Below are 288,358 nucleotides of genomic sequence, written 5' to 3' on the forward strand. Positions count from 1 at the left end.
GAACAGCATTGCCCCTAGAATTCACTTTGCCTCTAAGTGGTTAACATGGGGACGACCCTGCTTAACATGGTGATGACCCTTTCTCAGCCTGGGAACCTGACTTGAAGAAAAGAGGAAGAATATTGTTGAACTGCAGTTCATACATTTAAGTTGAAATTTCCCAATCTGTCCCAAGACAAGATCTCACTTTCTGTGAAAGGAGAATAAATTGTCATTTATAGGAAAGTGTTGAAAAATCTACATTAGTTTTCAACCCTTACATGGGTGAGCAAGTTTATTCTTAACAATAACCACACATTAGGATAGACATCATCTCCTGTCAGTTGAAAATGAGATTTTTGTGTACTTATCTCAAGTTTGAGTCTGTATCAAAAAAAAAACAAGGGTTCTTAGCAAAGAGGTAAATTAATTATTTTTGGTTTGAAATAATGCTTCATATATTTGTATTTGACTATGTTTCTACAGAAGATATTTAAATACACATTAAATGCATAACTGCTGGGACTATATTTGAGCCTGGTATGTCACTCAAAGGAAAAAAAAATTTGTCCAATGTCTTATAAAAAATTTGGCCTAACATTATACTTGTGTTGATATTGCTTTGAAAAAAGGGTTTTAGTAGATAAACTATTAATTGTTGCCCATAATTTTCCTGTTGTATATCCCACAAATTAAAATACATCTTTACCTTTAATTAAACATACCTTTAGGAATATGAAATTTCATGTTGATTTAAGACAGTTATTTCACTGACATGTATTATGTTTTACTTCTGGAAAAAGAGAATTATTTCACAAATAACAAGGTCAAAATATCTGATTTTTTCTTAGGAAAATTAGACTATAAATGTCATTTTTCATTTTAAATAGGGGGAAAATAAACTTCTCCTGCACATCCTAGATAACATTTCTCACTAGCATCTCATACAAGAAATCTATGAGAAGTCTTTTAGGCCTACTTGGATTAGGTTAAATAAGAATCAAATAGGAAATCTAAAAACAAAGAGCAAAACCTGAAATTTCTTCTCCTTATACGACTGACTTGCTTTTGTTGGTATCTTCTGGGGAGAAAGGGAAAATAAAAAAGATATGCTAAGAAGTAAAAAAAAAAACAATTTTTTTCACAGCAAAATGACTATTCTCTACTCAAGACAACACTGGTTCATATTCATATTGAATTTTGCATTGTTTTGAAGCATGGCCTTTCAAAGGCCATCACAATGGGTTAAAAGTAGTGGGATGTACGATTTGTAATGTTGAAACAGAAAAACACAGAAGAGGAAAAAAGAGATGGAAGTGAATCAGATCAGATCAGTCACTCAGTCATGTCCGACTCTTTGCGACCCCATGAATCGCAGCACGCCAGGCCTCCCTGTCCATCACCAACTCCCGGAGTTCACTCAGACTCACGTCCATCGAGTCAGTAATGCCATCCGGCCATCTTATCCTCTGTCATCCCCTTCTCCTCCTGCCCCCAATCCCTCCCAGCATCAGAGTCTTTTCCAATAAGTCAACTCTTCGCATGAGGTGGCCAAAGTACCAGAGTTTCAGCTTTAGCATCATTCCTTCCAAAGAAATCCCAGGGCTGATCTCCTTCAGAATGGACTGGTTGGATCTCCTTGTAGTCCAAGGGACTCTCAAGAGTCTTCTCCAACACCACAGTTCAAAAGCATCAATTCTTCAGTGCTCAGCCTTCTTCACAGTCCAACTCTCACATCCATACATGACCACAGGAAAAACCATAGCCTTGACTAGACGAACCTTTGTTGGCAAAGTAATGTCTCTGCTTTTGAACATGCTATCTAGGTTGGTTGTAACTTTCCTTCCAAGGAGTAAGCATCTTTTAATTTCATGGCTACAGTCACCATCTGCAGTGATTTTGGAGACCAGAAAAATAAAGTCTGACACTGTTTCCACTGTTTCTCCATCTATTTCCCATGAAGTGGTGAGACCGGATGCCATGATCTTCATTTTCTGAATGTTGAGCTTTAAGCCAACTTTTTCACTCTCCACTTTCACTTTCATCAAGAGGCTTTTGAGTTCCTCTTCACTTTCTGCCATGAGGGTGGTGTCATCTGCATATCTGAGGTGATTGATATTTCTCCTGGCAATCTTGATTCCAGCTTGTGCTTCTTCCAGTCCAGCGTTTCTCATGATGTACTCTGCATATAAGTTAAATAAACAGGGTGACAGTATACAGCCTTGACGAACTCCTTTTCCTATTTGGAACCAGTCTGTTGTTCCATGTCCAGTTCTAACGGTTGCTTCCTGACCTGCATACAAATTTCTCAAGAGGCAGATCAGGTGGTCTGGTATTCCCATCTCTTTCAGAATTTTCCACAGTTTATTGTGATCCACACAGTCAAAGGCTTTGGCATAGTCAGTAAAGCAGAAATAGATGTTTTTCTAATAGTCCAACTATAAACCAATAGACAACTCTAGAGCAAGTGTTTGCTGCAGGGATTAAAAGGAATATAAGTTGCTCCATAATCTCTGTCCTAGAGGTGAGTGTTGCAAGTGTTAGTGTTTTACCATCAATCAGATTTTTTTCTTATTAATTAATGAGACGACAGTAAGATGAAAGGAATCATATATATTAAACACAGTGTTTCTTCCTAAACTATTTTATATCGCAAGTTTACAGAATGTTTGAGCCTTAAAAGCAGAGCTTTGTAAGTGATAACACATTGAAAATATGCACTTTTCAATTTTTCGTGCTAAAGATTTCAATTAACAAAATTAGTATGACTCTGTTCTAAATATATTCCAAGGCTCATTTTTTGTGTGTGACATTGATAGAGTATACAGCTATTAATTCTTTGGAAATTGGCAGCAGTGAGATTTTTATTAGAGTCAAACAGAAGTAAAATGAAAGAAATATTATAATGAGGACTTGATCCACGACCCATTTGGTCTGTGGTTAGAGGGTGTGTTTAAAATTAAAAAAAAAAAAATAGAGATCTGAGGAATGTGAAATTTAATATAATTAATTAGGAAAAATAATCCTGGCAGTATTAATAATCCTTATATCCTGAATAAAGAATGAATACCATGAGCACAATTTCCACTTGATGAGCTTAGAGTATTTTTTTCCAAAGAGAAAGAAAAGAAAGTAGATTTAACCATTGAAAGTTCTGGTCAATGAGGCCTTAGCTCATCATTAAAAACAAGATATTAATATTTCAGTTCTTCTCCTTTGGTCTTGATAATACTGATTACATTTCCTCAGTTAAGATCCTATTTTTTCTTCCAGAAACAAACAAACAAACACTTAAAGGTTGCTAAAATTTTTCACCTGTTAAAGTACTATAAAAATGTGTTTGAATTTGTATAGACATCTCATTTGTATTTTGAAGCAATAAGTGTGGTAAGGACAATTACAGATTGTAAGACGCCATTCTTCAGTCCCACCATGTGATTTCAATTTAAAAGATAGCCTTTGGTTATCATGTCCCTGGAAGTGCCTCCTGTCCAAGATTTTCCACAAACTGAGCATATAATCAGAGTGATATAGATATAATTTGCAAAAGAAATCTCTTAAATTTGAAGTCAAGATATTTATTTAGTTTAGAAAACTGATTTTGGTATGGAGTTCAAGCCCCGACTTTCCCCCAGAATCCCAGATTCATGGGTCACTCACTACTTGACTTGTTGATATGAGTATCTAATGACCTGATTAAAGGGACTCAGCTAAAACAGAATTTTTTCAACTGAAAAACATTTGTCATAAAACATTTTGTATATTAAAGTTGTACAATGTGTTACTTTGGTATGTTTATATATTGGAAGGCTGTTTGCCAGTGTAGTGATATTTATAACATTGCGTCTGTGTGTGCATGCTAAGTTGCTTCAGTCATGCCAACTCTTTGACAACCCTCCAGGAGCCTCTGTCTGTGGAATTCCCTAGCCAAGAGTACTGGAGTGGGTTGCCATATTCTCCTCCAGGGGATATACCCAAATCAGTAATGGAACCCATGTCTCCAATTGCAGGCGAATTCTTTACTACAAGAGTTGCCTGGGAAGCCCATTTACCATACCACATAAATAAAATACAATATCACTGTCTGTAGTCATTACACTAGGCATTAGATCTATATGACTTATTTACTATTCATTCCAAGTTTGTCTCCTTAAACAAAATCTTATTCTCTCAGCCCTTCATCCCCTGGTAACCACCATTTTACTCTCTATAAAATGAAATTCTTATTTTGTTCTATACCAACCTCCTTCAATCTATACTTCATTTAATCGTTCCCACTGGGTAGCAAATGGCATCATTCCTCTGCTTAAGTCAGTCACCAAGGAGTCTTAATTAATTTCTTATCTTTTAATTTTTATCACTTATGTTTTATCACTATGACCAGGTCCTGTTCGATTCTGTCTCTAAAACATATCTGGTTACTTCTTTTCCTTCCAACTTCTACCTCAGTCAAGCCACCATCATCTCTTGCCTCATAATTGTGACAGTCATCTGTATTCTCAACAGGCTGCTCTTTGCATGGTGATCAAAGCAGTATTTTAAAATAAAAATCTAATTATGGCATACCTTTGCTTCCCAGGTGGCACTATTGGTAAAGAATCCCCCTGTCAATGTAGGAGACTAAGAATTGCAGGTTCAATCCCTAGGTTGGGAAAATCTCCTGAAGGAGGGCATGGCAACCCACTCCAATATTCTTGCCTGGAGAATCCCATAGAGAGAGGAGCTTGGCAGGCTACAATCCATTGGGTCACAAAGAGTCAGACATGACTGAGTGACATACTTTTTCACTTCATGAATAATCCATTAAATGAATAAGATATATTCATAATTTGTTTTACCTTGTTAATTCACTGCTGTTTTCAGAGCTATATATAATAATATTATGTAACATAATTATACTTTTAAAAAGTTTACATTGTACTGGGTTAATACATGAAAACATGAACTAATAATTAAAATTATTTCTATTTCTTTTATCTTAAGCTCTTGTGTTGTAATATAAATTAATTTATGTATTATGTTTTGGGTTTTTTTGTGTATCTTGTTGTTTTTATTTAGTCGCTAAATCATGTCCTACTCTTTTACCATCCCATGGACTCTAGCCTGCCAGGCTCCTCTGTCCATGGGATTTCCCAGGCAAGAATACTGGAGTCGGTTGCCATTTCCTTCTCCAGGGTACCTTCCCGATCCAGGGACTGAACCTACATCTCCTGCTTTGGCAGTCGGTCAGATTCTTTACCACTGAGTTACCAGTCTATCTTACCCAGTTATAATATATATTCCATATGGTTAGATATTTTGTCTGTTTGTTTACAACTGAAATATTTTGCCTTTTGAAATACCACCTAGTACCTAGTATGGATGCCCAAGAAGCATTTGTTGATAAGTGAATATTTGATCATTCTAATTTTCTAAGTTCTTGATAAGCAAAGAGTATATTTCAAAGTTCAAGAGAAGATGGTTTTCTATATTTACATGCTGATATTTTAGCAATAGTACATGCTTAGAATGGAACACAATTTTTGATAAGGGTGTAAATGCTATAGAAAAAAGAGGCAGAACCCTTTCTATTTAAACTTATTATTAGTATATAAATTAGGCCAGATTTCTCCTAAAATGTGTTGAAAGAGATACAGACCCTATAAAAACTTCCTGAAAAAATTCTGAACCTCTCTGTAATAATTAACTAAGAAGGCAAACACTCTTTCATTAAACAGAAATTATGTGATTTTCTTGTGTGAGTGTGTTTTAAGTTGCTTTGGTCTTGTCCAACTCTTTGCAATGTTATGGACTGTGGCCCACCAGGCTCCTCTGTCCATGGGGACTCTCCAGGCAAGAATACTGGAGTGGGCTGCCATGCCCTCCTCCAGGGGATCTACCCTACCCAGGGCTTGAACCCAGGTGTCCTGTGTTTCCTGCATTGCAGGTGGATTCTTTACCACCAATGCCACCTGGAAGTCCACAATTTTCTTAAGGATGATCTTCTCTATACCAGTAACTGAATTACAAAATGATGCTTTAATTTTGTAGTATTTTATTCATTTAAATGTCATATGTTGTTCTGAACTATTTTAAGTTTATACTTAAATTCTTACTTTAAAATTATCCACATGCCTGAATTAGATCTGTTATTAGAAAACTCTAGTTTGTGCACCTTAGCTAGCAGTACCATCAAGAAAGTATATTATTTAGTTCTTCTTGGAATGTTTCATGATAAGCAATTCAGTGTCCTGTTTTATTATGAGTCATTAAATATTTTTCATCACTGCCTGGAAAGTGCATTTGGACTTCCAATAAATAAATATTGATCTATCACCTACTTTTCACAAGTTCTTTGTAAGTACAATAAGGAATATAAACAATCCATAAACTATGTTTCCTGCACTATTGTAAATTATAATCTGAAGTGACCACATATAAATTCAACTAACTGCAACAAAAGACAAAATGTCAATTGTTAACCAAGAGTAATGCAGAAAACAAGTTCTATAAGAGATCAAAAGAAGTGACATAACTCCTAGAAGAGGAAATGAAGGAGGCTTAATAAGAGAAGTGGCCTTTGAGCTGGGCTTTAGATGGTAAGTAAAATAGAAATAGAAAAACCAAGATTAGAAATATAAACAAAAGAGTTAAACTGACCAAAATTAACGTGACTTTACTATGAGTGGACTCATCTTGGCAAAAGTGACAGGTTTGTGCAGAGTACAAGAAAGGTAATTTGGGAATGGATGATTTGACAAGCCAAGGACTTGGACCTTAAATAACTGTCAGTTGCATGATATTAGAGGCATTTGGGGGGATATTATTGTGATGGCCATATGAAGAGTGGTTTAGAAAAGCAAGAAATTAAAATCCCCAGAAGACTAAATAAGAAACTTTGACAATAGACTTGCTGTGAGTTAATAAAGGCCTCCACTTAAAAAATATTGGCAATCTTAAAGGAAAACAACATTATACATATTTTTTTCTCTTGATTCCATAACATTATCTGGATGGACTTTATCAAAGCATTCCTGGAACTTGAGATCCATGTTATTCCTCCCTGAATCCAATTCTACAAGTCTGAATAAGTGAAATGAATTTCATAAACTTGATATGAACTCATTAACTTCATCAGTGAAAGTGTGAAAGGCTGCAGTCTTACTTTCCCCAGCCAAGCGGGTTGTCTATAATAAAACACCTATCACTTGAGGGATTTTAAATTAGCAAACCATCTGGCAGAAAAGAAAATTAATGAAGACAGCATTACTCATGAGGGAGGACTTGAGCTTGACTCAGAGGGCTAAACAGCATTGAGGATGATCTGTTTGTTTTTTTAAAGTTTTTTTTTTTTAAGTTTCAGTTCTTATGAAAATGTCATACCTCTAAGGGTCATATTTTTTAATAGATTTATCTGTCATAGAACCAAATATATATCTAAATTAGTAAATTATTATGAATTAGATGTAGACCCCATTAATTATTTCAGGTCGTGATGGTACCATATGAAGGTCTTATCAAGTGTTCAGACTCATTCTTACCAGGAAGTAACTGGTCAGATCAGATCAGATCAGATCAGTCGCTCAGTCGTGTCTGAGTCTTTGCTACCCCATGAATCGCAGCATGCCAGGCCTCCCTGTCCATCACCAACTCCCGGAGTTCACTCAGACTCACGTCCATCGAGTCAGCGATGCCATCCAGCCATCTCATCCTCTGTCGTCCCCTTCTCCTCCTGCCCCCAATCCCTCCCAACATCAGAGTCTTTTCCAATGAGTCAGCTTTTCGCATGAAGTGGCCAAAGTACTGGAGCTTCAGCTTTAGCATCATTCCTTTCAAAGAAATCCCAGGGCTGATCTCCTTCAGAATGGACTGGTTGGATCTCCTTGCAGTCCAAGGAACCCTCAAGAGTCTTCTCCAACACCACAGTTCAAAAGCATCAATTCTTTGGTGCTCAGCCTTCTTCACAGTCCAACTGTCACATCCATACATGACCACAGGAAAAACCATAGCCTTGACTAGACGAACCTTTGTTGGCAAAGTAATATCTCTGCTTTTGAATATGCTGTCTAGGTTGGTCATAAAAAGTGAAAGTGTTAGTTGTTCAGTTGTGTCCAACTCTTTGTGACCCTATGGACTATAGCTCACCAGGTTCCTCTATCTATGGAATTCTCCAGGCAAGAATACTGGAATGGGTAGCCATTCCCTTCTCCAGGGGATAAGGCCCAGTAGTGCACTTATTAAAATCATTTGTGTGCAATATCCTCTTAATATGGCTCCCCTGATGATCCAGGTCTATCATTGTTTAATAAAAAGAAAACCAAACATGGAGTTGGTGAGAGTAAGAAGGTTTACTCATTGCTATCAGATAGAAAGTTGATTGAGTTAATCTTTCAGAAAAGCAATTTGGCAATGTTTTTAAAAACAATGTGTTCCTAACATTTCACCCTATTAGTCTCATTGTAGATTTGGCCACATAATAATGATTAATTAATTAAACTAAAAAACCCTCAATTATCTATGAGTGGGTCAACAAACCATGGCATATTTGTAGGCTAAAATATTATTTTCAGGTTTATGACAGGAGTTTTGATGTTGGAGAAGAATAAAGGTGAAGGGAGCCAGGATTTGAGCTTCATATTCACAGTCTGAAACATAGACCTTTCATTTTATATTTACATGGCATGATCCTGTCCTAGATTTATATACAGAATTGAAATATAGATAGCATACAACTTTAAACTTGTTTCACACTACCTATGGAAAATCTTGTATGGTAAGCTTACAAGTAATATTTCTATATATTTTGTAATATCCAAATTTTCTATGATAAATAGATCTCACTTTATAAATAGTAAAACAAGCAATACATGCTGTATTTTAAAAAATTGAGGAGATAAACAACTTATGCAGTTGTTCTGCTCAATCTGTATTAGTTTGATACACAAAGCAGAGCAATGTAAGACACCTAATAATAAACATCTTAACACAAATGACAGATGGACTTTTTCCCCAACACTAAAACTCTTCCTGACTGTCCAACTCATTTCATGTAAAACTATTTATTGCTGCAAAATAATGATACTTTGCTATTCTTTGTCCTATTTGACTCCCCAGACATCTCAGTTCATTGTTATATGTAATCTACTATGTATACATATCCTTTTTTTCCAAAGTTACATCAAAATTGTCTTAGTTTGAGTTCTCCCATAAACAGGACTTGAGACAGAAATTCTGGTACAGGTATATTTTAGGGAGGCTTCCCTAGTAAAGAAACAACCTGCTAATTCAGGAGACATGAGTTTGATCCCTGGATGGGGAAGATCCCCTTGAGAAGGAAATGGCAACCTATTCCAGTATTTTTACCTGGGAAATCCCATGGACAGAGGAGTCTGTCAGGCTACAGTCCATGGGGTTGCAAAGAGTTGGACATGACTTAATGACTGAGCACACACACATTTTATTTGGGAGTACATTCCAGAAAGCTACTACAGGGAAATGTGACATGAAGTACAAAAAGCCAATGAAAGACACATTCTCGAGGTCACAGTTGTAGGTGACAGAGACTCAACTCAGCCTGGTACTCTGATAAATGAATAGAATTCCTCCAAAAACTGTCCATGGAGAGGATGGCTAGGGTACTTACTCATCAAATCCCAACATATCCAGAATGAACACTCCTGCACTGCCAGGGATTTCCTGCATGTGAACTGAGTTGGCTTCTGCATCTTCAGTGAAAATTACAGGACAGAAATGCAACAAGATGAGTGGTTTATGTTGGAGGATGGATGCTGTTAGCACACACAGAAGTATCTGCACCCCTGGAAGTAGGAGTGGGAAAAGGATATGTTGTAGACTAGCAAAAGCATCTGTTCCAACCCACCCTTATGCCATGAAGATTTGCTTGTAACCTACATTCATTACACTGTCAACTACTCTTTCAAGGTGGCATCCAATTACATTCTTCTAATAAGATTAAGCAAGTAGGATTAATGGCATGAACTACAGTACCCACTGCTGCAGCTTTCCCCAAGACCATAAATATTGATTATTATCTCCACCCTCTATATGGATTTTTCTAGATTGTTCTTACCTTTGTCCAGGGCTGTAGCTGGTCTAGGTAATTGTCCAGTCAGATGATGGAGAGCCTTTTCTCTGAGGAGTCTGAGACTTTGGTTTCTATTTTCATATCAATGTTTGGTTGCTGAAAAATGATATTTTAAATCTTTGTATTCTAGGTGACTTGATTCAGATCTTTATTCCTGAGGTTCCTTTATGAGCATGGTTGTTTTGCTTTTGTCAGTCTGTGGAAGATGCAATTTTCCTTTCACTCTTATCAGGCATAGAAGCTCCAAGGGATGCTTCAGTAGTTCTCCAAGATCTCCTCTCCATTCTGATTATGCAGCTCAAAGTCTAACTCCTCCTGATTATCAGAGTTAGTTTTCACAGCCTGGCAGCTATTTTCTTTGTCTGCTAGTCTACTGACAAATGATGCCCCTAATGACCACACAGCTATAATAACTTCAGTCTCAGTGAAAACATTAATGTGTCCAGTGGTGGAAGTGTTCCTCTCCCTGGACATAAGGACTTCTAATTCAGTAGAGACTCATGTTATAGGGATAGGAAAGAGGCATTTCCAAGTGAGTCTCTAGGAGCAATGGCAAGAGGACTAATTCTGTGCAGACTCCTTGATCCCAGATCCATGTATTGTAACTGTTTGGGACACAACAGTCTCATGTCAGTGTTTCAACACACACCCCAAAGAGCAGACTCACCATTCTACACTCCCAAGGTGGCACCTTTGATAAACTTGGCAAGAATCTCTTCAACATTATATGGGATCGTCTACTATCAGGTGATTCACTGTATAGTAGAACTAGTGGATCCCACTGGCGTGCATTCATGGTTGCACAACCTTTGCCACAAAATGGGTCATCTGTTGATAGCATTCCCAAAAGCAGGGCATCAAGTTCTTCCTTAAAGGGGAATGGAGTCACACATGTGCAAATCCAGCAATAAGTTACTCAGACTCTCTGGATCCTGCATTAACAAATTCCATGATCTCTTCCAATGTACCTTTCCAAACTGAACTCCCAGTACTCTGATTTATCCACTGCTCATTTTTCCAGCTGAATCATAATACGTTCTGTTGCAGGTGTACATTCCAATCTTTGTAGATTGTTCACACTGTTTCCTCTATTTGGGGTGCTTTTGCTTTTATTTCCATGTGGTGGGATGAAATATGTCTTACAAGGACTGGGGAAATACTAGGTCACCTATGAAACCTTTACTATTCCCTCTGTTCCAATCAGTCTTCTGTATTCTCCCACAGATCTCCCCACATCTCAAAGTTGCAATATTCTTCTCTGAAAATCTGTTACTCCTTATCTATAACTCTGCAATACCACCACCTGTTACTATTATTTATGTAGTCCAATTAAAACTTTGGCCCCACATTTCAGTCTTTGAGTTTTGTTGCATTTAAAGAAGCATTCCTCTTATGCCTCCTCTTTTCTTCCTGATTTTGGGTTTTAAACACCCAGAGAAGAGCAGATGCCTCCCTCAGGTGAAAGTACTTTGTGGAAGGACAAAGGCCAAACGTTTAAGTGCTATCCTACCATGACAGCATGTTCTGTGTCTCTCTACTAGAGCATGAACTCCTTGAGGACAGGAACAACATCACACTGACATCAGAGTTACCCTCTGCACAGTGTCTGACACATACTAGGGACTCACTAGATAACTGAGTAAACAAATTATGCAAACACTGTTTATCTCACAGTGGTGTTCAGAGGATAAAAAATTTAAAACATGTGTTGGGGTGGTCCTAAGATGGCAGAGGAATAGGACGGGGAGACCCTTTCTCCCCCACAAATTCAGCAAAAGATCATTTGAATGATGAGCAACTTCCACAAAACAGCTTCTGAATGCTGGCATAGGACACCAGACAACCCAAAAGGCAGCCCATCCTCTTCTAAAGGATGTAGGACAAAATATAAAAGACAAAAAGAGAGACAAAAGAGTTAGGGATGGAGATCTATCCCAGGGAGGGAGTCATGAAGGAGGAGACGTTTCCAAACACCTGTAAACACTCTCACCGGCAGGTCTGTTGGGAGTTTTGGAATCTCAGAGGGCAACATAACCTGAAGGAAAAAAAGAAAAACCAAACCCACACAATACATGCCTAACTACAACTCCCAGTGGAGAACTAGCCCAGATGATTATGTCCACCACCAGCAAGTGGGGGCTGAAGAAGGAGGCACAGGTTGCACGCTTAGGGTAAGGACCAGGCCTGAATGCCCTGAGGACAATCTGAGGGAGCTAATGTGAGGCAGCAACCTAAAGTGTAGGATAGAGAGAGAGAGAGAGAGAGAGAGAGAGAGAGAGAGAGAGAGAGAGAGAGAGAGAACTTTCCCAAGCAAAGCTCTAACCTAAGTCATAGCCTGGCCTGCTCACAGAACAAAGAACTGAGCAAGTACCAGAGGAGAGCTAGCTGGCTGCGGACTGGCCCATCCCCCCGCCAGAGGCAGAGAGGCAGGCGGGCAACAGCCAGAGCCAGAAAGCAAGGGGCAATCTCAGCCCCAGAGATGGCATCCTCTACCAAATTGTGAGCAGGCTCCCAGTTGCTAACCAAGTCTTCCTGAGATTCTGGATGGTTGACATCTGCCAGGAGGGTTGCATCTAGGGATCAGCTCCCCAGAGGAGATACATGGCACACCTGAGACAGTGCTCTTGCAGTGCACCCAGGGAACCAAGCGGCTGTGACTGGCGAGGTGATTAAGACATATAGACCATCTGGGACAGTGTGCTTGCCAAGCACCTGGTCGCCTGAGCTGCTTGGACCTGGGAAGGGCACAAAACCCAGGCCCAACTGAGTCTGTGTCTTGTGAAGTATGCAAGAACCTGGGAAGTTCACGAAACCCAGACCCACTTTGCACAGTTCCCCTGCAGAGCAACCTAGAACCTGAGCACTGTAGACCAGTAAAGCACATGTGCCATGAGCTGGGGCAAACCCAGTGTGGTCCATACACTGTGAACACTCCCCACACATACCAGTGATATTTGTTTGCAGTATTCCTCCCTCTCCACAGCACAACTGAACAAGTGAGCCTAAATAAGTGACCACCTTCCCCCACTTGTGTCAGGGTGGAAATTAGACACTGAAGAGACTTGCAAACAGAGGAAGCCAAAATAAACAAAGAGGGAACCACTTTGGAAGTGGCAGGTGCAACAGATTAAAACCCTGTAGTTAGCATTGACTACACTGAAAGGGACCTATAGACCTTGAGAAGAAGTGTAGACTGGAACAAGGAACTATCTGAAACTGAACTGACCCCACACTGCCCTCAAGAGCTCCAGAGAAATTCCTAGACACATTTTATTATTATCATTTTTTAATTTAATTTTTTAATTTTTGAGTTCTTTATTACTCCTTTAACTTTCATTTTCATAACCTACTATTAACTTGCAAAAAAAGATCCCATTTTTAAAGCGAATTTCATATATATATGCTTTTTATAATTTTTGTGATTTTGTTTTGTATTTTTAATATTGTACTTTTGAGAGTCAAACCTCTACTTTAGACTTTTAATCTTTGATTTTTGGTATTTGTTATCAAATTTGTACCTTTAAGAATATAATCTTCAATATCCATTTTTACTTAGGAGTGTGATTACTGGCTTGATTGCTCTCTCCCCCTTTTGACTCTCTTTTTCTCCCCCAGGTCACCTTTATCTTTTCCCTCTCCCGTCTATTCTCTACTTAAGTCTGTGAATCTCTTTGGATGTTCTGGACTGTGAAGAACACTTAGGGAACTGATTACTGGCTAGATTTGTCTCTCTCCTTTTGACTCCCCCTCTTCTCCTCCTGGTCACCTTTATCTCCTTCCTCCCTCTTCTCTTCTCTATGTAACCCTGTGAACCTCTCTGAATGTTCCAGACTGTGGAGAGCACATAGGGAATTGATTAATGGCTAGATTGCTCTCTCCCCTTTTGATTCACCCTCTTCTCCTCCTGGTCACCTCTATCTCCCTCCTCTCTCTTATCTTCTCTATGTGACTCTTCGAACCTCTCTGGGTGTCCCTCACTGTGGAGAATCTTTTCACCATTAACCCAGATATTTTATCAATTGTTGCTGTATGGATGTAGAAGTCTCAAGGCTACTGTAAAAATAAGACTAAAAGCCAGAGGCAGGAGGCTTAAATCCAAAACTTGTGAACACCAGAAAACTCCTGACTCCAGGGAACATTTATCGACAAGAACTCATCCAAAAGCCTCCATACACAAAAACCAAGCTTCACCAAATAGTGTGAACCAAATAGTCAACAAGTTTCAGAGCAAGATATACCAAGCTAATTTTCCAGCATTGCCGGAACATAACCCTGAGCACAAAAGTGCGGGCAGCCAAAAGTCACACCAAACCCATAGACACCTCAAAACTCACTACTGGACACTTTGTTGCACTCCAGAGAGAAGAGATCCTGCTCCACCTACCAGAACACTGACCAAAACTTCCCTAACCAGGAAACCTTGACAAGCCACTCATCCATCCCCACCCACAAGGAGGAACCTCCACAATAAAGAGAAACCACAAACTCCCAGCATACAGAAAAGCCGCCCCAAACACAGCAATCTAAACAAAATGAAAAGGCACAGAAATATTCAGCAGGTAAAGGAACATAATAAATGCCCACAAAACCAAACAAGAGAGGAGGAGATAGGGAGTCTACCTGAAAAAGAATTCAGAATAATGATAGTAAAGATGATCCAAAATCTTGAAAGCAAAATGGAGTTACAGATAAGTAGACTGGAGACAAAGACTGAGAAGATGCAAGGAATGTTTAACAAGGACCTAGAGGAAATAAAAAAGAGTCAATCAATAATGAATAGTGCAATAACTGAGATCAAAAGCACAATGGAGGGAAACAGCAGTAGAATAACTGAGGCAGAAGATAGGATAAGTGAGGTGGAATATAGAATGGTGTAAATAAATGAAGCAGAGAGGAAAAAAGAAAAGATAATGAAAAGAAATGAGGGAAACCTCAGAGACCTCTGAGGATGTTAAACACCCCAACATTTGAGTCATAGGAGTCCTAGAATCAGAAGACAAAAAGAAAGGCCATGAGAAAATACTTATGGAGATAATAGTTGAAAACTTCCCTAAGATGGGGAAGGAAATAGTCACCCAAGTGCAAGAAGCCCAGAGAGGCCCAAACAGGATAAACCCAAGGCAAAACACCCCAAGACACACAGTAATCAAATTAATGAAAATCAAACACACACACAAAAAAAAACAAATATTAACAGCAGCAAGGGAAAAACAATAGATAACACGCAGGGAATTCCCATAAGGATAACAGCTAATCTTTCAATATAAAATCTTCAAGCCAGAAGGGAATGGCAGGACATACTTAAAGTGATGAAAGAGAAAAACCTACAACCCAGATTATTGTACCCAGCAAGGATCTCATTCAAATATGGAGAAATCAAAAGCTTTACAGACAAGCAAAAGCTGAGAGAATTCAGCACCACCAAACCAGCTCTTCAACAAATGCTAAAGGATCTTCTCTAGACAGGAAACACAGGAAAGGTTTATAAACTAGAACCCAAAACAACAAAGTAAGTGGCAATGGGATCATACTTATCAATAATTACCTTAAATGTAAATAGCTTGAATGCCCCAACCAAAATACAAAGACTGGCTGAATGGATACAAAAACAAGACCCCTATATATGCTGTCTACAAAAGACCCACCTGAAAACAAGGGAAGCATACAGACTGAAAATGAAGGGCTGGAAAAAGATATTTCACACAAATGGAAACCAAAAGAATGCAGGAGTAGCAATACTCATATCAAATAAAATAGACTTTGAAATAAAGGCTGTGAAAAGAGACAAAGAAGGACACTACATAATGATCAAAGGATGAATCCAAGAAGAAGATATGACAGTTATAAATATATATACACCTGTATGCAGATCAGGAAGCAACAGTTAGAACTTGACATGGAACAACAGACTGGTTCCAAATAGGAAAAGGAGTACATCAAGGCTGTATATTGTCACCCTGCTTATTTAACTTCTATGCAGAGTACATCATGAGAAACGCTGGGCTGGAGGAAGCACAAGCTGTAATCAAGATTGCCGGGAGAAATATCAATAACCTCAGATATGCAGATGACACCATCCTTATGGCAGAAAGTGAAGAGGAACTCAAAAGCCTCTTGATGAAAGTGAAAGTGGAGAGTGAAAAAGTTCGCTTAAAGTTCAACATTCAGAAAATGAAGATCATGGCATCTGGTCCCCGTCACTTCATGGGAAATAGATGGAGAAACAGTGGAAACTGTGTCAGATTTTATGTTTTGGGGCTCCAAAATCACTGCAGATGGTGACTGCAGCCATGAGATTAAAAGACGCTTACTCCTTGGAAGGAAAGTTAATACCAACCTAGATAGCATATTCAAAAGCAGAGACATTACTCTGCCAACAAAGTTCCGTCTAGTCAAGGCTATGGTTTTTCCCGTGGTCATGTATGGATGTGAGAGTTGGACTGTGAAGAAGGCTGAGCACCAAAGAATTGATGCCTTTGAACTGTGGTGTTGGAGAAGACTCTTGAGAGTCCCTTGGACTGCAAGGAGATCCAACCAGTCCATTCTGAAGGAGATCAGCCCTGGGATTTCTTTGGAAGGAATGATGCTAAAGCTGAAACTCTAGTACTTTGGCCACCTGATGCGAAGAGTTGACTCATTGGAAAAGACTCTGATGCTGGGATGGATTGGGGGGAAGGAGGAGTTTGTTCTTCTAGAATTGAGCTGAAGGTGGTGCTTGTATATTTTGGAGATTAATTCTTTGTCAGATGCTTCTTTTGCTATTATTTTCTCCCATTCTGAAGGCTGTCTTTTCACCTTGCTTATAGTTTTCTTAATTGTGCAAAAGCTTTCAAGTTTTTAACACTTTCTAACACCATACATAAAAATAAACTCAAAATGGATTAAAGATCTAAATGTAAGACCAGAAAATATAAAACTTCTAGAGGAGAACATAGGCAAAACTCTCTGACATAAATCACAGCAGGATCCTCTATGACCCACCTCCCAGAGTAATGGAAATAAAAGCAAAAATAAACAAATGGGACTTAATTAAACTTAAAAGCTTTTGCACAATTAAGAAAACTATAAGCAAGGTGAAAAGACAGCTTTCAGAATGGGAGGAAATAATAGCAAAAGAAGCATCTGACAAAGAATTAATCTCCAAAATATACAAGCACCTCCTGCAGCTCAGTTCTAGAAAAATAAATGACCCAATCAAAAAATGGGCCAAAGAACTAAATAGACATTTCTCCAAAGAAGACATACAGATGGCTAACAAACACATGAAAAGATGCTCAACAGCACTCATTATCAGAGAAATGCAAATCAAAACCACAATGAGACACCATTTCACTCTAGTCAGAATGGCTGCTATCAAAAAGTCTACAAACAATAAATGCTGGAGAGGGTACAGAGAAAATGGAACCCTCTTACACTGTTGGTGGGAATGCAAACTAGTACAGCCACTATGGAGAACAGTGTGGAGATTCCTTGAAAAACTGGGACTAGAACTGCCATATGACCCAGCAATCCCACTGTTGGGCATACACACCGAGGAAACTAGAATTGAAAAAGACACATGTACCCCAATATTCATCACAGCACTGTTTACAATAGCTAGGACATGGAAGCAACCTAGATGTCCATCAACAGACAAATGGATGAGAAAGCTCTGGTACATATACACAATGGAATATTACTCAGCTATTAAAAAGAATGTATTTGAATCCATTCTAATGAGGTGGATGAAACTGGAGCATTTATACAAAATGAAGTAAGTCAGAAAGAAAAACACCAATACAGTATATTAACATATGCTTCTAAGTCTCTTCAGTCGTGTCCAACTCTGTGCGACCCCATAGATGGCAGCCCACCAGGCTCTCCCGTCCCTAAGATTCTCCAGGCAAGAACACTGGAGTGGGTTGCCATTTCCTTCTCCAGCGCATGAAAGTGAATAGTGAAAGTGAAGTCTCTCAGTCCTGCCTGACTCTTAGCGTCCCCATGGACTGCAGCCCACCAGGCTCCTCCCTCCATGGGATTTTCCAGGCAAGAGTACTGGAGTGGGTTGCCATTGCCTTCTCCACATTAACGCATATATATGGAATTTGGAAAGATGGTAACGATGACCCTGTATTCGAGGCAGCAAAAGTGACACAGATGTAAAGAATAGACTTTTGGACTCTGTGGGAGAAGTTGAGGGTGGGATGATTTGAGACAATAGAATTTAAACATGTATATTACCATAGGTTAAATGGTTTATGTACTTGGAAAAAGTACACAATTAAATCAAATTCTTTTTCATGATTTGCAAATTTGGGTCTGCCATATAACTTCTCTCTGCTTTATTTCATCTATGAGTGAATTATTTTTATTTATCTCAGCTGAAAATAAGATGAAGGGCATATGAGATCATATCTTTTTAGTATCCACCAAAGGCATAAGGCTAAAGGCAGTGATTCTATAAATAGACTGATGACCATTTCTAAATGATCAAATAGCTCATCAGTGTGGACTTGCTACATATTTTTCCTATGTGCAATCCCATAATGTATTGAATTGTCCCTTTCTAAATTCAGTTAAAGTGAAAGGTAAATGAGTATTTAAAATATCAATCCAAAATCCAACATTATCACTCAGTTGTGTCTGACTCTTTGCAACCTCATGGACTGTATCCTGCCAGGCTCTTCTGTCCATGAGATTCTCCAGGTAAGAATACTGGAGTATGTTGCCATTTCTTTCTCCAGGGGATCTTTCAAACCCGCATCTTCTGTGTCTTCTGCATTGCAGGTAGATTCTTTACCAGCTGAACCACTGGGGAAGCCTCTAAAATATCAATATTAACTGGAAAAATCATATTAGAGGTACATCTCTATGGTTCATGTTCTTTCCGATTTAATTTTAAACCAGGATATCTATTTTTATCTTTAAGTTAAAATGAGGCTCAAGCATCTGCATCTTCATTTCCCAGTTCCAAAGCACAGTGTTTCTGATAAGGATTGACAGGATATTAAGGAGATTAAGGGGATGTTTAGTAAAATGTGTCCTTAACTTTGTGGATTTTAAATCCCTCATTTTAATACAAACAGTACTTCACTTTATGTCCCAAAGTTAAGTCTCTCCAAATTCTATCTTATCTTTGCAGAGTGCATTTTATATATATATATATATATATATATATATATATATGTATGTATATGTATATATTCCCTAGTATATTTCCCAAGCTCAAAAGCAGGCACCCAAAAGGTTGAGACAGCACCTGGCTTTTCCCTTTCACCCTTGAGAACTGGCTCTTGTTCCTTGAGAACTGACAACTATCAGGTAAAATGTAATTCTCACTTTAGTTTCATGGGTTTTTTAATTTTTCCACTTTTGTATTTCTTGCATCTGGGACTGGAGCAGTCCCTGGGAAGATGACTGGATAGATCTCATCTCTATTCTCAGGACAGCCTGCAGGAGATTTTGGTGATTCAACTTGGGGCAGGATATTTGTAATCAGATTTTTATAAGCTCGCACTTATAACAAGCCAGAGCAATAATTTTTGTAAGACATGCTTTGGTGCCCAACTGTGTTATTGCAAAGCACAGAAAGAATTTCAGAAAAATCTTCTTTAGGTTTCTAGTGATGTGACTACTTCTAGGACTTTCAGAAAATGATCTCTCATTTTGTTCCAGTTGTTTTCCAGCGATGACTAAGAGTTTAATTAATCTCTCACATAGCTTTAATATAAACCAAAATCTAATCAGCCTCAACTGTCTGTGCCACCTCAAGGGTATAGCAGGGATTGATAGAAAAGAGTCATAGGTGATGTCATCACCTACAACCATATCTCTCACCTCAGCTACCTCAGGCGTATACCCTGCTGGTTTAAATGACTAAAGACTTTCCAACAGTGTGTTCCCTCTCCCCTCTTCTCCTTCCCCTTCTCCTCCTCCTTTTCTTCTTCCTCTTCCTCTTCCCCTGACTTTATGTTCTCCTTCTCTTACTCTTTCTCTCCTTTCATGTACATTATTTCTTTTTTTTTGGCCTTCAGCAAGAAGAAATGAAACTTGTTGTTCTATGCTAGCAGGGTGGGTGGATTCTATCATTCTCTCTCCTTTAAGGACCAATGAGAACAAGGAAAAGGTATTATCTAAATTACTGCTTACTAATTTCATCATTAGTAGTGAGTAGTACTAAATTTTAAAAGGGCCAGTAAGTAAAAGTTGAAGGGCTCTTAGAAATGTGAAAAACAAAAAATTGTTTGTTAGTAGTAATTAGATGTAATTAGTAACATTAATTAATATTAAAAAGATGGAAATGATAACAATCATTTCTTCTTTTCATAGTTGCAACTCTAATTTGATTTGGATTAATCTATAAATCCAGTTATTTTGCTCTACAAATGGAATGCTAATATGGATGTAGCAATCAGCATCTCAAATTTTTAATTAAGTTAGAATTGAGTTAAACTGAATCTAATTGTTGAATATTTCATAGAAATCAATGTAAAATACTATAGTTGTATCCAAAAACCTACTGGAATTATATAGATGAAGAAGATGTAGTTTTATAGAATCCTATATAAAAATGTAGTCTTCCTTGACTTTAATTAACAATATGACATATATGACTGAGACTTAATGTCACTTTTTTCTATGTTAATAGAATCTGAGAGCACAGAGAAAAGGATGTAATAGCTTAACTATTAGTGTAATAATGTAATTGATCTCTGCACTTGTAGAGAATTCTGCTTCACTCGAGACTCATTTTTTTCTAAATGATCAAAAGGATGAGCTGACTTAAAATAAAAATGTTATCATATATTTTAAAACAAAATATTAACTATGGGTGGGGATAGAATAGAGGGAATAGTATAGTTTATTTACTTGAAGGGCAGTTTAATGAGCAGTGAATATAATCATTCTTACCCTATTACACATTCCTCATGTCAAACTTTTTGTTTAACTCAATTCATGTTTACTGAATGTTTGTTGTTGGTTGCTAAGTCATGTCTGACTCTATGTGACCCCATGGGCTGTAGCCCACCAGGGTTTTTTGTCCATGGGCTTTCCCAGGCAAGAATACTGGAGTGGGTTGCCATTTCCAGCTCCAGTGGATCTTCCTTACCTAGGGATTGAACCACCTCTCTGCTTGGCAGACGGATTCTTTACCACTGAGCCAGCAGTGAAGCCCATTGAGTTTTTACTGTACTTATTCCTGGCAAGATAAAGGGGTTGAGAATAGAGACAGATACCAATTCTGTCTCTTTCACTCATGATTATGTGACCTTGACAAGTGTATCGCTTTTCTGAGTTGTTGTGTCCTCAACTGCAAAGTGAGGTTGATCAGACCTGTTTATCAGTTGGTGCCAAGTATTAAGTTAGACAATGTACAGAATGTAACAGAGGCCAGTTCACAGGAAGCACATGACATATTCTTGTGAGTATTACTAGAACTAATATTCAAAGTTTTTAAAAAGGTCCCCAGGGGAGAGAACTAGGACCAAAACCCTAAAATTGTTGATATAAACAGTAACTCTGTTTCCCACATTCTTACTGGTACTTAAGGGTTTTTTTAGTCATAAATGTCTCAGTAATTTTGATAAAATATGAATCCTCTCTCCACATATACATACTCACAAACAAACACAAACTTGTGCACAAAGTAGTGTTAAATATTTCAGGAGTTAGATTGACTCATGAAAATCCTTCTCTCAGGATATATTTTCAATAAATAAAACCTAAGTTAAATTGGCATAATTTAAAATTTCACAAAGAAGGGCAAGGAGTGAAAAAAATATTTGAGAATCCTATTGGGAATGGTGCTAACATTGTGCTTCCTATCTTTCTTAGTCATGATGCAGTAAGGACAAAGGACAGAGACTGGAGATGTTATCTCAAGTTCAATTAGAAATTAGAGTCACTGAGCAATATCCAAAGGATTTGCTAAATATTCCTTATATATAGGATGGAAATGAGGACAAAGTCAATCCTCATTCATTTACTGATTTTTAGCAAATTTGTTTCCAAGCATTACACTGGCATCAATCTGAGACTTTATGTTTTGTGAACAGAATAAGTTCTATCAATTTTCTAAATCTTTATCAACCTATGGACTCTTTTGATAAACATAAAAATATGAATCTCTCACTTAATGTAATTTGAAATTACACAATGAAAAATATTTGAATAAACATTAAGGTACTGATGATTTTGAAAATAGGTTTTGAAATTAAATTGGCTCTCAAGACTCCAACATGCCTCCCTCATGTCTTGCCCTCATTAACTCCAAAGCTTGTTGTATACTTAAATAATTTTAAATACTTCTGGCCCAGAGGGAAGCAAAAATAAAAAGGGAATTAGAGCAGTTTTTTGAATTATTCTAATCAATCTTTTTTTTTTTTTTTGCAATTGTCTGTCTGTCAAAGAGTCCTTTTCCCTCCTACTCTTAATAGAACCTGGTCCCCAATCTCAGGGACAGACATGTGACCCAAGTTGGAATATTTGTAATTTGTAAACTGGATTCAAGAGATTGGTCTAGTAATGGGCATAATAATCCAGGAAAGGACAATTTGGAATCACTTCCCTGGATTTTTAACTGCAACTATCATACCTGTGTGTTGGATTTGGGGGCATTGTGCACACATGCGTGTGTAGGGGATGGAGGATATTTCTTTTGCCTGTGGTCAGAATTGTACATATATAGCACCTGAGCACACTTCTATATCACAGAGACAGAATGAAAATGCCCAGAGAGAAAAGCAGAGGTGAGAGACAGCAGGGACTATCCTAACAGTATCAAGTTTGAATATGTCAGTGATACTGTCAAATTATGTCTACAGGACTTCCTTCAATTCTGTCTGCTGTCATGTCAATAGATTTTATTTTTAATTAAACAGGATCAAATTGGGTCTCTATTACTTGCAATTGAAATGGTTAATACAATTACTAAATATTTCAGGTTACTATTATTATTTGGAGTCTTCAAACTTATATTTAAAGCAGCGGAATCTTTCTCAAATACAGTGGTATTTATATTTGATCCTTCTCCAACAAGAAGTAGCTACATGCATTGAAGCAGGTAGAGAGCATCCTGATCTTATAGTATCTTCTAGAACTTCCCTCTGCCCCAGAGGTGACTCCTCCACTGTCTGCAAAAATGCCTTGGTCTCTATAAAACACTGTCTAAAAGGGAATGTCATGATCTAAATCAAATCCCTTATGATTATACAGTGGAAGTGAGAAATAGATTTAAGGGACTAGATCTGATAGACAGAGTGCCTGATGAACTGCGGATAGAGGTTCATGACATTGTACAGGAGACAGGAATCAAGACCATCCCCATGGAAAAGAAATGCAAAAGCAAAATGCCTGTCTGGGGAGGCCTTACAAATAGCAGTGAAAAGAAGAGAAACGAAAAGCAAAGGAGAAAAGGAAAGATATAAGCACCTGAATACAGAATTCCAAAGAATAGCAAGGAGAGATAAGAAAGCCTTCTTCAGCGATCAATGCAAAGAAACAGAGGAAAACAACAGAATGGGAAAGACTTGAGATCTCTTCAAGAAAATTAGAGATAACAAGGGAACATTTCATGCAAAGATGGGCTTGATATAGGACACAAATAGCATGGACCTAACAGAAGCAGAAGATATTACGAAGAGGTGGCAAGAATACACAGAAGAACTGTACAAAAAAGATCTTCCTGACCAAGATAATCACGATGGTGTGATCATTCACCTAGAGCCAGACATCCTGGAATGTGAAGTCAAGTGGGCCTTAGAAAGCATCACTACGAACAAAGGTAGTTGAGGTGATGGAATTCCAGTTGAGCTATTTCAAATCCTGAAAGATGATGCTGTGAAAGTGCTGCACTCAATATGCCAGCAAATCTGGAAAACTCAGCAGTGGCCACAAGACTGGAAAAGGTCACTTTTCATTCCGATCTCAAAGAAAGGCAATGCCAAAGAATGCTCAAACTACCACACAATTGTACTCATCTCACACGTTAGTAAAATAATCCTCAAAATTCTCCAAGCCAGGCTTTAGCAATACATGAACCGTGAACTTCCAGATGTTCAAGCTGGTTTTAGAAAAGGCAGAGGAACCAGAGATCAAATTGCCAACATCCACTGGATCATTGAAAAAGCAAGAGAGTTCCAGAAAAACATCTATTTCTGCTTTATTGACTATGCCAAAGCCTTTGACTGTATGGATCACAATCAACTGTGGAAAATTCTGAAAGTGATGGGAATACCAGACCACCTGACCTGCCTGTTGAGAAACCTATATGCAGGTCAGAAAGCAACAGTTAGAACTGGACATGGAACAACAGACTGGTTCCAAATAGGAAAAGGAGTATGTCAAGGCTGTATATTGTCACCCTGCTGATTTAACTTCTATGTAGAGTACATCATGAGAAACACTGGGCTGGAGGAAGCACAAGCTGGAATCAAGATTGCCGGGAGAAATATCAATAACCTCAGATATGCAGATGACACCACTTTTATGGCAGAAAGTGAAGAGGAACTAAAAAACCTCTTGTTGAAAGAGGTTGGTCATAACTTTCCTTTCAAAGAGTAAGCGTCTTTTAATTTCATGGCTGCAGTCACCATCTGTAGTGATTCTGGAGCCCAGAAAAATAAAGTCTGACACTGTTTCCACTGTTTCCCCATCTATTTCCCATGAAGTGATGGAACCAGATGCCATGATCTTCGTTTTCTGAATCTTGAGCTTTAAGCCAACTTTTTCACTCTCCTCTTTCACCTTCATCAAGAGGCTTTTGAGTTCCTCTTCACTTTCTGCCATAAGGGCGGTGTCATCTGCATATCTGAGTTTATTGATATTTCTCCCAGCAATCTTGATTCCAGCTTGTGTTTCTTCCAGCCTAGCATTTCTCATGATGTACTCTGCATATAAGTTAGATAAACAGGGTGACAATATACAGCCTTGACGTACTCCCTTTCCTATTTGGAACCAGTCTGTTGTTCCATGTCCAGTTCTAACTGTTGCTTCCTGACCTGCATACAAATTTCTCAAGAGGCAGGTCAGGTGGTCTGGTATTCCCATCTCTTTCAGAATTTTCCACAGTTTACTGTGATCTACACAGTAAATAAGTTTAATTAATTAATTAAACATTGATTTGTATTATGTCATCAGGTTTTCAATTTAATTTTCACCTACTAGGACATCAGGTTTTAATATTATACAAAAGTTAACAAATCCAAGCTTTAAATTGACTCTTTAATTTTGAAATGAAAGTTGTATAAACTATATTTTTAAAGAAAATTCTATGAAGAAGAAAATAAGGGAACTTTATCTAAGTAGATAGTCTTGACTCAAGATAATCAGTCTTGTAGAGCATAAATACAGTATGAAACTTTAACTTTGTAATAGGGAATATAGTTATGCTTTATAGCCAGTCATTCCTTAAAATAGGAAATGGTTATGAGTTTCAACTTCAGGTAATGAGCATATTTTATCTTAGAGTGCCTTTCACATATAAGTCAAGAAAGTTGATACAATAATGATGATTATGTTTTTAATTTCAACTTCATGAGGCATCATTTATTGCCATAAAACAAATTAGAAATGAAAAAATATAATCAATACAAACATAGTTACTAGAAGTCATCAACTTTTTTGAATACATAGTAGCCATTATTGGTTTTGTCTACCCAGCATCTTCTTTTCAGTAAGGTATCTCAAATATCCTCTGGAAAATATACTCCACTCACACTCAGGAAAAAAAGTTGAGAAGAGTGCATTTGAGATTTAACCTGGTCAAACAAAGCCTTAAATAGCCTTATACACAGATAATGGGTGAAAGATGAGCATATGACCCAGATTTATGCAATCCAAGGGAATCTCAGAGCTTAGAAAGGAGCCACTAAAAAGAGATGCTCCATATTTTAAAAACTGGCTGTAATTAATCTATATATTTATGGTCAACTGATCTTTGACAAGATTGCAAAGAACATACAATATGGAAAAAATAGTCTCTACAATAAATGGTGTTGGGAAAACTGGACATCCACATGCAGAAGAATGATACTGAACACACATCTTACACCACACATAAAAATTAACTCAAAATAGATTAGACTTATATGTGAGACCTGAGTCCATAAAACTCCTAGAAGAAAACATGGAAAAATCCTCTTGACCTTGATGTGAATAATGATTTTTTTGGATATGACACCAAAAGCAAAGGCAACAAAAGCAAAAATCGACAAGTGGGATTGCACTTAACTAAAAAGCTTCTGCATGGCAAAGGACACTGAGTGGGAGAAAATGTTTTCAAACCATATATCTGATACATTGCTAATATCAGATTAACCGAATAGCAACCCAAGAGCAATAACAATTAACCCAATTAAAAAATGGGCTAAGAATCTGAATAGATATTTCTTAACAAAAGACAAACCGATGATCAACAGGTATATAAAAAAGGGCTTGTTAATCACTGTGGAAATGCAAATTAAAATCACAAATATGTCACCTCATATCTGTTAGGAGGGCTATTATCCAAAAGACAAAAGATAATAAGTGCTAATAAAGTATGTGGGGGAAAAAGATACGTTGAATTCTGTTGGTGGGCATGTAAATTGATATAACCATTATGAAAAATAGCATGCAGATTCTTCAAAAAATTACAAAGAAAACTATCATCTGATCTACCAATCCCACTTTTATGTATATATCCAAAGGAATATCTCAAAGAGATACCTGTATAATCATGCTTATTTCAGCATATTCACAAAACCAAAACATGGAAGCAACCCAAATACCTCTGGACAGATAATTGGATAGAGAAAAGTGGTACACATATTATGAAACATTATTCAGCAATGAAAAAGAAGGAAATCCTGCCATTTGTGGCAGGATAAATGCTGGAAGACATTATCCTGAGTGAAATAAGGAAGAAAAGAAACACAAATACTGCTTTAACTAACTTAGGTGTGAAATATAAAAAACTCAGAAATGGAGAATAGAAGCTATTTGACAGGGCCTGGGGAATGGGAAAAAATGGGGGATCCTAGTAGAAGGGTGCACAGTTTCAGGTTTGAGGGTTGAACAAGTTCTGGATGTCTAACGTGCAGCATGGTGAATCTTGGTTAAAATACCATAATGTATACTTTAACTTGCAAGGAGAGATAAGAAAGCCTTCCTCAGTGATCAATGCAAAGAAATAGAGGAAAACAACAAAATGGGAAAGACTTGAGATCTCTTCAAGAAAATTAGAGATACCAAGGGAACATTTCATGCAAAGATGGGCTTGATAAAGGACAGAAATGGTATGGACCTAACAGAAGCAGATTACGAAGAAGTGGTAAGCATACAAAGGAGAACTGTACAAAAAAGAGCTTCACAACCCAGATAATCATCATGGTGTGATCACTCACCTAGAGCCAGACATCCTGGAATGTGAATTCAAGTGGGACTTCGAAAGCATCACTATGAACAAAGCTAGTGGAGGTGATGGAATTCCTGTTGGGCTATTTCATATCCTGAAAGACGATGCTGTGAAAGTGCTGCACTCGATATGTCAGCAAATTTGGAAAACTCAGCAGGGGCCACAGGAATGGAAAAGGTCAGTTTTCATTCCAAACCCAAAGAAAGGCAATGCCAAAGAATGCTCAAACTACCACACAATTGCACTCATCTCACATGCTAGTAAAGGAATGCTCAAAATTCTCCAAGCCAGGCTTCAGCAATACGTGAACTGTGAACTTCCAGATGTTCAAGCTGGTTTTAGAAAAGGCAGAGGAACCACAGATCAAATTGCTAACATCTGCTGGATAATCAAAAAAGCAAGAGAGTTCCAGAAACACATCTATTTCTGCTTTATTGACTATGCCAAAGCCTTTGACTGTGTGGATCACAATAAACTGTGGAAAATTCTAAAACAGATGGGAATACAAGACCACCTGACCTGCCTTTGAGAAACCTATATGCCAGTCATGAAGCAACAGTTAGAACTGGACATGGAACAACAGACTGGTTCCAAATAGGAAAAGGAGTACGTCAAGGCTGTATATTGTCACCCTGCTTATTTAACTTATATGCAGAGTACATCATGAGAAACGCTGGGCTGGAAGAAGCACAAGCTGGAATCAAGATTGCTGGGAGAAATATCAATAAGCTCAGATATGCAAATGACACCATCCTTATGGCAGAAAGTGAAGAGGAACTAAAAAGCCTCTTGATGAAAGTGAAAGAGGAGAGTGAAAATGTTGGCTTAAAGCTCAACATTCAGAAAACAAAGATTATGGCATCTGGTCCCATCACTTCGTGGGAAATAGATGGGGAAACAGTGGAAACAGTGTCAGAATTTGTTTTTGGGCTCCAAAATCACTGCAGATGGTGATTGTAGCCATGAAATTAAAATACGCTTACTCCTTGGAAGGAAAGTTATGACCAGCCTAGATAGCATATTCAAAAGCAGAGACATTACTTTGCCAGCAAAGGTCCATCTAGTCAAGGCTGTGGTTTTTCCAGTAATCATGTATGGATGTGAGAGTTGGACTGTGAAGAAAACTGAGTGCTGAAGAATTGATGCTTTTGAACTGTGGTGTTGGAGAAGACTCTTGAGAGTCCCTTGGACTCTGAGGAGGTCCAACCAGTGCAATCTAAAGGAGATCAGTCCTAGGTGTTCACTGGAAGGACTGATGCTAAAGCTGAAACTCCAATACTTTGCCTACTTCATGTGAAGAGTTGACTCATTGGAAAAGACCCTGATGCTAGAAGGGATTGGGTGCAGGAGGAGAAGGGGATGACAGAGGATGAGATGGATGGATGGCATCACTGACTTGATAGACACAAGTTTGAGTGAACTCCGGGAGTTGGTGATGGACAGGGAGGCCTGGCATGCTGCGATTCGTGGGTTTGTAAAGAGTCTGACATGACTGAGTGACTGAACTGAACTGAATTGATACTTTAACTTTCCTGAGTTGATCTGAAGTGTTCTTGCCACTAAATATAACTTTGTAAGCCAGTTTATATATTTATTAGCTTGATTTAGCTCCTCTGTCCATGGAGATTCTCCAGGCAAGAATACTGGAGTGGGTTGCCATACCCTTCTCCGGGGATCTTCCCAACCAGGGATTGAACCCAGGTCACCAACGTTTCAGGTGGATTCTTTACCATTTCAGCCACCAGGGAAGCCCAAGAATACTGGAATGGGTAGCCTATCCCACCTCCAGGGGATTGTCCCAACCCATAAATCAAACAAGGCTCTTGTCCATTGCAGGTAGATAGTTTACCAGCTGAGCTACCAGGGAAGCCCAATCATTTCATAATGTATATCAAAACATTGCATTGTACACAAGTATATACTTTTTTTTTTATTGAGTATATATCAAGGCTGAGGGAAAAAAAGTCAGAGTCTAGAAGTAGTGATTTAACAAAGGACTAAAACCAGAGAAGTTTTTATCCAAGAGACAAAGGTATCTGTGCTAAGGAATGAGCAAGGTAGGAATTTGTTAAGAAGAGTAAGGGACATTTGATGAGAGCAAACATCACAAACATTATTATGGCTTCTTATAGCCATTCTATACATTATCTAGGAGAAATTTAAGATTTTGCCATATTTATATACTTTTTTCCTATTTCAAATGCAAGTGTAGATTATTTTTCTTAGTGTATTGATAATTTTATTGAGAATAGAATGAATGGAATTCGATGAGTATATTCAAGCCCACATCTGAGTTGAAGTCTAATAAATAATTAAGTTTTATAGTAAATGTCAGTAACTGAAAAACATTTACTGGACCTTTTAAGTAGTAATTCACCAGGTCAAGGAATGAGGAAAAAAATATAGACTTATGAAATAGCATGAGGCAGAAAAATTGGCAGATTTATGAAAATATAAGAGACCCATGTGACTGTATTTGGTAATTATAAAAGAATTTACCAAGAAATAAGTCTGGAAAGGTAAGTGGTGGTAGAATAATGAGGATTTTAATACCATGCTCAGGACTTTAATCTTTTTCCTTCACAAAATGGAGAGTTCATTGAATATTCGTGAGGATGACCATGATTTGATAGAAATCTAGCTAGAATGTGAATAAATATGAGGGGAAATGAATTGGAGGACTAGAGATATTGGCAAAAATGGATTAGGAAATTACATACTAAAAATAAGACTAGTAAAAACCTATGTGGGCTTCCCCAGGTGGCTCAGTGGATAAAGAATTCACCTGCAATGCAGGAGACTCAGGAGATACGGGTTCGATCCTTGGGTTGGGAAGATCCCCTGGAGGAGGGCATGGCAACCCACTCCAGTATTCTTGCCTAGAGAATCCCATGGACAGAGAGGCCTGGTGGGCTACAGTCTATAGTGTTGCAAAGAATGGGACAGGACTGAAGGGACTGAGCACACAGCCATGCAAAGACTATGTAAATAGAACAGAGACCACAGGTAGAGTTCCATAGTGTTCAGGGAGATGGAATTGATAGAATGCTACTGATTTGGTTGTAGGTTTCTTCTATAGTTGCTTTATTTTTTTAATTCTGTCTTCTATTTTGATGGAAAATGATTATTTTTAAAAATGTTATTTTCCCGCATTGTGCAAGTCAAAATCCTCTGACCAGTAAGTCTCTAAAATCAATCCCTAGTCCCTTCTCTGATCTCATCTGCTGCATCTCCCCTTCATTCTCTTGATTCCAGCGAGGCTGAACATTTTGCCCTTTCTTGAATTTGTCACATACGGGCCTGGCTCAGACCTTTCCACTCACTGTTGCCTTCCCTTTGGACATTCCTTATTCAGAAATCTGCATGTCTCCTTCCTTCACCTCCTCTGGTTTTTATGCAAATGCCACCTTATCTACATTTTCCTGGAAGGGAAGCAGAGTAGAGAGTATTTTTATGGCAGTGAAACTACTCTATATGATTTTATGAAAGTGGATATATGTCATTATAAATGTGCCCAAACCTATAGAATGTACAGCACCTAGTCTGAATCCTGATGTAAACTATGGGTTTTGGGTGTTGATGACGCATCAGTGTAGGCTCATTAGTTGTAACAAATGTACCACTCTGAGAGGTGGGTATTGATTATGAGAAATCTGCACACTGGTGGGACAGGGCATATATTGAGAAATCTCTGTGCCTTCTATTCCATTTTGCTGTGAACTTAAAACTGCTGTAAAAAGTCGCCTATTAAAGAAAAAGTTAAAGGAGGAAGAGTAGGCTGGGATGAAACTTCTACCATATAGGTAATGTTCTCTTCTTGAACAAATGTGTCTCCTCTGCGTAAATCTAGTAAACTGTCTACACGTGAAAACAACAGACATTCATTTCTGCCCTTACGAATGGCTTGCATTTTGGCTGTGCCTGTTTCCACTGACATTAATCAGTCATGTACATTCAGAGAAAAGAAGTGCCCTAACAATTTAGAAGATGATGTGGGAAGTTATGTTTTGATTAGCATAGTTTAGCATAGCATTTAATAGTCCTTTAAAAAAAGCAGTGCAGATTTCAAAATTTAACATAAACATTTATTCATCATTTTGATTTAATAAGCAATGCAATGCAGTTTTTTTCTTACATATTATATAAATATATATGCACATACCTTCTCAGAAATAGCATAGGCTGAAATAAAAATTAGTGAGCAGTAAGAAATAAATAATTAAAATACAATAATAATAGAGTACACAGGAACGTATTCAGTGCAAAATTTCATAATTCAGACAAAAAAGATGAAATTTTTTTTTTTTGCACTCCTCCCCCAGCAACTCCCCCCAAAATGGAAGAAATAAAGCTCAGGCAGACAGGGGCATTTATAATCAAGGTAAATACTAGAAAATAAGTAGCACCTTTTATTAATGATTGTCAATGTCTATTTCCAGGAAGTCTACCTTGAGCATTTCTGATTTTGTAAAGAAAATAAAACTAGCTACTATGTACCATGAAGTTGAGCTGTTGCATATTTCAACATTTGCATAGACTGTTTACTCATAAAATAAAGATAAATCTTCACAATACAGTCTCAATTTTAAGATATGGAAAATGCTGCTTGTTTGTTTTCCCAATCTTTAAAAACTAGCCAGAAAATTCCTTTGGTATACACTGAGTTTTTAAAAATTAGCCAGAAAATTTTCTAATATACATTCAGCCAGCATCATAGAATACTGTACTATTTATTCAATAATCTGGGTCCATCAATTCATTTCAATTAAAGAATTATTTTGTGCCTGGTACTTTGCTAGACATTAAGGTTGTTATTATAACTAAGATAATATCCTTGTCCACAAGGAGCTCACAGTCTAGTAGGAAAGAGATAAATTTGAAAATATATCCAAAACTGCAGGCAAAATATGTGCTCCACTGAGTAATTCAACACCTAGTTCCAAGTTAGTTATACAGTGAAACTTAGAAACCACCATAGAGATTTCTCTAAACTACTTGTCCCTATGATATCATAGTATAAATGAAAGGCAGTAAATGACTCAGTAGTCAAACAAGCTTGCTTAAAAATGAAGTTGGAACATATTGAACTAAGTATACTTTAAAAATGATCAACAATATAATATATTCCTGATTTAAATAAATCATTGCAAGGAATTAGACATGACTCAGAAACTAAACAACAGCAACTACAACACTGTTTAGATTAAAAACAAAATACATAGTTGTATGAAAATTCCAAGCTCTTTCATTTTTGGTTAATTTCCTCCCATATGTTTTATTTGCATAGTTCAGTACTACATATACAAAAATTACAGACATAAATATATATTCCACGGTCAAATCACAGTCACTTTAAGTACATTCATCTGTAAGAAGGCAGAAAGAAGAGGGTTCTATCTTTAAACATTGACAGGCATTTACATGAATTATATTTTATTCATTTTTTTAAAGAAAATCAAATATACAATCATGATTTCAGTCATGTAGGAACAACTGACTGGATTACCTTTGGTGTCAAGCAAAGCAATTTTTCTCCTTAATTCACTAAAATAGTAATTACAGTTGATAGACCATGAGACAGTATGATAGGATGCCTACAGAACTAACTACATTTAAATTTTATTACTTAAAAATCATAAAAATACAGCCTAAAGTATAATTTATATTTAAAAAATATTTCTATAGATTAACCCTTAAATCCAATCCTTGAAGAATTCTTGCAAAATTTAGCTAGATGAAGCTATTGCCAAGAAATGCCTTTGTCTGTCTTATTAGAAACGTCATTAGGTATAACTTTCATCCCAGTAATCTTACTTTTAATATTTGCCCAAAGGTAATAATGGGATAAGAAAAAACATGGGTTTAAGAAATATATGTAGTAAATAGAATGTTTTCAAAAATTTTTTTTAAATAGGAAATTACTCATTCTCAGAAATATAAATCAACATGCTAGTTTAAAATATTTGGAGGAATGTGCTTTTAAATTAAAAGCTTGAAATCAAATGTAAAGTTTAGTAAATATCTGAAAAGATCCTGCTCTTCCATCTTCAACAAAGGAATTTCTATGCATAATACATTAGTAATGTGTGACATCATTTTTATCATTACAAAGAAAGGACCTTATATTACACTGACATACCCACTGTAGCTGCAGACACCACCACCCCACCCCGACACAATGACAATGAACATTTAGTATCTGGATATCAGGTTAGCTGTATCTAACCAAACAGATCCAAACATGTCACTGACTATGATGTCAGTTTAGTTGAATCTAACCAAGAACATCCAAACATGTCACAGATACAGCAAATGTATTTAAGGCCTTGTTTATGAAAAATTTTATTCTGACACATCAGTTTATCAAAACTTTTATTGAAGGATGTTCTTAGAGTAAATATTCTTAATGAAATAAGCAAACAAATACTGAGAGTACTGTTTTTACACTTTGAGTGAAATCCTAATAGCAACCACTCTTTCCCTTCACCAGGGATTTTGTATTCAGAAGTACTTTTTTGTTTTTTTCTGGAATGAAATCAAAAGGGAAAAGTCTAGAAATATCTAGATAAGAAGAGGCTGCAAGTAGATAGTATCTCTAAAAATAAACTCTAGTCTTATTGTTGCCAGACATCTGTTGTAGATTTTAGCATTGTTTAAATAGGTGAAATGACCATTTCAAAAGCAAGAATTTTTTAGATAAATCGTATTCTATGAATACGAATCTCATCTTCAGATTCTTAGATCAACAAATACTGCTGGGGTGTTCCTTCTCCTCAAGGTTATATACAATAGCAAAAATTTCTCTTAAATTAATAATTTAACAAATTTGTGTTGGACACTCTATGCTCTGGTGTTATACTTTGAGAAAACAAGTAAGTGAATGATGCTTCTAAAACAAACCATGAATATAAGCAAAATAAAAAGAATTAATGGAATATTGACACATGGATTCTACAAACAAGTTATGGTGAGTATTATTTTAATGACTCACATATTTCTGTAACAATAGATATTGTGCAAAATCATTCATCCTAGTAGTTATTATGTCCAATTCACTTAGACTTATCTGCTGTGGGAATCAGCAAATATTTTTCAAATTAAATTTATAAACATCATTTTGCAAAATACGATTCAATTAGGAGAAATGTATTCATTTTGGAAATAAAGAACTTATCAAGTAAGGTTAGAATATGTGTTTCCAGGAAAATATGTGTTCAGCCTACAAAATTCACCATTACAAATAGGTTGACTAATGGAGAAAAAAAAGTGAATTAGAAGTTAAAAGACCTGGCTTTATTTCCAAGTCTGCATTTACTCAGAGGACAAATATACCTCTAGGCAAAGACCTTATTTGTTCTAGTCTTATTCTGTCAAAATGCAGATACCAAACAAACCTAACTTTAATATGTCAAAATCAAAATACAACAAAAATCAAAACATAATTGCATCTAATGCTTAGAAATTCAATACTTTAGTTTACATGCCCTTTCTCACCAAATCCAGAAATTTCATGCTCTAGTTAGAAATCGCATGTGGCAGAAAAATAAAAGTCCATTAAATAATACATCAGAAACTTGTACTTAAATGAACAAATTATATAAACTGAGTCTAATTAAAAAACATTTTTTAGATCATATAAAAAAAATAACTAAAAACTCAAAATAAAACTCTTAGTCATAAGAACATGTTTCAAAATTTCACCCTGAATTTCATGTGGGATAAGAATCCCATTCTTTTGTTCATCTGAACAGAACCTTTTTCTGATATATATATATGTGTGTGTATATATATATATATATGTCTTAACATAATGTTGAATACCAATATTTTCATACAGAGCTGGCTAGCTTATTTTGCCATATTTGAATTTAAAACAACAAAACAAAAAAAATTTTTTTTTTACCATGTGAAGAAAAGTATTTGCTGATATGGTAATGAATTTGGGATCACAGACTCACTGCCTACTGAAATACTCTTAAATTTTACTCATCTTATTAACAAGTACACATAAAGACTGAAAAACGGGAAGATCATACAAGTCGGTAAGTATAACTAAACCCACCAAAGAAACAAAAATGCTATATTAAAAATGCCCATAATCAGATAAAAATGCTAGAGAATTTGGCCTAGAAATTACAAAAATTGATGAAAGAACAATAATTTTTAAAAATTATTAAAAAAATAATCATAGGAAAAAAAGGGAGGAAGATACACAGAACGGGGTTGGAAGAAATATTTGGTCTAAAATTTTTTTCATATGCTCCACTAAAGAATTATTTTTGCAATACTCCTTTTCCTCTTAAGGTAGAGACCTAAAATTGTGATTCCCATGGCTATAAGAATTCTTTCATGAACTGCACATATGTGAGATAGAATGAAGGCAAAGTGTAAGACTAAGACAGACAAGATCATAGGACCTCATGAAGCATTCAGACCTAAACTGTACAATTCGATAACAATGAAGAGAAAATCAGAACTATGAAGAAGGATGTGAACTCAGAAAATTATTCATTTTAAAAAATCAATATAGTTATGATTTTGATTATATATGCACTATAATTAATTACTAATAATTGAGCTTTTCAGGTTTTAAGTGCATTTCTCAAACATGAGATCATGTACTTGAGAAATATGTAGAAATCAAAACCTAAAATCAAGCAAAATGAATATATTATCATTTCAATTTTTATCTCAATGATTTTGATGCTCTTTGGCATTGTGAATTGTCATGGCGAGAATCTAGTTGTGATGAGGTACCCATGAGCCTACAGGATGACATATATTGATGCTATGTTGTGATGGTAAGCTTTGTTTCTCAAAATTTCAGGCACTTTAAGAAAGTTAGAAGTATCCAGAATAGTAAATGTCAAGGACAGGATGATCTATTTTTCTAGATTCTTAAAAGTGATGTTTAATGACCTATTTATCATGTATAAGGAAGTTTCGTAACAACAAAATATATTCCTCATCCAGGAAACCTGAAGACTACACTCACATGAGTTCCCTTATTGGTGAAGATGACTGGTTTTAGCCACAAGTATCACTGTTGACTTCAGGAATACAGTCATTCCTGCAAACCAAGTAAGACCAGATATAGCATGAGTGACTGTGAAAGATCTAAGACATTAGAAGTGCAACATGTGCACTAAGAGTCAGATACAAGTTAGCGACTAAATGACAACAATCTGTAACAGAGCTAAAGAGAATATTCTAAGAATGCCAAAGGTTTAGAAGGAGAAGACAAAAGTAATGGCATTTGTTCTGTCTTTAGAAGAAAGGGACAGAAAGGAGAATAACAATACAGATGTTCAGGAAAACTTGACAAATTAGTTCCGGTGTAGGGGCAGTTGCATTAAGTGGTGTAAATAAATATAACTCTGTGTAGATGAACCAAATCTATGTATCTCAGAAGCTTTTTACAAATTTTTGTTGGCTTGGGATAATCTTGGACTTTCCTGGTGTTTCAGATGGTAAAGAATCCACCTGCAATGTGGGAGACCTGGGTTCCTGGGTTGGGAAAATCCCCTAGAGGAAGGAATAGTTACCCACTCCAGTATTATGGCCTGGAGAATTCCATGGACAGAGGAGCCTGGTGGGCTGCAGTCCATGGGGTTGCAGAGTCTGACACAACTGAGAGACTTTCACCACTAAGATAATCTTATAAGTGAGAATCACTTTTAAGAATCACTTATAATTCTGAACATAATGTTTCATAGTAAGTACTTTTATTTTTGAGTCATAATAAGTATCAACTAATATGGGAATTACTTATCCATAAAGAAAATAGCATTTTTCTTTTAAACCCAACCTCAGGGAAAATATATTATACCTGAGTACTATAAAAGTTTCATTATTTTTTCCAAAAAAAGTCACATTGAAGCAATTATGGCTATTATATAATCATTACCATTATTTGGGATACTTTGCATTGGCTAGAAAAGTAGGCAACTTGAAATCATATATTCAGGTTATGGCAAATGCAGTCTTTAATAAACACTAATTAAATCATAACACAAATTGCAGCAGAGTCTCACTGGTTTACCGTGTAGTATTTAATCTTTTTGTATCTATATTTATCTACTTTTTTGTATCTATAGCTACTATGGGCAGGCAGTATGGCAGTGAACACCCTAGGGACTCTTTCTGCTTTTATGTAAACTTGAGTTTTAGTTCTGGTTCTGTCACATACTACTTTTTAACTTTAGGTAATTTGTTGAGCTTCTTGGTATGTCTCTTTTTGTGTTGTTTCACTCATTTATTATATCAGGACAATATCTATGATTTGATTTGAATACTAAAAGGTTTTAATAGGAATAATGCAGAAAATATAAATATCTGTTCTCTTTCCACTTTACATTCTTTTCCCCTATTAATTTGAACCTAAATTATCATGATTATTTATAGCAAGAGCTTGCAACACTGTCCATGTGAGGGTGTTTTTAAAAGGTATTTTTGGATAGAAAATAAGTTTCAATTAACTGTTTAAGTAACTCTCTACATTTTATAACATCAATGTAAAAACTTAAATTTACATCATACATCTTATGGTCTTTTTTCCCCCTATATCCTAAACTATCATGTACAGCCAGAGACGGATGAGTAAAAATACCTAAATTTTTAAAGTGCACATTCAAATATATAAAATCAAATTACTTTATGTATTTTCTAGTGTCTAGGGGAGATTCCATGAAATAAGGCGGTTACAATTTGGTATTAACACTTCCCAGGTGGCTCAGTGGTAAGGAATATGCCTGCAATGCAGACACCTGGGTTTAATCCCTGGGTCAGGAAGATCCCCTGGAGAAGAGAATGGCTACCCATTCCAGTATTCTTCCCTGGAGAATTCCATGGACAGAGTAGCCTAACGGGTTATAGTACATGGGGTCACAGAGTCCAACTTGACTGAGCAACTAACATATTGATACTAACGAAGTGAAATTTATGAGCCAAGTCAATTCACACTGAGAAAATATCATGTCTTCCAATGTAAAGCACACTAGAGCCTGACCCACTGTCGCTTAAATATGTGTTTATTTGGTCCAAAAAGAGTCAGAAAAGAGGTTGGGCATGTGTCAAGAGATATCTATACCCTGTATTCCATTCACAAATTAATGAAGACATATTTAAGATTAGAGTGAGTAATACTGGGTGTCTTAATCTAACCAGTGATCATGAATTATTTTGGTACCCAGGTTTATGATAACCTTCTTTCTGCACAATTCCATCATAGGAAAATGGACTAAAAGGGATTTTAATGGTTTCTGACTTTGTTTTGTGATAGCTTGAATATCTAAAACCTGTCATTCCCTCGGGGAAGAACTGTGTTCTGCACTAATCACTCATTGCTGCAGACACAGAAGCCAACTATATTTCCCGCTCCATTTAGGCAGCTTTATAATAATAAATGTTCCAGGTTGGTATTCTCTTCTCTGTTTCTGAAAGGTTCTGTTCAAGCAGCAAATATTCTAACAAGTTTAACTGATTTGAGAGAGTAAACAACTTGAAACATTTATTTTATCTTGGAACAATTCTGATCCTGAGTGTGTTTATATCACTGTTCAAGTATGTTCTAATTTTCAACATTTATGGATGAGAATTAAGCTGCATGCATGCTTGTAACTTTGTGCAGTATGACTGGCAGGCATGACTGTATACCTCACATTATGTGCTTTGAATGTGAATTTCAATTTCCTTTCTTTTTTTTTTTTTTTTAACAATTTAATGTAATCAATCAATGTTAGAAATAAAATTAAAGAAGATCATCAAAGAGCAATAGAACAAATAAAAATTGGTTTTGTCTTGACAAGAACCTCATCAGCAAGTAAATAAACCTCCTTCCATGGAGAAAACCACTGGAATTCACCCTCTGGTAGGTGATAAATTAGCCCTTTAAAACCCCATGATCATTACTTGCCCCAAGGATCTATTATCTGTATTAATTTAAATATGCATCTTCAGAGAATTCAAGACATTGTTTGGAAACGTTTAAGATTGGAAAGCTACTGCAAAATTTATGATGTCACATTTCTTATGACTAGTCAGAGTTGAATACAAACATACTAATAATATGGAACAGCTCATTTAAGATTCAAGATTGAATGAAGCTAAATTAAAAACAACTATATACTGTCACAATTTCCCTGATTTATTTACCTATGGTATTGGCACATATTGTTTTGGTTAATATTTTAAAAATACAAATACCTCTTCCCATGCAGAAAAGTGCATGTGAAATGAAATATGGAATTGTATACAGCTTGATAAACAAAAGCTACATGCTCAAACAGTACCTAAAGTTTACAAATCAAATCCCTAGTGTTAATTATCACAGAAGCTTGGTATCTAAGCACAATCTTAAAGGAAATAAGAATACTTATTTCCTTATTCATCTGCCTCTACTGCAATGCTAAGAAGAAAGAATGACAAAATCCTTTTGACATCTTAAGAATGACATTCAATATTCAAAGGCTAAATGTTTTTTATTAACCACGATCTTAATTTAAACTTCAGATTTATAAAGGTGAACGTTTATACCTTTATACCTAATGCATACATTGTTTCTTGTTTAAAAGTACTTTATCACTCAAAATGGTATTTATTAGTTCTGAACTCACAAATCTATCATATGCCTCTATATTCAAGAGCAGTTCAGTCCCAGATTTTTCACATGGTTATGAAAATGAGAAACTGCTAAATTAACCTGGGTTCCCATATTGCAATCTTCTATCAAGTTATAAACTAAATCTCCACTTCAAAAGTGTATATAAAGTCATACACAACCTCCAGGTCTAGAAGCCTTTTTTAAGTGTCCTAGTTTAGTTATGTTTACAGGCAGCAGGAAGTCTGGTTAGTAGAGGGTGGGATTTCTAGTGCTTCCTTTCCTATAACAGGAGACATTTTCGGTGGCTGAGTGAAAGGCCTGTTTGGATTTCTGTTTTTTGCTTTTGCATGTTGGTGAATGGAGGGAAATGAGAGAGCTTGGAGGACTCACTGTAAGTACCTTCCACTCTTAGCTTTATTCAGAGGGAATAATCTAAATAGTAACCCTCTTAAGACCACTATGTGTTGGGAAAAGTGAAATTTCTGCCTGTTTGTCAGTCTGTCAACCAAGATTTCAGTTGATTCCACTTTGGTGTCTTAGTAAGACAGCTATTCTGAACTAAGTTTGGTTAAAAGAAGTTTCTATTTATTACTTTATGGATTTTCAAATCAAAAGATTTGATAGCTCATTGCTAGGAGTCATTTACGTTTTTAATTTGATATACTTACTAGTAAATTCTGATTGTTTGAGGGTTCTATTCACTAGCACCAGGTACTGATGGCCCCCCTCAAAGAAATCATGTGCATGCATGGATCAAATTGGACAGGGCTCAGAAATAATTATTTAAAAAATAGAGTTTTTACTTTTTTTCAAATTTATTTCATATATGCAATTGCTTTTGTTTTACAGCAGTGAATTACATTTTCAAATTAAGAGCACCCTCATTTTCACCCATGTTCTTATCTCTAACATCCACATTATAAGGTACTAAGCAGATATAACGCATTTTTTTCTCCATGGATTTAAAAATATATATACAGTGATAATATTCTTTTTAAACTTGTCTTTTTTCTCCAGATACCTTGTCTATTTATTCTTAAGTGTATGAAAGTTGGTGTGTGTGAGGATGTTTAGGAAAAAAAATTAATTTCCTTCAATTCCATTTCACACTTTAATATTGAATAAAAAATGAAATGTGGAGAGTGCATTCTTATAGGATTAAACATACTTTTTCTAACTACTTAAACCAGCATTTTGGAACTCAGATCTCTGTAACCAAGACTAGAAGTCACTGAAAGACTTTAAAATCATTTAACCACCACAACCAGATTCATGTATGGACATAAACCCAGTGCATGAATTCTTTATATGTTTAATCTCACAATTTAACTACCCAAATAAGTTTTTAAAGACAAACATTTAAAATTTGCCATTAAGGAAAATCTAATCTCCATCCTTAACTATGACTCTTCATTTCAACTAAAAATCTTCCAATATGTTGAAAAAAAATACTCCTAAGAAAGTTATGAACACTGAAATCTGAGATATGATTCTTGTTAAATATTCGTTTCTCTTTCTGAGGAATTAACCTCTGCTCCTTTCCACTCTTCATTTTTGCCGCTTTTGATATTAACACTGGGACTTTGAGATGTCTTCAAGGGTTCAGTTTCTTGAGATTCCTTGGTATGTATACTCTTCTTCTTTTCCCTTGCAAGCAATCTGTAGTTGGCAGCATTACCAATGAGCAGCCACACGCTGGCTAGGACCACAATAGCTCCACAGGCCAAATACATGTATTTATATTGTCCAGTTTCGTCCACCAATTTACCTAAGAGACAAAGAGTGGTTTTTAAGACAGCATTATAAATCAGCCATAAAATGGTAACAGTTTCAAATAAAATCATTCCACACTGCGTACCTATTTCTTATTTAATACTAAATGAGAGTTGAATAAAGAAAAAAACATTCTAGATTAAGACTTCCACATATACATAGTAAAGGCATGTTAGAGGCACATACTACATTATACTACCAGTATATGAAATACATTGAAAGTTGCTGCCTTCAATAAAAGTGTGCTACCAAGACAAACAAGGTATATATGTATATGTCTATATTTTCATAGATACATATATATGAGATACATTTTAAACCTACATATGTAGAAATATATATACATATTTACATATGTAAACATATATATGGATATATTTATAGCATATATAACAACAGACTGGTTCCAAATGGGAAAAGGAGTACGTCAAGGCTGTATATTGTCACCCTGTTTATTTAATTTCTATGCAGAGTACATCATGAGAAACGCTGGGCTGGAAGAAGCACAAGCTGGAATCAAGATTGCTGGGAGAAATATCAATAATCTCAGATATGCAGATGACACCACCCTTATGGCAGAAAGTGAAGAGGAACTAAAAAGCCTTTTGATGAAGGTGAAAGTGGAGAGTGAAAAGGTTGGCTTAAAACTCAACATTCAGAAAACGAAGATCATGGCATCTGGTCCCATCACCTCATGGCAAATAGATGGGGAAACAGGGGAAACAGTGTCAGACTTTATTTTTTTGGGCTCCAAAATCACTGCAGATGGTGACTGCAGCCATGAAATTAAAAGAAGCTTCCTCCTTGGAAGGTAAGTTATGACCAACTTAGATAGCATATTCAAAAGCAGAGACATTACTTTGCCAACAAAGGTCCATCTAGTCAAGGCTATGGTTTTTCCAGTGATCATGTATGGATGTGAGAGTTGGACTGTGAAGAAAGCTGAGCGTCAAAGAATCGATGATTTTGAACTGTGGTGTTGGAGAAGACTCTTGAGAGTCCCTTGGACTGCAAGGAGATCCAACCAGTCCATTCTGAAGGAGATCAGCCCTGGGATTGCTTTGGAAGGAATGATGCTAAAGCTGAAAGTCCAGTACTTTGGCCACCTCATGCGAAGAGTTGACTCATTGGAAAAGACTGTGATGCTGGGAGGGATTGGGGGCAGGAGGAGAAGGGGATGACAGAGGATGAGATGGCTGGATGGCATCACCGACTCGATGGACGTGAGTCTCAGTGAACTCCAGGAGCTGGTGGTGGACAGGGAGGCCTGACGTGCTGCGATTCATGGGGTCGCAAAGAGTCTGACATGACTGAGTGACTGAACTGAACTGAACTGATATTGAGATTGCTTCATCCTTTCCATATTTCCTATCTTTTCTATAAAGAGTATACATTATATTCTTTAGGGAAAGTCAAAAGGCTTTCCTTTTCCATTTCCTAATGGGTCATAATATTTACTAAATGACTTCTCTATGCCTAGCACTAGGCTAAACATTTTATTTGTAATTTTGCATTTAATCCTTAAAAAATTCATTCTGACATATTTTGACCATGATTACATAGCAAATGCGGAGGAAACTAGGATCTTACCAAAGTCTGTCTGCATCTTATATTAACTAGTCCATAAAATGGCTTCACCAAAACTCTTGGTTAAGTGTCATGTCACTTTTTGGACTAACCACAGTTTTTCACTTTATCTAAATCTAAATTATTAAGGCCAAATGAGTCAGGGACAAAGTTTTTGCTCCATTTGATTATTGAGAATATTGAAAAACTAGCCTGGTACCAAATAATTGGAAGGTTTATTGACTTTTAAACAAGCTACAGCTTATATTGTTTATATTAATTTTGCCTCATGCTTATGCAAGCATCTAATTCTTAATAATAGTTATTATTGGCAAAATTTTGTAGGCACAAACCCAAATTATTTTTCATATGCATATTCAGGTGATTCTGAAACAGACCTATTCGTTTAGTCAGAGTTTCCAACATTCTAACTAGAATTTAGTTCAGTTCAGTTCAGTCACTCAGTAGTGTCCAACTCTTTGCGACTCCATGAACCACAGCACGCCACCCTTCCCTGTCCATCACCAACTCCCAGAGCTTGCTCAAACTCATGTCCATCCAGTCAGTGATGCCATCCAACCATCTCATCCTCTGTCATCCCCTTCTCCTCCTGCCTTTCAATCTTTCCCAGCATCAGTGTCTTTTCCAATGAGTCAGTTCTTCTCATCAGGTGACCAGAGTATTGGGGCTTTAGCTTCAGCATCAGTCCTTCCAGTGAATATTCAGGACTGATTTACTTTATGATGGATTGGTTGGATCTCCTTGCAGTCCAAGGGACTCTCAAGAGTTTTCTCCAATACCACAGTTCAAAAGCATCAATTCTTCAGTGCTCAGCTTTCTTTATGGTCCAACTCTCACACACATCTATGACTACTGGAAAAATCTTAGCTTTGACCATACAGACCTTTGTTGACAAAGTAATGTCTCTGCTATTTAATATACTGTCTAGGATGGTCATAGCTTTTCTTCCAAAGACCAAGCATCTTTTAATTTCAAGCCTGTACTCACCAACTGCAGTGCTTTTGGAGACCCCCACCCCCGCCGCCTGGCTCCAAAAGTCTGTCACTGTTTCCATTGTTTCACCATCTATTTGCCATGAAGTGATGGAACTGGATGCCATGATTTTCATTTTTTGAAAGTTGAGTTTTAAGCCTGCTTTTTCACTCTCCTCTTTCATCAAGACGGTATTCAGTTCCTCTTCACTTTCTGCCATAAGGGCGGGGTCATCTGCATATGTGAGGTTATTGATATTTCTCCCGGCAATCTTGATTCCAGCTTGTGCTTCTTCCAGCCCAGCCTTTCTCATGATGTACTCTGCATATAAGTTAAATAAACAGGGTGACAATATATAGCATTGATGTACTCCTTTTCCTATTTGGAACCAGTCTGTTGTTCCATGTCCAGTTCTAACTGTTGTTTCTTGACCTGCATATAGGTTCTCAAGAGGCAGGTCAGGTGGTCTGGTATTCCCATGTCTTTCAGAATTTTCCACAGTTTATTGTGATCCACACAGTCAAAGGCTTTGGCATAGTCAATAAAACAGAAATAGATATTTTTCTGGAACTCTCTTGCTTTTTCAATGAGCCAGCGGATGTTGGCAATTTGATCTCTTGTTCCTCTATCTTTTCTAAAACCAGCTTGAACATCTGGAAGTTCATGGTTCACATATTGCTGAAGCCTGGCTTGGAGAATTTTGAGCATTTCTTTACTAGCATGTGAGATGAGTGCAATTGTGTGGTAGTTTGAGCATTCTTTGGCATTGCCTTTCTTTGGGATGGAATGAAAACTGACCTTTTCCAGTCCTGTGGCCACTGCTGAGTTTTCCAAATTTGCTGGCATATTGAGTGCAGCACTTTCACAGCATCATCTTTCAGGATTTGAAATAGGTCAACTGGGATTCCATTACCTCCACTAGCTTTGTTCATAGTGATGCTTCCTAAGGCCCACTTGACTTCACATTCCAGGATGTCTGGCTCTAGGTGAGTGATCACACCATTGTGATTATCTGGGTCATGAAGATCTTTTTTGTACAGTTCTTCTGTGTATTCTTTCCACCTCTTCTTAATATCTTCTCCTTCTATTAGGTCCATACCATTTCTGTCCTTTATCAAGCCCATCTTTGCATGAAATATTCCCTTGGCATCTCTAATTTTCTTGAAGGGATTGCTTGTCTTTCCCATTCTGTTGTTTTCCTCTATTTCTTTGCATTTATTGCTGAAGAAGGCTTTCTTTTCTCTCCTTGCTATTCTTTGGAACTCTGCATTCAATGCTTATATCTTTCCTTTTCTCCTTTGCTTTTCGCTTCTCTTCTTTTCACAGCTATTTGTAAGGCCTCCTCAGACAGCCCATTTTGCTTTTTTGCATTTCTTTTCCATGGGGATGGTCTTGATCCCTGTCTTCTGTATAATATCACGAACCTCCGTCCATAGTTCATCAGGCACTCTGTCTATCAGATCTAGGCCCTTAAATCTATTTCTCACTTCCACTGTAATCATAAGGGATTTGACTTAGGTCATACCTGAATGGTCTAGTGGTTTCCCCCACTTTCTTCATTTTAAATCTGAATTTGTAAATCAGGAGTTCATGATCTGAGACACAGTCAGCTCCCGGTCTTGTTTTTTGCTGACTGTATAGAGCTTCTCCATCTTTGGCTGCAAGAATATAATCAATCTGATTTCGGTGTTGACCATCTGGTGACGTCCATGTGTAGAGTCTTCTCTTGTGTTGTTGGAAGAGGGTGTTTGCTATGACCAGTGCATTCTCTTGGCAAAACTCTATTAGCCTTTGCCCTGCTTCATTCCGTACTACATGTAGGAAGAGTTTAAACACTGACTTTATATACATCAAAAAATTCATGCTTGGCCTGGCAGTTATTGTGACAATTAGGGGCAGGCCAAGAGGTCTAAGTAAATACCTACATTTAGCATTAATTAAAACAATGCTATACAGTTATTACTAGAAAAGATAGGCCAACAAAAAGTATTTAAAATTTATTACATGTAAGTCTAAGACTAAACGAAGTCTTCACTTCAAACATTAATGTACACATGTGTTGTTACTCAGTCTCTTTACTTGATAATTTAGCACAGACACTTTTATAGTCATCTCTGACAGTATTTTAGATCTTTAAATCTAAAGATAAAGGTTACAAATATGGGATATAAGTATCTGATCAAGAAAATGACTTTGACTGAACTTCTCTTCATTCTTGCATTCCTATTGATATATTCCGATCATTGATATTATAAATGTATTCCTTCCTTAAGCATGTAACAAGTTCTATATTAATATAACCATTATACTCCAATAGGAAAACAGATATTAACCTTTTGAGAGCATTACTTTAAAGTTTTGACTTATTTTTAAAAAACAAGAGAAATTTGTTTACCAATGATAAAGTGATATTTTATTTTTATATTTTTAACAATACAAGTTGATATAGGTAAAAATCTGCAAGTCATGCTAATTATCAGTCTAATTTAAATTCTCAAGTTCATAATACCAGGCTATAAATGAAATTTTTGTCTAAAATAGACTAATTAGGAAATTTAAAATATATAATAAGGCTAAAATTAACACATCTACAGTCTTTTAGGGTATTAGTTGTCTATTATTACAAACCACATTTACACTACAAAGAAAGTCTCAGCTAATGGATATTAATTTTATGCTATTTGCTTTCTTTGATGATAAATATTCTTACCAGCAAGAGGAGGACCAAGGAGGACAGGACAGCACTCCACAACTGTGACGAGTCCCACAGCACTGGAAAATCTTTGAGCACCAACAAGGTCCATGAGCGTTTCAAAGAGGACACTGCTAACACTCCCAAATCCAAGACCAAAAAATACAGCATACACCACCAGGCTTGTGTAGTCCTCAGCCAACGCACATAAGAGATGACAGATTCCAGTGAACATCACTGCGAAACTGAAGAAGTACTGGATTCGGGGTCGGATTAATTTGGAATTGGCAATAAGTCCTACAGTAGGTCTGGCAAACATATCAACAAAAGCCATAACAGAGAGCAAGAAAGCTGCAGAATACTCATCAATTCCTTTGTCTTTAGCATATGGAGCCAAGAATATAACAGGGGCGAAGAACCCCAGAAACATAATGACATTTCCAGATAAGTATATCAGAAATCCTCTATGCTTAAAAAGGGAGAAATCTAAATATTTATTAATTTCTTCCCATACTGATAACTTTTTTTGTCTTTTCTTCATACTGCAATCAGTTTCTCTTACACCAACCTTATTTTTAGACTCAGTACTTGCTTTGGGTTCAACAGGTCTCATAAGGGACCCAGCCACACAGCAGTTCAATAGTAAACCTCCCAAAATCATGAAGCTTCCCTTCCAACCATAAGTATTAAAGAGGTACTGATTGAAAGGAGCCAAAGTACTTAAGAAAACAGGACTTCCTGCCATTGCAAGGCCATTCGCTACAGGTCGTTTCTTATAGAAGTATTTGCCAATGATTGTTAAGGCAGGCTGCAGGTTGAAGGCCAGACCTAAACCTACAAAGAACAAAACAAAAGGAAGAAAAAAACACATTATGCCACTCACATAAGAAATCACTTGTCAAAATGTACATTCAAGTGGAGATGGCAGAATGAAAAGGCCACAGCACACAGTAAATAAAAAATTTAAAAATTTTAAAAATTACATATTGTCAATAAGATACCACATAAACAAAAAGGTTCTCATAACTAGACATCTGAGATGCAAGACTGTTTCATAGCCCTTTCCTTTTAAAACACAAAAATAAAACCAAGAACTTCTTCTAATGTTGCAACAATCAGAATAGGTGGAAATTGGAACACAGTTCATTAGTTCTTAGTCATAACCACTTAATTCCATAAATAAATTAATTTCTCTAACCTCTCTCTTTATATACACATGCAGAGAATAGATATTTTCCTTAAGGGCAAGAGTGTATTTAAAACATGAATACTTTCTTTTCAGTACAGAATAGACTAAACAGATTAAAAAGGTTGTCATTTATAAATAATCTTAGATCTCCTGTAGGTATATCTTTCAAAGCTATGCAAATAATAAAAAAGAGTAATAAATTCATGCCATTAATTTCATGTTCTTCATCCCTCACGTTACACATTTCATAACTACAGAGGTGAATGTATATTAACTAAAAAATAATTTTAGCTGACTGTTTATATGGGTCAAAAGTTTCTGCTGTCTAGGGACACCCTGACAGTGTTGAGTTAGCTCATCAAGATACTATTTGGCAACAAAAATGAATGTTTGTTAAAAAAGTAAATACAAGTGATTTACACAAACTACCTCTCTTTACCCTTTAGCCTAGACATGATTCTGTGTTATTTAGGATCTATAGAAGTAGGAATTCTTTGGCATTTACCAATTTATGCAAATTTGAGACAGGATTACAAATTGGTTAAGTATTTAGATTCCAGGACACTGGGTTCTGATTAAGTATATCTGGCAAATACTTAATGCAAATCTCTAATACAAATATTTGTATTTAATATTTGTAATAGTATTCAGATTGATTATATTCTTTGAAGCCAAAGATGAAGAAGCTCTATACAGTCAGTAAAAACAAGACGAGTGGCTCAGATCATGAACTCCTTATTGGCAAATTCAGATTTAAATTGAAGAAAGTAGGAAAAACCACTAGACGATTCAGGTATGACTTAAATCAAATCCCTTATGATTATACAGTGGAAGTGAGAAATAGATTCAAGGGACTAGATCTGATAGACAGAGTGCCTGATGAACTATGGATGGAGGTTCTTGACACTGTACAGGAGACAGGGATCGAGACCATCCCCATGGAAAAGAAATGCAAAAAAGCAAAATGGCTGTCTGAGGAGGCCTTACAAATACCTGTGAAAAGAAGAGAAGCCAAAAGCAAAGGAGAAAAGGAAAGATATAAGCATCTGAATACAGAGTTCCAAAGAATAGCAAGGAAAAATAAGAAAGCCTTCTTCAAGCGATCAATGCAAAGAAATAGAGGAAAACAACAGAATGGGAAAGACTAGAGAACTCTTCAAGAAAGTTAGAGATACCAAGGGAACATTTCATGCAAAGATGGGCTCAATAATGGACAGAAATGGTACGGAACTAACAGAAGCAAAAGATATTAAGAAGAGGTGGCAAGAATACACACAAGAACTGTACAAAAAAGATCTTCATGACCCAGATAATCACGATGGTGTGATCACTCACCTAGAGCCAGACATCCTGGAGTGTGAATTCAAGTGGGCCTTAGGAAGCATCTCTACGAACAAAGCTAATGGAGGTGATAGAATTCCAGTTGAGCTATTTGAAAACCTGAAAGCTGATGCTGTGAAAGTGCTACACTCAATATGTCAGCAAATTTGGAAAACTCAGCAGTGGCCACAGGACTGGAAAAGGTCAGTTTTCATTCCATCCCAAAGAAAGGCAATGCCAAAGAATGCTCAAACTACTGCACAATTGCACTCATCTCACACGCTAGTAAAGAATTGCTCAAAATTCTCCAAGCTAGGCTTCAGCAATACGTGAACCATGAAATTCCAGATGTTCAAGCTGGTTTTAGAAAAGATAGAGGAACCAGAGATCAAACTGCCAACATCCGCTGGATCATCGAAAAAGCAAGAGAGTTCCAGAAAAACATCACTTTCTGCTTTATTGACTATGACAAAGCCTTTGACTATGTGGACCACAACAAACTGTGGAAAATTCTGAAAGAGATGGGAATACCAGACCACCTGACCTGCTCTTGAGAAACCTATATACAGGTCAGGAAGCAAGAGTTAGAACTGGACATGGAACAACAGACTGGTTCCAAATAGGAAAAGGAGTATGTCAAGGCTGTATATTTAATTTACATGCAGAGTACATGATGAGAAATGCTGGGCTGGAAGAAGCGCAATCTGGAATCAAGATTTCCGGGAGATATATCAATAACCTCAAATCTGCAGATGACACCACCTTTATAGCAGAAAGTGAAGAGGAACTAAAAAGCCTCTTGATGAAAGTGAAAGAGGAGTGAAAAAGTTGGCTTAAAACTACACATTCAGAAAACGAAGATCACGGCATGTGGTCCCATCACTTCATGGGAAATAGATGGGGAAACAGTGGAAACAGTGTCAGACTTTATTTTTTTAGGCTCCAAAATCACTGCAGATGGTGATTGCAGCCGTGAAATTAAAAGACACTTACTCCTTGGAAGGAAAGTTAATAGCAACCTAGATAGCATATTGAAAAGCAGAGACATTACTTTGCCAACAAAAGTCCATCTAGTCCAGGCTATGGTTTTTTCAGTAGTCGTGTATGGATGTGAGAGTTGGACTGTGAAGAAAGCTGAGTGCCAAAGAATTGATGCTTTTGAACTGTGGTGTTGGAGAAGACTCTTGAGAGTCCCTTGGACTGCAAGGAGATCCAACCAGTCCATCCTAAAGGAGACCAGTCCTAGGTGTTCATTGGAAGGACTGATGTTGAAGTTGAAGTTCCAATACTTTGGCCACCTGATGAGAACAGCTGACTCATTTGAAAAGACCCTGATGCTGGAAAAGATTGAGGGCACGAAGAGAAGGGGACGACAGAGGATGAGATGATTGGATGGCATTACTGCCTCAATGGACATGAGTTTCAGTAGACTCTGGGAGTTGATGATGGATAGGGAGGCCTGGCATGCTGCGGTTCATGGGGTCGCAAAGAGTCAGACACAGCTGAGCAACTGATTTGAACTGAACTGAATAGTGTTCCAAAAAACTGATATGAAGGAACCAGTAATCAGCTTTGATGAATGACAGGGCAGTATGCTCTCTGATTCTACCTTAGCCATACTTGTGAGATATGCAGAATGATTGTAGATCCAACGTCTAAGTAATGAAACTATTGTCAGCAGCTGGTAAGAGGAAGGACTCAAATTCCCAGGAATTGTGCTTTGAGGTTCACATTTCTTTACCTATGCCATCTTCCTCCCTGTGCCCCTATTCTGTCACCTGGAATTTTGCTTTCACATGTTAATGCAAGTTTTCCTTAGGAGTCTGTGGTCATCTATTTCCTACCTGGCATGGTAAAAGGAGCATGGCACTTGAAATGAAAATATCTAAGTCTCCCTCAACTACTTACTTATGTGTACTACTGGGCAAAACACTTAGAGTTCTTAAATTCCAGTTTTTTCAACAAGAACATAAAAGGGTTTTGCTAAAATCAAGTGAGGTCTACAGCTCCAAGATGATGTATAATGTTGTTGTGATGATGATTATTATATGCTAGTATTTATTTAAAAAGTGACAAAATGCTGGATATTCTGTAAAGTATCATATATTCATTTTCAAACAAATGAATGAATATATAGTTCATTGAATATATGGTTCATGAATATATAGTTTATTTTTACAAATGAATATATGGTTCCTCCTACATATTTCCTTTTCCTCCCAAAGGAAAGAGCTATCATTTTTCCATTTTAAAGACAAAGAGATGGAGGCATAAGGAGGGGTATTTATCCATGATCACACAGCTAATATGTGCTGAGTTAGGTTTAAAAGCTAGACCTGAATGATTTCAAATACCAAGAAGTACTGGCTGATAATGACTTAAGATAAATCTCTTATGGTTACATTTAATGGTTGACTAGAAGCACCAGAGCCTTTGAGACTCAAATAAATTGAACTGAAGTTAGAATAACATAAAATACAATTGATATTTATGATACAGTAACATCCAAACCATCTTTTTCCTAATACATGACTTTGTGGGCCCAGCCTGAATTCTATGGCCAAATGAAATATGGCTGACCCTTGAACAATGTGGGGTTTAAGGCTCACCCTCTACACAGCTGAAAATCTATGTATCATTTATAGCCAGCTCGCCTTAGGACTCAGCCAATCACGGCCTGAGTAGTAGAGTAGACCCCTGCAGTTCAAATCCATGTTGTTCAAGGTCAGCTGTACCTAGTATTTCTTCACAAAGAAACGGTATTCTCTCCACCATGACAATTCTTAGATATAAGAAGATTCTCATTTAGAATGTCAAAGATGTTTTACAAAGTCAAAAAAGAAGAGTTGTCCATAGGTTGTAAAGAGTAGATTTTAACATCACTATTACTGTAGGCTTTAATATATCTAATTTTTCAATCAGATGATGCATTAATCCAAGGTCAGACTGACTTAAAGTCATAAAAAATACATTTACCTTTTTATCTGTAATCAAAAGGAAATAATTAAATTTCTTTATATATTGAAGTCTAATTTTTCTAAAACTTTGAATGTAAATTTGTAATGCAATTTGCTATTGAAGCTAATAAAGATCATATTTTCCAAATGTGTGTAATCAGGTAGCTAGAGTCTACAGACATGCTTAAGAAACAACTCTAACCAAATGACAGGAACTCACTTTAAAATATTTGTGTTTAGTGACAAATGTGTCTTTCAAATTTTAAAATAGAATCCTTTAGTAAGAAAAGGTAGGGAGGCTCATGCAGAGCTCTATCACTAATTAGAATACAGGCAACAATTCTATGTTAAAGCTAAATCAAAGAATCCAGGAAACATCTTTTTTGACATAATTTTTAACCTATTATGAGTGATCAGTCAGACACTAATAGTAATAAATAATTAAAGCATTTTTTTTTTAATGAAGCTATTTATATGCCAGAGAGTCTGTGTCCACAATATCACCTTCATAGCCTGAAGATTAAATGTTGAAACAGTAAAAACAAACCAAAGAAGTTTTCTTTTTGACATTTATATTATAGCCATAACATGTCTGATAACTTGCTTTTTCCATTTCTTGAAATTAGTTTGATTGGTCAGCCTATAGCCGGGAGTTTAACATACCAGATGACAATACTTTAAAGTATATAGCATCTGATATTAAAAAAAAAAAAATCAAAGAAAATAAGAATGTTCTATTGCTCATGCTTCTGACAGAACTTTGCAAACAGTAGAAGTGTTAAGAAAAAATAAGCTGAAAGCAAATCTTCACTTACCGCAAATTAATCCCATTGTGAAGTAAAGCTCTACTACGTTGGTACTGTAAGAGGCCGAGACCATACCCAAACAGCATAACAAACCTCCTACCATCACCACTGGCCGGCTACCATATTTATTCACCAAAACACTACTTATAGGACCTGAGGTAGAGAAGAAGTTAAGAAATATTCAGTTGCTGGGTTATTTATTTATTTATAACATTTGTTAATTTTGAAAGTTGAGAAAACACATTTTAACAATCAAAGAAAAGTATTAGTTCATACGAAACAACATGAAAACTTTTCAATACTTTCCAATCCATTTGACTGGTTGTCTTTACCCATATATCTACAAGCACATAAAATAATAAATTAGAATTGTTTAATATCAAGTTTGGTAGGACCATAATAATTCAACTTCTGACAGAAAGGCTTTTTAATGAGACATAGCTAGACTTGTTGTTGTTGTTAATCTCTAAGTCATATCTGACTCTTTTGCATTCCCCATAGACTGTAGCACACCAGGCTCCACTGTCCATGGGATTTCCCAAGCAAGAACGTTGGAGGGAAGTGCCATTTCCTTCTCCAGGAGATTTTCCTGACCCAGGGGTCAAACCCGTGTCTCCTATATTGGCAGGCAGATTCTTTAATGCTGAGCCACTGAGGAAGCCCTAAATATCTTAATAAATGGAGATAAATTTATTTATTAAAAATTTAAGGGTTATATAAATAATCTATCTCTTAGAATTTTACTTTCTGGAATAATGTGTGTTTAGGCACACAGATATATGCCTTTAATTGAAGCTGACTTGTTTTTATTATACCCCACTGTGACTTTTTAATACCATATTTTTTATTTTAAGACCCCAACTCTTTACAAATCTCATTATATTAGAAATGAGGATTCTTATACTGACAGTCTCTTAACAATCCCTGTTCATCAGGGGCCACCAAGGGTAGTAATGTTGCTTCCATGCCTTAGGTATGTTTGAATTCATTTCAATTTGGCCACTCAGTCATGTCAGACTCTTTGTGACCCCATGGACTGCAGCATCCCAGGCTTCCCTGTCCATCACCAACTCCTGGAGCTTACTCAAACTCATGGCCATCGAGTCGGTGATGCCATCCAACCATCTCATCCTCTGTCATCCCCTTCTCTCACCTTCAATCTTTCCCAGCATCAGGGTCTTTTCAAATGAGTCAATTCTTCTCATCAGGTGGCCAAAGTATTGGAGTTTCAGCTTCAACATCAGTCCTTCCAATGAATATTCAGGACTGATTTCCTTTATGATTGACTGGTTTGATCTCCTTGCATTCCCAGGACTCTTAAGAGTCTTCTCCAACAGCACAGTTCAAAAGCATCAATTCTTCAGCACTCAGCTTTCTTTATGGTCCAAATCTCACATCCATACATGACTACTGGAAAAATCATAACTTTGACTAGACAGACCTTTGTTGACAAAGTAATGTCTCTGCTTTTTTAATATACTATCTAGGTTGGTCATAGCTTTTCTTCCAAGGAGTAAGTATCTTTTCATTTCATGGCTGCACTCACCATCTGTGGTGATTTTGGAGCCCAAAAACATAAAGTCTGACACTGTTTCCATTGTTTCCCCATCTATTTGCCATGAAGTGATGGGACCAGATGCCATGATCTTAGTTTTCTGAATGTTGAGCTTTAAGCCAACTTTTTCACTCACTTCTTTCACTTTCACTGAGAGGCTCTTTAGTTCCTCTTTGCTGTCTGCCGTAAGGGTGGTGTCATCTGCATATTTGAGGTTATTGATATATCTCCCAGCAATCTTGTTTCCAGCTTGTGCTTCATCCAGTCTGGCATTTTGCATGATATACTCTGCAGGATGACAACATATAGCCTTGACATACTCCTTTCCCAATTTGGAACCAGTCTGTTGTTCCATGTCCAGTTCTAACTGTTGCTTCTTAACCTGCATAGATTTCTTAGGAGGCAGGTAATGTGGTCTGGTATCCTCATCTCTTGAATTTTCCACAGTTTGTTGTGACCTGTACAGTCAAAGGCTTTGGCATAGTCAATAAAGCAGAAGTAGATGTTTTTCTGGAATTCTCTTTCTGTTTTGATGATCCAACAAATGTTGGCAATCTGATCTCTGGTTCCTCTGTCTTTTCTAAATCCAGCTTGAATATCTGGAAGTTCACGGTTCATGTACTATTGAAGTCTGGCTTGGAGAATTTTGAACATTACTTTGCTAGCGTGTGAGATGAGTGCAACTGTGCTGTAGTTTGAGCATTCTTTGGCATTGCCTTTCTTTGGGATTGGAATGAAAACTGACTTTTTCCAGTCCTATGGCCACTGCTGAGTTTTCCAAATTTGTTGGCATATAGATTTTAGCACTTTATTTTTTTTTTAATTTAATTTTATTTTTTAACTTAACAATAATGTATTGGTTTTGCCATATATCAAAATGAATCTGGGATTTGAAATAGCTCAACTGGAATTATTAGGTTATATTTCTGTGGCTTGGTTAGACAATGACGATTCCCCACATTTCAACCAAACCATTTGAAAAAGTAATATGAATCCTGATTGTTGTCTGAAAAAGCTTCTGTTGATACTTTCTGGTAACGTCCAGTCCAGGTTCCATGCACGATACTGGATGCTTGGGGCTGGTGCACTGGGACGACCCAGAGGGATGGCATGGGGAGGGAGGAGGGAGAAGGGTTCAGGATGGGGAACACGTGAATACCTGTGGCGGATTCATGTTGATATATGGCAAAACCAATACAATATTGTAAAGTTAAAAAATAAAATAAAATATTAAAAAAAAAAAACTTTTAGAATAGGTGCAGCAGTTTAGATGGAACAGCCAGAGAAAATGGAGGCTCTCTCTATTAAGACAGGCACCTCACGAAAAAGGAACAATCTTAGTGTGGGAAACAGGCACATTGAACACTCTGACTCAAAAATCAGTTTTGAACAGCTAGATACTGAATAGGATGATGTTTTAGGAGTGCCTTATGCAATGTGTTTTATGTACATTTTCTGATGTATGTGTATGTGTGTGCATATAAAATATTTAGGAGTGATCAAAATGATTAAAATAATTTATGTTTCTGTCTAAAAAACTATTTTGGAAATAAAAATTCTAAATATTAGAAGAGTTGGGTCTTATTTTAATATGCAGAATTTCTTTCTTTAGTGGTGCTTTATAAAATAGTGATGCAACTTAACAATCTTAGATTCAGTGAAAGTCCATACCTCTTTATAAGGCCTGTCCAAATGTAAACTATTTGCTTTGACATTTCTTTTTAGCTTAAAATTATATTTCATCTGAAACTAATGGTTCTGTTTTGAGCAAAAACATTACATTAGGTCAGAATTCTCAGCCCAATATATAGGCTAGAAAAAACTAAATGATTTTTAGTTAATATTAAACTTTAAAAATTTGCATTACATTTGAGAACTTCTACATGGATAGTATTTAAAACACACTGAGATTCAATTATCAGTAGAGCCTTAGTCGAAAATTCCATGGATGGAGGAGCACGGTAGGTTACAGTCCATGGGGTTTCAAAGAGTCAGACATGACTTAGCAACTTCACTTTCTTTCTTTCTATATTTCCTTTTTGAGAGGAAAATGGCAACCCACTCTGGTGTTCATGCCTGGAGAATCCCACGGACAGAGGGGCCTGGTGGGCTACAGTCTATGAGGTTGCAACTAACACACACACAAACCTTATCTTAGTCACTCTATCACACAGCTATACTTAGTATTTTTATTCTTATGCATAAATATAAATACTCATGGCCAAATAGTATTAAATATTACTCCACAATCTTTCTAAGGGATATTGGTAATAACACATAATTTTATAAAAAGAACTCAAAAACAGAATACCACATTTTGCGTTTAATACCAAACAAAATAAAACTAAAAAAGGCCATATATAAGATAGCTCTATAAGATCAATGGGTTTCCTTGCTGGCTTAGCAGTAAAGAATCTGCCTACAGTGCAGATTCCTGCATTGGATTCGATCCCTGTGTTGGAAAGATTTCCTGCAGAATAAAATGGCTACCCACTCCAGAATTCTTGCCTAGGAAATCTCATGGACAGAGAAACCTGGTGGGCTACAGTCCATGGGTTTGCAAAAGAGTTGGACAACTTAGCAACTAAACAACAATGGTAAGATCAAAGGGTTGGAGGGGGAAAAAAATCAATGAAAATTGTACAAGATAATGTGAAAAGAATAGAATTCTGTCCCTATTATGGAAAAACTCATCTGAAGAAATTTTATATATATTATATATAAAATATAATTATTTATTATAACATATATAGTGGTTAGGAAATGAATGCTTTAAGTAAAAGCATAAAGTTAAATTCAAATAGCCTTTATGAGAAGGGGAGAGTCAGAATCAATTGATTAACTTGATTAATAACTGAATTTAGCTGTGGATTCCTTTTTTAAAATGATCAATTCAAATCAGTTCAACTCAGATCAGTTCAGTGCAGCATTTCCTGAGCTCCTAGTATAAAGTCACTTGACAGACACCAAAGATAAAGTAGCAAAACACAACTATAATCGTCAATGCATTACGTTCCAGAGGAAGAAATAATCAACAAGTTATTTTAAGAACTGTGATGGATGTTTTGATAGATATTATATTATCAGAGATACTTATCAATACCTGGACTAATAACAATGATTTCTTCTCAGTTTCACTGATATTACATATTCTGTTTTATATGTGATGCCTGGATAACTAACAAATGGGCTAATTGATTACTATGTTTTATAAATATGTTAGCCTAATAGTATAAATTTAAATTTGAAAACAATCTAGGAATCAAAATCTCATTTGCAACATATGGGAAATAATAGAGGGGGATAACCATATGAAGACTATTTCCCATTACTGTGACTGATTAAAGGTAGCCACTAAAGAAATTATTTAGAAGTGTCAGCACATTTTGGGGGGGGCAGGCTTTGATAAATTCTATAGTGGCATCCATCAAGATGCAATGAGAGTTCTAATTTTAATAAATAACTTTATATTATACAACTTAGTTAAATGATATCCTTTAATGAATATGCTCACACAATTATAATTTTTTCTAGCACAAAAAGATATACTTTATAAGTGATTTACTTAGAAATAATCAACATTCCATATCCCTCAATAGTAAATGCTTATGTCATAAATTATTTTACTTTGTAATGATTATAGACAGAAAATTAAAATTATGATATGGAAATAAAATATTCTTATTTTATAAGGTATCTCTAAATGCTTAATATTAGCCTCAGGAGACCTCTAACATTAGATATAAAAACACAATACCATCCAACATCTCTCTCCAACCTTAAAAGCAACTTGGTTTATTACAATAACAAGAAAAAAGTTTCAAGAAAATAAATTCTGATTGTATATGATTTTTGTTAAACATGAACTAGCTTCACGGGTGTCCCTTGTTGAGGAATCTTAGGACTAATTATATTCTGAGTACATTCATTCATTCATTTATTAATTCAATCATGCCAAAAGTTTTTACTCAGCATGTGTTTTTTAAGTAATCATAGTCCTTAATCACTAGTTATGTCAAAAAAGGAAAATCTACCTGCTGAGAGAGTAATATCTGAGCCTATATGTTGGTAGAGCAAAGGTACTGCTTATCAGAATGCTTTATTCTATTTGTCAAGCAGTTAAAAGAAATAGTATGCAAGAATAATAATATCTTTGTTCCAAAAACATACACAAAAATATCAGACTATATTAAATCAGACTCATCTAGCCACTTATCTTCTGATCCAGCTTTCCAATCTATCTCAGAATTTTAGTGTCACATACAATGGCCACTTTCATGCTAGCTGTGAAGTTGTAAAGGAGGACTTCATCAGAGAGCAAAGTAAGGATCAAAATATTATCCCCCATTGTTCAGCTACTTCTTTGTCTTCTAAAAGCTACTTCTGTCTTTTATGGATTCAGCTCCATAAAGTGAAAGTGAAAGTGAAGTCGCTCAGTCGTGTCTGACTCTTTGCGACCCCATGGACTGTAGCCTACTAGGCTCCTCTCTCCATGGGATTCTCCAGGCAAGAGTACTGGAGTGGGTTGCCATTTCCTTCTTCAGGGGATCTTCCCGACCCAGGGATCGAACCCGCGTCTCCCGCATTCCAGGCAGACGCTTTATCCTCTGAGCCACCAGGGAAGCCCTATGGATGTGGCGCCATAACGCTCAGCAAAAGAATATTAATTCTAGCAAGGAAGTTTTTGTGGGTTCTTATAAATTACACCATTTGCCTATTCTTAGAATTCCTGCTGGACTTAGAGTTGGTAACACACACATGAACAAAACACTTTATTGGTTTGAACATGAACAAAACCATTTTATTGGTTTGAGTCTTCTTCATACAATCTGTCCTAAGGTAACTGCCATATGGTAATAGTAGTGTTACTCGCTCAGTCGTGTCTGACTCTTTGAGATCCCATGGACCGTAGTCCACCAGGCTCCTCTGTCCATGGAATTCTCCAGGCAAGAATACCGGAGTGGGTAGCCATGCCCTTCTCCAGGGGATCTTCCTGACCCAGGGTACTATTATTATTCATCAACATTTATCAAATTATTACTCTTTGTAGGAAACATGCTGAGAATTCTACATGCATTATTGCATTTGATTTTCATGGCCTAAATAACTAATTGCCTAATTAAAGCTATTAACAGTTGATAAAACTGAGATGTGCAGTGTTCAGATTACTTTTTCAAGGTCAACATCAATATTCATGGTAGGATGTAGATATGAGCCCAGGATCATCTGATTATAAAACTTGTGCTCTTAACTACTGTGCAGAAAAGAGTTAACATAAGCAGAGCTAAGGCTGCTATCCTTACGAAAGCCTGCTTTCAATATTGGCTCCTGGCTGGCATCTGGGAACCTGGATTTCAGCAATGTTCCCATCACTCCCTACAGATAAGAGTGGCTCACTATACCTGCATTGTTTTTATAAACAATGCAATTTATGTGGTACGCCTGCTTTCCTTCTGGGAGTCTGGAATTTTGGTACATGCCAGATGGGGAATGTCAGTTGAACAACAACCCAGTAGAAATCTTAAGCATCGAGTCTCTAATGAAGTTTCTGTAGAACTCATTTCACACGTGTTGTCACAACTTTTTGCTGAAGGAATTAAGCCCATCCTTTGTGATTTTATAGGGAGAGGACTCTTGGAAGTGTGGACCTCATTTCCTCCATTCTTGGTACCCCATACTTTTCTCTGGTTATTTTCTCATTTTACTTCCTTTCATTTTAGTAAATAACAGTCATGAAAAAGACAATGTTGAATCACTAATTACTGTTGTTGTTTAGTCCCTAAGCTGTGTCCAACTCTTTTGTGATACCATGGACTATAGCCCGCCAAGCTCCTCTGTTCATGGGACTTTCCAGGCAAGAATACTGAAGTGGGTGGCCGTTTCCTTCTCCAGGTGATCTTCCCAACCCAGGGATCGAACCTGCAACTCCTGCATTACAGGTGGACCTTTAACCATTGAGCCACCAAGGAAGCTCAATTACAGAAATGCAAACCAAAACTACAATGAGATATCACCTCACACCAGTCAAAATGGTTATCATCAAAAAAATCCGCAAACAATAAATGGTGGAGAGGGTACAGAGAAGGGATCACTCCTACACTGTTGATGGGAATGTTTATTGCTATAGCCACTATAAAGAACAGTATGGGAAAACTTAGAAACTAAAAAAAGAGCTACCACCTGACCCTGCAATCCCACTCCTGGGCATATATCCAGAGAAAAACATGGTTCAAAAGGAAACATGCACCCTTATACTCATGGCACCACTATTTACAATAGTCGAAACATGGAAGCAACCAAAATGCCCATCAATAGAGAAATGGATAAAGAAGATGTGATACATATATGCAATGGAATATTACTCAATCATTAAATAGAATGAAATGTTGCCATTTGCAGCAACATGGATGTACCTAGGGAAGGTCATACTGAGTGAAGTAAGTCAGACAGAGAAGGAGAAATATCATGACATCCTTTATATACGGAATCTAAAAAATGATACACATGAACTTACAAAACAGCAATAGACTCATAGAGAACAAATTTATCGTTGCAGGGGATGGGGGAGGGATGGGGGAATGATGGGGGAAAGAGACAGAGAGTTTGGGATGGACATGTACACACTGCTATATTTAAAGTGGACAACCAACAAGGACCTACTGTATAACACATGGAACTCTCCTCAGTGTTATGTGGCAGCCTGGACGAGAAGGGAGTTTAGGGGAGAATGGATACGTGTATATATATGGCTGAGTCCCTTTGCTGTCCATCTGAAATTATCACAACATTGTTAACCAGCTATACCTCAATACAAAATAAAAAGTTTTTTTTTTTTTTTCATTAAAATGGCATTTTAAGTCCTTCAAATCTTTCTAGCTAATCATCAAAAGTGCTCTTACAGACTCAATAAAACTACTGTATCTCTCCTACTGTTAACTTCAAATTTTGTATATTGTTCTAAACACAGATTTTTGTTACATATTTTTAAAGTATGTGACATACAAACATGAATATGTGAACTGGTATATTCTTTTGGTATATTGTTATTCTGTTCTGTAAACATGAACTCATAGTGCTTATTTTTATTTCTTTTGAATATTGCATGAGTACATGATAAATGTGAGACAATTTGTAGAGTATGTTATGTGTTGAACATTTCATAAAATATATTTTATCAATCTAAAACCATGAATTGGGATTGACTATCAATTTGAGTTCTATAAAATTTTTATGCATAGCATAAACACTAACAGAAGAAATGATAAACTGCTATAATTTATTTTTCATTTGCTTTATTTCAAATTTGTATATGTGGTAACCTGTCAAGTCAAATGACAAAAAGCACTAGTGCAGGACTAGAAGAAAGTTGTTTGCAATTACAGAAATTTATCTGTGTTTACTATGACAGTATTTTTCTTACTGATGGAGGTTTTCTAAATTTGAAAGATTTTTCAAAGGAATTTTTTGAAATATAAAATTGTTGCTATTTTCATTCGAGCAGAGGGTAAGATCTTCTTCATTCACTACTTATTAATATGCCTGAGGTTTATTCCTGCACTGAAATTGGGACTGAAAGTCCACCTGGTTTCTCTCCCTCCATGTGATCTCCTTTCATTTGGGGTCAGTGAAAAAACATGAGCAAAGAGTTCCTGATAATTAGGAAGCAGCTATTGCATTTGCTTTTATGAAGGATGAAGATAAAAATGTCACACAAGTAAATCATCTTCAAGGAGCACATTGCTCAATGATAACTATCTCAGTTTGACTAAATAGAGTTCAGTTGGTTGGTTCTACACAAGATGAATCTTATATCAGCTGAAGAGATTCATTGTATTCACACAACACTCATCTAGGATTTTTAGCCCACCAGGCTCTTCTGTCTATGGAATTCTCCAGACAAGAATACAGTAGAGGGTAGCCACTCCTTTCTCTAGGGGATCTCCCCAACCTAGCAATCAAACCCCATTCTCCTGCATTGCAGGCAGATTCTTTACTGCCAAATCCATCAAGAAAACCCATAAGATGGTACACAAAAGTTTTAAAAGAATGGTTTGAGTAGTCATAGAAACCAAAAAAGGGGTTGGTGGCTTAGAGGTGAGATTCTCCATCATGAAGAGTATACATGGAGCAGCTATAGGGTTGGTTTGGTTTTTAATCAGAAGGCTCGGTTTCAGGGATCTCTCTGGTAGTCCAGTAGCTAAGACCCCATGCTCCTAATGGAGGGGGCTGGGGTTCGATACCTGTTCAGGGAACTAGATCCCACATGCTGTAACTAAAGAACCTGTATGTTCCTAAGAAAATGGAAGATTCTGCATGCTACAACTAAGACCTAGTGCAGTTAAATAAATCAGTAAATCAATAAATAAAAGAAGGCCCAGTTTCAACTCAAACCTACTGCCTCAGCACTTAGAAGAATGAACAAGGCCCATGGATTATGATTTCTCCCAATATCTAGTTTCCTCTTATCCCTAAGTAAGAACCCTGATTTGTTGGCTGGATACTCTGCCCCTCCATCTTTTTTTTTTTTTAATTTTATAAGTGAGCATAGTCGATTGACAGTGCCCTCCATCTTAAAAGACTGTTGCTCTGTCTTTCTGGTAGCTATGGCCACATGACTAAGTTCTGGCCAAAAGCCGAAGTGATACAAAGAATTTATCTAGTCCCCTTAAAGGGAAGAGCACACTCCTATTTTTTGCCCCTCTGTCCTGACTTTGCAGCCAAAGACGGAGAAGCTCTAAATAGGCAGTAAGAACAAAACCTGGAGCTGACTGTGGCTCAAATTATGAGCTTGTTATTGCAAAATTCAGGCTTAAATTGAAGAAAGTAGAGAAAATGACTAGGCCATTCATATATGACCTAAATCAAATCCCTTATGATTATAAAGTGGAGGTAACAAATTCAAGGGATTAAAACTGGTAGACAGAGTGCTTGAAGAACTATGGATGAAGTTCATAACATTGTACATATTTTCTAATGTTGGGGAAGACTCTTGAGAGTCCCTTGGACTGCAAAGAGATCAAACCAGTCAATCCTAAAGGAAATCAACCTTGAATATTTATTGGAAGGACTGATGCTGAAGCTGAAGTTCCAATACTTTGGTCACCTGATGTGAAGAGCTGACTCATTAAAGAATTTCAACTCTAAGCCACTTTCTACATAAACTGACATTGACCTTTTACATATTTGCAATCTAAGATATCCCACCACCTGATGCAAAGAGCTGACTCATTTGAAAAGACCCTGATGCTGGGAAAGATTGAAGGCAGGAGGAGAAGGGGATGACAGAGGATGAGATGGTTGGATGGCATCACCGACTCAATGGGCATGAGTTTAAGTAAATTCCGGGAGTTGGTGATGGACAGGGATGCCTAGTGTGCTGTGGTTCATGGGGTTGCAAAGAGTCAGACACGACTGAGCGACTGAAATGAAGTGAACTGAAGATATATCAACTAATTCAATGATAGAAAAACTCAATTCCTATTAAATTTTTTATAAAATCCATGAATATCCTCTCATAAAAAAGTATTTAACATCTACTAAATACCTTCTTTTCCTCTAAATTGAAAGTTTACTTCATTTGAAGAATTATCTCAGTGTGATCTAACTATAGAAGATTTAAAGTGATTCTGACATATTTCCAATTTTTTAAACTTAACTAAGTTGGAATAGTCTAACTCAATAAGATTTTTAAATGTGAATATGCAATTCAGAATGTATCTTAAAAAGTGTACATGTATATATTTCCACTAGCCTGTCAGGAATATTCAATTTGTATATTGAAGATTTCTGTCTGTTTCAGGCAACTGATAAACAGTATGGCCATTTCCGAAGGACACTAAAATACATTTCTGCTCATGGATATTTTTCCCTCATAATTCTAATTGTGCGTAGGATAGTATGTGAAGTCCTTCTTTCCCTCCCTCTATTCTTAAAAATTAGTTTTAAATAACACTGCCAGAATGCATTTCATGAACATATCTGTATAATGTAAGCCCTAAAGTTTTAATTACTACACTACTTTGTTCCTATCCCTCTGAAAAGATAGTATTAATATTCTACTTTGTGACATATTTATTTGCATATTTGTTTTAATCAGTAGAATTTCAGCTCTTGGAGGCCAGTGGTGTAATATTATAATTTATTTAGGCATAGGATAAATATATTTCATATAGTAGATAGTAATTTTTAGTTTAATTAGAAATTGTTTTCTAAGTTCATCTGGGATTTTCTTTCTTTCTTTCTTCCTTTTTGGCCTCACTGTGCAGCATGCGGGATCTTCTCTGACCAGGGATTGAACCTGTGCCACTGCATTAGAAGCACAGAGTCTTAACCACTGGACCAACAGGGAAGTGCCTAGGATCTTCATATGATGCCACCATCACTACATGGGTATGATATCAGGATTTAACATAGCAGACAAGATTTTAAAAAGGATATTTAACTATTGGGTTTCTTTCTTGTCTTACCTAAATCATACAGGAAACAAAAATGCAACACATATGCCAGATTAAAGGTCATTTTAGAGATGTGTATATCATCACCATTCATCTAACTCTTCTCTTTAAAAGTGCTTTTGTTTATGAGTAACAATTAGTTTTAAGCAGTCAAAAAAGTCCTAACTAAAGGTATGAGAACCACCTGCTCCAATGGCCCTATCATTGTCTACTACAGCTATAGATGTATTTGTGCCATCAATCCAAGGTACACAGTACCAAGAGAATGTGCCCCTAGTATTCCTTGTGCATATTGTATGTAAGTTCTAGCATACTATAAAAGTAACACCAAGTAATAAGAATTAGTATCACCTACTTATTCCAGAGTATACAGTCATCATCAGAGAAATCATAACTAATATTTAATTGAGTCCTCCCTTGGTTAACACTATTAGTTACTGATTGCACTTCTATTTTCTCCTACTTCCTCTCTTGAGAGAACATGGATTCCTTGCAAGAATCTGTTTTTTGCTGTGCAGGCATGTGCTCAGAGAAATAAACTCTATACTGTGGAGAGATTTACTAAAAGAGCCAGTCATAGTAATCTCATTCCCTTCTCCATTGAATGTGCTATGACACAATTCTGGCCAAAGAGTGGAAACCTATTAGGAATTTCTGGGAACGATTTTCCTCTGCTTATAAACAGTTACCACGAAATCCCTAAATGTTGTCTCATTTGCATATGTTTCCTTGAATCACAACAGCCTTCTTGTGAACAGAAAGAGAGCTGGCCTGAGGCCGAAACACAGAAGCTAGCAGTTTCAAGAGCATCACAATAAACTTGGAACCCTAATGATGCCATTCTCTATTCATTCTATATTTCAGAATTCTTATGAATGAAGTGATATGTTTAGGTAGTGTGTGCGTGCATGCCTCCTCAGTCACTTCAGACTCTGTGACCTTATGGACCATAGCCTGCCAAGCTCCTCTGTCCATGGAATTCTCCAGGCAAGAATACTGGAGTGGTTTTCCATGCCTTCCTCCAGGGGATCTTCCTGACCCAGGCTTTGAACCCACAGGAGTGCATTGCAAGCAGGTTCTTTACCACTGAGCCACTGGGGAAACCCATTTAGGTAGTGTGGAAGTCCATTGAGTGTTTATGCTGAAAGCATTCCAGCAGATAAACCTGTAGGAAAATGGATTATTTTTTTCTTAAATATTATGGTACAATATGGGACAGTTTTGAAAATACCAAAAGTAATTATAACAAAAATATTTGATTCAATCACTTGTCTGACTGAGAAACTGTTATTCAATTTTATTTTGAAGAATTGGATATTTTGTTTAATAGCTTGTTTTACAAGTTTCCTGAAATAAGTGGCATGCAAATTTATTGCATTACACGCATTCGTAAATTAAATGAGAACTTTAAGTTGACAAGGGTTTATTGCTGTTCCAAGCTTCATGGAAATTTAGATAATATATGACATTGTCTAGACATGTCTTTGTATTTGGTTTATATTTAACCTCTTTATACAAACTATCATTTACACACACACACACACACACACACACACACAGACTCTCACACACACATTAATTCACAATACAATTTTTAAGTGTAAGAATAGTTTTAAATCTCATTACTTATAATTAATTGTAGGGCATATACTTTCTAATCTGTGTAACATTGCTTGTAATTTAGGAGACAATACTATCAAAAAAACCTACGTTGAGACATTTTATGTTTTGGTGCTATCTAGAACCTCTATGGGACTTCCCTGGTGGCTCAGACAATAAAGAATCTGCCTGCAATGCAGGAGACTCGGGTTCAATCCCTGTACTGGGAAGATCCCCTGGAGAAGGGAATGGCAACCTACTCCAGTATTCTTGCCTGAAGAATCCCATGGACAGAGGAGCCTGCCAACCCACAGTCCATGGGATCGCAAAGAGTCAGACACAACTGAGCATCTAACACACACACATAGAATCTCTATGAATGGATCCAGCTATATTACTGTTCACAAAGCAAATGTAAACAAATGAATGAATAAAGTCCTTTAACAAATAAATGGTGTATGTTCTGAACGAGAAGTCAACAAGTTCCAGAAACTATTGTGCACAACTTGTAGCAACAACACCTGCAGTGAAGATCCACAAAAAAGAGAACTGAATGGATATATGAGATGTGAAGACTCATTTTCAGAAGCAAACATCACAATACTCCAAGAAAATAGAAAGGTATTTGCAGTATATTTTAACTTTTAAAGGTTTTTAAAAAAAATCCTAGACATAAAGTAGAAAATAATATAAAAAAACAAAGGAGTAACTGTAAACATACAGAAAAATGAGCTTAGATTTAGAATGGGAAGTATATTAATCATTTGACCAGAAGTCATTTTCCAAAAAGCTTATTATTGATCATGGGCTTTCTTCTTGAAATGGTTAACTGACTGCCTATCAGCTTCAGAATAAAGGCTAAATACCTAAAAATGAGATATGGCTCATTCATCATGTTACCTGTCTTCAACTTCACAATTTCCCACTTTGCATTTTACATTCTTTCATGATTCATTGTCTGCTTCTTATTCTTCTCTCACCACTAATTTCTACTCATGTTTTGCTCTTCCTTTAAAGACTCAACTTAAACCCCACCATGTCTATGATGGTCTGTCCTTGGAGCCTTGTTCTCATGTTTCCAACCACTGACACTATCTATTGTCAAATGTAGGAACAAATCTCACCACCTTTTTCCATGAGTTCTTAATTAAAATCATGCCTTAAAATATATTTTCCTACCCAAATCTTGTTATTTCCTATAGATGAGAATCTCTTTGAAGGTCAAATGTATGCATTTGCTTCTCTTTTCCTATAGTACCAAGCATAGGGTAGTATCTATACTTGGATAAGTGTTACTTGAGAGTTTAATTTTACTCTAATGTTGGTATGTATTTAAATATATGGTAACCTCTATTACAAGAAATTAACATTTTACTTACTCTGAAATATTCTGTGATAAATAAATATGAAGAAATGGCACTTAAAATGTTAAATTTATGTTTGAATATAATGGAAAGCCAGTAGGGGCACACAGTATCTCCTTTAAAAACACCATCATGGTTACCTATGATAATGCACAGTGATGTGCATGATATATGAGAACCATTACATGGAACTGGTATACTTCTCACTTAATCCCACTTTATTGGAAATGTGTTCCTTTTTTTTTTTTTTTTTCATTTTAAAATGGACATATTTTCCTATGTGACATTAAGAAATAAAACCCATCACAAAGAGAACTCTTAATCCCCATGAACTGATGTAAAGCAACTTACTTCTAATGGCTGCAATGCATCATAAATTCAAAATAAATTAGTGGCCATTAAGACACAGGCTCCCCATCATTTGTATTACAAATGATGCTTAGACATCAGGCATTACTGGAACCACCTTTCAGCTGAAGAATGATATTGATATTCTTCAGCCAGAACACATGAATATGATCCAATGAAATACACCAACTTCAAGAAGGATATAGCATGTTAGGCTTGTGATGAAACTATTATTTAGGTTTCTTAGTAGCAAAAATATTTCTTCCATTATAAAAACTATATTTCTGAGGTATAAATCAAATACGTTTCAAATCAAAATGACTTTTCAGGAACCTTGTAGTGGTATACTATTTATACCTTAGCTGTTTGCACTTAAATCATAAAGCACACAGAGACCATTCAAAATATATTCATGAGCTATAAAAGACAATTTTGCTTTCACTTTTATATCATGTTTTAAATTCTTTTCAAGATGACTTAATTATACAGGAAATGTACTGGATTTTATTATTGGTATCCTAGAAAAGGAAAGTTCTAGCTGAATTTTAAGAAACTAGAAAGGAATGTATGAATTTATAGCAATATGTGAGGATTAAAAAAATATATGGCTATAAATCTCAGGAAACAACTTTTCTTAATCTGTTAATTTTTCTTTCAAATATAACTTTTGAACATCTAATCACATAAATAAAATAGCTACAATGATCTGAACTGTCAAAGTCTCCACCTTCACATCATCAACTTAAGGAAATTTTAGGAATATCTGTGATTCTTACCTGAATCGCTCAGGTTATTGCATGAATTCCCTCTCTAGCCAGAAAGTCAGGTTAGAATTGAGATGACCCACAGCATTTGCATATTAAGGGTGTAAGATTCTCACTTAAATATATTTGTTCATCTCCTAGTTCCCTTCTTGTGTTTCCCTTGTGTGGCCAATCTCAGAGATATCTTTCACATTCTAGTAAGAATAAACTGCATACTTTGGGACTTCCCTAGTGGTCTAGTGGTTAAGAATCTTCCTGCCATTGCAGGGGACACAGGTTTGATCTCTGGTCCAGAAAGATCCTGTGTGCCGTGGAACAACTAAGCCAGTGTCCCACAACTACTGAGACTGCGTACCTAGAGCCCATGCTGTGTGACAAGAGAAGCAATGGCAATGACAACTGGCACACTACAACAAAGAGTAGCCTCTGCTCAATGCAACTAAAGAAAGTCCACAGGCAGCAGTCTAGGACAGCCAATAAATAAACAAATAAACTGCATACTTTTTTAACAAAGCTGTTAAAAAAAAATCTCAACTCTTCCAGAAATCAACTCTTCATCTAACACCCTCTCTTTTGCAAAATATATATTGGCAGGAGGGGTTAAGGAGGCCTAGAGCTAACCAGGCTAGGAGTCTAACTGGCTCTTGTTCAAGCATGCAGTCACTTCAATGGAGTGAATGGGCTGATGAATTATAAAGGGAGGAATCAGTATGGAATGTCAGTTCAACTTTTAGTAAGTCCCTTATAAAGCAGTGGAAAAATAAGAACCCTGAGTATTTGAGAAAATTAATAAATAAAGGAAGAGGTTGAAACTCTCTGAGAAAGGCCAGAGTAAGAAGACAAGCCAGTTAAAAAACCAATCAACAGACTTTGGTAATAGATGGTCCTCCTCTTCTGTATAGCACCCTTTCATATACCTGCTGTTGCTGCTGCTGCTAAGTTGCTTCAGTTGTGTCTGACTCTGTGCAACCCCAGAGACAGCAGCCCACCGGGCTCCCCCATCCCTGGGATTCTCCAGGCAAGAACACTGGAGTGGGTTGCCATTTCCTTCTCCAATGCATGAAAGGGAAAAGTGAAAGTGAAGTTACTCAGTCGTGTCCAGACTCCTAGCAACCCCATGGACTGTAGCCTACCAGGCTCCTCCGTCCATGGGATTTGCCAGGCAAGAGTACTGGAGTGGGTTGCCACTGCCTTCTCCATTCATATACCTGCTTTGGCTTATTTCCTTAGGAATCCATAAAAATTCAAAAACCATTACATTGCTACATAGGAACACAAATAAGTAACATTTTAAAGTATACTACATGCTGCTAAGGCCTTTCTCTAATACATGTGTGTTTGCATAGCAGCACCTTTTCAGTGTATGAAGACCTTTACTCTTTGTTTGTTCCATTTGACTTCTCTCAACAATCTGTAATGTGTAAATATCACTGGATATTGGATGAAAACAGGAAAATTCTATAGACAGAAGACAGTTGCAGGCTACAGTCCATAGGGTTGCAAAAAGTTGGACATGACTGAGTATGCATGTGCACAATGGACAGAATAATAAGTCAGGCTCAGAGAGTTTAGGTGCCTGGCATGAGGGTCACATGGCTAACCAATAGTGGAGTAAAGACAAAAATGTAGTTTTTAAAAAAACCTAAAGTGCTTAGATAGCCAATGAACTCAACGATTGGAAAAAGTTGAGATAAAAGTCAATGAGACATATCTGGGATTCTTATCCTGATGCCAAAGACTTCAAAGCACGAAGCTTGGGGCTAAGAGGCTTGTGTTCCTATGACTAGTCTTCTGATCTTTGGCCAGTCATTTAACCTTTTAAACTTCAATTCAGTAACCTAGAAAATGATGATCATATCCTTCCCCAAACTCAAAAGTTATTCAAAATTCAAATGAGGTAATGCATATTAAAGAATGTTAGAAATTTTAAAATGTCACACAAATATAAAATATTACAGGTTTTGTCACTTAATTTGAAGTTTTCTGAAAGTCTTAAGGGTAGATTCTTATTTGCCTCATAAGTCTTGAACATACATAAGAATAAAATATCTAAACATGCTTGAGCTTGGATAATTTTGCATTTAACTCACAATATGCATTATTAGGGCTTCCCAGGTGACACTATTGGTCAAGAACTTGTCGGCCAATGCAGGAGACTCAAGAGATGCAGGTTCGATCTCTGGGTCAGGAAGATTCCCTGGAGGAGGGCATGGGAAACCATTCCAGTATTCTTGCCTGGAGAATTCCACTGGATGGAGGACTTTGGCTGTCTACAGCCCATAGGGTTCCAAAGAGTCGGACATGACTGAGCAACTTAGCATTCAGCAGGCATGAATGTGTTATTAACTATTATATTAAAGGAATTAGATTAGTTCCCCTTCCCCCTCAAAGACATAAGGCATAAATATATAAAGGGCCTGTCCAGCAGAAATTTAATCAGCTTATTTCCTTTCGATTACACTTTCATGTTTTTTTTTTTTTTTTAATTTTGTGGTATTGTTGTTCTTCAGTTGCTTAGTCATGTCCAACTCTTTCAATCCCCATGGACTGCAGCATGCCAAGCTTTTCTGTCCTTTAGCATCTCCCAGAGCTTGCTCAACTCATGCTCATTGTGTCAATTATGCCATTCAACCATCTCATCCTGTCATCCCCTTCTCCTTCTGCCTTCAATCTTTCCCAGCATCAGGGTCTTTTCAAATGAGTTGGCTTTTCCCATCAGGTGGCTAAAGTATTGGAGCTTCAGTTTCAGCATCAGTCATTCCAATGAATATTCTGAGTTGATTTCCTTTAGGATTGACTGCTTTGACCTCCTTGAAGTTCAAGGGACTCTCAAGAGTCTTCTCCAACACCACAGTTCAAAACCATCAATTCGTCAGTACTCAGGCTTCCTAATGGTTCAATTCTCACATCCATACATGACTACTGGAAAGACCATAGCTTTGATTATATGGGCCTTTGTCAGCAAGAAAAAAAAAAAAAAAAAGTCTCTGCTTTTTATTTTGTGCAGTGATAGATTTTCCTCTCCTTTTGTTTATAATCTATTAAAAAGCTCTCTATGAGTCTTGGACTCTGTAGGAAGGTTGGATGGATAAACATTGCTATAGATAAGTATAAGTGGTAAAGAGATGTCAGAGTCTGAAAACGCCTTGGCTCTATTAACAGAATCATATTTCAGTGAAATAGAAGACTACTAAACCATTCCATTCTGAGACGCATGTAATTCAAGAGCGAGTTGCTGAGCTAAAAAATGCCACCTGGAATCTGAATACATCTCTTAATAAATTAATAAAAGAAAGTGTAAAATATATGGACTTGGTCCAGATATTCAGGAAAAACAAAGTGTTCCTTAGTAAAGTCATTCTTTGTGCTTTTTTGTGACTTACTTGGTTTATTAAATAATAGTGCTTTTTGCTTTACCAATATTTTGTTGTTGTTTAGTTGCTAAGTTTGTCTGACTCATTTGTGACCCCATGGATTGTAACCCGCCAGACTCCTCTGTCCATGGGATTCTCCAGGCAAGAATACTGGAGTGTGTTGTCATTTCCTCCTCCAGACTATCTTCCCAATGCAGGGACTGAACCTGCAACTCCTGCATTGGCAGGCAGATTCTTTGCTACTGAGCCACCTAGGAAGCCCTACCAATATTTTATTCAGTTGAAACTATGTAACAGTGAGTCTAATATATACATATATAAGCTAACACACTCAATTCTCACATTTAACTATATTTATATACTAGCACGGGAGAAGGTGATGGCAACCCACTCCAATCCTTTTGCCTGGAAAATGCCATGGACGGAGGAGCCTGGTAGGCTGCAGTCCATGGGGTCGATAAGAGTCGGACACGACTGAGCAACTTCACTTTCACTTTTTCCTTTCATGCATTGGAGAAGGAAATGGCAACCCACTCCAGTGTTCTTGCCTGGAGAATCCCAAGGACAGTGGAGCCTGGTGGGCTGCCATCTATGGGGTCACACAGAGTCGGACACGACTGAAGTGACTGAGCAGCAGCAGCATATACTAACACAGGAGAAGGCAATGGCACCCCACTCCAGTACTCTTGCCTGAAAATCCCATGGACGGAGGAGCCTGGTAGGCTGAGGTCCATGGGGTCGCTAAGAGTCGGACATGACTGAGAGACTTCACTTGCACTCATTGGAGAAGGAAATGGCAACCCACTCCAGTGTTCTTGCCTGGATAATCCCAGGGACGGGGGAGCCCGGTGGGCTGCCTCCTATGGGGTCGCACAGAGTCAGACACAACTGAAGTGACTTAGCAGCAGCAGCATATACTAGCACAGAAAATAGAGAAAAAAAATTATCATTTTTGGACCTGTCTTTCTCAGGTATTTCTAATTTTAGAGAGCCCAATGTTTTAGCCCGGTTGAACTTAAAGCTCATCATTCAGAAAACTAAGATCATGGCATCTGGTCCCATCACTTCATGGCAAATAGATGGGGAAACAATGGAAACAGTGGCTGACTTTATTTTTTTAGGCTCCAAAATCACTGCAGATGGGGACTGTGGCCATGAAATTAAAAGACGCTTACTCCTTGGAAGGAAAGTTATGACCAACCTAGATAGCATATTAAAAAGCAGAGGCATTACTTTGTCAACAAAGGTCTGTCTAGTCAAGGCTAAGGTTTTTCCAGTGGTCATGTATGGATGTGAGTTGGACTATAAAGAAAGCTGAGCACCGAAGAATTGATGCTTTTGAACTGTGGTTTTGGAGAAGACTCCTGAGAGTCCCTTGGACTACAAGGAGATCCAACCAGTCCATCCTAAAGGAGATCAGTCCTGCGTGTTCATTGGAAGGAATGATGTTGAAGCTGAAACTCCAATACTTTGGCCACCTAATGTGAAGAGCTGACTCATTGAAAAGACTCTGATGCTGGAAAAGATTGAAGGCAGGAGAAGAAGGGGATGACAGAGGATAAGATGGTTGGATGGCATCACTGACTCAATGGACATGAGTTTGGTAAACTCTGGGAGTTGGTGATGGACAGGGAAGCCTGGCATGCTGCAGTCCATGGGGTCGCAAAGAATCATACGTGACTGAGTGACTGAACTGAACTGTGGTAGCAATAAGTTATGTGGATCCTGCAGGGTAAGGCTTCGATCATTCCTGGTAAATGTGGAACTAATGGTTGAGAATCTCTGTTCTAAAAAATCAGTCTAGATTCCCACAAGTAGTTGGGTCACAACTGACCTCTGTGTAGACACTGCAGAGTTTTCTTGCAAATGTGAAAGCTTGCAGTTCACCTACTACAAGAAAAGTAGACCCTCAATGATTATCAATAACTTTAAAGAATGAATCAATTCCTAGACCTACTTTTAATTGTACCCACAGAAGTAGGGCTTCCCTGTGGCTCAGCTGGTGAAGAATCTGCCCACAATGGAGGAGACCTAGGTTCAATCCCTGGATTGGGAAGATCCCCTGGAAAAGAGAAAGGCTACGCACTCCAGTATTCTGGCCTAGAGAATTCCACGGACTTAGTCCATGGGGTTGCAAAGCGTCAGACACGACTAAGTAACTTTCACTTCACTTCACTTCACAGAAGTAGACAACTGGATAGCACTACCCAGGTATTAAAGTCAGCTATCTTATTTGCTATTTGAAAGCTGTGTTTAGCTTCTTCTGAACTGTCATTCTGTCTTCAGAGGCCTACTTTGATCCGGCCAAATTTAAATGAGAAATAACAACTTGGTTTATGTGAAAAATGAATGAAACAAATTAGTTAACAAAGTGAGGACTCATCACTTTTTTGACTGATCATTTTAAAAACCATAAAGACATGTGATTAGTAAAACCTTCTAACTATAAAACTCTTTCACATAAAGATGAAGACAAAATAAAAATCTGGGCTTTTTGTAGAGAAAGATGAGTCATAAAAGTTTTAGTTTTCACAGATAATTAAAGAATTAAGGCTAAAATTATAGTCAAAAGAAAAGAAGGAAAATGGTGAGTGAATAATGATATGGGAATCAGAAAATTACATTTAATAAAAAGACATATGAGAGAGATAGAAAGAGAATGAAGAAACCATTTTTCCAGACATTTATTTATTGTCACAGAAGACTCACATGAAATAAGAAGTCAGAAAGAGATGACAGAAAAAGGGAAGGAAGAACCCACTTGACCTGTCTAGTAATCAACATATGAGTTATAATGCCAACAGGTAACCTCATCTCCTCTGGGTATACTGAAATTGTGTAGATTTTAACAGGAAGCTCAACACTAGAGGAAAAAATGACTTCAAGGGGAAAACTGGATAATTATGAACGTAATTATCCAAACCACACACAGGCATGATTAATGAGAATATGTTAAGTAGTGAGTGATGATATATATGGGGCATGACTTTCACCCAACTTAATGGCATCACTAACAATCTGAAGTGGAAAAGTACTCCACAGTTTTTAAGTTACAAAAACGAACTATAAGGCAACAGTTTAGCCAAACTGGAAAAACAATCTCAGACAAATATCTAAGCAGAACATATACTTATTTAATATTTCCTTATTTCAGAAGTTGGTACATTTTCAGAATTTCTAGGTTTTTACTTTCCTGTATAAAGTACAACACAATATATAGAAGTGTGGGTCCCTTCAGGGGGAACATGGCTGAATATCATCCCATAGGTTTCACAGTGTGGCATTCATAATCTAGAACATTGTTTGAGGATATGTTCTGTGTCTTATAAATTCAAATACTATTTTCATCAGTAATTTAAGAGTATACTCATCGCCTGTGGACAAACTCATACTGACTGTTTGCCATGCCATTTCAAGCTATTATCACTTATTTTGATAGACTGTTGAATGCTGCATAAATACCAGGTCATAGCCACCAGGGACACTTTGTGTGCATTGCTAAGAGGAGAATATATAGTGGATGCTTTCATGTAATAGAAGGAAATATTTAGGAACAGAGAACTAGACTTGAGTAATGCCATCACTGTTCCGCTGGCCCTAGTCCCATTTGCATCAAATCCTGTTCATTCTAATCACCCTAGAAGTGATCTTGCGTAGCCCTGCCGCTCCATCAAATCTATCACATGATACTCTATTTTCCCTACCTTTCTACTGTGAACTATGGAACTCACATTCTATGGTTTGTTTGATTTTTCTTGTTTTGTCTTTTTTCAGTGTCATGGCTGTTCCATTAAGAAACTACTTCCCTAGATGCCCTTTCAATCGGAAAATATTTTACCTCCCACCCAAGTACTTAGGGCCAGGAAGTGGATACGTGTTCTCCCAGTTTTCCATCAACTTTTAAACTCCCTATCCACCTTTGCTCTTTCTTTTATAAATCTCTGGGCTTCTTTGAAGCTATTTCCATCAAGTTATAGCACGCTTTCCAAACTCTTTCTTGCTATTATCTATTGGCACCTGGGTCTCTCCCTCTCACATTCATGGCTGGCTCCTGGCTAAGAGTCAAGCTTTACTTCACTGCCATCACCTTTCTTAGGGACATCAATATACATGTAGCTATGTAGTTTCTTGACCTTTTTATTTATTTCCCCTGACCTTTTGGCTTTGTTTCTCTTTTGGGGTTGAATTCTACCTCAGTGATGCAATGAATGGTCATAAACTGGAATTTATCATCAACCAACAAGACACTATTTTCCTTCGAGTTCCAGTATAAACATCGCTTTCACCAACTTGGACCTTTCATTTTACTTGCTCTTACTCTTACTATCAACAATTTCCAGTCTTGTCAAGGTTCCAGCCCATAGATGCTATTGCTTCCGTCTCCAATCTCCAACATTTATCAAGTTCTCCTACACTTCTTTCCCTTGTGGAATTTAAATTGGGTGGTTAATTCTTAGAAAAACTCCTTCAAAACATCTTTGGCTCATTTACTCCTTCCTTCATAATGTTTATCTGGAAAACACCTAACTCAGGATGAACTCAGGAAGATTCCCTTTCCCATACTTATTTTACTAAAGACCTGAAAACTGGTGTAGAAAAATCATAAAATTATATGGACTGGTGCCTTTAAATTTCGTGATCTCAAACTGCAAATGTAATCTCAATAGTGTCCCAGTGCTACTCTATACTTTTCTCATAATCCGGCTTTGGGCTTACCAGGTGACTCAATGGTAAAGAATCCCCCTGCCAATGTTGGTCAATATGGTAGAACCATAGGAGACATGGGTTCAGTCCCTGAGTTGGGAAGATACTTTGGAGGAGGAAATGGCAACCCACTCCAGTATTCTTGCCAGGAAAATCCCATGGACGGAGGAGCCTGGTGTACTACAGTCCATGGGGGTCACAAAGAGTCAGACATGACTGAACAACTGAGCATGCAGGATTTCACATACCATTTTCTCTGTCAGTACCCACCTCTCCACAGTCAGCCAATGGAGACCAGAGAAGTCATCACAGGGATTAAGTCATCTTTCCACGTCTAAACACCCAACTCTACTCAAATATGCACTCATATTCCTTCTCAACACAACATGTATATCCACCTCACATTTTCAATGATCTTGCTAACAAAAGTGTAATACTCAGAATCACCTGGCTAAAGTTCCCTCACCATTGGACAGTGTTTGGATGGGTATTAGCAAGTTCTGCCTTGTGACTACTCCTTTGGAGTATCATTCTCATCTAGATGAACAAAAGAATTTAGTGTAATTACTATTGCAGCCTAGAGGTTCTTTCTTATTATTTAAGGTGACTCTACACATCTCTATTTTGATCCATTTATGCATTAGCCATAAAATATAAATCTCTGGATAATCTTATTTTGAAATACTATATCGCATGAAGTTCCCCAATTTTTTTTTTTTTTTTTCAGAGATGTAAGTAATGCTTATTGAGTGGTGAGTTTGGAGAGGACTTGAACTGAGGGTACTAGGTCTTAGGATAAATGAGACAGAGTACAACCTGTGCCATCACAGCAAGCCACCCTGAGAGCCTGAAGATGGAAGATACTAGACTAGAAGTCAGGTTTCCCGGTGCCCAATTCAGTATGCTTTTAATTTTAAATGTTGTTTACTAACTGCTCACTATTAAGAGGGTTGTTAGAATCTGGTAGATCAGAAATTGGCTAATAAGATTTAGACCATATAATTCAATATCAAACTGAAAAGCAGAGATTAGTGAGAACAAACGTAATTTCTGAAATCAGTACATTTCCCTCCCTTCCTTTTTTCTCTACCTTTTCTCTCCTTTCTATCTTTTGCACTGGAACATCCACTTATTAATAAAAGCCATATATTTAGTATGTCTCTCAATCTATACCTAAAAACTTTAAATATTCTCCTTTCAAGACAGTTTAAAATACTGATTAAAACTCACACTTTGGCCAAAGGAAAATAGATATTTTTTATATTCTGCAGGCCTTCCCAGAAGTTTCAAGTTGCTTGTATTTGCTACATAAATGCTATCGGAATCAGATTATGGTTTCACTTTTCACTTTCATGCACTGGAGAAGGAAATGGCAACCTACTCCAGTATTCTTGCCTGGAGAATCCCAGGGACGGGGGAGCCTGGTGGGCTGCCACCTATGGGGTCGCACAGAGTTGGACACGATTGAAGCAACTTAGCAGCAGCAACAGCAATCTGTAGGTCCAAGGCAACCCAAATTAGCCACATGTACTCATTTCTCACTATAACCGAGATAACTTTAAACATAGTCGGGGGAAAGATTAGATTGAGGTGAAAAATGCTTCTGAACTCTACTCATTAACTAATGGCTTTGATCCTTTTCTCTTAACTGGAACTTTATTGGGATGGTTCAGTCCACATTCTTTCTGTGGTCTGCTGAGACCACACTAGACACAATGTGGCAATTTGAGCCATCTCTCTAAAAAGAAAGATGTTTTGTTCTGAACAGTGCCAAATAAACTGTCAACACTCAAGAAATAAATTACAATAATAAGAACAGGTAGAAGGCAGTTCAGGGAGAAACAAGTGAAATGTCTAAAAGGCTAAGGCACTGATTTATGAGAGATGATTAAGAGAACAAAAAATGAGTAGCTTGATCAAATAATACTAAGGAAGGTGATGGAATAACAGCTGATATTCTTTTTGAAAGACTTAAACATATTGACAAGTAAAAGCATTTATTATTCACCAAGTAGGATAATAATAATAATCACTATATAGCTGACACTTCTTTAGCATAATTTTCAAAATACATCTGATATATCATTGAATATAATAAAGCAGTACAGAAATTATTTTAAATCCATAAGACGTTTTTTGGTGATAAAAATAATTTGACCAAGAGAAGTTATTTCTAATGGAAGAATGTTATTACCATTTTTCATAGGAAAGATAGAGTCTGACCTAACAAAGAGAAGTAATCCTTAAAGAATGAAAGATGGCGCCACAGAAGCCTGGAAGTCTGTAGCAGGTGTCCTCAGCCCAACACTGTTACTCTCTGGGTAGCTTTTAGAAAACGCATATATTTCTTCATCTGCTTTTTATTTGTAAGGTAAATCAGCATTAGAGTGAAGAAAATCTTCTTTCACTTTGTAAAGGTCTATGAACTCATGTAATGCTTCTTGAAATAACATTAAATTACATGGAGTTGGAAGTGGATTTTAGGTGTTTAATGTTTACCAGTTTAATGATAAACTATACTGATAATATGACATTAAGAACTAAACAGCAACATTCTACTTGTTTAGTTACAGTAGTAGTAGTAGTAGTGTTAGTCGCTCAGTGGTGTGTCTGACTCTTTGCAACCCCACGGACTATAGCTCACCAGGCTCCTCTGTGCACGGAATTTTCCAGTAAAGAATACTGAAGTGGATTGCGATTCCCTTTTTCAGGGGATCTTCCCAACCCAGGGATCGAACCCAGATCTCCTGCACTGCAGGCAGATTCTTTACCACCAGAGCCACCAGGGAAGAGGTTTATTTAGTTATAAATATGAGCAAAGAATTATTCCCTATATCTCTGTGATTAAATATGGAGGCATTCTTGAGGAAAAGCATTTATTCAACAATATTTTGAGGGATATATTATTGTTCTTTGGCTATGGAATTTCAATAGATACCATTTTAAAGCAATTTGTTACATAGTAGGAAGTATACTACACTTTCCATAATTTATCCAATTTACTGATATTATCATAAACTAAAACTGTCCTATTATCATCTTTATTTTACAACTAAAAACCTTATGTAGAACTTTCTGTCATTGTTTTACTCACATGCAGAAAATTCACCTACGACTCAATTTTAAAGAAATTATCCCTAAAAGACCAAAAAAAAAAAAAAAAACTCCACCATCTCTTTAAATAGACTTTTAATAAAAATATTCTAATGATATAATTAATTGCTTATAATGATCCACATAACTAAATTAGAGTCCATTTATGTCTTAAATTCCAGTCCCATTTATTTATTTTTATTCATTTATTTTCCACTTAAAAATCTCACAGATATAAGCACCCAACTAGTTCCAGCAAGTCTACTATAAATTCTATCATATAAAACAACATATATTTCCCTGGGAATTATGAAATAATACATCAGATTAGCAAGTTAGATTATAATTCTCTTTAAATTATTTTTCATTGCTATTAAAGCCTAGAGACTAACCTCAAGAAAGATTTGAAATGTGGTTTTTAAACATATTGTCAATATTAACATTATTATGCTTGTTTGATAATCATATTTTCTTTTCTCCTTGTATATATACATGCCTGAAAGCTGATATTGAACTATGACAATAAACAGCCTTCAGGGAGACACCTGATATGTTCTCTGGCTGGTGTGAGAGGGGAAACAGCATCCTGCTTTGCCATGTTAACTGTACTTTTTCTTTCAATGTCACCTAATCCTCAGCACTAGCACGAGGTGGACACAAAAGCAGTACTAAAAATATAACAGAAGTTGCTTTGCACTTCTATAGTCTTCCGGGTTTTTCTGCTTTAAAATTTTCTTGGAAAGTGTATACAACTGCTCACAAAGCTGAGGAGGCATCTGTGCATTAAAATCATAAGATGGATATCCCATGACATAGACATTATTTATACATATATTCTTTATCACCACAATTACAACTTTCATTGTTAGTTTTTAAAACCTGTATGCCTGCTTAGGAATGAAAAAAAGAAGGATTTGTAAAATATTCACTAACTATAAGTAGGAAAACACTTCTTATACACATATAAAGAAAGGCAATGGACATTTTTTTAAAATCAATGCAGAGAACAACAGTTGAAAAAAACTATTATTTTAGAATTTTGTAATAGAAAGTACCAGAGGATTTGCAGAATTTATGAGCATTTTCTGAGTATTTATACCATGACCTCATAATAGCACAGAAAGCCATAGTATGCAAATGCCTTGCACTCAGATATCTCACATTTCCACATTTTATGTTATGGGAAGGGATCAATTTTCCATACAGTCTCTGTTGCCATTATACTAAAATGCCAATTCTTTCTAAACATTTCAAATCCATTTTATCCTCCAGGAAATCTTGCTCTTCCCTTTATACCAACTATTCTTTGACCATTAAGACTGCCTTTTTTATGTCTTTCTCTGAACTCACAGTAGTTCATATTTCTGTCATTAGAGATATCACATGGATTTAATAAGTTTTACTTCTTCTTTGTCTTAAATGGATGAACATTTTTACTTTATGACATAACAGTAAATTAGATTAATTATGGAAAGTGTATTACACTTTCTACTATATAAATTGCTTAAAAGACTGTCTTTTTTATTTGGGGACAGCAACAATTTCTGGCACATAGAATAGTTCAATACATATTAATTAAATGAAGGAACATGAATGAAGAAATTTGGATTTTGAGAATGTAAAATCACACCATTATTGAGTACCATAGCCAGGAAGAGAATTCACTTTCTCATGACTAAGTTTATGATTTTCAATAATTTTAACAATGATCCATTTGTTAATTCTTTCAAAATATTAAGCACCTACTATGTTCCAGGACATATCTACCCAGTGGGGCTATAACAGTGAACAAAACACAGAAAAAAATCCCTGCTTTTATGAGGTTCATATTCTAGTTGGGGGAAGGGGGGTCCAACACTGTAGCCATTAGTCAACTAAGGCTTTTTAAAGTTTTAGTTAAAATAAAAAACAATAAAAATGCAGTTCATTTCTCAAACTAACTTAATATCAAATGTTCAATGGTCACATGTGGTTGATAGATAACATATATTGGATAATCAGATTTAAAGGACATTTGTATCACCACAGAAAGCTTTCTGATAAAAAAACTAAATGAATGTGACAAGTGTTACAGAAGCAAAAAAATTACGCAAAACGGAGGACAAAATTGTGTGGATGTGATGTTGAAATTTTAGCTAGGATAGCTCTAGATGATGGCCGCTCTGGGAAGGAGAATTTTGAGTAAAGACTTGAATGAAGCAGAGGCAGGGGTGTAGCAATACTTAAATGTATTCACCAAGAAAATGCAATTCCAGGTAAAGGGCAGAATAGATGTAAATCCCTGAGGTGAATAGGTGTTTATTACAGAAGAGGTGTCGGAGAAGGCAATGGCACCCCATTCCAGTACTCTTGCCTGGAAAATCCCATGGATGGAGGAGCCTGGTAGGCTCCAGTCCATGGGGTTGCTAAGTCGGGAACGACTAAGCAACTTCACTTTGACTTTTCACTTTCATGCATTGGAGAAGGAAATGGCAACCCACTCCAGTGTTCTTGCCTGATGGGGGACGGGGGAGCCTGATGGGCTGCCATCTATGGGGTCACACAGAGTCGGACACGACTGTATCAACTTAGCAGCAGCAGCAGCAGCAGCACAGAAGAGATGTAAGTCACTTCTCAGTCTTTTGGCTAAGATCAAGTGTAGTATTGGGGCTTCCCAGGTGGCACAATGGTAAAGAAACCAAAATCTGTTAATGTAGGAAATGCTGGTTTGATCCTTGGGGTGGGAAGACCCCCCCTGGAGGAGGAAATGACAATCCACTCCAGTATTCTTGACTGACAAGTTCCATGGACAGAGGAGCCTGGTGGGCTATAGTCCATGGGGTTGCAAAGAGTCAGACACGACTGAGTGACTGAATACCTGCAGTGAAAGCAGGTTCCTATGAGGCTGACATATCCTAGGAATAGCAGGTGGACCACTGTACCAGAGCAGAGTGAGCAAAAGGGAGAATGATGAGGTCAGGGAAGTAACATAGGACAGAGGATATTCAGAGGGAGATGGGAAACTATGGAAGCTTAGGGTAAGTCTGCAGAGAGGAGGGACAAGATTGGACTTAGGTTACAACAGGATTTCACCAGCAACTATATTCAGAAACAGGGACACCAACTCATAGGCTACAATAGTAATCTAAACCACAAATAATCATACCTTGGACCAGGTAATGGCAGCAGAGGGAGTGAAAGGTGATCAAATGTAGGATTTGTTTAGAAGGTAGAACAAAAGATGTGCTAACTGGGATTAAGAAAAAAATAAACAGAGAAGTCAAGGATGGTTCTAAACATTTCGGCATGAACAATATGTTTGGGGGAGAATTTCAGATCAAATTTAGATAGGTTAAGTGAGAATGCCTATGAGGCTTTTGCATGGAAATGTTGACTCTTTCTACACAGGTCTAAAGTTCAGGAGAGATTGGGACTAGAAATATAAATTTGGGAGGCATTAACTTATAAATAATAGCTCTAGTCATGAGAAAGTGTGAGTCACCTACATAGCAAATATATGTAGAAAATAAGATTCAAGAGGCAACCTTTCCAATGTTGAGAGTTTAAGGAAATAAACACTGAGCTGCCATTTGTGTCAGCAACAGAAAAAAACACAAGCATGGTCTTTTACAAGTAAAATTAAGAAATTTTAATAAAAGACCAATCACTATGATATCAAATACTGTTGAAAAGTCCAGTGTGATGAGAACTGAAATACAATCACTAAACTGAAAACATCGGCATCATGATTGATCTCCAAAGTAGCACCTTCAGATGAGTGGTGGGAATAAGAACTGATGAGAGTGAGGGTGAAGAGTTTAAGAAGAGAGAAACTAGAGATACTAAATACAGCAACATTTTTAAGAAGTTTTACTTAAAGGGAAGGAAATAAATAGAGTGTGGTTGACAGAAAATATGTGTCTAGAGAATGTCTTACATTTGTTTCATTTTTTCCCCCATGTTGGAAGATGAAATATCATGTTTCTGTGGTATGGGAATGGTCCTGTTGTAAGAGACACTACTGCCAATGAAGGAGGCAGAAGAAGTTCATCTGTAGTGATCTTCAACAAGTGAGAGATAAAAGAGGAAGTGCGTGAGTAAATGGGTTGGCATTAGCTGGGATGCAGACAGTATAGGTACAAAGGTAAACTACATAGGTTTAGATGTACACAGTGGGAAAATGTGGTAGTAAAGCATGTGACAATTCTTATGATTACTTAAGCTTTCTTAATTAAGAAAGAATCAAAGTTATCACCTGGGATAAAGAATGAAGAAGGAGGGAGATGGGACTTCACTGGTTGTCCAGTGGCTAAGACTCCACACTCCCAATGCAGGGGGCCCAGGTTCAGTCCCTAGTCAGGGAATTAGATCCCACAAGCCTCAACTAAATGTTTGCGGGCCATAACTAAAGATCCTGCACGCCGCAAAAAAGATCAAAGATCCCGCATGCTACAACTAAGACCTGACACAGCCAAATAAATAAATATTAAAAAAAAAAAATGAAAGAGGAGGGGAGGGGTAAATTAGGAATTTGTGATTAACATATACAGTCTACTATATATAAAATAGATAACCAACAAGGACTTATTGTATAGCACAAGGAACTATGACTTTAAGAATGAAAATTCAGTGAAAAATAATCATCTCATGGAATGGGAGAGAGACTGGATTAGAGTAACAGAATACAGACTATGGCTACCAAATATGATAATAATTAAGAGACCAGTACATCCTGCAGTAGTCATGTATGGATGTGAGAGTTGGACTATAAAGAAAGCTGAGTGCCGAAGAATTGATGCTTTTGAACGGTGGTGTTGGAGAAGACTCTTGAGAGTCCCTTGGACTGCAAGGAGATCCAACCAGTCCATCCTAAAGGAGATCAGTCCTGGGTGTTCATTGGAAGGACTGATGTTGAAGCTGAAACTCCAGTACTTTGGCCACCTGATGCGAAGACCTGAGTCATTTGAAAAGACCCTGATGCTGGGAAAGATTGAGGGCAGGAGGAGAAGGGGATGACAGAGGATGAGATAGTTGGATGGCATCACTGACTCAATGGACATGAGTTTGGGTAAACTCCAGGAGTTGGTGATGAACAGGGAGGCCTGGCGTGCTGTGGTTCATGGGTTCACAGAGTCGGCCACAACTAAGCAACTAAACAAACTGAACTGACATCCTGCAGCCTATTTTTCTACAGTTTCATTGAGCTGTGCAAATGCAGGCACAGACCTGGTGAAGAGCCAACTTGAGGCAAGTCTGGTTTCATCAAGGGATGCAGGGAAATGAGTGGGTAGTGAGGCAGGCAAGTTGAAAATGTATGCAAAGAAGTGATCATCATCGAATCTGATCTTTAGCTAGGTAAGGCAGGTAAAGCTAGTACATTGACAAGTGGGTCAGTGTCAATACATATAGGGATAGCATCAGTCAACTGAAGGATTACTAGAGTTGGGTACTGGAGGAAATGGACTAAGATAGAATCCAGTAGTGGAGAGTAAAATACTAGAAAACTGAGAATGTGAAAGGTTTAAAAGTCATTGGTAATGGCAAGTTTAAGGATGTCAATATGGAGTTAGGTTCTCACTCGAAAGAGACTGAATGATGATGGTGATAGATTGATGGTAACTACTACTTCCTGAACTACTTTTTCTCTTACAACAAACTGTCTGTGTTGGAATCCATAATCCTCTTTCACTTTGTAGAGAAAGCACTAAAGCTTTCTTTAGATAACACACATTTAGGAGATATATTTTCTTTAGATAGCATATTTTAGGAGATATTAGAAACATGGCATTCCTAGGCCTATCTAACTTCAAAGTTGTACTTTTTCTCTGTGTTATTTTAGTGACATAGGAAGTTCATGACTGGTCCTTTTCAGTAACAGAAAGATACATTTCTATTGGCACGATAACTAGTTATGCCTTCAGAAAATTATATTTTATTCAAGAAAACAGATCAAATTCACAAGAAAAAAAAGTGATATCAAGAAATTTTAGTCAACTATAAGTATACAAATTTAACAGTAATATAAGAAAATTCCAAACTAGGATAAATATACTATCCTTCCAATTTTATATTATTTTGATAGTGATGGCATAATGGATGGAATATATGACTGATGCATATTATCCCAACCTGGAAATTAAGAAAGAAAAGGATAAGGGTCTTTTTAAGATTTTTTTAAATTTATTTTTTAATTGAGGGATAAGGTTCTTCTATCACTAAAACAAAAAGTAAACAGAAATATAAACTTTAAAGTCAGACAGACCAAAGTATGAGCCTCTTTTCCAATATTTCCTTGAAAGATTAGCATGCTATCTTATTCTTAGTAAATTCACAGTTCAACAACCTCAATAAGGGTGAACTGATAAGGAATATAATTAAATACCTTTGTTGCCATTTACATCTAGATCTACCATTCATGAGTTTATCTAAACTTTGATTCTTTTAAAATTTGGTCTAATTCATTTTTTATTGGGATCACACATTCTATTGGATTATGATTCTCTTATAAAATTTGTCTTTTTCAGGCTGTCTTGGGTCCTACATTTCCTTCTCTCTCACTGAAATTCCAATATTGTGGAATTTAGTTACATCTATTCACATAATCCATACCCTTCAGAACTTTATATTCTTTTATCATCTCTCTTCTTAGACTTGATATTTCTACACTATAAAGACAAAATCTGATTTGTCTGTCTTGATAGAAGAGCTATCTTCTATTTCAAAAATAAACACAAACCACGTATGTGTTTCTGATCCTTTTAGCTTCTCTGTTTTGAATTTTCTCTGGCTGCATTATGTTACCCTGTATGGTGCTCACTTTGTATACATATTGTGTTAAAATCTGTTCAGACAATATGCATATGCAGACAATACGCATTCACAGCAAAAGATGAAGACTCAATGGCTTCTCTGCAATTATGATGGATTTGGCACCACATGTATCCCACATCAGATAGCTTTTCTCAGATTATTGCATGAAAAAAGACTAGAAAGGAAAGAAACCTAGAATACAGAACATTAGTTCAGTTCAGTCGCTCAGTCATGTCCGACTGTTTGCGACCCCATGAATCACAGCACACTAGGCCTCCCTGTCCATCACCAACTCCCAGAATTCACTCAGACTCATGTCCATCGAGTCAGTGATGCCATCCAGCCATCTCATCCTCTGTCGTCCCCTTCTCCTCCTGCCCCCAATCCCTCCCAGCATCAGAGTCTTTTCCAATGAGTCACCTCACTGGGACTAAAATTTTAAACAGTTAATTTATAGAAGAAAGATAGGCAAAACAATATGATAGTAATAGAAATATGAGCTTTTTATCTTATTTATATACTTCTTTTAATTTGAAATCAAAGGCAAATTTAGCATTATCATTTGATACTTTCTCTCTTTAATCCATTTTCCGCAGTTTCTACACTGTAGATGTTGTGCAGGCCTTTGGATAATTTTGGTTTTTGAAACAACTTAAATAAGCTCAATGTTAGTTGTTGTTATTGTTGTTCAGTTGCTCAGTCATGTCTGACTCTTTGCAACCCCATAGACTGCAGCATGCCAGGCTCCCTTGTCCTTCACTATCTCCTGGAGTTTATTCAAATTCATGTCCATTGAGTCGATGATGCCATCCAAACATCTCATCCTCTGCTGCCCCCTTCTCCTTCTGCAGTCAATCTTTCTCATCATCAGGGTCTTTTCCAATGAGTTGGCTCTTCACATCAGGTGACCAAAGTATTGGAGCTTCAGTTTCAGCATCAGTCCTTCAATGAACATTCAGAGTTGATTTCCTTTAGGATTGACTGGTTTGATCTTCTTGTAGTTCAAGGAACTCTCAAGAGTCTTCTCCAACACTTCAGTCTGAAAGCACCAGTTCTTCAGCCCTCAGCCTTTTTTATGGTTGAACATTCACCTCTGTATATGACTACTGGAAAAACCATAGCTTTGACTATATGAACCTTCATCGGCAAAGTGGTCTCTGCTCTTTAATACGTTGTTTAGGTTTGTCATGGGAGAAGGCAATGGCACCCCACTTCAGTACTCTTGCCTGGAAAATCCCATGGATGGGGGAGCCTGATAGGCTTCAGTCCATGGGGTCGCTAGGAGTTGGACAGGACTGAGCGACTTCACTTTCACTTTTCACTTTCATACATTGGAGCCTGGAGAATCCCAGGGACGGGGGAGCCTGGTGGGCTGCTGTCTACGGGATTGCACAGAGTTAGACATGACTGAAGCGACTTAGCAGTAGCAAGTTTGTCATGGCTTTTCTCTGAAAGAGCAAGCATCTTTTAATTTCATGGTTGTGGTCACCATCTGCAGTGTTTTCGAGCCCAAGAAAGGAGATGTGTCACTGCTTCTACTTTTTCCCCATGTATTTGTGTTTCTGATCCTTTTAGCTTCTCTGTTTTGATTTTGATTTTGTTTTAAGTGATTAGAACATTACATTAACATCACATACACAGGTTTACATGGCAAGTATGTTTGCCCCAATAACCACCTTGTTCTTTTGTATCATGTTTAATTAGGGGGATCAAACTAATTGAATTGGAGTTCAGAAATGTATATTCATGAAAAGAAGCAAAGGCATTTTACTTATAAGAAACTGAAGTAGAGAGATATCTAGTAACTTGTTAGAACTACTCCACTAGTTAGTGGCAGGCCTGGAATCTGGGCAGTCAAATCCAAGTCTATACCCTAAACCACTATCTGCACTATGTTATAGGTGGCACTAGTGGTAAAGAACCCACCTGCCAATGCAGGAAACACAAAGACATGGGTTTGATCCCTGGTTCAGGAAGATCCCCTGGAGGAGGGCGTGGCAACCCACTCCAGTATTCTTGCCTCGAAAATCCCCATGGACAGAGGAGTCTGGTGGGCTACTGTCATATGATTGACCGCAGAGTCAGACACAACTAAAGCCTCTTGGCATGCATGCATACTGTCTCTTTAAAAAAAACAAGGCGGGGGAAGTGGCAAAAAAAAGACCTCTTTTGTTTGGGAATTTAGTTTAAAATCAGTTATTAATCTTTGAAAGTTTTTATATATTTGCATGTATGCATTAAAAATCAACAACTAAACACTACCAAGAAATTGAAACAGTCTGTCAGTGGAAAAAGGATCACTTCTTAGGAAAAAAAAAAAAACAGTGACAGTTGAAAGGTCATGAATATTATATAAGTATCATTGAAGGTAAAACTAATATTCAAATGTTTAGCTAATTTAATTTAGGACTTATTAAATTCATTCTATGGTAAATATTTGCAACTTAGCTAAAGCAACAAATATGTCTGAAACCAAACAGAAATTCAGGTTTCCAGGTGAGATATGTTTTTCTGCCACTACTACTGGCTCTCCAAGGGAGAAGGAATGGCTACAGAAAATACAGAAATAAACCATTTCTATCTTCAATTTTCTTTCTTTACCAGTAGAAAGAAAAAAAAATCTATATCTGCTGATTATTCAATATTAACTGCTATACCATTCATGGAGAAGGCAATGGCACCCCACTCCAGTACTCTTGCCTGGAAAACCCCATGGATGGAGGAGCCTGGTAGGCTGCAGTCCTTGGGGTCGCTAAGAGTCAGACACGACTGAGCGACTTCACTTTCTTTTCACTTTCATGCATTGGAGAAGGAAATGGCAACCCACTCCAGTGTTCTTGCCTGGAGAATCCCAGGGACGGGGAGGCCTGGTGGGCTGCCATCTATGGGGTCACACAGAGTCGAACACAACTGAAGTGACTTAGCATAGCATAGCATAGCGTACCATTCATTAAACCTATGAGATTAATACCAGTTAAAAAGAATAAGAGGTCACAAATATGAACTTAAATACAAGATGGATAAAAATGTTTTCCTTGTTTTCTCTCACGTGCGTATTTTGGGATGTTTGTAGTACATAGGGGCCACACTATTTTGTCAGGAAAACTCATAAATTGCCTTAAACTTGTACTTCAGTTGCTGCTGCTACTGCTAAGTCGCTTCAGTAGTGTCCGACTCTGTACGACCCCATAGACAGCAGCTCACCAGGCTCCCCCGTCCCTGGGATTCTCCAGGCAAGAACACTGGAGTGGGTTGCCATTTCCTTCTCCAATGCAAGAAGGTGAAAAGTGAAAGTGAAGTTGCTCAGTTGTGTCCGACTCCTATCGACCCCATGGACTGCAGCCCACCAGGCTCCTCCGTCCATGGGATTTTCCAGGCAAGAGTACTGGAGTTGGGTACTTTAGTTGCATATGAACTAACATGAGAGCCAACTTTAAGGGGCAGAGGTTATCCTGCCCTTGTAAAGTTTTATCCAGCTTCTAAAACATATCATGTTTGATTTAAGAACACCTCTAAGTAATATCTTTGCCACAACATAAAGGTACTTAATATTTCTTGATAGCTTCAGTGCTCATGAGAAAGGCTTATAGTTCATTTCATCTTAGTCATCTCATTAAACTTGCTTTTCTTTATCTGAAAAGGCAAAATTAACTAACTCTACTTAGATATTTTAAATGTACTTTAAACTAATTGTGAAATACTCCTCATAAGCAAGAAGTATTTGGAAGGTTGATGACAACCTCTAAAGTGTTCAAAGACATTTTAAATGAGGTTATTAAAATTCAATCATTTGCATATTTCTGATATTGGGGTGGGGGGAGGTTATCCCAGACAATAAGATAAAAGAAAACAGGGTGGCTTTGAAAAGTTTCTCCATTTCTAGATCCATATCTGTTCTTTGGAAGATGACAGAAATCTGCAACATTGAGAAGGATCTCTGTTTCAAAAATAGTTTCTGTAGCCCAAAAGTCAAATAAGCAACTGCCTGTTATTTCTGCCACGTGGATTTCACAACCATCATTTCCACAGCACATAACATTTCATCTTTCCACTAACATCCCAATGGCTTACAACAATTGAGATAAAATCTCAAATACTTTGATCTTACTCTGATTTTTTTTTCTCCTAATTAATATGACTAAGAGGATACTGTAAATGCTTTTGGTCTCTAGATGATTTTTCTTCATCATTGTAAGTTGTGGACCTGAACACTAAGAGTTTGGAAAATTTAAAAGAAACTCCAAATCACAAATACACACACAGTGTTTATCCTTTTGTTCTTCTTTATTCATTATCTGGATTTTACGCATGTTCTTATTCACAAATTATTTTCACTCATCATCTGTAAAGAACACATGAATCCAAAGTAGACCAAAGTTCTATTGGATTTATTCCTTTTCAGTCTTCCAGGAATACACACTTATTACTAGGGTGCTGAGAAAATATATAGGTTGCTTCCATTTGGTTCCTTGGATTTACATTTAATCCAATCATTGATTGCATGGGAGGTGAGGCCAGAGAAGAATGGCATGAACCAACAACACACTATAACCACAAAGCATTCCTAGGGAGTGCAGAGCACATTCTAATGAGAACAATGTAAGGCTACTGAGTATCGCTTCAAAAATTTATCATAGCTCCCATAGAAGCTTCCCAAAGCTTTCCACTTAATGTCCTCCTAGTGACTAGAAAGATTCTAAGTATCATTATTATTTCTTTAATAGCTTGAGAAATTTGTATTCCACTAATAAGAACTTCAGTAAAATCGAGGGTGATAATCAATTGCATCAGTACAATCATAAATGTTAATGTAAGTTGACTTTTTGACTGTGCGGGCTTATCTCATTCTTAAAAACAATAGATAAAACAACTATAATAAAAACTGGGTTACTCTAAACCTTTTTTGTACAGCACAGGAACAGTCATTCTCTCACATAAATTCTATAGGTAAGTTGATCTTCATTATCCTTGGATTCTGCATTTTCGAACCTGTCTGCTCCCTAAAATGCATTTGTAAGCATCAAATCAATATTTGTAGTAATTTCTCTGTCATCCTGGAGATGTGCAAAGTGGAAACAAACTGGAACCAGTTGCCATGCATGTTCCCAACTGAGGTGTCAAACAAGGTGACACTCTGCCTTCTTGTTTCAGCTCTCAATCGATAAACAAGGGTCTCCTTATCTAGTTCCTACATTTCCCAAATCATCTTCTACTGGTGATTTTGCTGTCTGAAATGGCTTTCAAACCTAGTGCTCTAGTTGCTGCCTAGGGTTACTAAGCACAAGAAGACTGTGATGAGCCTCAAAAGAGAAATATACACGTTATACATTTTTCTTTCAGCCACAAGTAACAGTGCTGTTTGCCATGAGGTTCATGTTAATGAATTGATGATATATATTAAATAAGGTGTCTTTAAATAGAAACACACATAAAACAAAGTTATCTATTGATCAGTTGATGAAAACGTGACCAGCAGCTTATAGGAACTTAATCTTGTATTTTCCTTAGGAGCAGGAGAGCTTACTAGAGCAACCTGTGCCAATAAAGTGTGGAAACAGAGGATAGAGCAAGAAATTAATAGGTCAATAATCAGTTTGAAAGGAGTATTGCATTTACTCATGTTTGCTGTGGCATTTCCCCTATGCCTCCTACTTTTCAGGTGGTAAAGTGGACATAGCTCATTCTTTTGGGCCATCATATGTGTATTCATGTGACCTTAGTCATGTCCGACTCTTTGTGACCCCATGAACTGTAGCTCACCAAGCTCCTGTGTCCATGGTAGCTCCAGGCAAGAATACTGGAGTGGGTTGCCATTTCCTTCTCCAGGGGATCTTCCCGACTCAGGGAATTGGGCCATTCATATATCTGAAAATCCTTCCTAAGTTTAGAGTAATCCAAACTTCATAATTCCATGCCTCCCCATGAGGGTAAAAAGTCAGAACTTACTTTCATAAAATTCCTTGCCCCTAGGGCCTCCAGGTCCCATTAATCCAGTACTGTAGCAAGGCTGTGGTGTTGGAGAAGACTCTTGAGAGTCCCTTGGACTGCAAGGAGATCAACCAGTCCATTCTAAAGATCAGTCCTGGGTGTTCTTTGGAAGGAATGATGCTGAAGCTGAAACTCCAGTACTTTGGCTACCTCATGCAAAGAGTTAACTCATTGGAAAAGACTCTGATGTTGGGAGGGATTGGGGTCAGGAGGAGAAGGGGATGACAGAGGATGAGATGGCATCACCAATTTGATGGACGTGAGTTTGAGTGAACTCTGGGAGTTGGTGATGGACAGGGAGGCCTGGCGTGCTGCAATTCATGGGGCAGCAAAGAGTCGGACACGACTGAGTGATTAGTAAAAAAGTGGCATATGGTTTTATTTCTGGGAAATCATATATTAGCCTATTTTTTAAAGTGCCATGTTCAGTCACTCGGTCGGGCCCAACTCTTTGGGACCCCATGGACCACAGCCTGCCAGGATCCTCTCTAAATGGGATTTTCAAGGCAAGAATACTAAAGTAGGTTGTTATTTCCTTCTCCAGGGGATCTTCCCAACTCAGGGATTGAACCCGGGGCTCCTGCATCTCCTGCATTACAGGCAGATTCTTTACCGCTGAGCCACTGAGGAAGCTCCTTTAAAAAGAGTCACGGACACATTGCTTTCTCTTCAAGAGCCTTCCTTCCTCAGGGAAGAGTGTTATCCTTCTTTTAGGGAACTGCCCATGTCCTTCACCAAATATACAGTTCCACTTAGGCTGCCAATGTTAGCTTCTCATCCATCCACTGCCTTCAGGGGCAGATGAAAAGTAGGCCAGATTCTAGCAGTCTTCCCCAGAATTTGTCTATATACAACTTAGGGAAGAGAAGCAGTCTCCCCTATGTCAAATTTGAGACTGAAATATAAGATGTAGAAGCTGTTAATCATCTTCCTTGTGTCAGCAGGAGGCTACTAAAGTAAACAGACAAAGATATTCCACCGGAGAGTAGAGGGGAGACAGCAATATGATGGACAGATAGCAGTCATCTGCATTAGCTGACCTGGAAGACTCTGTTACCTGAGACCCTTTTCTGATCTTCATGCAGGATGTTTTCTCTTTTAAGCCTTAGGGGATTTGAATAAGGTTTCTGTCATTTGCAGCCAAAACACATCTGCGTAAACTATGAGAGAATAGCATATTTTAGAGTAATTTTAAACCCCAAATCAGGAAAGATATTCTTATTCTTGCCAAGGAATAAATTAATAGGTACGTTCTTTCCATAGGTCAGTAAGTAAAATGTTCATTGTCTAAAGCATACATATCAAAAGGGATTTGAGTAAAGTTTCTTAAATTCTCTCTTTTGAAAATAAACCTTAGTAATAATCCAATACTATGTGGACTGGATTAGCAGCCTTCTGTAAGAAAGTATCTCCCTGAATAGTTTCAAAGGCCTAAGCATACTTGGGATCTGCCCTTGACTCCTGCCTCCTCCATCCTTTTCTTGAGATGGACAAAGAAAGTTCCATGGGCTTTATTTGATCCCTATTTCTGTGTCTTGAAGTGCCCGCCTCTCACTTTTATTCCCTTGAAAATTGACAATGCTGATTTTCACATATGACTCCTTTTTCATTTGTGATACTGAAGGCTTACTCTTCTCTAACAGAGAACTGAAAAAGTAGCACACATACAAACCTTATGACATACTATAAACTCAATGACTAAGGACATCCTATAGTCTGTTCTAGTCTTAAAATTTATATAATTCATAGTTACATGACAATATAAGCCTTCGTGTCTGTACTGATTAGTATAATCTAAGTTTTATTCCACATGACAAAACTGCAGAAGCTTAATAGAAAGTCCTTTCTTCCTCATCCAAAGTATTAATGTAAAGTGGGCCAAGAATATTCCCATTGTAGCAAATCATATGCAAGAAGGTTGTGGGCAAAAGGAAGACACTGCATCAGCTAGAACTGCCTTGCTCAGGTGTCCAGGGATGAGAAACATCCTTCCACTCACAATTCATTGGACTGAACTAGTCACTTGGCCTCAACCTGAGTGTAAAGAAGCTGGGAAATATTCAAGGGCACATGGAAGTTTGGTGAGCAAAATGACTTCTGCCACATTGTACCAAATTTCCTAGGACAATCAGCAATACATACACTCATAGATGAAAAAAATTACGCACCATGGCATAGGTATGGGGCTTCCCAGGTGGCATTAGTGGTAAAGAACCTGCCTGCCAATGCAGGAGATGTAAGAGAGGCAGGTTCAATCCCTGGGTTGGGAAGATTCCCTGGAGAAGGAAATGGCGACCTGCTCCAGTATTCTTGCTTGGAAAATTCCATGGACAGAGGAGCCTGGCAGGCTACAGACCATGGGGCCACAAAGAGTCAGACATGACTGAGCACAGGTACTTATGGCATAGGTGTAAGAAGGACATAAACTTCTTGTGCAGGGCTGCCCAAATGTACCTGGTACTTCCCGGGTTTTGTGAAGTTAAGCGGAAGCTGAAAGTCCTAGGTATCACAATCACAGAGTTAGAATGAACTTTCCTTTTTTAACTGCTGCTAAGATACAGCCAGTCCATTCTGAAGGAGATCAGCCCTGGGGTTTCTTTGGAAGGAATGATGCTAAAGCTGAAACTCCAGTACTTTGGCCACCTCATGCGAAGAGTTGACTCTTTGGAAAAGACTCTGATGCTGGGAGGGACTGGGGGCAGGAGGAGAAGGGGACGACAGAGGATGAGATGGCTGGATGGTATCACGGACTCGATGGACGTGAGTCTGAGTGAACTCCGGGAGTTGGTGATGGACAGGGAGGCCTGGCGTGCTGCGATTCATGGGGTCGCAAAGAGTCAGACATGGCTGAGCGACTGAACTGAACTGAACTGAAGATACAGCACTATAGGACTTATTTTAATAGTCTCCAGTCTTCAAACATAGTCAGAACACAAAGTAAAATAATATAGTGAACTTATTTTGACTTTAAAGATTAGATAAATACACATTATATACCATGGTCACCAACCTCCTATTCCTAAAACTGTTTGCTTGTTTGCCTCCAGTAAAATAAGCTCAGTGGTTTGATGCTTGGTCCCTTGTGTAAAGTAATCCATCATAAAACCATCACCCTTACTTTAGCACAATTGGCAGTCAATGCTCACATAAAACCGAAGAGTAAGTTGCCATGGAGACAAAGCCAACTCTCCTCTTTAGAATGGCTGATTATTCCAAGTCATAACAGATATACCAGAAAACTAACATGAGGTTCTCACAGAGACTGGCAGCCCCAAATCTGTGTTCTACAATTGTGTAGCTAACTGTGTTCACATTATCTTTTGATATAGTAACACAGACACACATTGCACTAAAAGATAATCCTACATAATTACTGTTTGTAAAATAAATCCTTATATCTGTCTAAACAATGTGGAAAGTTTAAATTGTAATATGTTTTCTACTTCTAATTAGCGCTTTATTAATGGGGTGACCACTCTGCTTGACCTATTTGCTAAAATTCGTTAGAACTCCAGGAGACCATATGGCTGGCCAGATGGGTTGCTGTAATTTAATGCTATTATTCTAAGGATGAAGTAAGGGATAAACATAATTTGTATTCTTTGCCATCCTTCCTGCATTCCTTTTATTAGTTTCATTTTTAATTCAGACATCAGAAGGGAAGATAATACCTTGCTACCAAGGCCCAGATGCCAACTAATTGCTACAAGAGACTCCAGCCCAGACATCATAGGCTAAGCTTCTGAACACACTCCATCTTACCCTGTGACCCCACCATGGTGATTAATAGGTTGAGTGCTAAGCCCTAATGAGTGTCAGATCTTAGATGTTCTTTAGGCTAAAGCAATTAGCATTATGTTGAACACAATATTTCAGTTACTTGGTATAGAGACTCATTGTTCTTAATAGTAAACTATATGCCTTTTGCCTTATGGTCTTCAAATTTACCACCAGCACCACCTGAGAAGCCCCATTTATATTATTTACTTATTTATAATTTGATGCTGAGATTTATTGGTTTGAGAAAAGTAATTGGACTGTTCTTCATTCTGAGCATTATTTCAGAGCCAGCCAGGGAATGGAAGGCTGTCATGTGATCATGGTTAAGTCTATAAATACATCCTGTTTTCACTGGATAGAGAATGATTATTGGGATATCAAGCTCTGTCTGAGACTTGCTCTATGTTATCCTATTTTGTTTCTTCCTCTAGAAACCCTAAATTTCCAGAAACCCTTCCTTGCCTCTAGGTCTGCATGCATGCTAAGTCCCTTCAGTAGTGTCCAACTCTTTATGACCTTATGCACTGTAGCCTGCCAGACTCCTGTCCATGGGATTCTCCAGCCAAGAATACTGAACTGGATTGTCATGCCCATCTCCAGGGGATCTTCCCAATGCAGGGATCAAACCCACATCTCTTATGTCTCTTGCAATGACAAACAGGTTCTTTACCACTAGCACCACCTGGGAAGCCTTTAGGTAGGGCAGTATAAAAGTTCTGACCAAGGGAAGGTGTGCAGAAATGTCTTTTAACCCTTCTAGGCCTGGCCCTTAAAATATCCATATGACCTTCCATGCTCTCTGTTAATTCTCTATCTGGATGGAGTTCATTAAGGGAAGACTACAAAGGCTTTGGGCTTCCCTGATAGCTCAGCTAGTAAAGAATTCACCTGCATGCATGAGACCCTGGTTTGATTCCTGAGTTGGGAAGATCCCCTGGAGAAGGGATAAGCTACCCACTCCAGTATTCTTGGACTTGCCTTGTGGCTTAGCAGGTAAAGAATCCACCTGCAATCTGGGAAACCTGGGTTCAATCCCTGGATTGGAAAGACACCCTGGAAAAGGGAACAGCTACCCACTCCAGTGTTCTGGCCTGGAGAATTCCATGGATTGTACAGTCCATGAGGTTACAAAGAGTCAGACACAACTGAGCACCTTTCACTTTCAAAAAGGTTACTTACATTTTTGTGTTGCTTGTAAGTTAGTCAATGATCAACTCAACTGAAAATTATGAATGTATGGAACCCAAAGTCCAAATTTAAGTAAACTTACACAAATTCACTAGAGGAATCCATTTCAGTTGTATTTAAGAAGCAGGAAACTACATATCTTAACATTAGCATGTTTTAGAACTCAGGACAAAACAGTTATCAATGTTGCTTTAGCAAAACATTATTAAGGAACACCTGACCCATGGGATGGATGAACTAGACTGAGGGCACAGTATCTACTGTTTCTACAGTCTCAGAGACAACACAGGACAACCCTTAAAGCAACTGTCCAACAGAGAATCTTAAAGTGTTTTAAAAGCAGAATTGTCCATTGACATACCCAAATAGCATTTTAAAGATATCTTTTGGTACTGGAACAGAAATGCATCAATTTAACGCAACCAAAAGGGTAATAGTAACATATATTGGATTAATGTAAAATCACTGACTTATGGAAAATAGAAAATACCCACCAATGCGCGTGCACGCGCACACACACACACACACAAAGGATTATTGGGGGATCAAATTTTTACCTTGGTAGTACAAAAAAAAAAAGACTATATCCTGAAGAATAATTCAATACTCCAGTACTTGGGTCATCTGATGTGAAGAGCCAACTCACTGGAAAAGTCCCTGATGCTGGGAAAGATTGAAAGCAGGAGGAGAAGGGGATGACAGAGGATTTGATGGTTGGATGGCATCACTGACTCAATGGACATGAGTTTGAGCAAGCTCCAGGAGATGGTGAAGGACAGGGAAGCCAGGCATGCTGCAGTCCATGGGGTTGCAAGGAATTGGACACAACTGAGCGACTGAACAAAAACAGCAAAAAGAATCATTATTATGTCACTAAAGCAACAACCTTTGTGGGGCAGCACCTGAATCAGGTTTGTGGAAGGCCTTGGACAGATATAGCCCTGCCATTTTACGGAGGGAAGAGAATGGCAGAAGAGCATAGTGATTACATGTGTTGGGGGGTCTCAATTTATGTCCCTATTGAGCTGCTTGAACTAGGAAAAGTATTTTATCTATTTCCGTGGCTATAGAATGGAGAGCAGTAATTCTTATTTTACAGAATGTTAAGAGGATTAAGTCATATGAGACACTAAGCATTTAGAGAGGCCTGAGCTGAAAATAAATGTGAACACGTTTTTGATATTATTCCTAATCTTATATCACAATCACTATGAACCATATTATCCTCACCTATAAAGTAAGACATTGAAAGATGATTTGTATAATTTCTTCAAGTGTTTGGGCTTCCCTGGTGGCTCAGATGGTAAAGAATCTGCCTGCAATTCCAGAGACCCGTGTTCAACCCCTGGGTCGGGAAGATTCCCTGGAGAAGGGAATGGTTACCCATTCAAGAATTCTAGACTGGAAAATTCCATGGGCAGAGGACTCTGGCAGGCTACAGTCCATGGGGTCACAAAAAGTCATACATGGCTAAGCAACTAACACACACTTCTAAGTGCTTATATTCTGAGTCTCTATCTGTACCTTAAAGTCAAATATCCAGTTGAAAAATGAAAATCCTAAAATCTAAATATTTTAAGTAATGATTAAAAAATCTGTAGACAATCTTGTCTGATGTTGGGATTGATTTAAAGCTGATAGGTGACACAAAAATGCACTAATAATCCAGTAGTTTTTAATAGTCAGCAGTATTGGGTTGGCTAAAAAGTTCCTTCAGTTTTAAAATAAAAATAGAAGACACATTTTTCATTTTCACCAAGAATTTTATTGAACAATGCAGTCACATTTTGTTTCACTGCCTTCTGCCATTTTCCAGGCAACTTCATAATTTGATCTTCCCAATCTTTTTTGTCTTTTTTTGAGTAGAGAACTGTTCTAGGTGCCTTTTACAGGCTTCCAAGGAATTGAAATTTTTTCCATTAAGAGAGTTTTAAAAAGATCAAAATAAATGGAAATCTGAAGCCGCAATGCCTGGTGAATATGATGGATGAATCAGAACTTTCAAGCCACACTGTAACAGTCTTTGCCTGGTCATCAAAGAAATGTGTGGTCTTGGATTATTCTGATGGGAAGTTACGTACTTTCTGTTTACTCCTTCTGAGGCTTTTCCTCAGGTGCTGCTTTCAGTTGTTCTAACTGGGAGCAGTACTTGTTGGAATGAATTGTTTGGTTTTCAGGAAGGAGCTCATAATAGAGGACTCCCATCTAATCCCACCATACACACATCACTTCCTTTGGATGAAGACTGGACTTTGGTGTGATTTGTGATAGTTCATTTCACTTGCCCCACGATCTCTTCTATTCCACATTATAGTATAGTATCCAGTTTTCATCATCACAATTTGTTGTAAAAACATTTCATTATATTTAATGAAATATAATGTGGAAATATAGCCAAGAAGGTTTTATTACTGCTTAATTTACGGAGGAACTCAAACATCAAAGTGACTGACATACCCAAGCTGGTGCAAATGCTTTTCAAAGCTTGATTTGGATACTTTGAGTATGTCAGCTTCCTCCCACATGGTATTACATGATTATTCTCAATAAATGTCCTGATTTGATCACTATAAACTTCAACCGATCTACCCAATGGTACAACATTGTCCAGAGAGAAAACTCCAGAATGAAACTTTGTAAATCACTTTTGACACTTTTGATCAGTCACACCACCTTCTCCATACATTATGCAAATCTTTTTGTGTTTCAGTTGCATTTTTACCTTTCTTGAAATAATAAAGCATAATATGCCAAAAATGTTTTCTTCCATCTTCAATATTAAAATAGCTACACAAAAATGCACCAACTTTAATATGCTTTTTTTTTAATGCACACTATGACATCTGTCATAATACAATTCAACAAAATTGTTTCAAGTGAATTTAAAGACAACTAAGCACTACTAGAGCCACATTACAGAAAAAAAATCAAATGAACTTTTTGGCCAATACACTACTATGGTACCAATTTATTCACTATCCCTCATGAATCACACCCTCACTTGAACATGGAATGTAACAAGAAAACTGTCAAGCAACCATTTAAATGTTAAAATACTTAAGTAAGCTACACAGATATTTAATATTTAATTTATATTAAATAAATACAAATTTAACAAGCTACAGAGGTAAGGAATGATTTTATTCACACAAACTTGAATGGATCCAGAATGTACATGATAACACTCCATTTTTGCAGCTTAAAGTGAATTACTTCCTAGGCTTAGAAAATAGGTTGTCAGCAACTTGAGTTTCTTTCCCATTCATAAAAAAGCATGTCTACCAATTGCAGGAATGTTATGAAATGATACTAACATTATAGTATAGCCTCTATTCCAAATTAAATGGAAATTTGCCACCGTTAAAAATTCCATAATTTAGTAAACCTTAGTTTGTGCAAATCCATGCTCATTCAAATAAATACTCTAGTAAGACTCAGAATGAAGTGAATAGTTCAATATGCTGAATCACTAAAAATTCAGCCCTAATTATCCTTCTTGGTTTTAAGTGAGGGTAATATGAAAACAGGATTTTAATGTACCAAGATACTACATGTAAAATACTGTGGCATGGAGCAATTGTTTTCTTAAACCAGAAATCAATTTAGTCCAAAGAAGCTTACCTCCTGCATACATAACAGCCAGCATTGTGGATGATATCCATGCTATTTCACTGTAGGTAGTGTTGAATAGGAGCTGGATTTCTTTGAAGAATACTGTGACAGCTTTGGGAAACGCATATGAAAATCCAATGGAGATAAAAGCTGCTCCAACCACTACCCAGCCCCATCCTCCATCAGGAGGTGGATGTGGTGGTGGGGTGCCTCCTGGTGGTGGCATTTCTGCTTCTCTATTTGAAATTCAAGTAACCTGTGTTTAAAAAAATGAAATAATAGTTTAGGCCATACTTGCATTTTCATGTCACTTTTGAGTTACCAAAATAATATTATATTTTTATTACATTAACTACAACTGTATAATTTTCATAAATATTTTTTAATACTCTGCTATTCAGAAAGTTATCAGCAAATTTACCAAAAAATTAGAGTGAGGTATGTAACTCTGTTATGAGCTAAAAACTGAAAGCATTTTGTTCACGGAAACAAAAAGCACTCAAAGAGAAAGTTAAGTTCAGATCTATACTAAAGTACCAACAAAGAAACAACCGCTATCTCACTCTGATTTCTAAGATAAATGGAGCTGTCATCCCTTAGAATGATTTCTTAATCCAAACTTTTAGGATTATATATACCAAGGTTAAAAGGATCTTATATTACATTTGATGAATTTTAGAGAATTAAATAGTAGGCATATTATAAGATTAGAAATTGTATGTTCTAGAAAATTAATTTTAATGCACTTCCAAAGCTGGTACTACCTATCATTTTATGAATTCTTCATAGCAGTGAAATGCTCCCAATCAAACAGATTGTATGTTATTTTTATTCAAAGGAAGGGACTTCCTTTTTGGATATGCCTAGGAACCCTTAAAGAGAAGGGAATGGCAACCCACTCCAGTATTCTTGCCTGGAGAATCCCATGGACAGAGGAGCCTGGGGGGCTACAGTCCATAGGATCGCAAACTGAGCGACTAAACAACAGGAACACTTAACTGCTAGCTTTATGGTATAGAGTACCCACTCTCTTGTGGAAGGAATGATCACATATAGCTTAATACAACTGAAATTAAATTTAAAAAACCTTGGTTCCCTAGCATCAATATTCTTTGTAGAATGATGTTGCTTACTTGGCTTTTAGCTGTAATTGCCAATACTTCTCAGCATCTTCTTTTTACTACTCTCATTCCATTTGCAAATATTTTTCAGTTGAAATATAGAGGAAAAAGTAAACACTTGTCCGTTGGTAAGATAATTTCAAAAATATGCAAATAAAAGCTAAATCTGCCACTAATCCAGGAAAACTACCAAAAAAAAAAAAAAAAAAACCTAAAACAGTATCTACGAAGAGAAACAGAGGTTTAATTTTTGTCTGATGTCAAATTATATCTAAGATATTTTCAATGATCTTCTATATCACCTTCCACATTTTGTGAAAATATTCTTTAAAGTCTTCTAATTTGTCCATAATTCTATCCAAGGCCTTTACCTTCAGAAACACATACAGGCAAAGTGATAAAAATGAAACTTAAAATAGGTAGAGCACTGCTTCCCTAGAATAAATACTACAATGATGAGTAGTAGAATGGAAGTAAAAGGGTGGAAAACTATCACTTTTACTCTTTTTTTTTTAATGTTAATTTTTGCAAATATACTTAAGATTTTTTTAACATAATATTTTACGGCATTTCAAATATGGAGAGAAATTGGTATAATCTGCAATTAACAGATAACAGGCTACAGATTAAAAGACTTATTTTACATTTTGTGAGTCAGGCATATCTGCAAGGAAGTTCTCAGACATTAAACTATAATAACCTCTTTTTTTGATTTTTTTCAGCTCTATTGAGTTATAAGTGACAAAGGTAAAATATATCTAAAATGTGCAAGATGATTTAATATACATTATGAAAGGATTCCCACAATTGAATTAATCAATACAACTGTCACCTCACATATTTACGTTTTTTGGTGTGAACACTTTATGTTCTACTAAGGTAGCAAATTTCAATTATACAACACAATTTTATCAACTGTAGTCACCTTATTATACATTAGATCCTAAGAACTTATTCATATAATTACTAAAAGTTTATATCTTTTCACCATCCTTTCCACATTTCTACATCCCCCAGCCTCTGGCAACTAGCATCTACTCTGTTTCTACAAGTATGATTTTTTTTTTTTAATTCCACATCTAAATGTCATGATGCAGAATTCATCTTTCTCCATCTGGCTTATTTCACTTAGCATAATGCTCTGCAGGGTTATCCATGTTGTTCCAAATGGCAAGATTTCATTATTTTTTAAAGCTGAATAATATTTCATTGTGTGTATTAGTGATTGTAAGTGTGTGTGTGTGTGTATATATACATTTTGATGGGAACCATTTTCAAAGTCTTAATTGAATTTGCTAGAATACTGTTTCTGTTTCTGTTTCTGTTTTAGTTTTTGGCCACGAGGCCTGTGGATCTAGCTCCCTGACCAAGAATTGAACCTTCATGCCCTGCACTGGAAGGTGAAGTCCCAACCACTGGACCACCAGGGAAGTCCCGTTTGTGTACACATTTTGTTTATCCATTCATCTGTCAGTGGACACACAGCTTGTTTCCACATCTTGGCTGTTGTAAGTAATGCTGCAGTGAACACGGAAATACAGATATCTCTTTAAGATAATGATTGCCTTTCCTTTGTATTTCTTTTTTTTCCCCCTTGGGGATGGTCTTGATCACTGCCTCCTGTATATTGTCATGAATCTCTGTCCATAGTTCTTCAGGCACTCTGTCTGTCAGATCTAATCCCTTGAATCTATTTGTCATTTCCATTGTATAATCGTAAGGGATTTGATTTAGGTCATACCTGAAAGGTCTAGTGATTTTCCCTACTTTCTTCAATTTCAGTCTTAATTTGGCAATAAGGAGTTCATGATCTGAGCCACAGTCAGCTCCCAGTTTTGTTTTTGCTAACTGTATAGGGCTTTTCCATCTTTGGCTGCAAAGAATATAATCAATCTGATTTCACTATAGACCATCTGGTGATGTCCACATGTAAAGTCTTCTCTTGTGTTGTTAGAAGAGGGTGTTTGCTATGACCAGCATGGTCTCTTCACAAAATTCTGTTAGCTTTTGATCTGCTTCGTTTTGTATTCCAAGGCCAAATTTGCCTGTTACTCCAGGTATTTCTTGACTTCCTACTTTTGCATTCAAGTCCCCTAGAATGAAAAGGACATCTTTTGGGTGTTAGTTCTGAAGGTCTTATAGGTCTTCATAGAACTGTTCAACTTCAGCTTCTTCAGCATTACTGGTCAGGGCACAGACTTGAATTACTGTGATATTGAATGGTTTGCCTTGGAAATGAACAGAGATCATTCTGTCATTTTTGAGATTGTATCCAAGAACTGCATTTCAGACTCTTTTGTTGACTATGAGGGCTATTCCATTTCTTCTAAGGGGTTTTTGCCCACAGTAGTAGATATAATGGTCATCTGAGAAATTCACTCATTCCATTTCATTTTAGTTCATTGATTCCTAAAATGTTGATGTTCACTCTTACCATCTCCTGTTTGACCACTTCCAATTTCCCTTGATTCATGGACCTAACATTCCAAGTTCCTATGCAATACTGCTCTTTATAGCATTGGACTTTACCTCCATCACTCATCACATCCCCAACTGGGTGTTGGTTTTGCTTTGGCTCCATCTTTTCATTCTTTCTGGAGTTATTTCTCCACTCTTCTCCAGTAGTATATTGGGCACCTATAGACCTGTGGAGTTCATCTTTCATTGTCATACCTTTTTGCCTTTTCATACTCTTCATGGGGTTCTCAAGGCAAGAATAATGAAGTGGTTTGCCATTTCCTTCTCCAGTTTTGTCAGAACTCTCTGCATGACCCATCCATCTTGGGTGGTCCTACATGGCATGGCTCATAGTTTCATTGAGCTAGGCAAGGATGTGGTCCATGTGAAGAGTTCGGTTAGTTTTCTGTGACTGTGGTTTTCATTCTGTCTGCCCTCTGATGGATAAGGATAAGAGGCTTATAGAAGCTTCCTGATGGGAGAGACTGACTGAGAGGGAAACAGGGTCTTGTTCTGATGGGTGGGGCCATGTTCAGTAAGTCTTTGATCCAATTTTCTTTTTTAAAAAAAATTAAATTTATTTATTTTAATTAGAGGCTAATACTTTACAATATTGTGTTGGTTTTGCCATATATCAACATGAATCTGCCATGGGTGTACACGTGTTCCCAATTCTGAACCAATTTTCTGTTGACAACAAACTGTGGAAAATTCTTAAAGAGATGGGAATATCAGACCTTCTTAGCTTCCTCCTGAGAAATCTGTAATCAGGTGAAGAAGCAACAGTTAGAACCAGACATGGAACAATAGGCTGGTTCCAAATCAGGAAAGGAGTACGTTAAGGCTGTATATTGTCACCCTGCTTATTTAATTTATATGCAAAGTACATCATGTGAAATGCCAGGCTAGATGAAGCACAAGCTGGAATCAAGATTGCCGGGAGAAATATCAAGAACCTCAGATACACAAATGACACCACCCTTATGGCAGAAAGCAAAGAGAAACGAAAGAGCCTCTTAATGAAAGTGAAAGAGGAGAGTGAAAAATATTGGCTTGAAACTCAACATTCAGAAAACTAAGATCGTGGCATCCAGTTCCATCAATCATGGCAAATAGATGGGGAACCAATGAAAACAGTGAGAGACTATTTTTTTTGGCTCCAAAATCACTGCAGATGGTGACTACAACCATGAAATTAAAAGACGCTTGCTCCTTGGAAGAAAAGCTATGACCAACCTAGACAGCATATTAAAAACAGAAACATTACTTTACCAACAAATATCCATATAGTCCAAGCTATGGTTTTCCCAGTAGTATTGTACGGATGTGAGAGTTGGACTATAAAGAGAACTGAATGCTGATGAATTGATGCTTTTGAACTGTGGGGTTGGAGAAGACTCTTGAGAGTCCCTTGGACTGCAAGGAGACCCAACCAGCCAATCATAAAGGAAATCAGTCCTGAATATTCATTGGAAGGACTGATGCTGAAGCTGAAACTCCAATACTTTGGCCACCTGATGCAAAGAACCAACTCATTTGAAAAGACCCTGATGCTGGGAAAGACTGAAGGCAGGAGGAGAAGGGGATGACAGAGGATGAGATGGCTGGATGGCATCACCGATGCAATGGGCATGAGTTTGAGTAGGTTCTGGGAGTTGATGATGGACAGGGAATCCTGGCGTGCTGTAGTCCATTGGCTTGCAAAAAGTCGGACATGACCGAGTGACTGTACTGAACTTCCTTTGCATATATATCCAGAAGTAGAACTGCCCAATCATATGGTAGTAGTTCTACATTTAATTTTTTGAAGAACCTCTATACTTTTTTCCATAGAGGCTGAAAACAGTTTACACTCCAAACAAGAGCATTAAAGTTTTCCATTTTCTCCACATTCTTGCCAGTATTTGTTCCAAATAATTTCCAGTATCGCTTGTTTTTTTGATAATAGCCATTCTAATAAGTATGAGGTAAAATCTCACTGTGGTTTGATTTTCATTTCCTTAATGATTAGTGATGTTAAGCACCTTTTCATGTACCTGTTGGCCTTTTATGTCTCCCTTAGAAAAATACCTATTGAGGTCCTCCGCCCATTTTAAAATTGGATTATTTGTGTTCTTTGCTATTGAGTTGCATGAGTTCCTTGTATGTTGTAGATATTAACCTCTTATTGGATATGTGACTTACAAGTATTTTCACCGATTTCATAGGCTGCCTTTTCATTTTGTTGACAGTTTTCTTTTTTGTGAAGAAACTTTTTAGTTTAGTTTTAGTTTAGTAGTCTCAATTGTTTACTTTTGCTTTTGTTGCCTTTTTGATGTTGAATCCCCCAAAAAATCATCACAAAGACAATGTCAAGGAGCTTACCCCTACTATATTTCTTCTAGGAATTTTATGGTTTCAGGTCATGTTCAAGCCTTTCATCCATATTGAGTTGATTTTTATTAATAGTGTAAAATGGGGGTGCAGTTTTACTCTTTTGCATGTGAATATCCAGTTTTCCCAGCACCCATTTAAGACACTATCTTTTCCCCATTGTATATTCTTGGCATCTTTGTCAAAAACTAATTGGCGAATACATGCATTTATTTCTGGGCTCTCTATTCTGTTTTCCTGATGTATATGTCTGTTTTTAGACAATACCACAATGTGGTATTGTCTAATTCTATGACTAAGAATTAGAAATAATAGACTTAGAAATCAGGTAATAGAATTAGAAATATAAATCTATTTCTATAGAATTAGAAATCAGGTAATATAAATCAGGAAGTGTGATACCTCCTGATCTTTTTTAAGATTGCTCAGGTTCTTTTGTGGTTCCATACAAAATTTAGGATTGATTGTTCTATTTCAACAAAAATGGCATTGAAATTTTGATAAGGACTGCATTGAACCTGTAGATTGCTTTGGGTTATATGAACATTTTAACAATATTAATATTTCTAATCAATGAACAAGGAGTAGCTTCCCATTTGTCTTCTTTAATTTCTTTCATCAATGTTATACTTTTCAATGTATACATCTTTTACTTCCTTGGTTACATGTATTTTTAAGAATTTTATTCTTTCTGGTGCTATTCTATTGTAAATGAACTTTTTTTTCTTACAATAATGTATTATTCCTCTCTCCAATAATTCATTATTAGTGCATAGAAACAATTGATTTTTGTGTACTGATTTTTGTATCCTACAACTTTACAAATCTGTTGATAGTTCTAACAGTTTTTTTTTTTTTTGATGGAGTATAGGGTTTCTATAAGGTCAAGTCATCTGGAAACAGATAATTTTTTACTGCTTCCATTCAAATTTGATGTCTTTGATTTTTTTTTTTCTTACCTAATTGCTTTGACTAGGATTTTAAGTACTTAATCACCATATGTTCATCCTGATCTCATTAACTGATACTTAATAGCTCTGGATTTCCCTTCCAGTTTGATGCTGAACCAAAGAATGGAATGATTCTTGCATGAGCTTTAGACATATCTACTGGCATTTCCTATCACCTTCTGATATTTCTCCTTTTGGATAATTGTAGTGAAGATTCTACTCTATTTTTCAATTAGATCAACAATTACATTTTATTTTCTTTATAACATTGATAGTTATAAAGCAGAAGTCAGCTAACATTTCCTATAATGGACTAGATAATAAATATTTAAGGTTCTACAGGCTGTATGGTCTCTCTCGTAACTATTCATATCTTAATAGTTTTAGTGCAAAGTCAGCCACAGACAATACTAAAAAAAAATGAGTGTGGATATTCCAATAAACTTTTGTTTATAAATTAGACTAAGCCTATAGTTTGCTGATCCCTGTAATAGAATACTATTTAAAAACCAAGAAAATAAAGAAACTACATAATCACACTATCCTAACACAATATTATTAATAATTTTGCATCTATTTTTATTGTTTTCCTATATTCATATATTTCTGATGAATTTACTGATTTAAATGTAGTATAATCTAATTAATCTATAACTTAAGTCATAAGTATACAAAAATGAATAAAGGGATCTCTGACTCAAATATTGAGTACTTATGCTAAGTGCTTATCAAGTATTTATTTACTCAGCTAAATTTCCACAAAAGCCTATAAGATATTGTCCCTATCTTTTAAATAAGACTAAAGCTCAGGAAATATCAGAAATTAAACCCAAGTGAAACAATAATGTCAGGGACTGGATTTCACTAATCACTGCTGACTCTTAAAATCACATAAATAAAATTAGAAATAAGACTCTTGTTTAATGTATTTAGAAGAGGAAACAAGCATAAAATAAACCTAAGTATTTTTTATTATGTCATCTGTGCTTATCTAAAATATTCTTATGGATCAAAATAGTCAAAGACATCTAATGTTCCAAGACTTTAAGAAAACAACTGGAAAAGTTCTCTCCATGGATACATTTGTATGTTAGAAACCTACCTGAAATGTCAGGAAAACTACAGCATTAAGGTCAAATGAAAGCACTGTTTATAATAGCCAGGACATGGAAGCAACCTAGATGTCCATCAGCAGATGAATGGATAAGAAAGCTACGGTACATATACACAATGGAGTATTACTCAGCCATTAAAAAGAATACATTTGAATCAGTTCTAATGAGGTGGATGAAACTGGAGCCTATTATACAGAGTGAAGTAAGCCAGAAGGAGAAACATAAATACAGTATACTAACGCATATATATGGAATTTAGAAAGATGGTAATGATAACCCTGTATGCGAGACAGCAAAAGAGACACAGATGTATAGAACAGTCTTTTGGACCCTGTGGGAGAGGGAGAGGGTGGGATGATTTGGGGGAATGGCATGGAAACATGTATAATATAATATAAGAAACGAATCACCAGTCCAGGTTTGATATAGGATCCTTGGGGCTGGTGCACTAGGATGACCCAGAGGGATGGTACGGGAAGTGAGGTGGGAGGGAGGTTCAGGATGGGGAACACGTGTACACCTGTGGCAGATTCATGTTGATATGTGGCAGAATCAATACCATATTGTAAAGTAATTAGTCTCCAATTAAAATAAGTAAATTTAGATTAAAAAAAAAAAGAAAAACTTTCACCACAAATAATGCACAGAATGTAGATTCTATTGAAAAATGGACACATCCTAGCAGGGACACTTCTGTAAGTTTATTAATATTCCACATATGCTAATTGTTTAAATTGATAGAAAATATATCTTGTCAAAGAATGGTTTTGTTTTTTTTTTTTTCCTTTTTTTTCTTGTTTTTTTTTTTCTTGTTTTTTTTTTTAATTCAATTTTAATTAAAAAAAAATTATACATGTGTTCCCCATCCTGAACCCTCCTCCCTCCTCCCTCCCCATACCATCCCTCTGGGTCGTCCCAGTGCGCCAGCCCCAAGCATCCAGCATCGTGCATTGAACCTGGACTGGCATCTCGTTTCATACATGACATTTCACATGTTTCAAATTAAAAGTATGAAATGAAGATCTGGTGTTTTTCTAAGTAATGGTAAATTACACATCTACCATTTGAGAAGGAAATTTATTGGTATTCATTAGCTGTCCAATAACTCCCTATACTCATTTAAATAATTTGCTCTAAAATTCAATTAAATAAAATATCCACTGACAATGAAAATAAATAGAAAATTTAAAAGATAATTATTAGAAATACTATCAATATTGGAGAAGGATATGGCAATCCACTCCAGTATTCTTGCCTGGGAAATCCCATGGACAGAGGAACCTGGTGGGCTACAGTCATGAGGTCACAAAGAGTCGGAAACGATTTAGTGACTAAACAATAACAAATCAATAATACACGTCTTACAATGAGACACACTGAGTTATGAAAAATGAAACCAAAAGTATTTAGAAATCTTGTGATTTAAAAATCAAATGCCCTAATCAGATCTGGATGATTGATGAATAAGCTAATAAATTGCCCTAATACATCAAATGTCTTTATTTCAACTTAAATCTGATACTGAAGGTTTATTTTATTTGGGTCACACATTCCTTTGTCTAGATGAAAGTTAAGAAAAAGTCAACTCTGTCAATTAAATAATCAGTTGCCTGCCTTGCATCCAGGGCCACCTACCGAAAAGTGTTGAATTAAAGTGAATCAATATCAGGCTAAATGAGGTTTGAGAGCATGAGGAAAGTCTGTTATCTAGTTGCTGAGTCAGTGAGAAAAGGAGGATTGGGATTAGAATTAAGGTGAGCCACAAATAAAATCTGAGAAATGGATAAGGTTGGAATTAGTTTTAACTTAGGCTAGGAATGGAAGAGTTCCAGACTCAGTGGATCTTCTATGTCTGGAATACCAGCAGGGAGAAGCCGCTACCTCTGCTCTGGACCTACCAGGAGGCTCAGGAGTCTCTGTGACTTGTTTGAAGCTGAGTAATTCAAGGGTGGCAACTCCACCCTACCACAAGTAACCAGCCCATTAAATGAAGAAAACCCTTCTTATATTTGGAGGAAAAACATTTTCCGTCAGTTTCCTCTGGCAGAGAGAGTTGGAGTTCAGGGCAAAGCCTCAGAGGAAAGCCTCAGGCATTCCTGACAAATGGGCACTGACCCTCCATCTGTGCTTAATTATCATCATGGTTCATGAGGGTCAACACAGGGGCCAGCACAAGAGCACATGACAAGGCCACATTTTAAATGCTTACCAACGTTTCTACAAAATTGTCACAGAGCTTTAACCTGACGGTTCTATTTTACTCCAGAAAGATAAACCCATACCCAGGGTTTTTTCAACACGTTAGTCAATAACCCGGGAAACTTCTGCGATAGCTATAACTATATTCACCTATTTTATATCTCTTTCTCAACACCTATTAAACTATCATATTTTTACATACATTTATGCAAATAAAATCATGCAGTGCACATACTGATCTTTAGTTTTAAAAATGGAAGTCAGTGTTTCAAAATTTGTGTGTCTGATTAAAAAAAACAATAGAAAAAAACCAATCCTTAATATAGGAAGGAAAGAAACTATTTTGGAGGCTGCGTTCAGGTAGGCATGAAGCTTATAGCTTATTCATCTCTATAAAAGCAGTGTTATTACTCAGCCATGAAAAGGAATGAAATTGTGCCATTTGTAGAGATGTAGATGGACCTAGAGACTGTCAAAAGTAAAGTCAGAAAAAGAAAAACATATATTGTATATTAATGCATATACGTTGAATCTAGAAAAATGGTATAGATGAACCTATTTGCCAAGCAGAAATAGACACAGTTATAGAAAAAAAAATGTATGGACACTAAGGGGGTCAAAGGGATGATGAATTAGGAGATTGGGGTTGACATATAAACACTGTGTGCAGGCTAAATTGCTTAAGTCGTGTACAGCTCTTTAAGCATTTAAAATGTAGCCCACCAGGCTGCTCTGTCCATGGGATTTTCCAGGCAAGAATACTTGGTTGCTATGCCATGAATAGATAATTAACCAAACCTACTGTATAGCACAGGAGACTCTACTCAGTGCTCTATGGTGCCCTAAATGGGAAAGAAATTAAAAAACGGGGGGATATATGTATACATAGAGCAAATTCAATTAGCTGTACAGTAGAAACTAACACAACATTGGCAGGCAACTATACTCCAATAAATTTTCTTAAAGTAGTGTTGATTACTGTAACTAGGCTATATATACTATAGTATATATACTGAAGCCATGCTGTAGTATTGGCTAATTTGATTTCTTAGCAATTCACATATATGTCACATGTTTATCATGGGTTTTACTTAAAACAAGGAGCTTAAGAAATGCTTTAGCACTTTCAATTTTTTTCTAAAACTTCAATTAGTTATCATAATCCCATGAACTAAGAGGAAGTGGTATTTTTAATCATTTTTGCAGATAAGAGCATAAGGAATCAGAGGTACGAAGTGATTTTTCCAAAGTGTAGTGTCCAGTCAGTGATCACAGTGATACCATGACTAGCATCCTTTTGTTAGGCCTTGTTATCGATTCCATTTTAACACACCAACTTGGAGGCTGCTCTTTCTGCTTCCAAATATAATCTTTCAGTTTTATTTCTATTTCTATTTATTTTATTTATTTCTAGTGAACGTACATCTTTAAATCCTTGCACATATTTTTGTCTGTCTTCTCCATCAGAATTCAAATATTTGTTCTCTGGAATACTAACTGCCAACTATCCTTCCAAGTCTTTAGAAAATTCACTGTTACTCCAGCTTATTTACATGTCCTTTCTATAATGTTTTTTTAGTATATAGGCTACAATATGACATTCTTGTTAACAAAAGGGGGCTTGATGAAAACATTTGGCTACTTTAAGTGTTTTTCAAAAAATTTATGTGGTAGGATGTCTGAAGCCCAAGAATTGCACCTTCCCTTCTAGAAATCAGTATGGGTTGATTAATCTATGGAGAAGAAAGTGTAGAACAAAGTGATGTATTAAAGTGATGGTCAATGCTTAGATGCTAGTGTTATATTCAAGGCCTTTTTCATTCAGTTACATCAGAATGTTCCTTTATATACTTTATAAATAATAATTCTTTAACTTCCTCAATCTAAACCATGATGTGTCAATTTCATGAACCTTTATGAACAGTCTACACAATCTAGTAGTTAATGTTTCAAAATAGTTCAGAAAGAATATATTTAGCAAACTGAGTCACAAATTAAAGCAGTAGATGTTCAGAGACTATTGCCTTCACTATAAATTCTTTTTGATAGCCTATAAATAAAGTATGAGTTGTTCTTCACATCTTACCTATACAGTGAACTGTTTTCACCTACAGGAATTAATATGTTCCTTAGAGAATAATGGACTGGTCTTTTTGCTCTTAGTCCCCTCTGTCTTATACAGAGGATACAGCAATGTCAAATTAATGTACAGTGTTTATGTTTTGGTGACAACTCACCCAGTTTTATAATAGGAATTTAACTGAATCAAATCTTTTCCTTTCCAACATGTAATTGAATTTAAATTGCAGTCTAATCCTGGGAGGTTATTTTATTCTTCAAAGTGGGCCACCTTTTACATCCTACTGACAGATTTACTTTAACAACTAGACAGCAGAGATATCAATAGAGCATGGGCCACAAAATGTCAGTAACACAACTTATTGTAAATGCAAACTAGTACTATAGTTAAAAGAACTCTGAGAATGCTAACAATTGATAACAAGGGTCAAACGAACCACAGATGTTTCTATAATGGGAAATTAGAAAAAATAATATGAACAAGCAGTTATTTATGATGAATTAGAAATGAATATCCCATACCAAACAATTCCTCTGATTTATAATACTATACTTTGAGAACTGTGTAAAAGCAGTTATCGTGAGATGCATCAGTCAGTTCAGTTCAGTCGCTCAGTTGTGTCTGACTCTTTGCGACCCCATGAATCACAGAACGCCAGGCCTCCCTGTCCATCACCAACTCCCAGAGTTCACTCAAACTCATGTCCATCAAGTCAGTGATGCCACCCAGCCATCTCATCCTCTGTCATCCCCTTCTCCTCCTGCCCCCAATCCCTCCCAGCATCAGGGTCTTTTCCAATGAGTCAACTCTTCACATCACGTGGCCAAAGTATTAGAGTTTCAGCTTCAGCATCAGTCCTTCCAATGAACACCCAGGACTGATCTCCCTTAGGATGGACTGGCTGGATCTCCTTGCAGTCCAAGGGACTCTCAAGAGTCTTCTCCAATACCACAGTTCAAAAGCATCAATTCTTTGGCACTCAACTTTCTTCACAGTCCAACTTCACATACATACATGACCACTGGAAAAACCATAGCCTTGACTAGACCAACTTTTGTTGGCAAAGTAATGTCTCTGCTTTTTAACATGCTATCTGCTGCTGCTGCTGCTAAGTCGCTTCAGTCGTGTCCGACTCTGTGCGACCCCATAGACAGCAGCCCACCAGGCTCCCCCGTCCCTGGGATTCTCCAGGCAAGAACACTGGAGTGGGTTGCCATTTTCGTCTCCAATGCATGAAAGTGAAAACTGAGAAGGAAGTCGCTCAGTCGTGTCTGACTCTTAGTGACCCCATGGACTACAGCCTACCAGGCTCCTCCATCCATGGGATTTTCCAGGCAAGAGGACTGGAGTGAGGTGCCATTGCCTTCTCGAAATATGCTATCTAGGTTAGTCATAACTTTCCTTCCAAGGAGTAAGTGTCTTTTAATTTCATGGCTGCAGTCACCATCTGCAGTGATTTTGGAGCCCCCCAAAATAAAGTCTGACACTGTTCCACTGTTTCCCCATCTATTTGCCATGAAGTGATGGACCGGATGCCATGATCTTAGTTTTCTGAATGTTGAGCTTTAAGCCAACTTTTTCACTCTCCTCTTTCACTTTCATCAAGAGGCTCTTTAGTTCCTCTTTACTTTCTGCCATAAGGGTGGTGTCATCTGCATATCTGAGGTTATTGATATTTCTTCCAGCAATCTTGATTCCAGCTTGTGCTTCCTCCAGCTCAGCGTTTCTCATGATGTACTCTGCATATAAGTGAAATAAGCAGGGTGACAATATACAGCCTTGATGTACTCCTTTTCCTATCTGGAACCAGTCTGTTGTTCCATGTCCAGTTCTGACTGTTGCTTCCTGACCTGCAGACAGGTTTCTCAAGAGGCAGGTCAGGTGGTCTGGCATTCCCATCTCTTTCAGAATTTTCCACAGTTTATTGTGATCCACACAGTCAAAGGTTTTGGCATAGTCAATAAAGCAGAAATAGGTGTTTTTCTAGAACTCTCTTGCTTTTTCAATGATCCAGTGGATGTTGGCAATTTGATCTCTGGTTCCTCTGACTTTTCTAAAATCAGCTTGAATATCTAGTACTTATTAAACAGAGTAATAACAACCAACTAATCTACCCACGTTTTTTCTCCATATCTCTTGTCCCAGAACTTCAACTGCATTGTGTGTATTTTCTTTAAAGGTAGCATAGGCAAAATACCAGATATTTCGCCACTGCCTAACTGAAGTTGTCATTTTTCTAGTCTCTTCTAAAAGGGTCCTCACCACCTGCTGCTGCTGCTGCTAAGTCGCTTCAGTCGTGTCTAACTCTGAGCAACCCCATAGACAGAAGCCCACCAGGCTCCCCCGTCCCTGGGTTCTACAGACAAGAACACTGGAGTGGGTTGCCATTTCCTTCTCCAATGCATGAAAGTGGAAAGTGAAAGTGAAATCGCTCAGTCGTGTCCGACTCTTAGTGACCCCTTGGACTGCAGCCTACCAGGCTCCTCCATCCATGGGATTTTCCAGGCAAGAGGACTGGAGTGGGGTGCCATTGCCGTCTCCGTCACCACCTGCTGCCTTTCCCTAAAGTCAATGTCACACATCTTAAGATTTTGTTTTATTAAACACTTGACATTAGATTTTGTGGTTTTATCAGATAAATACAGTATCTTAGGGATGAAAAATACAGACATTTATTTATTTACTTCTTGTTTATGCTACTTGAAGGTATGGATTAACTATTACTCTGGTGGTCTCTGGTGGCTTTGGGTGACCTTCAATCCATGTGCTCACTCACTAAGTCATGACTGACTCCTTGTGACCCCATGGACTATAGCTTGCTGGGCTCCTTTGTCCGTGAAATTTTCCAGACAAGAATACTGGAGTGGGGTGTCATTTCCTACTTGAAGGGATCTTCCTGACCCATGGATTGAACCGGAATATCTTGCATCTCCTTCACTGGCAGGCAGATCTTTTATCACTGAGCCACCCGAGAGGCCCTAGCTGACTTTCAAACATACTCCTTATTTGTAGGGATCCAAACTACAGGGACATGTTCTCAGATTGGAAAGTAAAGACTATGAAGTCAAAACATGCAAAGACATTTTGGACATGTGTTTGTTCACTCTTGGACATCACTGGTTTATATTTCATTGAGAAAACAAATCCAGAGTCAGGGAAGACAAAGCATACTTTGCTTGCAGAGAAACATGACAAGGATGTGTAGGGAAATAATAATTATAATCAAAAAGTAAAATTACCAATTTGATTCACTCATAAGTGTATAGTTGAAGAAGCAATTCATGATGAGTTTCCTAAGAGTTTCATAGCCCTTCCTTTTGAAGTTTAAATCCTGGCTACCACTGTCTTCAATCCACTGGATGGTAACTTTTCGGTGGGCTCCAGCTTTTGTTTCCTCTTCCTATTTTGGCAAAACTACCAAATTAACAACTTTCTCCTTAAGTCTTTGGGGAAGCACACAGCTGGAATGAATGGAATGCAGAAAACTCAGGCAAGTGATAACAAACAAATCAAGTATTAGAACAGATAAAGCACAGGTGGGTGGAGAGAGGGTGTTGATATGAACACTTCAATGATTGAAGATTAACATGACCATAGTGAGTGTCTAGCTCTTAACTCTGTAAGAGCCTATTTCAAAACAAATGCTGCTGGTGGACTTAAAAGATAGTTGACATAGTTGAATTAGTTTCATTTTCTGCAAAATGGATGTAATAGCTACTAAACTAAATTCTGAGAAATTTTAGCTTAAAGTTTCAATTGTCTTAGTGATGCTTACTTGTGACAAAAACAGGTACAGTAAATGTTATAGGTAGTTGGTAATCAGCTAATGTAATTTATATCTAAATAAAATGTGTGGGTACCGTCTCTTTGTATCTCTTTGTAACTTATACGAGAACCTCATAATCTCGTTTATGCATAACTAAAGAAACATCATAAAACAAGCAAAAAAGAAACTTTAAAAATGGAGTTAAGATCTTTCAATAAAATATATCTTCCAATTTCACTATATAATCTTACATATTTGAATCGGTTGTAGACTAGTCAAAATTAAAATATTTTTCAGTTCAGTTCAGTTCAGTCGCTTAGCCATGTCCAACTCATTGCGACCCCATGAATCACAGCACGCTAGGTCTCCCTGTCCATCACCAACTCAAGGAGTTCACTCAAACGCATGTCCATCGAGTCAGTGATGCCACCCAGCCATCTCATCCTCAGTCGTCCCCTTCTCCTCCTGCCCCCAATCCCTCCCAGCATCAGGGTCTTTTCCAGTGAGTCAACTCTTCCCATCAAGTGGCCAAAGTACTGCAGTTTCGGCTTTAGCATCATTCCTTCCAAAGAACACCCAGGACTGATCTCCTTTAGAATGGACTGGTTGGATCTCCTTGCAGTCCAAGGGACTCTCAACAGTCTTCTCCAACACCGCAGTTCAAAAGCATCAATTATTCTGCGCTCAGCTTTCTTCACAGTCCAACTCTCACATCCATATATGACCACTGGAAAAACCATAGCGTTGACTAGACGGACCTTTGTTGGCAAAGTAATGTCTCTGCTTTTGAATATGCTATCTAGGTTGGTCATAACTTTCCTTCCAAGGAGTAAGCATCTTTTAATTTCACGGCTGCAATCACCATCTGCAGTGATTTTAGAGCCCCCCAAAATAAAGTCTGACACTGTTTCCACTGTTTCCCCATCTATTTGCCATGAAGTGATGGGACCAGATGCCATGATCTTAGTTTTCTGAATGTTGAGCTTTAAGCCACCTTTTTCACTCTCCTCTTTCACTTTCATCACGAGGCTTTTTAGTTCCTCTTCACTTTCTGCCATAAGGGTGGTGTCATCAAAACCCCAACCAGGACAAATAATTAAATGTACAATATTAACTTAAAGTATTTCATGTATCAATATATTATAATAGTATTATCCCAAATTTGAATAATTAAATATAATTTTTTTCTGCAATCCTCACTCTTCTACTATGGCCTGTGTATTTTTTGTTTATGTATCATTTTTGTCATATATTTTGAATTTTGCAGAAATATGAGTTTTTCATTAAAGATTGTATAGTAAGTATTTCCCATTTCGTTGTTATAATTTTCATAATTATTACTTAATGTATGCATAATAGTTTATCGAGTACATGCTGCTGCTTTTGTCACTAAGTCATGTGGGACTCTTTGTGACCCCATGGTCTGTAGCCTGCCAGGCTTCTCTGTCTATCAAGTGCATGGCCGTAATATATTCATCCACTTGCCTTAGGTTGTCTTCAGTGCTCCCATAAACGTGATAATTCAAGGGACATAAGGGGCAGGGGTCATAAAATCATGAGACTGCAATTGACAAAGTGATATGTCATAGATGGAACTGAATATGTTTACGATTCCCAAAAAGAGCAATGATTCCCCGGTAGCTTCAGCCATTCAGTAGGCAGAGGAGTCAATAGACCACAGAAGCTTACTGTAGTGTGATGGAAGCCCATGTTACTGGATGCCTCTGCCAGGTTGAGTCACCTTGCTGTAGTACTATTTCTTAATCCTGATCCAACAGTATTGTAGTTCATAGAAACTTCTAGGGGATTCTAGTGTACTTCTGCATCTTATCATTGATATAATGTGATCTTATGGACTCTTTTTTTTTTCTTGATTTTTTTTCTTATTCAATTTTTTAAAATGAGCTTTTTAATAGAAAAGTGGGAAAGGCATTCTCTGGCCCTGTAGTCTTCCTAGAATACTCAGGATCTTTTTTTTTTTTTTCGATTTCCATTCCCTAATGCCAGTTAATAACCTTCTTTTCAAATTGAGGGAAGAAAGAAAATACTAGAAAATCTTTGAAGACTAAATGCAATATGTGATACTCAAAATCTCTTAGATGTAACTCCGTTTATCTCAACTACAGAGTGTCACTAAATAGAAGAGGTGAGAAAGATAATATAAATGGCTTTCTAACTATGCTCCAAGAAATTCTAAGCATTTTAAGAGGAATCTCAGGGATCATTTCAGGGAAGAAGTCAGAGCATGGTACTAGGTAGAGGTCAGGATCTCTATGACTCTTGGATACTAGAATTCTGAGTAAGATCTTGTTTCTAGACAGTTTTCTGTGGTTTTAAAAACTGTGAGGAGATGGAGGGAACAGAACAAAACCACACATTATTTTCTTGATTATTTCTCCTTGATTGTGGTACCATACATTATTTTTCCTAAGGTATGGCTCAGGGAGAGAAGAAAAGACTACAAGCATACTAAAAGGTTAAAACAAGATTAGATAAAGTTTTCTCTAAACATAAAAACATTGAAAAGTTTAGGCAGACTATTATTCAGACAGAATGAATTACATACTATTTATGCTATTGGATAATGATTCTGCTAATAATTACTGTAGATCCTTATTGAATCCTTAATCAGTCACCAAGTTTCAAAGATAGCCACTGTAAAATTCTCATTTTACAGTGGAAGAATATAAGAAATTAAACGGTACATCTAGAATGTAGTGGAATAAGGGCTTGAATTCAGGGAGTTTTGATTTGCAGAAACAGAGTATTTAATTTTTTTTCTCTGTACTACACAGCTGTATGCTAATTCAAAAGTGGTAAAAATACTTATTTCCAAGACATTCATTTCTCTTTCACTTTTGTACATTCAAGAATATTTACTGAATACCTTACTGTATTCTGAGAATTAAGTCAAATAAGATATAGCTTCTGTCCTCAAGAACAGGAAGTGTGCCAAGTAAATTTAATATGTATGGTGTTATGTGATATGCTTGTTATGGTGAAGGTATGCACAGGGATTTAGAATTGGAACAATGTCAGACTTCAAGGATAGGGGAGTTGATGTTTCTGTGTATCTTACATTCTGGGCTTCTCTGGTGGTTCAGACTGTAAAGAGTCTGCCTGCAATGCAGGAGACCTGGGTTCGATCCCTGGATCAGGAAGATCCCCTGGAGAAGGGAATAGCTCCCCACTCCAGAATTCTTGCCTGGAGAATCCCATGGATAGACGAGCCTGGTGGGCTACAGCCCATGAGGTTGCAAAGAGTCAGACATAACTAAGTGACTAAGCATACACACACGCATACATCTTATATTATAGACAAGAATTAGTCAGATGGAGGAAGGTAGTGGTGAAGGACACTTCAGCTTAAGGAAAGAGCAGGTGCGATATGGAATAGTAAAACATCATGATGCTCAAGAACTACAGATAATCACATTTATTGCAGCAACACTTGCAGGTGTGTTAGAGGAAGAGCCTAGACCAGTAATTTTCAAACATTAGTGGACATCAGAATTACTTAGAGGATTTATTAATCTATAGTGTGCTGGGTCTCACTTCCAGAGCTTCATTCAGTAAATCTGAGGTGGTATCCAGAATCTGCATTTTCAACAAGATACCAGGTTATGATTATGTTGCTCAACTGGGGGCCACATTATGAGAACTACTAGGCAAGATCTATAAGCAGGAGCCAACTTTTTCTATCTTAGTTGATTAAAATTTAACTAGCAGGAAAAAAATAGCATTTGGAAAAAAAGATATGAAAAACCTATATAAAATAGAAATAGAAGTACCTGTTACAACTCACAACCAAGTTAACAGATAGGGGGATATATTTACATTTGTTTAATAAAGCTGTTTTAGCATTTTTTTTAAGTTTTTAAAAGAAAAATACGATATATTCACTATATAATATTTAAGCATTTCAAAAATATACAGCCACTTTCCAAAATCACCTATTAATAGTTTTTCAGGTATTCTTCTTTATTTGTATTTGTATGAAAATACAAATATATATAAACCTAAGTTGTTATGTGTATACACTTTAAAATAAATGTAATCATGTTTTGCCTTACAGCTTATTGTTACTGCATTTTTTATACTTTTAACAGTATTTTATATTAGTGCACATGGATCTACATCATTGTTTTTACAGTTGTGTAGTACTTTATTACACATGTGCAGCGATTTACCCATTTTCCTAGTGACTTTCAGTTTGCCACAGTTATAAATGATTCTGCCTTGGACATGCTGTACATGTGTCCTTGCAAAGCTATGCAAGTGCTTATAAGAGAGACATCTTTGAAACTGCTGGGTTCATGACTTTTCATAAATGATGTCATCTCTACTGCTTAGTTTTCTAGGGCAAGTGTAACAAATCACTACAAATTTTGTGACTTAAGACAATGGCTATTTATTCTCACACTTCACAAGGTGTCAGCTGGACTGCACTCCTTAAAGAGGCTCTAGGGGAGAATTTGCTCCATGCTTTTTCTAGTTGCTGGTGACAATCAGAAGTCTCTGGCTTCTGGTTACATCACTTTCTGCTCTGCCTCATTTTCATATCACTGCCTTCTTTCTGTGCTTTCCCTTCTGTGAGTCTGTCTCTAAACTCCCTTTGCCTCTCATAAGAATTTTGTATTTAAGGACCACCTGGATAATTCAGGATAAACTTCTCTCTCAAGAGTCTTACTTTATTCACCTCTTTTGCCATAGACTTGGTGGCATTCTGGAGGCTTGAAAATCCAAGGTTAAGGTGCTAGCAAATTCAGTGTCTGGTGAGAACCAGCTTCCTGGTTCATGGGTGGCCATCTTCACATGTCCTCACTTGGTAGAAGAGGAAAGGGAGCTCTCTTGGACCTCATTCATAAAGGCAATAATCCCGTTCATTCATAAGGGTCATGAGGGTGTCACTCTCATGACCTAATAGCTTTCCAAAGGCCCCACCTCAAAATTGATGATATTGGGGATTATGTATCTATGAATCAGGGCATGGGGCAATAGCGTTTTTGGTCTGTAGCATTCCATTTCTGACCTTCTAAAATCCATGTCCTTTGCTCACACAAAATACATCCATTCCATCCAAATAGTCTCAAATGTCTTAACTCATTCTAGATTCAACTCAAATTCTGAAATCCAAAGTCTCATATCATCCAAAACAGACATTGGTGAGACTTAAGGTATGATTCATTCTGAGACAAATTCCTCTCCATCTGGGAACCTGTAAAATCTTCCAAAATATAATGGTGAGACAGACATGGGGTAGACATTCCTATTCTGAAAGGGAAAGATGGAAAAATAGAAAGGGGTTAAAGGGGTAACAGGTCCCAAGTAAGTTCAGATCTCAACATTAGACCTTAAGGTTCAAGAATGATCTTTGACTGGATACTTGGCCTTCTGGACCCACTGCCTGTGGTCTCACCCATGAGCTCTCATGGGTTGGAGTTCCATGGCTAAGATACTCCTGGGTTTGAAATTGTATTCTGGTGGTTCTGAAGAATAGCTCAGTCCCCTGGGAACCACTGAGCATAAGCCTGGTAGGGGCTTTCTCTTGTAGCCCCACCCTTGCAGGAGTTCGGTGCCTGGGCTCTGCTCCTGCAGGATGGGGTCTTGTGCCCACAGTTCTCACTGAGTGAGAGCATCTTTTGGAATGTAGGTGGACACAGCCATGCCCCCACAGCTCTCACACTCTGTACACTGACAGAGATGGTGGGTGAAGAGGGGGGGAGTGTGGACACTGCCAAATTTTGCTGCCTGTGTCCTCCACAGGGGTGGCCACCATGGTATCAAAACAGAGCCCATGGGAGTTGCACCTGGGGCAGCCAAGGAGCGCAGTGCTGGAGTGCACAGAGCAGAGCCCACAGTGTGAGGCAGCACCTGGCAGCACAGCCCAAGTATCAGAGACTCAGGCAGCTCCTCCTTTGAATTTACTCTGCCTGTGGGGCCCTGTACTCTGGGCCTATAATAGGAGGGGCAGTCCTGTTGACTTCCAAATAACTTCAGGGTTATTCTTCCATTGTTTTCCACAATGGCTTCTGCTTCCCCTGAGATGGCTGACTAATCTTATCAAATGGTTTTTCATCCACACACTCAGGGCTCTCCTCCGACCCTATATGCTAATTCTTTTCGATATGAATGGGTCAAGGGCTCTTCACATCTTTAAGTTCTGATTAGCAATTTTGTCTTTTTGTCATTTCCCTCATCTCTCACTCTACTCTTTACAAGGAACCAAGGACACACATTTGATTAGAAATAGCTTCAGCTAAACATCCAATTTCATTACTCACAGTTCCACTCCAGAACTCCAAGATGAACATGATTCAACTGAGTTCTGTGCATCTTTATAACGAAGATTTCCTTCCCCCCATTGTCCTAACTTAATCACGATGTTAATGTCCTAAGTTAATCAGTTAATCACGATGGTGTGATCACTCACCTAGAGCCAGACATCCTGGAATGTGAAGTCAAGCAGGCCTTAGGAAGCATCACTACAAACAAACCTAGTGGAGGTGATGGAATTCCTGTTGAGCTATTTCAAATCCTGAAAGATGATGCTGTGAAAGTGCTGCACTCAATATGTCAGCAAATTTGGAATACTCAGCAGTGGCCACAGGACTGGAAAAGGTCAGTTTTCATTCCAATCCCAAACAAAGGCAATGCCAAAGAATGCTCAAACTACCGCACAAATGCACTCATCTCACATGCTAGTAAAGTGATGCTTAAAATTCTCCAAGCCAGGCTTCAGCAATATGTGAACCATGAACTTCCAGATGTTCAAGCTGGTTTTAGAAAAGTCAGAGGAACCAGAGATCAAATTGCCAACATCCGCTGGATCATCGAAAAAGCAAGAGAGTTCCAGAAAAACATCAATTTCTGCTTTACTGACTATGCCAAAGCCTTTGACTGTGTGGATCACAATAAACTGTGGAAAATTCTGAATGAGATGGGAATACCAGACCACCTGACCTGCCTCTTGAAAAACCTGTATGCAGGGCAGGAAGCAACAGTTAGAACTGGACATGGAACAACAGACTGGTTTCAAATAGGAAAAGAAGTACATCAAGGCTGTATATTTCACCCTGCTTATTTCACTTATATGCAGAGTACATCATGAGAAATGCTGGGCTGGAGGAAGCACAAGCTGGAATCAAGATTGCCGGGAGAAATATTAATAACCTCATATATGCAAATGACACCACCCATATGGCAGAAAGTGAAGAGGAACTAAAGAGCCTCTGGAGGAAAGTGAAAGAGGAGAGTGAAAAAGTTGGCCTAAAGCTCAACATTCAGAAAACTAAGATCATGGCATCTGGTCCCATCACTTCATGGCAAATAGACGGGGAAACAGTGGAAACAGTGTCAGACTTTATTTTTCTGGGCTCCAAAATCACTGTAGATGGTGACTGCAGCCATGAAATTAAAAGACACTTACTCCTTGGAAGGAAAGTTATGACCAACCTAGATAGCATATTAAAAAGCAGAGACATTACTTTGCCGACAAAAGTCTGTCTAGTCAAGGCTCTGGTTTGTCCAGGGGTCATGTATGGATGTGATAGTTGGACTATAAAGAAAGCTGAGCACAGAAGCACAGTCCCCAACTTTAGCTTGGTAAAATATTTTCAAGTGAAGACACTCACTCAGGACAAAGACTATATCTAAAGGTTACTAAAGCAAGGAAAAGACTAAACCGACAGTATGGTCTTAGTACCTTTTCTTAGACTCTCTTACGTGCTTAAGTTAAACAGCAATAAATTCTTTCAGTTTGTACCAAATTTGGGAGTGGGAGTAGAAAAGAGATCAATGGTGTGATCCCTCAAGTTCTAATAATCTCAATTTCTTTTCTATAAGTCAGTAAATTTAGAGCCTCATAAAGAACTAAAAGTATTATTACTTGCACTAACTGAAATCAACTAATTTAAAAAATATTCCTCAAAGGATTATACTATAAAATGTGCTACCAGCTTGGACAGAAAATAATAGTGACTGTTGGAAATGACAAATGACCAAGTGATTAAAATAACTCTAGTATATATAACTTGCCTTTGTCATGCACAGGATATAATACTATGGAAAATATAAATACATATAATAAATGTCAAGAAAGTGTTGTAACCCTATGAGCAAGTGACATTCATGCTGGTTCTTAGTTTGCTTATTTGTAAAAAGCCAGAGGATTAAGTGTTCTCTGAGGTCCCTTTCAGCTCATTTTTTGATTCTATGAGACTAGAACACAAAGATCTATTTTATAGACTTTTAACACATAAACTACAAATTTCTTTCTTTCTCTGGGAAAAAAAATCTACTGCTGTTAAAACATAAGTAATGAACAGATAGACATTAATTGAGCAAGTTTTCCAAGATTCTAAAAACTATGGGCTGAACGAGAAAAATTCTTTTGAAAGAGTCATCTGAAGAAATTCCATTCCATACACAGACACAATTACATGTCTAATTAAACACAGAGACTACTAGAGGCCATGTATTAGTTCCTTAAGTGTGCTTAGAATTTTATTCAATTCCTAAATCACAGTTGAGTTCCTATAAAAGTTATTGTACAAGATCCTCAGAGGAACTGGTAGATGTTCAAATACTTTTTCATTTATCAAGATAAAATACTGAAGCATATTTTCACATTCTGTAATACATTCCCATAAAAGTGGGACAATTTGGTTCAATGATGCCAGCAAATCACTTGATTTGCTGAAAACAGCAAATCGTGAAAACAACACCTTGCCTGTTATATATTTTAAATGTTTTAAAGAATGATGTGATATTTCAGTTCTCACACTATGTATTTTGGTTCCCATATTTGCCAAATTTTAGGCCCTTAAATTAAAAAATATATATATACTGTACAACTACCAATTGGGAATGTGAGTCATATATTGGTAGATAAAATATCATGTTGAATAGAATTTAAATTGTCACTAAAGATATCATTAATAATGTATGAGTGGAAATAGTGTCAGACTTTATTTTTGGGGGCTCCAAAATCACTGCAGATGGTGACTGCAGCCATGAAATTAAAAGACGCTTGCTCCTTGGAAGAAAAGTTATGACCAACCTAGATAGCATATTGAAAAGCAGAGACATTACTTTGCCAACAAAGGTCCGTCTAGTCAAGGCTATGATTTTTCCAGTGGTCATGTATGGATGTGAGAGTTGGACTGTGAAGAAAGCTGAGCACTTAAGAATTGATGCTTTTGAACTGTGGTGCTGGAGAACACTCTTGTGAGTCCTTTGGACTACAAGGAGATCCAACCAGTCCATCCTAAAGGAGACCAGTCCTGGGTATTCATTGGAAGGGCTGATGCTGAGGCTGAAACTCCAATACTTTGGCCACCTGATGCGAAGAGCTGACTCATTGGAAAAGACCCTGATGCTGGGAGGGATTGGGGGCAGGAGGAGAAGTGGACAACAGAGGATGAGATGGCTGGATGGCATCACCGACTTGATGCACATGAGTTTGGGTGAACTCCGGGAGTTGGTGATGGACAAGGAGGCCTGGTGTGCTGCGATTCATGGAGTCGCAAAAAGTTGGACACAACTGAGTGACTGAACTGAACTGAACTGACTATTTACAAACATGCCAAAAGGTATTCCTCTTGTCAAACTTACATATAAATTTTATGACACTGACATTGTGGGGATGTTAAGTGCAGTCATTTCTTATAAAAGATCAATAAAATCTAGCTGAAATGGGAGGCAGAGCTGAAAACGATCCTTCTCATAACGTTTTACAACACTGTCAAGATTCTCCATGAAGATCCTCTCTAAGGAAGCCTTTCTGTAAAGCTCCGCAGAATTTTCGATTTCAAGCCTTTGTATTTAAAGTCAGATGTTATTGTTTTTTTTTGTTTTTTTTGCAACACGGAACCTTTATTTTAATGTGATTACTGTACATCTGCAGTATTGGAGTAATCCTTTTATGAATGGAACTAGAAGAAACAATGACAAAACCAAACTGGCATTTGATGTGAATCCACAGGAGTTTAAGCTTCAAATCCAGCCAAGAAGTTTGTTACAATCTCTTTCAGCTTTGCATCTGACTCTTCTGAGATCTTTCCATCAGTCCTGATTTTGCCCAACAGGGCTTGATGTTGGCTGATAACGTGAGACAAGAAAGCATTCTCAAATTTTGTGATCTTGCTGGGCTCCAGCTTGTCAAGATACCCCCTGACACCCGCATAGATAACAGCCACTTGCTCTTCAATAGCCATGGGAGAATACTGTCCCTGCTTGAGCAGCTCACTCAAACGCACACCACGACTCAAGAGTTGTTGAGTGGCAGCATCAAGGTCAGAACCGAACTGGGCAAAAGCAGCAACCTCACGATACTGAGCCAACTCCAGTTTCATAGTACCTGCCACCTGTTTCATGGCCCTGGTTTGGGCAGCAGATCCGACATGGGACACAGACAAACCAACATTAATGGCAGGGCGGATACCTTTGTAGAACAATTCTGTTTTCAAGAAGATCTGTCTGTCAGTGATGGAAATGACATTTGTTGGAATGTAAGCAGACACATTACCAGCTTGTGTTTCGATGACTGGTAGAGCAATCAAGGAGCCACCACCAAAAACATCGCTCATTTTAGCTGCTCTCTCCAGGAGTCAGGAGTGCAGGTAGAATACATCACCAGGATAGGCCTCACGACCAGGGGGTCGGCAGAGCAGCAGAGACATCTGACGATAAGCAACCGCCTGTTTGGATAAGTCATCATAAATGATCAAAGCGTGTTTGCCATTATCCCTAAAATATTCTCCCATTGAACATCCAGAATAAGGAGCCAGGTACTGAAGTGGGGCAGCATCTGAAGCAGTATCTGAAACCACAATAGTATACTTCATGGCATCTGCATCTGTAAGTCTCTTCACCAACTGGGCAACAGTGGATCTCTTTTGACCAATAGCAACATAGATACAGTACAGCTTCTTCTTTTCATCAGTTCCATCATTGAATCGTTTCTGGTTAATGATTGTGTCAATTGCAATTGACATTTTGCCAGTCTGTCGGTCACCAATAATCAGCTCACGCTGACCACGACCAATCGGCACCAAGCTATCCACAGCCTTAATGCCAGTTTGCATTGGTTCCGTCACAGAGATTCGAGGAATGATCCCAGGGGCTTTCAAGCCAACTCATCTTCGGGCCTTGGAACCAATTGGACTCTTTCCATCAATGGCATTACCGAGGGCATCGACTACACGACCCAGCAGCTCCTCGCCAACTGGAACATCTACAATAGCCCCAGTTCTCTTCACAATATCTCCTTCCTTAATAAGTTTATCATTTCCAAACACGACAACACCAACATTGTCAGGCTCCAAGTTCAGAGACATACCCTTTAAACCTGAAGAAAACTCTACCATTTCTTCTGCTTGAACATCTCTTAACCCATGTACCCGAGCAATACCATCACCAATACTTAAAACACGCCCAGTCTCTTCAAGGTCAACAGAGGTATCAGCTCCAAGAATACGCTCTTCAAGAATAGAGGACACCTCAGCAGTGCCTGTCTTCTGCAGACAAGAGTTAGAGGCATGCAGGTTCCTTGCAGCAATGAAGGATGATCCCAAAGCATTTTTGGAGACCAGCCCCACTTGCCGAGGGAGGGCGCAGGCCATGGCCACGGCGACGCGCACGGACAGCATCTTCGCAGCTTCCCTTGAGGTGTTTCCCCCGCAGCCGCAGCCTCGAGACTGACTGGGCTAAAGTCAGATGTTATTGTTATCTGATATTCCCTGAACACTGATAATGAAGGTGGTGCTGACTGGAACACAAATGAACCCAAAGTTAAATATAACTTAGATGAGAGCCTCTGAAGCTACTGAAAAGAAATAAATTGGTTCAATCTTGCTTGTCACTTCTAGAAGGTCACCAGAAAGAAGCATCATCCCAAATGCAGAGAAAAGAAAAACTCCTTTCTCTTCCTCCTTTCCTTACTGTACTAGTCAAGACTGTGAATACCATAAAAATACACAAACCAAAGCAGACGTCTGAGAAGTGATGAAACACCCGTACTATACCAAATTGGAAAGAATGAAATTCTGGGAAACATTTCGCCTTTGCACACTGCATTCTTCTTTCTCCCCCTTAATTTTCTCCTAAGCACCTGTAGGCTCCCTTCTTTCAGGTTTGGCTGCCAACTGGTCAAGGAAGATACCAATAAGCACAAGCATCATTTTTTTTTTTTTTTTGGCTGTACTGAGTCTTGATTGCTGCCTGGAGTATTTTCTAGTTGAGGCGAGTGAGGACTACTCTCTAGTTGCGGTGTTCAGGCTTTTCATTGCAGTGGCTTCTCCTGTTGCAGAACACAGACTCTAGGGTGCTCAGGCTTCAGCAGTTGTGGCTCCTGGGCACCAGAACACAGGCTCAATAGCTGTGGGTCACCAGCCCAGTTGTGCAGCATGGGGGGACCTTCCCAGATCAGGGATCGAACCTGTGTCTCTTGCACTGGCAAGCAACTTCTTCACTGAGTCACCAGGGAAGCCCTCAAGCATCATCTTGATCCTAATTTAACTTCTCTACCTTTAAATTATTTTATTAGTTTAATTTTGTTTCCACCTGGCCCTTTCACCTTACATCCTAGCATCAACCCATTCTCCCAGACCAGAGATTCTCCTGCCTGATCAGGGACCATTCTGCTCCAGGTTCATTCTTTGCTGCCGATTGGATGAAGAGCTCTCACTTCCTTGCCTTAAGGCCTCCTTTATAGCCCTTCTTGCTCCACAAGAGTGCCAACTTTCCAAACCTGGGAACTACAGGAAGAGGATTCCTATCTTTGACTGCCATGGGAAACCATTGAAAACAAACTTGCCTTCCAGTTGGGTGAAAAAGACATCCTTCTTTTCTCCTGTGATTCATTTACTTATCATTGTTAATGAAGTCTCTCATTTTTTCAAAAAAATTTTTGATGTGGACCATTTTTAAAAAGGTCTTAATTGAATTTCTTACAATCTTGCTTCTGTTTCTTATGTTTTGGCTTTTTGGCCACAAAGCATGTGGGATATTAGCTCTCTGACCAGGGATTAAAATTGTACTGTAGGTACCCCCTGCACTGAAAGGCAAAATCTTAACCACTTGACTGCCAGGAAAGTCCCATTGAAGTCTCTCTTGTCTGTCTATGGGATTTGGCTCCGATCATTTTCACACTTTATTTTTAATTTAGGTCTTATTTTTAATTTTCTTTAGCCTACAAAACATTTATCTTCTCAAGCCTAAAAATAGCAAGAAAATATAACCTTCTCTAGAGCCTCTTTTTCTCTTGTGCTGTCAACTATATTTCTTTCTTCTTCACTTCAAAACTTCACACAAGGGCTGCCTTTCTTTGTAACTTCTCTTTCTTACCACCTAATCCTGCTGCTGCTGCTACTGCTAAGTCACTTCAGTCGTGTCCGACTCTGTGTGACCCCATAGACAGCAGCCTACCAGGCTCCCCCGTTCCCTGGGATTCTCCAGGCAAGAACACCGGAGTGGGTTGCCATTTCCTTCTCCAATGTATGAAAGTGAAAAGTGAAAGTAAAGTCGCTCAGTCATGTCTGACTCTTAGTGACCCCATGGATTGCAGCCTACCAGGCTCCTCTATCCATGGGATTTTCCAGGCAAGAGTACTGGAGTGGGGTGCCATTGCCTTCTCCGACCACCTAATCCTATTTCCTTGTTAAAATCTGTCTTTCTCTTGCAAGTGTCACTGAATACATTTTCTCCTCAAGATGAGCAATGACTTCCTAATCTCCAAAGCCACTGAGCATTATCTCACTAAAACTGTGTAAAATATTTAGCAATTATTTCACTGGATCTTGTCTTTGAGACTCTGGCTTCTATCACACTATATTCCTAGACCCTCTGCTCCATGACTACTTTTCCTCTTCAGGTCCAACATAAGTTCTCATAAACATTATCTTGTTGATTCTCTTCTCTCTTTATAGATCCTTCATAGTATTTTCTACCTTTACAAATTCAGCTAACAATTTTATCCTTGATGTGTTCCAATTCTCCATGTTGTTGTTATTGTTGTTGTTGTTGTTCAGTCACTAAGTCCTGTCAAACTCTATGTGACATCACAGACTGCAGAACGCCACAGACCACAGCACACCTCGCTTCCCTGTCCTCCACTTCTACCGGAGTTTGTTCAAGTTCATGCCCATTGAGTCTGTGATGCTGTCCAACAGTCTCATCCTCTGTTGCCTTTCTCTCCTTTTGCTTTCACTCTTTCCCAGAATCCCCTGTGTCAATCTGTTTCCTAAGTTATAGTTTTTCATTTCTCACTGCTTACTGCGTGTGTGCTCAGTTGCTTCAGTCGTGTCTGAATCTTTGCAACCCCATGGACTGTAGCCCACCAGGCTCCTCTGTCCATGGGATTCTCCAGGCAAGATTTCTGGAGTGGGTTGCCGTGCCTTCCTATAGGATATCTTCCAGACCCAGGGATCGAACCCTCAGCTCTTAAGTCTCCTGAATTGGCAGGTGAGTTCTTTACCACTGGGCTTCCCTGATGGCTCAGTTGGTAAAGAATCCTCCTGCAATTCAGGAAACCCCGGTTCAATTCCAGGGTCAGGAAGATCTGCTGGTGAAGGGAAAGGCTATCCACTCCAGTATTCTGGCCTGGAGAATTCCATGGACTCTATGGTCGGTCCATGGGGTCACAAAGAGTCGGACACGACTGTGCGACTTTCACTTTCTTTACCACTAGCACCACGTGGGAAGCCCTACTGCTTCCTAGGGATTTTCAAAAGATGCCCTACTGAAATGTTAACTGCCCCAAGTTTTTTAACCTTAATAAAGGCTGGTCCCTAGGCTGAAAGAGGCTGAAAGATCCTGAGTCCTTTCTTCCCCTTTCTTTCATGCCTCTTTTTTCTTTAATAGCCCTTGAATGTGTCTTTTTTTCCATTTCTCTTTTTGACCACCTTGGTTCACACCTCTTTTCCCTTCACACAGTCCCCTAAGGAACTCTCTCAACTTAATTTCCCATCCTTGCCTCCCACACCTCTCCATACATCCAGCTTCTCTTCAGAATTAATCTCTCCAAAGGACTCTTCATACACAATATCAAGTATACGTCAATAAAAATAATTTAAAGAAAATTAATAAAATAGTAGTTAATTAAAAAAAAAATAAATAAAAACTTCTCAGACTGGGTTACTCTGTCACTCAAAAATTTCAATGGAATCCCACAGCATGAATCCAAGGCATTACAAAAGTGGACTACATTAAATTTGTCTTGCTCATTTTTACCATTCTGTTTGTTTTAAATTGCAAAATACTATATCAGAAAAGTAGGAATTACATGTAAATGATCAGGTAGACTTGAGAAATTCTTTAATAAATGATGCATTTATTTCACAATTTCTGGAAGTCTGTTTATTAACATATTCACTATGCTAATAGGCATTTCAATTTGTTTAATTGTGGAGTGAAGAACTCCCAGACTTTTGTACAGGAAGCTTTTTTCCAAGAAATTCACTTTCTCTACCTTTACCCAACCCTCCTGCATTGTCACATGACGAAATCCCACACATCCTTCCACACACTGCCTTGTAAAATAAAATCACAAAATTGTATCTAAGAAAGAAAAATCAGCCTAAATTCTCAAATAAAGCTATTTGATTATAGCATACTATATTTTGATTTTTAAATTACTCATGTCTTTCTCCTACTGGGGACTATAAGTATCCTGAGGCCATGAACCATGAATAAGTTATATTCTCTATTAATGCCTATACCAGGAACTTCAGCCGAGTATTGCAGGATATGCAAAATTTCACACTATTTTAAAAATAATATTTCACTTCTTCTAGCTCTCAAGATAGGGAAATTCACGTACATTCAATTATATAAACTAGCCCTTAAAAATAACATAATAACTCTAACATGTAGTTTGTTACTCATGCATACAAATTCTAAAATAGACATTGGTGCTAGAGTCATTATCCAGAGATAATGATAAAGCTTAGATCTATTCAATGGATTTAGATTAAAAGGTTGAATTTATTTCAATAAATAGGGTGCAGGATTCACAAAGGACTAAATAAAAATCAGATAAAAGAAATTTGGTCTCACAAAAAGCTGAAGGCCAGCTGAGTTCTTGTCAAACATTTTGGAATTTCTAGGATTAATTTTACCCAGTTCAGTTGAGTTTAAACAGTCAAAATTCATCACCACAGACCTTGAGGAACGAAGCTGTGTTTATGGACTCCTGGGGTCTCATGGCTCTATCTGGTTCTACACAGGCCCTTCTAACTGATGGAAGTTATTAGATCTTTCATTCTAACCCTATTCTGAGAGGAGTTGGGAGTGACTAAGCCATATTCTTCAAGGAATTAAGAAGAAAATAACCTGACTGTCATTGATTCCAGTTATTCTCACAGCTGAGTAACAGAGTGATCCACATTCAAATCTAAGAGATTATGAAATGCTGTAGATTGAATCACTATTTGAAATATTATGTTCGGTCACACTTGACCTTAAAAAAGGGCTTGCAAAATGAGAACTACTCTTCACCCCTTTTCAATCTTCACCATGATTACACCTTGTTCTAATTTGTATGCTCCTCCTGGTGAACAGGGAGATTATTATAGTAGATAATCTGGTTAGGAAACAATAATGTCAACAATTTTTCTACAATTTTTGAAGCAGTTCTATTTCTTAAAATTGCTTGTGATGAACCATGAAGGCTTCTAGATTCAGAGGAGGACAGTATATTTATTTATGCAGAGAGTTTGTTCTGATACAGGTAAAACTGAGGTTCCAAACTATTCTTATAGAACTGAAGATGATTCTAGGAATCTATTTGCATGAATTGACAACTCTGTTTTCTTTTGTTTCTTGTGCTATGTGGCTATAGGCAGAGAGCAGAATATATAGATACCCAGGAGAGAGTAAAAAATAAACAAGATGGATGGCATGGTGTCCATACTGTCCAGCCTGCAGGTTCCAGTGGACAGTTTCAAGACAGAAGCTAAAATAACTGTTTTCCTGAGAGACTGAAGCTTTGTACACAGCAAAAGTTTGAGATTCTGATGAGAAAATTTGGTGAAGATATGGACAAAGAACATTTTTGCCATTATAGCCTGCACCTAAGCTTTGTGTCCTGCAGAATAGTTACTTTGGAAGCATCAAGAGACAATATCCTTTATGTAGGCAATGCTTCCACTGAGGGCATTAGCAATGGTGACAAACAGTTATGAAAACACTCATTTGATCTTTCTTTGAGCTCATGTGATTCCCAGAAATACTTGGCTGTAGACTTGTTGGAGAATTTGAGGCCCTTGTGAAGTCAAGTAAAGGGTAAAGATTCAGAAAAACTGAGTTTATTAATAGCAATCTGACTCCATATTCAGTAAACATTCAACAAATATTAATTGAAAGCCTACTATGTACCTAGAACAGTGGCTACTGCTGCTGCTGTTGCTAAGTCACTTCAGTTGTGTCCAACTCTGTGTGACCCCAAAGATGGCAGCCCACCAGGCTCCACCATCCCTGGGATTCTCCAGGCAAGAACACTGGAATGGGTTGCCATTTCCTTCTCCAATGCGTGAAAGTGAAAAATGAAAGTGAAGTCATTCAGTCGTGTCCGACTTGTAGCAACCCCATGGACTGCAGCCTATCAGGCTCCTCTGTCCATGGGATTTTCTAGGCAAGAGTACTAGAGTGGCTTGCCATTGCCTTCTCTGAGAACAGTGGCTACAGTGTTGAACAAAACAAATTTCAACCTACAGATGTGTATTTTAGTGGAGGAGAGAGGCAAAAAGTAAGTTAAAAATATAAACAAGAATAATTACAGATCAATGCCCTATATAACAAAATTAAATAGGGCATTATGATAAAGAATCTTTATTCAGGGGTGGGGTAAACAAAAATGTAGTCAATAAAAGTAAAATGAGAAGGAATTTTTGTTTTATTTGCTTCTAAAGAGTAGGGCTTCCTTGGTGGCTCAGCAGTTAAGAATCCACCTTCCAATACAGGAGACAGGGGTTTGATCCCTGGGTCAGGAAGATCCCTTGGAGAAGGAAATGGTAACCCACTCTAATATAAGGCCTATAAAACTCAAGGGTGTTTTTCAAATTTGGTTAACTGGAAAATACTGTATTGGAAAATGTCCCCCATGCTCTACCATGCTGAGCCCCATGGCTCTTTTTTTTTTTTTTTTTACTATTTCCTTATTTTAACTGGAGGCTAATTACTTTACAATATTGTGTTGGCTTTTACCATACATTGACATGAATCAGCCACGGATGTACATGTGTCCCACCATCCTGAACCCCCATCCCACCTCCATCCCAACCCCATCCCTCTGGGTTGTCCCTGAGCGCCAGCTTTGGGTGCCCTGCTTCATGTATCGAATTTGCACTGGTCATCTATTTTACATATGGTAATATACAAGGCTCTTGAAAGCTCTCAGGACAAACTCACTTCTCCCCCGCTTCATGTTTTCTTGGCTATGGGTCCCAGGGACTCAGTCTGTTTTCTTATCATCTTGTCTGTTGCCTCTCTGTCCTTTGAAAAGTTCTACTCTTGCAATTATGACATCAAAGTGGGAGAGTCTCCCTAAACCTGCCTTTCCTCAGTGCTTCTAAATACACAGAAAACTCCTTTCTTTTTCAGGTTATTACTAATCATCCCTGTGGGGAGAGGAAAAATGATAAAAATGGATAAGATTCTCTGCTTATAAAGTATTAACTGTGCTGGCCCTCAATTACAGATCCTGCCTCTCTCTCAGATGAAAATTAAAGTGGAAATGAGTTTCTATTCTGAGCTTTTATTCCTAGAGATAAGGCTTATCAAGCTTCTTCCTTTATTCTAATTCTGCCCTGATGATGAAATCAAAGTAGAACATTGTTTTTCATATCTTGTTTCCAGCATTCATTCATTCATTCACTCACTTTACATTTACTGGGTATCTCATTTCATGCCAAAGAATGGGCCAGACATTAGAAACATAAAGATGACTAAGATATAAGATACTGTTCCAGGCCTAAAAAATTACTCAATCCAGGAAGCAAGTTATGAAATGGATGATAACATTATGGTATGGCAAACATCATTAGATGGGTAAATTCAGATTTATATGAAGCTAAGAGGAGGATCACCTAGAATATATGGTGATAGTCAAGAAACAGTCTCCAGAAGAGCTGATGTAACACTGATTTGGCAGAAGTGAGTCTTGAAAGATGCATGGGAGCTTCTGGGATGGATTGAGGTAGACTGAGATTGGAAGTGGTAATAGATGACCAAAAAAAAAAAAAAATACCAGTTGGTATGTCCTAGAAATGAGAGACATGGCACCATGATATGATTGGGGAAGTAGAGGAGCAAATAGCCTATTTGTCTTAAAGCTTTGGAACTTATGTTCTGTGTTTAGAGCAAGGGAATGATTTAGTTAGTTTGCATTTTGGAAAATAATCCCAGAGGTAAGTCAGAGAAGATGGCTGAAGGAAGACAGAGGATATATCAACAAAGTAGTTAAATTCTATTGCAGTAATGTAGACAAGCCATCACAAAGCAGTAGCTACAGGGACAGAGAGAAGAGCACACTTACTAAAAATAATAATAGTTATAAAAATTTGTTAATGGACACACAACATAAAAAGAGGTAAATTTTGACATCACAAACATAAAATGTGGGGGGTGGAAAAGAGAGGGTATTTTGTTATGCAACAGAGGTTAAATTATCATAATAAAATAGACTGTTACACATATAAGATGCTTAATGTTAGTCTCATGGTCAAAACGAAGCAAAAACCTACAGAAAATACACAAAAGATCAAGAGGTGGCACTAGTGGTAAAAATCCAACTGCCAATGCAGGCGACACAAGAGATGCAGTTCCATCCCTGGGTAGGGAAGATTGCTTGGCATGGAAATCCACTCCAGTATTCCTGCCTGGAGAATCCCATGGACAGAGGAGCCTGGCGGGCTACAGTCCATGGGATCTCAAAGAGTCAAACAGGACTGAAACAACTTAACACTCACAGGGTATGTGTGCTCAGTTAGCCCCGTCGGACTCTTTGTGACCCCATGGACTGTAGACCACCAAGCACCTCTGTCCATGGAATTATCCAGGTAAAAATATTTGAATAGGCTGGCATTTCCTCCTCCAGGGGATTTTCCCGGTCCACGGATTGAACCCGAGTCTCTTAACATCTCTTTCATTGCCAGGCTGATTCTTTACCACTGCACCACCTGGAAGTCAAATTAAGGCACAGTACTAAGGAAAATTGCCAACATCCATTGGATCATCGAAAAAGCAAGAGAGTTCCAGAAAAACATCTATTTCATTGACTATGCCAAAGCCTTTGACTGTGTGGATCACAATAAACTGGAAAATTCTGAAAGAGATGGGAATACCGGACCACCTGACCTGCCTCTTGAGAAATCTGTATGCAGGTCAGGAAGCAACAGTTAGAACTGGACATGGAACAACAGACTGGTTCCAAATAGGAAAAGGAGTTCGTCAAGGCTGTATATTGACACCCTGCTTATTTAACTTCTATGCAGAGTACATCATGAAAAACGCTGGGCTGGAAGAAGCACAAGCTGGAATCAAGATTGCTGGGAGAAATATCAATAACCTCAGATATGTAGATGATACCACCCTTATGGCAGAAAGTGAAGAGGAACTTAAAAAGCCTCTTGATGAAGGTGAAAGAGGAGAGTGAAAAAGTTGGCTTAAAGTTCAACATTCAGAAAACGAAGATCATGGCATCTGGTCCCATCACTTCATGCCAAATAGATGGGGAAACAGGGGAAACAGTGTCAGACTTTATTTTTTTGGGCTCCAAAATCACTGCAGATGGTGACTGCAGCCATGAAATTAAAAGAAGCTTCCTCCTTGGAAGAAAAGTTATGACCAACCTAGATAGCATATTGAAAAGCAGAGACATTACTTTGCCAAAAAAGGTCCATCTAGTCAAGGCTATGGTTTTTCCAATGGTCATGTATGGATGTGAGAGTTGGACTGTGAAGAAGGCTGAGTGCCGAAGACTTGATGCTTTTGAACTGTGGTGTTGGAGAAGACTCTTGAGAGTCCCTTAGACTGCAAGCAGATCCAACCAGTCCATTCTGAAGGAGATCAGCCCTGGGATTTCTTTGGAAGGAATGATGCTAAAGCTGAAACTCCAGTACTTTGGCCACCTCATGCGAAGAGTTGACTCATTGGAAAAGACTCTGATGCTGGGAGGGATTAGGGGTAGGAGGAGAAGGGGATGACAGAGGATGAGATGGCTGGATGGCATCACTGACTCGATGGACGTGAGTCTGAGTGAACTCCGGGTGTTGGTGATGGACAGGGAGGCCTGGAGTGCTGTGATTCATGGGGTCACAAAAAGTCGGACACGACTGAGCAACTGAACTGAACTAAGGGAAATCATAAATTCATAAAAGAAGACAGCAAGAATAAAAAGCAAGAATAATGGAGCAAGCAATGGGCCAAGAAAGACAGCAAGAATAATGGAGCTAGAAAGTAGCCAAAAAATAATTAGCAAGATGGTGTTAGTAAATCCTCACCCATCAATAATTACTTTAAATGAAAGCAGATCAAATTGGTGTAGAATGGCTAAATGGACAAAAAAAAGACTCAGCTATATACAGCCTATAAGAGACTTACTTCAGTTTTAAGAAATGTTCTAATTTATGTAAATGTCACTTGAAATATGTATTTATTAAAAATACCTGTGGTATATAAGCTATATAATAAATACCAATGTTCTATTATCTGCTTAGTAGATGAAAATACTGTAGGAAGGAACTATATGTTGTCTCCTCTCCCTCTATTTTTATTTATTGCATTGTTTCCTTTTTTAATGTAACATATTTTAATTCTCTAAAACACTATAACTATTCAAAGTAATCCTGAGTAAGAAAAAAGTGATTTCTTAGTTTTCTGTTTTCTAGAATTTCAAGCTCAGTTATTAGTAAAGGCTGACCTAATTGTCAATGATTGTTTTTCAAGTACATTTGCTGTGCTTGAATAAATAAATGATAATAAAAATCCAATAATTACTAAATAGATTTTACAAAAGTATTAGGCTTACTGTTAGGAAAAAAATCAGCAGCTACATGACATTAAAAAAAAAGGGTAGGGCTATATCAGCCTATTAAAAAAACATTAAAATTATACTTTTAAAGAATAAAAATTTAATTTAAAATGATTAACCTATTAAAAATGCATATGTCTCTCAATATAAAAGAAATTGAATTTTTCATCCAATTAGTGAAGAGCATAGTAAAAATACTAAAAAATGAGGTAGATTGTTTTTACCTAGCAGCATAATAAATCAGAAGCAAACTCTGTCAAATATTAGTCATTGAGAACATCAATCTGTACAATGACTCTGCTGTCAACTTCAGGTTTGAGGCTTAATCATTTCAGGACCAAGAAAACCATGAGTCATATTTTACCCAAGAGACATTTGGCAACACATATTCATGCTGCTACCCTCATAAATTTCTTGACAATTTGCCTGAAGGTCAATTGGCAATGAAATAATAGAAATTATAAGTTCTGAACAGATTATGTGAAGGCGGATTTAATGAGTATTTCACTTGCATTGTCATTGGGACTCATGTATATAACCACTAGGAAATATGAACTAGTCTGCAAAACTAGTAAAACACATAATAGTCCTGGAGTGCCCTTAAAGAGTACATGCATAATGTGTAAGCACTGAATAACATCAGAATACTTGGCTCCAGGTCATTTATTCTAAAGTAGTAGCATTTTTAAAAAAATTATACCCAAAGAAGCATAATTCACTAGTTTATGATACCTACATGCATCATATTTATTTAAAGACTATGATGCAATTATGGTAGATTGAAAAATTAGCCAAATTGGCCAGAAATTATTCCCCCTTTCTATGGTATCTACCTCTTTAAATAGTTCTTCACATTTACTGGGGGCTTGGCCATGTGACTTGCTGTGTGTATTAGTCTATGAGGGCTGCCATAACACAGTATCATATATTGGGTGGCAGATTGGATGGCTTAAACAATTTATTTTCTCACACTTCTAGAGGCTAGAAGCTGTAATCAGGATGCCAGTGTAGTCAGGTTCCACTGAAAGCCTTTTCCTTGATTTGCAGAAAACTGCTTCTTCACTGTGTGCTTACATTGCCTTTCTTGGTGCATTTGTTCTTATTCAGTCACTAAGTCATGTCTGACTATTTTGACCCTATAGACTGCAGCATGTGAGCTTCTCTGTCCTCCATTTCATTGAATTGGTGAGGCTATCTAACCATGAGTTAGTGACGCTATCTAACAGTAGTGCATGGATACAGCCAAAGACAGATCAAGCTCTCTGGTGCCTCCGCATATAAGGGCAATAATTCCATCAGACTAGATCTCCCACCTCATAACCTAATTACTTGCCAAAGGTCCCGTCTCTTAAAACCATTACTTGGGGGGTTAAGACTTCCACATATGAATTGGGGAGGACACAAACATTCGGTCCATAATGCCGTGGCTAAAGGAATACTTGCAAATATAAAACTAGTAGTTACTTGAATACCATTTGAGCCCCTCTCTTGCTGTTCTTGGAACCCTTGTCATCACTACTCTGAAAGGAACCTTCACTAGCCTGCTGGATAATGAGACATGTGGCCTTACTCATTTTCATTCTTGCTGACCCAGACTAGCTAACTCATGAATAAAATAACCTGAGAGCTCAGGACTATAACCATAGATTATAACCACTCTCCCCACCTGACTAGATCCTTCAAATATCAACACTAATTCATACATGACCTGGGTTCATATTATCTCTCCTTGGATATTGTGATATAAATTACTTTATTTCATCAAAGTCCTTCCAGAAGAAACTTCTTTCTATCATTTGTTTCACAAATATTTATCAAGCAACTCCTACATGGAGTTCTAAGTGTTAGCATTAGGGCTACCATGATGGAACAAGATGTGGTCCATAACTTCACAGAATATACAATTATTTGGAGATAGCAAACAATAAGAAGGAAAATTATAATAATCTGTGGCAACTTTTCTCAGCTGGAGTTATTTGAAACACAGACAGTGATTTGAGTGACCATTTTCTGAGTTCTAATAATATTACATAAATATTATGCATCTCAGTGCATGGGAGGTAATTCAATCCATTGCAGGACTTAAGGCATTAGCTTTAATTTTCTTATCAAAGGTTTAATTTCTTTCATCAAACTTTAGTTGAGAAAAACTTGTCTATGATAATAACTATTGTACTTGGAAGTACAATTAAACCAGCTGAGGAGATCATAAATATATTTTGGTTGAGTCTGGAATAATGAGATGATTTAGTGAAGTGAAAAGAAATGAGAAAAATGATCCCGACAAGAATATTTTGCAAAGGTTCCTAGTAAAAGAGATGCTGGTATATTTAGACAGCTAATGGAAAAAGTTGACTCTGTCAGACAACCAATGATGCTGCAGAAAATGTCATAGCAGAGTCCAACAGAGACTGAAGCCATTTGAAGAACTGATACACTAAATGAAATATTCATCTTTACAAAGCATTTTCAACATTAAGTTCAGTGTTATGGGGGAGAAATGGATATTGTGATATTTTCTTCATTGCTACCAATATCCTCCTAAATGAGACAGTTATTCACTATTTCTATTAGTGAATAGTTATTCACTATTTATATGAGACAGTTATTCACTATTTCTATGATTTTAGCCTACATTGAAGAGAAAAATGTATTTATTAAGCATTAATATGAAATGTTTTATTGCTAAAAAAATTTAATAAGGATCACTAGCAGACCAAAAATACCCATATTCACTGGCAACTGTTCTAGTTTAAAAGTAACACAAGCTATCTCCTTACTGAGTTAGGTTTAATTTTGTTCTACATCACAAGTCTCATTTTCAGCATTTATTCTAAGTTAATGACATGGTCCTACTGGTATATTCTGGAATTAGTATCAAGAAATAAGTGAATCTATTTACCAATTGCTCTCAGAAAGAACAGCTCAATATTACTTATGCCAAAACTAACTCATTGTTTTTGGTTGTTGCTCTTCTACACTCAGATATAAAATGCTAGAAATTCTATCCAACAGGTTAAGTTTATTACATGTGGGAGGATTATGTCTGATATCATCCTGACATGATTATTACACTGCTCAAAATTCCTAAATTAAAAAAGAGCCTTTTAAGTTATTTTATGAAAGCAGTAATAGAAATGGAAACTTATTGCTTACAAAATATCCCAAGTCAGAGTCAACTCCTTTATGCTTTATAGTGCAGAATTCCACAGCTTTATTAAAGCTTTGGTTCAAATAGCTGACTAGATCCAAAAGAAAGAAAGTGAAGTCACTCAGTCGTGTCTGCCTCTTTGTGAACTGTAGCCTGCCAGGCTCCTCCATCCATGGGATTTTCCAGGCAAGAGTACTGGAGTGGGTTGCCATTTCCTTCTCCAGACTAGATCCAAAACTGCTTTTGAATTAAAGCCCTAGCACCGTTGTAAACTAATCCCACAAAACCGTATTAGTACAGAGATGCTACAGCCTTCCATCTAGGTAAGAATATAAATAAGGCTCTTTGATTTTTATACAATAATGTCATTTTTGCAACCCACACAATTAGAACACAAAGCAGATCTATTTTGTTACAATACAGAAATGCCAACCACTTTAGTCTCAGTTATGGACTATAAAGAAAGCTGAGCACCGAAGAATTGATGCTTTTGGACTATGGTGTTGCAGAAGCCTCTTGAGAGTCCCTTGGACTGCAAGGAGATCCAACCAGTCAATCCTAAAGGAAATCAGTCCTGAATAATCATTGGAAAGACTGATGCTGAAGCTGAAACTCCAATACTTCGGCCACCTGATGTGAAGAACTGACTCATTTGAAAAGACCCTGATGCTGGGAAAGATTGAAGGCAAGAGGAGAAGGGGACGACAGAGGATGAGATAGTTGGATGGCATCATCGACTCAACGGACATGAGTTTGAATAAGCTCCAGGAGTCGGTGATGGACAGGGAATACTGGTGTGCTGCAATCCATGGGGTTGCAAAGAGTCAGACACAACTAAGGGACTGAACTGAACTGAACAACTCTAGTAAAAAGTGAGCCCCTAGATCAAGTTATTTCTGTAACTTTGCATTGGATATAATGGTGATAAAAAATTAAATCTCAAAGAGAAAACCAAATTAAATAACTAACCAATAGTAACAAGAGCAACAATAAACATCTTCATTGTCAGAAGCACAGTGTGGTCAAACAGTGAGGCTGCTGGAATCTGGAGCTAGAATCAGTCAATGAAGCAGAAGTTCATCTTCTGCATGATAGAAGGGCCTCAAAGGGCTCCATGCAAAGTGGAAGACATGAGAGCCTGGCTTGGGGACTTTCCTATGGTTAAGAATCCACCTTCCAATGCAGGGGGTGTAGGTTCGAGGCCTCTTCGGGGAACTAAGATCCCACGTGCTGCGGGGCAGGTCAGTTCATGAGTGTAGCAACTACTGAGCCTGCACGCTCTAGAGCCCACACACAACTAGAGAAGCCCGCACACTGCCAGGAAGACCCAGGGAATTCAAATAAAACTGACTCACTGATGCAGGCCAGGTGCTGGTCTGGGCTATCTTCTGTACCCTCTTTAATCCCTTCTGACAGAGGAAGAAAAAATAAACCTGTTGCCTATCACCACTTGAGACATTTTTTTTTTTAACATTGGAGCCAAAGGGACACAGGCAGAACTTTGCAACAAAAATCAAATCAAGCTACTCCATGGCTTACATCCTAGGTATCTATAGCTTCCAAACAAGCACACAATGTGGAGCAGTGGTTACTCTTCCACACTTAAAAAACTGCTTGTTGAAGTTATACATATCTTACAATCATCAATTTCTCTTTTAGATGTGCATGTTTGTGCATAAGAGGACATGTAAACCAATGTTTATAGCAGCATGGAAATAAAAGTTTAAAAATTAGAATTTAAATGTCTATCAATAGGAGAATGATAAAGTATGTATATTCACAGAATGGAATATACAGATTTAAACTGGATGAGCTCAACTTATATGTGTGAACCACCTCAAATAAACAAAGCATGTAATAAAAAGACTAATTCAATATATCAATAATATGAGGTCTGATAACTAATAAAAACTTCATAAAATATTATATATGAAACATTTATATACAATAATAATACAAAACCATGAATGAAAATGATAAATCTCAAGTTTAAGATTTTTTTTAATGTGGACTGTTTTTAAAGTCTTAATTGAATTTGTTACAATACTGCTTCTGTTTTATGTTTTGGTCTTTTGGCCACAAGGCATGCAGGATCTTAGCTCCCTGACCAGGGATGGTACCTACACCCACTGCATTGGAAGGTGAAGTCGTCACCACTGGACCACCAGGGAAGTCCCAGAAAGGCTTTTATTACAGGGCACGGGGAAGGAGAGAAGGGGAGCAATAAAAGAGAAAAGCATAGGTCTCCATCTATGAAGTGCATCTATGAAGCACTGGCATTTGAGCTAAGACAAAATTTAATTATTCAATGAGGAACTATTTTATGTACATGTGCTTGGCACTATTACAGGCACAGTGGATAAGTGATAAACAAAACAGATGGGAACTGCTGCTCTCACGGTTTTTTACTTTCCAGTAGAAAAACAGGTGGAAAAGAAGAAACAGTAAGTAAAATGAAAGGCATTTTTCATGATGATAACCTTTATGGAGTAAAATGAAACCCAAAAGGAAGTAATGAAAAACTAGGGGTAGGAAGTTGCAATTTTAAATCTGTTCATTAGGGAACACCTCACAGGGCTAACCTCATTGAGAAAGTGACTTTTAAACAAATAATCAAAATTAAGTGTCAGTATACAATATAAAATTGAATGAAGGAAGAGATCCTGGAAGAGAGAAGAACACATGCAAAGGCCCTGAGGCTGCAGTGTGTATTGCAATTTCAAATGAGAGAGAGGTAGAGGCAGGTAGACAATGAAAAGTTATATTACAAAGAACAGTTATGATCTTCAAGTTATTTTAACAGAACCACCTGGATGGGTAGGAGATAGACAAATGCATTATACATGGATTTTGGTCTCTACTCTACAGATTCAAGGGGCTTCCCAGGTGGCACTAGGGTAAAGAACCCACCTGCCAATGTAGGAGACATAAGAGATGAGGATTCAATCCCTGGTTTGAGAAGATCCCCTGCAGGAGGGCATGGCGACCCACTCCAATATTCTTGCCTGGAGAATCCCATGGACAGAGGAACCTGGAGGGCTATGGTGTATAGGGTTGCAAAGAGTCAGATATGACTAAAGTGACTTACCACACATGGATACAGTCAAGCCTCCAGGACCTTCTAAGCAGCCTATATCACACTGAGAATAAGTCATAAAAGAAGGAAGAAAGACTCAGGAGGCAAAAGACAAAAAGTAGAAATTACAGTTTTCCTAGAAAATTTCCAGTCAACTCTCTTAACTGAAAAAAAAGTGACAAGAAGAAAGAGGCACTTTGCATTAAAAAAAATCAAACGCTTCTCCATATCTTTTATCCTATACGTTCCACCACTCACAGTTAATTTGATATATCAACTCAGCTAAGCTATAGGGCGCCCAGATGTTTGGTCAAAAACTAGTTGAGATATTGTTGTGAGGGTATTTTGTAGATGTAATTAACATTTACAATCAATTGACTTCCAGTGAAGAAAATTACCCCCCACAATACGGGTAGGCCTCATTTGATCCACTGAGGGCCATACAAGCAAAAACTGAGATTTCCTGAAGAAAGAAGTCTGCCTCAAGATTGTAACATGGAAATCCTGCCTGTTTCCAGCTTGCTGGTTGGCCCTATGAACTTTGGACTCAAGACTACAACATCAACTCTTACATGGATTGCCAGTCTGCCCTACAGATTTCAGAACTGCCAGCCCTCATGATCATATGAGCCAAGTCTTTGAAATGAATCTCTTGATGATTGTCTCTCTGGAGAATGGTGAAAATTTGGGGTACCATGAAATGGAATGTTACTATAAAAAATACCTAAACATTTGGAAGTGGCTTTGGAATGGGTGGGCTTCCCTGGTGGCTCAGATGGTAAAGATTCAGCCTGTAATGCAGGAGACCTGGGTTTGATACCTGGATTGGGAAGATCCCTTAGAGAAGGGAATGGCAACCCACTCCAGTATTCTTGCCTGGAGAATCCCATAGGCAGTGGAGTCTGGGAGGATATAGCCCATGGGGTCACAAAGAGTTGGACACGACTGGGTAACTTTCACTTTTTCTACTTTTGAAATTGGGTAATGGATAGAGGCTAGAATAATTCTGAGGATCTTGACTGTAAACGTTTAGATTGTCTTGACCAGAATATTACTGGAAATATGAATGTTGAAGATGTCTTTGCTGAGGTTTCAGATAGAAATAAAAAATATGTTATTGGTCACCAAAGGAAAGATACCTTGTGGCAGAGAACTTGACTGAATTGTGTTCTTCTTTTGGGTAGAAAGTAAAAATTTTAAGTGATGAAACTGGACATAGAGCTGAAGTTGTCACTTCTAACCAACTGGGAGGCAAGGCCTGGCCACTCCCTGTCTTGGATAGTAAAATGGGATTAGACAAAAGTTGAAGCATAAATTTTTAAGAAGGAACTAGAACTTATGACTGGAAAAATCCTCAGCCTATCCAGATAGTGTGCTCTGGAAACTGTGCAGAACAACCATTTACTAAAGGGACTAGGTGCTTGACTCATGGATCCAATCAAGCAACTCGTCAGAAGCCAGAGGCTGAGATGCAGGAATCCAGAAAAGATCTGTGGAGAACCTTCTAGTCTGATGGCTTGGACCCCATGAATTGCACAAGGCAGAAACACTGTTGAAAGACATAGGATGAAATCAAGCAAGAATGACTCTGAAGGAAGAACCACAGAGGGTGATGCCTCAGCTAAGGACCAGTTCAGTTCCAAAGGGTGGACCCCCACCCCCTGTTCTAAAAGGCAGGGCTTAAGGGGAGGGGCCACCCCATCAGGTCTAGAGGACAGAGCACCAGACCACAGAGAACTGTTCTCCAGTCTTAAAACCTAATGGAATTTGTCCAGCTAAGTTGAAAACCCCCTTTAGAGTTTGGACCAGCAGTCCTTTTTTCCTTCCAATTTTTCCCTTTATAAAGTGGAATGCCTATTCTATATCTGTCTAACTGTTGTATTTTGGAAACAAGAATACTTGTTTTCCAGGCTTCAGATGTCCACAGATGGAGAGGAATTTTTCCCTGGCTGGACTATATGCCAAGCCTCACCCAAAACTGATTTAGATAAAATTGGTACTTAGAGTTGATACTGCAGTGATTGACTTTGAGGATATTGGGATTGGGTGAACATATTTTTTACATGGGAAGGATGTGGGTTTGGGGAGTATCAAAATGCAAACTGTTATGGATTAAACAGTGTCCCTCAGAAAAGATATATTTAAGTCCTAATCTTCAAAACTTCAGAACATGACCTTATTTGGAAATAGGGCCAGCGTAGATGTCATTTTTAAGATAAGATCATCCTGAAGTATGTGTGCATGCGTGTGTGTGTGCTTTGCTAAGTCACTTCAGTTTTGTTCGACTCTTTGTGACCCTATGGACCATAGACCACCAGGCTTCTCTGTCCACTGCATTCTCTAAGCAAGAATACTGGAGTGGGTTGCCATTTCCTACTCTAATGCATGTTCCTGACCCAGGGATTGAACCCGTGTCTCTTGCGTCTCCTGCATACTGAAGCATAATGGACTTCTAATTCAATAAGACACACGTCCTTATAAGATGATGGCCACATGAAGACAAACACAAGGAGAATGCCATAGGAACACAGATGCATAAATTGGACATGCTGTCACACCTGCGTCTATCAGAAGGTGGGAGAGGAAATGAAGGATCCTTTTCCACAAGATTCTAAGAAAGCCTTGCCAATGCTTTATTTCAGACTTATTTATTTCTAGAACTGAGGGAGAATACATTTCTGTATTTCAAGCCACCTAGTTTGAACCGAAGGCTTAGGAAGTGCTCAATAAAGATTTAGAATCTACTTTTATTTAAGTTCACATTATTCTCAAACTAAACAAGTGATGGAAGCCCTATGCTTCCTTATGGAAGCCCTAAGCTATAACCTCCATTTATATCTTACTTCACAGAGGCTCTTACAAGTTATGTGATTTGCCCATAATGGGCAAAGCAAGTTAACTGTGTTTCAGGGATTTTAAGCAAAGTTTTCCAACACCTACATCCTTTATGGAATTGAAAGCATTGATGCTCTATTTTCCTCCCTAGATAGATCTTATGTGTCTGTATGCATGTGTGCGTGTGTGTGTGCATGTGTGTTTGTATATATTTGTGTGTTGATATTTATGGGTAACTGTCAAGGGACCTTGGTGACATTTTCAGCAGTTTCTGGAGTAGATCTGATAACGAACTAAAGGAACAGAGACAAACTATTTGATGGTAATTTGGTTTGCATACTCTCAGTAGAAAAGTGAGAAGTAAGTAAATATCCTATGGACACAGTAAATTAGACTCTTGTCTACATATTAATCATTGCAAGCCAAGTTCTGAATATAAACATATTTTATTATTATAAAAGATTAATTGAAAAATGTGCTAAGAGCTCAAACTTTGGTTTTTTGATCATAATCAAAAAGTGTTTTATCTTTAGACTGTGTGCAAATTGTTTCAAACTTTAAATGAAGGTGCCTCATATATATCTGCATATCTGATTTTACTCATATTTAGTATTTCCTTAATTAGTGAAACTTCAGCCATCTGAATATTTAACTTACAAATTATGAACCTGTCAGAATGGCTTTAGTGTGTATCAAAAGGAGAAGTTACAAAACTATTTTCTCTAACTTTGAGAACATAAACATACCTAAGCAAATTCATATACAGACACAGATTATATAAGTTATAATAAATTGATAACAAAAGTTTCAGCCACACTTATGGTGAATCTGGAAAATATCACTGCACAACTACACCTTAAATGCCAGTATTTATTTAGCTCTTCCTCCAAATTGAAACATATTGAGGACTAAAAATGATTTCCTTTTCAAAAACAACATGAACACTGCCTAAGAAATCATTAACTCTATTTGTCACCCAGTAAATAGAGTTTTTGTTACCAGTCCCAAAACTTTCAATAGCTGTTTTTACTTTCCTTTTCTGGATTCAGTTTCTCATATATAAAATGTGATGATTCTTCAAGGTTTCTATGAGTTCCCAATTTCAATAGCAAAATCATTTATCACTGTCTGACATTTAATTTCAGTTCAAGAAAAATGTAAATAGAAAACTGCATAAGTAGTACCACAATTACACTTAGCTTTTGATGTTTACTTGTCTTTATCATGTGAGCCTAAATACAACCAAAAGGTTTTTTTGACCTTGGATATTTGCTGAATAAAGATAAAAATGGCCAGACACTTTAGAAAGAACAGAAAATACATTCATCTAAGTTACAGCTCCAGTGGCTTAAGAAATGTATCTCTTTATGTTGAGAACTCAGTACAGAATATGATTACACTGTAAATGTATAGAGTAGATATTTTTATTTTGAGAAACCAGCCTTCAAACTGTAAAATTAATAGCCAATGTCTTTAATTACATATAAATATACAGAAGCATCACACACAATAACTTTATATCTTTCCATAATATAGTTCCAAACATTTGGGGAATAAATTACCTAAGCCCTATAATAAAACCCAATTCATTTTTACAGTTTTATAGCAAAGTACACATAGATGTTTATAAACATTATGATTTAGAATGAGAAAAATAAGATTACTTCCAATATTGTTATCTAATATCAAGTAAAAATGAAATTTTACTATTTAAAGATTCAGTGTTCCTTCAAAATTCCAATGTTAAATAAAGTTTAAAATTTTCTTAACTAATGACAACTTGGCTGACTATATAATGTACTGTATTAATTAAGTGTGATTAATACATCTTTCAGCCAAGAGATTTAAGAATGATAACAGTTAGTTTCATAAAAACATTTTAAAAATCTATTTATATAATATAAGCATAGAATAATACCTCATTACCCTTAACCCAGTACCACTCAAAAGTAAAATCATTTTCTATTAGCCAACAATTGCAGACTCTTTCACTCTCATTAAACTTAGAACATGAAATCAATTGATATTAAAGAATAAAAAATGTCTATTATTTAAAGTATAGCTTAACATGGGTACAAGCTGTATACTTTAAAAGTTACCTGAATAGACAGAGAACACGAGTGTGCTACTTCTCAGGGCTCAGAGATGAGAATCGAGGCAACTGATCATTAACTTTTAGCTGGAAGCAAACTTGCATACATATCTCAAGAGACTCTCTACTCTGCCCTCCCACTCTTGCTTCTCTCAAATCAGGGAAAAGGTAGCACTATCTCTTCTTGAAGGACTTGCTTTGATATGCACCATTAGTTCATACTTTTTTACAGTGTAAAGTTAACTTGGCTTAAATTATACCCTGGGTCAAAGAAGGTAACCAAGTTTGGCAATTTAAGCTGCTAAATTTAACCTGATTCTCTTTCTCAGATGTTGCTACAACCACATTTTCAAGTATATGGACCATCGTGTGATTTAACATCATGAATAGAACATACTGCAAAACTAATATAAGATATAAATTAAAACATCAGTGAATCTTCACCTGGTATACTACTACTCAATCAGTTATGAACAATAATAAAGAGGCCAGGGCCATGTGTTGAACCCCTTGAGAGGCAGATAGTTTCATTTTGTTGCCTAATCACACACTACACGGCTTACTTGGCCAGCCATTCAGTAAATGCCTGCCCTCTGTCACAAAGGGTCCTCCCCTAAGAGTGTAATGGGGTATCTGATGGTGAGTCTTTGTATTTACGAACTTACAATAGCTTTATAGAAATGAAGAGCCATCATTTAGTGGGCGTTTCCCATATTCTAGGTAGGTTATCTTACCGAACACTTGACATTCATGACCTCACTCTCTGGACCCTATAAGATAGACTATTATAATACATGTTTAAAGCATGAGGACACAGAGGTTCAGATTTGGTTACTTAGGTCAGATAGTTAGTAAATATTGGGTCCTAGATTCTAATTCTGGTTATTATTGTTATTTGGATCCAAGATCCACATTTTTCTCCACTGAATGGCAGGTCAGCCTTTCTATGGTTAGTAGATGAGAATTTGATTTCCCATATGAAAGATGCCATTATTTAGACTTAGGCAATAAGCAACAACTTGTAAAATATGATCCCCAAAGATGTTAATAGGCTGCATTTCTAAATGTACATATATAATGGTTTCAATAACCAGAAAGTTTTAACATAAATTATCTCTTGACATTTCTTCTAATTTTTTTAACTAAATGATGCAGATGCCTTTACAAAATAAGACATTCGGTGTTTTTCCGTCTTCTATTAAAATCTTAAGTTAAAAAAAATGAAACAAAATAAAAGCACTGGGAAATTTTGTCTTGTACAATATTAGACATACACTGAAGTTTTAAAACACTAAATGAATTGTAATATGGATTTCACAATTATGTAGCACAGAAATCAAAAGCAGATGACATCTTTACTGAGAACTCTTCAAATACCTTTGTCCCAACACAGAAAAGTGCTTAGTAGGTAGTAAGTGTTCAGTACATTTATTTAGGGTAAAATTACCTGATGTAATAATAACTTCATTATGTACCCCACAGACATACTTCAAGTAATATTTTTTTGAAATGTAGAAGAAGAAAATTTCAACAGTCATTTGCTTTATCAATTACTTTTATATAATACCAAACGACAAGACCCAATTCTATGCAAATAAATAATTATTAACTTTATTAAGCAAACATATCGTTAATTATACCAAGAAGGCTAAATTTCAAAAGGTCTCATGTGTGATTAATATTTTTATTTAGTATTATTATAAAATGTTCTAAAGTTAAATAAAAAGAGAAATACAAAAATATATCTGTTTAATATATAAATATTATGTTATCAAGAGAATAATTATATAACATAAGAGCTATAAAAATTAGAATTGGCAGAAGTATGAACAATATATTTTGTACTTATTTTGTATGACTCTGCTTATTGTTACAACAACATTAAATCCTTAAAAAATTATTATCTGAGTAATACAGACAGTTATGTTTATTACATAAACCTTTGAGGAAAGAAAAGCCAAATGCAAAACAGACTCGTTCACCAAGAGCCCAAGGGAGAAAGTGGCTGAAGGTGACTAACCTTTGCCAAGGTTATAAATTCTCAAGAGTAATTCCAAAAATGTGGTAGAGTGAGTTTTTTCTTTTTTTTTTCCAGTTTCCAAAATTCTTCAATAATTCAGGGACAAGAAAGTGAAAGACAGAAAGTAGCCTCAGGGGAAAACCTTGATAAATAGCATGTGTGCTATTGGAACAGGTTATTAATTCTGCGTTTGAAATATGACAATGGGTTCTTGGCTATGAATTTGTTTATAACATTATTCCCAAGTTCCATGCAGGATTCACATATTTCCCTTGTGAGATTTTGATGTTTTCTACATTATGACTAAGGAGTAAAAACTGAGCTAATAGGGAAGATTCAAGTTTTTAATCTGCATAAAAAATGTAAGACATTCCGAAAAGCCGAAAGCTCAGTTGTAGATACTTGGGTGAGGAAAAGCAGTGAACTAGTCAAAAGCCTAATCAAATACCTCACAAACACAATGGAAATCTTTTAATAGGTTGCTTTTCCCATTTGGTTGTTGGTTTTTTCCCTATTCTTTTCCTGGAAAGAGTACTATACTCTTAACATTCATTAAGCATAATTGTGATATCATTATTTTCAGAATTCTAGAATTACAATAGAGTTTGAAATCAGCATATAATAGAAGATAACAACCCAAATTTATTCCCTGAGTTAATTATCCCTCAGAGTTATAATGAAAAAGGAAATCTCTTTTTAACTTTGATAAGCATAGAAGGAAAAAAAGTCCTCAGTTAAATTTTCTTGCATAAGCTAATTCTTCCAAACTTTCAAAATACCACAGGAAAATATAATGGGAGCAAAGGGGTCCTAAACTCAAAATACAGAGGTATTCTGCCATTTCAACAGATTTCCTTTTTTGCTGATGACAGCAGCTCAATAATACTAGAGCAGAACTATTGGAAACATGATTTGAGTATAGGGAACATTTAAGATACTTCCTTCTTTGACTGTTATCCAGTTAATAGATCTTACTGTATTCAGCCGATACAGGAAACACATTCAGAGAGAGAACTTCTGACTCAGAACTTCTAGCTCAGAACTTCTGACTCCTCTTAGCTCCCCACCATCATCCTCAGCATGCCCGTGGTTTCATAGCTTTCTAGTAAATACAGCAGCCTCTGTCAGAGACTCAGCTCAAAGCCAGAGTCAGCAATCCTGTCTCCCCTTCTCTACAATCACACTGAATTATCAGTTCTAGTAGATTCTACTCCCACAAGGACTCAAATTCATCTCCTTCCCTTCTTTCCCATAGGCAAGATTTTATTTCAATAAAGTTGATAGCTTTCCAGTTGTTATACCAGCATCCACTTTCTCTATTTGAGTAAAGCCTCAGTACCTCAGTATCTTTGCCTAAACTGGTTAATAGAAGCTCAGACCATGGCATACTGATCAATAACTCCTCACTGCTGCTTTCCTACCCTCATACCCCACAGCCATCTGTGGACACACAGACACACACAAACAAGTATACCTTGGGATATGTCACAAGATGGGCTTTCCCAGGTGGCACTAGTGGTAAAGAACCCACCTGCCAATGCAGGAACCTAAAGAGATGTGGGTTTGATCCCTGCATCTGGAAGATCCCTTGGAGGAGGGCATGGCAACCCACTCCAGTATTTCTGTCTGGAGAATTCCATGGATATAGGAGCCTAGCAGGCTACAGTCCACAGGGTCACAAAGAGATGGACACGACTGAAGTGACTTAGCACATGTTATAATACAATCATTTGTATTTTCCATCTACTACTATAATCAATAACATTAACATTGGAGCTTTAATATTAATGTTAGTTTTAATGGACTTTTCACTGCTGTTAGTAACATAGAAGCCATCATTTCTCTTGTTTTTTTAAAAAATTCTACAAAGGCATTAGACATTACTATGAGATGTGAGTAAATAGAGCTCAAGGCAACAATACATCTAGGCTCAGTCACATCTTACCAAGTATGAGATTCTTCTACACCTCAAAATGAATTTCTATCTTTATTAAAAATTAACAAAAACCTTGAAACATTTTAAATTACTTTAAATTAAAGTATAAAATCTTCAAATGCTGATGTCATGAAATATAAATTTTAGAAGTATAGTGGCTATTATCAAAAAGACCAGAGATAACAAATGCTGGTGAGGATGTGGAAAAAAGGGAGCCCTGGTGGCACTCTGTTGATGGCACTGTAAATTGCTGCAGCCCTATGGAAAATTGTATGGAGGTTCCTCAAAAAAATTAAAAGTAGAACTGCTGCTGTAATGATCCAGCAATTCTACTTCTGGGTATATAACCAAAGAAGAGTTAACTAATATCTGGAAGAGATATTTGCATTCCTGAGATCACTGCAGTGTCAGTCACACTAACTGAGATATAGAAACAACCTAAGTGCCCACCACAAACAAATGGATAAAGAAAATGTGCCACACACAGGTGCAAATGTGCATGTGTGCACACACACACACACACACACACACAAATGTATATATATAAACTGGAATATTATTTGGCCATAAAAAAGACAAAAATTCTGCCTTTTGTGACAACATGGATAGATCTTGAGGCCATTATGCTAAAAGTTAAATAATTTAGATAGAGAAAGACAAATATGGTGTGATCTCACCTATATGTGGAACTGAACTAATAGAGAAGAGAGTGGCAGTGCCGGGGGCTGAGGAGTGGGGGAAATGGGGAGATGTTGGTCAGAGAGTACAAAGATTCAGTTATAAGCTGAGTAAGTTCTGAGGATCTACAGTACAGCACAGTGACTATAGTTAAGAATATCATATTGTATACTTGAAAGTTGCTAGGAAGAGTACAGCGTTAATGTTCCCACCATAACTACAACAAAATGATAATTATGTGAGGTGATGTTAACTAACTTTATTGTAACAATAGCTTCATAATATACATGTGTGTATCAAATACCCGGGTGCTGCTAGTGGTAAAGAACCCACCTGCCAATGCAAGAGACATAAGAGATGCAGGTGTGATCCTTGAGTTGGGAAGAACCCCTGGAGAAGGAAATGGCAACCCACTCCAGTATTCTTGCCTGGGAAATCCCGTGGACAGAGGAGCCTGGTAGGCTATGGTCCATAGGGTCACAAAGAGTCAGACACGACTGAAGTGACTTAGTATGCATTCATGCACACCTTAAACTTAGATAACATATGTCATCTAAGTACATCTCAGTAGAGGTAGGAAAAAAAGTAATGAGGCAGAGGTATGAAGCAGACACCTAGATTTGGAAAGGCACAGGTTTAGCTCAGTCCCCTAATACCCCTACCCCAGGCTGTGGAGGGGTGTGGTAGGCAGGAACCAAGCAGCCTGAGGTGGGACACAGTCCATGCCCCTGCCAGAGTGCTGCTCCCTCCCCCCATTTCAGGAGGAGCCCTCATGCTTGGGATTTGTTCTCTACAGGGTGCTGGGTGCAAAGTAGTTGTAGTCAAGTGGTTCCACTCTACTGGCCTGGTTACAGAGTCCTCAAGGAGGGAAGGAGAGCCACGCCCCACCTCCCTTCCCATCCCTCTGGATTTTTAACTCTTAACACCTGCCAGTAAAGATTGGCTGCACTGAAAAAAGAATGTAAAGACATAACGGCAAAAGCAAGGTTTATAGGAGTCATAACCATGTCCTAGGACTTGATAAAAATCCTATGGCTTCAATTATTTTGTCTCTGGTTTCCCTGTGTGGACTCGACTCTCTTAACATCCTACTTAGTAGCAGACAGAGCATACAGACTGTCTTCACCTTTGTCTGGCCCTGTGAGGAGCCCCAGTCTACTTACTCAGCTTCCCCCTGCTGGGGAACCAGCTATTTCCTACTATGGTGTAGAACAACTCCTTGCTGTTCTTCTTCACCCTATTCTAAAGGATTCTTAAAAAAAAAAAAAAATTTGATTTAGTATTAGAAAGCTCAGGTTCAGACCTACTTTCTACTTCTGACCTTGAACAAAGTACCTGACCTTTCTGAGTCTCAGGCTTCTCACCTACCTACTGGCTTCACGTTTCCTTACAGAGACAATGCTAGTAAAATAATATTTCAGTATATTTCACATATGATTGCTGAATTTGAAAAAAGAAAACTAAGCAAGCTTAGGACAGACATTTCTGGAGCTCTCTTTTAGATATGTGCCTTCCTACAGAGGAGCTGGGTTCTGGCCTGGTTCATTTGTTCTTGTTTTATCATTAAGTCGTGTCTGACTCTTTGCAACCCCATGGACTGCAGCCTGCCAGGATCCTCTATCTATGAGATTTCCCAGGCAAGAATACTGGAGTGGGGTTTCCATTTCCTTCTCCAGGGGAATCTTCCCAACACAGGGATCAAACCCAAGTCTCCAGCATTGGCAGGTGAATTCTTTAATGCTGAGTTACCAGGGAAGCCGAGTCTGATCCATACTATGTATATACTAGGGCAGGTTGTGCTCCTACAAAGGGAGTCTAAATTTTGGAGAAAAATTCAATTAGAAACTCCATTTGACCACATATCCAAGCCACATACTTTAGTTAGCATCAACTTTAAGAATTAAAAAGATGAGTCAAATGGACTAGCCTAATCTATTTTCCCTTGTTTTAATTAATCAATTTAACCAACATTTAGGGAGTAGCTAGCATATAAAATTCATTATGTTATGAACAGTAAGAAGGTCAAGATAAGTAAGACAGATTCTCTTTTCTCAAACAGTCACTCTTATGATGGAAAATAGATTCATATACAGTTAACAAAGCTTAGCTATTAAACCTAAAATATAAAGTATTATGAGTTGTCATATACTACAGAATCTTGTGTGATTTAATTCATTTCTACATATATTCACATATTTAATAGATAAAAACCACAATCATAAAATTATCTGCTCAGGGCATCTGCCATAGCATCATAAAGCTGTTAACCAATGTTAGGATCTGATGATCAGAATTTGATAACTAAGAAATAGTACCCTATATCTGAAACCAATGTACTCATTATTATTCAGATTTTTTTTTCAAAAATTGCTATTTTATTTGTTATTGCTAAATCAATATAGATTTTACAGTCTAATATATATGATTATACATTCTTTTCATTTTAATAATAATATTTTGAAAATAATTTTGAACTGAAGTATTTCATAGGTATATTTAAATAATATGTGCATTTTCCCATCAGTATATATTTTATTTTATTTTTTTTTCTAATTTTATTTTATTTTTAAACTTTACATAATTGTATTAGTTTTGCCAAATATCAATTTTGCCAATATCAGATTTTTCATAGATGCATTAACGAAGGTAACTGATTTACTCTTAACAGGAATCCACAATTCATTATTTCTGGAATATAACTTGAATGGGGAAGACAAAATAATTAATTTTCAAAATTTCCTAGGTTAAAGAGACTGTGTAAAATAGATAGCTAGTGGGAACATACTGTATAGCACAGAGAGCTCAGCTCAGTGCTCTGTGCTGACCTAGATGGGTGAAGTGGGAAGAGAGGAAGGTCCAAGAGGGAGGGGATATATATATATATATATATATATATATAGCTGATTGGGCTTCCCTGAAGACTTAGCAGATAAAGTATCCACCTGCCAGTACAGGAGATCCGGGTTCGATCCTTGGGTCAAGAAGATCCCTATGGGTCACAAAGAGTTGGACAAGACTGAGCAACTAAGCACAAGTCTACATAGCTGACTCACTTTATTGTACAACAGAAACTAACACAATATTGTAAAGCAACTATGCTGCTGCTGTTGTGTCCGACTCTGTGCGACCCCAGATGGCAGTCCACCAGGCCCCACCGTCCCTGGCATTCTCCAGGCAAGAACATTTGAGTGGGTTGCCATTTCCTCCTCCAATGCATGAAAGTGAAAAGTGAAATTAAAGTCACCCAGTCATGTCTGACTCTTAGCGACCCCATGGACTGAAGCCTACCAGGCTCCTCCATCTATGGGATTTTCCAGGCAAGAGTACTGGAGTGGGTTGCCATTGCCTTCTCCAATAGGCCAATTTAAAAAAAGAAAGACCACCAAAAGCATATGTATCTAGTCAATTTAGCCTGAAAGAAAAAGCCTTATTATTTGCTCTCAGTATTGACATCAACCCCCCAGGATTCACAGTCTATGTAAGAGAAAGGAGAACACAGTAAGTGTGGGATTAATTATAATAGGGAAAACATTGTTGAGTGTGCTCAGTTTACCTCCCTACTGACCTCTTGATGTGATTTCAACGTAAAAAGGTATACAGAGATATAGAAGATATATATTTGGTATGTAATTTTTTGAAACCTTCCACTAACTCATTCCAGTTAACTTTTTTAATTGAAAAAGTTTCTCTTCTTTTTTCGAGTACTCTTCTGTCAAGTCCCAAATTAAAGTTAAAGCAAAGTTAGAAAAGAATGGTATCCTTTGTACATTCAGTGTTCAAAAGTTTCTGAGGCTACACAGTGATCTGTATGTACTTCCACATGGTTAAGTGCCATGAGGAAAGCCCCTCCCAACTTTCTGTGACTTTTTAACTGCATCCAGGCAAATAAGATGTCAATTAGTAAAGTGTTAGAGAAGTGAGGGTGTAAAATATAAGTAGGAAAAAATGACCAAAGGACACCACAAAGATGCCAAGTATATGTGAAGGAAAATAGAAATAACATCGAATTAAAAGCATATATTGGTGTGTTTCTAAACCACATGTTCAATAGGGCCATGATATAGTTTGTAAGTATCCAATTGCTAGAGAAAACCTAGGGAGTCAGAAAACAGGCACAGACAAACTATTCCAATAGTTCTAACAATGTGTGATTAAAAACTATAAAAGAGGGACTTTCCTGGTGGTCCTGTGGCTAAGACTCCTTGCTCCCAAAGCGGGGCCCTGGGTTCAATCCCTGGTCAGGGAACTAGATCCTGCATGCCGCAATTAAAGATCTAGCATGTCACAGCTAAGACCTGGCACAGTCAAATAAATAGAACAAAATAAAATATTAAAAGAAACTACATAAGGAATCATGGCATGTTGCTCCTGGCCTCTGTATGCAGGGCACTAGACAGAGTAAACAGATCCTGCCTCCCTGCCTGACTCCTGGAAGCTTTAATATTTTGGGATCATTGTTTCTTCCCCACTGTCCCAGAAAAGACTTGAAAAGACATAAGTTATTCATTGATATTGGGAAGTGAGCAAAATATGTCAGCAAAATTAATTAATATATTGTCCCTTACAATATAGTTATTGTGGCCAAAATCTAAAAAGTGAATCAAATATATGATCCTGCCAGGCCTTTGGAATACGTACCACATCACTGCCAGACACAGTGAATGTGGAAGTGAGAGAGTAGCAGTTTCTAACCATCCAGTTCAGAGGCTTCCCTCTTCATAGAATGTCTTTGAAAATTCAAACCAGGTTTTCTCACTTGCAAAGTAGTTTTTTTTTTTAATCTAAGACACTTTTTTATAGGATGTTGCATACTTTTCCTGGTACCAAGAAATAGGCATGCTTAAACAGTGACATCAAAAAAAGAGACTGATAATATTAGCTAAAACAGAAAGACAAACAAGTTGAAGGAACTGAATTGCTATAGGATATGCAATGGGTAAATTTAACTCAGATGACCATGATATCTACTACTGTGGGCAAGAATCCCTTAGAAGAAATGGAGTAGCTATCATAATCAACAAAAGAGTCTGAAATGCAGTACTTGGATGCAATCTCAAAAATGACAGAATGATCTCTGTTCGTTTCCAAGGCAAACCATTCAATATCACAGTAATCCAAGTCTATGCCCCGATCAGTAATACTGAAGAAGCTGAAGTTGAACTGTTCTATGATGATTTACAAAACCTTCTAGAACGCTCAAAAAAGATGTTCGTTTCATTATAGGGGACAGGAATGCAAAAGTAGGAAGTCAAGAAATACCTGGAGTAACAGGCAAATTTGGTCTTGGAGCACAGAATGAAGCAGGACAAAGGCTAATAGAGTTTTGACAAGAGAACGCACTGCTCATAGCAAACACCCTCTTCCAACAACACAAGAGAACACTCTACACATGGACATCACCAGATGGTCAACACCAAAATCAGATTGATTATATTCTTTGCAGCCAAAGATGGAGAAGCTCTATATAGTCAGCAAAAAAAATACTGGGAGCAGACAGTGGCTCAGATCATGAACTCCTTATTGCCAAATTCAGACATAAATTGAAGAATCTAGGGAAAACCACTAGATTAGTCAGGTATGACTTACATGAAATTCCTTATGATTATACAGTGGAAGTGACAAATAGATTCAAAGGATTAGATCTGATAGACAGAGTGCCAGAAGAACTATGGACAGAGGTTCGTGACATTGTACAGGAGACGGATCAAGACGATCCCCAAGAAAAAGAAATGCAAAAAGGCAAAATGGTTGTCTGAGGAGGCCTTACAAATAATTGTGAAAAGAAGAGAAGCAAAAGGCCAAGGAGAAAAGGAAATATATATACCCATTTGAATGCAGAGTTCCAAAGCAAGGAGAGATTAGAAAGCTCTTCTCAGTGATCAATGCAAAGAAATGGAAGAAAACAACAGGATGAGAAAGACTAGAAATCTCTTCCAGAAAATTAGAGATATCAAAAGAACATTTCATGCAAAGATGGGCTCAGTACAGGACAGAAATTTTATGGACCTAACAGAAGCAAAAGATATTAAGAAGTGGGAAAAATACACAGAAGAACCAAACAAAAAAGATCTTTACGATGCACAGAATCATGATGATATGATCACTCACCTAGAGCCAGACATCCTGGAGTGTGAAGTCGACTGGGCCTTAGGAAGCATCACTACAAACAAACCTCGTGGAGGTGATGGAATTCCTGTTGAGCTATTTCAAATCCTAAAAGATGGTGCTGTGAAAGTGCTGCACTCAATATACCAGCAAATTTGGAAAACTCAGCAGTGGCCACAAGACAGGAAAATGTCAGTTTTCATTCCAATCCCAAAGAAAGGCAACGCCAAAGAATGCTTAAAGTACTGCACAATTGCAGTCATCTCACACGCTAGCAAAGTAATGCTCAAAATTCTCCAAGCCCTTCTTCAACAATTCCTGAACCATGAACTTCCAGATGTTAAAGCTGGATTTAGAAAAGACGGAAGAACCAGAGATCAGATTGCCAACACCCACTGGATCATAGAACAAGCAAGAGAGTTCCGGTAAAACATGTACTTCTACTTTATTGACTATGCCAAAGCCTTTGACTGTGTGAGTCACCAAAAACTGTGGGAAATTCTTAAAGAGGGGAATACCAGACCACCTGATCTGCCTGTTGAGAAATCTGTATACAGATCAGGAAGCAACAGTTAGAACTGGACACAGAACAACAGATTGGTTCCAAATCAGGAAAGGAGTATGTCAAGGCAGTATACTGTTACCCTGCTTATTTAACTTATATGCAGACTACATCATGAGAAACACCAAGCTGGAATCAAGATTGCCAGGAGAAATATCAATAACCTCAGATATGCAGATGATACCACCCTTACGGCAGACAGCAAAGAGGAACTAAAGAGCCTCTTGATGAAAGTGAAAGAAGAGAGTGTAAAAGTTGGCCTACAATTCAACGAACAGAAAACTAAGATCATGACATCTGATCCTATCACTTCATGGCAAATAGATGGGGAAACAATGGAAACAGTGACAGAGTTTATTTTCTTGGGCTGCGAAATTACTGCAGATGGTGACTGCAGCCATGAAATTAAAAGACACTTGTTACTTGGGAAAAAAGCTATGATCAACTTAGACAGCATATTACAAAGCAGAGACATTACTTTGTTGAAAAACATCCATCTAGTCAAAGCTATGGTTTTTCCAGTAGTCATGTATGGATGTGAGAGTTGGACTTAAAGAAAGCTTGCTTGGGGCTGGTGCACTGGGATGACTCAGAGGGATGGTATGGGGAGGGAGGTGGGAGGACTGTTCAGGATGGGGAACACATGTACATCCGTGGTGGATTCATGTCACTGTATGGCAAAACCAATACAATATTGTAAAGTAATTAGCTTCCCATTAAAATAAATAAATTTATATTAAAAATAATAAAAATAAAGAGAAAAAAAAAAACAAAGCTGAGCACCGAAGAATTGATGCTTTTGAACTGTGGTGTTGGAGAAGACTCTTGAAAGTCCCTTGGACTGCAAGGAGATTCAACCAATCCATCCTAAAGGAACTCAGTCCTGAATGTTCTTTAGAAGGACTACTGTTGAAGCTGAAACTCCAATACTGTGGCCACCTGATGCGAAAAACTGACTCATTTGAAAAGACCCTGATGCTGAGAAAGATTGAAGGTGGGAGGAGAAGGGGATGACAGAGGATGAGATGGTTGGATGGCATCACTGACTCAACGGCCACGAGTTAGAGTAAACTCCGGGAATTGGTGATGGACAGGGAAGCCTGGTGTGCTGCAGTCCCTGGGGTAGCAAAGAGTTGGACACGACTGAGCAACTGAACTGAACTGAACTGATACAAAATTTGCCCCCATTAATATATTCATGATAATGAGAGCAGACAAGGAGGAGAGTTATATAAAGGTACAAAATTTTAATCTATTTTATAACAACTATAAGTGGAGTATATTTAAAAATTTTTGAATCATTATTTTGTACACTTAAACTTATGTTTAAATCAACTATACCACAATAAAAAAAAGGAAAATATAGTTTTCAAATTATGTTAAATAAAAAATTATGAAATCAAGGGTATTTAGTTGCATCAAAATATCCCTAGCAGTGTACGAGGGTCTGTCTGTCTCCACAATCTCACCATCATTTGTTATTGACTTTGATTACAGCTGTCCTAATAAGTATGAAGTGGTATCTCAGTGTGATTTTTTTAAATTAATTTTTATCAGTGTACAGTTGTTTTATGACATTGCATTAGTTTCTACTATACTGCAAAATGAATCAGCCATACATATACATATACATATATCTCCTCCCTCTGGACTTCCTTTCCATTCAGGTCATGGTGCAGCTGCTCTGAAGAAGAGGTGACAGTTCCTCAAATGTTAAACATCGAATTATCATATGATCCAGCAATTCCACTCCAAGGCATACACTCAAGAGACATGAAAACATGTCCACACAGAAATTGTACTCAAATATTTATAGCAGCATGATTCATAAAAGGCAAAGAGTGGAAATGATCCAAATATCCATCAATTGATGAATGGATAAGCAAATTGCAGTCTACCATACAGCGGAATATATTATTCATCCCTAGAAAGGAATGTAGTACTATAACATGCTACAACATGAATGAACCTTGAAAACATAATACTAAACAAAATAATCTAGTCACAGAAGACCACGTGTTATATTATTATATTTATATGAAATATCCAGATAGGAAAATATAAGAGATAAAGTAGATGAGCAGTTGATTACAGCTCAGGGGTAGGGGAATCAGGACATGAGAGCTGTCGGGTTGGGAACCATTTTGGAGAATGAAAATGTCCTAAAATTGATTATGGTGATGGCTGCGTAACTGTGAATGTACTAAAAGCCATCAGATTGTGTACTTTTAAATGGGTGTATTGGATGCAATGTGAATTATGTCTCAGTAAAGTTGTTTAAAAACAGTCCCAGCACTCTAACAAACAAACAAAAAAAATACTTCTACCCCAAAGGCATTCCTCCAGAGGTTTTGGACACTCTTCTATCTATAAATGATAAAAAAAAAAAGTATGAGTCTAGAGAATATAGTATTTAAGGAATAAAAGTAATAATAATAGCAATAGTTAATATATATATATATAGCCCCCGCATTTGCATGTGTGCTCAGTCATGTCCAACCCTTTGTGACCACATGGACTGTAGCCCACCAGGTTCTTCCATCCATGGGATTTCCCAGGCAAGAATAGTGGATTGGGTTGCCATTTCCTTCTCCAATATAGCCCCGGCTGCTGCTGCTGCTGCTGCTGCTGCTGCTGCTGCTGCTGCTGCTAAGTCGCTTCAGTCGTGTCTGACTCTGTGTGACCCCATAGATGGCAGCCCACCAGGCTCCCCTGTCCGTGGGATTCTCCAGGCAAGAATACTGGAGTGGGTTGCCATTTCCTTCTCCAATGCATGAAAGTGAAAAGTGAAAGTGAAAAGTGAAAGTGAAGTCACTCAGTCGTGTCTGACTCCTAGCGACCCCATGGACTGCAGCCCACCAGGCTCCTCCATCCATGGTATTTTCCAGGCAAGAGTACTGGAGTGGGGTGCCATTGCCTTCTCTGAATATAGCCCCTGCTATATGCCAAATACCATTTTAAGTACTTAAAATGTAAATTAACAGTTAGTTCTCACAACAGCCCTATGAAGAAGATGCTTTTACTGTCTTTGTTTCACAGATGAAAAATTGCATGCTCTGGAAGTTTATAATTACAGGCATTCCCTGTTGATACTGCAGTTCAGTTCCAACCACCACGATAAAGCAAGTATCAAAATAAAGCAAGTTACATAACCAGTGCACACAAAAGTTAAGCTTACACCATACTATAGTCTATTAAGTGTGCAATAGCAGCACTATGTCTAAAAAATGTACACACCTTAATTTAAAAATACTTTATTGCTAAAAAATGCTAAATCATCATCTGAGCCTTTAGTGAGTTGTAATGTTTTCTCTGGTGGAGGGTTTGAAATATTGCGAGAATTACGAATACGTGACACAGAATCACAGTGAGCAAATGCTGTTGGAAAAAGGGTGCTCCATGCAGGGTTTCCCCCAAAGCTTCAATTTGTAAAATACACGATATTTGGGAATATTGGGAATAAAGTAAAGCTCAAATAAAATGAAGTATGCCTGAAGGAAGAATCAGAGGCAGGATCTGAACTCATATACTCAGGATCCATAGCCTGTGCTCCTAACTAAAGAGGAACAGGCACGGACAAGTCAGTTCCCCTAGGAAATCATGTAGCCAAAAGGAATCATATGACATATTAAACCTACCTCAACACCATGACTGACCTCATGTCACCATGGCATAAACCACTCTGCTCACAAGCTTCATTGCCTAATCTCACAGTGTCAGGCTGTGTTAGTTTTCTACAGCTGCTGTGATAAGCCATCAGAAACTTAGTGGCTTATAATAACCCAAATTTATTATCATAGTTCTGGTGGTTAGAAATCTCCCTGGGCTAAAATCAAGGTGTCAGTGGGAGGCCAAAGGAAGAATCTGTTTCCTTGCCTTTTCTAGTTCCTAAAAGTCGCCCGAATTCTTGACTTGTGGCCACATTCCTACATCCTCAAACCACCAACATTGGGCTGAATCTTTTTTGTGCTGCTATTTCATTTATCAGATGCCTGGTGAGTACAATGGACACCTGTAGATTATTAGGGATAATCATAAGGTCATCTAAAGGGCAGCCTTACTTCTCCCCTGCCTTGTAACAAAACATTCCTAGGGTGAAGGGATTATGATGTGGGGAGCCATCATTTTGCCCTTATTCTGCCTACCACCAGGACATACAAAGATGTGTTCATAAAATTTAGATTGAAAGCAGAATATAATCATAGAGTTGTTCTAGGAACTGTTTCTAATAAACAGGTGAAACAATTTTGTAAATTCATCACAGTTCAGTTCAGTTCAGTCACTCAGTCATCTCTGACTATTTGTGACGCCATGGACTGCAGCATGCCAGGTTTTGCTGTCCATCACCAACTCTGAGAGCTTACTTAAACTTATGGCCATCGAGTCAGTGATGCCATGTCAAACATCTCATCCTCTGTTGTCAACTTCTCCTCCTGCCCTCAATCTTTCCCAGCATCAGGGTCTTTTCCAATGAGTCAGTTCTTCGCATCAGGTGGCCAAAGTATTGGAGGTTCAGTTTCAGCATCAGTCCTTCCAATGAACATTCAGGACTGATTTCCTTTAAGATGGACTGGTTGGATCTCTTTGCAGTTCAAGGGACTCTCAAGAGTCTTCTCCAACACTACAGTTCAAAAGCATCAATTCTTCGGCACTCAGCTTTCTTCACAGTCCAACTCTCACATCCATACATGACTACTGGAAAAACCATAGATGGATGTTTGTCAGTAAAGTAATGTCTCTGCTTTTTAATACACTGTCTAGGTTGATCATAGCTTTTCTCCCAAGGAGCAAGTGTCTTTTAATTTCCTGGCTGCAGTCACCATCTGCAGTAATTTGGGAGCCCAAGAAAATAAAGTCTGTCACTATTTCCATTGTTTCCCCATCTATTTGCCCTGAAGTGATGGGACCGGATGCCATGATCTTAGTTTTCTGAATGTTGAGTTTTAAGCCAACTTTTTTACTCTCTTCTTTCACTTTCATCAAGAGGCTCTTTAGCTCCTCTTCACTTTCTGCCATAAGGGTGGTGTCATCTGCATATCTGAGGTTACTGATATTTCTCCCAGCAATCTTGATTCCAGCTTGTGCTTCATGCAGTCTGGCATTCCCCATGATATACTCTGCATATAAGTTAAATAAGCAGGGTGACAACATACAGCCTTGATATACTCCTTTCCCCATGTGACTCCTTTCCCCATGTGGAACCAGTCTGTTGTTCCATGTCCAGTTCTAACTGTTGCTTCTTGACCTGCATACAGATTTCTCAAGCGGCAGGTCAGGTGGTCTGGTATTCCCCTCTCTTTAAGAATTTTCCACAGTTTTTGGTGATTCACACACTCAAAGGCTTTGGCATAGTCAACAAAGCAGAAGTACATGTTTTCCTGGAACTCTCTTGCTTTTTCAATGATCCAACGAATGTTGGCAATTTGATCTCTGGTTCCTCTGTCTTTTCTAAATCCAGCTTGAACATCTAAAAGTTCTCAGTTCACATACTGTTGAGGCCTTGTTTGGAGAATTTTGAGCATTACTTTGCTTGCATATGAGATGAGTGCAATTGTGCAGTAGTTTGAACATTCTTTGGCATTGCCTTTCTTTGGGACTGGAATGAAAACTGACATTTTCCAGTCTTGTGGCCACTGCTGAGTTTTCCAAATTTGCTGGTATATTGAGTGCAGCACTTTCACAGCATCATCTTTTAGGACTTGAAATAGCTCAACAGGAATTCCACCACCTCCACTAATTTTATTTGTAGTGATGCTTCTTAAGGCCCACTTGACTTCACATTCCAGGATGTCTGGGTTTAAATAGCGTCTAAGAGTCCCCAGTGGAGGCGGGGGTCAACAGTGCCCTGCTGCGGGGTCAGGGGCACTGAATGCAATGGTGCGGGCATAAGTCCTTTTGAAGGAGGTCACCGTTACTGCCACTACCTCTACCATAGTTTGGACTCAGGGCGAACAACAGGGAGGGAATACAGCCCCACCCATCAACAGAAAATTGAATTCAAGATTTACTGAGCATGGCCCTGCCCATCAGAGCAAGACCCAGATTCCTCCCCCAGTCAGTCTCTCCCATCAGGAAGCTTCCACAAGACTCTTACAGAATGAAAACCACAATCACAGATTATTAAATAAGCTGATCACCATGGAGCACAGCCTTGTCTAAATCACTGAAACTATGAGCCATACCATGTAGGGCCAGCCAAGACTAAGGGGTCATGGTGGAGTATTCTGACAAAATGTGGTCCACTGGAGAAGGGAATGGCAAACCACTTCAGTATTCTTGCCTTGAGAGCCTCATGCTGCTGCTGCTGCTAAGTCACTTCAGTCATGTCTGACTCTGTGTGACCCCATGGACAGCAGCCTACCAGGTTCCTCTGTCCACAGGATTCTCCAGGCAAAAATACTGGAGTGGGCTGCCATTACCTTCTCCATGAGAACCTCATACACAGTATGAAAAGGTAAAAAGATAGGACACTGAAAGATGAACTCACCAAGTCGATAGGTGCCCAATATGCTACTGGAGAAGAGTGGAGAAATAAGTCTGGAAAGAATGAAGAGATGAAGCCAAAGCAAAGAGAATGCCCAGTTGTGGATGTGACTGGTGATGGAAGTAAAGCCCGATGCTGTAAAGAACAATATTGCAGAGGAACCTGAAATGTTAGGTCCATGAATCAAGGCAAATTGGAAGTGGTCAAACAGGAGATGGCAAGAGTAAACACAGATATTTTAAGAATCAGTGAACTAAAATGGACTGGAATGGGAAAATTTAGTTCAGATGATCATTATATCTACTATTGTGGGAAAGAAACCCTTAGAAGAAATGGAGTAGCCATCATAGTCAAAAAAAGAGTTAGAAATGCTGAACCTGGATTAAATCTCAAAAATGACAGAATGACCTCTATTTGTTTTCAAGGCAAACCATTCAATATCACAATTATCCAAGTCTATGCCCCAACCACTAACGCTAAAGAAGCTGAAGTTGAATGTTTCTGTGAAGACCTACAATACGTTCTAGAACTAACACCAAAAAAAGATGTTCTTTTCATCACAGGGGACTGGAATGCAAAAGTAGGAAGTCAAGAGACAGCTGGAGTAACAGGCAAGTTTGGCCTTAGAGTATAAAATGAGGCAGGGCAAAGGCTAACAGAGATTTTCCAAGAGAACACACTGGTCATAGAAAACACCCTCTTCCAACACCACAAGAGATGATTCTACACATGGACATCACCAGATGGTCAATACTGAAATTCATCACAATACTCTTACAATTAGAGTAGGCAGCAAACCAAACGCAAACAGGAAATTTCACCAGTTAAATATAGTTTCTGAAAAGCATATGGACTGGTTAGAAGAATATCTGACTTCAAATTCTTTCTCTTTCTAGTTATGCAGTTTTGAGCAAGACACTGACAGTGTTGAGCATTAGTTTTCTCATCTGCACAGTGAGGAAATTAATCACTGACCTGCTTTACACCAGGATTGCACTAAGGGTCAAATTAAATTAAATCTTTGCAAGTAGTAAAGCCTTATACAAATAAAATATGAATGAGAAATCCTGACATAATCATTTTTGTTCAAGATACAGTTATTTTTTAAAGGGTGCAAATGACAAAGACAATAAGAAAAATAAAAAACTTAAAGCCTCTACATTTATATTAAAATGAACATTTATATTAGCAATAGTAACAAAACATAATTCTATTGTTATTATTATTGAAATTTATCATTTCCTACTTTTATAATATCCTTTTAGTGAAGGAAGGGTTTATATTTAGCTCTATCTTATGTACAGAGAAACTGAAGCTTAATCTCTTCACTAAAATCACACAGAATATAGAGTCACAGAAAGACTAAATATTTAAAGTGTCAACTTTAAAATCTGTTCTATTTTTGAAAAGGATGTAAATACCAGCCAAGCCAATATTCCCATTCACACTGAGTATGCATCCTAAGTAGCTTTAGTCATGTACAACTCTTTGTGACCCCATACACTGTAGCCTGCTAGGCTCCTCTGTCCTTGGGATTCTCCAGGCAAGAATACTGGAGTGGGTTGCCGTGCGCTCCACCAGGGGATCTTCCCAACCCATGGATTGAACCCACATCTCTTATATCTCCTGCATTGGCAGGCGGGTTCTTTAAGATCCACCACTTCCACAGGCAGCATGATTTAGAATGACTCATAAAAAATGTTACTATACATTGAGAGTACTCACAAGGGAGCTCTATCAACACAGAGTCCAAAAGTCTTTTAGTTCCCAAGATTCCCGTGTCTAAGGTTGCCCAGGTGACCATCACATCTTCAGATTAACTGCTAAAAAAAAAAATCAGAGAATGGCATCAGTTCAGTTCAGTTCAGTCGCTCAGTCATGTCCGACTCTCTGAGACCCCATGAATCGCAGCACACCAGGCCTCCCTATCCATCACAAACTCCCGGAGTTCACTCAGACTCATGTCCTTCGAGTCAGTGATGCCATCCAGCCATCTCATCCTCTGTCGTCCCCTTCTCCTCCTGCCCCCAATCCCTCCCAGCATCAGAGTCTTTTCCAATGAGTCAACTCTTCGCATGAGGTGGCCAAAGTATTGGAGTTTCAGCTTCAGCATCATTCCCTCCAAAGAAATCCCAGGGCTGATCTCCTTCAGAATGGACTGGTTGGATCTCCTTGCAGTCCAAGGGACTCTCGAGAGTCTTCTCCAACACCACAGTTCAAAAGCATCAATTCTTCAGTGCTCAGCCTTCTTCACAGTCCAACTCTCACATCCATACATGACCACAGGAAAAACCATAGCCTTGACTAGACAGACCTTTGTTGGCAAAGTAATGTGTCTGCTTTTGAATATAATCACTTAAATATTGAGATGCATGATAAAAAGAAAAATGAAAAAAATATCCAACTCTATCTCTGAAAGACTGGATAGCATGTAGCTTTCCGTTGTCCAGGGTGAAATTACTGTTTGCCTTTTCTAAATCTCCAAGGCTTTATTTCAAGCCCATTTTTAGACAGGGACACGTTTTCTCGTTAAATTACTTCACATCACCACTAACTTGTTATAACTACCATGCCTGCCTTTATATGTGCCTGCCTTTACATTTTCCTGCAAAAACATCAAAGAGATTCACCTCAGTCAAGTATATTTCGGACTTCAAAACTAAAAATAGCTTGTCTTTAACTTTTTGAGACTTTTCTTTCCACTTTTGGTAGGATAATGAAAAAGTGTGTGTGTATGTGTATGTTTATAAAGCAATAACTTGAAATTTTTACATAAATACATTAAGAATCTATTTACATTAAATTTATTCATTTAAAAACTGAAGAAGAATTTCAATAAGATTTCTGAGCTCTAACAATAAATCAGAAAATTTTGTAAAAGACCATCAAAATTTTACCATCAATTCATGTATGTTCTTTTATTATATAGTCCTTAAGACAAGTTTTTGACTTCTCCATCCAATCCCATTAATTATAAAAAATAAAAGAGGATGTAGTAATTTTTAACTACTCCATGATTACTAAATTAAGTCAGTTAATATTTGTAAAATGCTAGCACTCATCTCACACACTAGTAAAATGATGTTTAAAATTCTCCAAGCCAGGCTTCAGCAATACATGAACCGTGAACTTCCAGATGTTCAAGCTGGTTTTAGAAAAGGCAGAGGAACCAGAGATCAAATCGCCAACATCTGCTGGATCATCAAAAAACTAAGAGAGTTCCAGAAAAATATCGATTTCTGCTTTAATTACTATGCCAAAGCCTTTGACTGTGTGGATCACAATAAACTGTCGAAAAATCTGAAAGATATGGGAATACCAGACTACCTGACCTGTCTTTTGAGAAACCTGTATGCAGGTCAGGAAGTAACAGTTAGAACTGGACATGGAAGAGACTGGTTCCAAATAGGAAATGGAGTACGTTAAGGCTGTATATTGTCACCCTGCTTATTTAACTTCTATGCAGAGTACATCATGAGAAACGCTGGGCTGGAGGAAGCACAAGCTGGAATCAAGATTGCCAGGAGAAATATCAATAACCTCAGATATGCAGATGACACCACCCTTAAGGCAGAAAGTGAAGAGGAACTAAAGAGCCTCTGGATGAAAGTGAAAGAGGAGATTGAAAAAGTTGGCTTAAAGCTTCAGAAAACGAAGATCATGGCATCTGGTCCCATCACTTCATGGCAAATAGATGGGCAAACAGTGGAAACAGTGGCTGACTTTATTTTTCTGGGCTCCAAAATCACAGAGATGGTGATTGCAGCCAGGAAATTAAAACGCTTACTCCTTGGAAGGAAAGTTATGACCAACCTAGACAGCATATTAAAAAGCAGAGATATTACTTTGTCAACAAAGGTCCACCTAGTCAAGGCTATGGTTTTTCCAGTGGTCATGTATGGATGTGAGAGTTGGACTATAAAGAAAGCTGAGTGCCAAAGAATTGATGCTTTTGAACTGTGGTGTTGGAAAAGACTCTTGAGAGTCCCTTGGACTGCAAGGAGATCCAATCAGTCCATCCTAAAGGAGATTAGTCCTGGGTGTTCATTGGAAGGTCTGATGCTGAAGCTGAAACTCCAATACTTTGGTCACCTGATTTGAAGAGTTGCTGGGAAAGATTGAGGGCAAGAGGAGAAGGGAACGACAGAGGATAAGATGGTTGGATGGAATCACCGACTCATTGGACATGGGTTTGGGTGGACTCCGGGCAGTGAGGCCTGGCGTGCTGTGGTTCATGGGTCACAAAGAGTCGGACATGACTGAGCGACTGAACTGAACTGAACTGAGCATAGTATTTGCTACTAAATAAGAAAAGAAAAATGTACTATGAACAATTATTATTATTATTAATAGTTGTCAGTTAAGATAGTGAAAAATATTAGTTTATATAGATGAATAAATATTAGTTCCTTGTTTATTCCTGACTTGAAAAATATGAGATTTATTCACATACATGTCTTATTTGTCATATTATTAACAAACATAATTAAGGAACTTTCAGATATTATCCAGAAAAATCAGATTGTTTAATAGAGCATGGTGTAATGCAAAGATTATTGAATATTTCACAAAAGTAAAGACTAAGAGGAGAGAACATAGGTAATACCATGTCATTGAGATAGCACTTGCAATGTCACCTGGCTTGACCAGAGAACTTCAACATTGTAGTCTAAAATGGAAAGAATTTCAGGCTGGCAGTCAATCTGCTTACTGTGGAAGTTCCAGGACTATAATAAGCAGATTAGGCACATGTAACTGTCTCATTTAGTAACTATCCCATGAAAATTTGTCAATTCTACACAGGAAGAACTTCCTTATAGTGACAATTAAGTTCATTTGAATTTAGAATCAATATTAAAATATATTTTACAAAATTGCTTACCGGTGGTGTTATACCACAACAAGCAAAATTTATATAATAAAGTTAACACGTTTAGGAACATAACATCTTATTACAATTAACTTAATTTTTTGCTTCCATGAATACCACTGAAAATCCATCATTTTGGATTTAATTTCATGTGAAGACATGATGGTAAATTGGTATAATTTGATATAATTCATTTTTGTCCACAAATTATATTATTTATCCCCTGCCCCATTAAGGTTACTAATATTTGAGAATAATGAAATAAGGAAGATTTTTTTCTTTCCTTTGTATCTTAACTATAAAATTATGTTAATGGTTTGAGTTTAGAAATTCCCTGATTTTACTCTAGAATATCAGAATAAGCTTAATTTATAGGATTTTGTTGTAAAAAATGGGGCAACAAAAGTTTTCTCATTTGCTTTAATGTATACTTTTACTATTTTTTTTTAAACAGAAACAAGCCACAGGCCTTAAAAGGTAAGTGCTTGTGAGCTGATACATCTTTAAAAAAAAAAGACTAATTTGACGGTCATATGATCATATCCATTAAATAAACAATTTTTTTAAGTAAGTAGTTAAAGTGAAATGAAACACTTTCTATTTGTTTTGGCATGCTTTTTGACCTTCTGAGTAACCTTCACCTTGTGTAAAAGTTAGTATATGTGACCTTCTGAAACATGCATGTCTAAACCACAGAGAAGTTTGACAAAGGTTTTTACTTACTAACAAAAAACTATATTATAGGCCCCTTACTGTAAAAGCCATGTGCCCCAACTAAGACCCAGTGCAGCCAGTTCAGTTCAGTTCAGTTGCTCAGTAACTGAGCAACTTAGTCGGGGCATGTGAGATCTAGTTCCCCAACCAGGGATTGAACCCGGGTACCCCTACATTGGGAGCACAGTTCTCTGACTTTTTATACTGAAAATCAACACAAATAAGAAATGGTGGTCCAGTGGCTAAGACTCCATTCCCAATTCAGGAGTGCCCAGGTTCAATCCCTGATCAGGGAACTAGATCTCATGTGCCCCAACAAAGACCCAGTGCAGCCAAATAAATATTAAAAAATAAATAAATAATAGGAATTTCTAAGTCCCTGGAAAGTTGTGTTAATGTCTAATCTCTTTTCCAATTATCAGGTAGAAAAATATAATTTTTAATTTTGTAATTTCAGAGGCCATTATTTAGGTGATTAAGTGGCCATACTTTTTAGAAAAAAACAGCAGCTATTTCAGGATTTTAATATTTCATGGTGTCATGAAGTTCTATGTCCAGAGTATGGTCATCTAATAATTAATTAAATTTGAATCTTTTTTTGCAACTAAAATGCATTACTCAGGGTTCATGATCTTTTCTAACTCATGAGCAAATCTTAATTAAGACAAATAAAATATATTTTTATAAAAGTTCTTTTTAAAGAGGCTAAGAAGTTGTGATGTAGAGGAAGAAAATATATTATTCATATTTACACATGGTTGGTTATTCCCCCTTGAGTGATAAAAGTTAAAAAATTACATTAACTAAAATAGGTAATTTTACTGATATATTTGACAGAATGGTCAAGAGAATCTATTTTAGAAAACAGCAGATAAACCTACTTTCCCAGGAGAGTGTTTTCTCCTTTAACTTAACAGCATCATGCAATTATATTTGTAAATATTCAGTGTTCATTAGGGCTTAAGAAAATGTTCCTTGAATGAATTATTCATAAATACCTCAATCATAATTCCATACTTTATGCTAGTAGTTAGCATTAGTAATAAAGCAAAAAATAACTGAGAACCCACCTATTATTTTCTTTTAAATCTCTTTCTCCTTTCCTTTCCTCACAAGCGCAGAAAGCATGTTTGTTTTGGAAGCAAATAGCAAATACTACAGAAGGAGAACTTAAAGTGAGAGATAATGATTGAGGCAAAAATGTAAAATCACATCAGCTGATAAGTGACTGACTGACCCAAGGTTGAAGAATGTGAGGGCATTAGGACAAAGCTAAAGAATAACAGTCCTTCTGCTGTTAAGTGACAGGCATGAGACTCCACGTCATACTCCTAGATACTCAAAAACAAATCTTCTATTTTAAGTTTACACAACCACCAAAGGTGATCTCTGAAAGTCACAGAAGGCAGATTCTCCAAAGCCTTGTAACATACAACCACAGAAACACTATTTACAGCTACTGTCTGTAGTCATTTTCATGGCCAACTTCAAGAAATTCTATTGTGCTCCTTAACAAGGAGTATAACCTAAAATTGATAAACAAGCACAACAAAATTACATAAGTAGAATTCAAGGAAATGACTTAAACCATCTTAGAATAAACAAAAAGTAAGAAAATAGAAAAACCAAAATTTATGATTATAGAACTTCAGTAGAAATATTGAAGGCACAATTCTTGTTCACATATCTTTGTTATGGAGATGTAAATCACCTGCCCTCCTAATTGAGAAGTCAAAGATGAGAGAAAAATCAGTATTAAAAACAAATACAATTTCTTCAAGTACTGTACTGAAAACTAACCATGACTAAGGTTGAAGCCAAAACACATTGAAAAACCATATCTTAATCAGCTTGTCTTATTGGTGTCACCGTACTTAGTTTACCACATTTTTAAAATGCAAGTTGAGGTAGCTATGAGGTGGACTGGCATGGGGAAATGTGAAGAAAGCAAAACATACAGCAGTTCCTATTAGCCTCTGTCTTCCCTAGAGCCAAATTTACATTTATATTTTTTTCTCTGAAACGAAGTGTACACTAGAGCCTTTAGCAACATTATTTTTACATATGATTAGGATGGACAAATATGTATGGTGCCTTAAACAATGTGCTTCAAAGACCTCCAACTAGATGGAGTATAACTGACCACAAGGGCACAAGCCGCTGAGATATGAACACCCATTATGGGATTTGCACAGAATCCGCACTTCCCACAGGCTTCTCCCAGCCTGCACCTGAGCACACCTGACATGAAAGCAGATGGTCCTTGGGATATATGCCTCTAATGGCTAGTTTTGGCTGGGGGCAGGGAGTGGTGGGCTTCCACATACCATTGCCTTGTATATGTTGGGTGTTCAATAGTTATTTGGGGGAAATTAAACCATCGTTGTTATTGAGATGTCAAAGCCCAGATTGCTGCATAAACATAAAAACAAATTAAACTCAGTGTGAAACTTAGTTTTAATATGATTTTTTGGCTTCCTAATGCAATTCCAGCAAATGTGTTAGAAAACTACAGAGAGATAGTTTTGTTCCAGGTAAATATAACCTCTGATAGAGGTGTCTAAAAGTTAAATGGGCTGCTACAATCCTCTTGATTACTCTAGCATTCCCATTTTATAGAACAGGGAACACTAGGCTTGAAGAAGCCAAGTTTTTAGGATTACACAATGTTAGGGGCAGGAGCCAAGATTCCAACCTCAATTTTGCTCACGCTTTCCAAACTACCATACAGTTAGAAGATATATCTTTCATTAAAAGACCTTGCATGCTTGCATCAAAGAGTGGATGGACAATGTAATGTGTAAAACCACTTCCAATGCTAAATTATAATGAATTTTTTGAGGAAATCCACTTGATGGTGTCGTATCTCTTTTATTTTCTATACGCCACCTTTCTTTTTCATACAGTGTAGAACAAGTGAATCTACAGATCCCATTTAAAGTTCTTGATTTCTATTACAGTTATTGCAGTGCTTAGGTAAGACGATGTTGTTTTTAAATACAGCAATGGAAATTAACATCATTAAGAAAGAATCTGCCCTAATAATCAAATGATGCTACACAAACCTAAATAGTAAATATTAGACAATAGTATATTTTTAAGTAAAATATTATTAAGCAGGTGACAGAATCAGAAGCATAAATTCAGTTATTTTTAATCCAAAACTTGTACTGAATTGACTGACTGACAAGGTATGTCTGTTATTCAATACCTACAGAATTTTGAACAGTGCCACACTCACTTACTCAATATTAATGTGGTTGAAGTCACATCACTGCACTCTTTGGAATCAAAATAGTGAAATACCTTTAAACTAAAGCTCTATTTACAAATTTGAAGCCATCAAATTCTACAATGCCTCTGTCTCTCATACTCTCAAGCCCTTAATAAACTGTTTCCTCTAATCTCTAATCCTCTTTCTCAGTCTCTTGCTCACACAACTACAGTGCTATGTATTTTTTCCTTTTGGTTCATACTCTCCACTCTACTACACTCCTCTTAATGTCTTTCCTAATATTTTTCATTGAATCCTCTAGAGCTCCCATTTTTTTTTTTTCAAATAAATTACCTAATTCCTAACCTAGACATTGGACTCTCTCTATGATCTTTTCCCCTTGAAGATCTAACTTAGATTGAGCCCTCTTGAATACCTGCTAATTCCTTATCTTTAGGTATAGAACAGAGGTTCAGCACAAACCTAGTTCTACTCTACATCTTACCATTACTTTTCAGTTCACACAAGGAAATGTTTCTTCACTTACGTTCATTTCACCAAGCTATACCATCCAGAAAACTAGGACCTAATATCCTTCAGACTGTTTCTTCAAAATTCATTTCTCTTCACTCCAAAGTCACACCATAATCAATATTCATAATCAATAACCATGCACTATAATCAGTAACCTAGCCAGAGAAACTGTGACCTCCACATCTACTCTCCTTTCAGTAACTCACTTACAACTTGAAGCTAATGGGCACTCTTAATGCTTCTACTACTTTAGTCTTAAACATTGACATTCCAATTCCCCATCATTTTCCTGTCCTTCAGACAACACTAAAAACATTATTTCTGTCAATTCTGTCCTGGGATTTCCTTGAAAGTTTCCCCTGTTTTGAGGCTTACATCTTCTCCCAAACCACTGACCCTTTCCTTCTTTTTTTAGTATTTATTTTTATTTATTTGGCTGTGCAGGGTCTTAGTCATGGCACGCAGAATCTTTGATCTTTACTTGCAGAACGTGCAGTCTTAGTCGTGGCACGTGAAATCTAGTTCCCCAACCAGGAATCAAACCCCACCTCCCTGCATTAGAAGCTCAGAGTCTTACCTACTGGACCACCAGAGAAGTCCCAAATTAGCCCTTTTCTAACCTTCTTTTCTTTTGTACTCTGTTGCAATGTTAATCTTCATTCAAATTCCATTTCTGCTACTCATTGGTAAAATATCTTGGGAACATTACTTAACAGGATTCTGTTTGTCTTTTAAAAATGAGCATAAAACTTAATACTTCATAGGAAAGGAGGGGACGAATGTGGCAATGTCTATAATGTACTAAGCAGAATTTCTAGCACATCAAGTACTCAACAAATATTAATATCACCTTTAATCATCAATGTTCTCAAGTCACTCACATCTTTGTCTTCTGGCAACAAGGAGCCTGGAACTTCCAAACTCAAAATGGGCACTGCAATTACAGTACTAAGTAAAGTTCAAAAACACATGAATTAACCTCACAAGTTGATGCCACTTGTTAACAGGACTTGTTAACAGGACTCTCAATGGCTTTCCCGTAAGCTTTTATCATATCTCTTGACACGTTCCTCTCCTTTCCAACGTGGTTCTAAACATCTTCCTTTCTCCTCAAGTTTCCCAATCACCCTGTCATCTGTCAATCTGTGGTTGATCGGGTTTCTTATTTGCAAAGAAAATGAAAACCATCAGACCAAGCATGAAATGCCATAAATGTGCACACTTCTGTAGCCCCTGTGAGTCTTTCATTCATTCCCTCCTGCCCTGGTAGTAGAGGTAAGCCACTTCCTGGTAACCAAATAGGCCCTCACCTAATATATGATATGTTCTGCCTGTCCGTGAATGGTTTTGCCATCTGATTTGACCCCTTCGTTTTCCTCTCCTATCATTTCTTCCTTGCACTATATATTCTAACCACACTGAATTCCGTTTTCAGCTCATCCCATGCTATTTCGTATCTTCCTGTCTTTACTGCCTTAGCAGTTGCCAGTGTCTATCAAGGAATCCTTTTCTCACTTTTCTATTAGCAAAGTTCCTATTTATTCTTCAAGACCCAACTGAATAATTCCTCTTTTGTGAGAGGAGGGAAGCAAGACGAGAGAGGACACTGACAAGTAGTGACAGGAGAAGGAACTCCCAGGAAAGGTGGTAACAGGGAAGCCTCACAGTATCTCACAATAGAGTTGATAGACAATAATCAGTTTTAATTATGATATCAGATTTCTTGTTTTCTTCTATCTTTAACACATATTTCCACTTATTTCATGAAAAACATTTCAACGGCTCTCTGACAGCTAACAAATAGAGTCCTCAGCCTTTCAACTTTACAGATAATTACAAAAATATCTTCAACTGTCAGGAAATCACCAGATTTCCAACAGTTTATGAATAGACTTTGAAAGGAAAGGGAAGAAGGAAAAATCAAACTAACACACATTTGTTGGTGAGAAACTTAAAAAAAAAAAAACAGAAATCATTGACTTTGATTTTTCTGCAATTTTCCCAAATTCCTTAAATACCAGGTTCTTATAACATTATAATAAGGTAACGTCTGAAACTGACCACGCAGAAGCGTGGCCCAGATGAGCTACCCCTTGCCCAATGTCAGGGGCGGTGACCGAGAGTGCCAGGCTGCGTCGGCACAGGAGCGGCCGAGAGGAGCTACCCCATGTCTGAGGTCAGGGGCGATGGCCGAGACGAGCTACCCCACGTCCGAGGTCAGGGGAGGTGGGACAAACTACCCCACACCCAAGGTCAGGGGAGGCGGGATGAACTACCTCATGCTCGAGGTCAGGGGCTGCGGCCGAGACGAACTACCCGACGCCCGAGGTCATGGGCGGCGGCCTAGAGGAGCTACCACACAACCGAGGTCAGGGGAGGCAGGACGAACTACCCCACGTCCGAGGTCAGGGAAGGCGGGATGAACTACCTCATGCCCAAGATCAGGGGCGACGGCCTAGAGGAGCTACCCCACGTTCGAGGTCAGGGGAGGCCAGACGAACTACCTCATGCCCGAGGTCGGGGCGGCAGCCTAGAGGAGCTACCACACAACTGAGGTCAGGGCGGCGGCTTAGAGGAGCTACCCCACGTCCGAGGTCAGGGGAGGGAGGATGAACTACCCCACGTCCGAGGTCAGGGGAGGCGGGACGAACTACCTCATGCCCGAGGTCAGGGGCACTGGCCGAGAGGAGCTACCACACCCCCGAGGTCAGGGGCGGCAGCCTAGAGGAGCTACCCCATGTCCGAGGTCAGGGGAGGCGGGACGAACTACCTCATGCCGGAGGTCAGGGGTGGCGGCTGAGGCGAACTACCGCATGCCCGAGGTCAGGGGCACTGGCCAAGAGGAGCTACCTCACGCTCACTCTCTGAGCTCATGCCGGAGGTCAGGGGAGGCGGGATGACCTACCGCACGCCCGAGGTAAGGGGAGGTGGCCGAGACTGGGCAACCCCTCATCCAAGGAGCAGCGGCTGCCCAGGCCCAGGAGGGCCGAGAGGAGCTACTCCACCTTCAAGGTCAGGAGGGGAGCCGTGAAGAGATACCCCTTGTCCAGGGTCAGGGGAGGCAGGACGAACTACCCCATGCCCGAGGTCAGGGGCAGCGGCCTAGATGAAATACCTCACGCCAGAGGTCAGGGGCAGCGGCAGAGAGGAACAACCCCACATCAAAGGAGCTGCGGCTGCCCGGGCGCAGGAGGGCCGAGAGAAGCTACTCCACCTTCAAGGTCAGGAGGGGCAGCCGTGAGGAGATACCCCTCATTCAAGGTAAGGAGCAGTGGCTGCACTTTGCTGGAGCAACCGTGAAGAGATACCCCACGTCCAAGTTAAAAGAAACCCAAGTAAGACGGTAAGTATTGCGAGAAGACATCAGAGGGCAGACACAGTGAAACTATAATCACAGAAAACTAGCCAATCTGATCACATAGACAACCACTATACAAACGAGGAGCTGCTTACATGGACCACAGGCTTGTCTAACTCAATGAAACTAAGCCTGGCCATGTGGGGCCACCCAAGACGGGAGGGTCATGGTGGAGAGGTCTGACAGAATGTGGTCCACTGGAGAAGGGAATGGCATACCACTACAGTAGCCTTGCCTTGAGAACCCCATGAACAGTATGAAAAGGCAAAATGATAAGATACTGAAAGGGGAACTCCCAGGGTCGGTAGGTGCCTAATATGCTACTGGATCATTGGAGAAATAACTCCAGAAAGAATGAAGGAAGAAGCCAAAACAAAAACAATACCCAGTTGTGGATGTGACTGGTGATAGAAGCAGGTCCGATGCTATAAAGAGTAATATTGCATAGGAACCTGGAATTTCAGGTCCATGAATCAAGACCAATTGGAAGTGGTCAAACAGGAGATGGCAAGAGTGAACGTCGACATTCTAGGAATCAGCAAACTAAAATGGACTTGAATGGGTGAATTTAACTCAGGTGACCATTATATTTACTACTGTGGGCAGTAGTAATCCTTTAGAAGAAATGGCTTAGCCATCATGGTCAACAAAAGAGTCTGAAATACAGTACTTGGATGCAATCTCAAAAATGACAGAATGATCTCTATTCGTTTCCAAGGCAAACCATTCAATATCACAGTAATCCAAGTCTATGCCCCACCAGTAATGCTGAAGAAGCTGAAGCTGAATGGTTCTATGAAGACCTACAAGACCTTTTAGAACTAACACCCAAAAAAGATGTCCTTTTCATTATAGGGGACTGGAATGCAAAAGTAGGAAGTCAAGAAACACCTGGAGTAACAGGCAAATTTGGCCTTGGAGTACAGAATGAAGCAGGGCAAAGGCTAATAGAGTTTTGCCAAGAGAACGCACTGCTCATAGCAAACACCCTCTTCCAACAACACAAGAGAAGACTCTACACATGGACATCACCAGATGGTCAACACTGAAATCAGATTGATTACATTCTTTGCAGCCAAAGATGGAGAGGCTTTATACAGTCAGCAAAAACAAGACTGGGAGCTGGCTGTGGCTCAGATCATGAACTCCTTATTGCGAAATTCAAACTTATATTGAAGAAAGTGGGGAAAACCACTAAACCATTCAGGTATGACCTAAATCAAATCCCTTATGATTATACAGTGGAAGTGAGAAATAGATTTTAGGGCCTAGATCTGATAGAGTGCCTGATGAACTATGGTCGGAGGTTCATGACATTGTACAGGAGACAGGGATCAACACCATCCCCATGGAAAAGAAATGCAAAAAAGCAAAATTGCTGTCTAGGGAGGCCTTACAAATAGCTGTGAAAAGAAGAGAAGTGAAAAGCAAGGGAGAAAAGGAAACATATAAGCATCTAAATACAGAGTTTCAAAGAATAGCAAGGAGAGAAAAGAAAGCCTTCCTCAGCAATCAATGCAAAGAAGTAGAGGAAAACAACAGGATGGGAAAGACAAGCGATCTCTTCAAGAAAATTAGAGACACCAAGGGAACATTTCATGCAAAGATGGACTCAATATAGCACAGAAATGGTATGACCTAATAGAAGCAGAAGATATTAAGAAGAGGTGGCAGGAATACACAGAAGAATTGTACAAAAAAGATCTTCATGACCAAGATAATCACGATGGTGTGATCACTCACCTTGAGCCAAACATCCTGGAATGTGAAGTCAAGTGGGCCTTAGAAAGCATCACTACGAACAAAGCTAGTGGAGGTGATGGAATCCCAGTGGAGCTATTTCAAATCCTGAAAGATGATGCTGTGAAAGTGCTGCACTCAATATGCCAGCAAATTTGGAAAACTCAGCAGTGGCCATAGGACTGGAAAAGGTCAATTTTGATTCCAATCCCAAAGAAAGTGAAAGTGAAGTCCCTCAGTCGTGTCCGACTCTTTGCGACCCTGTGGACTGTAGCCTACCAGGCTCCTCTGTCCATGGGATTTTCCAGACAAGAGTACTGGAGTGGATTGTCATTTCTTTCTCCAGGGGATCTTCTTGACCCAGGGATCAAACCCCAGTCTCCCGCATTGTAGACAGACACTTTACCGTCTGAGCCACCAGGGCTTCAAATGAAGAAGAAAGGCAGTGAAAGGCAGTGCCAAAGAATGCTCAAACCTCTGCACAATTGCACTCATCTCACATGCTAGTAAAATAATGCCCAGAATTCTCCAAGCCAGGCTTCAGCAGTACGTGAACCGTGAACTTCCAGATGTTCAAGCTGGTTTTAGAAAAGTCAGAGGAACCAGAGATCAAATTGCCAACATCCACTGGATCATGGAAAAAGCAAGGGAGTTCCAGAAAAACTTTATTTATCTGCTTTATTGACTATGCCAAAACCTTTGACTGGGTGGATAACAATAAATTGTGGAAAATTCTGAAAGAGATGGGTATACCAGACCACCTGACCTTCCTCTTGAGAAACTTATATGCAGGTCAGGAAGCAACAGTTAGAACTGGACATGGAACAGCAGACTGGTTCCAAATAGGAAAAGGAGTATGTCAAGGCTGTATATTGTCACCCTGCTTATTTCACTTCTATGCAGAGAACATCATGAGAAACCCTGGGCTGGAAGAAGCACAAGCTGGAATCAAGATAGCCTGGAGAAATATCAATAACCTCATATATGGAGATGACACCACCCTTACGGCAGAAAGTGAAGAGGAACTAAAAAGCCTCTTGATAAAAGTGAAAGAGGAGAGTGAAAAAGTTGGCTTAAAGCTCAACATTCAGAAAACGAAGATCATGGCATCTGGTACCATCACTTCATTGTACATAGATGGGGAAACAGTGGAAACAGTGTCAGACTTTATTTTTTGGGGCTCCAAAATCAGGCAGATGGTGACTGCAGCCATGATATTAAAAGTCACTTACTCGTTGGAAGGAAAGTTATGACCAACCTAGGTAGCATATTCAAAAGCAGAGACATTACTTTGCCAACAAAGTTCCGTCTAGTCAAGGCTATGGTTTTTCCTGTGGTCATGTATGGATGTGAGAGTTGGACTGTGTAGAAAGCTGAGCGCTGAAGAATTGATGCTTTTGAACTGTGGTGTTGGAGAAGACTCTTGAGAGTCCCTTGGACTGCAAGGAGATCCAACCAGTCCATCCTAAAGGAGATCCGTCCTGGGTGTTCATTGGAAGGACTGATGCTGAAGCTGAAACTCCAATACTTTGGCCACCTCACACGAAGAGTTGACTCATTGGAAAAGACCCTGATGCTGGGAGGCATTGGGGGCAGGAGAAGAAGGGGATGGCAGAGGATGAGATGGCTGGATGGCATCACCGACTCGATGTACATGAGTTTGAGTGAACTCCAGGAGTTGGTGATGGACAGGGAGGCCTGGCATGCTGTAATTCATGGGGTCACAGAGAGTCAGACACGACTGAGCGGCTGAACTGAACTGAGCCTTTGAATTGCAATAAAGCCAGGACCTAAGTTGTTACTAACATCTGGTTAAGTTTCACTTTTTTTTTTCTTTTTTTTTTGCTTTGATTTGCTTGCCTTTTAAAAATATTTTTGGTTGTTTATTTTGGACATTCAGCTTTATTAGTTGCTAAAAGATATAAATTTCCCTAGTTTACTGCTATTTAGATTTTATGCCAAATGTTAGTAATATATGAAGCCAAATATTCAAACTTAACAAATAGCTTCTCAGTATTTCTATTTCAAAATCTCCCATATGCTTGGAGTTTCAGCAGGATAGATACTGCTTTCTAAAGGGCAGTGCAATAGTCAACTTCTTGGATATTTATTATTTTTTGTGAACAGATGTAGGTCATTGCAGACATAGCTCCAAAGTCATCTTCTAAAGTTGAAATACACATGTGAAATTTGGTACAGTTTCAAGACCTGTTAGGTATTCCATCGCAGTTTTCTTCAATTCACCAAAATTCCTTTTGTGCTGTGGAAAGGCTGCTGGAACATCAGTGTTTTCAGACTGTTCGGCTTGATTACACTGCTGTGGTACCACTTATCTAGAGCTATTTTAAGCATCTTCTTGGGTTACAGTAAGCTATATTGTAAATCTAATTACATTTGCCCACAGGAAAGTAGGTTCATGTGAATCCTGCTCTGTAATCTACTTAACAAAAGGCACTGTATTTTTCTTCATAGCATTTATCAAAATTGTTATTACATAGTTATTTATATTTCTAAATGCCTTTCTCTTCCACTATAAATTTCAAAAGGGCATTGAGCATGTTGTATACACAGTACTTTTTGCTCAGTGCCTAGAGGGTCAATGAATGTTTGATGAATCAATGAATGAATGAGTGATCACATAAGAGATAACTGAATTATATACATTTATGCTTGACATTTTAAACTCATGCTGAAAATGTATACATACTTCAGGCACTCATTGGGATATATTACAGTATAGTGCAACAAAGCACAAATTTTCAACTCAAATGGAATGGATTTGGGACTTCCCTGGTAGTCTAGTGGTTAAGATCCCCACACTCACACTGCATGAGGCCCAGGTTCAGTCCCTGGTAAGGGAACTAGACCTTGTGTGCTGTAATGAAGACCCCACAACTAAGACCTGGCACAGTCAAAAAAAAAAAGAATGGAAGAATAAAACAAATGAAAAAAATTTTAATGGAATGAATTTAATGTCAGATCTGGCATTTCATAAATTGTGTGATCAAAGACAAGTGAAATGAGCTCTCTAACCTTCTGTTTACTCATCTGTAAAATGTGAACAATTGCAGTGGATTAAATATTAAAGATAATGCCTTCAAAAATATGAAGCACACTCATGGCATGGAGCAAAGTCTTAATGTGGTGGGTATTATCACTTATTAATATTTAATATAGCTTTTTAAGTGAATTATATAAATCTAAATTATCTAAGGGCTTTTAAAAATTGACAACAGAAATCTAGTTTGAGCATATGCTAGCAGTAATAACTCATCGATAATTTACAATAATAAAATGAATTTTCCAACACTTTCGTGTCTATTTTTCCAATTTTAAACAAGTTATTGTCAATTAAATTTCATCATTCTTTACTCTGTACACTCCTTACAAATTCTTCACAATCACTCAAGAATCCTTCTCTATTGGTCTTCATAACAACAATTTGAATTCATCAGTTCAAGTCTCTCACCTAGATTGAATACTCTTCCCTAAGCAACTCTCATTTCATTATTGTCCCTGTATTGTCCCTGTATTTCATAACTTCAACCATTATCACAGTGGAAAAAGTATTCTGTATTCTCTCTTTTGGACTATACTCTCTTCAAGGCTCTAATCTCTGCACAAAGAATTGGACCCAATTTAATCTTTAATTTTTAGTCATCCCTTTATGAGCATATACTGAGCATGATCTATTCTCGTCTATGATAGATCTATGATTTATTCTATGTTGAAGAACTAACATATAAGATGATAGTATTAGGAGATAGGGTCTTTGGGAGGTGATTAGGGATGGGATTCGTATGTGCCTGCATGCTCCAGTTGTGTCCGACTCTTTGTGACCCATGGACTATGGCCCAACAGGCTCCTCTGTCCATCGAATTTTCCAGGCAAAAATACTGGAGTGGGTTGCCATTTTCTACTCCAGGGGATCTTCCCGACCCAGGGTTCAAACCTGCATCCCTTCCATCTCCTGCGTTGGCAGGCATATTCTTTACCAACTGTGCCACCTGGGAAGCCCCAGGAATGGGATTAAGGTCCTTATAAAAGGGACTCCAGAAAACTAACTCACCCCCTCAATATGTGAGGATACAAGGAATCAGCAGTCTGAAAGAGGGCCCTCATCTGACCATGTTGCACCCTGATCTCAGACTTCCAGCCTCCAGAACTGTAAAAGACAAAATTCTGTTGTTTACAAGCTTCACAGTCTATAATATCTTGTTATAGCCACCCAAAAGATCTTCAGCAATCTACATGGTAGACACTAATCTACATGGTAGATACTATGCTGGGTTAGACTGTTATAAAACAGAGCACAATAGAGTCTCTAGTATCAAAGAGCTCACAGACTAAATAGGGGATGCAAAACTAGAAACAAATAATTATGAAAATTGTGATAAGGGAAATACTATGCTCCTGGCTTTATGAAAACACAGAAATAACAAGATGTGTGGCTTTATGGTAACTAAACAGTTTCAGGTAAGTAAGCACATGGACAGAATCCTAGAGAAAGCAATGTTTCTTAAAGGATAAAAAGGAATCAGCGAACTAAAAAAAGGCAAAAGGAAGGGCATTCCATGTCCAAGAGGTGGTATGAAGCACAGAAACAAATGACAGTGTAGTCATACAGGAAACACTAAGACAGCAAATTTATTTTGTAACTCTTGTAAGATCAATTCATAAAGTATGATTGCAGCACTAAAGTCCATAGGAAAGGCTGTATATTAGACTGTGTTTAAGTTAACTTACGGTTACAATTTAAAAGATCTGTAAATTCAAACTTCTTTCCTTTACACCATTTAAAGTAATAATAGGGAACATCTGTTTGGTTAGATTCTATTCAGTACTTCAGGTCACCTGGAGAGACTACTGATACTCCAAAATGGTGAACTATTAGCATTGGTGCAGATCTTCCCACCAAACAAAACTCCAAACTGCCTTTATTAGTGCCATCTAGGAAAAGGCCAGAAAGGCTCTCTATAAAGAGAAGCTGACACACATTGGAAGGCACAATCGATAGTGGTTTATTAAGCCTTAAGTTGTAGAAAAGCACTGGAATTGGCTCCCTCTTCTCACAAATGGACAAAGTAAGGACCAGCAATAACCGATAATGTTCAATGACTCCCCACATCAAAAGCACCCATGCTAAAATGACTCACTGGGATAAAAGTAGAAAAGTCGTAAAAGGAACATTCAGGGTTGGGGGGAAGACTAACTTTATCTCTGTTCTCACATCTATATAATATGAGCCCTAGAAACTGTTGCCCAGCTATAGAATAAATCTGGAACTATCAAAAATATTCCTTTTTAATACAAGTTTTGCATCCCATTAGGGCAGGGACTTCATTTTTGTTTGTCACATTTTCCCCATCTCAAGCCAAGTAAGTTCTAAGAAATATTTTTGAATGAATGAATAATACATGAATGCATATTATGTAGAAGACTAGACTCAGGAGAGTTTGGCAGCAAATCAACACACAATGTTTCTGCCCTAGTAGGGGATACAAGCAGACAAATTAAAAGGATGGCTTTGTATGAAGCAATTTTTTTTTAACTATCATAGGAATGGGGTTGGGAGAAATGATTCCTTTAGCTAATGTGATTAGAGGGAAGGCCTCTGCAATGGAAAAGTTAGGTACAGTATACAGATTTACTTAGTATTTTGGATTTGCTATTTCAAGGTATTAACATATTCTGGCAACCACAGTTCCAATTTAAAGGCAGAGAAAAAGCTTAATGAGTTTATACAAGATTGTTTCAAGTAAAATGTATGTATACCAATCCACCTTTAAACAATGCAGAGGGGTTAGGTACACTGAGCCTTTGTGTGACTGAAAATCCCAGTATAACCTATCAGCCTCCATATCCCAAGTTCCTCTCTATTGGAGATTCCGTATCCACAGAGTCAACCAATCATAGATTGTGTAGTGCTGTAGTATGTATGTATTGAAAAAAATCCCTCTATAAGTGGACTAGGCCAGTTCAAACACCTATTATTCAAGAATCAACTGCACACACATATTTAGATATGTGTGTGTATAGATATTACTAAAAATATTTCTGTACAAATGTTGCCCTGAATGTTTTGTTGAAATAGAATCATTTTAGACTTCTCAATTTGCCCATGTAAATCATTTTTCATACACACAGCTCCTCACAAAAAAACCTGCACAACATTAATTTAAAGATTTCTGAGGAGACTATGTTTAAGCATCAAAATATTCTTTAAAAAAAAATGTTTTTTGAGAAGACACTTAGAACATGAGGCTCTTTATTAGGTTGCCAAGATGAAAGGTGGGTATTTTCAGTTGTTAAATACATGGCAGCACTTGTGTCTGATAGAGGCTGCCAATGACTTTCATTATATCTGTCAGTCAAATTGTAAAAAAGAAAAAACAATCATTGAAATAAATCCTACACAATGGCAAACAGTTGGCATGATAAGTGGTTTTAGTAGCCAGTGGTGGCATGGATCCTCATGTTTTTTGGGTAGTTAGAACCCAAGAGTATTTCAGAGAAAGCACTATGTTATTTTCAAAATTTCAGTTATTTAATTCCTTGTAGCAAATGAAAGGAACAATCTCAGTGTTTGGAAAAATGAAATTCTCAAGACTTATTTTTTTTTAACTTGACTGCACCAGGTCTTAGTTTCAGCATAGGGATCTTTAGTTGCAGCATGCCAACTCAGCTGAGGCATGTGGGATCTCGTTCCCTGACCAGGGATTGAACCCAGATCCCCTGCATTGGGAGCATGGCGTCTTGGTGATTGTACTACCAGGGAAGTACCCCAAAAATGAAATTCTAAGATTTCTTTTTCTGCAGAGTGCAAAGTTCAAGTTAATATGCAGTATTATTTCAAATGACAGAGACATTCACCAAAATTTAAATAGAATGTATCAATTGCAATCATGAAATCCACTCTTCCAAAAGTCAAATATTAAAAAAATATTTAAAAATATTTAAAATATTAAAAAATATAATACCATATATTAAAAAATATTAAAAATCACAAATTCCCTTGTGGTCTGCTTACACATTTTGTAAATCTAATGCCTCTTTTGTTTCTAGTGGTATTTCTGAGTTTCTGTACACATGCTTGTATGCTCAGTCATGTCTGACTCTTTGCAACCCCATTGACTATAGCCCACCAGGCTCCTCTGTCCAGGCAAGAATACAGAAGTGGGTTGCCCCTTCCTCCTCTAGAGGATCTTTCCAACCCAGGGTTCGAACCTGTGTCTCTTGCGGGCTCCTGCACTGGCAGGCAGATTCTTACCACTTGAGCCACTTGAGTTTCCTTATCAGCATTTAAATTTGGCATAAGGCTGAAAAATGGGTTAGCATCTGTTGATGATGCTCTAAGTAGGGATATGAATTGTGAGCCCCTGATGAGAATGAGCCAATGACAATGACTGCCATTCTTTGTCGGCAACTGTCTTTTCCTACATCACTTTGGCTATACAGCATGGTTTCAACATCCTATCATAAAGAGTTTGTGTTGTAGTTTTAGGTTGTCTTTGTGTTTGTTTTATTGCATATAGACAATAATATCTGTAAGAACATTATAAGAAGAGGAATAAGACAGGGGCACAACAATATACTGCAGCAAACAAAAACTAATAGAACAAACTAAAAACTAATTTCCAGGATAAGAAATGATAAGATCAAAGAAAAATGGTAAGAACTGCAAGAGCATTATGAAAAAGTAGCTCTGGACTCCTGGACTGTCTTAGAATTGCTAAAGAATCTTTGGAAAACAAAATCAGCATGTTTTTAAAGGCTTCAAAGTCAAAGCCCGTGAGCCAAAAGGATTATAAAATTTGGTCAGGTGTGTCTTATTCAGTTGATACTTCCCAATGATAGATATTAATAAAAACTGCATTGAATTAAGAAATACAATATCAGTATTTCAAGCTGAAAAAAGAATTATGTTCATTCAGATAATGTCAACAACTAAGGTATAATAATGCAACTCACATGTTAATAGAAAAGCTATAGAAATCTGAACACATGAAAATATCTTTGCTGTTGTTATAATCTCATACTCATGCAAGTACTTAATACTATGTTTCCTATGTTAATTATAAGCAAACACAGCTAAGAGAGATTCTAGTCTACATTTTAGAAACCTATAAACTCTTTTTATAAAAGACTATCACGGAAGAGGTTTTAATATTTATATTTGATGTACTGAAAAAATATTTAGTAGTGTTTAATTCTAAGACATCCAAGAATCATTTATAGAATGTTTTAAGAATTAAGAGTCAGGATCTGTCTTTTCTTGGGCTAATCACTAACAAGCTATGTGAATTTGGAAAATTTAGTTAACTTTCTTAAAGTCAAATTTTCTTCTTTTCCAAAATGGAAATATCTTATAGGTCATTGAAATAATAAAATAATATACTACTTGCAGACAGCTTGGCACTTGATAACACATAGTATTATGAATAATATATTTTAAAAAATTATTAACCCAATGGAATACAACAAAAAGAGAGTATTATTTAAAACTTTACATATATTTAAAAAAAATTTTCCTCCAGGGACTTCTCTGGTGGTCCAGTGGATAAGAATCTGCCTGCCAATGCAGGGTACACAGGCTCAGTCTTTGGTTGGGGGCTAGTACACATGCCTCTGGGCAACAACTCCTGAACCCACACTCCTGTTTTCTACCACACAAGAGAAGCCACCACAATGAAAAGCCTGCACACCACAACTAGAGTGTAGCCCCTGCTGACCGCAACCTGAGAAAGTTGGCACGCAGGAACAAATACCCACTGCAGCCAATAAATAGATAGATAGATGATGATAGATAACAGATAAAGAAAAGTTTTTTGAACTATTACTTATAAAAAAATTCTTCCTCTGTCTAGAATCGTAGTTCCTATAAAATACGAATCACAAGATTGGAAAATAATGGCACCTTTAAAAAAAGGCAGTGACTATTTCTATTTATAGGGGAATGCTAAGACAGAAAGAGGAGGAAATGGAGAAAGAGAATGATAAAAGAGCAGGAAGGCAAAGAGGAAGAAATGACTAGTCAGTATAAAATACCAGATTATCATTGTATTCAAAGTATTTGTGGAAAAAAATCCTCTTGTTCCCAAATGCATTCTGTTAATGTCCTTTGAGCACGAGATATTTATGCAGGGTTCTACAGATTACAGATTAACATTTTATGGTATCCTAAATTTATGCATTTTAAACAATTTCTGTGACACATTTCTTCCTTTGTCTTCCAATGTGCTACAAAAACAGCAGAATGGGAACTGCTTCTTTTACTAAGGGCAAACTAAGGTTGAAATAAAGATAACCTTTCTATTAATACTAAACCAGAAAAGACTATTAATAGATTTACAGTTGAGTGGTATGGCTTGGTCATAGTTGTTTCTTTAATACTCAAAAGGTTGAAGCTGACTATTCCTAACCATGGTCTCCATTTTCTGTATAAAGTAATGAGCAAAGAGGTCAGGGGTACTTGTACAGACCCATTTTGGAAATAGGAACAAAATTTTCTAAGTTCTTTGAAATCAGGAATTATTTTCTCATAATCTACATATTCTCTGAAAAACAATGTATCAAGTCTATGCACTCAAGGAGTAATATTTGGATTATCCTAGTGTGTCTGGTGCTACACGAAGCTGAAATCTCTCTTAAATCCATGTAATCAAATTCATAATATAATACATATCCAAAGCGGGTACTATCTGTTAAGTTAATTAAGCAGGGACACCATTAGACTGTAGAAGTCAATATGCTATGGAGGTCTATGTAAACACACCAAAATCTAAGCCTGTGCCTCACAGGTATAAAATTAAAACACCAAAGACAACCCATCAGAAACTGCCAACTAGGCTTGAGCTGTAAGCAGGTGATAATTTCCTTACTTTGCTTCTGCTTTTTCTCTATAAAAGTTTCTCCCCAAGTACCTTTTGGTGGAGCCGTCTTAACCACTTCCGGTTTGGTGCTAATTCCAATAGTTTTTTTGCTCAAATTCCTAAGAATTTTGACATGTCTCAGTTTATCTTTTTAACTTTCCTATTGTATCTTCAGCTGAATCTCCTGAGCACCCCTATAATGCTGAAAGTAACAATGAAAAAAAAAAATGAAAGTGTTAGTCACTTAATCATGTCCAACTCGTTGCGACCCCAAGGACCTGGTCAGGATCCTCTGTCCATGGAATTCTCTAGGCAAGAATACAGGAGTGGGTAGCCAGTCACTTCTCCAGGGGATCTTCCTGACCCAGGGATCAAATCCGGGTCTCCTGCATTCCAAGCAGATTCTTTACCACCTGAGCCACCAAGGAAGCCCCAAAGTAACAATATCCTGCAATAAATTCCTTTATTGTATACATATTTTGTCACCAAATATAAGAGATGCACGTAGTCTAAATATTCTGTAGAGTAACTTAATCAGAAGAGGCCTGGAAAAATTTTGTTCCATATATTAGCAAAAAGAAAATGATAAACCTCATATTTCTTTTTTTCTTTTTTTTTCTTTTATTTTTAAACTTTACAATATTGTATTAGTTTTGCCAAATATCGAAATGAATCCACCACAGATATACATGTGTTCCCCATCCTGAACCCTCCTCCCTCCTCCCTCCCCATACCATCCCTCTGGGTCGTCCCAGTGCACCAGCCCCAAGCATCCAGTATCGTGCATAGAACCTGGACTGGCGACTTGTTTCATACATGATATTATGCCTGTTTCAATGCCATTCTCCCAAATCTCCCCACCCTCTCCCTCATATTTCAATAATGAAGATTTTCTAAATTAAAGTTTTTCCTCTTTGTTTCTCAATATTAATGCTAGGGAAAATAAGTTCATTTAAGGAAAAAGGAAGTATTCTTGTTTAATTTCTTGGAAATAATATAATTCTACATAGGTCTTAATTTATAAATTGTACAGTTTTGATCATTTTACCTCATGGCCTCATGAAGCTTGAGCTTCATTTATTAAAAAATTGCTTAATCAATTTTTAACAGAAAAAAATAAAACCTAAGAAAACAAAACTCACATTCAGCATACTCTACACAATTGTTTCAAAGTAAGTACTTTTTGGTTGAAATTTGTGAAGTAATTGTTTAGAAATTTAAATATATACTGATGTTGAAGCTGAAACTCCAATACTTTGGCCACCTGATGCAAAGAACTGACTCATTTGAAAAGACCCTGATGCTGGGAAAGATTGAGGGCAGACGGAGAAGGGGCCAACAGAGGATGGGATGGTTCAATGGCCTCACTGACTCAATGGACATGAGTTTGGGTAGACTCTGAGAGTTGGTGATGGACAGGGAGGCCTGGCATGCTGCAGTCTATGGGGTCGCAGAGAGTCGGACACAACTGAGAAACTAAACTGAACTGAAACTGAAGATATAAAGTATGAACTTAGGCCAAATCTTTCTGAGTAACACTGATTTCAGGTATGCCATTATTATCGTATATAAAGATCCTAGAACAGGAATGTTTGAAAGTTCAGAAGTTTCTAAGTTTGGTATATATACTTCCTATCTCAAAAAAAGGATATAATGATATATCACTGAGAAATTCACCAGCTTAAATATCTGGAAATTCTAAATTATTTGCTCAGGGAAATATTTATTTCTGATGGAAAGATGAATCAAGTCACAAACATTCCCTTTGCCATTTCTGGATTACACAGTCTTTAGTTTCCATATCCATAACATTAGACACCATCTGAAGTGTAGTATGTTTCAGGAAATTATAACACAACTCCTCACAAACTCTTCATGGAATTTTCTATTGTATATCTGACACTTGGATTTTCAACTGTAAATGAGTTTCAAACTGATGAAAAATGCAGGAATTTATTTCTAGAGTATTAAGTGAAAAAGTGGTGTGCAAGTAATTAATTAGTAAAGTAAAGGACATTTTAATATTCTCTAATGGTAAAAGTATTAGACTGTGCTCTCGTTTATTGCACTGTATGATTTGTAATGTGTTCTACCACAAGCTCACTTTGTATATAAAACCGAGGAATTTGTTTCAGCTGGATTGCCAGTGGAAGGAGAATTGAGGAAATAAGTCACAAAGGCAATGTTAATAAGGGGCAGAAATTCAAGCTCTGATAGTACATTTTGTACCTGGATATAGCAGAGAACTTTCCAATTAGAGCCAACAAGTAGAAAGCTGATAACTCCAAGATGAGATTTATAGGGAGAGGTCAGCAGCCTATAATGAGAATTTGGAGCACATACATCCAGCTGTAACACCTTTAGTATAAGTATAGCTTCTAATGGCAAAAGCTAATGGCTCCATGACAATAATAAATAACAGTGAGAGAATATTCTAGCCTCAGGCCTCAGATAGGGAACTCGGGTGGTATTATACAATTTTCACTAACACTAGCTGAAGGAGAGTTCTAAAGAGGTAGTTTCATTCCTGAAGAGCATCAGCTACACTAGAATTTGGGAAATCACAATAGGTAAGGAACAATCTTTCAGCTGAATCCCATCCTTTCCTCAAATGAATTTACATTTAGGCTTGTCCTCACAAGGAAGAAGGAAGGAAGGAAAAGATGGAAGGAGGGAGGAAGGAAGGGAATCACTCCTCATATTCCCATCCCTCATTGTATACCATTCAATAAAAATTTAAAAGGAAATAATACTTCAAAGCACTAGAATTCACTCTGTGTGTGTACCTACCAAGACACTCTTGAAGCACTTGTAATGTGTACAGTGTATATTGGGATACCTGGAGTTGTGCCCTGTACAACCTACAAGGTCATTTACATGCAGACCTGAAGTAACAGTTAAGAACATGCACTCAAGAGCTGGCAGATCTGGAATCAAGTGATCCTAACCCTGTGACTGTGGGCAAATTAAAGAAACTGGCTAAGTTTATTTTCCACATCCATGAAATGGAGATAACAATATGAACCACCACCTAAGGTTACTGGAACAATAAATGCAAATAAAACACACAGGACACTGCCTGGCACATATGAGTGAGCTCTAACACTCGTTTAATTTATTATCACAGGGCAAATTTTGTGGTAAGTGTCACAAAAGTATATGGAGCTATATGCTTGAATATGATTGAATATGAGGACCCTGGAATTTTAGGCTTCAAACCCCATTGCTAAACATTAATTAGCCATATCACTTGTATCTAACCTTTACCATGAAAACACATATAATATGACATGCCTTTGTGATCTCATACTAACTGATAAGGTTAGTAGTCTGCTAGGGTCTAAGTATCTGTAACCTTAGTAACCACACTGCACAAACTGCACATCCCCAAGTGTCACAGCTTCCCCAGAGCCCAAGAAAATAGAATAGAGAAGGGCAGGGTAGAACTGATCATAGCAAATATAAGCACAGTGATGTATTAACCAAGAAGACAGCCTAGTTTTATAAAAAGAAAATAAAGTACAAGCACGCTGTAGATTTTTTTTTTTTTGAGCATTTGTACAAGGACCAGGAAAACATAGTTGGAAGTCTCATCATATCGACCCCAAGACTGACAGCAAAGTTATTATTCTTCAGTGCAGCCGAGGCCTAGAAGTCAGGTAGATTATTAACAGCAGGATGGATCCTTCACCTTTAGGTAACTTTCATACAAACCCTTGTCTCTTCCTAATGCCAATGCCTATCAGCCCATTAATCACAGCAGCCTCTTCCCACAGCTCTCTCTTCAAATCTTACTCCCCAAGTGTGTCTCAGCCCAAATTCCATCTGTATTTAGTTGCTACCTTTCAGTTGAATTCCATCACACTGCTGGCTGCTCCTCTTGCCATTTTACAAATGAAAAAGAAATATGCTGTTATTCCAGTAAAACTGCAGTGGTTCTTAACCTGGGTGGTTTTGTTTCCCCAAGGATGTCTGGCAATATGTGGAGACTTATTTGGCTGTCACAGCTGGGAGGGAGCTACTGGCTTCCAGTGGACAGAGGCAGTGCCAGGACTGTGACAGGCATGGGAGGTTCCCAGAGCTCCAAATTTAAGGAGGCACTTACTCACTCTTAGGTTATCCACACTCAAGATTAAAGTTCACATGACCGCAAGAGTGATTGCCTCCTTAAACACCATGGCCTACCTGCCTCCCTTGCCTCCCTCTAATCCTAGACCTGGGTTAAGGCCAGGGCTGCTTCTAAACATCCCCAAAAAAGGAATTACCCAGTCCAAAATATCAATAATATTGAGACCAAGAAACCTAGATCAGTTTAAAGAATCTAAAGAAAATCAGGGTTGGAAACAGGATTCCCTCCCTTTTCTACTTTAAGTTACAAATTTAAATGCACACTCTGTTAAATCTAACATCTCTAATAGTGAAATAATACCAAATTCTAACATTTAGCTTCAATCTGTTTTATTCCCAGGGCTTCCCAGGTGGTGCTGGTGGTAAAGAATCCCTGCTGATGCCTGAGACATGGGTTCCATCCCTGGGTTGGGAAGATTCCCCTGGAGGAGGGCATGGCATCCCACTCTAGTATTCCTGCCCAGAGAATCCTCTGGACAGAGGAGCCTGGTAGGCTACAGTCCATGGGGTCGCAAAGAGTCAGACATGACTGAGAAATAGCACGCACACTCGAATTTTACTCCAATCCATATAAACTACAACGGAGGTGAATTAATTCAACCTTCTCTTCCCTGGCCTATGTACTTAGGCCTCAGTCTTCTCTCTGCTAGTGTATCTTTCACTCAACTCATTTACCTCTAAGGCTCAGATGCAAAGCTACCTTCCCATCAACATGCGACTCCTCCCTTCTCAGATCTGTTTCTCTTTCTTGTGTATCTTTCTTTGTACTTATATTCCACTATAATCATTTTTTTTTAATTCTCCCTATCCCTGACCCAACCTCCCCCACCAACCCACACGCACACACACACATATAAACATGCAAACACACACACACACACACACACACACTCATTTAATCTCCTTACTATCATGAATCAGATTTTCTTTACTTATATATATATCTCCAGAAAAACCTCTATGTAGTAGAGTGCTTTGAGTAAAGTACTTAATGTATGTTTGAAATGAATTAGCGAGGAATTTACATACAATAATATTAATAATACAGCATGAACCATAATATTTCCTGTTGATTATCTGAATCTTAATATAACTGCATTACTAGGCCTTGTTAAATCCGATACCAATTTTCTTCTCCTGGCAGATGTCACCGTCTATTTATTTATTTATTTTTTGGTTGTGCTGGGTCTTCATTGCTGCACAAGCTTTTTTTCAGTTGTAGTGAGCGGGAGCTACTCTTTGATCTGGTGCCTAGGCTCAAAGCACTCTACTACACAGAGGTTTTTGTGGAGAGAGATATATATATATATATATATATATAAAGGAAATCTGATTCATGATCCTAAGGAGGTTAAATGAGTTTGTGTGTGTGTGTGTGTGTGTGTGTGTGCTTATCTGCATGAGACATTGTGGTGGTTTCTCCTGTAGCAGAGCACAGGCTCTAGGGCATGCCAGCATCAATAGTTGCAATCAAAAGTTGCAGCCCATGGGCTCAGTAGTTGCAGCTTGCGGGCTCTAGGGCACAGGCTCAATAGTCGTGGTGCACGGGCTTAGTTGTTTCGCAGCACGTGGGATCTTCCCGGATCAGGGATCAGTATCTCCTTGCACTAGCAGGCAGATTCTTTACCACTGAGCCACGAGGGAAGCCTCTGTCTCCATCTATTTCAGGTTTGATTTCCCAGAATTCTTGAGGTTTGTGTTCAGTAGGTAACTGACTTGACATTTTGCTACAAACAAAAGCTCAGAATGGGATGTATTTTCTTCCCAAAGGCCTATTCTAGCAGCAGAAGAGCTTATGTCTTTGCCTGAGCTATAAGCCTAAACTCAGGAAGAAAATAAATCCAATTCCTAATAACTGTTGAAGAAATAGCCTTGTAGTATGTCAAACTCTTCAGGAATCCAAACTGATGCAGCAGGAAAACACATTTCCATCAATCTCTACCTCACCCTCAACCTTAAAACTAGTCTAAATTTAAAATTTCTAAGTTTGGATTTTAATCAAAAGTAAGCTGACTACCTAAGTAATTAATACATAGCTATAAATATCTCCTGTTTAAAAAGCATACAGTAAACATACAGTCAAGTCTTCCAGCTACTTGTCCTCGAAACAAATGTATTATATTTTACGTTTTTATGTGACTTGACAAAAAGGAAACTCAAGGCCTTCCCCCATGGATACCAAGAAACCACTGACTTTAATTATTTAATCCTTTTATGACAGAATTAGCTTAATGTTCAGCACCTGGAAAGGTACAAGTCTAAATTTACAAGTTTATTATGAAACAGTTATTGTGAAAAAATTATTGAAGGTTAAACGCATGTATATTCCATCAACATAATAACTTTCAAAACTTGAGGTCACAAAGTCACTGTTAGGTTTTCTCATAGTACTATCTGATTCTGTGCTAGTAAGAATCATTTTCACCGTTTAGTCCACAGCCATCAATTGGGAGAAAGGAGCTGACTTATCTGGAGCACCCCAGTCTGAGCCGAGAAATTTCAATGTGTGTTTCACTCATTATGTAGCAATTCTGCTAAGAGAGGTTTCACCACCAGGTTTTTGCAGGTAAGGAAACAATTTCAAAAAGGTTTGTGAGGTGCCAATTTTAATAACACTAGTAAACAGTGTTTCTGAAGTATGTCTTCCAACTATGTCAAAATACTGTTCAATATTATATTTTAATCTATGAAAGGCAGAAAATCTGCTCAGTTTGAGTGTTTCACTAGTTAACCAATATATGCCACTTAATGTTGAGCGCCAAGCAAGGACTACGAGCTTCCCTAAGAGGAAAGGTATCCCATCAAGGAAAGAGACCACAAGAAAGCCATCATTCTGTTGGAGGATCAGTGGTGTATAAAAAATGAAAGGGGACTTTCCTGGTGGCTATAAGCAGTGAAGAATCAGCCTGCCAATGCAGGAGACACAGGTTCAGTCCCTGATGTGGGTTAAAACATACACACACACACACACACACACACAGAAATGATTTTTTTCCTTACTACTTAGTGGAGGAGATAGACATATAAGTAGACATTTACAGTCAAATGTGCTAAAAGTTACGACAGGGGTAGATTAAGTTCTTATGAAAGCAATGCATGCTTCATATGGGACTGGCATGATTTCATAGAGGAAATGAGAATTGAACTGAGTCATGAAACACACAGTTCAGAGAAGGTTTAAGAAGTCAATTCAGATATAAAGAGTAGAATGTTCAGAGGCATGATTCCTGTTCTAGCTCATGATGGCCCTGATCACTGGATACATGATCAGAAGGGGCAGGAATAGAAACTGATAACATATGATGCTGGTGCTTGAGAGCAAAAGGAAAGCAAGGAAAGTTGAGGATAACAACAGTAAAGGGAGTTCAATATAGGTTTGGAAGCATGAGAAAAGGTATGATTAGATTTGTTTTTCAGTAAAATTCCTTTGATAGCAATATGGATAATTAACAAAACAGCATAGAGAACTGCAGTGTAATTTAAGTGGGAAATTATAAACATATGTAAAGTAGCAGAATCAGGAATGGGAAAAAATGTTGAAATCAAGGATATAGCTCCAGTCTTAAGGGTTTGATAAAAATTGGTTGTACTAGATGGTAAGAAATGTCCCGAATGATCTTGGTGTTCCCAGTGTGGAAGATTGGGTGGCTATTAATGGGTCTGCAATATCTGCCCAGTGTGAATGGAAGGACACCATACAGGCAATAGCTATGCAGGACTGCAATAAGAGGTCAGTTAGGGCAAGACTTGTAGACCAGAAACCACCAGCTTGTCACTGAAATTATGAGCAAGGCAAGACAGAAGCAGAGGTTTTAGACATAATCAGTGTTAAGTGACAGAAAAAGTAAAGCCTGGGAAAGAAACCAAGGCAGGGAGGAAGATTGTCTAAAGGTATAAAAATGTATTAATAAAAGTGGGAACTGGGTAAACATGACAAATTTATCCAAAGGAAGTACCTATATTTAATTATAACTTCCTCTGAAGGTTTGTGGGCAAAAACAGTTTTTTACTTTAAGGTAAGAAATTTCTTCAGGAAACTAAAGTTTCTCTCCAGTAAAATTAATGACAAACATCATAAAAAAATGACAAACATTAATGACATAAAATAAATAAATAAAAACCAAAAGATAGATACACACGATACACATACATAGCTAACTGCATGATAACATAGTTTATAGAAGAAATGGATTTTCACTTTATAGCTCAGGGCTTCCCTGATAGTTCAGTTGGTAAAGAATCCACCTGCAATGCAGGAGACCTGGGTTCGATCCCTGGGTTGGGAAGATCCCCTGGAGAAGGGATAGGCTACCCACTCCAGTATTCTTGGAATTCCTTTGTGGCTCAGCTGGTGAAGAATCCGCCTGCAATGCGGAAGACCTAGATTCGACCCCTGGGTTGGGAAGATCCCCTGGAGAAGGGGAAATGCTATCCACTCCAGTATTCTGGCTTGGAGAATTCCATGGATTGTATAATTCATGGTGTTGCAAAGAGTTGGACATGACTGAACGACTTTTACTTCACTTTCACCCTGAAATCTAAACAGTGGCCTACAAATTTTATGTACTTCTAAAGGAATGTATTTCTAATGAAACATAAAAAAAAAATCAATGTTTTCATCATTGAAGTTGTGACATAAAGCCATGGGAAATTCTTTCTAGCTAAGATCATCAATTGTGCATAAATTCTCTTGGGCTCCAGGTTGATGTATGCAGCACAGCAAGATGTAAGTGATTGAGACCCATGCGGAAGTTCAAGATTGGCTTACTTTCTAATGAGGGGAAAGTTTTATTTACAAGGAAACCAGCTGTGAAACTGAAGTAATAACATGAATTAATTTATACATTCTGCATGTAAAGGTCAAGAACTTTCAAGCACTCCTTTCCATGTTCTCCAGACTAGAAAAAAAAACCCAATATTAAATAATATTTGTAAGTGTTGTCTCTTGTTGGTACACATTGAACTCCCACATAGCATATATTCAGATGGAAAGTTTAAATATATTTGACTCAGTAGCAAAGGAATTAAAGTTCTCCTGGTTAAAATTTATATCCCTTTTGCTTTTATCAGACTTGCTTTCTTGGCTTCTCAATCTAACCAAGTTGTCATCAGCTGTGAGCCTGAATCCAGAGGCAAAACTCTTGAATTCAGGAGAATTCTCTAACACACTGAGAGCAATATATCCATTTCTGTGACCACACTGGTTACTGGCAAGCTGTTGGAAGAATCTGGAACTTGTATTCAGGAATCCTATATTTGATTAACAGCTCTCTTTCCTGTGTATCTGTTATGTGACTGTGAGTCACTGAAAATCCCTCAGTTGCATTCATCTGTAAAATGAAGAGGATTATCGACTGACCCACCTCACCGAATTGATGACATGAATCAGTGAAAAAATGGGGTGGATCAGTCGTAAAAGACTATACAAATGAAATCATGGTTAGTTTTTATTTACCCTTGTGGCTCAGCTGGTAAAGAATCCGCCTGCAATGCGGGAGACCTGGGTTCGATCCCTGGGTTGGGAAGATTCCCTGGAGAAGGGAAAGGCTACCCACTCCAGTATTCTGGCCCGGAGAATTCCATGGACTATATTGTCCATGGGGTCGCAAAGAGTCGGACGTGACTGAGTGACTTTCACACATCACATACTCATTTTTAGGTTACCAAGGGCTTAGAAATAGCTCAGAACATAACTGCATGTACTAATTTGTGGGGAATTAGGCTAAGTCCAGACCTTTACTTTTATGTCATGTGTTTATGTCTTAAAAAACAAACAAAACCACCAGAAAGAAAAAAAGTCAAAAACCAAAAACAACCTCAGGCATTTAAAAAGACAGAGAAAATGATTCCTTGAAATGTTTTAGGATTTCCTAGAATTATTTAGTCAAAGAATAAAACTTTCTTCTATAAAATGTTTATGATTCTACTGCTATAATCTGCAATTACAGCTACTAACATATTCTGTTTTACCTCATTTTTGCTCTCCTATATAATAGTGTTTCATATATAACAGATTGTCAACAAGTATATGACTGGACTTCTCTGGTGGTACACGGATAAGAACCTGTCTGCCAATGCAGCGGACACGGGTTCAATCTGTAGTCTGGGAGGATCCCACATGCTGTGGGGCAACTAAGCCCATGTGCCCCAACTACTGGAGCCCACTCACTCTAGGACACTCGAGTCACAATAATGAGCTCCTGTGCTGCAACTACTGAGGCCCATGTGCCTAAGCCTGTGCTCCACAAGAGGCCACAGCAGTGAGAAGCCTGTGCGCTGAAACAGAGTAGGCCCAGCTCACCTCAACTAGAAAAGGCCCATGCACAGTAACAAAGACCTAGTGAAGCAAAAAATAAATAAATAAATGAAATAAGTATATGATTAATTGCTATAGGAAAATTTTCAGGTATAAGAGGCTATATAATATAGCTCAATGTATTTTTTTTTAATCTATCTTTTTAGGTAACAATTCTACTATTCAAGTATGCTTGCATTCATGCTAAGTTGCTTCAGTCATGTCTGACTCTTCACAATCCTATGGACTGTAGCCCGCCAGGCTCCTCTGTCCATGGGATTCTCCAGGCAAGAATACTGGAGTGGGTTGCCATGCCCTCCTCCAAGGGATATTCTTGACCCAGGGATTGAACCCTTGTCCTTTTTGTCTCCAGCACTGGTAGGCAGGTTCTTTACCACTAGTGCCATCTGAGAAGCCCCAGTATTCAATTATATTTTTATATAAAAGAAACAATATTAAAAACGTTTTTCCCAAACTGACAAATTGTTTTTTTCTATTTCACCAATCTATATTAGGCAAATTTGCTATTGCCTTTCTTTCTTTCAACCTGCTTCTCAATGATGATGAAGGAACACACCTAGGTAGACCTACTAGTTAGAACATACCTAGGTACCACATGATCCTAACCCCAGGCCACAGCCAATTAGACCAGGGCTTACATCAAGTGAGGACAGGAAAGAAATAACTAATACTTATTGAGTAGCCACTATATCCAAGGCACTACTCTTGCTTTTTATTCTTTATATGCTCATTTGACCCTCATCATAACTATGAGGTAGGGACTATTATCATCATTCTCATTTCCTGATAAAGAAACTGTCACAGAGTCATGAAGAAAGTTTCCTAGGATTACAAGGCTAGAAAGATTTGGAGCTGAGCTTCAAATCCAGCCAGTCTAGCTGCTTCTGCATACAGAACCATTGATCTAACCATTGCAGCATATTTTCCTTAAATAGTATACTACCATATTACCATCTATAGGTGAGGTGAAGACAAGTTTATCTTCTGTCTCAAGAATTTGAAGTGATAGATGGAGACACTGAGTCAGTTGGTTAGTGCTGGACACTGAAAGTGTGAGGTAGTTTTGTATTGCAACAGAAAGGAAAATCAAAAGACTATGGGGAAAATCAGGCCTGTGTTACCATTCCAGCCAGACCTAACAGACTTCCTGAAATTAGCCTCCAAGAAAAATCCCCTGGTTTTCCAATTACTGAGTTTATTACTTAATTTGTACATGTCTCTGTCCTTTACAACATAAAAATCCCTCCATTGAAAGCAACTAAAAAATGTACATAAAAAGAATAGAAGTTTTATGTACATATAAGTAGCTTTTTTGGGTACATAAAACTGGAAAGTAAGAAATATCCAGTAAATGAAACTAACTGAAAGGGGAAACCAAGTGGTTAAGACTGCTTTATTCAGGTTTCCTCTTGGGACATTTGATGAAATAGGTAGACTTGGACTTGAGATTTCACAGCCTTTGGGTGTTTGCAATAGATCACACAACCCAAGGTCAGCCAGAGATGGAAAGTCTAAAGGGTGATATGCCCTCCTGTGACCCAATAAAACTATCGTCATTGTACCAGAAATAAGTTTGCAAGCTTGCAGTGCTACATATACACACACAACACAGCTGGCAACTGCAAAGGAACCAGTCTGCCTCTAAATTTGGCACTGGTGATGGGGAACAAAAAAATATCACCTGACGATTCGTGACCAACAGTAATCCTCACATGACTTTGCCCTCCAATTTCATACTACCAAGGTGGTTCAAACATCTAAAAACAGCTTATAGTATTAGGTAATGCCCCTGACCCAGGAAAAAGGAAATACAAATTCTCTTAACTAGAAATCCAACTTAGTTAAAGTTTCAAATAATTCTCAAATGATGAAGATCCAAGTGACACTTATTTGCAAGGCATTATTAAGCAAAAACCAGAAGAAACTACAGATGTATAATCTGGTCCATAAATACATTAGATAGCTAAATTAAACATATAAATTGAGTACATTTTAAATAGGAAAGGATTAAAATATCATTAAAGAGTAAAGGACCATGAAGAACTGTATAAGAACTAAACATTAAAACAAAATTTTCCAAAATATAACTTACTAAAACCGAACAAAAGCAAAGCAAATGGATAAAAAAATATAAAACTTCCAATAGTGCTTAGCTCTAGAAAGGGGAGGAGTAACGAGTGGATAATAATCAAAGAATGAGACCAGGAAGATGCACATAGGTAAGTTTTGATTTTTGTTAATGTTCTGATTCTTGAATTGGTTGCTGGGTTTGTTAGTTTTAATTATATTAACGTAATTAAACACAGCTATGAATGATGAGAAGGAAATGGCAACCCACTCCAGTATTCTTGCCTGGAGAATCCCATGGACAGAGGAGCCTGGTGGGCTACAGTCCACGGGGTCGCAAAGAGTCAGACACGACTGAGCGACTTCACTTCATTTATGAATGATGAGAGCATGTCACAACCTAAAGATTATGATTAGTCTTTAATTCAATTCTGAATACTTGAGGCCAAAAGACAAACAATAAATCAGTAAATATTTTAAAACCAATTACAATAATTCATCACAATAAAGTAAAATTTTAAAATCATCTCAAAATTCTACCAAATTAAAACTGAAGAAAAATGCCTTAACTGGTATCTATAACAACAAAAAATTAAACAAAAACCTGTAACATCATACTTAATGCTAGCAGTTTGAGAGATTAGATAGAATATGTGATTTTTAAAAAGCAACATACATAGTATCCTCAAGGAATAGTTCTTCCTTTAAAATATAACAAACTATACCAAATCCTTCATAGATTAAAAGCACAAAGAAGCCATGAAAGAAGACATGAATGAATAGAGATAAATCACTCTCATAAAAGTTTCAATATCATAAGTAGATGTATGGATTCAATTGTAATGAAAAATCCCATTTTTTTTAACCTGAAAACCTGAGTCTAAAATGTATTGAAAGATCAAAGGCCAAGAATAGCAAAGTTATTTCTGAAACAGAACCAGAGGAGTGGTATGTGCATGACTAAATATCAAGGCTCATTATATAGCTGTGATGACTGACAGTGAGAGGCACTAGTACCAGGATAGATGAATTCAACAAGGAACACAAAGGAAAGTCAGGAAACACACTCACAAATTATTTTAATTTCAAAACTGGTATTATCAATCAGTAGAAAAAAAAAAAAAAAAAACTGTTGCTCTAAGCCAAGTCATCATCCATATGGGAAAATATGAGACTAAGTTTTCCCCTTACATCCTGAAGAAAAATGAACATAAGGTAAAAATAATCACCCTTCATGATAAAACAATGCCATAGCCGAGCTAGCCAATACAATAGTCAATTGCCACAAGAGGCTGTTTAAATTCAAATGTAAATTAATTGAAATTAAACTTTAAAATTTAGCTCCTCAATCATTTTCACATGTCAATTGCTCAGCTGTAACATGTAGTTAGTGGCTACCATATTGGGCAGTGGCAGGTATAAAATATTTCCATCATTGCATACAAGTTTATTGGACAGAACCAAGAGACATTTACAATAGTATCTTTGACCTTGGGACCAGGAAAGGATGTAGTAAGCAAGGAGTAACAAACAAACAAAAAGGAGGGTGAAAATAACTGATGAATTTAGCTATTAAAATTAAGCACCATTTATCAAAAGATGCTATATAGAAAATAAAAAAGAAAGCCTTAACTTGAAGAAAGGTATATATAATATTTATATACATATGTAATTTATTTATATGTGTACATAAAGAATACATGAGGTATATAAAGACTCTTTCTAACCAACAAAAAGATAATCATATAGAAAAATGATTAAAAGATATATTGGGTACTCTATTCTGTTTGATGACCAAAATAAATACAGTCTCGTTTATCCCATCAATATATGAAATAGATTAGACTGAAACGTTAGACAAATTTCTGTGTTCTGTTTTAAATCAGCAAGAGTAGGAGGGGGGCAACATGTTTTTCAGCCTAGAAGGAAGATTACACTGGTTTGGACAGTATCACAGCAACATATAAGTAGGCTGATAATAATGTTTGAACATGTAATTAAATAGATATTTCTAATGTTAGCTTATCCTTTATTAAAAGACAGTTCTCCAGCTTACTTAACAATTTATCTTTACCTTACTTGAGCACACACACTTGGGAGGCACACAGGACACTTATGCAAGTGTAGAATGTGGTGGGAATGAGGGAATTAATTTCATATTTGTTTCAATCCAAAGAGTCAGAGAACACAAGATGTGTGTGACTGGGGGGTGGAATGGAAAATGTAGATAAAGTCACAAACATGAGGAAATACTGAAAATACAACTGAAATGCAATTCCCTCAATGCAAAGACAAATTTCTATCCTTGAATTAACATGAGTAGGTATTTCTCTGTGCACCATCCACTTCCTGACCCTTGCCCAAATGGAGAGAATAAAAAAAAAAAAAGAAAATCATACTTTCCTACCTTCTGTATAGAAAAAAGAAGTTTTCACATTAAAAAAAAAAAAAAACAAATTTACAAAACTGTGTTTATGTACCTTAAACACTGAAACAAAACTATACTCATACCACACACCCAAGTTGTCTAATTTGAACTAAGTCTTAGTTTTAACCAAATTGTAAGAGAAGCAATTAAGGAATTTTGGCCTTTTATTGTGGTATATTAAAAAACAGCAAACATACTAAACAACTTCAAAAAAAGTTTAAACTAGCTATTAAATAGCATCGCAATATGTCAAACAGTAATGTGATAGTTTGATCATACGCAGCCAAGGCAGTTTGAGTCCATGCCAGTGATTCTAGAAGTTGACTTTGTTTGCCAGAAAGAAACAAACAATGCAGAACAGTCTGTGTATAAATTTCAAGAACTATGATATGATTTCACCTCTCAAGGTCCTTGTAATCTAAGAACAAGAGAAAAACAATTAGCAGCTTGGCAGTTCTGATACAACTAAATAGAATTAGACATCTGCAAAAAAAAATTGGGACATTCGAGTCAGATTAAATATTAGAGGACATATGAGTATTACTAGTCATAATTAGGAAGAGTTCATGCCATGAATCAGGATTATGGTCCCATCGATGGAAATGCACGATGGGTGATAATCTTAAATCTAGGTAAGGTTGCAGCCACCACCATCATGATCCACTCTAGAGTAGCAGGGCTTCAGCTTCTGGGCCAAGGAAACTTATTTATTAGAAAATAAATGTGTTTATCAGAAAGTTATTGATTAGAAAATAAATCCAAATGTAAGTTTTTTGCTAGTTGCTTTATATCCACAACAAACTAGTACGGAGAATGCCTTGTACAAAACAACACAATAAAGGTTCAAAGATCAAGGTGTTCCCTTAGGCAAGGCTATAGACTTCAGTCTCTAGTATTTGAAATTTAGGCTGCAGTCCTTGTTTTTTGACATATCTCTGACTGTGTGGCACAGTCCATGCTTTTAACCAGATTTGAACAGGAGAACGGCCACTTGGCCTGGGGAGAAACAGATGAACTGTTTGATTTCATGGATTGTTTCAAGGATTCCTCTACCCAGAGAAGACTGTAAAGAGCATGGTGGCGTTCCAGTACTCACAGAGAACCAGGGTTCCAAAGATTTCTACAATCAGTATGTGAAGCCAAGCACAAAGCAACCCTAAGAACAGAAGAACACAAGGTTGGGAGATGCAAGTTCATGAATGCAAGCATGTAAGTCACTACTTTGCCAACAAAGGTCCGTCTAGTCAAGGCTATAGTTTTTCCAGTAGTCATATATGGATGTGAGAGTTGGATTGTGAAGAAAGCTGAACGCCAAAGAATTGATGCTTTTGAACTGTGGTGTTGGAGAAGACTCTCGAGAGTCCCTTGGACTGCAAGGAGATCCAACCAGTCCATTCTGAAGGAGATCAGCCCTGGGATTTCTTTGGCAGGAATGACGCTAAAGCTGAAACTCCAGTACTTTGGCCACCTCATGCAAAGAGTTGACTCATTAGAAGAGACTCTGATGCTGGGAGGGATTGGGGGCAGGAGGAGAAGGGGATGATAGAGGATGAGATGGCTGGATGGCATCACTGACTCGATGGACCTAAGTCTCAGTGAACTTCGGGAGTTGGTGATGGACAGGGAGGCCTGGAGTGCTGTGATTCATGGGGTCGCAAAGAATCAGACACAACTGAGCAACTGAACTGAACTGAACTGAACTGAGCTTGCAAATATAATCAGTGGGCCAAATGCATAGCTAAGGAAAGCCAACAAAACACTGTAGACTCAGACACTGGTGTGAAGCACAATTTTTTTAAGTAATATTATGAATAATAATAAAATATTATAAATATTTCTCCCAGTTTGGAGGGGGTGAATTTTTGTACATAATTTTATGTTCTGATCAATAATCCAATATGATTCCCTTCTGAGATGTATTCTTACTGTATATTTTATTTTTCTTCCTCACAAAAGTTTGCCTCCTACTTCCTCCACCTCTACACATGCCCTTATTCATTTTCTTATGAATTTTTTTTCCTTCCCTTCAAACAAGACACACGTCTAATTCAATACTGTTTTTATAGTAGTAAAACTACAGATATTGTTCTTTTTGCAAAACCGAGAACAGGAAGTGATCAGAAAGAAGGACCTTCATCATCAACTTCCTTAGCTAATAAAAATGCCAAGAAAAATGTTATCACTTCTTGAAAACCACATAGCAAAAACTCTTCTAAATCCATAGGTAAGGCACTCGGTTGATGCCTGCATCCTTAATATTAATTCCACTGCAGATCACATTATACTGTCTTCATATGCAATTTTTTATAAACACATCTCATTATAAATTCAGTAATTACTTGGACCTTTTCAGAAGAAAGGGTTTTCATATGAAGCAGTAAATAATTTCCAAGTTGATGTTTTGTGCTTTGCATCTAGGGTCCCAACTATGAATCTATAATAACACTCAGAGTTCTTCATGTAGGCAAAACCTAGAATAAAGTGAATAATGAAATCGATCTCATGGGCAGGTTATCTATGGTTGTAAGAAATCAAAATTCACTCAATTTAGTTTAAAGAAAGGGCCTCCCAGGTGGCACTGGTGGTAAAGAATTGCCTGCCAATGCAGGAGACATAAGAGTCAGGAGGAGTTCCATTTCTGGATCAGGAAGATTCCCTGGAGGAGGGCATGACAACCCACTCCTATATTCTTGCCTGGAGAATCCCATGGACAGAGGAGCCTGGCGGGCTACAGTCCACAGGTTCGCAAAGAATTGGACAAGACTGAAGCGACTTAGCATGAACACACGGACATCTTTAGGAAAAGGGGAAGAAAAACAAAAACAGGATCAACACAGAACTCGGCTGCAGAGTTGTTAGGCAGCTGCCTTCTCTGTCTGTATAGAGCCCTGAATGGTTCAGATGCTGAGTATAAGCTAAGAAATAAAATGAGGACTTCCAGGTTAGAGTGTCTAGTCACAAATATTATCTCCATTATTTATGATCTTTGTGAACTTCGTGTGGGTGCCTGGTTGCTAAGTCATGTCTGACTCTTTGCAACCTAATGGAATGTAGCCTTCTGGACCCCTCTGTCCATGGGAGTTTCCAGGCAAGAATAATGGAGTGGGTTGCCATTCTCTTCTCCAGGGGATCTTCCTGACCCAGGAATGGAACCCCTGTCTCCTGCATCTCCTGCATTGGCAGGTAGATTCTTTACCACTGAGCCAGTTTAAGAATCTGCCTGCCAAGGCAGGGGACACAGGTTCATCCCTGGTCCAGCAAGATCCCACATGTCTTGGGGCAACTAATCCTGGGTGCCACAACTACTGAAGCCCTAGCACCCTAGAACCTGTGCTCTGCAATAAGAGAAGCCACTGTAATGAGAATCCTGCACACCACAAGGAGAAAAAGCCTGAGCATAGCTACAAAGACCCAGCACAGCCAAAAATAAATAAAATTTTAAAAAAGAAAAGCAGTAGCAGTACTATTCTTACAGTATTAGACAAGATACCACAGATAAAGTGCTTAGAATAGTGTCTGAGACAGTATGCATTCAATAAATGAAAGTCATTATGATAACATAGTTGTAATTGCTTGTCCTGAGCATATGCTCCATCTCTCTCTGCCTGGCAGCTTCCTCTGTTTGCCCAGGCCAAACAGCCACTAGATCAGAGTTACCAATTTCTTACAACTTCAGTGCCCATGATTTCTGATTTCCTCAGCCCACATCACATGATGTACACATGGTTATCCTCACTGGGTCTGCAGATTTCCTTAGGATCTCCTGCATCTCCTGCATTGGCAGGTAGATTCTTTACCAACAGAGGTTAAAGAACTGCCTTTCTGATATGAATGTTTCCAATTCACAGATTAATAAAATTCACAGGTGTTTTCCCTCTTAGGCAATATTGAAATAAACTAACAAATGAAACTGGCTAAGAAAAATATGAGCTACTTGTAAGATGCTAAGTTCACTGTATGCCTGCACAGCTATCAACGGAAGCTACATAATCACTTTTAACAGATTCAGTAGGATTAACACACGGGTGAAATATTGGGTTTAAATAACCTCTAAGTTCCTTTGAGTGCATGATTCAATTTACACAGACAGACTATAAAATTGCAAGTCTTCAATAAAAGTCTGCAATATAAATTTGCGTGTGCTTAGTCACTTAGTCTTGCCCAACTCTTTGCAATCCCATGGACTGTAGCCTGCCAGGCTACCCTGTCTGTGGGATTCTCCAGGCAAGAATACTGGAGGGGTTGCCATTTCCTCCTCCAGAGGATCTTCTCGACCCAGGGATCGAACCCATGTCTCTTGTGTCTCCCGCATTGACAGGGGGATTCTTTACCACTGAGTCACCTGGAAGCCCACAATTTAAATTTGACTTCATTAAAATCCTACTAATCTGAAAAGGAAGAGGGTTTACCTCACACATCAGATTAGGTAAAGACTAAATATCCACTTCAAGAGAAAGTATCTGGTAAAATCTTCAAGTTTAAGTAAGAAGTCACTCAAAGACTTTAAATGTTCATTTAGATACACCTAACATGCAAAATCACCCCCACTCCAGTACTCTTGCCTGGAAAATCCCAGGGACAGAGGAGCCTAGTGGGCTGCCATCTATGGGGTCTCACAGAGTCAGGCACAACTGAAGCGACTTAGCAGCAGCAGCAACACGTAAAATATTTTAGGGTAGCTGCTAAGTTTAAAAAAATTATAAAATTTCCCAGAAAATTTTCTTTATAATCAGGTGTTGTAAATGGGAATATATAGGTACAGGTAAAAAATATATATATAAATCACAAAATTATATTGGAAAAAATTCTACATAGAAAACACAGCCAATATCCAAGTAAAACAGTATTTTTAAGTCAAAGACATCACTTTTTGCACCATAATTTAATGGTAGATAGGCTATTCCCACAAAACCAAGGAAAAAGTGAATGGTAGATAGGAAGATGGGGAATGATGGTGTCAATGGTCAAAAGACATAACCTTTTCTCTTTAGAAGTTCTTGACCTTAATATGTGCATGTTATTAGAGATCACACACAATAAGATTGTCATTACTGAACAATTAGTACTGTTAACTTCCATGCATTTTGGACTTGGAGGGGAACATTCTACTTTAAAAGAATTAGTTTTTGCATGATCTTTATTTTCATTGCCTTGAAGGGTATGGGAAATGTGGAAGGAAAGTCCAGTGTGCTGATTAGTAGACTTCCAAACATTAGTCAATGTTTAGGAAATTTGTTCTGGGCCTTGAATGCAGGTGATTTTACTCATCTTTTAGCCTCATTATTTATTTTATTTTATTTTTAATTGGAGGATAATTATTTTACAATACTGTGATGGTTTCTGCCATACACCAAAATGAATCAGCCATAGGTATACAATGCCCCCTCCCTCTAAAACCTCCCTCCCATCTCCCTCCCGATTCCACCTCTCTAGGTGGTCACAGAGCACTGCCTTTGGGTTCCCTGTGTCATAAAGCAAATTTCCACTGGCTATCTACTTTACACATGGTAATGCATATGTTTCAATGCTATTCTCTGAAATCATCCCAGCTTCTCTCTCCCCAGCTGTGTTCAAAAGTCTGTTCTCTATGTCTGCATCTCCACTGCTGACCTATAGATAGGTTTATCAGTACCATCTTTCTAGATTCCATATATATATATGTGTTAATATATGATATCTGTCTTTCCCTTTCTGATTTACTTCATTTTGAATAATAGGCTTTGGGTTCATCCACCTCATTAGAACCAACTCAAATGCATTCCTTTTATAGCTGAGTAATATCCCATTGTGTATTAGTCCCATTACTGAGTACAACTATATTTTTAATTTCATTGGTCTCAATTTGACAACACAACTAGCAAAAAAATACTAAGCAGCTATATTTTTAATTCTATAATAACACAGAAATCTATATTGGTCAGCCATGTAGTTTAACAAATGTTTGAGTGTGAGGTATAAACAATAAAGCTTTAGAATATGGTGAGAAAAATGATCTAGGGATGCTGAGTTGCCTGTTTAAGGAAATCTATGAAGTATAGCAGATAAGCATATAAATTGTATTGATAATTATACAACTTAGTGATATGGCCACAAGCTATAAATGCTATACAGCTGTAAAAGGAAAGATAATTTTGGGTTACAGATGTCAGGGAATGGTTCCAATATTTTTTTCTTAATATTTTTGCAATATACAGTAAATGTCTTTGCCTCCCACACAAATAAAAGAAAAACACATAAAACCCACACAATTACATAAAGTGTGGTCAGTCAGTTAATAATAGTAAAATAAAGCTATATTTTAGTAATTAAGAACTTTTATCAAAGGAGTTCAAAATTTTAGAATGCCTCTATGTATAATGTAGCAATTCATAGAAATAAGAGGACAAAATGCCAGTAAAATAAATGTTTTCCTAATGATTAAAAACTTCAGTGTTTAGGAAATCAAAGTTATTCTATGAATAATAAACAAAATAACCATAGTGACCTCACATGAAATGTGTTCTTTTAGTTCTCTAATAATGAAGTTATATTTACATTCTTTTGAGTAGATTAGGCCAGACCACGGCTCTCAAAACTTAACTCCCCACATCATTTTGCTTTTATTATGATTATATCAACATAAAAATTTTAGTAATCCATATGACCCTGATGTTTTGCATTTTATTATGGAAAGAGACAGTGGCCACCTACTTCGTTATACATTGCAAAATACCTTAGAATATATTATTACATGTTTGAACTATGGAAATGAAATCCAAATTCAGTTACTCTTCAGGCACATGTCAGACTTTATAAATAATATTTTCAAAATTCTATTTTGTTTAAACACAGAGGTATTTCCTCCAGGCACTGTTTCCTCAGTGGTGCTCCATTAAGTGAAATTCTGTTCAAAAACGGCATCTGTAATCAAGTTTGGAAAATTCTGAACTTAGGCATTACCCAAACAGACTGTAATTTGGACTGTAATTTGTCCAAAGCCAAGTGGTGTTTTATGAGTACATTAATGATGAATGATGACTACCCTGGTGGAGTAGTGGGTAATAATCTACCTGCCAATGCAGGGGACATGAGTTCAATCCCTGGTCTGGGAAGATTCCACATGCTGAAGAGCAAATAAGGCCACGTGCCACAACTACTGAGCCTGCACTCTAGAGCCTTCAAGCTGCAACTCCTGAAGCCCACACACCCTAGAACATGTGCTCCACAACAAAAAGCCACCACAACTAAAGGTAGCCCCTGCTCACCACAACCAGAGAAAGCCCATGTGTAGCAACAAAGACCCAGCACAGCCAGAAAATAAATTAATTAAAAATAAATAAATAAATGATACCTATATATGTTAGGGCTTCCCTGGTAGCTCAGTAGGTAAAGATTCTGCCTGCAACGCAAGAGATCTGGGTTCAGTCCCTGGGTCAGGAAGATCCTCTCTCTGGAGAAGGAAATGACAACCCACTCCAGTATTCTTGCTTGGAACATTCCATGGGCAGAGGAGCCTGGCAGGGTACAGTCCATGGGGTCGCAAGAGTCGGACACAATTTAGTGACTAAACCACCACCCCCACCTATATATGTTAAAAAAGTAATGATGGATGAGGATATAATTGAATAAGAATAAACCATTTTGCCTTTATAAATCTTATGAGTACACATTACTTTAGGTAATATATTCACATGACTAAAGACTTGTCAAATAGAAAATGACATATGCAGATTAGATCTTTTATTTCACTCTTCATGGAGAAATGGGTCTAATACTAACTCTAAAATTAAAAAAAAAAAAAAACTGATCTCATTCACACTACATATAAACTCAAAATACTATGCATTAGAAAAACATCAAGATTAATTATTTCATAAAGTTAGCCATCCACCTCGCCAAACAATACATTTATGCCACGTGCACGTTCAGTTGCTTCAGTCATGTCTAACTCTTTGAGATCTCGTGAACTGTAGCCCGACAGGCTCCTCTGTCCATGGGATTCTCCAGGCAAGAATACTAGAGTGGGTGGCCGTTTCCTTCGAACGCATGTGTTTTACATATCTTGCATTGGCAGGTGGGTTCTTTACCCCTAGTGCCACCTGGTAAGTCCACTTATGCCACAACATATGACAAAATCTGCAAAGTCTTACTGATCTGAGATAAATTCTCAAGCAGAATATGACTTTTAACTGGGTTATGATGCTAGAAAATATGCTATTAAGTATAATAAAAGAAATGAGTTCCAGTTACCTTTTATATACTGAATGTTACAGGAAATGTGGAAATACATAACACATAGCTTAGTTCTCCTCATGTAATGGGCTTATTGTGTAAATGCTGAAATTCCCTTAATTTCTATTGACTATAGTTTTGTCCAGAATAAAAGTGACCCAATTCCCCTTCTTCATTCTATTGAACATTATTTTTTACCTTTATTAAGAGTTGACTTGAGACAACTTGAATAACTAAATATTAATAGTAGAAACAAGTAGTCTTAAGATCATAAGATAATTTTTACACAATAAAAGGCTAATAAGATAACTTAAAAATCAACTCACAATATTTCCTTTTTTGTATTCATGAAAAAATATGTTGGAATTTTTTTCATTAAAAACCAAAATATCTATCAAAAGTCAAAGGAAATTTAAGAAAAATGAAGAGCTTATCTATAGACGACAAACAGAAATTGAGCACTTTTAGAGGACCACCCAGAATATCTGTATTGCATGACAAATGATTCTTGTTGCTGTCTAATTTTTTCAGTTTTGTTTGAAGTAAATGATCAAACGGTTTGGTCAGAAGCAAACAGAGAATTTCCATAAAAAGATGTTATTTAGGTATTATCAGAGTGCTTCCTACCTTCAGTAGATACTTTAATAAAGTGCTTCCAACTCTGTTCTATGACAAGTAAAATGCTGTAGAAGGAAATTCCTACTCTATGTATTGATAGCTAAAGGTTACAGCCCAGGGTGGTAAATCTACAAGCCAGTTACTTTAGGCACCATGCTGTTGCATGTTCTTTGTGCTTTTCTTTGTCAGTCTGGCTTCTGGCAACTTTTAGGTTCCCATGACTATTATCTGTAGTTTCCCCTTCCAGTAAAGCCAAAGGGCATTTCAGAGGGCAGTCAGTAGGTGCTGGCCAGAGTCAATGCCAAGATCCAACAGAGTCAAGTCATGGAGCAGGAACCAGGCCAGGGTCCAAAATGAGGCAACATGCAGGTTCCAACGGGCACATCTTTTTAGACTCTCCAGCACTTTATAAAGCTCACAGATAAATCCACGTTATGTGTTCAGAAAACATAAATGCCAGGAGCAAAAATGTCTTCATGATGCTTAGGACACTACTTGTTCAGCAACATGCCAAAGATGGGTTTCTGGAGTAATGGCAGCAGCATCCATGACACTATGAGAACTGGAACAGTCACCAAAGATACAAATGCCTGGTCACTTTGCTGGTATTATTATTATTGGCACAACTGTGTGACTACGTGGTGTACTAGTTTCACAGAGCCAACAAATGCAGCATCTGAATGTCTGCCAATCTTGGCACACACTTCTCTCCACATACCCATTTTCAATCCTATCAGGAAACTACTCCTACAAGAAAATGTGAAAAAAAAGAAAAGGTAAAAGTCAGTGTCAAGTGAAGGAAAATAAAGTTTTTAGTAGTGATCACTGATATATTGGAAACAAAAATCAAGCTGTAAAATTAAAACAATAACAAGGTTGTATGTGTTTTTATTTTCAGATTTCTAGGAATTTGAGAGAATTCCCAGGAATGTAGAAAGGGGATGTCTGCATAGGCAAATAATATACTTTTTTTTTTAAAAAACAAACTTTGATTCTCTTTTGAAATTAAGTTTAAAAGTGAGCCTAGAGATTATCATACTAAGTAAGAGAAAGACAAATACATGATATCACTTACATGTGGAATCTTAAAAAGTTATACAAATGAACTTACAAACAAAAACAGACTTACATACATAGAAAATAAATTTATGATTACCAAAGGAGAAAGGGGGGATAAATTATGAGTTTGGCATTAATAAATATACACTACTATATATAAAAAAGATGAACAACAAGGACCTACTTAGCACAGGGAACTATATTTACTATGTTGTAATAACCTATAATAGAAAGAATCTGATAAAGAATCTATATATATACATATATGTATACATATATATATACATATAAAACTGAATCACTTTGCTATATAGCTGAAACTAACTTAATACTGTAAGTCAGTTCAGTTCAGTCGCTCAGTCGTGTCCGACTCTTTGCGACTCCATGAATCGCAGCACACCAGGCCTCCCTGTCCATCACCAACTATACTTCAATTTAAAAATATCATGGCACTTCAACTACCTTGTATTATCCTGATGCCTTTTAATAACATAAAGAGCATATCAGAACCACTTTCTTTGATATCATTAATTACTTGATTTCAAAAATGGGTGGTCCATTTCAGGAGCCAAAACAGCCCTTGTAGAAAGTTTTCTCACCCCAATACATTATTTGGGGATATCATTTGTTTTCAGAATTAATTGATACTCCTTAATAGGATTATTGATCATAATTTTTTCAACTTGAATCTGTGTGTGTGTGTTCTCAGTCTCTTAGTTGTGGCCAACTCTTTTGACTCCAAGGACGATAGCCCACCAGGCTCCCCTGCCCATGGAATTTTCCAGGCAGTAATACTGGAGTGGGTTACCATTTCTTACTCCAGAGGATCTTCCTGACCCAGGGATGGAATCTGCATCTCCTGTGTCTCCTGCATCTCCTACACTGGCAGGCAGATTCTTTACCACTGTGCCACCTGGGAGGCCCCTAGACTATTCATACGCGTGTTCCGTTAACAAGGGAGCATTTCCTTTTTTCCCCCATCAACTCTGTGCTATAAAATAATATTCAGTAGGTGGTATGTTTATGTGCTTAGTTGCTCAATTCTGTCCGACTCTTTGCAACTCCATGGAATGTAGATTGCCAGGCTCCTCTGTCCATAGGGATTCTCCAGTCTAGAATACTGGAGTGGGTTTCAGGGCCCTCATCCAGGGGAACGTCCTAACCCAGGGACCGAACCCAGGTCTCCTGCATTGCAGGTGGATTCTTTACTGTCTGAACCACCAGGAAAGTCCTCAGTAGGTGGTAATAATACCTTATAATTTTCCCAGCCCTTCCTTGATTGGATATCTTTTGCGGGTCAAGGAAGGGACATTTAAATTGCAATGCACAAATTATATTCTATTGTCAATGGCAAAGAAAAGTCCCATTCACATTGTGTGTTAGTGGATAAACAAGACATAGCATTCAATTCAACTGTCTCACATTTTAAAACATGTAGTACCTCAATTATATATTTTGAAGTTTTTCTTCTATGAAAGAAATACATTTTAAAACAATGATGTTGGAATTTCATTACAGCACCGTCTTCAACATGCTACAGTTGAATGCTCCTGTTCCTGTAACAAGGCTATGTAAAGAGCTAAATTGCTTATAGTGGGAAACTTCCTAAGTCCTTTTGAAATGAACTCTGTATAAGATGAATTCTTGCAATGAATTTCAAGTATAATGAAGTTATGGTACTTAAATGAACCAATTATTACTAAGATTTTTTTTAAATGTGACATGAATAGTTTTTCTTATTAAGGTATAATTGGAACTGAATGTACCTATTTTAAAAAGCATAATCAAGTACTCAAAAAAAAGGTTAGAACAATATTCAGATCCCAATTTATTTAAACATAGCCTTAATTAAATAGTGTTATCCATGTCTACTCAATTTCTTGGTACTAGCATTCATCCCAACATGCACAGTTCACAGAGCTGACATTTTTGAAAGAAGGATTATTCATGCGTGCTACGGTCGGAATGCTTGTGGCCCCCCAAACTCATGATCAAATTTTATGCCCAATGCGATCATTTCAGGAGGTAGGGCCTTTGTGAGGTGTTTAGGTCATGAGGATGGAACCCTCATAAATGGAATTAGTACTCTGATATATACCCTCACAGGGCTTCGCAGCTGGCACTAGTGGTAAAGAACCCATCTGCAGGAGACATAAGGGAAGCAGGTTCAATCCCTGGAAGATCTCCTGGAGGAGGGCACAGCAACCCACTCCAGTATTCTTACCTGGAGAATCACAAGGACAGAGGAGACTGGAGGGCTACCGTCGATGGAGTCGCAAAGAGCTGGACATGACTGAAACCGCACACAGATACAGACCTCACAGGGCTCCAGAATCCTTTCCACAGTGCCAGGACACAACTGAAAGTCTGAAACCCAGAAGCAGACCCTCACCCAATGACACTGGCACCCTGATCTCTGACTTCCAGCTTCTAGAACCCTGAGAAATAAATGTGATGTTTATAAGCTACCCAGTCTATGGTGTTTTGTTACAACAACCCAAATGGACTAAGACAATACGGAAGAGAGACAAAATACAATTTTGCCAACATTTATCTTGTCCTCTTAATTTTTTGTTTGTTTTGTGTGAAAGACTTACAGGTGTGATTTTCATATTTAAAAGCAGGACTCTTTTAAAAAGCAGCACATTCAAGAAGGACAGAATTCTAACTGTTTCTCTATGATCTTCCCCACAATTTCCCTTTTCTATAAAATGTGTGTGCAGAGAGGGAGGAGTCTACCTCTACCTGGGATGACTACATAGAACAGAGGGGAAAATATGGATTTTGGAAATAGAGCTTTGTGGATTTTGGAAATAGAGCTAACCCACCTGACACATCAGATGCTTCATTTCTTCCTAAATTAGTGAAAACGATACAGGATACCCATGTAACAGGGCTGTTGATGTTGTCAGATAGTGACTTTCTGGATTATGTGAGGTGATATATGTAAGCCCCTGCAGCTATATCTCTGAATATGTGTCTTCTCTTTTTTCTTTTCAAATTCCAAAAATCTAAGTATGTAAATAGTTTGAATGCCAAGAGAAGACCAAAAAAATTACATCTTTCAATTTAGATTTTATAGACCACATCTCAGTATCTCACTGTATAGCTGAGGAGACGTTAGTAGTACTGCTTTAAGACAAAAACTGGTAAAATAAGATGTTTAATAAAATGTGAAATAATTAAAATAGTGCTGTGACCCCATGGACTGTAGCCCGCCAGGCTCCTCTGTCCACGGGATTTCCCAGGCAAGAATACTGGACTGGGTTGCCATTTTCTTTTCCAGGGGATCTTCCCAACCCTGGGATCGAACCTGTATCTCCTTTGCCTCCTTCATTGGCAGGCAGATTCTTTATTGTAGAGCCACTGGGGAAGCCCGATTTAAAACTGATTATATCCTAAAAAAGTTGGAGGGAACATTTACTCTTAAATGAAAGTTACAGATCAAATATGCATAATAATTTTGATCATTGATACTGAAGTATCCCAATGAACAGTAATAATTAGGTTTCTAAGCATTTAGAATGAGATTTTTTAATTGGTAATACAGCTATATAAGTGTATACAGCCTTTTTTGAAATGGTTGAAAACAAATGTACATAATGGGCCCACAAAGGGTAATAGAGTAATAAAACTGTTATTGGTAAAAATAAATTTAAAACAATAAATTTTGCATGCTTCCTATTGAAGTTTTTTTTTTTTTTTTTCTTTAAATAACTGCGTTACTAAGAAAATTAACAATAAAAAAGGAAAACATTTTTAGATGAGCTTGAGATCTGACATCACTAAATCCTCCAGTAGTAGGCCATTGCTGTGTGTAATTAATGTTCTTCCCCAGGGCACAGTGGCCAGATGACTCTCCAGAGAGATGCTAATGTGGTCCATGGGGGATGGGCTTACATTGTCTTATATCCCCTGAGGTTTCTTCTGAACTGTTCACCTTTTCCTATCTGCTTATTATGCTGTCATATCCATTAGTGATAATGCAAATATTCCTGCAGTATCTGCCACTTTTTAAGTTCAGAAAAAGAAACTGGTACATTGATTGTTTTTCTTCTGAAAGAGGCCATGCTGCTAAGTCGCTTCAGTTGTGTCCGACTCTGTGCGACCCCCATAGACGGCAGCCCACCAGCCTCCCCCGTCCCTGGGATTCTCCAGGCAAGAACACTGGAGTGGGTTGCCATTTCCTTCTCCAATGAATGAAAGTGAAAAGTGAAAGTGAAGTCACTCAGTCGTGTCCGACTCTTTGCGACCCCATGGACTGCAGTCCACCAGGCTCCTCCGTCCATGGGATTTTCCAGGCAAGAGTACTGGAGTGGGGTGCCACTGCCCTCTCCGTGAAAGAGGCCATAGCTTTAGGAAAACACATTCAAGCATTTTATTGCTACATTGAAGACACCAGACAATAAATACCTGGAATTCATATGGTACTAGGAAGGGGCACTACAGAAAAAGGAGGACATTACAAATAACTGAATCTTAAGAGGCAGGGTTAAGAGCTATGGATCTCATTTTACTTAGACTATTCATCTCTCAGCTCTAAAACGTTCCCACTTCTTTCATTGAAGCTTTCTTTGATCACTCCATTACATAGCAAAGTCTCCTTCTGGAATCTTAGAGCAGGGGTCAACAAATACTTTTAGCTAAACTGAAAGATTTTTCTCTAAACTGAAAGTTTTCTCTAAACTGAAAAATATTTTAGGATTAGCAGATTTAATCACAACTATTGAACTCAATCTGCAGCAGGCAATCTGCCACAGACAACACAGAAACCAATGGGCGTGGCTATATTCCAGAAAAAAATTTTATTTATATAAACAGGAAGGAGGCCAGATGCGGCTCAAGGATTATCTGTACTTGGTTAACCAATGTTGTAGACAATCACTGCTCTAACATTTTGACACTCAGTCCTACTTGATTGTTCTTTAACTCCCCACACAGAGAATGTCTCTGAAATTAGTCTCCTTAGGGAGATCAGGAAAGATGACCTAGACATAATCTTTTCGAGTCTTTGTGCAGATTATTTCATGGAGCAATGCTCAATTATTTACTGATTTAAATTGACTTAACATATGCGAGCAAGATCTACTTGCCATTAGCAGCCTGCACTGAAACATCTTCTGAGACACTGACCTTTGGGGTTCTCTAATGGACAGCTTCATCTTGCTGAGCCTTTATTCGACCTGCATATATATTACTTGGTAATAATGAAGAATAGAAATTCTATTTTTAAAAGATCAGACACATAGGAAGGACTTAAATGTTGCTTTAAAAAAAAGTACAACAATAGTTATGTTGACATAGGTTTGTATCTTAGTATGAACAAACATCTCTAAATCCTGATAGCAAATTGCTATTGCTTTTCCCTTTCCCACAGTCTTTAAATGTGTTTATATGTGCTACTACTTCTAAGTAGAAAGTCAGGAATTTCCATCTTAAAACTCCTTTAGGATATATTCCCAGTTGATGTTACTAATTTTGTGTCTATGTGAAAAATTCAGCACTTAAATATTTTTGCAGCATCAATATCAATGTTGAATTCTCTTCCTGTATGTGTTTTGCCAAGAGAACACACTGGTCATAGCAAACACCCTCTTCCAACAACACAAGAGAAGACTCTACACATGGACATCAGCAGATGATCAACACTGAAATCAGATTGATTACATTCTTTGCAGCCAAAGATGGAGAAGCTCTATACAGTCAGCAAAAACAAGACTGGGAGCTGACTGTGGCTCAGATCATGAACTCCTTATTGCCAAATTCAGATTTAAGTTTAAGAAAGTAGGAAAAACCACTAGACCATCCAGGTATGAACTAAATCAAATCCCTTATGATTATATAGTGGAAGTGACAAAGAGATTCAAGGGATTAGATCTGATAAACACAGTGCCTAAGAACTATGGATGCAGGTTCGTGACATTGCACAGGAGGCAGTATTCAATACCATCCCCAAGAAAAAGAAATGCAAAAAAGACAAAATGGTTGTCTGAGGAGGCCTTCCAAACAGCTATGAAAAGAAGAGAAGCAAAAGGCAAAAGAGAAAAGGAAAGATATGCCCATTTGAATGCAGAGTTCCAAAGAATAGCAAGGAGAAATAAGAAAGCCTTCCTCAGTGACAATGCAAAGAAATGGAAGAAAACAACAGAATGGGAAAGACTAAAGATCTCTTCAAGGAAATTAGAGATAACAAGGGAACTTTTCATGAAAAGATGGGCACAATAAAGGACAGAAATAACCTAACAGAAACAGAAGATATTAAGAAGATGTGGAAAGAATACACAGACGAACTATACAAAAGAGATGTTCACGATGCAGATAATCACAATGGTGTGATCATTCACCTAGAGTCAGACATCCTGGAATGCAAAGTCAAGTGGGCCTTAGGAAGCATCACTGTGAACAAAGCTAGTGGAGGTGATGGAATTCCAATTGAGCTGTTTCAAATCCTAAAAGATGATGCTGTGAAAGTGCTGCCCTCAGTATGCCAGCAAATCTGGAAAACTCAGCAGGGGCCACAGGACTAGAAAAGGTCAGTTTTCATTCCAGTCTCAAAGAAAGGCAATGCCAATGAATGCTCAAACTACCGCACAATTGCACTCATCTCACATGCTAGTAAAGTAATGCTCAAAATTCTCCATGCCAGGCTTCAACAGTAAGTGAACCGTGAACTTTCAGAAATTCAAACTGGTTTTAGAAAAGGCAGAGGAACTAGAGATCAAATTGCCAATATCTACTGCATCATCAAAAAATCAAGAGAGTTCCAGAAAAACATCATCTACTTTTGCCTTATTGACTATGCCAAAGTCTTTGTGTGGATCACAAAAATCTGTGGAATATTCTGAAAGAGATGGCAATACCAGACCACCTGATCTGTCTCCTGAGAAATCTGCATGCAGGTCAAGAAGCAACAGCTAGAACTGGAGGTGGAACAACAGACAGGTTCCAAATTGGGATAGGAGTATGTCAAGGCTGTGTATTGTCACCCTGCTTATTTAACTTATATGCAAGTACATCATGAGAAATACTGGACTGGATGAAGCACAAGCTGAAATCAAGATTGCCAGGAGAAATATCAATAACCTCAGATATGCAGAAAGTGAAGAACTAAAGAGCCTCTTGATGAAAGTGAAAGAGGAGACTGAAAAAGTTGGCTTAAAACTCAACATTCAGAAAACTAAGATCATGGCACCTGGTCTCATCACTTCATGGCAAATAGATGGGGAAACAGTGGAAACAGTGTCAGACTTTATTTTTGGGGGCTCCAAAATCACTGCAGATGGTGACTGCAGCCATGAGATTAAAAGACGCTTACTCCTTAGAAGGAAAGTTATTACAAACCTAGATAGCATATTAAAAAGCAGAGACGTCACTTTGCCAACAAAGGTCCATCTAGTCAAGGCTATGGTTTTTCTAGTAGTCATGTATGGATGTGAGAGTTGGGCTGTGAAGAAAGCTGAGCACTGTAGAATTGATGTTTTTGAACTGTGGTGTTGGAGAAGACTCTTGAGAGTCCCTTGGACTGCAAGGAGATCCAACCAGTCCATTCTGAAGGAGATCAGCCCTGGGATTTCTTTGGAAGGACTGATGCTAAAGCTGAAACTCCAGTACTTTGGCCACCTCATGCAAAGAGTTGACTCACTGGAAAAGACCCTGATGCTGGGAGGGACTGGGGGCAGGAGGAGAAGGGGACAACAGAGCATGAGATGGCTGGATGTCATCACCAACTCAATGGACATGAATTTAAGTAAACTCTAGGAGTTGGTGATGGACAGGGAGGCCTGGAGTGCTGCAATTCATGGGATTGCAAAGAGTCTGACATGACTGAGCAGCTGAAATGAAATGAACTGATGTGTCAAAACTCAGAGTTTTGTCTATATGTGAAACACCCATATTACTATAAAGTCAATGATTTGTTGTTGTTTGAATTTCCTACTTGGATCAGGCTGTGAAAGTAATATTAAAATTCATAAATACCTGTGCACAGAAGCAGATTTTTCAAGAATAAAGAGGCTCTGCCTCAAAATGCACCAAAAATATTAGTAAAGATAAAAGAATAATAATTGTGATTACTCCTTATGTTATCTGCATTATTTATTTACTCTCCAGCAGCAATCCTGTGATATAGGCTTTATTGTTTCCATTTTTTAAAAATGAGGCAACTGAGGCTCTGAAGGTTTACATAGCTTGATTTTGGTTAAACAGCTGAGATGTGGCTAAATCAAAATTCCACCAAGGTCTGTCTATCTATCCACAAAGACTCTGATCCAACATGTGACACAGTGATGGAGAAAAAAGGGAAAGAGAAAAGAGAGACCCACAGACTAAGACAGACTACAGTGAACACGACACTGGAGCTCTGCACAAAGCTGATGGAAAGATATAAATTGCTTAAACTTGCTTTGAAAATAGGTTCCATTATTTGTGTGACTCAAGACTAAAAGGATCTTACTGTTTTATTCACAGCCATCTCTAACATCTAAAACGGTGTCTGGAGCACAGTGGATGAATAAATAGTTGTTATTAAAGGATTACATTCTCTGGCTTGAAATATGTCAGAGGCTTTATTCAAAATCCCATTTCACAGCAGAAGTGACATGTACATATCCATGAGAATTCTCCAGACACCCCTCTGTTCATGCATCCACCGCTGCCCACAGCCTAGCATATCCGCAGGAGTCCCGCCACCCAATGCACACTCCCCCACCCCCCATCATCTTGCTACCTGTGCTAAAGGGATCGAATTCTGGAATTATTGTTTATTCAGTCCTTAATGGCTCCCCAGCCTCCCTGAGTCCACAAGTGATAAGAGGTCATTATTTTCTCGAAGCCTTTTAGTTTGGTTCCAGATATTTCCTTTAAAAAGTAAGGAAGTCTTATCATTCTTCCAACTCTGTGTTTTAACAGATCAAGTCCTGTTATCCTTGACTAGTCTTTTTTATTTTTTTTAACATTTCTCAAACTTCCTTCCTCTAGAATCTCTTAAAATCCAGTGCAGAATTGCATATTTTAAAATACTAATATTGAGAAGGTACATTGTGGTTAATAGATTCAGGACCAGATCCCTCCACTGACAAGATGTACAACCTTGGGCAAGATACTTATCCTCTGGCCCTAATTCCCTTACCTGTAAAATAAGGGTCATAATAATGTTTTCTCACAAGGCTTAGAGGATTAAATTAGTTAAAAAGGTGTAAGATGAATATGTAAAATGATGCCTGGCATGTAGAAGTCCTGGATAAAGGCAAGCTATTTTTACTCAAAGTAATCTCTATAGCTTTATGTAAGAGCCACATCTTTAGTCTCTAAATTCACTTATTATACATACACACAAACATACACACAGCATGTTAGGTTCTTTACCTCTTATGGCATTAACCAGCAAAGACAAATAATTTTACTGAGAGGCTAATTTCTAATTGTAAACAGAATTTAAAATGAGTTTCCTTCTTTCTTCCCTTTCAGTGTTTATTCATGTATTCATTCATTATACTCAGCCTAATGGGCCACAGAAAGAAAATGTTCAGCTCTGAGGTAACAGTGGGTCCTTCCAAAGGCAGATCTCTCTATATGCCTTTATTTCCCACCTTCTAATTTCGTCTGAAAAAAGATGACACTGATGGCCAGTGGGATCATGAGCAAGTAATCAAACATTTATATTCATAAACAACCATTTTCATCCTTCAACTATTTTGTACATAAACTGACTTTCCTAAACTTGAATGCTTCCAGAAACATATCGGCCCTAAAAACAAGCTTAACCAGGTCACATAAAGAAGAGATAAAAAAGTGAATATTTTACATTCATAGAGAAAACATAAGACATGTCAGCTGTCACCACAAATGTACAGGCTGTCAGTCAACCCAGAAAAAGATTTATTTTGTGTGGCGCCAGAAAGCTAAGGACCCTTGGTAGAAGTAAGAAGAATGTAGTCACAACTGGAACTGCCTTTAAAAGAACAGGCTGCCTGAGTACACATTTGTTGTTGTTCAGTAGCTAAGTCGTGTCTGATTCTGACCCCATGTACTGCAGCATGCCAGGCTCATCTGTCCTCTACTGTCCCCTGGAGTTTGCAATACACATACTGAAATCTTAAAAAAGCTTCTTGTACCTATCCAGAGGCTTCAGAGAAAATTTGGATGTGGTGTTTATACCCAGCTTTGAAGGTTGAAGCTTGACATGGAAACAGCAGGAGGTTAGAGCATTTTAAGATGAAAGAACAGCACGGCCAAAAATGGGGAGGCAGGAAACGGAATGAAAATAAATGAGGCACAAGGGACAGTTCAGTTTGACCTGAGGATGGTAGCAGTGGGAGATGAGCCTAGAAAAGATTTTCAGAAATACAGAGATTGAAATGTTGGTCCTTAAACCTAGGTAACGGGAATCACAAGTGTTATTAACATATAGGAAAGGGAGGTGTATTTCAGTGCAAGTATCTGGAGGCACGTACAGAATTAACTAGGACATTGGGAAACTATTAGCAAGGAGATCAGCTAAGAGACTAGGATGTGAGTCTAAGTAGTATGTCAAAAGTGCCTGGACTCCGGCAGCATCAGAAAAGAGGACATTGATGAAAGAAATATTTTGAATGTCTTAGCAACTGACTGTAAAATTTAAGGCTGGGGCAGGGGGTGGGGGACTTGAGGTTCTTGTTCTAGATTAGAATACTAACACCAATAAAAGAAGCAGAGCCAACAGAAGGAAAGAAGAGTGTTCAGAAGAGACCTCAGGGTGTTGGCAGTGTCAGCAGCACAGAAGAGGGGAGCTGTCCAGCAGGCATTTGGAAAGTTCTGGCCACAGCTATGTGAAGGTCAGGGTTGAAGATAATGGCTTGAGTGTTACTCCTACTGAGGTCAAAGCACAGTCCAAGAGAGGACAAACTTTGCCAATGGATCAAATTTAGACAAGAGAAGAATTCAAAACAGAAGTTGAGGAGCACATACTTGAGTGAGTAGGTGAAGTGCAAGTCGCTCAATCCTGTCTGACCTTTTGCGCTGGCCAGGCTCCTCTGTCCATTGAATTCTCCAGGCAAGAAAATTGAAGTGGGTATCCATTCCCTTCTTCAGGGGATTTTCCTGACCCAGAGATTGAATCCAGCTCTCCTGCATTGCAGGAGCATTCTTTATCATCCGAGTCACAAGGGAAGCCCAAGTGTAGTGGAGTGAGTAGCCTATCCCTTCTCCAGGGGGTCTTCCCAATCCAAGAATCAAACCGGGCATTGTCTCCTGCATTGCAGGCAGATTCTTTACTAGCTGAGCTATGAGATGAAAGGAAAGTCAAAGAGGAAGCCACTAATGAGCAATCAGAGAAGTAGGAGAAACACAAAGAGCACCTAGAAATCAAGAGAAGAGTTTAAGAAGCAGCAGGTGCCAACACTGCCAAAGGCTGTGGATAGTGTGAAGTCAGTGAAGATTTAGAGCCTCAGAGGCCAGTTACAACCTGATTAATACTTAATATATCTTACAAGGAAGAACTCTTTTTATCCTTTGAAGAAAACACAGAAGAATTTCTTATTGGAAGATAGACCAATTTCAAAGATAATTTCCTTAAACATTTTCAATTTGATTTTACTGGCCAATAATTTTCAATCACATATAGTACCTTTCTTCCAAAAAGTGTATTCAATGTCAGGGGACACTTTTGGTAATTATGACTAAGGGGAAACTATCAGCATATGGAGGGCAGGGGTCGCAGACACCAAGTGTCCTGCAATAAAAGCGGCATTCCTACACCGTGCAAAAGAGCCCCGCCCAAAATGCCAACACTGTCACCTGTTGAGAAACACTGTTTATCACGGAATGTTGTGGTAGTGGTGGTTTAGTCGCTCAGTTGTGTCTGACTGTTTGCAACACCATAGACTGTAGCCTACCAGGCTCCTCTGTCCAGAGGATTCTCCAGGCAAGAGTACTGGAGTAGGCTGCCATTTCCTTCTCCAGGGTATCCTCCCAACCCAGTAATAAAACTGCGTCTCCTGCCTTACAGGCAGATTCTTTACCAACTGAGCTACAAGGGAAGCCGATCACTGAATGTACCTTTTGTATATTTGAGAAAAACTGACAGAACTTCAGTTTCTGACATTTTAGAGAATCAATTTCAAACACAGACAAATATTATTAATCAGTTCATCCCTTAGAAACTTCTCAAGTGAATGCATGCCTTTTTGCTTTTACTGTTTATTCATGTCTAATCTAGTTCCAAAAGAAATAAATTACTTAGTAGAGTAGCTTCTTATAATTTATAACTTCTATACATTAGCTCTAATCAGAAACTGTTTAGGAGTGTGGATGATTAATAATACTACATGTCATTGTGCTATTAGGTATGAAACAGCCAACATTTAATGTAAACACTTTTTAAAAATACCAATATTTGGTACAGACCTTTACTTATCTAAACAAATATTTCTCTGTGTTACCATTCATACTAGATACTTTCATTGAAAATTTTAATTTTTTTTTATTAAGTGCCATGTTTTAATTCCAAACATGACCAAAAATTAATCAGCAGTTCAGATAACTAAACCAAATTATTGTTGTTGTTTAGTTGCTAAGTCGTGTCTGACTCTTTTGCAAATCCATGGTCTGTAGCCCACCAGGCTCCTCTGTCCATGGGATTTCTCAGGCAACAATACCGGAGTGTGTTGCCATTTCTTTCTCCAGGGTATCCCGCCAACCTAGGGAATGAACCCGCATCTCCTGCATTGGCAGACGGATTCTTTCCCACTTTACCACTGAGCCACCAGGGAAGCCCTACTAAACCCGATAGCATGTCATTTTCTTGTGGGGCTATCTTAACTGTGCAAAACTTTTAACAAAAATACCTTTACACCAGCATCTTGTAGTTGTTACCCAAATGCCTTGTAAAATTTTCATAAACTTATCTGGAATTTCAATAAAGGTTAATAAAAACAAGTGAATCTTCCACGTAGGTAGATTAGGACCCTGTATTCACCATTCAGGGACCTATTGAGAAAATGAAGCTTTCTCTGTAAGTTTGTAAAAGAAAGTCATATTACTCAAAGATATTTAGTGTATGCAGTTGTTTCTCAACACATTCCCTACATACTTTGATCCAAATAGTTTTGAGAAAGTCAACAATGATGACCTCTCAATGAGAGTTCATTCAATGGCTTATTATGCAATCCAGGACTATCATGCCATCTACTGAGAAACTTTGCTTTTCAAAGGGTTCCCAAAAATCTGTTAAGAAGAATAAGCCAGTGAACTTTACAAAAACCTATTAGTCTTAAGGCCAAATATTTAATACCTGACACTAGCTACCATGTATTTTTTTTTTAATAAAACATTTATTTACTTGGCTGGCATGTGGGATCTGGGTCCTTGATCAGGGATGGAACCCGGACCCCTGCATTGGGAATGCCAGGGAAGTCCCTGCACCTTTTAAAACAAGAGTTAATGCAAATATGAAAGATTTGGATTTTTTACATTTATTGGAGGCTAACTGCTTTACAATATTGTGGGGGCTTCTGCTATACATCAGTGTGAATCAGAGACCACATATTGAGTTATTTCTATGCTTGTGCTCACACAGTGTAAGTAACAAAGGAATCATAAAAAGATCCTCAACTGTCCTGCCCCCAGGGCAGAGTTCCACGAGGAATTCCCTGCCAGACTGAGAGTTGTAGGCAAGAAAGGATGCTCACTCTTCCTTTGTTTCTCCCTCCCTCCTTGCTTCATTTTTTCTATAATCAGTTGTTCAGGACTATCACCTGCCAGGCACTGCACGAGGAAGGAAGAACACGACAGACGAAGTCCCTGCCCTCAATCAGCTTCATGCAGAAAAAGCCATACTACTCAGTGGATAAAGTCAGACAGCCTACCTGGGGGCTCACCCCCACTCAGCCACTTGCTAGCTGTGCACTTTGCGTCAGTTTCTTAACTCTCTGCGCCTCTTCTGTAAATGTGAGTATCCATAGATCCTCCTCTTAGGATTGTTAAAGTGATAAAAGGAGTAACAGACGGTGCCCAGAACATGGTGAGCATTAGAGAGAAAATGTTATAGTGAATATACTCTTGGGGTACATATACACAATGGAGTATTACTCAGCCATTAAAAAGAATACATTTGAATCAGTTCTAATGAGGTGGATGAAACTGGAGCCTATTATACAGAGTGAAGTAAGCCAGAAGGAAAAACATAAATACAGTATACTAACACATATATATGGAATTTACAAAGAGGGTAACAATAACCCGGTGTACGAGACAGCAAAAGAGACACTGATGTATAGAACAGTCTTGTGGACTCTGTGGGAGAGGGAGAGGGTGGGAAGATTTGGGAGAATGGCAATGAAACATGTAAAATATCATGTAGGAAACGAGTTGCCGGTCCAGGTTCGATGCAGGATGCTGGATGCTTGGGGCTGGTGCACTAGGACGGCTCAGAGGGAGAGTATGGGGAGGGAGGAGGGAGGAGGGTTCGGGATGGGGAACACATGTATACCTGTGGCGGATTCATTTTGATATTTGGCAAAACTAATACAATTATGTAAAGTTTAAAAATAAAATAAAATAAATTAATTAATTAAAAAAAAGAAAGAAAAGAAATAAATCCATTAGCAAAGACATTCTTCAGGGAAGGCATGTCCTGCCTTCATAACAACAGAAAATCCTCTGTTACTTGTTTCTACTGGGTCAATGGGCAAATGGATGGGGCTGAACACACAGATTTCTGAAGCAAGGTGCCCTTCTCAAATGTGCCTCTTAGCACATCTTACATTTCTTAAAACTGCTACATCCTTTCAAATTCCTTGAGAAACATGCTTCTTCCATTGAGAAGGAAACAAACAGCAAAGAGGACAGAAAGAAGATCAGCCCAGATGACTAGATGTTTTTGTTGTTTTTTTTTTTTGAGAGCAGAATTCCAACCTTATTTATCTTTGTAACCACAGTGCAGTGTCTGGAGTGATTTTAGGGTTTCAAAAATAGCTAGTTTATTTTTGTCAAAATATATTTTTATAGATTTTACTTTTGGCAGTGCTGGGTTTTTGGTGCTCTCTCTAGTTGCCAGGAGCAGGCGCTACTCTTCAGTGTGGTGTTCAGGCTTCTCATTGCAGTGGCTTCTCTTGTTGAGGAGCAGGGGCTCTAGGTCAAGTGGGCTTCAGTGGTTGCAGCACATGGGCTCAACAGTTGTGGTGCACAGACTCAGTTGCCCTGAGGTATATGGGATCTTCCTGGACCAGGGATCAAATCCGTGTCCCCTGTATTGGAAGGCGGATTCTGGATCACTGGACCACCTTAGCTAGTTTATTTTTCAGGTGTTTTCAGTATACTTTATTCCTCACAATAGCACTTCAGGGTAGATACCACTAATTTCATTGTATGAGTAAGAAAAACTAAGGATAAGACTGTTAAATAATTACTTAGTCTTACAAAAGTGAAGAAGTGAGCTTGAAATCCAGGTCTAACTCTAAAGTTAATTACCTTTTTCCATGTGAATGTCTCAAAAAAAAAAAAAGTTTGATAAATGAATATATAATGAAAAGCAATCACAGGAGACTTCTTTTACTTCTGATCCATGATCCAAGAATATAACTCTCCATAAAGGATATTTCTTAAAGTTTCTTTGCCCTTTTTCCCTTCAGGAGGGCGTAAGGCCAAAAATATCAGCTAGATATTATAAAAGACTAAATGCACGTCTACAAATAAACTGAGCATTTATAGGAAGGGGCACTAATTTGGACATTGAGAAACAAGTGTTAAAATTTCCGTTCACTTACCATTATTGAAACAGCCCAAAGGGGAGGGGAGTACATAACTGCAAACTGCTGATGTGAATTTTGCAAAAAAAAAAAAAAAAAACAAACTAATTTCTGACTTTATGAGTTGTTACACAACACACCGAGTTGCTTAAGTAATCTTTCCCTTTTACTGAGATCATTCAGTTGCCGGCTGACTTAGATTGCTTTAAACGCAATGTGCTCAGAAGCAGAGAGTGGAGCTAAGATTGCCTCACCAGGGCCATGAAAGGGTCACCTCATTCAACCCTCATCAGTCTCTGCTGCCAGAACCCAGCTCTAATTTTTCAGCCAAGTTCCTCCAAAATGCACACTTCGTACTTGAGATTCCAATGACACAGCACTGTTAAGCCAAGGGTCCGTTGAAAGTCTGCACCCTCCCGAGTTCCCAGTTTGGATTTACCATAAAGCACTGGGTGCCAGGAAAGGGCATTTAGAGCTCACTGTTTCCTTCCGCCCACGCTTTTCAGCTCCACCCTCATCACTGCTGGTGGTTTTACTCCCCTGCTGTGCCCCTTAACAGACCGGAGAAAGAAGATAGGACAGGCTAGCTTTACTACTACTACCAGAGGTACTTGTACAGTAAACCGCACGTTTCCTCTCCTGCGTGTGTTGCGTGTGTAATTTTAACTTCCCTGACGTAGATCACAAATTTCCCTCCTCAGCCCTACCAGGAAAGTGGCCTTGCTCACAATCCCCCCAACCCCCACCCCGCCCTGCCAAGACCAGTCTGCAATTTCGCGGAAGTTAGGGGAAAAAATGGGGTGGAGACAGGAGCCACCCAAGCAGCATCCGCCCGAGAGAGGAGGCAGTTCACACGTGAGCCACCTCACTAGCCTCCTCGCTACCTGGCTGGGCCTGGCACCCCCAGCGTGGCGCCACAGCTCTGCCAGGAAAAACAGCCGGGAGGCGCAGGCCCTCCTCCGCCCGCGTTTAAGTCACGTTCCTTTTCTGTCCCCGGGTGTGTCTCTCCCTTACACACCTTTCTTTCCTTCTGCCTCGCCTCCGCCAGGCTACCTGGGACACAAAGCATAAAAAACTCTTACGCCACCCCCGACCCCGGTATTTCGTCCCTTCTTCCCAGCCTGAGTGCGACCATCTGCTAAAAGAAGAGGCTCCCTATACATTCTCACCCCCATCCCCACTCCCGCCCAATACCCAGCTTCTCAGTCCCGGCCCACCAGGTATGCTGGCGGGCACGGGGCGAGATGCTGCGGAGAAGCGCCAGGTGGGAACCTGCCAGGGAGACTCGTAGGTCCAAGAAAGAAGTGGCGGGGGGTGGGGGGAGGGTGCGGGGGAACAGCGCCGGGGGAGCCTGGGTGCCAGAGCTCCGAGTGCCGGAACCTGGCGGCCGGAAGCGCGCGCGGGCGCGGAGCGCTCTCTGCGCTGGACCCCTCGCGACTCCCCTCCCTGACGCGCGCGTGCCCGCAGCCCGCGCCCGACTGCGCCCCCGCAGGTCCCGCGTTGCACTCCGCGCGCTTCGGTGACGCGAGCTCTCCGGCGGCCGCTCCGGGGATTTTTGTCTATATAAGGGCTCGCGGGCAAATTTGGCTTTGGAGCGCGTGTCACAGACTGGCCATTATTTTCACACGCTCGTGCCGTTCACCCGGGCAGCTCGGGTGACAGACGCGCGCTCGCCTTCCTCTCCGCCAGCGTCCCCTCCTCCTCCTAGTCCTCGTTTCCTCCCGGGGTGTCACTTACTTTACCTGGTCTCCGGCACTGGGTGGGCGCTGCAGCGGTCCGTCCGCCGCCTGTTCGCCTCGCTATCACAGGGTGAATGGAATTATTTATTTATTTATGTCCCTGGACGAGTCCTCGCCCGCCGCAGGAGGTGGAGGAGGAGGAGGCAGCGTGGAGGGGAGGCGCGGCGGCTGAGCTCCCTAGTGGATGCCGAGGAGCGCGCGCCTCGACACCAGGGGAGGGACGGGGAGGGAACGGGGATGGGGAGGGCGAGGGCTCCGCGAGGGGGAGGGGGCCGGGGAGGGCGGCGGCGATCCCCCGGGGCTTTGCGGGAACCCGGGGCCGCGGGTGGGCGCCAGCTGCAGCCCAGTGACTCCAGGCCGACTGAGCATGCTCCAGGCAACTGTCAAAGACACTTTGATGGCTCGGAGCGCTGCACTGCAGATTTTACTTTTGACCCTGAGAGAAAGTCATAAGTCTGGTCGAACTGTTGTTCCACATCGGTTGGGACGTGCTTTACTCGAAGTACTTGGCGCACAACCTAGGAGCCCGTGTGTGGTACCTTTGTGTAGGTACCCTGGGCAGTAGGGCAACCTATAGGCAGGGAAAGCCGTACAAAAAGAGAAGAACCTGGCCCAAGGCACGGAAACATAATTCTGAGTCTCCTTGTGAGCTCGCAGTTAAAGTGTTGGGCCATTCTTCAACTGAAGTCTTTTGGGGGGCACAAGAAGAAGGACCACTGCAGTGCTGGAGATTCGGTTCATTCACCGAATCACTCACTCTAAGGGAAAAATAAATTTTACCCTGAGGGTGGAAGAGTAGCACAAAAGGACTTGAAGATGTGAAACATGTGAGAGAAAGTCATTTGTAAATGAATTCGTTTTAGTTTCTCAAGTTATATATATTTATTTATTGGCCACATAGCCTGTGGGGATCTTAGTTCTCTCACGGACGGAACCACGCCCCCCGTGCAGTGGAAGCAGAAGTCTTAATCACTGGACGGATAGGGAAGTCCTTCAAATTATTTAATTCTTCAAAATAGGACTTAGTTATTTGCTACACACACACACACACACACACACACACACACGCTCTCGCTCACACTCACACTGCTAGGGATAATGGTAAAATCAGTCTTGGTTTGATTTCTTATACCTTTATTTCCTCCCCCTGTCTAGACATGTTTCAGGAGAAGTTGGAAAAAGGAAGTGCTGGAAACGAACATTTACATTGGCTTCCTTTAATTTTTTTAAGGTTGAAGTATTACTTAAAAAGAAAGAATCTGGAAGAATAATCAGGGTCTTGGATTTGAGAAATCATTTTCCAGTTTTTCTGTCAATTACTGACCCTCCCCCTTTCCTGCTCCAAAAAAAAAAGTGAAAGAGATAAAAATGTTGCATTCATCTTAGGTAAAAAAATGTAACTTATTAGAAGCTTTTGTTTGTTCTAGAATTAAATCATTTCTAAACTGCCAAGATAATTTAATTGAAATAATTGCAATTTTGAAGCCCAAGGGACAAAGAATCAAAATGGTGTTATGGTAATAATTATAATTACTTATTTATTAAATGTTTATCACTGTCAGACACTGTTCTAGGTACTTACGTGAATTATCCCAATTAATACAATAACACTATTCGATTTGTTGGCTGAAAAAAATACACCACACAGGAGTTGTGAGTTGTTTAATTTGAGGCAAAATGAGGTCTATAGCCTGGAAGCCAACATTTCAGATAGCTCTGAGAAACAGCCCTCAAGAGCCAGGGTGAAGGTCGGTATTTATGTGACTTTGGTGGAGGTGGGGTTACATGCAAACAAGGACATGTTTTTGCAGAAGGTTGCTGCTAGTCACGAGGAGTAGAGGTCACCATGAAGGATTTTAATTCTTTTCTAGATATGAGAAGATGTAAAAACCAGGCTTGTAAAACCTCCTGAAAAATATCTAACTATCTAGAGGCCTTTTCTGGAGAAGGCAATGGCATCCCACTCCGGTACTCTTGCCTGGAAAATCCCATGGATGGAGAAGTCTGGTGGGCTGCAGTCCATGGGGTCACTAAGAGTCGGACACGACTGAGCGACTTCCCTTTCACTTTTCACTTTCAGGTATTGGAGAAGGAAATGGCAACCCACTCCAGTGTTCTTGCCTGGAGAATCCCAGGGACAGCGGAGCCTGGTGGGCTGCCGTCTATGGGGTTGCACAGACTCGGACACAACTGAAGCAACTTAGCAGCAGCAGCAGCAGAGGCCTTTTCTGCCAGTTTTTTCCAGAGCACAGAGCGCCTCATTTCTGATCTCCACTCTGAACTCCTCTTATGGGTTGTTGAAGGTCAGCAGCTGCAGCAGCTCATGATTTAATCCTGTAGCAATAGATGGCAAGTGCCAATTTGTAGCTGGCAGATTATTCACATTTTACAAGTGGAAACTAAGTAGTTGGCTAAATTCACATTGCCTTGCTTCTACCACAGCTAGTATGTAGGCTGGAATTTTAGTTTCTGCTAATAGTTTATTTCTATTACAAAATAGTAACAAAGTCAACTTTTTATTGCTATTGGAAGATTTAGGTGAGATGATATGTGAAGTTTATGGAAGATAATATAAGATGAATTAATAACGTTATTAGTAACATCAAAAAGTTTGGAAGACAGTATTGCACACAGAAGGGTAGTTTAGAAACTATGGCAGAAATTCCAGAAAGAACTTTAATTTCAAACAAACAAAAATCTGCAAACTGACACTTGGATAAGATATAATAGACATTCGATAATGATGGAACGTACATTTCATTTTCACAAAAAAAGAATGTTAAATTTTAAAAAGAAACATTAAGACACACATTTCAAGGTCATTTTCTTGAGTGTTCACTGTTGACATTTTTCTAGTTCATTCATTGTTTTTATTTTACTTCAAAGAAGAGAAGGAAAAAGAAAGATCCTATTCACCCTTTTCCTTCTCTCTGATTTTTCTTTTATTGTCCTATATTTCTTTTTCACCCCGTACTTTTCACGGCCTCATATTCTTGGCCTATTTAACTCATTTACAAACTCTTAACCATCATTACTCATAGCACTGTATCAAAACTGTAGCAAATTTTCTTTTTAAGTCTTGTTTTTCCAACAATTAAAACCCTGGATCCAATTTATCTAATGCCCCAGTGTTAGTATGTGGGTGTTCATTTCTAAATTGCCTTGTTGCTATGGCTAGGCCTGCTATGTAAATATTTAGTTGGCTTAGAAAGGAATCTGTGAAGAGTATTAGGTGGGAATAAATCCAGTCAATTTCTCCAAGACTTGCAATCTTAATATTCTTCAGAAATTAAGAAAAAAATACAACTTAGGGGGAAATCAAATCATATGATCAGAACTTGAAATATTTTTGGTAAAATTTATGCCTTGATTCCTATTCATAGGTGAAATAACAATAGGACAAACAAGGGATAGCGATAAACTAAATATTCCTAAAACAAGCAAACATATACACAACATGCAGACTAATAAAGCCCAAACTTATATTACACACTCATAACCTCATATTCCAGGTTCTATGCCCCTTCATTCCTCAGTCATGCTGTTGTCTTCTCCAATTTTTCTGTCTTTTCTCATTCCCCACCCTCTTTTCTATATCAAACTTGTCTAAGTCCTTTTTTTTCTTCCCCTTCAAGACCCAACATGTAAGTCATCACCTCTGTAGCATTTCAAGGATTCTTTTGCTAAAAATGAATTCCCATCTTCCTCTGTGCTCTTTCCCATGGAACATGGTATATGCCTCTATTTGGGACAGTTTTTTCTGCTTCACAGTCGGCCATATTGTAATTTTTTTCTGTCTACCTGTCTTTTAGGCTGCTGGAGAGTAGCGATGATGTTTTATTCCTCTCTGTAATCTTTTAACATCCAGCACAAATTCCTGCAGATAGAAGGTAATCAATAATGTTTGCCCAATGGAGGAAAAGGATGATAGTGTGACTGTTTTTGGAACAGACACGTGCTAGAGGCTCTTGGCACTAACAGTATCCATGATCTGCATGTTACTACATTTCCTGGTTTCTCTTACGTTATATTGGGGTCATGTGATTAGTTCTAACAGAGTATGAATGAAAGCAACTTACATCATTTCTGGCTAAAGAGTATTAAGAACCAGTAATTCTCCTTCACCCCTGCCTTTCTCTGCTCAAATAGCCTCATGTTTCAGACAGACATGTTTCACTGCAACATGGAGTCACTAACGATAAAGAAAGGCTGCTTGACTTGCACTGGACTCTGTGTGAACAAGAAACCGTTATTGTGTTCAGCCATTGAGATTTCAGGACTTATGTGTCATGAGAACAGAGTCAAGCCTATTCTGACCAATGGAAGATATTATTTAATAAGATTATAAATCATAAGGCATAATGACCCAATGAAACATTGAGCTTACAAGAATGCTCTAATGTGTTCTTAAGTCAAGGCTCGCTCTCTCTCTCTCTCTCTCTCTATATATATATATAATCACAATCTTATCTTGATTCCCAACTAGATATACAACAGCCTTTTCTTGACAAGACTCTGTGATACCAAAGCAGGTGTGTGTGTGTGTGCGTGTGTGTTAACTACACACAATAGAGTGGTTTTAACTAAAGACAGAAGACTAAATGTCCCAGTATCCCCTCAGCCTAAGTGAAAGTGAACGTGCACCTGCCATCCAGTGGCAGCCTACTGTGACTGAGATTGTAGCTGGCTAGCAGCTGTGAATATGATTGCTCTGACCTGGTTTCATACAATGCACAAAATATGAAAGGCCTCACTCCACTGCTTGTAGATTTATATCTTGAGTGCCTGTATATAGGCTACTTTGGAAACCTCTTCTATGGAAGCTTTGTAGAATTGTGGAGAATGCAAACCTAGTCTCAGTTTACAAAGAATAAAAAAGGAAAAACAATAATATTGGACATGGTTATATGGGGTGCCTTTCAATAACTGTACAGGAGCCCAGAGAGGTCTTTTGTCAAAAGAAATGACTCTTGAGGTTCCAAAAATCTCTCAATGGATCCTGCATCTAAAGTCCTGTGCATTGGCCTTTTTTCCCTAATTTTACAGTTCACTTAATGTTATGTATAAAGTAATTTTAGTGGAGTCTAATTATAAGCTTAATTATAGATGTCTTCATATTAATGTTAATTATTCTGAAAGCGTATGAAATTAAAAACTTGGATTAAAATTTTTTACAATATAAACTTTCCTGGCAAGAATATTGTCAATAATGCTTTATAAGTGTTTCATATTTAATGTGCTTTATTAAATGAATGAATGATGACTGACTGCATATGGAACCAAGGAAGCTAAGTTTCTGTGCCTTTTCCTGTACTTGTGGTTTTTGGTGGTGGGGGTGAGGAGGGGGTGTGGAACTTAACCTGAGCTGCACTTTTTAGAACTCTGTGGTACCTTCAAGCATTTTGAGGGTGCAAAGATCCACAGAGATTATACATACTCTTAGAAGACGAAAAACAAATTTGTGTATGATGAGGATTTTTTTTTTTTTTTCCTAACTAAACTTAACTGTTTACTTAAAATATTTTGGAGAGTAGTTTTGGTGAAGATGCATGAGAATGCAAGCTTAAAGTTGCCTGCTTAACCTTGTGTAACTTGCCTTGTGCCTGGACTGTCCTTGAAGGGTTAGTCATTGTTTACATTTACATAATGCCTCATAGGTCACAAGACAGCTTCAGGCTAAAATGCTCTCAGCTACCTGCTTCTCAGTAAACTAGATTTTCAGCTGCCCTTCTACTTTGTTTTATTTGCCTAAAGTTAAAGCCATTTTGCCTTTTGTTTTCTTTTTTTTTTTTTGCTGTTTTGCTGATGTTCACTCACTCGGTCTTGTCCAATTCTTTGCAACCTCATGGACTGCTTCCCAGTCCTTCGCATCTCCCAGAGCTTGCTCAAATTCATGTCCATTGAGTCAGTGATGCCATCCAACCATCTCATCCTCTCTCTTCCCCTTCTCCTCTTGCCTTGTATCTTTCCCAGCATCAGGGTCTTTTCAAATGAGTCAGTTCTTCACATCAGGTGGGCAAAGTATTGGAGCTTCAGCATCAGTCCTTCCAATGAATATTCAGGACTGATTTCCTTTAAGATTGATTAGTTTGATCTCCTTGCAGTCCAAGGGACTCTCAAGAGTCTTCTCCAACACCACAATTCAAAATATAAATTCTTTTGGACCCTGTGGGAGAGGGAGAGGGTGGGATGATTTGGGAGAATGGCATTGAAACATGTATAATATCATATATGAAACGAGTCGCCAGTCCAGGTTCGATGCATGATACTGAATGCTTGGGGCTGGTGCACTGGGACGACCCAGAGGGATGGTACGGGGAGGGAGGAGGGAGGAGGGTTCAGGATGGGGAACACATGTATACTTGTGGTGGATTCATGTTGATATATGGCAAAACCAATACAATATTGTAAAGTTAAAAAATAAATAAATAAATAAAAATATGTAAAAACACACACACACACAAAAGTATACATTCTTCAGCGCTCAGCCTTCTTTATGGTCCAACTCTCGCATCCTTACATGACTACTGGGAAAACCACAGCGTTGATTCTATGGGCCTTTGATGGCGAAGTATTGTTTCTCCTTTTTTAATATGCTGTCTAGGTTTGTCATAGCTTTTCTTCCAAGGAGCAAGTATCTTTTAATTTCATGGCTGCACTCACCATCTGCAGTGATTTTAAAGCCCAAGAAAATCAAATCTGTCACTGTTTCCATTGTTTCCCCATCTATATGCCATGAAGTAATGGGACAGGATGTCATGATCTTCATTTTTCTTAAATTGGGTTTTAAGCCAGATTTTTCATTCTCCTCTTTCACCTTCATCAAGAGGCTCTTTAGTTCCTCTTTGCTTTCTGCCATAAGGATGGTGTCATCTGCATATCTGAGGTTATTGATACTTTCCCGGCAATCTTGATCCAGCTCGGCATTTTGCATGATGTACTCTGCATATAAGTTAAATAAGCAGGGTGACAATATACAGCCTTGACTCACTCCTTTCCCAATTTTGAACCAATCTGTTGTTCCATGTTCAGTCTAACTGTTGCTTCTAGACCTACATACATGTTTGCCACTCAGGGGCTCTTTTTCTGATTTCCATCTTCCAGGCATTGATTCAAACTACATTATTTGTTTTATGTTATTTTGTTACATAATTCTAATGATTTCTTAATGTTGGCTTATTTTTTTTCCTAGGAGTTATTGATGATGATCTTGAATTATCATTTATAAATTCTTCCCAGGAAATACTCTGTGTGAGATTTATTATATGAAATGTGATGTAGGTTTAAATTCAGCCTGTGGTTTGTGCTCGAGTCTAACAATATAAGTGGTCACCTGAAGTTTATTGATTTTATATTTTTTTCCTTGGTTTATCAGAATTTCATTTCTGAATGCAGGTCTTCAGTCATGGAATTCAGTCTTCATGAGTTTTATTCATTGGACATATTTATTAAACAACTATTACTTGATAAGTACTGTAATAAGCTGTTTGGATGTAAGTAGTGGTTCTCCCAGGCAGACAGACTTATGATCCTAATGTTATGATTACGTCCACCCCAAAACTGTGTATGCATGTATCAGAGTATAAATACTGGGGTATTAGTTTATAAGTTTTTCAGTCTGAACTGGAATAGACTATCCTAGTTATTGAGTTGAAGGGTTATCCAGAGCTTCAGAAACATGTTTCAAAAAAGACATGTAGAGTTTTTTCCTCAGAAGCCTTTATGAAGGAGGATGAGTTTTATTTCATGATGCCAAAGATGTCAAGCAACAATTGTGGATACCTTTGTCAATATACCAGGTTTATTTTATTTTAAATAAAATTTATTGACATGTAACTTACATTAAAATACATGCATTTCAAGTGGACAGTTTGGTGAATTTTGACAAATTTATATGCCCAGTTAATCACCACTCTAATCAAGAGATAAAGCATTTCCATCATCCCAAGTACTTTCTTCATACTATTTTTATGTAATCCTTTCTGAAGCACAGGCAATTGCTAATCTGGTTTTTATCATCATAGACCAGTTGCTTTTCCATACTCTAAAATGGTGTATAAACAGAATGACATTATATGTAGTCTTTCTTATTTGTCTTCTTTTATTCTTCATATTTTTCTTTAATTCATCCATGTAGTAGTGTGTAAGAATCAGTAGTTTTTCCTTTCCTTATTGGATAGTATGCTATTGAGTGGAAATGTCACAGTTTTTTTTATCAATTCATATGTTTAAAGATATTTGGATTAATTTTTGGATTATTTTATTTACTTTTGTGAATATTTAAATACAAATATTTTTGTGGACACATGTTATAAAAGTTTGATTTTTAATACATAAAATTTAAAATGTGTTAAAAAAACAATTAGTGTTAGTTGCTCAGTTGTGCCCACCACAACTGTATGTAGCCCACCAGGCTCCTCTGTCTGGAATTCTCCAGGCAAGAATACTGGAGTGGGTAGCCATTCACTTCTCCAGGGATTTTCCCAACCCAGGAACCCAGGTCTCCTGCATTGCAAGCAGATTCTTTACCATCTGAGCCACCAAATTAAAAATGTGTTAGAAAATCAGTGCAGTTCAGTTACTAGGCATCTGAATAACTGGATATAGGTCAAGTCAGGCACTTTACTAATACACTACTTTGGCAAAAACACTACATTTGCCAAAGACTTTAAATTTTACTTTCTTCATAAGTAATAAAAACTTGATTTGATTATTATTAAGAAGAGTCAAACAGGAGATATGATAAATGGAAATGATTTCTCAATTTTAAAGCTTAACAGAAATGAAAGATGGTATTATATGTAAAATATGTACATATTTAGGAAATATTACTACTTTAGAGAGATTCGTACATTTTTTTCACTCCAGGTATGGGATTTAAAAAACTATCCCTCTTTCTATTTGAGAGCATTTTTCCCCTTCCTTTCTGCTCCAGTTACTCTTTTTGTGCAAAATTTTTAAATTGTGTTATAAGCCAACAACTGTTTTATTATGCTCATGTATTCTGTTTGCAGAACAGGGATGGCTTGCCTCTACTCCGTGTTTGTGGCTTCAACGGGAAAGACTAGAACACAGGCTCCTAATCTATTAACGTGCATCTTCAATCACACATGTGAGTTTCTGGGTTGAAATGACTCATAGATTGTGTTCTCCAAGGTCTCCTTATTGAAACACTAAGACATGGTTTCTCCTTATGGTTTGGAATTCTTACAGTATGATGGCTGTGCTCCTAAAGGCAGCCTAGTGAGAACTAGCCTTCCAAGGTCCAGGTAGGGTTTCACCTGAACTCAAAAGTTCCTTAACGTCTCTTCCATTCTGTCCTACTGGTAAGTTGTTGAGGTCCTTTAATGGACCAGAACCTGGTGGTCTGGAGTCGATAATAAGAAAGTAAAGGAAAGAGAAAGAGGCATGATATTCCTTGGTTTACGCAGAAAACCAATAAAGTCCCTGACACGGGGCTTGCTCTGTTCATGAAGGCCTCAGGTGCCCTCTTGAGGTGGGTGAAGGCGCAAAGCACCTTCTCAAGAGGGTCTTAGAAGCCCGGGCAGGAAAGTGAACCCAGAGGGCCACTGCACTCCAGAGAATTAGCCTGAAAAAGAGAGAGAGAGAGCGACAAAAAGCAAGACATGGAGACCAAAGCTCTGATGGAGCAGAGGTGTTTTAATCAACATGGTGTGGGCATATATACTGTCTTACAAGGTAGTTATTCTCAGATAAAGATTAAAATTCCAGACTTGCAAAACATAGGCGATCCATATTAAAGAGAGAGAGAGTTGTAAACAATCACTTTTACCTTATGGTTCACAAGAAGGAAAAGGGTACTTATCACCACATTGAAAAACTAATGAAGGAAGTGCCTGGATCCCTCAGCCCTGGGAGAGGCTTGCCTTTCCTCTTAATTCCTGAACAGTCAGGAATTAATAAGGAACAGAGGATTCCTGACAGATCCAAAACAGCACACAGGAAGCCTCCTGTTAAATGCTTCCTAACAGTAACTAGCAAGTCATAAATCAATATTAGCTTTCTATTGCTGCTGTAACAAATCATCACAAATTTAGTGGCCTAAAACAACACAACTTTATGAACTCACAATTGTATTACTTCAGAAGACTGAGTCACTTTGACTGGTTCCTCTGCTCAGGGTCTCACAATCTGGGGGAAAACTTTTGTTTCCAAGCTCACTCAGGCTGATTGCAAAATTCAGATCCTTGCAGTTGCAGGACTGAGGTCCCCATTTCCATGGTGGTTGTCAGCTTCTGAAGGTCACCTCTATTCCTCATCACATTGCTCCTTCATCTTCAAAAGGCAACAGTGTCTGGAGTCTTTCTCATGTTTTTTAATCTCTCTGACTTCCTCTTTACTTCATCTCATCTCCTGCACCAGCTGGAAAAACTTCTCTGCTTTTAAGGATGCATATGATTAGGTTGGGCCAACCTGAATAATCTCCATATTTTAGGGCCCATCACCTTATTTACATCTTCAAATCCTTCTGCCCTATGAACAACATATATTCACAGGCTCTAGGGTAGAGTGTGAATATCTTTGGGAAGGCATTTTGCCTACCACAAAAGAAAAAAGGACTTAGACTCCACCTTCAGAGGTGGAATAACAAAGATACATTTTTAGAAAGCATGTAGGTTGGAAGATGTTGCAGCCATTTTTGGAAAATGCAAGTTCCTACACTTTCCTCCTTAGCTCTTTTTCTCTATCACTTTCTCCAACTGGAAACAAGTGGAAGAATCTAGTAGAAAATTACAAAGCAGTAAATTGATGGACTTACAGTTTTCCTTAAGAGAATCAAGTCTGATATAGAAAGAAAGAGCTAGGTGGTCTGTTGTTTGTTTCTTGTTTTTTGTTGTTGTTGTTGTTATTGTTCTGCCTCCTGCCTTTGAAAATTAAATTCTATGTGGTAGACACAGTTGTGTTTCTTAGATCCCAGATGCAGCTCAGATGTGGAGAATGTGGTTAGCAGGAAGCATCCAAATGTCAGCTGCTTCAAGTTCTGCCTTAGCTGCAGGAAATCACATTGTCCAATGTCTCCTCCTGTTTTGAGTAGCCTGCATCTGGTGATGGAGTATGGCAGATGTATTAAAATCCAGTTATTTTGATTCCTCTTCTGCCCAATCATGCTAATTGCCTTTTCCCTTCTTATGTGTTGATTCCTAGTAAATATGTTACACCCTAAACTTCTCAGAATCTGCTTGTAGGTAATCCAGCCTTTGAAAGTGGATACCGAGGAGCATCTAAGAAAACAGATGTAACTATAGACTTTTAGAGCTGCATTATTCATCATCTGGCTGGCACTGAGGACCCCAACACTGACAGCTTCTGGAACAGTGTGGTGTCTATTTATTAAAACTTTTCAGCTGTGTTGAGGGGCATACCAACAGAAAGTATATACTAGTGAAAACAAAGTATCAGCCTATTTAGATGTATGACATAAATAGTATCTTAAGGATTATAGGACTATAGCTGCTTTGGGGTATATATAAGACTTGGTCATGGAGCTGGGAGAGTACTGTGTGACTGGATCCTAAGGATTCTTAATCAAAGGGGTCAAAACTTAAAATTATATAGGAAAGATTTGATTAACTTGGTGGTGCTTTACTTCTGATATAGGATTTAACACACTGGCAACTATGCGCAGGAGATGGTGGGAGCTCTCTAAAAGAAGAGCACCTAGAAAAACATGGAAAAAGCAATAACCCACAAATGAAAGTGTTAGGTTCTCCAGAGAAGCAGTATGTGTTTTATAGATATAGATAGATATGGTTTTAAGAAATCTATTGATTTAAATGTTTGGCCTTTAAAAAACACTTTCATAGCAACATCTAGACTGGTGTTTGAACAAGCAGTTGGCTACCATAGCCCAGCCAAGTTGACACACAGAATTAACCATCACGATGAGCAACCATGAAATGCAAGAATTTCCATGGCAGATGGTAAAGGAAATCACTAAAAGCTCAGGGAAGTGACTATGCAGGAATGTAGGTATTATGCACAAAAAAAAGAACCAGTTATTCTATTCTATAGGCAGGCCCATACAGCACAGTATTTAACAAGGCCATAAGGAATGTCCTGGTACAAGAGACACCAGCATCACTAGACAGTTCAGTGGTGGCTCTCCTCTGTGAGTTCTCCTCCATAGCTCAGGCAAGGCTGTTATATAACTTGGCTCACTGATAACAGTGGGGCTGCTAAGACCTCAAAATAATGTAATTCAAGATAGCAGTGCTTAACTACCAAAATCAGGATACAGAGATGATTGGAATGACTAATAAGCTGGGTCTGGCATCCTAGTGGGGGGCTTATCCAAGGAAAGCTATTAAGATGACTCATAGAACAGGAAATACAAAAAAGCATAACAGATGGACAGCTGACAAGGGCACTGCTCATCTGAACCAGGAGAAAAAATCAAAGCTGGATCACTTGGTGGGGAGGTAGAGGGAAGACACCCCATTAAAAATACCACAAGTCTTTACCCTATTTCCAGACCTGAGCCAGTTTTTACAACTGCAACAGTATGACTCAGAGGTGGCTGGTTCCTGAGAGAAATAACCCTGCAACAATATGACAATTATATTTGATCGATTCCCCAGGCATCTCCCCAAAGGAATCTCCAGCTATTTCATGGGGAAGGGGGAAACCTAGATATTATGCAGGCTGAAAGACAGAGTGAATGAGTGGACATTGACAACTAGAGATGCAGAGTATCATCATGCCCCTTCCTAGAGTTTGGACACATGGTCTCCAAATAATAAATGGAGTTTTGCCAAGATCCAATGTACAGTGAGTTCACTGAAGTAATGGACTCATTCAGTCATCATTTCTGATCCAGGATTTTAACAGTGGACAGTTGGAGCATCTACCACGTGGGATCCTTCGTCTTTGAGGTAAACAGAAGACTGTGGCTGAATATCAGTTATGGCTTCAAGCATAACTGCCATGAAAGGGGCTGTCATTTGTCTCACTGACCTCCCACTTCTAAGAGATGCCTCAGGGGAGAGACCCGCCAGAATCCTGCTCTACTAGGAGCTGCTACTTGAACATGTAGGAGAAGTAGGTGCCAGTGGCACAAAGGGTAAACTGTGAAGGTATGCCACCCACATGCCCTTCAAAGACTTGCTATGGGATGCCATCACCAGATGGCCTTCCAGTGTCAGTTCCTTCAAAGTCTGTGTCAGCTGCACCAAACGGCCTCACCTGCACCTAGACACTGAGAAGTCAAGGGTGGAAAGACCTGGCCGACTGGGCCCACAGCTGGATGTGTTTGGCAACCAGGGTTTGATGGACCTACCCATTTACTGTCACAATTGGTTAAGGAAGAATCAAAAGTGTCCCTGGGGATCATCAGAGTTCTTTCTGAAGCTCCACACTAAATTGGCCAAGGTTTCATTGGGTCCATCACAATTGGATTTCTTGCTACTTTATTTTGCTTATTCCTTCTCCCCTTCTCTAACAAACACCTTACTCACTAACAGCAGTCTTCTGGAGCACCTAACCAGTGGTACACCAGCTTTTAAAAGCAAACCAGGCAAAATCTCCTTTTATCTCCACCTTTAGGATCCATATTCAAGACACAAAACTGCGTGAAGTTCCTGCATATAAACAATACACAGTCTCATATATACACTGCTGCTGCTACTGCTGCTGCTGCTAAGTTGCTTCAGTCGTGTCCGACTCTGTGCGACCCCATAGATGGCAGCCCACCAGGCTCCTCCGTCCCTGGGATTCTCCAGGCAAGAGCACTGGAGTGGGTTGCCATTTCCTTCTCCAATGCATGAAAGTGAAAAGTGAAAGTGAAGTCGCTCAGTCATGTCCAACTCTTAGCGACCCCATGGACTGCAGCCCACCAGGCTCTACCGTCCATCGGATTTTCCGGGCAAGAGTACTGGAGTGGGGTGCCATTGCTTTCTCCATGTGCAAAATCACTATCTAGGGTGAACCTACTGTATAGTACAAGGAGCTCAGGTTGGTGCTCTGTGGTGACCTAGATGGGTAGGATGGGAGGCAGGAGACAGGTCCAGGAGGGAGGCGATATATGTGTACATATAGCTGATTCACTTTATTGTATAGCAGAAGCTAACGTATTATAAGAAATGCTGGGCTGGAAGAAGCACAAGCTGGAATCAATATTGCCGGGAGAAATATCAATAACCTCAGATATGCAGATGACACCACCCTTATGGCAGAAAGTGAAGAGGAACTAAAAAGCCTCTTGATGAAGGTGAAAGAGGAGAGTGAAAAAGTTGGCTTAAAGCTCGACATTCAGAAAATGAAGATCATGGCATCCGGTCCCATCACTTCATGGGAAATAGATGGGGAAACAGTGGAAACAGTGTCAGACTTTATTTTTTGGGGCTCCAAAATCACTGCAGATGGTGACTGCAGCCATGAAATTAAAAGATGCTTACTCCTTTGAAGAAAAGTTATGACCAACCTAGATAGCATGTTCAAAAGCAGAGACATTACTTTGCCAACAAAGGTCCATCTAGTCAAGGCTATGGTTTTCCAGTGGTCATGTATGGATGTGAGAGTCGGGCTGTGAAGAAAGCTGAGCACTGTAGAATTGATGCTTTTGAACTGTGGTGTTGGAGAAGACTCTTGAGAGTCCCTTGGACTGCAAGGAGATCCAACCAGTCCATTCTGAAGGAGATCAGCCCTGGGATTTCTTTGGAAGGAATGATGCGAAAGCTGAAACTCCAGTACTTTGGCCACCTCATGCGAAGAGTTGACTCATTGGAAAAGGCTCTGATGCTGGGAGGGATTGGAGGCAGGAGGAGAAGGGGACGCCAGAAGATGAGATGGCTGGATGGCATCACTGACTCAATGGATGTGAGTCTGAGTGAACTCTGGGAGTTGGTGATGGACAGGGAGGTCTGGCGTGCTGCGATTCATGGGGTCGCAAAGAGTCGGACATGACTGAGCGACTGAACTGAACTGAACTGAACTCATTATACAGCAACTGTATTGTTGTTGTTGTTTAGTCACTGTTGCTGCTGCTGCTAAGTCACTTCAGTCGTGTCCAACTCTCACTAAGTCGTGTCCAACTCTTTTGAGACCCTATGGACTATAGCCCTTCAGGCTCTTCTGTCCAGGGGATTCTCCATGCAAGAATACTATAGTGGGTTGCCATTTCCTTCTCTAGGGGATCTTAGCAATCCAGGGATCAAACCCACATCTCCTGCATTGGCAGGCAGATTCTTTACTTCGGAGCTACCAGGGAAGCCCGAAAGCAACTATACCCCAATTAAAAATATATATATTTGGAAAAAAAAAAAAGAATACACAGTCTCAACAAGTCATCAATTGAAAAGTCAAGTTAATAAGTAATTTCCCATCCCTTTCTTCTTTTTAAACTCTGGTCCTCTCTTAATCCACAGGCTATAATTTAAAATTGTTGTGAATTAAATCACTCACTTTTTTTTTTTAACTTCTTTAAGCATACTCATCTTTCTAAGTGAATCATGTTTGTTTAACATTTTTTCCTCAAGTTTAATGAAGTATAATTTACCTCCAGGAAAATTCACCCTTTTTACATAAGTAGTCTTACAAGTTTTGACAAATGCATATAAGCCTGTAACTCCTACCAGGATCAAGTCATCCATCCATTTCTTCCATTCCTGGTCCCTGGTAACTACTGATTTAGGTTTGTTTTATACTTTTTAAAATTGTTTTTTGTTTTCTTTTTTACTCTGCAACTTTTCAAGGATGTTTGGTTATTCTTTATATTTTCTAATTCTTATAACCTCACTTTGTGCACCCATTCTTCTCCCAAGTTGTTGGATCATTTTATGATCAATCATTACTCTGAACTCTTTCTTGGCAGATTGCTTATCTTCACATCACTTATCTGTTCAGGGGTTTTATCTTATTTCTTCATCTGAAACATACTATGTTAGTCTAGATTTCTGTTTGTATTTTTATGTATGTGGAGGGTTAGTTATGTTTCTTGACCTTGGATAAGTGGCCCTCTGTAGGGAAATATCCTGCGCATCCCAGTAGTACACTCCTCTCTCGTCATGAAGGGGCAGGGACCAGCTGGACCCAGTGTGGTGGTGGTGGTTTAGTCACTAAGTTGTGTCCGACTCTTGCGACCCCATATAGCCCTCCATGCTCCTTTGTCCATGGGATTTTCCATGCAAGAATACTGAAGTGGGTTACCATTTCTTTCTCCAAGGATATTCCTGACCCAAGGATAGAGCCTGAGTCTCCTGCATTACAGGCAAATGCTTTACCATCTGAGCCACCAGGGAAGCCTGGTCCCAGGGTAGGTTCTTACTGGCTTGCTGACTGGTTCTACAGGCTGCAGGAGGGAGAGTAGGATTCACACTTCTGGTGTCTGCCCCTGGTGGGTGAGGCTGGTCTGAGTCTTGGGCAGGCTTTCTAGTGGGAGAGGCTGGTGGTTAAAGCTGGGTCTCATTATATTCTGATAGGCAGGGTCCTGTCTAGGGGCATGTCCAGAGGCATCTGTGGGCTCTTTTGTCTTCAAGCAGCCAGTCTGCTGATGGGTCCCGAGTTCTCTCCTAATTGGTTGTTTGCCTTGAGGCATCCCAGAACTGTATCCTCTCCAGGGCGAGGTTGGGCCTTGTTGCCAAAATAGGGCCCTCCAGGAGAGCTCAAGCTGATTAATATTTCCCCAGTACCTCCACCACCATGTCCTCATCCTCACAGTGAGCCACAGCCACCTGCTGCCTCCCGAGGAGATCCTCCAAGACCAGCAGGTAGGTCTGGCCCAGGCTCCTGCGAAGTCACTGCTTTGGCCCTGAGACCTTGTGTGCAGGTTCCAAGAGTGGCATCTCTGCCTCCCTCAGCCCTGTGGAGCTTCTGCGCTTAGGACCTGCTGGCCTTCAGAGCAAATGCTCTGGGGGTGGGGGTGGGGGGCTCCTCCTCCCACTGTCAGACCCCCAAGCTGGAGAGACTGACCTGGGGCTCAGAACTCTCACTCCTGTGGAAGAACTTCTGCGATAAAATTGTTCTCCAATGTGTGGGTCAGTCGCCTGGGTGGTGTGGGATTGGAGCATATCACGAGTGCACCCCCTCCTGTCTCCTTGGGTTTGTTCCCTATACCTTAACTATGGGATATCTTTTTGGTAGGTTCCAGTCTTTTGTTATTGATGGTTTTTCAGAATTTGGTTGTGATTTTGGTGAGTTCATCAGAGCAGGTGAGCTCAAGTTCCTTTTATTCCACTGCCTTGTTGATAAAATCTGCAACCTTTATTCTTTCTCTTGTCACTTTATCCTCTTTCACCACCATGCCTCAAATTTTAGGCTGATTCCAATTCAGCGACAACAGGGCATACCCTCAGGAAATGGCTCCCTTGCATTTTCTAGAACATCTTATCCTCACCTGAGGGACATTTCTGCTGCAGCATGACATGATGTGTTAATCCTGCTTCCATATTACGTAGCTCTGGGGCTTTATCTTCTGCCTTTTGCAATCAGTCAAGCTAGCTCGTTCTCTCTCAGAGTTCATTGCTTTAAGGTTCTCAGAGATTCCCCATTTGAACTGAGTAATCACCTAGAGGCTTCAGGACTCATGAAATCAAATGAGTTTATGTTTCAACTCTAGTGGTTCTGAGTATATCACCTACTTTCTTCCTATAAGTTTTAGATTTAAATGGCTTACTGCTTCATTAAACAGTGAGTCCATTTAACAGGAAAAACTTTACTACTAGACTTGAACTAAAAATTAAAAAGGATAAAAGTTTATTTTTATATAATAGAAACGGATCCTAATTTAAGACTTCATCAAGCTATACCTGCATACTCTTTGAAATGATTGCCCTATCTCTAGTGTTACTCCACCCTCAGCATTTTATCCTTTGCAAAGGCATCAGTATCATCTTTCTTCCTGTTAGAATCTTCCTGTTAATGAAAGTGAATGATTAGAAATAGTTAGGGAAAAACCACCTGTGTGACATTTTAAATAGTATTCAGGTTCACTTAAAACAATGCCCTTCTTCCCCACCCAATGTAATACAAAAGTTTTTCTTTTGGGAAGCCCTTTCAAGAAAAAAATACAGACATTCAATGTCTGCAATTCCATTATAGCAACAATTTGTAGTGCATATAATATTTTCCCAGTCAGTCAGAAATAAATATAATAGGAGAGTGTTATTTGGAGATTAGGGAAATCATATGTTCCTCTACCTTTCCATAGTTGAGAAGAGAAATTCAAGTACGCAGTACTATTTGCCTTATTGAGTCATAACATCCTTCATTAAGTGTTTCCACATAAGAATCCATAGAGGGCAATGTACAAAGTCTGTAATTCAGGGCTGGATGAAAATAATTATCAGCTACTATTTCATAGAAAACATCTGGTTTTCTTGGTGCCATTTAGAACCACAAACAGCTCATAAGCCCATTCATTCTCAGTCCCAGTTGATTTAATTTGAACAATTATGCTTAATATTTGTTTTCATTTTCTAAATTACAAAATAATTAGCCTTAATCTTGAGTTTTGATTTATTACTTCTTTTACAGATGGAAATGCTGCAAGATTCTGGGTAAATTTTCAAACAAAACTTGCCCTATGTCTTTCCTATCTGATATAATCTTATGAACATAATTTTCATTCTCATAAGAATAAACTACTGGGTAACAGTTGATAGCTGTTCTTGACGAGTTAAAGCTTGAATGTTGACTAATCAGCACACCTGAAAGTAGAAATATTTGATTGCAATTATATTTTAAGACACTTCTCCTGTGACTTTAAATAGAGGAGGCATCTTTTGTGCTTTTTTTTTTTTTTTACCAGCCAGCTCCATATGTAATCTCAAAAACAGAATTCAATAAAAATCTGCTGAGGTTTTATGTCTAACAAAAATGGAAACAATAGATATTTCATGGTTGCTCACCGTGTATCAAGAACTATGTTAAAATGTTTCTATCCATTATCTATCTAATCTTCATAAACAAAAGAAAGACTTTTTCTCAATTTTGCAAGTAAGGAAACTGAAAGCTGTGAATCTTAGGACTGTGCTCAAGTCACACAGCAACTCAGTAATATCCACTGTACTCAAGTCTGTCTGATTCTAGGGTTTATAATATTACCCAACACACTATATAATACTGTGCTTTTTTAGGCCATAGGTACAAAGATGAATGAAAAGTGGTCCTTACCTCAGAGAATTTAGTAGATAATCTAGTTAGAACATTTATATTAATACCTATAACTCAAGGTAGAAAGAAACTGCCAGCATAGGAGTCCAGATTAAGCAGTATAGCAATTCAGACTAGAGTGAGTGGAGCAATTTTTTGTGGGTGAAAGAATTAAGAATGGCTTCCTATAGGAGAGAAAAATAGCAGAGTACAGTGTCCTAATTATAAGCATAAACACACTGGAATCAAATCTGAACTCTGTTACTTATCAGCTGCATAATCTTGAGCATGTCAGGGGCTCGATTTCTTCATCTGCAATATATAGGTGATAACAATTGCTTTATAGGGTCATTGTGAAAATTGGAAGAGCCAATATTTATAAAGCAAGGTAGAATCATGCCTGGCAAATACCATTTGTCTATTTGCTTTAAAAAAACTTTTGAATAGGTCCTTTAAAAGCAAGAAGAAAATTGCCTTTTGACATGGAGAAAAGTGAAATGAGGTAGTAATTAGATATATATTTTTTGTGTGTGTGTGGACTTAGAGCCTTCAAGTCACTATGAAAGTGGTTTAAATTTCAAAGATTCTGTGACTCAGAAAGGTAATATTTCCAGCTAAATTCATAGCTCGCATATGACAAACCCAGTTTAAATTCATAACATTTGGTTCCTTTTTAAGACTAAGGAATATTCCATTGTCTATATATATCACAACTTCTTTATCCATTCCTCTGCCCATAGACATTTTGGTTGCTTCCATATACTTTCTATTGTAAAAAACACTACAATAAACATTGCAGTACATGCATCCTTTCGAATTATGGTTTTCTCTTGATATATGCCCGGGAGTGGGATTGCTGGATCATATGGTAGCCATAAAAATGAGTGAGATATATTAATACACATACATGAAATCTATAAAGATGGTACAGATGACCTATTTTCAGGGCAGCAATAGAGATGCAGACATAGCGAACAGACTTGTGTACACAGTGGGGAAAGGAGAGGGAGGGATGAATTGAAAGAGTAACACTGAAACATATACATTATCATAGGTAAAACAAATAGCGAGTGGGAATTTGTTGTATGATGTAGGGAGTTCAAACCTGGTGCTCAGTTACAACCTAGAGGGTTGAGATGGGAGGTAGGAGGGAAGTTCAAGAAGGAGAAGACATATGTATACCTGTGGCTGATTTATGTTGATGTATGGCATAAATGGGCTTCCCACATAGCTCAGTTGGTAAAGCATCTGCCTGCAATGCAGGAGACCTGGGTTCAGTTCCTGGGTCGGGAAGTTCCCCTGGAGAAGGAAATGACAATCCACTCCAGTATTCTTGCCTTGAGAATCCCATGGACAGAGGATCCTGGTGGGCTATGGTTCATGGAATTGCCATAGTCGGACATGACTTAGAACTCTCTTTATGACATAAACTAACACAATATGTAAAGCAAGTACCCTCCAATTAAAAATAAAAGAAAAAGTAATTTTTAAAAAGGAATGAAATAATGCCATTTGTGGTGACATGGATGGACCTAGACATTGTCATGGGGGTGGTGGTTAAGTTGTGAGATCTTCCTGAGATGTCCTTAACAGGGAGAGTTAAATCTGACATGTTGTATTTTAAAAGAGAAATATGAAATGATGTATAGTTTGTTCCATCACATTTTGCTCATTCAATAAACCACTTGTTAATAGAACCTTTCCCAGCAGCATCTAAACTTGCCTTAAACTCTACCATTTAAAAGAACCAAAGGAAAATACTCAGTAGATCCTACTTTTCTCTACACAGTGCTTACACTTTTTTGCAATGCAAATCTTTGCAGAAGTTATTTGTCCCACCCTTGTTCACTCCCTCTAATTATTCCTTGATAGTGTGTGCACCGCTTATCACTTCCCGTTTCCTGAAGCAAATGTTGTTAACTTTTATTTTCTAACTCCAGTGGATATTGTTCAGTTGTTTTATTTGAGAACTGACTAGAATGTGACACCTGTAAAGTCTCTCCTTGAAACTCTCTTCTACTGGCTTCCATTATATTGCCCTCTCCTGTTTTCCCTCCAGCTTTGTTGCCAGATATTTTCAGTCTTCTTGTAGGATCATCTTTTTCTACAATTAGATGTTGGAGTTGTTCATAGCTTGGCCCTAGCCCATCTTTTCATCTTATATAGTATATACTCTTCTTCAGTAAACTTACTAATATCTGCAACTTTGTTTATCATCTGTATGCTAGTGATTTCCCAATTTATTTTAAGCCTATATATTCAACAATTGACCTGATATGTCCATGTAAATATCACAAATGCACTTCCAACTTCACATGTCCAGAACTAATCCTATTCTTGTTAACCTCTAATCTGTGTCTCTTCCAAGGTTCTGTATTTCTTCAAATGGTAATACTATTCGTTCACTTCTATAAACCACAAATAATTAAGTCTTCTCTGACATCTGTTCCTTGGTGAACCTCCATATTTACTCTAATCTACACACTTTCTCTGTCCTCAGTGGAATTTTCTGTGGTTTGTATTTTTCCTACATCATGTCAACTCAAGCCCCCTGGTTGATCTCCCCACGTATACACTTACCCTCCTCAGGTCTACGCTCCATGTGTTGCTGATGTTCAGTCACTAAGCTGTGTCTGACTGTGCGACTCCATGAACTGCAGCTCACCAGGCTTCCCTATTCTTCACTATCTCCCGAAATTTGCTCAAACTCATGTCCATTGGGTTGGTGATGCCATCCAACCATCTTATCCTCTGTTGCCTCCTTCTTTTGCCCTCAATCTTTCCCAGCATCAGGGTATTTTCCAATGAGCTGACTCTTTGCATCAGGTGCCCAAAGTATTGGAACTTCATCTTCAGCATCAGTCCTTCCAATGAATATTTAGGATTGATCTCCTTGCTCTCCAACGGACTCTCAAGAATCTTCTCCAACACCATAGTTCAAAAGCATCAGTTCTTCAGTGTGCAGCTTTCTTTATGGTCCAACTGACTCATCCATACATGGCTACTGAAAAAACCATAGCTTTGACTGTACAGACCTTTGTTGGCAAAGTGGAAACTGTTTCTGCTTTTAAATACATTGTCTAGGTTTGTCATAGCTTTCCTTCCAAGGAGCAAGTGTCTTTAAATTTCATGGCTGCAGTCACAGTCTGCAGTGCTTTTGGAGCCCAAGAAAATAAAGTCTGTCACTGTTTCCACTTTTCCCCCATCTATTTGCCATGAAGTGATGGGACTGGATGCCATGATCTTAGATTTTTGAATGTTGAGTTTTAAGCCAGCCTTTTCACTCTCCTCTTTCATCAGCTCCTTATTGCAAAACTCAGGCTTAAATTGAAGTAAGAAGGGAAAACCAGTAGGCCATTCAGGTATGACCTAAATCAAATCCCTTATGATTATACAGTTATGTTGTTCTTCAGTCACTTAGTTGTGGCCGACTCTCTGGAACCTCAGGTACTGTAACACACCAGGTTCCTCTGTCCTTCACTATCTCCCGGACTTTGCTCAAACTCATGCCCATTGGGTTGGTGATGCCATCCAACCATCTTATCCTCTGCTACCCCCTTCTCCTTTTGCCTTCCATCTTTTGAAACATCAGGGACTTTCCCAATGAATTGGTTCTTCACATCAGGTGCTAAGTATTGGAGTTTCAGCATCAGCTCTTCCAATGAATATTCAGGGCTTATTTCCTTTAGGATGGACTGGTTGGATCTCCTTGCTGTCCCAGGGACTCTCAAGAGTCTTCTCCAACACTACAGTTCAAAAGCATCAATTCTTTGGTACATAGCCTTTATGGTCCAACTCTCACATCTATACATGACTATTGGAAAAACCATATCTTTGACTATAAGGACTTTAGTACCTTAATTAGAATTTATTTCATTGCTACAAAATGCTAACAATCATTTGAGTCTTCAGTGGGTCATAATCTTTCCTGGTGTGGTCTCTCCTCAACATTGATGACTGCTGATGATCAGGGTGGTGATTGCTGAAGGATGGGATTAGTCCAGTTCAGTTCAGTTCAGTAACTCAGTCATATCCAACCTTTGCGACCCCATGGACTGCAGCATGCCAGGCTTCCCTATTCAACACCAACTCCCGGAGCCTGCTCATTGAGTCGGTGATGCCATCCAACCATCTCATCTTCTGTCATCCCCTTCTCTTCCTGCCATCAATCTTTCCCAGCATCAGGGTCTTTTCAAATGAGTCAGCTCTTCACATCAGGTGGCCAATGTATTGGAGTTTCAGCCTCAACATCAGTCCTTCCAATGAACACCCAGGACTGATCTCCTTTAGGATGGACTGATTGGATCTCCTTGCAGTCCAAGAGATTCTCAAGAGTCTTCTCCCACACCACAGTTCAAAAGAATCAATTCTTCAGCGATGGCTTTCTTTATAGTCCAACTCTCACATCCATACAGGAGTAGTTTACATCTTAAGAAATCACTTTCCTTGTTCATCCATAATAAGCAATTCCTCAACTGATCATTTTATCATTAAATTGCAACAATTCAGTCCATCTTCAGGTTCCACTTCTAATCACAGTTATTTAGCTGTTTCCATTAAATATGCAGCTACTTCCTCTGTTGAAGCCTTGAGCTGCTCAAAGTCATCCATGAGAGTTGAAATCAACTTCTTCCAAACTCTTTTTAATGTTGATATTTTGACCTCTTCCCATGAATCATTAAGGTCTTTAATAGTGTCTAGAATGCTGCATCCTTTCCTGAAGGTTTTCAATTAATTTTGCCCAGATCTATCAAAAGAATTGCTACCTGTGTTTGTTATAGCCTTACAAAATGTATTTCTTAAATAATATTACTTAAAAGTTGAAATTATCGCTTGACCCATGGACTGCAGAATGGATGTTGTGCTAATAGCCGTGAAAACAATGCTTATCTCATTGTACATCTCCATCAGAGTTCTTGGATGACCAGGTGTGTTGTCAATGAGCAGAAATATTTAGAAACCTTTTTTTTTTTCCCCCCTGAGCAGTATATCTCAACATTGGGCTTAAAATATTCACCAAATCCTGTCATAAACACATGGGCTCTTATCCAGGATTTGTTGTTCCATTTATAGAGCACAGAGTAGGTTTAGCATAATTCTCAAGAACCCTAGGATTTCCAGAATGGTAAGTGAGCAGTGGCTTCAACTTCAAGTCACTAACTGCATTAGCCCGTAACAAAAGTATCAGTCTGTCCTTTGAAGTTTTAAAGCCAGGCACTTCTCCTCTCTTGCTATGAAAATCATACATGGCATCTGTCTTGCAATGTAAGTCTGTTTTGTGTACATTGAAACTATGTTGGTTAGTGTGGCTATTTCCATTAATTACCTGAGCTAGATATCCTGGAAAACTTGCGGCAGCTTCTACATGGTTAACTGCTGTTTCACCTTGCACTTTTATGTTATGAAAGTGCTGTCTTTCCTCAAACCTCTTGAACCAAGTTCTGCTAGCTTTACACTTTTGTTTTGCAGCTTCCTTACTTTTCTCAACCTTCATAGAATTGAAGAGAGCATCACTGACTCGATGGACGTGAGTTTGAGTGAACTCTGGGAGTTGGTGATGGACAGGGAGGCCTGGCATGCTGCGATTCATGGGGTCGCAAAGAGTTGGACACGACTGAGCGACTGAACTGAACCGAACTGAAGGCCTTGCTCTGAGTAAGATTTTGGTTTAAGAAAATGGTTTGAAGTGTTGAATCTTCTATCCAGACCACTTTAACTTTCTCCATATAGCAATAAGGTTATGTTGCTTTCTTATCATTTGTATGTTCAGTACGGGCACTTTTAATTTCCTTTAAGAACTTTTCCTTTGTATTCACAACTTGGCTATTTGGAACAAGAGGTCCAACTTTCAGCCTGTCTCAGCTTTCAACATGCCTTCCTCAATAAACTTGATAATTTCTAGCTTTAGATTTAATGTGAGAAACACGAAGGTCTTCATTTTACACTTAGAGGCCATTGTAAGCTATTAATTGGCCTCATTTCAGTGTTATTGTGTGTCAGAGAACAGCGAGGCCTGAAGAGAGTGAGAGAGATAAGGGAACAGCTAGTTTAAAGATCAGTGAGAGCACTCACATTTACTGATTTTTGCCATCTTATGTGGGCAGTTTGTACCTCCCAAAACAATTGTAACAACAAAGATCAGTGATAACCATAACAAATATAATAATAGTGAAAAAGTTTAAATATTGAAAGAATTACCAGAATGTGACACAGAGACACAAAATAGCAAATACTGTTAGAAAAATGGTGTTGATACACTTGCTTAATTCAAGGTTTCTATAAAGCTTAAAATAGTCAAAACCTCAATATTTGCAAAGCACAGTAAAACATGATATTCCTGTATATATAATTATAACTAGTTTTTTGGCAACCAGTTTCTTTTCCATATGAAATTTATCATGGTTCACTAACTTACAGATTATATCTATGTTTACTTGTTTTGTCTTATTTTGCTTTTCACTTTTTTTTCTTGGTCTTCACCTGTATTCTTCATAAATGCTTCAAAACTGTATTTTCATCTTGATAAGCCATTATCTGTGGTAATACTTCTGTCTTTTGTATTTTCCAGCAGACTTAGCTATCCTAAACAAATAGCTCAATGTCTAATTATTTTCATTACAGAGGAGTTTTCAGTCCTTACTTATATTCTTATATTTTAAGTTCTATATTTTAACATTCTTTTTATTCATGACTATTTATCTCCTTGTTCAGTCTTTGATGTTAATTCTGTTCCTTTCTGCTTGTGCTGTTGGCCTTCACATAGTCTTTGAGTTGTTTTTCTGTTTTGTTTGTTTTTTCTTAACTGATGTGCTGGTTCACCTTTAGTGATTTCTAGTATATAAACTGCTTATCTAATAGAAGAATGAAAATAAATCCTTTAGTGGTGTGTGATATTCACTTCATTTTAAAACAAGTTTTCCTAACATTTTTGGTATCATTAACCATTTGGGTATCTGTTGAAGCCCATGGAACCTTTCTGTCTCAGGTTTAAATAAATAAAATTAAATGCATGGGGTTATCAAGGAAAATGTTATAGAAAACATTTACCAAAATATTTAAAATCAGTATACATTAATATATGTCCATGTGTTTGTTAACATATTACAAAGGATGGTAAAACTTGGATCTAATAATTTCCAAATTCCAAAATCAATATCATCTTAAAGATATTTTGATACATCTACAATACCATATCTGATATGAGTAAATCTCTATTAAAGTTGTAGATACTATTGTAGTTTGGTTTGAAGACAATGCTCACTTTCATCAGAGGTTAGTGAAAATTAAGTATATATTTTTAAAAAATTAGTATATATCTTTTGATCCAAGTTTGACGACTCATAAATTATATTCCTGTATCCCATGGGGATCCAACGACCTTTGATTAATAAGTCCTGCTTTTAAGCATGCTGAATTTATAGTGAGCAGGATTTATTCCATAAATATTTATTGGATTCGATATTGATTGCTCTAAGGATTGAAGCCTATGATTGGCTCTTGAAGAATTTGCAATTTGATGGAGATAGACATGTAAACAAAGAATAAAATCAGATATAAAGCTAGATTTATATTTGTTGCATTAAAAATTTTCTGAGTGTCAAGTGGAAGAATTATGGAGCCTGGTAGGCTGCCGTTTATAGGGTCGCACAGAGTCGGACACGACTGAAACGACTTAGCAGCAGCAGCAGCAGAGACTGGTAAGTGGGCAACTATATTATATATTCAGGCTTGCTTTTAATAAGCGAAATTTGGCAGCATTATAGAGACCAAAATTGTTTGGAGATAGATGATGATGGTGTCAATGATGGTGATAATGATGATGATCTTTGGGTATGCACATGAGGAGAAGGCTGAAAATGTTGCCAAAGGAAAATAAAGAGCTAAGGAAATTTTCAAAATTTCTAATTGGAGTACTGCATGGATAGTCTTGCTATTTGCCAAAAGAAGGCATTAATTCTGACTTTAAGAAAAAGTTATGCATTCCTTTTTGGAAATGGAAAATTGAGGCATTGGGTGGGAATATCCAGCAGAAAAGTAGTATAACAGAAAGAAATAAGGACTGTGTTTGGGAAATCAATGATACGTAAGTAATTTTAATCACTAGAAAGGATGAGGTTACCACAGAAAACAGAGAGAGACAAAAGAGGCTTGAGGATGGAAGCATGGGAAATATGTACATTTAAAGAGTAGCCGAGGAGCAGAAACCCCTTAAATAAGGAATTCTTTCCTTATTTAGGAATAATGAAGGTAGGAAAAGATGGAGGTTGATTCTTTGGAAGATAAAATTTTCTTCTTTGGCCCTGCTAAAATAAATTCAACTGAGTAAATTTTAGAGATATTACTGGCTTATTCAATGATTCATGAATTGGGGCACATTCCAGTCTTGCAAATAGAAAGGAGCTCTGAGGAGCTGTACAAAGTGAAAGACTTTTATAAGCAGAAGGGAGCAGGAAGAAGGAAGTTACACTATGCAAAAAATGTGGGTTGCTTATTGCAAAGTTACCTTCCTTTGAAGCATGGCTAGGAGACTATCAGGCAGATTAACTAACTTGTGCTGATCTGGTGGCTCCTGATAGTTTAACAGTCTATTTTTAGGAGTGTAGAAACTGTAATTATGCCTCAGTTTGGTGAGGGTGGAGCTTAGCATACTTGACTCCATTTTGAGTCCATTTTCTTATTAAGCGTCCTTTTCTACTCACTTTGGTCTTCCCTGATAGCTCAGCTGGTAAAGAATCCACCTGCAATGCAAGACCCTGGTTCCATTTCTGGGTTGGGAAGATCCGCTGGAGAAGGGATAGGCTACCCATGCCAGTATTCTTGGGATTCCCTTGTGACTTAGCTGGTAAAGAATCCGCCTGCAATGCTGGAAACCTAGGTTTGATCCCTTGATTATCCCATGGAGAAGGGAAAGGCTACCCACTCCAGTATTCTGGCCTGGAGAATTCCACGGACTGAATAGTCCATGGGTTGCAAAGAGTCAGACACGACTGAGCAATGTTCACTTCACTGCTCACTTTATTATATTATTTCCTCTTTCAATGTTTCATTTAATGTTTATGCATTTTATTGTAAAAGGAAATTTAATATTATATATATTTACAATTTTCTTCTTCCTGAAGAAATGGATAGAAATTCCACATGTACTTTGTGTTAATTCCATATAACTAGCTCTTAAAAATATAATATGCAAATTTTCTTTGTCCTCTTACATCATTATCTCTGCCTATTTTATTAAATGTATTTTACCTTTTCTGGTCAGTTTTAGATAGTACATTAATGGTCTAAGATTTTTCCTCCAGATACTACTTCATCACAAAATGGTGATTCTATATTATCCTAATTTGCATTTACCCTTAAAAATAATATTAGTGCCATAAACCCTTTATCTCCAGTTGTAGCTTCTTTATATTTCCCTCTCTTATTCTACTTCCCAGTAATCCTTTTTCATTGTGGAAGGCAATTAATTTTCTTGGATGCACACAGAGACTGCAGTCTTCTTTGTGTATATTTATTACTGGGAAGTTAAGAAGCATAAATTAGAAAGCTGAGATTTGAAAAACATGTCTTCCGGTTTTCCTATGACATCTTAAGGGTATTTTAAATGTTTATTCAAACAAAGTATTAATTTACCTTTTTAGATCTATCAATCTCCTTTGAAATATATGTCATATAATTTCTTGATTTCTCTTATTTTCTATTCTTTACATAATTTCAGCTTTTTGTCTAAGCATTTCATTTCTAGAGTGCAGCTGTTTCTATTACAATGTTCATCTTTTTAAAATGTGGTAGTTATGCCCACAGAAAAGTACATAAAACATAAACGTATACAGTTTCAAATTATTAAAAAGTGACCAGCAATTAAACTACCCAGGTCAGGAAAACATTATGAGTTCCCAGAAGTTCCCCACTTGCTACTTTCAACTCTTCACCTACCCTTCTTGACCTTTATGTAAACACTTCCTTGTTTTGCTGTATAATTTCTACACCCCCAAAATGCTTTCCTAAGCACTATAACTTAGTTTTTGCTATTTTTAAACTTTACATAAATGAAATCATACAGTCTGTATTTCTTCTGTATTTGACATCTCTTGCTCAGCATTGTTATAAATTTACCAATAATGTTACAGTTCCATTCACTTTTTTCACTTTAGTTGATTCCATTGAATGAATAAATCAAAATATATTTATTTATTTTGCTGTTAATGGACTTTTAGCTCATGCCTATAATGCTGCCGTTGACTTTTTTGTATGCTGATTCCCTAATGTGCCATATGCCCACAATTTCCATGGCTAAATATATAGGAACAGATTTGCTTGCCTTAGGCTTTGCATATTTTCAACTTTAGTAGATCATTTTCAGGAATTTAGGGTTTTTTTTTTTCCCCAAAGTAGTTGTTTACATTCCTAGAAACATTGCATAAAATCCTGTTGCTCCACATCCTTTCCAGCTCTTTGTATCATCAGGTATTTTACGTTGTGTTCATTATGGTGTTTGCATGATGATACTTCATTATAGGAGCTTCCCTTGTGGCTCAGCTGGTAAAGAATCTGCCTGCAATGCAGGAGACCTGGGTTTGATTCCTGGGTTGGGAAGATCCCCTGGAGAAGGGAAAGGCTACCCACTCCAGTATTCTTGCCTGGAGAATTTCATGGACTGTATAGTGCGTGGGGTTGCAAAGAGTCGGACATGACTGATACTTTTACTTTCACTTCATTATAAATTTTAGTTACTCTGATTTGTAATGAAGTTGTACCATTTCCTTACGGCAGAAAGTGAAGAGGAACTCAAAAGCCTCTTGATGAAAGTGAAAGTGGAGAGTGAAAAAGTTGGCTTAAAGCTCAACATTCAGAAAACGAAGATCATGGCATCCGGTCCCACCACTTCATGGGAAATAGATGGGGAAACAGTGGAAACAGTGTCAGACTTTATTTTTCTGGGCTCCAAAATCACTACAGATGGTGACTGCAGCCATGAAATTAAAAGATGCTTACTCTTTGAAAGGAAAGTTATGACCAACCTAGATAGCATATTCAAAAGCAGAGACATTACTTTGCCAACAAAGGTTCATCTAGTCAAGGCTATGGTTTTTCCTGTGGTCATGTATGGATGTGAGAGTTGGACTGTGAAGAAGGCTGAGTGCTGAAGAATTGATGCTTCTGAACTGTGGTGTTGGAGAAGACTCTTGAGAGTCCCTTGGACTGCAAGGAGATCCAACAGTCCATTCTGAAGGAGATCAGCCCTGGGATTTCTTTGGAAGGAATGATGCTAAAGCTGAAACTCCAGTACTTTGGCCACCTCATGCGAAGAGTTGACTCATTGGAAAAGACTCTGATGCTGGGAGGGATTGGGGGCAAGAGGAGAAGGGGACGACAGAGGATGAGATGGCTGGATGGCATCGCTGACTCGATGGACATGAGTCTGAGTGAACTCTGGGAGTTGGTGATGGACAGGGAGGCCTGGCGTGCTGCGATTCATGGGGTCGCAAAGAGTCGGACACGACTGAGCAACTGATCTGATCTGATCTGATCTGTACCATTTCATGTATATAATGGCCAATTACACATTCTTTTGTGAAATTTCAGTCACTCATTTCCCCCATTTTTCCATTGGGTAGTCTTTTTCTTACTAGTTTGTAGATATTCTTTATGTTCTGGATACAAGCCTTTTGCCAATTACATATGTTTTTAACAGTATTCTCTTTAGTGATTTTTATTTTTATATCCCTAATGGTGCTGTTGATAAACAGACATTCTTAACTTTAATGTAATCCAATCTGTAGATCTTTTCTTTATAATTATTTTTGTGTTCTGTTTCAGAAATATTTCCCTGACCTAATATCATGTTGATACTCTGCTTTATTATGTCTATTGTTGTCTTTTCTACTGTTTATTACCTATTATTTTCTCTTCTGCATTTAATTCTATAAACATTAACCATATGAAATAGGGTCCAATATTATTTTTCCATGTGAATACTCAATTATTTGGGGTCTATTTATTGGTGCATTGCTATGCAAAGCTATCTTTGTCATACAAAAATTGTCTACACATTGATGAATCTGTTACTAGATCCTGTCATATTGATCTGTTTCTGTATCCCTTTTAGACACTTTGAAACATTATTTTTATTGTATCTATAATTAGCTTATAAACCAATGTTCTCTCACATGTTTACTAGTTTCTGTGCTCTTTGTTTTTTTCTACAGAAGGCAATGGCACCCCACTCCAGTACTCTTGCCTGGAAAATCCCATGGACGGAGGAGCCTGGTGGGCTGCAGTCCATGGGGTTGCTGAGGGTCGGACACGACTGAGTGACTTCACTTTCACTTTTCACTTTGATACATTGGAGAAGAAAATGGCAACCCATTCCAGTGTTCTTGCCTGGAGAATCCCAGGGACCGGGGAGCTTGGTGGGCTGCCTTCTATGGGGTACCACAGAGTCGGACATGACTGAAGTGATTTAGCAGCAGCAGCATCTGATAGAATTTCTTTTAGCATTAATCTGCTGGAATGAATTCTTTGCTTTTCAGTTTTTGTGAGAATTCGTGTATTTCAGATCTCATTCTAAAAAAAGCTTTTTAGATAGGAAATGTTTGGTGTTGCCATTGTGGTAAATGATTCCAGTCTTTTTACTTCCTTTTTGCTATTGAAGAGAGAGCTGTCTGTTGCTACTGGTCAGCAATAAGAGTTACTGTTTGTTTGCTCTCTGATGTTCTAAGGAAATATGTCAATATTTTATATAGCTTTAAAATTGTCTTATGTGGAAGTTGTGGTCCAAAATACATAGTCTGCATTGCATAGAACTAACACCTATCTACTTTTATGCCATTAAACATATACGCACTCAAGAAATACACATATGCCATTATTCTCATCTCTTTTAACAGAAGTAGGTAAAAATTGAATCAGTATCCAAAATAATGTTTTCTTCTCTTTATCATTGAAAGAAACAGCAAATTTTTCATGGGTTATGCCCATGTCTCCTTTAATAGATCATAAACACTGTGATTTGACCCTAAAAATAATTTTGCCACTACAGGAGTTTATGAGTTAAGGACAGTGTGGCTGTTACCATGTTATACGTAAAAGGAGGAGAGTTAGAAAGCTAAAGTTATTTATTCTGAGTGATCTAGTAAAAGATGATTTGGGACTAGAATTCAGATTTTCTAATTCTAGTCCAGGAATGTTGTGATCCTTCAAAGAGAGTAGACAGTAGAAAAACATTTGTAAATCTTTTATTCTCTAGATAATTTTGACATTTTCCTCTAAATAACAGCAGAGAATAGGGAGATTATTATTTCTAAATACTTCCACAAACAATTTTGAACTAAGACATTGTCTGTCCATGTATAGTGATTGTGTTTTATCATTTGATAGGGAGTTTGAAAGGAATTTGAATTTTGTAAAAATAACTCTAGTGCTTCCCTGATGGGTCAGCAGTAAAGAATCTGCCTGACAATGCAGGCAACGCAGGTTCAGTCCTTGGGTTGGAAAGATCCCCTGGAGAAAGAAATGGCAACCTACTCCAGTATTCTTGCCTAGGAAATCCCATGGACAGAGGAGCCTGGTGCTCTTTAGTACATGGGATCACAAAGAGTCAGGCACCATTTAGTGACATAACCATAGCAAAATAACTGTAGTTGCTTTGATATAGTAGATTTCATCAAAAACATTTTATATTTATTAAACATATATAGTTATAACTTTTATTAACCAATATTACATCAGGATTAAATTTTAAGAAATGTGAATATGAGAAATAGGATATTTAGACTATGGCTTTAAGAACAGTTGCAATAAATGGTATGTTAAATTTGCCTTCTCTGTAAATTTCTATCGTCTTTCTCATGCAACTTACACAAACTGACAACTTTATGAATATTTCTGCTAGAAGGTGTAGTTCAATTGGAATTTTTTAAATTATGGAAACTGAATTTTCAGAGTAATTTCTTATATTACATCAAATTTTCATGGAAAGTTGTATTTTTGTTATTCAAAATAAATAAATCTGAACTCCTGAGTGAGTGACATGTTTCACTTTATAAATGTCTAATCACATCTACCATGACATTTTAAAGTGTTCTAAATGGATTTTTCCATTACCTGGGCTCTGTTAATGTCTACTTATTTCGCAGTGAGAATTTTCCAATAGCTCATGTGAAGACAGTAAGAAAGCCCTGCATTGGAAATCAATTGAATTGGATTCCTTCTGGAATAATAATCCTATTTCTCTAATCCTGGGACAATTTTAAGTCAGTAATATTTTATGTAATTATATTACAATCCATGCTGTCTGGGATCACTTGGATATATTCATTTTTCAAAATGCAATATAAAGTAATGATTACTCCTTCTTCAGCAAGGAGATCAAACTAGTCAATCCTAAAGGATATCAACCCTGAATATTCATTGAAGCACAGATGCTGAAGCTGAAGCTCCAATACCTGATGCAAAGAGCCAACTCATTGGAAAAGACTCTGATGCTAAGAAAGATCTAGGGCAAGAGGAGAAGGGGACAATAGACCATGAGAGTGTTGGATGACATCATCAACTCAATGGACATGAGTTTGAGCAAACTCAGGGAGATAGTAAAGGACAGGGAAGCCTGGCATGCTCCAATTCATGGGGTCACAGAGTCAGACATAACTTTGCAACTGAACAACAATGGTTCTTTGAGAAAACTTAGTACATAAAACACACTTTTATGATAGCATTTGTGAAATATTCTAGCATAGTTCTCTTCACAGAGAAATTACTATTTCACTTAACAAAAATATTAAAGCAAAGTATGCTAAAATAGGAGTACCAATTGCATATTTAAATAGTTTCATGTAATTTCCTGACAAGATGTGGAGATAAAACCTTATATCAGTAACTAAAAATTACTGTCAAAGGAATATTAATTATAAATTAAGAGTCAATTTAAGTATATAACAATGAGAAAATAACTCAATATACAAACATTTAACTGCAACCATTTGCAGGAAATACTTCACAGTTGTTCATTTGCTAAGTCATGTCTGACTCTTTGCAATGTCACGAACTACAGCAAGCCAAGCTTCCCTGTCCTTCACTATGTCCCTGAATTTGTTCAAACTCATGTGCATTGAGTTGGTGATGCCTCTGTTGCCCCCTTCTACTCTTACCGTCAGTCTTTTCCAGCACGGTCTTTTACAGTGAGTTGGCTCTTCACTTCAAGTGGCCAAAGTATTAGAGCTTCAGGTTCAACACCAGTCTTCCAATGGATATTTAGGGTTGATTTCCTTTAGGATGGATTGGTTGGATCTCCTTGCTGTCCAAGAGACTCTCAAGAGTCTTCTCAGCACCACAGTTCAGAAGCATAATTTCTTTGGTGCTCAACCTTTTAAATGGTCCAACTCTCACATCCTTACATGATTACTGGAAAAATCATGTGTAGTATAGTATTAGTTGCTTAGTCATGTCCAACTCTTTGTGACCCCATGGACTGTAGCCCTCTAGGCTGCTCTGTCCATGGGATTTTCCAGGCAAGAATTCTGGAGTGGATTGCCATTCCCTTCTCCAGGGATCTTCCTGATCCAGGGATTGACCCCAGGCTTCCTACATTACAGACAAACTCCTTACCATCTGAGCCTGTCAGGGAAGCACAGCTTTGACTATATGGACCTTTGTCAGCAAAGTAGCATCTCTGCTTTTTACTACACTGTCTAGGTTTGCCATAGCAATTCTTTCAAGGAGCAAGCGTCTTTTAATTTTGTGGCTCTCTGCATTCGATCCAGGGATCTAACCCAGGTCTCTTGCATTGGAGGCGGATTCTTTACCATCTGGGCTACCAGGGAAGCCCTATGTACTCTGCTTATATCTGTGTTCAGGACAAGAAACAACAGTTAGAACTGGACATGGAACAACATGGTTCAAAATTGGGAAAGGAGTACGTTAAGGCTGTATATTATCACTCTGCTTATTTAACAGGCACATTCCATGTCCAGTTCTAACTGTTGCTTCTTGTCCTGCATACAGATTTCTCAGGAGGCAGGTAATGTGGCCTGATATTCCCCTCTCATTAAGAATATTCCACAGTTTGTTGTGATCAAAGACTTTACTATAGTCAATGAAGCAGAAGTAGGTATTTTTTTGAAATTTCCTTGCTTTTTCTATGATGCAGCATATGTTGGCAATTTGATCTCTGGTTCCTCTGCCTTTTCTAAAAATCCAGCTTGTACATCTGGCAGTTTTTGGTTCACATACTGCTGAAGCCTGGCTTGAAGGATTTTGAGCATCGTCTTGCTAGCATGTGAAATGAGTGCAATTGTATGGTAATTTGAACATTCTTTGGTATGGCCTTTCTTTGGAATTGGAATGAAAATGGACTTTGTCCCAGTCCTGTGGCCACTGATGAGTTTTCCAATTTGCTGGTACCCTATGTCGAATGCTATGCTGAAAAGATGTTCAAGTAATGGATACCATGTCACTAAGTTAGTAACTATTAGGAGTTACGTATCACCCTTAGCACAGATGGAAGTATTTATGATAATCCAATGTTACAATTATTTTTTTTAAATAAAATGTTATTAACACTGTAATAAGTTTTGCTTAATGTTAAAATTTTTCTTTACCAATACCATTGCATATTTACCTACTTTCGATTTTTCTAGTCTTTCTAAAGATGTTTTTCCAACATCTACTATTGACTGCTTTGAATTCAGGGCATCTCATGTTAAGCTTGATATACATCATCTTGTCCTTGAAGATTACATTCCAACAGAGAAATACAAAAATTCACTAGTTAACACAAAAACAAATAACTGATAAGATGAAAAAAGGCAACATGATAGAAATTGCAAGGTTGAATATTAGATGTGGCAGAAGAGATAGTTTAGATTAGATGGCTAGAGAACATTTTCTGAGGAAGGGGTGACTATGAAATGGACTTAAATAACAAGGCAGAGTTATTTGAATAGTTCCACTATTCAAAAAGTGGAAGGAAAAGTAATCCAAAAAGTGAAAGGAAAAAAATAACTTGTGAAAAGGTCCTGAATCAGGAATGTGCTTAGAATATTAAAAAAGCTGAGGGACTTCCCTGATGATCCAGTGGTTATAACTCTGCCTTCCAATTAAGGGATGCAGTTTCAATCCCTAGTTGGGGAGCTTAGATTCCACATGCCTTGAGGCCAAAATCCAAAACATAAAATAGAAGCAATGTTGTAACAAATTCAATAAATGGTCCACATCAAAAAAATAAAAGGTGAAAAATTCCAGGTTTAGTGTGAGCAAGCCATGTACTGTGGCTAGAATGTAGCTGGCAAAGGTGAAGCAGAGGGTAGGGATGAATGTTGAATCAAGATAACATCAGAGATGGAGGCAGAAACCAGACCATGTAGTGCCCAGGGAAACTATAAGATGCAATGTGTCATTCACGTTAAGTTCAATGGGAATTCATTCAAGTATGCCAAGTGGGGGCCGCAGGTGGGGGCCAGCTCCCCATCATACCCCAATCTCTCTTCATGCAAATCAATAGGCAAATTGAGTAAAAGATGTCCTGCAATGCCAATGTTTCTAAAACATCTTGCCAAATTCCCTAGCCAACCTCCCTTTTTCAGTTATATTATTATTACAAAGGAATGCCAGTATGGAGATTCTGGAACTGTGATTGATGGAAAGTCATATGGAGTTCTCTATAAGAAAAGCTTGCTCCTATTTGAATTAATATATAGAACTATAGGGATGAAAATTGGGAGTTCTAGACATGCTGCATTTGAGATACATGTTAAATATCCTTGAACTAAGAAGACACGTAAGGCCTCCAGATACATTTATAAACATGGTGATAGTTTTTAAATAGTGGAGCTAGATGAGATCATCAAGGGAGTGTATTAGTGATGATAAGAATTTGGGGCTCATTTCTGAATCCGTTAGTGTTCCTTACTGGAGATTTTAGCTCATCAGCTCTCTTTGACTTAAGCATATAAGAATTAAATGTGATTTGGGGGACTTTCCTGGTGGTCCAGTGGTAAGACTTCACCTTCCAGTACAGGGGTGCTGGTTCGATCCCTGGTCAGGGAGATAAGACCCCACACACCTTGCAATCCAAAAACCAAAACATCAAACAGAAGCGACATTGTAACAAATTTAACAAAAAACTTTAAGGATGGTCCACATTAAAAAAAGGAAAAAGATCTAAAAATACAAAGAACCTGGTTCTGAATCTCTCGTCCTCCTACGAGTTTGGATTTTTCATGGGTTCAGATAACAGAACCCACGTCCTAGGTCATGGATCTCAACACTGACATTTGGAACTCCTATAGTCACAAGTGGATCCCGCCATTCTGTAGATCACCCAGTGCTGGCTTCTGGCTTCCTTGAACATGCTGAGAAGTTATCATTAGACCTCTATTATTGGTATTAAGTTCTTTAATTGAATGCTATTATCTCTTTCTTCTTGCAACTTTAACTGTCCCTTACCACTCTCAATGAGATAATATCCTGTGAAAATACCTGCCATTGGTTAAATTTCTAATTTCTTTGGAAAATCTTTGAATTGTTGAAAGATGATGTTTTTATATTTATTATCAAATCTTGTCTTTAAAGTATTAAGTATCCATTTGCATGGACAGTTATGATATAATTTTCAAGCCCTTCACTGGAAACACACACTTATAAAGGTTTCTCTAAGATGTGGGCCCAGAGCCTAAGACTCTGCACCAAATGTAATTTGCCCAGACAGACCTATAGCATCAGAGTACCATTTTTTCTCTTGTCCTGGTCTCTATCCTTTCAATGCTGCCTCCCTCCCCAAGTTTGTATAGGTATTTTGGGACAAGCACACAGCGCTGTAGACTTAAATTAAGTTGAAATCAATTATATTTGTTTTCCTTTCCATGAAATTCTACTTTTTTTGTTTTTTGGCTGTACCACATGGTATGCAGGATCTTAGTTCCCCAACCAGGAATTCAGTCCATGTCCCCTGTAGTGGAAGTGCAAAGACTTAACCACTGGACCACCAGGGAAGTCCTGCTTGAACTGCTATTAAGTCTTATTTCTTCTATGTGATATTTCAGTTGCTTTTTCAGACCTAAGCTCACATGTATCAGTCAAGGTTCTTAGACATTAAAAAACAACAACAACAACAAAAAAACAGAACCAATACATTTGTGATTTTGTAAGCAGAAAAAGAATCTATTAAAAGGATCTGAGGTGGCTCACAGTGTCTCTAGTAGGGCCAGAGAACTAGACTTGGAGGCCATGGAGTCAATGCAGTTTCTTGTTTTCGTGAAGTTTGGTTGCAGTGCTAGGTACTGTTTTGAAAAGAATATTCAGCTTCTGTATTGAAAGGTAGTTTCTGCTTGTCAACAAAACTCGCAAAGTGGAGAATTTGCCAAATGGAAGTGAAGCTCAGAAGATGAATGAACACAAAAGTTAAAAATATCCACTACTCCACTTTAAAAAAAGTTTGAAATGTAAAAATCTAAAAGCGATATAGAGGCTTTTTAAAAAATGAAAAACATATTGATACAATGTTCTTTATTATCTTCTTATGGTTTGTTGTATAAAATTACCAGTTAATATTAAATATAAAGAAAAATTTGGATCTGTAAATATTAAACTTTTTAAATTAACTAGTGAACACAATAAAATTATGTCAAATTTAAAAAGGAAAATAATGCATGTTAGGAAATTGCTATTTTCAGACATACTATTTTACTATATCTGAGAATTTTTTAATGTTGAAATAGCATAACATTTTAAGATATTAGATACCCTAACATTAAAACAGGATTACTCAGAGTAGGGTCTATTAACTTCTGCATGATGCTTACCTGGGATTTGTTAAAATATACATTCTTAAACTCCAGTTGAAACTTAATAATTTATAATCTGGGTTAAGCCACAAGATTATGGAATTTTTAGCAAAGCATATGGGATATTTCATGCACAGTAAAATTTAAGAACTGCAGTACTGTATACTAGTAATGTTTTACCTAACATTTTTGAGAATTTCTTTCCTAAATTATTGCTATAGTTAAACCCAGGCATCATAACTTATGTACTCTTATTTTGAAAAGAATAAAATGGCAAATCAGTGCCAATTTTATATATTTTAACATTTGATTTAATTTTTTGAGTAGGTAGTATATTTCATAGTTCAAAAAAATCAAAGTAATATAAAAAGATCTAGTTATTGTTCATCCTCCCATTCCTGCTTTCATCCTTTTTATCACTTTTACTAGTTTATTGTGTATGCTACTAGCATTTTTATAGATATAGCTTTATTTTCTCTTTTTTCTATCACAAAATATAGCTAACTATACACTGTTCTGTGCTTTAATTTTATCATTTAATATTTCCTGATGATCTTTTCATGTTTGTGATGTATGTATTATGTGTGTGTGTTAGTTGCTCAGTCAGTTCCAACTCTTTGAGCTCCCATGGACTGTAGCCAGCCAGGATCCTCTGTCCATGGAATTCTCCAGGCAAGAATGCTGGAGTGGTTTGTTATTCCCTCCTCCAGAGGATCTTCCCAATCCAGGGACTGAACCCAGGTCTCCCGCATTGCAGGAAGATTACTTTACCACCTGAGCCACCAGGGAAGCCCAACATATGCATTACCACTCTTTAAATATTCTTAACTCTATTTTCAGTCTAAAGGGTTTTCTCTGTGTTATTAAATTAAATTGCTGATGTTTGATAATATTTCACAATATACTATGGCAATAATAAAATAGACTATTAAGGAGTAGATGATCCAGTTAAGAAAGTTGAAGTTGCAGAAAGTTGAAGTTCCAAAGAAACTGGATGGGACTTCCCTGTGGTCCAGTGGTTAGGGATCTGCCTTGCAACACAGGGGACCTGGGCTTAATTCTTGGTCAGGGAGCTAATATCCCCCATGCTGCTGAGCAACTAAGCCCACATGTTCTAGAGCCCACAGATCCCAAGTGCTACAACTAAGACCTGAGGTAGCCAAATAAATAAATATTAAAAAAAAAAAAAAGCTGGTTAGTTTTGTTTTTAAGGAAACTGAAGTCTTTCTTTTGTGAAGGAGGGAGTATTCAACTATAAGATAAACAAATAAAAGCAGACTTAGACAAGAAATTGAGAACATGTTGGAATATTTCTATTGTTAGTAATAAAATTTGCAAATGGTAACGATTTACATTGTCTGTTATACAAAAATAAAAGAGCTGCTTTTATTTCAAATTTCTGTTTGAAATAATGTATATGTTAATTTTTATTTTATGATTATTATTAAAGTCAATATTTTTTGAATTGTACTTCCTGGTACTATAAGTTTGAATATTTGAAACTATCAGTTTTGTAGATAAATGATTGAGTAATGGCAATTTTCAATGGTTCAACCTAATAATATGTGTTGGGTATTCTTAGTCACTCAGTCGTGTCCAACTCTTTGTGACCCTATGGACTGTAGCCCACCAGGCTCCTCTGTCCATGGGGATTCTCCAGGCAAGAATACTGGAGTTGGTTGCCGTGTCCTCCACCAGAGGATCTTCCCAACCCAAGGACTGAACCCAGTTCTCCCACATTGCAGGCGGATTCTTTACTATCTGAGTCACCAGGGTTTTTTTATTTGAATCTGAGACAAAGTTTCAGCGATAGGGACTGTTAGGCCGAGAGCTCCTTGAAAGGCATTTCAGTCACACATAACCATAGCTACTTGTGCTTAAAGTAGAAAAACAAAACAAAAGAGAACAGACTTAAAGGAACAATAACAACCCACCCTATTTTTCACTTCAGTGTCTGTCAACTCCAATCAGATTTCACCATTTTGGGTTTAGGTCAAAGGTAGATTAAAGAAAGATAAATTATTGAGGATGGACAGTTTTCATAGATGTTTGTGCTCATGCTGAAGTATATGTGTCTGTGCATTTGAGGCTTTGAAAGGCTCAGGTTTTGTTTGTTTGTTATACCCCCATTTATCTTTTTTTAAGCACTCAGTTATGTCTCCTACTGTTACAGCTTGCAAACCCTCCCAAGTACTTTGCATATCACTTTCTCATTATTGATGCCTTTTTTCAGGAGTTCATCAAACATGGCAGGTCTCAACTCAGGTCTCCCACATTGCAGGTGGATTCTTTACCAACTGAGCCGCCAATAGTTCATAACAAAGCTAGGATCAGCATGTGTGGTTCACATAAACTGTTTACAAACTAAATGAAATTGTGTTGATATCAATTTCTCATGTTTTCTAAATTTTCATACTCTTTTGATATTAGACTGACAATTCTCCTAAAAATGTTCCAATAATCCCATATATGTGAGTATATGGCAAAGTGCCCACTTTTTGACATGCATGTTTGACTCAAACCACTGTTTCCACTAATTTCACTTTGAGAGATTTGAGCATGCTTAAATGCAAAGAGTCGGACACGACTGAGTGACTGAACTGAACTGAACTTAAAGATGTTTTTCCGGAGAAGCCAATGGCACCCCTCTCCAGTACTCTTGCCTGGCAAATCCCATGGATGGAGGAGCCTGGTGGGCTGCCGTCTATGGGGTCTCACAGAGTTGGACACGACTAAAGTGACTTAGCAGCAGCAGCAGCAAAGATGTTTTTCAATTTTTTTCTCTCAACTCTCAAATGAAGTGCTGCATGAGGAAAATATGTTTCCTTTCTTTAGATATAAACTTTTACTTTCTCTAGACTTACACTATCAGATAGCAATTTAAATTTAAATTAAATAAAAATTCACTTCCTCAGTTCCAATAGCCAAATCTCAACCACCAATCTGGAGCATCATATATATGTCATTACTTAAAACAGAATACTATATTTAGTGAACTGCCAGATGTATTTCAGATGTTTTAACTTAATTATCCCTTTTTAATGGCTCCATCTCAGAAGATCTTTACACACTATCTTCTCATTCTCAATAATAAAAGTACAAGTTGGCAAAGATGGCTCTTCTGTTAGTTTGGCTCCTATGGCTTTCTTTGTCTTTTTGATAATTTGGCTTTGGAATTTAAAGCTTGGCATATATTTACAAGAAAAAGGAGTTATGTTAAAATGGCATTAAACTGAGGAAAAACTTTGAAAGTGGTGAACTACCTGTACCATGTCAATATTGATGTGCTGTGTGCGCTAAGTCGTTTCAGTCGTGTCTCTTTGCGACCCTATGGACTGTAGCCTGCCAGTCTCCTCTGTCCATGGGGTTTTCCAGGCAATGATACTGGGTGGGTGCCCATGCCCTCCTCCAGGGATCTTCCCAACCCAGGAATTGAACCCAAGTCTCTTACATCTCCTGCATTGGCAGGTGGGTTCTTTATCATTAGAGCCACCTGGGAAGCCCAATTCAATTTTAATCCAGGGTAAAAAAGACAATGTAAACAGATACAAACTCTTCTTCGAGTCTGGGTATGTCTCTTATTTTTTTTCCATACTACTGTAGAGAATTATAGACATTCTCATGTTCAATCTTGTGGTGAACATACTTCCTAAATATGATTGTGCTACTTAGAAATGACACAAGTATATATATCTGAGATCATGAACTCCTTATTGCCAAATTCAGACTTAAATTGAAGAAAGTAGGGAAAACCACTAGACCATTCAGGTATGTGCTAAATCAAATCCCTTATGATTATATGGTAGAAGTGAGAAATAAATTTAAGGGACTAGATCTGATGGAGAGGCCGATGAACTATGAACAGATGTTTGGACATTGTACAGGAGACAGGGATCAAAACCATCCCCAAGAAAAAGAAATGCAAAAAAGCAAAATGGCTGTCTGAGGAGGCCTTACAAATAGCTGTGAAAAGAAGAGAAAGTGAAGTCGCTCAGTCTTGTCCAACTCTTTGTGACCCCATGGACAGTAGCTGACCAGGCTTCTCCGTCCATGGGATTTTCCAGGCAAGAGTACTGGAGTGGGTTGCCATTTTCTTCTCCAGGGGATCTTCCCAACCCAGGGATCAAACCCGGGTTGCAAAAAGCAAAGGAGAAAATGAAAGATATACCCATGTGAATGCAGAGTTCAAAAGAATAGCAAGGAGAGATAAGAAAGCCTTCCTCAGTGATCAGTGCAAAGAAATAGAGGAAAACAATAGAATGGGAAAGACTAAAGACCTCTTCAAGAAAATTAGAGATACCAAGGGAATATTTCATGCAAAAATAAGCTCAATAAAGGACAATAAATGGTTTGGACCTAACAGAAGCAGAAGATATCAGGAAGAGGTGGGAAGAATACACAGAAGAACTGTACAAAAACCATCTTCACAACCCAGATAATCACGATGGTGTGATCACTCACCTACAGCCACACATCCCGGCTGGAATGTGAAGTCAAGTGGGCCTTAGGAAGCATCACTACAAACAAAGCTAGTGGAGGTGATAGAATTCCAGTTGAGCTATTTCAAATCCTAAAAGATGATGCTGTGAAAGTGCTGCATTCAATATGCCAGCAAATTTGGAAAACTCAGCAGTGGTCACAGGACTGAAAAAGGTCAGTTTTCATTCCAATCTGAAAGAAAGACAATGCCAAAAAATGTTCAAACTACCACACAATTGCACTCATCTCATACACTAGTAAAGTAATGCTCAAAATTCTCCAAGCCAGGCTTCAGTAATACATTAGCCATGAACTTTCAGATGTTCAAGCTGGTTTTAGAAAAGTCAGAAGAACCAGAGATCAAATTGCTAACATCTGCTGGATCATCAAAAAAGCAAAAGAGTTCCAGAAAAACATATATTTCTGCTTTATTGATTATGCCAAAGCCTTGACTGTGTGGATAACAATAAACTGTGGAAAATCCTGAAAGAGGTTGGAATACCAGACCACCTGACCTGCTTCTTGAGAAATCTGTATTCAGGTCAGGAAGCAACAGTTAGAACTGGACATGGAACAGCAGACTGGTTCCAAAGCGGGAAAGGAGCATGTGAAGGCTGTATATTGTCACCATGCTTATTTAACTTATACACAGAGTACATCATGAGAAACGCTGGGATGGAGGAAGCACAAGCTGGAATCAAGATTGCCTGGAGAAATATCAATAACCTCAGATATGCAGATGACATCACCCTTATGGCAGAAAGTGAAGAAGAACTAAAGAGCCTCTTGATGAAAGTGAAAGAGGAGAGTGAAAAAGTTGGCTTTAACTCAACGTTTAAAAAACTAAGATCATGGCATCCGGTCCCATCACTTCATGGCAAATAGATGGGGAAACAGTGGAAACAATGTCAGACTTTATGTTTTGGGGCTCCAAAATCACTGCAGACTGTGACTGCAGCCATGAAATTTAAAGACACTTGCTCCTTGGCAGGAAAGTTATGACCAACTTAGATAGCATATTAAAAAGCAGAGACTTTACTTTGTCAACAAAGGTCCATCTAGTCAAGGCTATGGTTTTTCCAGTAGTCATGTATGGATGTGAGAGTTGGACTGTAAAGAAAGCTGAATGCTGAAAAATTGATGCTTTTAAACTGTGGTGTTGGAGAAGACTCTAGAGAGTCCCTTGGACTACAAGGCAATCCAACCAGTCCATCTTAAAGGAGATCAGTTCTGAATATTCAATGCATGGACTGATGCTGAAACTCCAATACTTTGGCCATCTAATGCGAAGAACTGACTCATTGGAAAAGACCTTGATGCCAGGAATGACTGAAGGTGGGAGGCGAAGGGGACAACAGAGGATGAGATGGCTGGATGGCATCACTGACTCAATGAACATGAGTTTGTGTAAACCCGGGAGTTGGTGATAGACAGGGAGACCTGGCGTGCTGCAGTCCATGGGGTCACAAAGAGTCAGACACAACTGAGTGACTGAACTGACTGACTGATTTATCTGAGACATTCATCTCATCTCTAAGAAATTCTTTCTATATTAAAAATGTGTGACTGTATAGTTTTGGAAATGAGTAACATTTCTGTCTTAGAAGGAATTCCTCTTGTTTTGAAATAGCTACTTAAAAGCTATTTTTTCATAGAGTATAGAAATAATTTTTCATAGAGTCATTAAATAGAGTATAATTGACTAGCTTTACCTATTCTTAACATTACTGTACGTAATATTTTTTAAATGGATCTTTTACTTTGCTGCTGCTGCTGCTGCTAAGTCGCTTCAGTCATGTCCCACTCTATGCGACCCCATAGATGGCAGCCCACTAGGCTCCCCCATTTCTGGGATTCTCCAGGCAAGAACACTGGAGTGGGTTGCCATTTCCTTCTCCAATGCATGAAAGTGAAAAGTGAAAGTGAAGTCTCTCAGTCGTGTCTGACCCTTAGCGACCCCATGGACTGCAGCCTACCAGACTCCTCTGTCCTTGGGAGTTTCCAGACAAGAGTACTGGACTGAGGTGCCATTGCCTTCTCCATCTTTTACTTTAGCATAATATAAAAAGTCTCAGTTTATTTCATACTTCCAGTAGCTAGATCTCTGCCTCCTCTTCCATAATTAACTCCCCATGAATTTTCCACTTTCTTTAGGACATCAGTCTTCCCTACTCTCAGCTCTATTCACAGCTTCTTTACAGTTCAAGGTACTCAATAAAATCCTCTTTCTCCAGATTCCAACTTACATTTTCCTCATTAAACCCCTATTCTACTTCCTAAAGCCTTACTCTAACTTATCTGGTTCTACTGTAGAGTCTTCAGTTGAGATCTAAGTTTTGTTCTCAAACTACACAATATCAGTCCATCTCTGCTGTTGACTCTCTGACTCAGGAAGGATGATGTCTTCATTGCATCTTTCCTCCAATCTATTTAAAAGCAAAAACAAAAAACTTACTCTACTTGTTCAGATTTTGTTTCTGATAACAAAAACGGAATTGATTCCTGCTCACCTGGGAAGGGAGGTCAGTATTTTCTCCAAAGTATTTGAATTTTTCTGAGAAATCATGACTTCTGCCTCCTACATCAGTTTTTGTGGATGGATGCCCACTACCTACTAATATATATAACCCTCATGTCCATTTCCTGGATGATTTTCTACCCATTCTTCTACTTTCTACTGTTTGGACCTCCACTGGTGTTTACATTTGTAGGGCTCTTAACCCTATTTATAAAGAGTTTGGTCTATTCCATCAGTTACCCAGTGAAAGCTAGGAGAACATGACAAAGTCTTTAACATCTTAGTCTTCAACTGAACACTACTAAGAAAGCATTTGTGGGAAACACAGTGGGTTAAATAGGAAAGATGTCCTACAGTTTCTGTCTGTTTTATCCTTCCTTTAATTATTTTGATTTACACATGAAGAAGTTATTAGTATTGGCATTTTTATTGTTTTTAATACTTATTAATTTTACATTGAATGTACACATTCCAGATTCTAGATTAAAGATAGATTTCTTGTTAAATATCCTACTGGAAATGCTAAATGTTTTCATTCTTCTTTCCCTTAACCCTTCTGTCTAGAGCAACATGATAAGAATCAAGTCAATTGTTTGCAAGTAGCTAGACACCCCTGGAGAAGGCAATGGCACCCCACTCCAGTACTCTTGCCTGGAAAATCCCATGGGCAGAGGAGCCTTGCAGGCTGCAGTCCGTGGGGTCGCTAAGAGTCAGACATGACCAAGCGATTTCACTTTCACTTTTCACTTTCATGCATTGAAGAAGGAAATGGCAACCCACTCCAGTGTTCTTGCCTGGAGAATCCCAGGGACGGGGGAGCCTGGTGGACTGCCATCTATGGGGTCGCACAGAGTCAGACACGACTGAAGTGACTTAGCAGCAGCAGCAGCAGCTAGACACCCCATGATTTTTCTCTGCTCATGCATTTTCCTCCAACATTGTCTCCTATTAACTTCCCTTCTGTTCATGTTACTCCAGCTACACTGACTTTCTCATTGTTACAAAAATTCACCAGCCTTATTCCAACCTCAGGTCTTTAGTGTAAGCACTGACTGTAATACTTTCATTACCAGAGCATAATAGTTATGTTTTGTGTTAATTTATTATCTGGGTATTTGAGGAAAGTAGTGGGCATTTGAAAAAAGGAAAGACCACACCTCAGAAGGACCCTCGCTTCCAAAGTATATTGGACTGTTCATATTTTAAGGTCTTAATCTTCCTTACTATCTAGAAAGGTTAACATCACCTATGAATAATTTACTGAGTGGGGGAAAGAGGGGCAAAATGGATTCTGTTTTAGAAGTTGAAAAGAAAGCAGATCTTGGTGGGTATCCCAAAGTAAGAGGAAGAGTTGTTGAAGTTTTTATTGGAACCAGCTTCCCCTAGGTAGAGAATCTCTTGAGCAGTGAAACTTCAGAGAAAAATGACTATTGAAAGTGAGCATTGAAGTTTAGTTCATTTCAGTCACTCAGTTGTGTCCAACTCTTTCCAACCATATGGACTACAGCTTGCCAGGATTCCCTGTACTTCCCCAACTCCCAGAGCTTGCTCAAACTCATGTCTATCAAGTTGGTGATGCCATCCAACCATCTCATCCTCTGTCGTTATTTCTCCTCCTGCTTTCAATCTTTCCCAGCATCAGGGTCTTTTCTAAAGAGTCAATTCTTTACATCAGGTGGCCAAGTATTGGAGTTTTAGCTTCAGCATCAGTCCTTCCAAAGAATATTCAGGACTGATTTCCTTTATGATTAACTGATTTGCTCTCCTTGAAGTCCAAGGGACTCTCAAGAGTCTTCTCCAACACCACAGTTCAAAAGCATCAATTCTTTGGTGCTCAGCTTTCTTCATGGTCCACCTCTTACACCCATACATGACTACTAGAAAAACCATAGCTTTGACTATATGGACCTTTGTTGGCAAAGCAATATCTCTGTTTTTTAATATGATGTCTAAGTTTGTCATAGGTTTTCTTCCAAGGAGCAAAATTCTTTTAATTTCATGGCTGTAGTTACCATCTACAGTGATTTTAGAGCCCAAGAAAATGAAGTTTTCACTGTTTCCATTGTTTCCCAATTTATTTCCCATGAAGTGATGGGATCAGATGCCATGTTCTTAGTTTTTTGAATGTTGAGTTTTAAGCTAGCTTTTGCACTCTCCTCTTTCACTTTCATCAAGAGGCTCTTTTGTTCCTCTTCATATTCTGCTATAAGGGTACTGTCATCTGCATATCTGGGATAATTGATATTTCTCCCAGCAACCTTGATTCCAGCTTGTGATTCATCCAGGCCAGAATTTCACATGATGTACTCTGCATATAAGTTAAATAAGCAGGGTGATAATATTCAGCCTTGACGTACTCCTTTCCCAATTTGGAGCCAGTCTTTTGTTCCATGTCCAATTCTAACTGTTGCTTCTTGACCTGTATACATATTTCCCAGGAGGCAGGTAAGATGGTCTTGTATTCCCATCCCTTGAAGAATTTTCCACAGTTTGCTGTGATCTGCACAGTCAAAAGGTTTAGTTTAGTCAATGAAGCAGAAGTAGATGGTCTTCTGGAATTCTCTTGCTTTTTCTATGATCCAGCAGATGTTGGCAATTTGACCTCTGGTTCCTCTGGCTTTTCGAAATCCAGCTTGAACATCTGGAATTTCTCAGTTCACATACTGTTGAAACCTAGCTTGGAGAATTTTGAGCATTACTTTGCTAGTGTGTTAGATGAGTGCAATTGTGCAATAGTTTGAACATTCTTTGGCATAGCCTTTCTTTGGGATTAGCCACCTCTGAGTGTTCCAAATTTGCTGGCTTATTGAGTGCAGTACTTTCACAGCATCATCTTTCAGGATTTGAAATAGCTCAACTGGAATTCCATCACCTCCACTGATTTTGTTCATAGTGATGCTTCTGAAAAGCATCTGGAAAGGATAAAGTATCAAGGGCCAGAGTAGTGGTCAGCCTGGGTTGAACAGAGTAGAAATTGAGAGGGTCCATTTTTTGAAGTATCCTCCAGAGAAGAACTCCTTACAATGAAACTAAGGAAAATATGACTTTACTGCAGTGGAAACAGTGTCATTGGAGAGACAGCAGAAGACCAATATACTACAGCAGGGCTGTGGGGCAGAAATGAGCTAAGGCAGGCTTAGCAGATGTGGGCTCACTTTTCTCTGCCCAAGAATGGAAGCCCTTTGAGAATCCACTTTGTATTATCGAGGTCTTTGTGTTACTTGGATGGTCAAAGGGTGGCTGCTAACCCAGCATCTGGTTACTGGCCTTTATCCCTGAAAGGAGTGTGTTATTCAAGCTGGTTCTAATCAGATGTGGACAAATAAAAGTTATGAGAGTCCTTCTACCCCATGTGAGGAGCAAATGTAAATAACCAATTGATTGAGACACCTTGTTGGAGGAGGTCATTTGAGAGGATTGCTTGTCGACCCTCTAGCTAGACCCATGCAATCAGAGGCTCCTTGTGCCCTCTCCTGTCCTTGGAGTGTATTCTGCCTTTTGTTCCATGGTGGGAATAATTTTCAAGGGTAACTCCATGGACATGAGTTTGAGCAAACTCTGGGAGATAATGAAGGACAGGGAAGCCTGGTGTGCTGCAGTCCACAGGATCACAAAGAGTTGGATATGACTGAGTGAATAACAGCCTTGAGAGAGATGTGCTGTTGAGACCATATGGACAGTACACATGAATGAATCTAGTCAAGGTCTCTATACAGCCTTTAAGATTCTGACAATGGGTGTAGAGAACCACATTCCCTGCGGTTGCCCAAGACAAGTCCTGTATGTAAATCCCCTTGCTTATCAAGTCTGCCGCCTACCAATCTGGAACAGTCTGCCCCATGTTTTGGTGTCTCCTTACCTTCCATGTGGCTTCCCTGGTGGCTCAGATGGTAAAGAATTCACTTCTAATGAAGGATACCCAGGTTCAATCCCTGGGTTGGGAAGGTCCTCTGGAGAAGAGAATGGCTACCTATGCCAATATTCTGGCCTGGGAAATCCCATGGACAGAGGAGCCTGATGGGCTACCGTCCATGGGGTTGCAGAGTTGGACACGACTGAGTGATTAACACTTTCGCTTTCACACTTAACATTCTGTATGTGGGGCCAGTTTCACATTTCACATGGAAAGATCCCAAGATTTGGAGCCAATACAACTACATCCTAGGGAGGCCAGAGATCCCCTTCTTTCTAGTTTATACTGTAAGCAATTCATGTCTTTGCCTTTGTTGTTGTTTACATGTTATACTACTAAATATTTTCTTTGGGTGAAGAGTGCTTTTCCTAAATATGGGAAATGTCTTTACTCATGGCTATGAATTTGTGCTGTAATTATCTTGGCCATCACACAGAACCTTGATTTTCTGTAATGAGAACCTACTATGTTCATACTATCAGTTGTCAGCAAATAAGGTTAACTTCTGCTGATGAACAGCAATGTCTCACAGGACTATCACTGTCTTATCAAAAGTCAAAAATTCATGAGTGAACCAATATAATATTAAATGCATTTGCTATGCAACTTGGTAAGCTTGATAATCTTTGCTAAAAGATCAATATTTGGGGGTCTTCTCTGTTAATAAGCATCATCAAAGTTTGATTGAAAAGCATGTATAAGACTATTAAAAAAGTTTGCATTTGAATTGAAATGTGTACACTCCAACAGCTGGAACAATGGGAAAAAGTCAGTTTCCTCTAGGGGTTAAAATAGAAAATTATTTACCAAGAAGATATCAAACAGGCAAATGATAGTTAAAGATCTATCTTACTAATTATAAGCACTATTTTAGAAGACTCATTTCTACACATTCCCTTTAACATGATCAGTATTCACGCTTTTTCATAAACTACACAAGTGTGGCTATAGGAAGGCAAAAGTAATTTGATGTCCTGCTGTTTCAGGTTTGATATGAATGGGGATATGGAAATTTTATAGCATTAAAGACGATTTGCTGCTTCTATCATAGCTGTCCTGGTCAGTATGAATCTTGATATTAACACTTTCAGCTTCCTTTGTGATATATAACAAGTTCATTGTAAGATATGCTCTAAAAGGTATAAATCATAAGTCACAGAGATGACAATCTGACTCCATATCTCACTCTTTTTAAAGGATCATATGTCTCTATTTTAGTATCTCCATGCATACCACCTACATGTGCCTACCAGCTCCATTACCCTCCACCTACTTGAACAATAGGCTTGAATGCTTATAGAACCACCCAGCCAGCCTAACAGTAGGAAAAAATGCCTTATGGTCTTTGGATTTCACCTTATAATATTCATTTTAAAATAAAAAGTGTTATAATATTCATTAGATGCGTGATAATGCTACCACAGTAGCAATAAATAAATAAGGTAGACTTGATTTGTAACTTATGGTAGCAATCGTAAGATAGGGATTGTGGTGGTTGCAACACAATTTATTACATATAATGCATAAAAAAGTGACCATAACAACATTCTGACTTCCACGTCTAAGGAAAATAATGCTTCTGAGCTGCCATTTGTAACTTATGTTGGCACCAATCACATTGGAAGCACATGAATTATATGTTACAATTCCTGAGCAATAGGTGGGTAATCAGTTTCCAGCTTGTTCAAATGAGTTGTCTAATTCTTTGTCTCTTCCTACTGATAAACCCATCTTCTAGTTTTGTGTTTGCATCTGTCTAAGAACCACTTAGACAGAAGTGCTTCAAGTCGGACATGTCTGGGTGACTGAACATTAACACAACAAAGAAGCAAAGAGGGGTCACTGAGGTTGCATCTCCCAACCAGAGTAGGAATGCTCTCTCCCTTTCTCTCTCCTTCCCCCTCTTAGAAAGAGGATTTCTCTTTGTCCTTCATTTTTTTTTTTTTTTTCCGACTGTGGGGGTTAACCCTACAGTTAGCTGTATAGAAAATGCCAGCTTCTTCATTCTGCCACCACTCCTTCAAAGGAGGCTGATATATTAATAACAGGATATGGACTGACAGAGAAAGAAGTATTGTTTTAGTTAAGTGTCCAGAATGCCTACTGGTGCTTACTGCCTGATCAATAAATTGTCTCACTCAGTAATGAGCATTGTGTTAGATCTGGAGATATTACAACTGGACTAAGAAAGCTCTACACGTGTATCTGTTGAGGCCTGGAAATATGAAACTGATCCTTGGCCAAGATAAGGATAAGATGTATTAATTAGTGATTCATAATGTGATGTTTAAACTCCAGACTTCCCTGGAGATGCCTGGTGCAAGCTTGTGTATATTGTATAGAAACATCTCTATTGACGCTTTGTACCTGCATTAATTAGTTATGCAGCCTGGCTCTAATTTTACCTGAGTGGCAAATTATGAAAGACCCTGCTTTCTAGCCTGAGTAAACTTTTACCTTAAATCAGGGTACTTGGTACATAACTTGGCGGTTTATAATCTGAAAACAAAGTACATTCTATGTCACTGAGAAAGAACCTGGGGGCTAGAAGCCCTGGATGATTGCCTGCACTTTCTTCTCTTGTACCACATCCTTTACTTCAACAAAGGCTTATATAAGTACACCTGGAAGTGCTCTGTGTGTTTTTCAGTAATCTGATTCTATGTAATCAATGCAAGCACATTCTGTAAGATTCTTTTAAGAAAAGTCCACAGAACTTATTTTCCAATCACTGACAGTGGAAATATAGTCCTACACGTGAGGTATTGCAGGTTTGGTTTCAGAACACTGCAATAAAGCAAGTCATACAAACTTTTTGGTTTCCCAGTACATATAAATTTATGTTTACATTATGTTGTAGCCTACTAAGTAGTATTATGTCTAAAAAAAAAACTACATACTTTAATTTAAAACTACTTTATTACTAAAAAATGCTAAGCATCATCTCAGCCTTCAGTAAGTCCTAATCTTTTTCCAACTGAAACATGGAAGATCATT

The 288,358-nt window shown here is 38.0% G+C and overlaps 1 protein-coding gene and 1 pseudogene across 7 annotated transcripts; both read right to left on the reverse strand.

Annotated features, from left to right (window-relative positions):
• Positions 1-40,831: 40,831 nt before the first annotated feature.
• On the reverse strand, positions 40,832-235,756 carry SLC16A7 (solute carrier family 16 member 7). Of its 7 annotated transcripts, none has more exons than XM_019960910.2 (6): positions 235,570-235,755; positions 170,702-170,796; positions 101,956-102,202; positions 53,344-53,487; positions 47,081-47,896; positions 40,832-41,806 (listed from the first exon to the last, which is right to left on the reverse strand). In XM_019960910.2, the coding sequence occupies exons 3-6, from the start codon at positions 102,170-102,172 to the stop codon at positions 41,535-41,537; spliced, it is 1,449 nt and encodes a 482-aa protein (XP_019816469.2). In that variant the 5' UTR covers positions 102,173-102,202; positions 170,702-170,796; positions 235,570-235,755; the 3' UTR covers positions 40,832-41,534. The 7 variants fall into 7 exon arrangements, with proteins under 7 accessions (XP_019816469.2, XP_019816466.2, XP_019816468.2 ...); XM_019960907.2 differs by having other exon boundaries at positions 170,702-170,799; XM_019960909.2 differs by having other exon boundaries at positions 170,702-170,799; positions 235,565-235,755.
• On the reverse strand, positions 126,487-129,673 carry LOC109559294 (ATP synthase subunit alpha, mitochondrial pseudogene; annotated as a pseudogene).
• Positions 235,757-288,358: the final 52,602 nt, after the last annotated feature.

Source organism: Bos indicus, chromosome 5 (assembly GCF_029378745.1).
Source record: "Bos indicus isolate NIAB-ARS_2022 breed Sahiwal x Tharparkar chromosome 5, NIAB-ARS_B.indTharparkar_mat_pri_1.0, whole genome shotgun sequence".
Lineage (NCBI taxonomy): Eukaryota > Metazoa > Chordata > Mammalia > Artiodactyla > Bovidae > Bos > Bos indicus.

Coding starts and splice junctions, on each gene's coding strand:
- SLC16A7 (XM_019960911.2), bottom strand. CDS start 102,172: ATGCCACCACCAGGAGGCACCCCACCACCACATCCACCTCCTGATGGA. Junction 53,488..101,955: donor GGCTGTTATGTATGCAGGAG/GTAAGCTTCTTT, acceptor TCTCTACCTCAG/GTCCTATAAGTAGTGTTTTG. Junction 41,807..47,080: donor CCTTGGTCCTCCTCTTGCTG/GTAAGAATATTT, acceptor TTTGTCTCTTAG/GTAAATTGGTGGACGAAACT.